The sequence below is a fragment of the Pseudophryne corroboree genome, chromosome 1, assembly GCF_028390025.1.
Source record: "Pseudophryne corroboree isolate aPseCor3 chromosome 1, aPseCor3.hap2, whole genome shotgun sequence".
NCBI lineage: Eukaryota > Metazoa > Chordata > Amphibia > Anura > Myobatrachidae > Pseudophryne > Pseudophryne corroboree.
The window spans coordinates 1,036,952,414-1,037,230,741 of NC_086444.1; the positions used below are offsets into that span (position 1 = coordinate 1,036,952,414).

The following is a 278,328-nucleotide window of genomic DNA, read 5'->3' on the forward strand; positions in this document are numbered from 1 at the left end:
GCGTGCGTTGCAGCCTGAGATCAAACATCACAACCACTGGTTGCGAAGTTCATATGCAAAAGCAAGTTTTACCGTCGCAGGGCAGCTTGTGAGGCCTAGGAAGTTGTGTCTCGCGACACAGTCCTTGGCCTCACAAGCTGCCCTGCGACGGTAAATGGGGACTGCCGGAAAATGGGGACGACCCCCCCCTCGTTTCCGGTTTTGCAGGCTGCCCCCATTCCTCCTCCTGAACGCCTGTGCCTGTCAGTCAGGCAGAGGCGTTCGCATTACTGCGATGTGACCCATTCTACACGTGCACAGATTATATAGAAGTCCTCTCTGAATTTGAACTGGTGGCTCTGTTACAAAACCAAACACTGAATTGCACCATACTCAGTTAAACATTGCCTTCACACAGTGTTGTAATGCAATGTAAACATGCCCCTTTTTGGTAAAGTAAAAAAAAAAACACAAAAAAAAAAAACCCCATGAAAAGCTCGCACACTACAGAAAGAGAACGGCTAGTGTCCCGGGACACAAATCAGCACAAATAAGTCAGGTAAGATAATCTTTTCTGCTTTTAAATGAAACATTCAATATATTAAGAGTACACAGTAGCTATTCACTAAAGTAAAAATGACATGTTTGTACAAGTAGGTCATTATTTTAGTATTTAAATGGATGATGTTTGCGGTTGACTTACATTGTTTTATGTAGTCTATGAAATATATATATATTTTTTGTTTTATTAGGATGAATTTGTATTATTCCATGGTATGCTGTTTCTTGTTCTTTACTTTGATTTGTGGAGGTAAGTAACGTTTCAGTTTTCTTCATACTGGCATGAGTCTATATTTTCTATAATAAAACTGCTAGGCAAACAATGTAGCAAAATATAGACATTAATGAGCTAAATTACACGCGCATTACTCAGTAAGGATAATGTGGGGTAGATGTACTAAAGCCTTGGAGAGTGATAACGTGGAGAGAGATAAACTACCAAACAATCAGCTCCTAACCAGAGGTGGATTTAGACCTCATGGGGCTCTAAGCAAGACACCAATTTGGGTCCACCCTCCCACAAACAATCCCTAGCGCTGACAGCCTGCTGTGGCCTGGAGGTATTCAGCCAGCCCATCGCAATCAGAACTGCTCTGTTCATGGTGGATGGGGAACTATCTTTTAACTAGCACGCCAATATGAGGATGCAATGCACTGTCCCTGGCTGCGGCGGGTGCCGGCTCCTAGCTGCATGTGAGATCTCGTAAGAGTAGCGAGATCTCGCACATACGCACTGGAGCCAGCCAGGCAGGTAGACATAGTACATAAGCACTAAGTTTTCACTCCCCCGCTTCGGCAAATGTTCTTACATCTCCTCGATGTTCCTTCCTGCTTTGCTTTGGTAATGAGGTGAAACAGGAACATACCCTATAATACATTCCCCCCATTGTATCATAATGCTTGTACAATAAGTGACATACATCTATAGCTGATTCCTATATAAAACATATTGGGCCTTATTCAGCTTCAATTGCAAAATCGCCTGATCATTGTCAGACTGCGCATGCTCTGCGCATGCGCTGCGAATGCATGCGCGAAGACTAAATTGCAATAGCAATTTAGAGAAATGCGATCACAATTTGATTGACAGGAAGTTACCGTTTGTGGGTGATAGCATAGCGTTTGTGGGGAGTGGTTGGAAAAATGCAGGTGGATCGTGGCCGTTTTCGGGGCGTGTATGTGACTTCAGTTGCAATGGAATGTGGCAGAAAACATGGTATTGGTGCAACTGCATTCTCATTATTCTGAGTAGCCCTGTGTCAACCGCAATTGTCGATGGTACTTGATTTCTGTGTATGTATCGCAATTTTGCGATTGCATACGTGTGCGTCTTTTACCTTTCTGGGCGGCTCATCACATGCGATTTTTAGCAGGATTGATAAAATCTCAATTTCTGTCTATACAGTAATTCTGTAATAGCGATCCAAGCTGAATTAGGCCCACTGTCTGTAGGTATTATATAGCAAGTAACTATACAGTAAGAGCAGTGCCGTTTCTAGGGGCGGGTGAGCCGTGCAACCGCACGGGGCGCCCGCCGCGGCACTATGTTACTCCTTCTCGCCTCTCCCGAGCGCTCCTGCTCGGGGGGCGGAGTTTCGCGGAATGACGCGTTGCGTCGTGACGTCACGACGCAAACGCGTCATTCCGCAAAGCCCCGCCCCCCGAGCAGGAGCGCTCGGGAGAGGCGAGAAGGAGAAGCAAGAAGAAGGAGGAGGCGGCCGGCGCGAGGGACGTGAGGCGGCGGGACCGAAGAGCGGGAAGACGTAAGTATTCTCTCTCTCTTCCACCCCTCTCCCCCTTCCTTCTCCTCAGCTTGAAACCTGCCTGCCGCTGCCGCACTGTGTAAAATGGGGGCACCTGCTTATGGGGATACCTGCCTGCCACACTGTGTAATATGGGGGCACCTGCCTATGGGGATACCTGCCTGCCACACTGTGTAATATGGGGGCACCTGCCTATGGGGATACCTGCCTGCCACACTGTGTAATATGGGGGCACCTGCCTATGGGGATACCTGCCTGCCACACTGTGTAGTATGGGGGCACCTGCCTATGGGGATACCTGCCTGCCACACTGTGTAATATGGGGGCACCTGCCTATGGGGATACCTGCCTGCCACACTGTGTAATATGGGGGCACCTGCCTGCGTACTGTGTAATATGGGGGCACCTGCCTGCGTACTGTGTAATATGAGGGCATCTGCCTGCGTACTGTGTAATATGGGGGCATCTGCCTGCGTACTGTGTAATATGGGGGCATCTGCCTGCCACACTGTGTAATATGGGGGCACCTGCCTGCGTACTGTGTAATATGGGGGCATCTGCCTGCGTACTGTGTAATATGGGGGCACCTGCCTGCGTACTGTGTAATATGGGGGAATCTGCCTGCGTACTGTGTAATATGGGGGCACCTGCCTGCGTACTGTGTAATATAGGGGCACCTGCCTGCCACACTGTGTAATATGGGGGCACCTGCCTGCGTACTGTGTAATATGGGGGCACCTGCCTGCCACACTGTGTAATATGGGGGCACCTGCCTGCGTACTGTGTAATATGTGGGCACCTGCCTGCGTACTGTGTAAAATGGGGATATCTGCCTGCCGTGCTGTGTAAAATGGGGATATCTGCCTGCCGTGGTGTGTAAAATGGGGATACCTGCCTGCTGTACTTTGTAAAATGGGGATATCTGCCTGCGTACTGTGTAAAATGGGGGCACCTGCCTGCGTACTGTGTAAAATGGGGATACCTGCCTGCGTACTGTGTAAAATGGGGATACCAGCCTTCCGCGCTGTGTAAAATGGGGACACCTGACTGCCGCGCTGTGTAAAATGGGGACACCTGCCTGCCGCGCTGTGTAATATGGGGACACTTGCCTGCTGTAATGTGTAAAAAGGGGACTTTTTTATTTTTATTATTTCCCCACTGTGGTGGGTGTGATGATATCAGATGAGGCCATGCCCACTTTAATGAGACCACGCCCATTTTAATCAGGCCACACACCCTTGTCGGGAGCGCGCGCGCATGCTTTTTCTTTTAATGGCTATATGGGAGGGGGGGGGGGGCACACTTTTTTTTTTTTTTAGAGCAATAGGGGGGGGGGGGGGGGCGCATTTTGAAATCTCGCACTGGGAGCCAAATTGTCTAGAAACGGCCCTGAGTAAGAGGCATACTCTATACATCTATAACTGATTCCTATATAAGGCATATTGTCTGTAGGTATATACAGTGAAGCATACACTATAAGTGATTACTATATAAAGCACAGTCTGCAGGTATTATGTAGTCTGTAACTACATACAGCATAAGACATATACTATAAATATCTATATGTCATCCATATGGGATGGTATCTGGATCCCGGTGCTTGGGATGCCGGTGGGCATAAGATCGACAGCGGCAACCTGATGTGCAGAAACCCGACGCCTGCTTGGTAAGTATTCCGACCCTCCCTCTTTTCCAAACCTAACCCTTCCTTCCTGCAGCCTAACCCTAATCCCCCCACAGTCTAACCCTATCCCTCCCCCCTTAGTGCCTAACCCTAACCCCCCCTCTAGTGCCTAAACCTGACCTCCCCTACCCGCACCCCACCCAACCCCACAGCCTAACCCTAACCCTCCCCGGTATACATACGATCAGGATGCCGGCAATCTGGATTCCGGTGTCGGTATTCTGACTGCCGGAATCCCGAACGCTGGTATGCTAACCGGATACCATCCATATAAGCCTTAAGGCATGCTTTTTGCCTGTATTATGTGGTTGATCGCTATATACAATGACAAATACAATATAGGGGGTCATTCCGAGTTGTTCGCTCGATGCCGATTTTCGCTATGCTGCGATTTGTTGCAAAATGCGCATGCGCAAGGCACGCAGGGCGCATGCGCTTAGTTATTTAACTAAAAATTTAGCAGATTTGCTGTGGATTCTGCGGCGCTTTTCAGTCGCACTGCTGATCGGTGAGTGATTGACAGGAAAGGGGCGTTTCTGGGTGGTAACTGAGCGTTTTCCGGGAGTGTGCTAAAAAACGCAGGCGTGTTAGGGAAAAACGCTGGAGTGTCTGGAGAAATGGGGGAGTGGCTGGCCGAACGCAGGGCGTGTTTGTGACGTCAAACCAGGAACTAAACGGACTGAGCTGATCGCAATCTGTGAGTAGGTCCAGAGCTACTAAGAAACTGCAAAGAATTATTTATTAGCAGTTCTGCTAATCTTTCGTTCGCAATTCTGCTAACCTAAGATACACTCCCAGAGGGCGGCGGCCTAGCAAGTGCAATGCTGCTAAAAGCAGCTAGCGAGCGAACAACTCGGAATGAGGGCCATAGATCTAAAGGTGACCCCTGTATAAAGCTGACATTCTGCAGTTAGTATATACACTACAGATGTAGCCACGGTCATTGTTGGCGCGGCTAGTGTGCCTATGACTGTGCGCGTACATCATTAAAGTCTATGGTGCGAATGCCGGCTGCGGGCAATCACAGAACGGCGTTTTTGCACTATGCTGCGATGCGTGTGCATGTGCATATGCATCGCTGCACAGATGAGCTTTGCTACATCTGTATATGGACAAAAGTATTTGGCCACACTTGTTAATTATCAAGTTCAAGTATTTCAATCTGACCCATTGTCACTGGTGTATACAATCAAGCACCTAGCCATGCAGTCTCCATTTGAAAACATTTGATACAAAATGGGTCGTTCTGAAGAGCTTAGTGACTTCTGTGATAGAATGCCACCTTTGCAATAAGATGCATCATGAAATTTCATTCTCGGTGTTGCAGGCTTTTCTCCTTCTATGGGTGTCCCGAGTATAATGCAACAAAGAGATATCAAGTCAAGTCCATGAATGCTATATAGGAATTAGGACAAAGGGAGTGAAGGTAGGAGACAGGGGCGGTCAGGAGATGCTGGGCTTCAAAAAGGGGGGAAGCTGCACGGTAAGGTAATTAGATAATTCATAACTGACAAGTGCTGTCAACAGTGCCCCCTACCCTGCAGTGCTATGCGCGGAGCACACTCCACACACATAGTTATGGCCCTGCTTTGGGATGAACTGGAACGGAGATTGCGAGCCAGGCCTTCTCGTCCAACATCAGTGCCTGACCTCATAAATGATCTTCAGACGGAATGTGCACAAATTCCCACAGAAACAGTCAAAAATCTTGTGGAAAGCCTTCCAAGAAGTGTAGAAGCTGTTATAGCTGCAAAAGGGCGGTCAACTCCATATTAAAGTATATGTCATTACAGTCCAAGTTGTTGTAACTGTCAGGTGTCTGAATACTTTTGTCCATATAGTGTAGCTGTTGATGATATACAGTGAGAGGCATAAACAATGTATCTACAGAAGATCCATATAAAAGACATACTGTGGCCGCAGATATCATGTATTTGATGAGAAAGGCATACAATTTAGACCTATACAAGAGCACCGCTAACTATATACAGTGAGAGGCATAAACTATACATCTATAGGTGGTTCTAACTTCTTACCTACAGTGCATCTGGAAAGTATTCACAGTGCTTAACTTTTCACATTTTGTTATGTTACAGCCTTATTCTAAAATGGAATAAATTAATTTTTCCCTCAAAATTCTACACACAATAGGGGTCATTCCGAGTTGTTCGCTCGTTGCCGATTTTCGCAACGGAGCGATTAAGGCAAAAATACGCATGCGCATGGTACGCAGTGCGCATGCTGTAAGTATTTTAGCACAAAACTTAGGAGATTTACTCACGTCCGAACTAAGAATTTTCATTGTTGAAGTGATCGGAGTGTGATTGACAGGAAGTGGGTGTTTCTGGGCGGAAACTGACCGTTTTATGGGAGTGTGCGGAAAAATGCAGGCGTGCCAGAATAAAACGCAGGAGTGTCTGGAGAAACGGGGGAGTGGCTGGCCGAACGCAGGGCGTGTTTGTGACGTCAAACCAGGAACGAAATGGGCTGAGCTGATCGCAGTGTAGGAGTAAGTCTCAAGCTACTCAGAAACTGCTAAGAATTTTCTATTCGCAATTCTGCTAATCTTTCATTCGCAATTCTGCTAAGCTAAGATACAATCCTAGTGGGCGGCGGCCTAGCGTGTGCAATGCTGCTAAAATCTGCTAGCGAGCGAACAACTCGGAATGACCCCCAATACCCCATAATGACAAGTGAATAAAGTTTTTTTTAAATTTTTGCATATTTATAAAAAATAAAAAATGAAGAAATCACATGTACATAAGTATTCACATCCTTTGCTCAATACATTGTCGATGCACCTTTGGCAGTAATTACAGCCTCAAGTCTCTTTGAATATGATGCCACAAGCTTGGTACATCTATCTTTGGGCAGTTTTGCCCATTCCTCTTTGCAGCACCTCTCAAGCTCCATCAGGTTGGATGGGAAGCATCGGTACACAGCCATTTTCAGATCTCTCCAGAGATGTTCAATCGGATAAGTCTGGGCTCTCACTGGGCCACTCAAGGACATTCACAGAGTTGTCCTGAAGCCACTCCTTTGATATCTTGGCTGTGTGCTTAGGGTCATTGTCTTGCTGAAAGATGAACCGTCGCCCCAGTCTGAGTTCAAGAGTGCTCTGGAGCAGGTTTTCACCCAGGATGTCTCTGTACATTGTTGCATTCATCTTTCACTCTATCGTGACTAGTCTCCCAGTTCCTGCTGATGAAAAACATCCCCACAGCATGATGGTGCCACCACCATGCTTCACTGTAGGGATGGTATTGGCCTGGTGATGAGTGGTGCCTTATTTCCTCCAAACATGACACCTGGCATTCACACCAAAGAGTTCAATCTTTGTCTCATCAGACCAGAGAATTTTGTTTCTCATGGTCCGAGAGTCCTTCAGGTGAATTTTGGCAAACTCCAGGCAGGCTTTCATGTGCTTTTTACTAAGGAGTGGCTTCTGTCTGGCCACTTTACCATACAGGCCTGATTAGTGGATTGCTGCAGAGATGTTTGTCCTTCTGGAAGGTTCTCCTCTCTCCACAGAGGAATGCTGTAGCTCTGACAGAGTGACCATCATGTTGTTGGTCACCTCCCTGACTAGGGCTCTTTTCTCCCAATTGCTCAGTTTAGATGGCCAGCCTGCTCTAGGAAGAGTCCTGGTGGTTCCGAACATCTTCCATTTACGGATGATGGAGACCACTGTGCTCATTGGGACCTTCAAAGCAGCAGATATTTTTCTGTACCCTTCCCCCAGATTTGAGCCTCAAGACAATCCTGTCTCGGAGGTCTACAGACAATTCCTTTGACTTCATGCTTGGTTTGTGCTTAGACATGCACTGTCAAGTGTGGGACCTTAGACTGACAGGTGTGTGCCTTTCCAAATCATGTCCAATCAACTGAATTTAAATTAAACTGTACGAACATCTCAAGGATGATCAGTGGAAACAGGATGCACCTAAGCTCAATTTTGAGCTTCATAGCAAAGGCTGTGAATACTTATGTACATGTGATTTCTTAGTTTTTTATTTGTGATAAATTTGCAAAAATCTCAAACAAACTTTTTCACGTTGTCATTATGGGGTATTGGGGGTCATTCTGAGTTGATCGCATGCTGCCAATTTTCGCTGCGCTGCAATCAGGTCTCTACTGCGCATTTCATATACACCGCAATGCGCACACGTGTCGTACGGGTACAGTGCGGATCGTTGCTGTGCTATGGATTTAACGAAGAATCCATACGCACAGCCGATCGCAAGAAGATTGACAGAAAGAGGGCGTTTATGGGTGTCAACTGACTGTTTTCTGGGAGTGGTAGGAAAAACGCAGGCGTGTCCGGGCGTTTGGAGGGCGGGTGTGTGCCGTCAATTCCGGCACCAAAAAGACTGAAGTGATCGCAAGGGCTGAGTAAGTTCAGACCTACTCTGAAACTGCACAAAATGTTTTTGCAGAGCTCGGCTGCACAGGAGTTCGCACACTTGCAAAGTGAAAATACACTCCCCCATGAGCGGCGACTATGCACTTGCATGGCTGCTAAAAACAGCTAGCGAGCGCCCTTTGTGTGTAGAATTTTGAGGGAAAAAATTAATTTATTCCATTTTGGAATAAGGCTGTAACATAACAAAATGTGGAAAAAGTGAAGCGCTGTGAATACTTTCAAAATGCACTGTATACATGAGGTACACCATCTGTATGTAGGTAGGTAGACTTACCTGGTACTCCACCTCCATACTGCCATTGTAAAGGGCCATTTGGTAGAAACTGTCCTGTCTCCCAGCCGGTAGCAGGAAAGTCAGCTCCGATACCTGATGCTGATTTATCCCAGCTGATACAAGGGGCAGCACTAGCAAAATCAGGCTACATAGCAAAGCCATAAGAGTGGCTGGGAAACCACTTAGATACCGAGGCAGCTTCCATAGAGCCATTGTCAGTTTGTCGGGACTTGGGAGTGTAATGGCAGCGCACCTCCTCTCAGCACCTCCCTCACTGTGTAACGTGCGTGTGACGTGAGGTTATACACAGGAAGTCACAACACATTGGAGATGAGAGCAGAGCGGCATGCACTGGGGAGGTGGAGCAGGCACCTGGCAGCTGTCATACCCCAGGGCCTGCACGTAAAAATAAGATTTTAAACCTACCGGTAAATCTTTTTCTCGTAGTCCGTAGAGGATGCTGGGGACTCCGTAAGGACCATGGGGATAGACGGGCTCCGCAGGAGACATGGGCACTTTAAGAAAGACTTTAGGATTTGGGTGTGCACTGGCTCCTCCCTCTATGTCCCTCCTCCAGACCTCAGTTAGAGAAACTGTGCCCAGAGGAGATGGACAGTACAAGGAAAGGATTTTTGTTAAACCAAGGGCAAGATTCATACCAGCCCACACCAATCACACCGTATAACTTGTGATAAACTAACCAGTTAACAGTATGAAATTCAACATAGCTTCAGTCGGAAACTGAAAGCAACCATAACATAACCCTTATGTAAGCAAAACTATATACAAGTCTTGCAGAAGTAGTCCGCACTTGGGACGGGCGCCCAGCATCCTCTACGGACTACGAGAAAAAGATTTACCGGTAGGTTTAAAATCTTATTTTCTCTTACGTCCTAGAGGATGCTGGGGACTCCGTAAGGACCATGGGGATTATTAAAGCTCCCAAACGGGCAGGAGAGTGCGGATGACTCTGCAGCACCGATTGAGCAAACAGGTGGTCCTCTTCAGCCAGGGTATCAAATTTGTAGAATTTCGCAAACGTGTTTGCCCCTGACCAAGTAGCTGCTCGGCACAGCTGTAGTGCCGAGACCCCTCGGGCAGCCGCCCAAGAAGAGCCCACTTTCCTAGTGGAATGGGCCTTGACCGATTTAGGTAACGGCAATCCAGCCGTCGTATGCGCCTGCTGAATCGTGGTACAGATCCAGCGAGCAATAGTCTGCTTTGAAGCAGGAGCACCAACCTTGTTGGCTGCATACAGGATAAACAGCGCTTCAGTTTTTCTGACTTTGGCCGTCCTGGCCACGTAAATTTTCAAAGCCCTGACTACATCCAGATACTCGGAATCCTCCAAGTCTCGTGTAGCTACCGGCACCACAATAGGTTGGTTCATATGAAAGGATGACACCACCTTAGGCAAGAATTGAGGAAGGGTCCGCAATTTCGCCCTATCCATATGGAAAACTAGATAGGGGCTTTTGTGAGACAAAGCCGCCAATTCTGACACTCGCCTAGCCGAAGCTAAGGCCAACAACATGACCACCTTCCAAGTGAGATATTTTAACTCTACTGTCTGAAGTGGTTCAAACCAGTGCGACTTAAGGAAACTCAAAACCACGTTAAGGTCCCAAGGGGCCACCGGAGGTACAAAAGGAGGCTGAATATGAAGCACTCCCTTTACAAAAGTTTGTATTTCTGGAAGCGAAGCCAATTCTTTTTGAAAGAAAATGGATAATGCCGAAATCTGAACCTTAATGGAGCCTAATTTTAGGCCCAAATTCACTCCAGTTTGTAGAAAGTGAAGGAAACGGCCCAGATGGAATTCTTCCGTAGGAGCATTCCTGGCCTCACACCAAGCAACATATTTTCGCCATATACGGTGATAATGTTTAGCTGTCACATTCTTCCTAGCCTTTATCAGAGTAGGAATGACCTCATCCGGAATGCCCTTTTCCGCTAGGATCCGGCGTTCAACCGCCATGCCGTCAAACGCAGCCGCGGTAAGTCTTGGAACAGACAGGGCCCCTGTTGCAACAGGTCCTGTCTTAGAGGAAGAGGCCACGGATCTTCTGTGAGCATCTCCTGCAATTCCGGGTACCAGGCCCTTCATGGCCAATCTGGAACAATGAGAATTGTCCGAACTCCTCCTTTTCTTATTATTCTCAACACCTTTGGGATGAGAGCAAGAGGAGGAAACACATATACTGAGTGGAACACCCACGGTGTCACTAGTGCGTCCACCGCCATCATGTCTATCTGGGGCAGGCCCCACTGGCTTGCAATCTGTGTGAAGACTTCCTGATGAAGTCCCCACTCTCCCGGATGCAGGTCGTGCCTGCTGAGGAAGTCTGCTTCCCAGTTGTCCACTCCCGGAATGAACACTGCTGATAAGGCGCTTACATGGTTTTCCGCCCAGCGCAGAATCCTTTGTGGTTTCCGCCATTGCCACTCTGCTCCTTGTGCCGCCCTGGCGGTTTACATGAGCTACTGCAGTGATGTTGTCTGACTGGATCAGAACTGGTAAGTCGCGAAGCAAAGCCCTTGATGAAGGGCGTTGAATATGGCCCTTAGCTCCAGGACGTTGATGTGAAGACAAGTCTCCTGACTTGACCAAAGACCCTGGAAGTTCCTTCCTTGTGTGACTGCACCCCAACCTCGGAGGCTCGCGTCCGTGGTCACCAGGATCCAGTCCTGAATGCCGAATCTGCGGCCCTCTAGAAGGTGAGCAACCTAACAAAATACTTTCTGTCAGAAACTCAGGAGAGCTCCTGAAAAGCACCCTGTCTCCACTGGGCACAGTAATCAACTGAGGTCTGGAGGAGAGACATAGAGGGAGGAGCCAAATCCTAAAGTCTTTCTTAAAGTGCCCATGTCTCCTGCGGAGCCCGTATATCCCCATGGTCCTTACGGAGTCCCCAGCATCCTCTAGGACGTAAGAGAAAATGCTTTAAACTGCTCTGTTGGCAGCCTGGGCTCCCTGGGACCAGCCAGGCCCTAAACAACAACTTAGGTCGCATATTGGTAAATCTGTTCAGGTTGGATCGCTATAAGGCGTCTATCATTTATTGTGATTGTTCTTACCTTAACACTATACTTAAGCTACCTTATCAACTAAAAATAACGACACGGACACCAACTGCATTAGATTTAAAAGGCCATTGTATTTATTAATTGGATGACCCTAAACGTAGGGATGACAAGGAAAACGCTACAATGGCCAGCTCCAGTTAAATAATCATACAATTTGGGGCGACTGATACGCCCCAAATGTAATGGAGGCGATAAACACGTCCAACTCTATATAAGCATAATCTGCGCTGTGGAGTGACTCACCGCCCCTTACTGGCACAGTACGGACCTCCTACTGGGAACGCCATCAAAGGTGTAAGTGCACCACAGCGACCACTTGCTACCCATAACTGCTGGCCGTAGCGCCTTCCCGCCGTCTGAAATTGAAAATTAGCAGATCGAATGAGTAATCAAATTGTAGAACATATAAACAAACCAAAAAAGGTGGGAAGGGTGGGCGGGCTTCCAAACGACAAGAGGATTATTTTCCCTCAGAACACTCCCTATAAAGGCTGCCAAAGCCCTCCCCTCCTACCATACTGATAGGCCTAACCTAAACCAATAAAAACACGCTAAATACCCTTGATCTGCCTAGCAACAAGCCTAAACTAACCAATCACAAAAATCAACGACCCTTATATGCTTTCGTGCCTAATTCTGCTCTCTCTCCTTTATCTTGCTAAAAAGCAGTTGCTGAAATCAAATAGTTGCCACCCAGAAACAGAGAAAACACGCCCATTGCAGAAATTGTGAATACATCTCAACGTGCGATGTGATCGCATAACCATACGCAAATACCGGAACATCAAAGAGTTTTTTCATCTGTGCCAGGCAAGGTTGTCCACAATTCGGCATATGCAAGAGGCTTGAAGTGGTCATCGCTGACGTCAGAAAAATGCCTTGCCACGCCCACAAACTCCATGTTTCCTCCCCTAAATGCTGTCTTACTGTCAATGAAAAGGTGATTGCACTGAAGCACAATGCGTTCACAGAAATCGCGGGTGCATACATGCAATGTCATCGCTGCGCATGCGCAGTCGTTCAATAATTGTCCGGATTGTGATTCTCAAGTTTTGCGATCCAACCTGAATAGGGTCCTTTATCTCTCTCCACTTTATCACTCTCCAAGGCTTAGTATATCTCCCCTTATATACAGTATGTATTTATTGTAAGACATGTAAAAAATATTAATTGACTGTACATCAACAAATTGTATTGCCTTATTTAATCTTTTTTTCTCAAATGAAATTGTGCGACAGCTTCTTTTTGCGCAGCACAACAGCATCTTTATGATAATGAAGACGTACAAAGACTGTGGCCAGAGGCTGCGACACACCTGAGACTTGCCCGCTCTGGCCAGCCACCCCCTTGTTACCTCCCAGTAACGTCCCCTGAAATTGCTTCTATCTACACCTGAATATGTTCTGCATCCCCTGGCGGTAACCATTGGGGCACATGCCCAGTGTGACTCAGATGCATGAGCAAATGTAAAACATCAGCCGCTTGCATCCAACATCGACACTGCGTCTGCCTCTGAATCAGCCCCTTAGTGAGAGGTGGTAATCTAATAAGTGACATTAACCCCCCTGATAAAGGAAAGATCTACAGTACTGTATGTCATTAAAATATAGGAAGTAACTACTTGCGTTCTTCATTCTATGTAAACTTACCTTTCCCCTAAGATACAAGATACAGTTGCCTTATATATATATAATGGTCAACATCGTTCTTAAACCTTTCTTTACCCTGTATGCAGTATTAACAAGAAAAAGAAAGAAGACTTCTTTGTGGGCGCACTCTTAGAATGGATAATTATGAAAAATTAATGAGAGAAATAAAACTTAACTTTTAATAAAGCCATTTAAAAGATGAATCTCCTATAGTACAAGGACATGACATATATAACACACAACAATAATTAAAAAGGCGGTTGTCGGTACGACTTGATTTTGTCCGAATATCCAATCCCTAATCATTGGGAAATCCCCGGCGGTGAGAAGCCCTATAAATATTATTGATATTGTGGGGACCAGGTATGAGCTGTATATTGGTAATGCTAAAAGTTAATAGAACCAATCGATAGTGGGGTGCCTGGAGTCACAGAGATCAGATGCGAGAAAAAGTATGAATCTGCTTTCAATGTTAGACTGGAGTTATTCCTAGATTTTCAACCTACTACACCGAGTCTTCCCTGGTAGTCACCCACCAGGTACTGACCCGGCCCTCTACTGTTTAGCTTCCAAGATCAGACGAGATTGTGCACAAGCAGTGAGGTATGATAGTAGGTATGGTGTATTTAATGCATCCGTCTCCCGAATCATTGATGAGAGTTCAGAAGGAAGTATTAGGAAAGTAGAAAAAAGGAGCATCTGCTTTTGGTGTTAGATGGTGACCAAATGAGCCATCAGTTGGAGAACTGCCATTGGAAGGTGTCCCCCAAATCACCAATGAGAGTCCTGAATGGGAAAAAAATTAGTGTACTCCAATCATGGTAGTGCCCCTGTTGCTATATCACTAAATGCAATTAGTGTCTACTCTAGATGTATCCAGATTTCACAGTGATACTAGTAAGTTTCAATTGTTGCCCCCAAAAGTATCAAGCAGTTGACATGCTCAGCAGGGCAAGATAATGTAACAGCGTGTTATCCACAGGCAAGTATATAAAACAAATATTAGAACAACGAGCCTATATGTAATATAATAGTCTTAGCTTCTGGAAATTGCTGACAGATTTAAGCTCACATGGTACAACATCAAAAACACTTTTCACCAGTTAGAGATGTGCCTGTTATCACAATATTGGTGCTTTTGGCACAACTGGGTCATGGAAATAAATCAGTCAGATGAGTAACTATACCTAATAAGTGTTGTCATGCTCCAATGGCCGACCTAGAATATATTTTAACTTTCTAAGCACTCATGCTGATCTATCATCAGACCACTCTTATAAGGACCAGGGCTAAGTAACTGTAAAGTTATGAGCATGGGTGTGCTGAATAAAACTTAATGAACCCACCCGTCCGTCAAAGCATGGGGCTGGTGATCCTCCTAAGTGTAAGGATATATATCAGCATTAAACACTAAGGGGTACATTTACTAAGCAGTGATAAGAGCGGAGAAGTGAGCCAGTGTAGAAGTGTCCATGGCAACCAATCAGCACTGAAGTAACATCTATAATTTGCATACTATAAAATGATACAGAGCTGCTGATTGGTTGATGGGGAAATTTCTCCACTGGCTCACTTCTCCGCTCTTATCACTGCTTAGTAAATGTACCCCATATATCACGTGCGTGACACTACTAGTATGCAAGTTAATTACTGCACCGTGTACACATATAGACGTTATATCCCTCTCGCCTGAAGTGCGGGTGGACCCCTGCACACTGGGGGTAATTCCAAGTTGATCGCAGCAGGACATTTTTCTCTGACGTCCTAGTGGATGCTGGGGACTCCGTCAGGACCATGGGGATATAGCGGCTCCGCAGGAGACAGGGCACAATAATAAAAGCTTTAGGATCAGGTGGTGTGCACTGGCTCCTCCCCCTATGACCCTCCTCCAAGCCTCAGTTAGATTTTTGTGCCCGACGAGAAGGGTGCAATCTAGGTGGCTCTCCTGAGCTGCTTAGAATAAAAGTTTTAGTTAGGTTTTTTATTTTCAGTGAGTCCTGCTGGCAACAGGCTCACTGCTACGAGGGACTTAGGGGAGAGAAGAAAACTCACCTGCGTGCAGGATGGATTTGCTTCTTAGGCTACTGGACACCATTAGCTCCAGAGGGAGTCGGAACACAGGTCTCACCCTGGGGTTCGTCCCGGAGCCGTGCCGCCGACCCCCCTTGCAGATGCCGAAGTTGAAGAGGTCCAGAAACAGGCGGCAGAAGACTTTCAGTCTTCATAAGGTAGCGCACAGCACTGCAGCTGTGCGCCATTGTTGTCAGCACACTTCACCAACAGTCACCAACTGTCACTGAGGGTGCAGGGCGCTGGGGGGGGCGCCCTGGGCAGCAATGTATAATACCTTTTTATGGCTAAAATACATCACATATAGCCCTTGAGGCTATATGGATGTATTTAACCCCTGCCAGATCTCACAAACTCCGGGAGAAGAGCCCGCCGAAAAGGGGGCGGGGCCTATTCTCCTCAGCACACAGCGCCATTTTCCTGCTCAGCTCTGCTGTGAGGAAGGCTCCCAGGCTCTCCCCTGCACTGCACTACAGAAACAGGGTTAAAACAGAGAGGGGGGGCACTTATTTGGCGATATGATTACATATATAAAAATGCTATAAGGGAAAACACTTGTATAAGGGGTTGTCCCTGTATAATTATAGCGTTTTTGGTGTGTGCTGGCAAACAGAAACAGGGTAAAACAAGAGAGGGGGGGCACTAATTTGGCAGATTAATAAAAACAGCAGCTATATAAGGGAAAAACACTTATATAAGGTTATCCCTGTATATATATAGCGCTCTGGTGTGTGCTGGCAAACTCTCCCTCTGTCTCCCCAAAGGGCTAGTGGGGTCCTGTCCTCTGTCAGAGCATTCCCTGTGTGTGTGCTGTGTGTCGGTACGTGTGTGTCGACATGTAGGAGGACGATGTTGGTGAGGAGGCGGAGCAAATTGCCTGTATTGGTGATGTCACTCTCTAGGGAGTCGACACTGGAATGGATGGCTTATTTAGGAATTACGTGATAATGTCAACACGCTGTAAGGTCGGTTGACGACATGAGACGGCCGGCAAACAAATTAGTACCTGTCCAGGCGTCTCAGACACCGTCAGGGGCTTGTAAAAACGCCCATTTACCTCAGTCGGTCGACACAGACACAGACACGGACACTGACTCCAGTGTCGACGGTGAAGAAACAAACGTATTTTCCTTTAGGGCCACACGTTTCATGTTAAGGGCAATGAAGGAGGTGTTACATATTTCTGATACTACAAGTACCACAAATAAGGGTATTATGTAGGGTGTGAATAAACTACTTGTAGTTTTTCCTGAATCAGATAAATTAAATGAAGTGTGTGATGATACGTGGGTTTCCTCCGATAGAAAATTATTGGCGGTATACCCTTTCCCGCCAGAAGTTAGGGCGAGTTGGGAAACACACCTTAGGGTGAATAAGGCGCTCACACGCTTATAAAAACAAGTTGCGTTACCGTCTCCAGATACGGCAGCCCTCAAGGAGCCAGCTGATAGGAAGCTGAAAAATATCCTAAAAGTATATACACATATACTGGTGTTATACTACGACCAGCAATCGCCTCAGCCTGGATGTGCAGCGCTGAGGGGGCTTGGTCGGATTTCCTGACTGAAAATATTGATACCCTTGACAGGGACAAGATTTTATTGACTATAGAGCATTTTAAGGATGCATTTCTATATATGCGAGATGCGCAGAGGGATATTTGCATTCTGGCATCAAGAGTAAATGTGATGTCCATATCTGCCAGACGACAGTGGTCAGGTGATGCAGATTCCAGACGGCACATGGAAGTATTGCCGTATAAAGGGGCGGTCCATCGGACCTGGTGGCCATGGCAACAGCTGAAAAATCCACCTTTTGTTACCCCAAGTCACATCTCAGCAGAAAAGGACACAGTCTTTTCAGTCTCAGTCCTTTCGTCCCCATAAGGGCAGGCGGGCAAAAGGGCCAGTCATATCTGCCCAGGGGTAGAGGAAAGGGAAGAAGACTGCAGCAGGCAGCCCATTCCCAGGAACAGAAGCCCTCCACAGCTTCTGCCAAGTCCGCAGCATGACGCTGGGGCCGTACAAGCGGACTCAGGTGCGGTAGGGGGTCATCTCAAGAGTTTCAGCACGCAGTGGGCTCACTCACAAGTGGACTCCTGGATCCTACACGTAGTATCCCAGGTGTACATTGGAAATTCGAGACGTCTCCCCCTCACAAGTTCCTGAAGTCTGCTTTACCAACGTCTCCCTCCGACAGGGAGGCAGTATTGGGAACAATTCACAGGCTGTATTCCCAGCAGGTGATAATCAAAGTACCCCTTCTACAACAAGGGAAGGGGTATTATTCCACACTATATTGTGGTACTGAAGCCAGACGGCTAGGTGAGATCTGAAATATTTGAACACTTACATACAAGCGTTCAAATCAAGATGGAGTCACTCAGAGCAGTGATAGCGAACCAGGAAGAAGGGGACGATATGGTGTCACTGGATATCAGGGACGCTTACCTACATGTCCAAATTTGCCCTTCTCACCAAGGGTACCTCAGGTTCGTGGTACAGAACTGTCACTATCAGTTCAGACGCTGCCGTTTGGATTGTCCACGGCACCCCGGGTCTTTACCAAGGTAATGGCCGAAATGATGATTCTTCTTAAAAGAAATATGGACGCTTTCCTGATAAGGGCAAGGTCCAGAGAACAGTTGGAGGTCGGAGTAGCACTATCTTAAGTAGTTCTACGACAGCACGAGTGGATTCTAAATATTCCAAAATCGCAGTTTTTTCCGACGACACGTCTACTGTTCCTAGGGATGATTCTGGACACAGTCCAGAAAAGGATGTTTTCTCCCGGAGAAGAAAGCCAGGGAGTTATCCGAGCTAGTCAGGAACCTCCTAAAACCAGGAAAAGTATCAGTGCATCATTGCACAAGGATCCTGTGAAAAATGGTGGTTTCTTACAAAGCGATCCCATTCGGTAGATTTCACGCAAGAACCTTTACGTGGGATCTGCTGGAAAAATGGTCTGGATCGCATCTTCAGATGCATCAGCGGATAACCCTGTCTCCAAGGACAAGGGTGTTTCTTCTGCGGTGGCTGCAGAGTGCTCATCTATGAAAGGGCCGCAGATTCGGCATTCAGGACTGGGTCCTGGTGACCACGGATGCCAGCCTGAGTGGCTGGGGAGCAGTCACACAAGGAAAAAATTTCCAGAGAGTGTGATCGAGTCTGGAGACTTCTCTCCACATAAATATACTGGAGCTAAGGGAAATTTACAATGCTCTAAGCTTAGCAAGACCTCTGCTTCAAGGTCAGCCGGTATTGATCCAGTGGGACAACATCACGGCAGTCGCCCACGTAAACAGACAGGGCGGCACAAGAAGCAGGAGGGAAATGGCAGAAACTGCAAGGATTCTTCGCTGGGCGAAAAATCATGTGATAACACTCTCAGCAGTGTTCATTCCGGGAGTGGAAAACTGGGAAGCAGACTTCCTCAGCAGGCATGACCTCCACCCGGGAGAGTGGGGACTTCATCGGGAAGTCTTCCACATGATTGTAAACCGTTGGGAAAAACCAAAGGTGGACATGATGGCGTCCCGCCTGAACAAAAAACTAGATATTGCGCCAGGTCAAGGGACCCTCAGGCAATAGCGGTGGACGCTCTGGTAACACTGTGGATGTACCAGTCAGAGTATGTGTTCCCTCCTATGCCTCTCATACAAAAAGTACTGAGAATCATAAGAGGGAGATGAGTAAGAATGATACTCGTGGTTCCGGATTGGCCAAGAAGGACTTGGTACCCGAAACTTCAAGAGATGTTCACGGAAGACCCGTGGCCTCTACCTTTAAGAAAGGACCTGCTCCAGCAGGGGCCTTGTCTGTTCCAAGACTTACCGCGGCCGCGTTTGACGGCATGGCGGTTGAACGCCGGATCCTGAAAGGGCATTCCAGATGAAGTCATCCCTACCCTGGTCGAAGACAGGAAGGATGTAACCGCAAAACATTTTCACCGCATTTGGCGAAGATATGTTGCGTGGTGTGAGGCCAAGAAGGCCCCTACAGAGGAATTCCAACTGGGTCGTTTCCTACATTTCCTGAAAACAGGACTGTCTATGGGCCTAAAATTAGGGTCCATTAAGGTTCAAATTTCGGCCCTGTCGAATTTCTTCCAGAAAGAACTGGCTTTAGTGCCTGACGTTCAGATGTTTGTAAAAGGGGTACTGCATATACAGCCTCCTTTTGTGCCCCAGTGGCACCTTGGGATCTCAATGTTGTTTTGAGTTTCCTAAAGTCACATTGGTTTGAACCACTCACCACTGTGGACTTAAAATATCTCACATGGAAGGTGACGATGCTATTAGCCCTGGCTTCAGCCAGGCGTGTGTCAGAATTGGCGGCTTTATCATTGTTATGCACACCAGTGCCTGCAGGAAAGTACTGGTGTCAGAACTGTTATGCACTCCAGTGTCTGCAGGAATGTACTGGTGTTTGAACTGTTATGCAAAACAAATGGACTCACAGACAAACTGGGGAATATGATATAACGTACACAGAAGGTAATAGGGTAACAAAATACACACAAAGTGAACAGAGAAGCCCAGAGGCTAAGGAACTGGGTATCTCCCTTGTATTAGAACTGCACAGATGGAAAAAGCAAGATGTTGTGTTTTAATACGTAGAGAACCCGAAATGCTGTTGCTAAGGGCAACAGCAAAACCCTAAAGGGTTACCAACGGGTGTGGCAGTAAACTCCTTGGTCAGAGATGGAATGATAGACACAAGGAGAGTCTCCACAATCCTATTTCTCACTTGCAGTGCACAGGTTTTAGCTTACTGCCACTAAACTGACCCCTGACACCTAGCACAGTGAGACAGGATTAGACAGGCAAGTCTTAGAATACAGCCGCAAACTTGCTAAGTTCACAGAGTAGTAACAGAACCCCAGCAAGCTAAACGACTGACTCCAGTCTTACTGCTAGGTCTGGATTGGCAGAGTGTAATACCAAATCCCCAGGCCTATTTGCAGTAAGCAACAAACAAATACAAAGCTACACAGTACTGGCTAACTTTCAGAAACTGACTAACCAACAAAGATTCAGCAGCATCTGCTTACCCTGAAAAGAGGCCTTATAAAGCAGGTGCTGTCCACGCCCCACTCAGACCTCACAGACTGTGAGCACAAAAACCAGCACCGGATCCCCTGCCGTGCACAGAGCCTATAACCACTGCACAGCAAAAGACCCGAACCGGAGTATCAGCTGCGCTCAGGTTACTCCACTAGCACTTGTCTCCCGGTTGCCATGACGACGTGGCAGCACAGGGCAGGAGACCCTAACAGTACCCCCCCTCTGACGAGGGGTCAAAGAACCCCTACCACCGGGTTTATCGGGGAACTGCGAGAAGAAAGAGCGTATCAGTCTGGGGGCATGAAGATCACAACTGCGCACCCACGACCGCTCCTCCGGGCCATACCCCTTCCAGTGCACCAAAAATGACAGCCGACCCCGAACCACCTTGGAGTCAAGAATCCTTTCAACAACAAACTCCCTCTGGCCACGTATCAGAAGAGGGGAAGGTCTTCCACTGGAAGAAGGATTACTAATCGCCCGTTTTAAAAGGGAACAATGAAATGTTTTATTGATACCCAAAGAACGGGGCAGATCTAACTGAAATGCCACCGGATTGATAACCCTGGTGATCTTATAAGGGCCGATGAACCGGGGCCCTAACTTATGAGATGGCTGTCTCAACTTCAAATTCTTGGTAGACAACCAGACGAAGTCTCCTAATTTGAAGCTGCAGGGTTTTTTCCGCTTATCAAAAACCCTTTTGGTCACTAATGACACAGACACAAGGGCTTTCTTCACTTTCCGCCAAATACCTCTAAGGACCGAAACCACAGAGGAACCACCAGGCGTGGAGTCCAGGGGGTCAAAAGAATTGGCCTTAGGATGATGCCCATACACACAAAGGAAGGGAGAGATCCCTGTAGCAGAGTGAGCCGCGTTGTTATAGGCAAACTCCGCCATGGACAGATGAGCAACCCAGTCAGTCTGACACTTGGAGACATAACACCTGAGGAACTGCTCCAAGGACTGGTTCACCCTTTCAGTCTGCCCATTAGACTGCGGATGGTAGCCTGACGACAAGCTGACAGAAATCTGGAGATCGGAACAAAATGCCCTCCAGAATTTGGCCACAAACTGGGATCCGCGGTCAGAGACCACATCAAGTGGCAACCCGTGGAGACGCACAACATGCAGCATAAATAATTCAGACAGGCGTCTGGCCGATGGCAGCCCAACCAGTGGAACGAAGTGCGCCATCTTCGAAAACCTGTCAACGACAACCCAGATGGCTGTCATCCCCGAGGATTTGGGCAAGTCCACCACAAAATCCATTGAAATGTGGGTCCATGGCTTAGATGGGATAGAGAGTGGATGTAATGGGCCAACAGGAACCCCTCTAGGAGTCTTATTTCGGGCACAGATGTCACATGCCCGAACCCACTGATCCACATCCTTAGCCACCGAGGGCCACCACACCGCCCTAGATAGCAACTCCCGAGTTCTGGCAATACCCGGGTGACCTGCCGACTTCTTGGCATGGAATTCCAGGAACACTCGCTGTCTTAACCTAGGAGGCACAAACAAAAGACCTACCGGAAGGTCTGGAGGAGCCTGCTCCTGTGCTCTAAGGACTAATGATAAGAGGTCCTGGGTAATGCCCACTTTAATACATGATGGGGAAACAATGGGCAACGGCTCCTCGGTGGTCTCCTGGATTGGAGCAAAACTCCGCGAGAGCGCATCAGCCTTGATGTTTTTTGACCCAGGGCGATATGTTATCAAAAAATTAAAGCGAGCAAAAAACAAAGCCCATCGTGCCTGCCTGGCATTGAGACGCTTCGCTGACTCTAAATATGCCAGATTCTTATGGTCAGTGAGAATTGAGACCACAAACTTAGCCCCCTCAAGCCAGTGTCTCCACTCCTCGAGTGCATCCTTAATAGCCAACAATTCCCGGTTACCCACGTCATAATTCATCTCGGCAGGCGAAAATTTACGGGAAAAGTAAGCACAGGGATGAAGGCGATTATCAGACACTCCCATCTGAGAAAGCACTGCCCCAATACCCATCTCAGAGGCATCCACCTCCACCACAAAAGGACGCTCTGGATCTGGGTGTCGCAGCACCTTGGCCGAAACAAATGCCCTTTTGAGACGGGCAAAAGCCGCTTTAGCCTCACAAGACCAGTGAGCAACATCCGCCCCTTTCTTAGTGAGTGCCACCAAGGGCGCCACTATAGACGAAAATCCAGCGATAAATCGTCTATAAAAATTTGCAAAGCCCAGGAAACGCTGAAGCGCCTTCAAACTAGTGGGCTGCACCCAATCCAGGACTGCCTGTACCTTGGAACCCTCCATTTGGAAACCTTCTGGGGAGATAATATATCCTAGAAATGCGATTTGCTGAACTTCAAATTCGCACTTCTCCAGCTTCGCCCCAAGCCGGTGGTCTCTGAGTTTCTGGAGGACTAAGCGTACATGCTTCCGATGTTCCTCCAGGGAATGGGAGAAGATTAGGATGTCATCTAAGTATACAACTAAGAATCTATCCAAATATTCCCTGAGCACATCATTCATGAAATCCTGGAAGACTGCCGGGGCATTACAGAGCCCAAAAGGCATCACCAAATATTCATAATGCCCTGAGTGGGTATTAAAGGCAGTCTTCCATTCATCCCCCTCTCTTATTTGGATTAGATTGTACGCACCGCGTAGGTCAATCTTAGAAAAAATGGTGGCAGTACGAAGCTGGTCAAACAAGACCGAAATGAGAGGCAGTGGGTATGAGTTTTTAATCGTGATACGGTTCAATTCCCTGAAGTCGATGCAGGGTCGCAACGAACCGTCCTTTTTACCCACGAAGAAGAACCCCGACCCAACTGGAGACTGTGAAGGTCTGATAAATCCCTTAGCCAAGTTCTCCTGAATGTACTCTGCCATAGCCTGAGTCTCAGGACGTGACAGGGAGTACAACCTGCTCTTGGGAAGCTTAGCATTTGGCAACAAATCAATGGCACAGTCATAGGGGCGATGGGGAGGTAGTACCTCTGCAACTTTTTTGGAGAACACGTCCGCAAAATCTGCATAACACCCTGGCAATCCTGGCAAACTTAGCTGCGAGAGCCTGACTGGAAGGCTCAAGCAACTCCTGAAACAATCAGTACCCCAACTAAGAATCTCCCCAGAGACCCAGTCAAATTGAGGATTGTGGGCCCTTAACCAGGGTAAACCCAACACCAATGGGGCAAAAGTACAGACAGTCACATAAAAGGACAATTTTTCAGAGTGTGTGGCTCCAATAAACAAAGAAATCTGGCTAGTGCAAGAGGTAATTTTACCTTGGGATAATGGTTCCCCGTTTAACCCACAAATCTCAATTTCCGATGCCAAGGGTACTAAGGGAACAGAGTGTTTCAGGGCGAATTGGCGGTCCATAAAAACCCCGTCGGCCCCACTGTCCACAAAGGCCTCAGTCTTGACAGTTTGACCGAGGATCTTCAAGGTCACCGGAATGATAAAAGTCTTCTTGGGAAATTCTGACTTCTGGCCTGACAGGATATTTCCCATCACCCTCAGGCCCTGAAGTTTTCCGGCTTTTCTGGGCATGATACTACCACATGACCTTTATTCCCACAGTACAAACACAACCCCTGCTGTCTCCTCCGCGTCTTCTCACGCGAGGAGAGGCGGGTAGCCCCAATCTGCATAGGCTCCTCAGAAAATTCCTCAGAGTCTGAGGTTCCCTTGGGAAGGAAGGAAATCTCAGTCTCCCTTTCAAGCCTACGCTCTCTCAGCCGTCTATCCACCCGGATGGATAACTGCATGAGCTGATCCAAGCTATCAGGCAAGGGATATTGTACCAGTTGGTCCTTTATCTGGTTAGAAAGACCTCTTCGGTACTGGTGTCTCAGGGCTGGGTCATTCCACTGGGTATCATGGGCCAACCTCCGAAACTCCGTACAGTAAACCTCAACTGGCCTTCGCCCTTGCTTAAGGATCGAAATCTGAGCCTCGGCTGAGGCCGTCTTGTCAGGGTCATCATACAACATGCCCAGTGCCGTAAAAAAAGCATCAACACTTTTAAGCGACGGACAGTCAGGCTGCAACCCATATGCCCAGACCTGTGGGTCTCCTTGTAGCAAGGAAATCACTATGCCCACCCGCTGAATCTCCGACCCAGAAGACTGAGGCCTAAGCCGGAAGTATAGCTTGCAGCTCTCCTTGAAACAAAAGAACTGCGAGCGATCTCCAGAAAAACGATCCGGGAGATTTACTTTCGGCTCCTTAACCCCTGCAGGTGCTGCTGCTGCGGGAGCTCCGCCAGCAGCCTGGGAGGTGTGCATTTTAATGGACAAATCATTAAATTGTCGAGTCAGGACCTGCACCTGATCGACCACCTGTTGCAACGTATTTTGAGGGGTATGCTCCATATTCCCACAAAATTTCAACAGGAGTATTAGGCTGCTGAATATGTTATGCACACCAGTGCCTGCAGGAAAGTACTGGTGTCAGAACTGTTATGCACTCCAGTGTCTGCAGGAATGTACTGGTGTTTGAACTGTTATGCAAAACAAATGGACTCACAGACAAACTGGGGAATATGACATAACGTACACAGAAGGTAATAGGGTAACAAAATACACACAAAGTGAACAGAGAAGCCCAGAGGCTAAGGAACTGGGTATCTCCCTTGTATTAGAACTGCACAGATGGAAAAAGCAAGATGTTGTGTTTTAATACGTAGAGAACCCGAAATGCTGTTGCTAAGGGCAACAGCAAAACCCTAAAGGGTTACCAACGGGTGTGGCAGTAAACTCCTTGGTCAGAGATGGAATGATAGACACAAGGAGAGTCTCCACAATCCTATTTCTCACTTGCAGTGCACAGGTTTTAGCTTACTGCCACTAAACTGACCCCTGACACCTAGCACAGTGAGACAGGATTAGACAGGCAAGTCTTAGAATACAGCCGCAAACTTGCTAAGTTCACAGAGTAGTAACAGAACCCCAGCAAGCTAAACGACTGACTCCAGTCTTACTGCTAGGTCTGGATTGGCAGAGTGTAATACCAAATCCCCAGGCCTATTTGCAGTAAGCAACAAACAAATACAAAGCTACACAGTACTGGCTAACTTTCAGAAACTGACTAACCAACAAAGATTCAGCAGCATCTGCTTACCCTGAAAAGAGGCCTTATAAAGCAGGTGCTGTCCACGCCCCACTCAGACCTCACAGACTGTGAGCACAAAAACCAGCACCGGATCCCCTGCCGTGCACAGAGCCTATAACCACTGCACAGCAAAAGACCCGAACCGGAGTATCAGCTGCGCTCAGGTTACTCCACTAGCACTTGTCTCCCGGTTGCCATGACGACGTGGCAGCACAGGGCAGGAGACCCTAACAATCATATATAAAGCCCTTAATTAATTTTTCATTCTGACAGGGCAGAATTGAGGACTCGTCCTCAATTTCTCCTTAAGGTGTTTTCTGTTTTTCACATGAACCAACCTATTGGTGTACCTGCGGGTACTAGGGACTTGGAGGACTCCAAGTTACTTGACGTTGTCAGGGCCCTGAAAAATATGTTTCCAGGAAGGCTGGAGTCAGAAAATCTGACTCGCTGTTTAGCCTGTATGCACCCAACAAGATGGGTGCTCCTGCTTCTAAGCAGACGATTGCTCGCTGGATTTGTAATACAATTCAGTTTACACATTCTGTGGCAGGCCTGCCACAGCCAAAATCGGTAAAAGCCCATTCCAAAAGGAAGGGGGCTCATCTTGGGCGACTGCCCGAGGGGTCTCGGCTTTACAACTTTGCCGAGCAGTTACTTGGTCAGGGGAAAACACGTTTGCTAAATTCTACAAATTTGATACCCTGGCTGAGGAGGACATGGAGTTCTCTCATTCGGTGCTGCAGGGTCATCCGCACTCTCCCGCCCATTTGGGAGCTTTGGTATAATCCCCATGGTCCTGACGGAGTCCCCAGCATCCACTAGGACGTCAGAGAAAATAAGATTTTACTTACCGATAAATCTATTTCTCGTAGTCCGTAGTGGATGCTGGGCGCCCATCCCAAGTGCGGATTGTCTGCAATACTTGTACATAGTTATTGTTACAAAAATCGGGTTATTCTTGTTGTGAGCCATCTTTTCAGAGGCTCCTTCGTTGTTATCATACTGTTAACTGGGTTCAGATCACAGGTTGTACGGTGTGATTGGTGTGGCTGGTATGAGTCTTACCCGGGATTCAATATCCTTCCTTATTATGCACGCTCGTCCAGGCACAGTATCCTAACTGAGGCTTGGAGGAGGGTCATAGGGGGAGGAGCCAGTGCACACCACCTGATCCTAAAGCTTATATTATTGTGCCCTGTCTCCTGCGGAGCCGCTATATCCCCATGGTCCTGACGGAGTCCCCAGCATCCACTACGGACTACGAGAAATAGATTTATCGGTAAGTAAAATCTTATTTTTAGCAGTTGGGCAAAACCATGTGCACTGCAGGGGAGGCAGATATAACATGTGCAGAGAGAGTTAGATTTGGGTGGATTATTTTGTTTCTGTGCAGGGTAAATAATGGCTGCTTTATTTTTACACTGCAATTTAGATTGCAGATTGAACACACCACACCCAAATCTAACTCTTTCTGCACATGTTATATCTGCCTCCCCTGCAGTGCACATGGTTTTGCCCAACTGCTAAAAAATTTCCTGCTGCGATCAACTTGGAATTACCCCCAATATGTGCATATAGATACAATAACTCTCTTACAGTACAGTGAGAACAAAAATGTGTGTGGAAAGCAAAGACTGATGTGGACTTAATGAGCTTATTGGGCGGGAGAAATCTCCCCGTCCCGCTGCTGCTACCAAGTGTTGAGCTTGCTTTCTCAGATCTGGAAAGTGAAGATTACCGCTATAGCAGCTGCCGCTGGATGCCCCGGGCTATAGACCGTCGGATCCGCCATCGCTCACAGACCTAGGGAGACGCGTTTCACCCGTAACGGACGGGCTTGGTCACTCCCTGTATGCAGTATCTATGATATGTATAATGTATAATGTATATATAATGGATGTACTGGATGTGTTCCCTCTGTAAGACTGTATTCCCGGAATGGAGCAAGATGTCTACTTTCAAGGAGGAGACCATGGTTCTGTCTTCGCTCCAGATGTTGAATATTGCCAGGTAGCCTGCACCTTCAGCCCACGGTGCTTGATGTTCTCTTACTTACAAGCAAGCTGGCCAAAAGAAAATGAAAGGTACAGCAATATCACATGCACAAAGGCATACTAACACACAAAACACACACACAATCGACACAAAGTAGAAATTAAAATGTTTGCACCAGCGGCTCTCACTGCTGGGCGCTCGACAGTGCAATTCAATTGTTGCTCAGTTCAGACAAAACAGTTGCCAGCATCGGCATTTCTGCTCGCAGCCCCTTGCGTTGGAGAGCAGAAATGTGTGAAAATTTACCCATTTGGGCACCCAAACAGCACTTTTCACGTTGCTCCCAACACTTTAGTCGGGTTTAGTCATTCTACGTGGCTAAACCCGACACTTATGGGCGCAATCAGTACATTAATAAAGAACAATTGAATAGCGCCCCCCAATCTCCAGTCAAATAAGATGGGAGATTGGGAGCACATAAAAAATTGAATCGTCCCCAAAGTACTTGCTAATGTGCCAAAAGTAAAAAGAATATCCAACCTTTTTTCAAAATTAACGAGACACAAAAACCTGACAATAATTGATTGCATAAGTATTCACACTTTTGCCTCCAAACTACATTTCTTCTGAAGTAAACTGTTTTATTCAGAAGTCACATAAATATTGTAGTTTGTTGGAGTTCACCTGCCTGCAGGTAAGGTATGTTACAGGATCACAGTAAAACTATACCTGTCTCTACACCTGTGCGAGCTCCCATAGGTAGTCAATGCATTTACAAGCAAAGGCTATAGAATGAAGGCAAAAGAATATTCCAAGCAGATATGGGACACAGTCATTGGGAAATACCAATAAGGAAAAGGGTATGAGAATATTTCCAAGGCATTGAATATACACCAAAGCACAATTAAGTTTATAATAGGAAATATGGAACAACTGTGAAGCTGCCTAGAACAGGCTGTCTTCCAAACCTGAATGTCTGTCGAGAAGAGGTATAGGGGGTCATTCCGAGTTGATCGCACATTGCAACTTTTTGCTGCCTGTGCTATCAAGTAGATGCTGCCTATGAGGGAGGGTTTTTTTTTGCATAGCAAGGCTGCGAACGCTTGTGCAGCCAAGCTATGCAAAAACATTTTGTGCAGTTTCTGAGTAGCTTTCAACTTACTCACCCGCTGCGATGTCTTCACCCTGTCCGGTCCCGGAATTGACATCAGATACCCGCCCTGCAAAATGCCTGGACACGTCTGCGTTGGACTCACCACTCCCAGAAAACGGTAAGTTGACGCCCCGGAACGCCTTCCTCCTGTCAATCTTCTTGCGATTGCGGTAGCGATCACTTTCTTCGTTCTTCTTGTCATTCACTAGGCAACGGCGTGCCTGCACATTGTGGCCGCCGCCCATGTGCAGAACCGACCCGTTTGCACCGCTGCGAAAAACAGCAGTGTGCGAATGGGTCAGAATGACCCCCATAGTAACGGAAACAAACTCACATCAAAGCTTAGGGCAGAATTAACAATGAGTGATATTCTTGTTATCACTTGTTATGAATGTTAAATGGTGCTCCAGGCCTCCAGCCATTCAGCTCCTGCCATTTTTCAAACACATTACAATTAAGAGCTGATTGGCTGGAGCACTATTTAACATTTGTAACTAGTTATAACAAGAATATCACTCATTGTTAAATCTGATTAAAATCAGCTATAATGCTAAACACTATGCTTGGTGGAAACCTAACACTGCTTATTCCAGTGAAACTACCATCCCTACAGTAAAGAATGGTGGTGGCAGCATCATGTTCTTGAACTGTTTGCCAAACTTGATTTTTTAGTGAACCCTAAAAATGCAAGTGTTACAGATCTCTACAATATTGGATTGGTGGAGTGTTCCGTGAATACTGATGCAATTGCTGATTTTCAGTTATATGTGCTTAATTTATTTTGGGGGTCATTCTGACCTGTTCGCTCGCTGCTTTTTATCGCAGCCGAGCGAACGGGAACCCACTGCGCATGCGCTGGCGCCATAGTGCGCCGGCGCATGCCAGACGCTTGAAGGCCGTAGCTGGGCTGCGATCTCCTCTGCCTAATTGACAGACAGAGGCGGTCGCTGGGGCGGAATGACGGCGTTTGGGCGCCATTTTGTGGGCACGGTCCAGCCAACGCAGGCATGGCCGGACCGTGCGGGGAGTAGCTTGCAGCGGCTGCGTGACGTCATACGCAGCCTATGCGGGCCAGGGAGCGATGAGTAGCTCCCAGCCAGCACGCTAAAGCTGCGCTGGTCGGGAGCTACTCTTGAAGTGCAAAGGCATCGCTGCTGTGCGATGCCTTTGCACTTCTGCGGGGGAAGGGGGGGCGGCGGCACTGACATGCGGGGCATCCCCCCGCATGTCAGTGTGAATGATCGTAGCTGTGCTAAATTTAGCACAGCTACGATCATCTCGGAATGAGGGCCTTTGTCATATGAGTGGATTCATTTTATTAGGAGAGGGGAAAGGGCACATTATCAAATACTTTGTGGTGATTGGTAGAAATGTTTAAATTAAATACATCATGGGTGGTCATTCTGAGTTGTTCGCTCGTTGCCGTTTTTCGCAACGGAGCGATTAGGTGGAAAATGCGCATGCGCATGGTGCGCAGCGTGCATGCGTTCAGTAATTTAACACAAAACTTTGGAGATTTGCACAAGCTCCAGCGACGTTTTCTCATCGCTCGAGTGATTGTAGTGTGATTGACAGGAAGTGGGTGTTTCTGGGCGGAAACTGGCCGTTTTCAGGGAGTGTGCTAAAAAACGCAGGCGTGCCAGGTAAAAACGCAGGAATGGCAGGAGAAACGGGGGAGTGGGTGGCCGAACGCAGGGCATGTTTGTGACGTCAAACCAGGAACTAAACGGACTGAGGTGATCGCAATCTGTGAGTAGGTCTGGAGCTACTCAGAAACTGCAAGGAATTATTTAGTAGCAGTTCTGCTAACCTTTAGTTTGCTATTCTGCTAAGCTAAGATACACTCCCAGAGGGCGGCGGTCTAGCGTGTGCAATGCTGCTAAAAGCAGCTAGCGAGCGATCAACTCGGAATGACCACCATTTAAATTCTGAATATATATATATATATATATATATATATATATATAGGTACACGTGGATGTGCGGCACTCCAGACGACTTGAAATAACGAGACTCAGGCTGCCTGAGTCTCGTTATTTCAAGTCGTCTGGAGTGCCGCACATCCACGTGTACCTATTGAACTCCACATTGCGGGCACCCGGCGCAGATGTACAGCTGATGGGAGAGCCTGTACTTTTCTGGTTATATATATATATATATATATTTATTTATTATTATTTTTTTTATTTTATAGAAATTGGTCTTATCAACGGGCTACAATTGCCTGACACATTATCATTTCACACAGGAAAAAATATTTCAGCCAAAACTCTGACATAAGTACCATTGTTTTCCTGTCTCATATTTCTTTGATGCTTGTTTCTGTGCATAGCCATACAGTATGTATTGAATACTTTTTTTGTCTGTACATTTTCCATGTTAACCTGTATGAAAACAAATACAGTACCATAAAAAAAATGCCATTGTAGGCAAATTTATCTATTTCTGGTGTTTGCATACAAGTGACATTGGTTCTCTCTTTAATACTACAGATTTGCATGCTTTCTAAAGGACAGTGCTACACTGACACTACCAAAAATGCCATTACCAGGAGCAGTGTCAGGACATTCCCTAAAACACTGCACAAAGAAAATATATAGTAAGAACTTGTACTAAGATTTCCTAAGAAGTAATCACTTTTTTAGTTATATTTAATTTCAGAAATGCTTTAGAAATATAAGTATATGATATTTTTTTTAGTTGAGCTTAATAAGTAATAAGGGCCAATACGATGAAAAGAGGAATAAAATAAACATACAAAAATTTCAAACAAACTTTATTGAATAATTTATTTCCCATTACTATTGTCTCCACTTTATTATTATTATTATTATTATTATTATTATTATTATGTTTCCCTGCAGTGCATGCCCTTGCTGAGCAGGTTGTACTGGCCCTGGGTGCCATTTACCAAAATATTAATGGAATACTTCTTTCTGCCATTATGCTTGATACACCTGGCTTCTGGGCCTAATTCTGAGTTGATCGCAGCAGCAAACTTGTTAGCAGTTCAGTTAGGCAAAACCATGGGGGTCATTCCGAGATGTTCGCTCGTTGCCGATTTTCGCTATGCTGCGATTTGTTGCAAATTGCGCATTCGCAAGGCACGCAGGGCGCATGCGCTTAGTTATTTAACACAAAACTTAGCAGTTTTGCTGTGGTTTCTGCGGCGCTTTTCAGTCGCACTGCTGTTCGGTAAATGATTGACAGGAAAGGGGTGTTTCTGGGCGGCAACTCAGCGTTTTCCCGGCATTTGCAAAAAACGCGTCAGGGAAAAACGCGGGAGTGTCTGGAGAAACGGGGGAGTGGCTGGCCGAACGCAGGGCGTGTTTGTGACGTCAAACCAGGAACTAAATGGACTGAGCTGATCGCAATCTGTGAGTAGGTCCAGAGCTACTCAGAAACTGCTAAGAATTATTTAGTAGCAGTTTTGCTAATTTTTCGTTCGCTAATCTGCCATGCTAAAATACATTCCCAGAGGGCGGCGGCCTAGCGTGTGCAATGCTGCTAAAAGCAGCTAGCGAGCGAATAACTCGGAATGAGGGCCCATGTGCACTGCAGGGGGGACAGATATAACATGTGCAGAGAGAGTTAGATTTGGGTGGGGTGTGTTCAAACTGAAATCTAAATTGCAGTGTAAAAATAAAGCAGCCAGTATTTACCCTGCACAGAAACGAAATAACCCACCCAAATCTAACTCTCTCTGTACATGTTATATCTGCCCCCCTGCAGTGCACATGGTTTTGCCCAATTGCTAACAAACTTGCTGCTGCGATCAACTCAGAATTACCCCCTCTGTTCACACCTCTTGTCACCTCTCCCCCTCCTCCTGAAACCTTTCCAGCCCTCCCTCCCATCACCTCTCCCACCCTCTCTCCTCCTGTCGCCTATCCTGTCCCTCCCTCGTGTCACTTATCCTGTTCTCCCCTCCTCCTGTCATCACTCCCGCGTCCCCTCCTGTCATTTCTTGTGTCCCTCCCCTGTAACCACTCCTGCCTTCCGTGTCACTTATCCTGCCCCTCCCTCCTGTCACTTCACCTTCTCTCGCCTCCTATCACCTCTCCTGCCTTCCTCCTGTCATCTCTTCTGCCCTCCCCTCCCCTCTGAAAAATTGTCCACAGCGCTATTTACATGAGATTTGTTGAGAGATGCTGCCACCGGCGGAGAGGTACATATTTAAAAAATGGGTGCAGGGTGTGCAGTGTGGATCACCCTGGATCCCGGGGGCCTGTATGTACTGCATACACTGCGCCCATTATAGATACGCCACTGAATGCAGCATCTTTTACTGTCATAAAACTTGGTTTCACATGCCTGAATTGCTGGCATTTAAATGCTATGGCAATTTGCATCCTTCACAAGCAATTGAATTTCCCCCTAAGCCTCATTACTAACTGTACAGTAAGCAAGAGCCAAGGTGTCCATTTGTCCATCTTGTGCATACAAACAGTACACTAGGTCATGCTTATTTCCTTATTTGGGAAATGTACCCTTGCCAACACTCTTTGTTGTCAGGTCCATATTAAATTGTGCCTGATGGGAAAGTAAGGCCTCACCTGACCAAACACTATGCAACAGGCCTGTAGGTGGAGGTCATTGCGTATTGTGGTTAGGTGGATAGGTGGAGAAGAGCCGCCTTAGCCATATACAAGAGAGTCAAGGATGTGATCCATAGTAACTGCCATTGCTCAGATGTACTGCAGGCTACTTTCTTCCATATAGAGATGGTAGTAAATTATTCATATGAAAGGTGGAGCCACTGTGGAGCCTGACAAAAGTTGACATTGCCAATGAGTGCATTGGGTTACAACCATGCCAAGTGTCTGCAGGATGAAGCCATTAGTAAACCCGTCAAATGTCTAGAGTTTGGGAAGGTTCTAGACCCATCTTATAGTTGCCTGGTAATCAGCATGGGCATAGGATGGTAGAAAACTCCATCAAAGGTCTTAATATAAAGTAAGAGTAGATGAGACGTACACAATACTCTGTTAAAAAGCAAGCCTTTGTTGGTCCCAAAGCATGGTAGTGGCCTTGTGCAGGCAGCTAAGGTATGTACTATAAGAGCACTAGCAGAAATCCTCTGTGAAGGAAAGACGTCTCTGCAAGTCATATATTGGACCTCCTGCACTGGCAATAAGATGCCAGTTTTGTAAAACAAGTTGCTTCTTCCAGAGATGAACATATGCAGACAATTAGGGGTAGAGCTGTCCACTTCTGTAGGTTCATTTGTTGCAAGAATTCAGTGTGGAAACTTGTTGCAAGAGATCAGGTATGGGTTGTTGGATAGACACAACTTACCCGTATAATCTCGAGTATAAGTCGACCCGAATATAAGCCGAGGCACCTAATTTTACCTCAAAAACTGGGAAAAATTACTGACTTGAGTATAAGCCTAGGGTGGGAAATGCACGGTGCCAGGGGTTTTCATGCTCAGGGTGTCATGCTCGTTGCCAGGGGTTTCATGCGGTTATGCTTGTTGCCAGGGGGTAATGCTTGTTGCTAGGGCTGTGCCCCCAGTGCCACATATACCCCCAGTGACAGATATCCCCCCACAGTGCCAGATAAAAACATGCCCCCCTGTTGCTTTGCCCCCAGTAGTTGTGCCCCCTCTTTCTTTGCCCCCAGTAGTTGTGCCCCCTCTTTCTTTGCCCCCAGTAGTTGTGCCCCCTCTTTCGTTGCCCCCAGTAGTTGTGCCCCCTCTTTCATTGCCCCCAGTAGTTGTGCCCCCTCTTTATTTGCCCCAGTAGTTGTGCCCCCTCTTTATTTGCCCCTTGTCGCTGTGCCCCCATCGCCGCTTACAAACACACAAAGTAATAAAAACAATACTTACCACTGCCCCGCTCCTGCTTCCTGACCGCTTCTTCTGCTGCTGCTGCTCCGTCCGTCCATCTGGCCGCCCGCCCGCTCCTCTCTATGGGACGTCATGACGTCTCTCCCATAGCAGCACCGCACAGACACTAGAGGTCAATAATGACCTCTAGTGTCTGTCCCTGGAGCCGGCTGCAGCGGACGCCCACACAGCCCACGGCGTCTGCTGCAGCCGTGAGCTGCTGACTCGAGTATAAGCCGAGGGGGGCTTTTACAGCACAGAAAAATGTGCTGAAAAAGTCGGCTTAAACTCGAGTATATACGGTAGGTCGACAGTCACTAGGTCGACCATGGAAGGTCGACATGTACTAGGTCGACAGGGATAATAGGTCGACATGGTCATTAGGTCGACATGTACTAGGTCGACAGGTCAATATGTCGACATGTTTTTTTTACTGTTTTTGGCGTCGTTTTCTTCGTAAAGTGAAGGGGAACCCCAATTAGTGCACCGCGTCCCCTCGCATTGCTCGCGACTTAGCTCGGCACAGGTTACCATTCCAATTGTAATCCACGTAGATCGTCAAGTATGAAAAATCCAAATCCAAACTCATGTCGACCTTTTGACCTGTCGACCTAGTGCATGTCGACCTAATGACCATGTCGACCTATTGACTAAGTCGACCTAATGCATGCCGACCTTCAGTGGTCGACCTAATGAATGTCGACCTAAGCTGTGTCGACCTAACGACCGTATCCCATGCAGTAACACCTCTTCTCCTGGCTTTAATAACAAAGAACACATGATTTTAATAGAGGAAGTGAGTAGGGATATTGGTTAATACATTTTATACTGGAGTTACAGTGAACTTTAAATGATGCACAGGTATGGATGTGTTGTGCTGCTGATTTGTGGTGAAGTAGTCGTTTTCATATTTAGCTAATGGTTTGACACACGAGACTGAGATCTCTGCTCTCACATATATGTAATACTGAGGCTGAATAATAGATATTATGCCCTTTGTGCACTGTACAGCACATGATAAATACATTCTTGAATATATGTTAAATGTAAACTATATAATGAAACCTTTTCCTCTATTGCTGTAGCCTGCAGGGATAAGATTTATCCTGGACTTGACATGATGGGAACAAACTATAACATTTCGAAAGTTAAGAATGTGGAAGAATGCAGGGAGCGCTGCACCAACGAACAACACTGCCAGTTCTTCACCTATGTTACCGAGAAATTCTACAGCGTACAGCTCCAGTAAGTATGCTACGGCAAATATGGCCTGCTGTATGTACATGGCACCTGTCACTGGCCTAACCAGATTCATATCCAGCCTATACATTTTCCTGGAAATCAGGGGCGGACTGGCCATAGGGTTTACCAGCAAGATTCCTGGTAGGCTGACGTGTCTGGGGTTTCTGTTTTGAGCATTGTCATGTGACCCCACCCCACACATGACAGGCAGCCACCGCACTCAGTACACTGCATTGTCCCCATTCATTCTGTTATTCCATCTCTGCAGTACAGCAATTCTGCCATCCAGCGATGCTGCCATGGCTACACGGTATGTTATATCTCTTGTGCTGCCCATGTCAAATGCGTACAATCAGGCCCTATGAGGAAGGACCCCGCCCCCTTCAATAGACCCCATCCCCTCATCAGAACACACCCCAATTAGGGCTGCTCCCATAAATTTCCCGGGCTGGTTTTCTATCCCAATCCGTCCCTGCTGGAAATAATCCCTAGCATATTGATAAACTGAATTCTACAAACAATGGTTCAGCACACAGTTCCGAAGCCTCCATTACTGATGGACAACTTGTAGAAGAGGATGACAAAGTGATCTTTTTCCTTGAATGTTTGAAGCGAGTGAATAGTTTTCTTTGATGTTGCGATATATATTGAATATTGTAATTAAGAAAATGACCGGTCCTCTTCCTTTCTGCTATTAATGTATGCATCGTTTGACATTATTCCTTCTAGAAACATGTGCTACTTCAAATATTCCGGCAAAGGAATGCCCACAAAGATAAGGCAGCTGGCCAATGTAATTTCCGGCTTCTCATTAAAGTCTTGCGGGAAATCTTCCCTAGGTAAGTATTACGTTTTATGTGGGCAATCTTGTATTTAAATGGCAGTAACTATGTGGGTGGCTGCATTCAGTAACAATAGTAACCAGACATATATTTGTTAATGAACAGGAAGCGTGTTGTATGGATGACAAAGAAATTTTAATACCATATTGACAACAAATGACATGGCTTGTGATACCGTGTGAAATGTGTTTTGTCCTTGGTTACTTACATATAAACCAATAAATTGCCTGTCTTTTATTTATACACTGTTTTTTGTGTTTGCTAAACCCTACACCCCTATTCTAAAACATGGAAAAATACAAATTTCAAACATACTGACGAAGTGTAATTAATATACAACTTAGTGTTATGTACATAAAAATGCACACAAATTGCTAACTAAATGAAACTGTTAACTAATAACCATTGACTTATATATGAAAACGAAATATCATCTCATGTGATAGAACTTATTGTCATGAGACACTATGGGTCTGGCATGATATACCGGCAGAGGAGATGCCAGCTGTCACTATCCCAACAGTGGCATCCCGTCTGGCGGAATACCAGCAGCGAGTCCAGATGCATGCTCGCTGCGCTCGCCATGATTCGGGCCCGGAGGCGTAAACCCACCAATCAAGTGGGAATTAGGGGTGGGTATCAGTAAGGTGGCTTTTATCCAAATGCTGGTGGTCGGGATTCCAGCGTCGGTATGCTAAATGCCGGGGTCCAAACCGCTGGCATTTTGACTGCACTAAATATATATGCTCCCCACTCACAGCAGCACATCTCTGCCCCACCGACAGCAGCCCCTCCTTGCCTCACAATATATATATATATATATATATGGGTTTCATTCCCATGATAGCCCTAACTCTTTGGAGTTTGTATATTCTCCCTGTGCCTGCATGGGTTTCCTCTGAGTACTCCGGTTTCCTCCCGCATCCAAAAATATACTGGTAGGCAAATTGGCTCCTGACAAAATTAACCCTAGTGTTTCTTGTACATCGGCAGGCTAGATGTGCCAAGCGGTTCTTATCTGCCGTCACATTCTATGTTCTAGGCAGAAGAGGGCTAAATAAGAGTGTGTGGCTGCAGAGTGAGTGTGCATGGCTTAGAAGTGTCAGAAGCATATAGTGGACATCAATTTGCACCTACATCATCACATGCAGACAGATTGAGGGGGCAGTATAAACACAGCACTTTGATTTTAGCCAGTAACTTCACTTACCAATAATGTGTTTACCCAAAGATGCCTATACGCTGCCACACGGTATGTGTTACATGGGGCCCTACCAGTGGCGTGCGGTGAGGTTAGTGGCTGGTGAGGCACTGCAGCCATAATGTCTTTCGAGTACCGCGGATGAATCCTATAGCCGCTACTGCCGCTGCCCCCGCCAATGCATCTGCTCCCCTCCTCCACCAGTGGAACCCTGCAGCTCAGTGGCGGAACTAGCGAGCGGTGGGCCCAGGTGCGACAAAATGCTTTGGGCCCCCCCCTCCCCTTCCCATCCAAGTCCACCCCCTCACCCCTGGAGAGGATGATCTGGTGAGGGGGACCTGCTCAGGGCCAGGGAAATGGATACCTAGCAACAGTGCCGTAACTAGCCATTTTAGCGCTGTGTGCGAGAAATGACATCTGATAAAGCTAAATATTTATCTTATTTAAAACCCTTTAAGAGGTCTAAGAACACTGTACGCTATTGACGTATGGAGTACCGTAAGGGTACGCACGTTGCGTAGCAATCGCTTAGCCGTAGTCGAGATGCTCAAGCGTCACGTTCGCTCACGGCCAAGAGATCACAGGCAGGCACGCTATTGGCTGCCGACTAACGTAATGGTTTGCTATAGCGTAGCGGACGCTCGGGACCACGAGGAGATCACCAGCGGCGCTGACGCTCACAATGTTAAACCTTTATATGTAAACCATGAACAATGTATTATACAGGAAAACCTTAGTGTAGTGATAGAGTGTAGATGCAACACAGTGTAACCTTATTAACTTAAAAGATGTTCAAGCGTCACCGACGCTCTGAGAATACTTAACACTATAAGAAATACACAAATACTGGGCTTAGGGTCTAACGCCTTATATGAATGTTATACTTGAAAAAGAATAATACAATACAAGTCATACACTACAATATAACATAGACTAACTAACCAGATAACTACACAGGAAATACAATACAATACAATTATGTTTAAGGGAAAATGAGAGAGAAAGAGGAAGAGAGAGAGAGAGAGAGAGAGAGAGAGATATGGAGAGAGAGAGAGAGAGAGATATGGCTCACAATAACAATAAAGACAATATGATTGCGGAGAAAACTTACGCACAAAGGGAACGATCGCATGCGCCTTTCTGAATATCCAGCTCCCGATTATCAGTGATGAGAACCATTGAAGAGAGTCAGCTGGATCAGGTCGGCTTGTCTATTTATGCCCCACACACAATACAATTCAATGGTCCCTACAATCTCATTGTTCATTGGACACAGGAATTCGTCTTCGCATTATAACAAAAGGTCATAGGTTGATTCATACAGGTGGGCTGAGACCATTTCCAACTGCTCAGGTGGGTGGGAAACTAGGTTTCCCGCCGCATGGATAAGTAAGTGCAAATAATAGTAAATGGACATAAACTTCTTATGTCCATAACTATTCGCACGAGCGATTAATCCGCTTCAAACCAACACCGGAATATTGCTAATTAAATACTCTTCCGATGGATACTAAACACCACTGTATGACCCATGTCTGACCCTTCGTATCAAACAAAGAGGGATCTCTTTGTCCATGAACATGCTATATTAACTAAACTTTCAGAATCTATCAAAGGGACCATGATCTACAAAATACATTATATGGTAAAAATATATATCGATTGAGTCGCCCGCTAGACGCATACAAACTCTACCGTAAATCCGCATATCGTGCGCCTGCGGGTGCACGCGACTGCGAGTATGCGCACGCACGGGAGAGCTCTTGCACGCGCAGCGGGAGCTCGCAAGAGGTGCAAATATGGCAGTGTGCATAGTGATATTTTTCTGACTTTGACAGTCCACCCTTTGGCAGTCAACAATAACTGCCACTTCCTAAAACATTTCAAAACGAGAAAAATATATGTCAAGTGTAAATACATTTCCATGATTGGGTAAGGGAGGAGAGAAGAAGGTGTGGAAAGGGTATGACCTAGTGAGATAGCAGTAGCATGTGTGTATGAATCCATGTTTGGGGGGTCATGTATCATCGTGCCGTACGTGTTTTAGATCAAGCTTCGAGGTATTGCGAAGTATACATTTAAATTCCTTCTTATCCCGCGGTACGGGTCTGTGGATGGGCTGTCAAACTTTACCGAGCTCTTTTCGGATTTTGGTTGCAACAAAATGGGGGAGCACATTTTAGTTGATGATACATGAATGGGGGGTAATATGTGATTGCTGATATCTGTGCCTGTATTCCCTATCGACTATGTGTGTCATTACCTGAAGGTTGTAGAGATGAAGATAAAGAACAATTATGGTAAATGCCGTGGTATTCTATGTCAGGTTAATGAACATTTGTCGGTTGAAGTCTTGTTCGGTGTCTGTTGAATGCAGTCTTCTTTGGGCTTTTGCCAAAAAGTGTGGGCAAAAGCTTTGTCAATGTCCATAGACTTACAAAGGTGTTGGGCTAGCGTAATTTTAAAATTTCTAGGGAAACTGGGGGTCTATGGCATAGTTCATCAAATATCTGTGTATAAGGTTGTCAAAACTTCTTCTTTAATCCATCAGTTGTCTGTATACAGGCTCGTCAAATTCCTCGTCCAAGTGGGTCTTTTTACCTTGGGGAAAACGGAAAAACAGGTGAAAGAAACGGACCGTATAATCGCATTTTCATCACATCATTGTTTCTACCGTTGGGTCATAAATCAAATCCATTGGAATTACAATTTCCTCACTCCTTAGACTCATTACCCTGGTACTACGTTTGCACTTCATTAAAGCCTGACCGCATCTAAATATCAAGCCAATCGATATGACGACACTCAAGATACATAGGAGAAACTTCCCTACATCCATTATGACTCCTTGAGCCCATTCTCCTAAACCAGAGAACCAATTTCGCGGGTTCAACCATGACACCCAACCAGTCAGCTCATTACCCACAGCAGCAAGGGTGAGATTGTGTCTCCTGCGAAATTCCCACTTTAATTGGAGAATATCGTCCATCTTTTGGTCTATGACCTCGACCGGATCCTCGGTACTATTCGTAATATATGTGCAGCATTTCACGCCGTACTGCGTTGCCAGTGTGACACAATATCCACCTGTCACTGCTGTGAGATAATTAAGAACCATTCTATGCTTAACCAGTTCTGTTTTATAAGCTTGAAGCTCTCTTCCAGTATACCTAAAAGTGTCATCATACATTTCTGTGATATTGTCTAATAAATTTGCAAGCGCAGATATGTATCTATAGTTCAGCACTCCTCTAGCGGTGCGAGTGAAATCTAACGCAAGTAGAACCTGAATCCCGGTGGATTCATGGATCATGTCAGAGGCCGAATGCTCCGTCCTTTCTGTCAGTTGCCTTTTAACTACGTGCTCGTAGTGGGTGTGAGTATAAGGAGCTTGGGCACCACGGTGTATATCTTTCATTTTGCTATGCGATACAGTCATTACTTCAGGCAGTACTTTTCCAATATAACACAATCCTTCAGAGTTTGGGGCAAGCCACTTATACGCCTTCCTCCCGCATATGAAATATGCATCATCGGGGAGAACATATGGGACGGAGTAGGACATAACCATATTACATATCCTACCCCTAATTCTCCCATCTGTCTAGTACACGTATCAGTTTGTACGATGTGTGCACAGTATCCTGGTGATACCTCTCCAACTCTCGTAATCCTACTTCCTAGGGTATACCTATATCGGAAAGATTTTTCTCTATTGGCTATGTGGCGTATAAGCTCTGTATCTGTAGGCATTCTATCTGCTCTATATGAAAAGGTCATGGTTTGGTTACTCCATGACACTTCCCAATTTCCCGGCTTTCGGGGATTGGTAATGTTAAAACATATTAGGGATCTATCCACATGATATTGGTGGAGCTTCAAACTAGGAGGACTGGAGATATTAAACCTCCTGTCCACCGGTCTCCCACCCTTTAGCTCAAGTACCTCTCCTACCGTTAAAGGGAATGGTACTAGTCCTGATTTGCTATGACCTTGAGGTACTTGAGAGCATACCCAACAATCTGTTTGATTTAACACACTACCCACTAAGGAGTGATAGTCACTCAATGGATGCCGGTCCATGTGGATATTAAAACTGGATTGGCATTTCTTGATGCACCCATCCTCAACTACATTGTCACAGAGCCTACAGATACAGTTTTCTTCAGCTAACAATCCTTAACAATTCCTTCTATTGTCAATGCTATCGGATCGTTTTCTGATACTCGCCTTTTCTTGTTGGTTAAGTTGTTCTTGGAAAACTACGCCTCCATCTTTGTCATCAGAACCCATTCCAGAACCTCTCTCGACCTCCATGGTACTCTCGCCGGAACAGACTGCTCTGGTCAACATCATGGTCAACAGGAAAATCCGGATCACAGTCTCTTGGGGCAAGTCCATCTTATAGGAGGAAACGGAGAAGAATGAGAAGGGGGAAAAAATAGTTGAGGGAGAGGGGATGGGAAGTGGAGAAAAACAATAAAAGGGAACAGGAAATCGACAACTGCTTCCGATCTTATGATTTTCAATGCTCAGGTGCCGCCTCAGTCCTCTTGGAACAGGCACTCCAGTGATACAACTTCCTCTACCGTCTGTTCCTTATCACGGGACCTCTCTGGATCAGCAACCTTCTTACAGTGGGACGAATGAACCCAAGTCTCTCTCTCGGCAACCTTCAATGCTGTAGTGCTAGTCAATAAGACTTGGTATGGTCCTTCCCATCTGTCAATAAGGCAACCTGAGCGTAGAAAATTCCGTATCATTACATAATCACCAGGTTCAATGTCATGACAATTACTATCTGGTAAATCAGGAATCACTAACTTCAAATTATCATTTTGATTCCTCAGCTGTTTACTCATTTTAACCAGGTACTTTACAGTCACTTCATTGTTACACTTCAAATCATCCTGAGGGTTAATCATAACATGCGGTTGTCGACCAAATAAGATCTCAAAGGGAGACAGATTAAGAGGGGACCTGGGAGTGGTTCTGATGCTGTATAGTACAATGGGTAAAGCTTCTGGCCATGTCAATCCTGTCTCTGCCATAACTTTGCTCAGTTTATTTTTAATAGTGCTGTTCACTCTTTCCACCTTCGCACTCACCTGGGGACGGTATGGAGTGTGCAGCTTGCTATCAATTCCCATCAACTTACACATTCCTTGAAAGACATCACCTGTAAAATGGGTACCCCTATCACTTTCAATTATTCTAGGGATACCATATCTACATACAAATTCCTGCACAATTTTCTTAGCAGTAAACATAGCGGTATTTGTGGCCGCAGGAAATGCTTCGACCCAATTTGAGAATACATCTATACAAACAAGTACATATTTCAAATTTCGACAAGGGGGTAATTGAATAAAGTCAATCTGTATTACCTGAAAAGGGCCGCCTGTAGGTGGGATATGAGATGGTTCTGTTGGTATTGCCTTTCCGATATTCTTTCTTAAGCAGGTAAGGCATGACATTGCTCTCTTACTCGCATGAGATGAAAATCCTGGGGCGCACCAATATGCTCTTACCAACTTGCACATTCCCTCCTTGCCCAGATGAGTCAGCCCGTGTGCTGCCTCAGCTAAACATGTAAGATATGCTCTGGGGGCCACTGGTTTACCTTGTCCATCCGTCCAGAGTCCTGAGGACTCCTGGCCATATCCCTTTGCCTTCCAGACTGCCTTTTCCTGTGTGGAACACAAATTTTGCATTTCACACAACTTCTGTGTGTTGATGGTATTAAATACCATCAGTTGTGTGGTGTCTGTCTGTCTGGGGGTACCAGCTGCTAACTTAGCAGCTTCGTCTGCTCGGCTGTTACCAAGTGATACTGGGTCCTGGCTATATGTGTGTGCTTTACACTTGATAACAGCCACTCTGTCGGGTTCCTGTATCGCTGTTAGAAGCCTTTTGATGTGAGCTGCATGCGCTACCGGTGTACCAGCTGCCGTCATGAAATTTCTGAGGCGCCATAGGGCTCCGAAATCATGGACTACCCCGAATGCGTATCTGGAGTTGGTGTAGATATTGGCTGATTTGCCCTTAGCCAATTCACATGCTCTGGTTAGGGCGACCAGTTCAGCAACCTGGGCTGAGTGAGGTGGGCCTAGCGGTTCAGCTTCTATGGTGCCTTGGTCGTCTACGACTGCTTATCCAGTACACAAGTCTCCCGAGTCTGACTGTCTGTGACAACTACCATCCGTGTAGAAGGTAAGATCTACATCTTCCAGTGGGTTGTCACTGATGTCAGGCCTTGCGGTGAAATTTTGGGTCAAATATTCCATACAATCATGTGTGTCCTCCTTTGTATTAAATCCTCCTTCCCCATCACTCTCATCCTCCACCCTTTGTGCCTGTCCAGGCACACCTGGGAGATATGTTGCAGGATTTAATGCACTGCATCTCCTTATGGTGATGTTTACGGGGGCCATTAGTGCCAATTCCCATCTTGTAAACCGCGCTGATGAGACGTGCCTGGTTTGGGTAGAATTTAGCAAGGCTGACACTGCATGTGGTGTATGAATTGTGAGGTTGGGACCTAGCACTACATCTTCGCTTTTCGTTACTAGCAATGCTATCGCAGCAACGCTTCGCAAGCATGTGGGGAGGGATCGCGCTACCGTATCTAGCTGAGCGCTGTAGTATGCTACCGGCCTGCTGGTATCACCATGCTTTTGGGTTAGGACGCCTGCCGCGCAACCAGCACTTTCTGTTCCGTACAGCTCAAAGGGTTTCCCATAGTCTGGCATACCTAATGCTGGCGCCTGCGTTAGGCACTGTTTAAGTCTCTCAAATGCCATTTCGGACTCGTCTGTATGCGAAATCCGATCAGGTTTGTTTGAGGAGACCATCTCCTGCAAAGGTAATGCCAGAATGGAAAATCCTGGGATCCAGTTACGGCAATACCCACACATTCCTAAAAACGTTCTGATCTGTTGCTGGGTTTGAGGCAGAGTCATGTCTCTAATTGCTTGAATTCTATCAGCGGTCAGGTGTCTCAGTCCTTGTGTTAGACAGTGTCTCAAGTATTTTACTTTAGTTTGGCATAATTGCAACTTGTCTTTGGAAACCTTGTGTCCTGTGTCTGAAAGATGAAACAGGAGCTGTTTCGTATCCTTCAGGGACGCTTCCAATGAATCTGAACACAGTAGTAAATCATCCACGTACTGTATCAATATTGATCCATTCTCTGGTTGGAAAGACTGTAAACAATCATGCAAAGCCTGGGAAAATATACTTGGACTGTCTATGAAACCTTGTGGTAATCGAGTCCAGGTGTATTGGACTCCTCTGTATGTAAATGCAAACAAATATTGGCTGTCAGGGTGCAGAGGTACCGAAAAGAAAGCGGAGCAGAGGTCAATAACAGTGAAAAATTTCGCAGTGGGAGGGATTTGCATAAGGATGACAGCTGGATTTGGCACTACGGGGAACTGACTCTCAACTATTTTGTTAATCCCCCTTAGATCCTGCACTAGCCGGTAACCCCTCCCCCCACTCTTTTTCACAGGGAAGATGGGACTATTGGCTGTGCTGGATGTTCTTACCAGAATGCCCTGTTGTAGCAAGCGCTCTATTACGGGATACACTCCTAACTCCACCTCTGGCTTCAGAGGGTATTGTGGGATTTTTGGAGCTATCCTACCATCTTTTACTTGTACAACTACTGGAGCTACGTTTGCCATTATTCCAGTGTCTTGTCCATCTTTAGTCCAAAGTGACTCTGGTATCTGGGATGTCATTTCTTCTACTTGGGATGGAGTCCTATTTGTCATAACGGTATGTGTCATTAATTTTGATGGGGAGTCTAACATGTCTCGCACTTCCTGAGCGTGATTCTCAGGTATGTCCAAGAATACACCTTCAGGAGTGCAATAAATGACGCACCCCATTTTACACAATAAGTCTCTTCCCAGGAGATTAGTCGGTGCCGATGCAGCCAGCAAAAAGGAATGCTTGGTGTGTAAAGGCCCTATTGTAATCTCGGCTGGTTTGCTAACAGGGTAATGCTGGACTACTCCCGTTACTCCCATGGCTGGAATTGTCTTACCAGTGGTTCTCATGCCCACTGTCGAATTTATCACTGATTTGGCCGCCCCCGTATCTACAAGAAAGTTTAATGATTTACCAGCTACATTAATTGCAATTTCGGGTTCACTTCCAAGACTTGCAATCAATTTTACTGGCTGCAGATTACAGGTATGGCCACACCCCTATTGGGTATGGTGACCTCCCTGAATCCCGCTGGCAGCAACTACTTGTGAAGGAGTTAACTGGGAACTAGCAGAGGCTTGCCAGTCTCTGTTCGGGGGGTATCTTTTTGTTTCCCCTGCATGTGGCTCATAACTCCGTCTTTGTGGACCCTGATCCCAATTTCGTGTGTCCTGTCGTGGTCTAGGGGGTTGGTATGATTTTTGTGAATTTTTCACTCTACAGTCTCGTGCCATGTGTCCCTGTCTATGACAAGAATAACAAGTTACCACATTTGACTTACCCACAGGGTTTGGTGATTTATACAAAGGCTGCCTTGTGGTCAGGGCCTGTATACTTACGGCCATTAATTTATCACCTTGTAATTCCCTGTGTCTGGTGATATTCCGATCGTGATCAATAGCTGCCTCTCTCAAAGTAGCCACCGACAGACCTCGCCAACATGGTTGCGTGGTCTGTACCCTTGTTTTTAATGCTTCTTTCAAACCATCCATTAACACAGATACTGCTACTTCTCTATGGTTTATGTTGGTTTTAATGTCCTCTATGCCTGTGTATTTAGCCATCTCTAATAATGCCCTGTGAAAATACTCTGCAGCTGTTTCTGACTCTTTTTGTTTAATGGAGAAAATCTTGTTCCATTTAACTACAGCTGGAAAATACTCCTTTAACTGTAAATGTATTCTTTTTACGTTGTCTTTGTTGTACACATCTGTAAGAGGTACATCCTGATCCAATCCACAGTCAGCTAAAAATTGAGCTGAGTCGACATTGGAGGGTAAACAAGCCCTCAGCAATACCTGCCAGTCTTTGTTATTGGGCTCTAAAGTGTTCCCTAGGTCTCTGATGTATTTCTGGCTAGCAACTAAGTCTTTCCTAGGGTCAGGGAATTCAGTCACTATGGTTCTTAATTCCATTCGGGAAAATGGGCTGTACATGGCAATGTTTCTGATAGGAGTGACTCCTGTGGTGTCAGTTTTTCCATTTGGCACTGCTATTACCCTAACAGGATTTAGTCTAGCAACATCATTCTGTGTAGATTCTACAGCCTGTGGTGAAATGGTTTCAGCATAGTGTATGGTGCCGTACTTACCCGTAGATACGACCTCACCTGTCCCTCCGCTAGGGGCCTTTGTTACTAATCTTAAGGGTTGGGCATTGCCTACTGTAGTTTCTGATATGGTGGCTGCTAGAGAGAGCGCCGATATTGTTGCCGATTCGTCCTCTTGATCACACTCCTGGGGAAAGTTCAAAACAGGGTACAACTTGCACGGGTTAATACTTGCATTGGTTAACTTATTAACATTTACACAGTTGCTAAGTGTTTGTTTGTTACACCCTAATGCGTCATTCTCCGCAACCAATTTCTCTCCTGATATGTAAGGTGGCGGCGGGGCCGTGGCTATCAGTTTCTTGATAGGGTTAGATCCCGCCGCCTGAGCCAATCCTCTCTGTATTTCACCCTCCTGTTGCCATAACTGCAAATAATCATAATGTTTGATCCGTCTCTTTGTTGATTTAATGAGACATATCCTCCTCCTTAGATTTTGTAACACTTCTGGGCTAAAGCTGCCTACTCTTGGGAACTTCTCCCCGTCATGTACCGTCATTCTCTCCCATTCATCACATAAAACTTCTGTGTGTGAACCGTATTTTTAACACATTACGTACCTTGCCGACCCGATTGGTCGGTTCACTGAATCAACCCGAACCGAGGTTGATCGCCCCCTACCTGAACAATTGGCCCCCATACCTGTAGGTGTTGCTTTCTTCAGCGAACCCATACAAAACCAAAATGTTCAAGATAGGCTGACGGTGGCGGTTTACCGAGTACCCCACTCACTCGCCCACGCCGACCAATACGACCTACACACTGTCCTAGTGCTGGCGTACTCGACCCAGGGCCCCTGCGACCTGAACCGCTATTTACTGGAACATGTGAGGGTGATCCGCAGAGCACTTACTCTTTCCAGTAACTATTGGTTGCTGGATAGTTCCCAAGTGACTGACGAACCTCCCTTAAAATAAAAAAAATTAGACAAATCACGTTAGAATGTACAAATAGCGTTTATGACCCCTTTCGTACACAAATGGCACTGGGTCAGATTACTAACTAATGCACACAATTACGTGCGGTACAATCGTTCTGCACATAAGCAACTAATCTTATGTGCGGAGCGACCAGTGGAATTGAAAATTACGGCTGCGAATTCCTTCAGCCAGAGCTTTATGGCCTATATGGGTTCCGCACCAACCCTTCCTGGTGTTGTGCTACTTGTCTCTATAGCGGACTTCTTAGTCTGCTGTAACTGGACCTCCTGGTCTTGTTATAAGACCTCCTGGTCTGCTGCTACAGTGTGACCTCCTGGTCTGCTACACTCTAATGCTCAAATTTTATGTTTAACAAGGGATGCCTCCCTAGCCACCATGTACGTCACTTACATGCATGTACCTCACGAGAACTCGACTTCTTGTGGTTCAACCTCAAAAATTGTAGAACTTATATAATTGCAAACACTCACTCACCACATGTACACTTTTGTTTCTATTTCTATTTCTGCGCAGAAATTTTCTTTCCTTTAGACCAGATGTGTTGTAAATTTGGAGAAGGATCTGTTAGTCTAAATTTCGGACACTAAAATCGATTTGCGCTATTTATCGCGTTGCCACCTTTTCGCCTGTTAAAATAACACTAGCGTGTGATTTGAGTTACGTGGGCGTACCCGGACGCTCCGTTGCGTAATATATGCTGCGTGCGTCGGCCTTTGAGTTGCGTACGCGAGTCTCAGCCCTTTGTTAGAGACATGTGTACACAAAGCAAATATCCACCGTAACACAATTTACACGTTTATCAATGTAGATGATCCTCGATCATCTACCGAACCCCACACCAATCTCTCCTTGTATCTTTAGGTAGAGCTGCGTGCGTGCTTTGCAATTTACACCTTAATGTATTACTTTTACACTTTAACTATGAAATAGCGACAAATCTCTCTTAGCACGTTTATCAATTATAAAATGGCAAACAGGAGAGTGATATATGAAAATACACGAATGAAAAAGAAATGCAAATATGCGTGTGTGCGTACGCAAGACAGAAATAAACAGTTTTAAAAGACACTAGCGTGTTGTTCTTACCTCCGGTTCCGGATTCCTTCAGCACCCTTTACTAAGTGAAGCAGACGCTTATCCAGGCAGCACTACGAGGAATATGATCTCCCGCCCTTTGCTGATGGATAATGTCTGCTGAAATTACCTAGCAGAGATATGTGAAGGACGGACGAGCCGCCAATTGATAAAGCTAAATATTTATCTTATTTAAAACCCTTTAAGAGGTCTAAGAACACTGTACGCTATTGACGTATGGAGTACCGTAAGGGTACGCACGTTGCGTAGCAATCGCTTAGCCGTAGTCGAGACGCTCAAGCGTCACGTTCGCTCACGGCCAAGAGATCACAGGCAGGCACGCTATTGGCTGCCGACTAACGTAATGGTTCGCTATAGCGTAGCGGACGCTCGGGACCACGAGGAGATCACCAGCGGCGCTGACGCTCACAATGTTAAACCTTTATATGTAAACCATGAACAATGTATTATACAGGAAAACCTTAGTGTAGTGATAGAGTGTAGATGCAACACAGTGTAACCTTATTAACTTAAAAGCTGTTCGAGCGTCACCGACGCTCTGAGAATACTTAACACTATAAGAAATACACAAATACTGGGCTTAGGGTCTAACGCCTTATATGAATGTTATACTTGAAAAAGAATAATACAATACAAGTCATACACTACAATATAACATAGACTAACTAACCAGATAACTACACAGGAAATACAATACAATACAATTATGTTTAAGGGAAAATGAGAGAGAAAGAGGAAGAGAGAGAGAGAGAGAGAGAGAGAGAGAGATATGGAGAGAGAGAGAGAGATATGGCTCACAATAACAATAAAGACAATATGATTGCGGAGAAAACTTACGCACAAAGGGAACGATCGCATGCGCCTTTCTGAATATCCAGCTCCCGATTATCAGTGATGAGAACCGTTGAAGAGAGTCAGCTGGATCAGGTCGGCTTGTCTATTTATGCCCCACACACAATACAATTCAATGGTCCCTACAATCTCATTGTTCATTGGACACAGGAATTCGTCTTCGCATTATAACAAAAGGTCATAGGTTGATTCATACAGGTGGGCTGAGACCATTTCCAACTGCTCAGGTGGGTGGGAAACTAGGTTTCCCGCCGCATGGATAAGTAAGTGCAAATAATAGTAAATGGACATAAACTTCTTATGTCCATAACTATTCGCACGAGCGATTAATCCGCTTCAAACCAACACCGGAATATTGCTAATTAAATACTCTTCCGATGGATACTAAACACCACTGTATGATCCATGTCTGACCCTTCGTATCAAACAAAGAGGGATCTCTTTGTCCATGAACATGCTATATTAACTAAACTTTCAGAATCTATCAAAGGGACCATGATCTACAAAATACATTATATGGTTAAAATATATATCGATTGAGTCGCCCGCTAGACGCATACAAACTCTACCGTAAATCCGCATATCGTGCGCCTGCGGGTGCACGCGACTGCGAGTATGCGCACGCACGGGAGAGCTCTTGCACGCGCAGCGGGAGCTCGCATGAGGTGCAAATATGGCAGTGTGCATAGTGATATTTTTCTGACTTTGACACATCGGAGCCCCCCCCTATGTAAAACAGGACAGTGCGCACCGTAGGCGCGCGCAAAAAATATAGGGGCATGACTTCGTGGGGTAGGGGTGTGGCCACAAAATACCACCAATTCATAGTACGGTGCACAGTAGTTTCCATTATTCAAATTGCGCCGCACAGTAGCACCACTACACCAGGTAGAGCCCCTTTTACACATTACGGCGGACAGATTCCCCTTTTTACACATTACGCCAGACAGCGCCCTCTTTTTACACATTACAGCAGACAGCGTCCCCCTTTTTACACATTACGGCAAACCGCATCCCCTTTTTACACATTACGGCAGACTGCGTCCCCTTTTTACACATAACGGCAGACAGCGGAGCCCTTTTTACACATTACGGCAGACAGCGTCCCCCTTTTTACACATTACGGCAGACATCGCCCCCCTTTTTACACATTACAGCAGACAGCGTCCCCCTTTTTACACATTACGGCAGACAGCGCCCCCTTTTTACACATTATGGCAGACAGCGTCCTACTTTTTACACATTACGTCAGACAGCGCCCCCCTTTTTACACATTACGGCAGACAGCGTCCTCCTTTTTACACATTACGGTAGACAGCGTCCTCCTTTTTACACATTACGTCAGACAGCGCCCCCCTTTTTACACATTATGGCAGACAACGTCCTCCTTTTTACACATTACGGCAGACAGCGTCCTCCTTTTTACACATTACGGCAGACAGCGCCCCCCTTTTTACACATAACGGCAGACAGCGTCCTCCTTTTTACACATTACGTCAGACAGCGCCCCCCTTTTTACACATTACGGCAGACAGCGTCCTCCTTTTTACACATTACGGCAGACAGCGTTCTCCTTTTTACACATTACGGCAGACAGCGTCCTCCTTTTTACACATTACGGCAGACAGCGTCCTCCTTTTTACACATTACGGCAGACAGCGTTTCCCTTCTTACACATTACGGCAGACAGCGCCCCCCCTTTTTACACATTACGTCAGACAGCATCCTCCTTTTTACACATTACGTCAGACAGCGCCCCCCTTTTTACACATTACGGCAGACAGCGTCCTCCTTTTTACACATTACGGCAGACAGCGTCCTCCTTTTTACACATTACGTCAGACAGCGCCCCCCTTTTTACACATTACGGCAGACAGCGTCCTCCTTTTTACACATTACGTCAGACAGCGTCCTCCTTTTTACACATTACGGCAGACTGCGTCCCCCTTTTTACACATAACGGCAGACAGCGTCCTCCTTTTTACATATAATGGCAGACAACATCCTCCTTTTTATACATTACGGCAGACTGCGTCCCCCTTTTTACACATAACGGCAGACAGCATCCCTTTTTACACATAACGGAGAGAGAAAGAGGGAAAGACACAGTGCCAGGGAGAGAGAGACAATGTACCACTCATTATTCACATTACACTACACCATATTCACCTTATTCACATCAGGTGGCTCAGCAGCACCCCCACACACTGATTGAATATAAAAATGTAGACTCAGCAGTGCCAGGGTATGAGGAAGGATGCCAGGAGAGAGCAGCCGCAACAAGCCCGTGTCCTGCAGTCGGAGAATGACGTCAAGGTATGGTCCTGCCATCAACCCGCCTGTACCCTCAGATGTGTGGCCGGCTGCTGGTTGAATACAGTTAAAGCGCGAGTACCGTGTCCGGGCACTACAGGTCCATCCCTACATTGTGCCTGGCTCAGCGTGCATATAATGCCGCCCGCCACTTGCCCCACGCACAGTCTTTCCCGGCTGCTAAGCCACGCCCCTCACTGCTGCCTCCGCACAACGTCCAGGGGCCGGCTCTTGCTGCTGCCGGCTCATATGTATGTGCTGTCACCCGATTGGAGCTGAGAGCTCCGATCGCGGAAAGCAGCTAGAGCCGCCGGCGCAACCCGCCTCTGTTCACTGCTGCAATTTGATCCTCTGGCAAGTTGGCAGCGGCGCCTCTCATGTTTGGGGGGGCGAGCTGCCCCCTCCCCCCCTTCCCGTTTTGACGCCTCTGGCGGCATGTAATGAGTCAGTTTGACTCATTACATGCCACGCTGTCTTTAGGCCCCTTGACAGAGGCGGGCACCAGTGCAAGGCACTGCTTGCACCGGGTTGGTTCTATATCGGAGTGGGAAAAGGGACCTTCTGACATACCTAGGGGAGGAGATACGTCACCAGGTGGAGGAGCTACAGCCGTACAGGGTACCCGAAAAGTACCCTCGCGGGCTCGATTCGCTCGCCACGCTTCGGGCTCGGTGGCTCGCTCCGCTCTGCTGGCCTAGCGCCTCCCTTTTGTGTCGTGGCTTCTCCCCCTGATGGAAAAGGTCCCTTAGCCCACTTGAATCTAGCATCAACCCTGGCAGTAGTTCCGCCACTGCTGCAGCTACTGACTTCTTCCCCTTCCTCCGCATTCATGGAGCCCCACAGCAGTGGACTCCCCCCCCTCCCCACCATCAGAGCCCCGCAGCAGAGGTATTCATCCCCCCCCCCCTCCCTCTCCTTACCGATGGAGCCCCGCAGCAGTCTTCTCCCCTCTCCCCCTAACCCCCCTCCTCTCCTTACTGCTAGAGACCCGCACCAGAGGTCTTCTCCCCTCTCCCCCCAACCCCCCCTGTCCTTACCGCCGGAGCCCCGCAGTAGAGGTCTTCTCCCCTCTACCAGTCCCCCCCCCTCCTCTCCTTACCGCTGGTGACCCGCACCAGAGGACTTCTTCCCGCAGGGTGTTCCCCGGAGCCCTGGTGCTGTCTGTGCGTGAAAGTGAGCGGTGGACGGCCCTGGGAGGGGGCAGGACCTTCGCTGCAGTTCTGCTCTCCCTGTATATAATGCGGCCGCCGCGACTTTAATCTCCTGCGGGTGAAGCCGGGGGGTTGGAGGGGAAGGAGAGAAATGGGTATTATCGGCCGCCGCTGATAAGATTGGGGGGGGGGGGGAGGAAGGAGGGGGAGGGAGTCTGATGCTCAAGTCAGCCGGCCCAGGAATTGGGGGTGGTCCGGCCCAGCCCACTGCCCAATCACATCAGTGTTAGGGACAGGGGCGTGCATTCATATGGGCTGAAAGCACGCCCCTGTCACAGAGGCACTCACACTAGTGCCGCTTACAGGGTTTTTTCTTAATGGGCTTCTACAGCCCGATGTTTAGCCCCGCCCCCCGCTTCCGGCCGAAACATATTGACAGCAGGAGGCACCGAGAGTGGTGCCTCTGAACTCATGTAAAACTTTTTTTACATTATTAAAATAATAGAAAGGATAAAGCAGATACTTATGACACAGAATCTGTGTCATAAGTATCTTCTTTGTATTTTAATCATTAAGGACAGGGGAGGCACTGCCTCCCCTGCCTCCCCTGACTGCACGTCCCTGCGCCCTACCTATTTTGTCAGTCCAGGGCCCCACAATTTCTGATGGCAACCCTGCTCAGGTCTATGAAAAAATAGTGCAGCTGTCATGTTCCCACTGTGCATGCGCAGATCACTGGTAAAATAGCGCAGATCACTGGTAAAATAGCGCAGCTCCAATTTCTAAGTGATTTGTGCAGTGCTGCTGCAGGACTACAGAGGGATAAGTATTACAGAAGATTTTGTGTGTATATATATATATATACAGATGGAGCCACACTAGTCATGGCTCCATCTGTGCCAGGCGTGCCTAGCTGCTACAGTGTCTCCGTCCGGGCGGACGGATCGCCTAGTCACGCCAGGAGTGCACGCCTGCGATGGAGCCGCCTCAGTGTATATATATATATATATATATATATATATAAAAGCACGCACGCACACACGCACACACAGAGTATATATGCAATACCCTTGTGTATAACTTCCTTTTTATATGCCAAGAATATAAGATGAATTATTGAATTCTGCAGCGGAATCTCTATTTCAATTAGGATGTGTTTTATCCTCACTTCACAAACAAGGTTATATAGACGAGAGCTTTAGGTTATTAAGTGTCACCAATCTACCTTGCTTGCCTGCATCTCGAATAGTAATGAGGGGGTTGTTCTTTAGCTGACATAATGCCTTCTCTCAAGTTCATATAACCAATGCTTTGCTCAAGTTCATATAACCAACATCACTGCTGAAATTTCTATATTTGAAACAGTATAATACTTCTAGTGCTGATCCCTGGGCTGGTATAGGATAAAATACAAATTTCTTTCATTTTGGGATTGTTTTGAGAAACTCTGAATTGTCTAACAAATAGATAAGATCATTTATACTTTGATGTTATTGCATTGTAAAACATTGATTTTTATCCCACAGTGACCTATTATGATTTTCCTGAACTTCAAAGACCTTGAATAATAAATTTTCTTCCAAAAAATGTTTACATGAATGAATAATACATAATTGGTTTGGGCCCTTATTCAGTTTTGCAGAGGAAATTGTATCCAAAACCCAGGCCGTGCATCAGTAAACACTGGTTAAAAGGGAGGAGAGAAGAGTGTAGTGTAGGGCAATGGGGAATTCTCATACTAAGGAGAAAGTATTGAGTAGTGTACTGTAACAAAATATACTGGCACTATATAAGTAAATGTTTATAAATAAATAAATATTGGCAGAGCAGACCGCTAGCCAGTAGGAAAATATTCACATTGTCCAGCACAAGTTTTAGCATCACAGAGGTTAGTCATCTCAACAAATGACTTAAATGTGCACATATGATGAAAGGAAAAAAATTTGATCGATTCATTGAACGAATTTGTAAGAAAATTGACTGTTGTGGTTTTTACCGGACACAAGCCTGAGGATCACCATTAGAAGTCCTTTATCCTTTTGTCACTAAGGGGCATATTTATCACAATCCACATCTCAGATGCAGATGGGATGTGATAAATTTGATCAAATCCACAATGCGATAATTGAATACATTGCGGGGATGTCCCTCCGAATCCACTTACTGCAATTCTCACTGTATTTTTTGTGAAAAACACATTGAGATTATGTCCGCGCATGTGCCGTCACCAGCTACCACTCGCAAACACCCCTCCTCCGATTACACTTACCTGCGGCCAGTTGCGGTGATCCGGAAGGACAGCTGGTCATCTGATCTTGTGCTCTGCTGTGACCTCCGGTGCTGTAAAGTGAGATGCCAGCTTTACCGCATCACTTTACTACACCGGGGTCACAGCAGGAGAACAGTGACCAGATGACTGGCTGCCCCCACCGGATCACTGGTCACCAGACCCTGGGTACAGGTATTATATTTTTTTCTAACTTTTTTTTTTCTTCACACAGTGATCAGTCTGTTGGGGGGGGGGAGGGGGGCATTCAACTGTTATTGCACCCCCAATCTCCCGTCTAAAGTGAGGGGCGATATTCAACTGCCTCCAATTATCGCGCTGATCGTGCCCATTACACTCAGGTTTAGGTGCGCAAAGCACCTAAACCCAACTAAAGATATTTCGGGCAGATTACATTTCCCATTACAAGTATGGGAATGTGAATTTTAGGACTTTGAGGAGAATTTTGCTAATTCTTCCCCAGTTGCCCTCTAGTACATTCTGGTACAGGTTGAGTCTCCCTTATCCAAAATGCTTGGGACCAGAGGTATTTTGGATATGGGATTTTTCCGTATTTTGGAATAATTGCATACCATAATGAGATATCATGGTGATGGGACCTAAATCTAAGCACAGAATGCATTTATGTTACATATACACCTCATACACACAGCCTGAAGGTAATTTTAGCCAATATTTTTTATAACTTTGTGCATTAAACAAAGTGTGTCTACATTCACACAATTCATTTATGTTTCATATACACCTTATACACACAGCCTGAAGGTCATTTAATACAATATTTTTAATAACTTTGTGTATTAAACAAAGTTTGTGTACATTGAGCCATCAAAAAACAAAGGTTTCACTATCTCACTCTCCCTCAAAAAAGTCCGTATTTCGGAATATTCTGTATTTTGGAATATTTGGATATGGGATACTCAACCTGTAATACTAAAATAATGTGAAAAGGTTGTGAAAACATCCTTTTTCACATTATAATAATAATAAAAATTATTTTGATAAATATTGCTGTGAGGATCTTAGTCATGACAATGGTAATGCTACTGTACTGTACTGTAGACTGTATGAACTTGGAGAAAAGCAGAGGAGTTAGCAGTACACCACTTTAAGCAAAATCACCTCATTACTATTCGGGAGGCAGACACGGAAAGTTGTGTGGTGACACTTAACAAGTAAGATTTTATTGACAAGGGTTTTAGCTTATTAAGTGATGATAAAGCCTGTCTTATATTAAATGGAGATCTCTCTCTCTAGGAAATTTAATAATTCACTTAAACAACTTATACTGTAAGCTTAGCATACGAAAGTGAAGTTATACACAAGGAGGAAGAAGGTTCTATGGAGCTTCCTGAGATCTCACATTTGTAACATAACCAAGAAATAGATAAACATCTTTGAAAACATCTAGCAAGGCACATTTAATGTCTCACATCAAGTATCCAGATATTTTTTAAAATGTTTGAAATTCACCACATACTAAAATGATGAGATGAATTAAAGCACAATACTATATTCTGTACGGGGATGCAGTCAATTTACCGACAATCAAAATCCTGAAGGTCAAAATACCGACAGCAATTGACCGACGGTCAAAATATTGATATAGTCAAAATACCAATATTTAAAATACAGACAAGGTCAAAATACCGACATTTATAATGTTGACAGGTCAAAAAGTCGACATAAGTTTTTCATGATTTTTTTCATTGAAACCGACTTGTTCATACTTTACCATCCCAGTGGACCTGGAGGGGGAATATAATAGTGTGCCGAGCGCAGTGAGGCACCGTGCTCGAAGCATGGCGAGGAGACGCGGTACACTTATATGGTGTCCACATAGTAACATAGTAACATAGTATCTGAGGTTGAAAAAAGACAATTGTCCATCGAGTTCAACCTATTTGTGGTCTCCTATGCATGATGATTTGGCTAAAGTTTCTGACTGATGCTGCTGTCAGCCGTTGCATTTTATCCCTATTTATAGTAACTATAATGCATGACTATGCACCATACCCCTGGATATCCTTATCCATTAGGAATTTATCTAACCCATACTTAAAGGTGTTGACAGATTCCGCCATTACAACTCCCTCGGGCAGGGAATTCCAAACACGTATTGTCCTTACCGTGAAAAAGCCTTTACACCGTATTGTGCGGCATCTCCTCTCCTCTAACCTGAGCGAGTGTCCACGAGTACTCTGTGTTGATCTAACCAAAAACAGGTCCCGCGCAAGCTCTGTGTATTGTCCCCTTATATATTTGTAGATGTTGATCATATCCCCTCTTAGTCTCCGCTTTTCCAATGTAAACATGCCTAGTCTTTCAAGCCTTTCCTTGTATTCCATCGTCTCCATGCCCTTAATTAGTTTGGTCGCCCTCCTCTGTACCTTTTCAAGCTCCAGGATATCCTTTTTGTAGTAAGGTGCCCAGAATTGTACACAGTATTCAAGGTGTGGCCTCACTAGTGATTTATATAACGGGAGTATAATACTCTCGTCCCTAGCATCAATACCCCGTTTTATGCATGCTAATATCTTATTAGCCTTATTAGACCTATGTCGACACACATGCCAAAAATCAAAGAAAAGCGAGTGTCGGCATTTGACATATCGACATTTTACATGTCGGTATTTTGACCATGTCGGCATTTTAAATGTCGGGATTTTGACCGTTGGTCAATTGCTGTCGGGATTTTGACCATCGGGATTTTGATTGTAGGTATTTCATATCGATCCCACTGTACGTGCTTCAAATAACCACCAGAATACTATAAGCAAGTACCATCTAAACTTATAAAACATATAAGACAATAGAAATTAGTAATGTTACTTTCAGCACTGGGTGATTCTTGATCTTCTCAGTTAATCGATCTTCCAATACACATGTAAGAAAAGAACTTAGGACCTGATTCTGAGTCACATGCAGCAGCATCTCTGTCTACGTCTTTTCCCGGTAGCATGCCTGCGACTTTATGCAAATGCATGCCCTTCCTTGGTGTACAGAGGTGTGTCTGAATTTGCAAGGACTGGGATGTCCACTTTGACCATCTTTAAATTAAAGAACAATTATGATATTTACCAGTTCTGGGCTAGGTGGTTTATTTCTTCAGGATTTCTATTAAGGATTGTTAAGTCTTCCAGATTTCCACCATGTTTCTTTAAATACCTTGGCAATCACAGCCACATGGCACATAGGGAGAACAGGCACACACATGCACACACAAACTTGCTTATTGAATATAGTCACATGTTAGTCACCTAGCTCATGGCAGGTTAAGACTACAACATGAAATTTGAAACGCTGATTTTTTTTCTGTCTCATTTCATAATGTGTGTTAATTAATATTGATTGAGCACTCTTTGAGACACTGTTATGTTGGAGATGATCTGGACTTTGGTGGCATAGTTTGCTTAGGTGTCTAGGCAGGTGATAGCTACTGTATACATTATACATGGTGATGGTTCCCTTTCGGTGGACATGGGGGACTCCAACCCCTTTAAATAAAAAAAAGTGCCTACGTTTGAGTTTTCCCCCTGGAAGAAGCTAGGAAGGGATATGCAGCTCACTGCTTGACACCAGGGCAGCTTAAGAGAGGAGTAGGGCCATGTGCAGTCACTGTGCAGAGGTCCATGTGAACTGCAGAATCTGCACCCATCACAAATATAATACTGGCTCTTGTCATTGTAAGTCTATGAAGAGGGGGTGGAGCTAAAATGAAGCAATGCTCATAGAATTGCATCTCATTGGCCTCACCCCCTCCACATGGACCTACGATTTGCAGAATTATGTTGCCTGTCGCACCTATTTCACTAGCAAGTTGGTGGAATTCAGGAAACTCCTGTACTTTCCAGAAGAACAGTTAAATACAGATGTGTCCTCTTACATCAAGCCTCAAAACGCCATGCAGCACAAGATGCCTGGTGCGAAGGAGCCGCCAGGTCCTGTGCAACTCTGCTAGCGGTGAACGTCTTTTATTACTGAAAATATGTCTTACTAGGGCGCACCAGGAGACTGTGCTGGTTAATATGATATGCAACATGTATATCTGTGTGCCAATGAGTCTGTATACGAAGCACAACAGAACTTGACGTGGAAAAAGTTGCAGCCGCTGCATTGTAGCACTTGGTATACAGTTTCAGAGACTTAGTTGCACACAATATAAAAGTGTCACATTGTCACGGTTCGGTTTGTCTGTGGACCCGAACTGGAATATTTGGCCCGCTTTGAGTCTGTGGTGAGCATTGGGAAACTGGATGGCCTTAAGTGGTCTCTGCTCGTGAAGGATGGTAGGGCTGAAGAGTAATATTAGTGATCTGCGAGAAGCTGATGGACATGTGAGTGCTGCTGGAAACCGTGGGTTCTGGAGATGCAGCTGACGGCCTGTAAGAAGTCCAAGTGATTCTTATTCACAGATGATAAATGACATGGAGTTGGAACACAGGATTCACAGTAATGGAATCAGATTGCTGGCGTACTGGAGAACTGAATACTCCAGAATGGAGACAGAAAGCAGGATACTCCAGGATGGAACTGTATCGCTGTATTGCTTAGAACTTCGCATTGGAACGGAAATAGCTGGATAGCTGAGTGCACCGGAATACTTGAAATCTGAGTACACAGGGATAGAACCGGAATAGCTTGATAGCTGAATACACCAGGTTTGAACCAATTGTACAGGATATTGGACTGGAACTGATGGTTTAGAATAGCTGACTGGAATCAATGGTATAGGATACTGAACTGGAACCGATGGCATATTGGACTGGATTAAGTAGCCTGTAGTGCAGCAAGGTGGAGTTTGGCACTTAGAGCAATACAGCGAGACTAGAGAGGTCTAAGCAGGGCTATAAAAAATATTGCACTGGCCTCTTCTGTCTCTTAAGGAAGTCCATTTATACCCCTGGTTGATCACGGATTGGCTGTGGGTGTGATGGGACTGGAGACTGGTCGACCATTGGTGCTTGGGCAGTCACCTGGCATGGACCAACATGGCAGTGCACAACAGACTGAGATGGAGGGAAAACTCATGAGGTACACACAGGGGAGACTAGAGAGGTCTAAGCAGAGCTATAGAAAATATTGCACTGGCCTCTTCTGTCTCTTAAGGAAGTCCATTTATACCCCTGGTTGATCACGGATTGGCTGTGGGTGTGATGGGACTGGAGACTGGTCGACCATTGGTGCTTGGGCAGTCACCTGGCATGGACCAACATGGCAGTGCACAACAGACTGAGATGGAGGGAAAACTCATGAGGTACACACAGGGGAGACTGAGTTGCACCTTGGGCAGCAGCAGGCTCTAAGGGACTGAGAGCAAATGCACCCACATGATTTCTGCAGTTCATGTTCAGCACTACTAATACACTCAGTACCAGATGAGATCAGGATACCTGTTATCCGGGCGGGTTCCAGGGGTCTGCGTTCAGTCTGGCGCGTCAGCGGGGGGTTTCCAGGGATCCCGTGGTGGGTCCGGCGCGTCGGCACTGGGGTCCAGTGTGTCCGCGGCGGGTCCTGACAGCAGTGATGGTGGCTGCAAAGCCACCTCACCACCGGTCTGTGATTGGCCGCAGACTCCAGTGATGTCATGACGCTGGCCACGTCACTACAGGGCCAAAATATTCTGGTTTTCTGAATATTTTCATTTTCAGGTATCCGGATAAAGGATACCCGACCTGTATTTCTCTAAAATCGATATACAGTATATATCTCCTCATGCAGTTTACAATACGTAATTTATTATTATGTAAAAAATATATGTTGTTTCATCTTCTCTGTGTATAAAGCTCACAGGAGCTTTGGTTCCTGGGTCGGAGCTTGTGTAAAGTGACTTGTCATGAGGAATTCTTGCAAGGACACAAAGACAGACATTTCAATGATTAGTCTGCCCTGGACATTGATTGGCCAAGGGCAATTGATCTGCAACTCATTTCCTTGAACAATTAGCATTTGTAACTCTATAATGTAGTGAGATTTCGGTACACCTAAGTCTTGTACCTTTTGTGGGGAAATATATATGTATATACAAACAAATATAGAAAACCACAGCACTCGCCACCCCAGAAGCGGGGTGCAGTGTCTGCACTCACCACTCATAGGGTGGGGTGCATGCAGCCCATGGCCACCTACCCAAATACATACAAATAGAGAATTCAGGACTCACCATAGCAAACTCACTTGTCCTCACAACATCAATAAATAAATGATGGGGGTTTAGTTAGTGAGGACAAGTGAGCTTGCTATGGTGAGTGCTGAATTCTCTATTTGTATATATATATATTAGTGATGTGCACCGGAAATTATTCGGGTTTTGTGTTTTGGTTTTGGGTTCGGTTCCGCGGCCGTGTTTTGGGTTCGAACGCGTTTTGGCAAAACCTCACCGAAATTTTTTTGTCGGATTCGGGTGTGTTTTGGATTCGGGTGTTTTTTTCAAAAAACCCTAAAAAATAGCTTAAATCATAGAATTTGGGGGTCATTTTGATTCCATAGTATTATTAACCTCAATAACCATAATTTCCACTCATTTTCAGTCTATTCTGAACACCTCACAATATTATTTTTAGTCCTAAAATTTGCACCGAGGTAGCTGTGTGACTAAGCTAAGCGACCCAAATGGCCGACACAAACACCTGGCCCATCTAGGAGTGGCACTGCAGTGTCACGCAGGATGGCCCTTCAAAAAACCCTCCCCAAACAGCACATGACGCAAAGAAAAAAAGAGGCGCAATGAGGTAGCTGTGTGACTAAGATAAGCGACCCAAGTGGCCGACACAAACACCTGGCCCATCTAGGAGTGGCACTGCAGTGTCACGCAGGATGGCACTTCAAAAAAATACTCCCCAAACAGCACATGTCGCAAAGAAAAAAAGAGGCGCAATGAGGTAGCTGTGTGACTAAGATAAGCGACCCAAGTGGCCGACACAAACACCTGGCCCATCTAGGAGTGGCACTGCAGTGTCAGACAGGATGGCACTTGAAAAAAATACTCCCCAAACAGCACATGACGCAAAGAAAAAAAAGAGGCGCAATGAGGTAGCTGTGTGACTAAGATAAGCGACCCAAGTGGCCGACACAAACACCGGGCCCATCTAGGAGTGGCACTGCAGTGTCAGACAGGATGGCCCTTCAAAAAATACTCCCCAAACAGCACATGACGCAAAGAAAAAAAGAGGCGCAATGAGGTAGCTGTGTGACTAAGATAAGCGACCCAAGTGGCCAACACAAACACCTGGCCCATCTAGGAGTGGCACTGCAGTGTCACGCAGGATGGCCCTTCAAAAAAATACTCCCCAAACAGCACATGACGCAAAGAAAAAGAGGCGCAATGAGGTAGCTGTGTGACTAAGATAAGCGACCCAAGTGGCCGACACAAACACCTGGCCCATCTAGGAGTGGCACTGCAGTGTCACGCAGGATGGCCCTTCAAAAAAATACTCCCCAAACAGCACATGACGCAAAGAAAAATGAAAGAAAAAAGAGGTGCAAGATGGAATTGTCCTTGGGCCCTCCCACCCACCCTTATGTTGTATAAACAGGACATGCACACTTTAACGAACCCATCATTTCAGCGACAGGGTCTGCCACACGACTGTGACTGAAATGACTGGTTGGTTTGGGCCCCCACCAAAAAAGAAGCAATCAATCTCTCCTTGCACAAACTGGCTCTACAAAGGCAAGATGTCCACCTCATCATCATCGTCCGATTCCTCACCCCTTTCACTGTGTACATCCCCCTCCTCACAGATTAATAATTCGTCCCCACTGGAATCCACCATCTCAGGTCCCCGTGTACTTTCTGGAGGCAATTGCTGCTGGTGAATGTCTCCATGGAGGAATTGATTATAATTAATTTTAATGAACATCATCTTCTCCACATTTTCTGGAAGTAACCTCGTACGCCGATTGCTGACAATGTGAGCGGCGGCACTAAACACTCTTTCGGAGTACACACTGGAGGGAGGGCAACTTAGGTAGAATAAAGCCAGTTTCTGCAAGGGCCTCCAAATTGCCTCTTTTTCCTGTCAGTATACGTACGGACTGTATGACGTGCCTACTTGGATGCGGTCACTCATATAATCCTCCACCATTCTTTCAATGGTGAGAGAATCAATTGCAGTGACAGTAGACGACATGTCAGTAATCGTTGGCAGGTCCTTCAGTCCGGACCAGATGCCAGCACTCGCTCCAGACTGCCCTGCATCACCGCCAGCGGGTGGGCTCGGAATTCGTAGCCTTTTCCTCGCACCCCCAGTTGCGGGAGAATGTGAAGGAGGAGATGTTGACGGGTCACGTTCCGCTTGACTTGACAATTTTCTCACCAGCAGGCCTTTGAACCTCTGCAGACTTGTGTCTGCCGGAAAGAGAGATACAACGTAGGTTTTAAATCTAGGATCGAGCACGGTGGCCAAAATGTAGTGCTCTGATTTCAACAGATTGACCACCCGTGAATCCTGGTTAAGCGAATGAAGGGCTCCATCCACAAGTCCCACATGCCTAGCGGAATCGCTCTGTTTTAGCTCATCCTTCAATGTCTCCAGCTTCTTCTGCAAAAGCCTGATGAGGGGAATGACATGACTCAGGCTGGCAGTGTCTGAACTGACTTCACGTGTGGCAAGTTCAAAAGGTTGCAGAACCTTGCACAACGTTGAAATCATTCTCCACTGCGCTTGAGTCAGGTGCATTCCACCTCCTTTGCCTATATCGTGGCCAGATGTATAGGCTTGAATGGCCTTTTGCTGCTCCTCCATCCTCTGAAGCATATAGAGGGTTGAATTCCACCTCGTTACCACCTCTTGCTTCAGATGATGGCAGGGCAGGTTCAGGTGTTTTTGGTGGTGCTCCAGTCTTCTGTACGCAGTGCCTGTACGCCGAAAGTGGCCCGCAATTCTTCTGGCCACCGACAGCATCTCTTGCACGCCCCTGTCGTTTTTTAAATAATTCAGCACCACCAAATTCAAGGTATGTGCAAAACATGGGACGTGCTGGAATTTGCCCAGATGTAATGCACGCACAATATTGCTGGCGTTGTCCGATGCCACAAATCCCCAGGAGAGTCCAATTGGGGTAAGCCATTCTGCGATGATCTTCCTCAGTTGCCGTAAGAGGTTTTCAGCTGTGTGCATATTCTGGAAAGCGGTGATATAAAGCGTAGCCTGCCTAGGAACGAGTTGGCGTTTGCGAGATGCTGCTACTGGTGCAGCCGCTGCTGTTCTTGCAGCGGGAGGCAATACATCTACCCAGTGGGCTGTCACAGTCATGTAGTCCTGAGTCTGCCCTGCTCCACTTGTCCACATGTCCTTGGTTAAGTGGACATTGGGTACAACTGCATTTTTTAGGACACTGGTGACTCTTTTTCTTAGGTCTGTGTACATTTTCGGTATCGCCTGCCTAGAGAAATGGAACCTAGATGGTATTTGGTACCGGGGACACAGTACCTCAATCAAGTCTCTAGTTGGCTCTGAATTAGCGATGGATACCGGAACCACGTTTCTCACCGCCCAGGCTGCCAAGGCCTCAGTTATCCGCTTTGCAGCAGGATGACTGCTGTGATATTTCATCTTCCTCGCAAAGGACTGTTGGACAGTCAGTTGCTTACTGGAAATAGTACAAGTGGTCTTCCGACTTCCCCTCTGGGATGACGATCGACTCCCAGCAGCAACAACAGCAGCGCCAGCAGCAGTAGGCGTTACACTCATGGATGCATCGGAGGAATCCCAGGCAGGAGAGGACTCGTCAGACTTGCCAGTGACATGGCCTGCAGGACTATTGGCTTTCCTGGGTAAGGAGGAAATTGACACTGAGGTTGTTGGTGGTGTGGTTTGCAGGAGCTTGGTTACAAGAGGAAGGGATTTAGTGGTCAGTGGACTGCTTCCGCTGTCACCCAAAGTTTTTGAACTTGTCACTGACTTATGATGAATGCGCTGCAGGTGACGTATAAGGGAGGATGTTCCGAGGTGGTTAACGTCCTTACCTCTACTTATTACAGCTTGACAAAGGCAACACACGGCTTGACACCTGTTGTCCGCATTTGTGTTGAAATAATTCCACACCGAAGAGCTGATTTTTTTTGTATTTTGACCAGGCATGTCAATGGCCATATTCGTCCCACGGACAACAGGTGTCTCCCCGGGTGCCTGACTTAAACAAACCACCTCACCATCAGAATCCTCCTTGTCAATTTCCTCCCCAGCGCCAGCAACACCCATATCCTCATCCTGGTGTACTTCAACAGTGACATCTTCAATTTGACTATCAGGAACTGGACTGCGGGTGCTCCTTCCAGCACTTGTAAATGGTGGAAGGTGCAAGCTCTTCCCGTCCAGTGTTGGGAAGGTCAGGCATTGCAACCGACACAATTGGACTCTCCTTGGGGATTTGTGATTTCGAAGAACGCACAGTTCTTTGCTGTGCTTTTGCCAGCTTAAGTCTTTTCTTTTTTCTAGCGAGAGGATGAGTGCTTCCATCCTCATGTGAAGCTGAACCACTAGCCATGAACATAGGCCAGGGCCTCAGCCGTTCTTTGCCACTCCGTGTCGTAAATGGCGTATTGGCAAGTTTACGCTTCTCCTCAGACGCTTTTAATTTTGATTTTTGGGTCATTTTTTTTACTGATCTTTTGTGTTTTGGATTTTACATGCTCTGTACTATGACATTGGGCATCGGCCTTGGCAGACGACGTTGATGGCATTTCATCGTCTCGGCCATGACTAGTGGCAGCAGCTTCAGCACGATGTGGAAGTGGATCTTGATCTTTCCCTATTTTTTAACCTCCACATTTTTGTTCTCCATATTTTAATGCGCACAACTAAAAGGCACCACAGGTATACAATGTAGATGGATGGATAGTATACTTTATACATGACGACGAGTGACTGAAGACACAGAGGTAGGTACAGCAGTGGCCTACCGTACTGCTATATACAGTATAATGGACCTGGTGGACACTGTCAGCAGACTGCGTTTATAGTATAAAGAAAAAAAGACACCACAGGTATACAATGTAGATGGATGGATAGTATACTTTATGTATGACGATGAGTGACTGAAGACACAGAGGTAGGTACAGCAGTGGCCTACCGTACTGCTATATACAGTATAATGGACCTGGTGGACACTGTCAGCAGACTGCATTTATAGTATAAAGAAAAAAAGACACCACAGGTATACAATGTAGATGGATGGATAGTATACTTTATGTATGACGACGAGTGACTGAAGACACAGAGGTAGGTACAGCAGTGGCCTACCGTACTGCTATATACAGTATAATGGACCTGGTGGACACTGTCAGCAGACTGCGTTTATACTTATAGTATAAAGAAAAAAAGACACCACAGGAGTGTTTTTTCAGGCAGACAAACGTATACTGGTGGTCACTGTCAGCAAAACTGTGCACTGTACTCCTGCTATAGCTGCTCCCCAGTCTCCCCCACAATTAAGCAGTGTGAGCACTCAGCACAGTCAGATATATCATGCAGCACACTGAGGCTGAGCACAGATATGGTATGGAGCGTTTTTTTCAGGCAGAGAACGGATAAAAAAAAACTAGCAAAACTCTGCACTGTACTCCTCCTAACAGCTGCTCCCCAATCCTCCCCACAATAAGCTAAGCAGTAGCAATCAGATCAACTAACTATAACTATATAAACGGAGAGGACACCAGCCACGTCCTCTCCCTATCAATCTCAATGCACGTGTGAAAATGGCGGCGACGCGCGACTGCTAATATAGAATCCGAATCTCGCGAGAATCCGACAGCGGGATGATGACGTTCGGGCGCGCTCGGGTTAGCCGAGCCATACGGGAGAATCCCAGTATGGCTCGGACCCGTGTAAAAAGGGTAAAGTTCGGGGGGGTTCGGTTTCTCGGAAACCGAACCCGCTCATCACTAATAAATATATATATATATATATGTATATATATATAGCCGTCGTCAGCACTATATAGACAATGAGCTCTCAGTTATACTTTACAGTGACTTTGCTGTGCTGTGTTAACTATGTGCAGTATGGAATGTTGGATGTACAGTAGTATATCATTACTGAGAGTGATATTTTAATACAAGGGCGTGCAAAGGGAAAGTTTCCTCTTGTTTCTCTTGGCTGCCCTCCCAGGACAGATCGTATACTGTACATATTCTAAAATAGCTACTGTAATTGTTAAAATTGTCCAGCTACAATAGGAGGTTAGTCAAGACATCGATAAGCAGTGAAATGTAACAATTTATTTTCTGCTCCATTGTATTTTCTAGGTTGCCGAAGAGATCTCTTTCAGACAATGGAATTTTCTGGGGATAGTCTGGCAAGTGTTATTGCCCCTGATGTGAACACATGTCAGAAGATTTGCACATTCTATCCAAACTGTTTATTTTTTACCTATATAACAACAGAAAGGAATGAACCATTGCTAAGGTTAGTTGCAATAACTAACCCTTACAGCCTACTCACTTATAATGTTGCACTTATAATGTTACACTTACAGATAAACCCAACAGGAACAGTAATAACAATGTTTATACAGCACGCCTCAATATCCAGGGCCATCTTAACATATAGGCACACTGGGCAGCTGACTGGGGCCCCACAATACTAGGGGCATTCGAGCAGAGGTGGGTGGTGGTCACACAATCAGTGCCACAAAACAGCATTCTCTACCTGCCTCCCAGCCTGCAGCCAGACAGGGAATGGCTGCCAGCATGCTGATCGGTGGGTGGCTGGAGCTATCCACCAATCAGAGTGCTGACATTCATTCACTGTATGGAAGCATGTGGAGAGATGGCACAGGACTGCAGGAGGGGCATGTTATGATTTATTTTATTGGTTCCCATGAATGCGTGTGTAGGGGCCTTAGTGCAATGCTGTCAAGATGGCCAATATCAAGACAAATACTAGAGATAAGAAAAACTTTCAAAACTTCTTGGTGAAATATTTGTATTGTTGCATATTTTACCAGCAGAATGGATAGGCTGAAGTTTAATGGTAAGAATTAAAGCATTGCTGAAACATGGCAGCTCTGTAAACTATTTGTTTCACTGGAAAAATCTGATCAATGAAAAATATTTGTCAGGAATCTGTATTTTGCATCACGTCACTTACCGGTGCTCTGATGTGCTGGCATCCGGAGTTCACATCCTCAGCCTGGCAGCATGTTCCATGATTGCCTGCAATGTGCAGAGACTCTCTCCAGTGTGTACCCGCTTGCCATACAGCGTGTACCCCGATGTATTCCTACCATCTCTGGAGTATGGGCTCCGCCATGACACCCGGGCCAGTATTTACTAAGAATCCGAGTTTGTCCGATTTGTGTTTTTTTTCTAAGTCCCAATCCGGGAATTCATTAAGCACAAATCTCGGCAGTGTTTGGACTATTCGTAATGGTTTGATTTGCAAAGTTCTGAAATACGAATGAATAGACCATCGGTCAAACACGGCTGTTATTTCATACAATACGGGCATTCACTATTCATTCGTATTTGGGTGTTAGTTTCTGAGTGCTCAAGTGCGGGTCTGTTTTTTTTCGATTCATTAAAAAAAGCAGCAAAAAAATAGACCTGCTTTTTCCAGTCGAGTTTGGATAACCATGCACGGATCAGTGAGATCTGTGCATGGTTATCTATGGGAAAGGGTCTGTTTAGTGTAAAAACTGAGAAAAAAATTGTGTGGGGTCCCCCCTCCTAAGCATAACCAGCCTCGGGGTCTTTGAGCCGGTCCTGGTTGAAAAAATATGGGGGGAAAAATGACAGGGGATCCCCCATATTTAATCAACCAGCACCGGGCTCTGCGCCTGGTCCTGGTTCCAAAAATATGGGGGACAAAAAGCGTAGGGGTCCCCCGTATTTTTGAAACCAGCACCGGGCTCCACTAGCCAGGTACATAATGCCACAGCCGGGGGACACTTTTATACTGGTCCCTGCGGCCCTGGCATTACATACCCAACTAGTCACCCCTGGCCGGGGTACCCTGGAGGAGTGGGAACCCCTTAAATCAAGGGTCCCCCCCTCCAGCCATCCAAGGGCCAGGGGTGAAGCCCGAGGCTGTCCCCCCCATCCAAGGGCGGCGGATGGGGGGCTGATAGCCTTGTGAAAAAATGTGAATATTGTTTTTAGTACCAGTACTACAAGTCCCAGCAAGCCTCCCCCGCAAGCTGGTACTTGGAGAACCACAAGTACCAGCATGCGGTGGAAAACCGGGCCCGCTGGTACCTGTAGTACTACTACTAAAAATACCCCCAAAAAAACAGAACACACACACCGTGAAAGTATAAGTTTATTACATACATGCACACCTCCATACATACATACTTACCTATGTTCCCACGAGGCTCGGTCCTCTTCTCCATGTAGAATCCTTGGGGTACCTGTGATAAAAATGATACTCACAGAATCCAGTGTAGAATCAGACCTTTGTATAATCCACGTACTTGGCAAAATAATAAAACGGAAACCCGATCACGCACTGAAAGGGGTCCCATGTTTACACATGGGACCCCTTTCCCCGACTGCCAGGACCCCCCCTGACTCCTGTCAAAGAGGGTCCCTTCAGCCAATCAGGGAGCGGCACTCTCCTGATTGGCTGTGTGCTTCTGTAGTGTCTGTCAGGCAGCACACGGCACAGATACAATGTAGCGCCTATGCGCTCCACTGTAGCCAATGGTGGGAACTTTGCGGTCAGCGGTGAGGTTACTTTCGGTCAACCGCTGACCGCAAAGTTCCCACTATTGGCTACAATGGAGCGCATAGGCGCTACATTGTATCTGTGCCGTGTGCTGCCTGACAGACACTACAGGAGCACACAGCCAATCAGGAGAGTGCCACGTCGTGGCGCTCCCTGATTGGCTGAAGGGACCCTCTTTGACAGGAGTCAGGGGGGGGGGTCCTGGCAGTCGGGGAAAGGGGTCCCATGTGTAAACATGGGACCCCTTTCAGTGCGTGGTCGGGTTTCCGTTTTATTATTTTGCCAAGTACGTGGATTATACAAAGGTCTGATTCTACACTGGATTCTGTGAGTATCATTTTTTTCACAGGTACCCCAAGGATTCTACATGGAGAAGAGGACCGAGCCTCATGGGAACATAGGTAAGTATGTATGTATGGAGGTGTGCATGTATGTAATAAACTTATACTTTCACGGTGTGTGTGTCCTGTTTTTTTTGGGGGTATTTTTTTAGTAGTAGTACTACAGGTACCAGCGGGCCTGGTTTTCCACCGCATGCTGGTACTTGTGGTTCTTCAAGTACCAGCTTGCGGGGGAGGCTTGCTGGGACTTGTAGTACTGCTACTAAAAACAATATTCACATTTTTTCACAAGGCTATCAGCCCCCCATCCGCCGCCCTTGGATGGCGGGGACAGCCTCGGGCTTCACCCCTGGCCCTTGGGTGGCTGGAGGGGGGGACCCCTTGATTTAAGGGGTTCCCACTCCTCCAGGGTACCCCGGCCAGGGGTGACTAGTTGGGTATGTAATGCCAGGGCTGCAGGGACCAGTATAAAAGTGTCCCCCGGCTGTGGCATTATGTACCTGGCTAGTGGAGCCCGGTGCTGGTTTAAAAAATACGGGGGACCCCTACGCTTTTTGTCCCCCGTATTTTTGGAACCAGGACCAGGCGCAGAGCTCGGTGCTGGTTGATTAAATATGGGGGAACCCCTGTCATTTTTCCCCCCATATTTTTTCAACCAGGACCGACTCAAAGAGCCCGAGGCTGGTTGTGCTTAGGAGGGGGGACCCCACACAATTTTTTTCTGAATTTTTACGACTTTAAACAACTTTTTAAGGTACACAATGATGCCCTGCACAGATCTCACAGATCCGGCCGGGATTCCTTGTGTTTTGTCAGGCAGTGTTTTACTCATCACTCCCGTAAAACACTGCCTGATATTACGAAATCACATCGACAACGGAAAAAACAATTGAGCAAAACTCGGCAGCTTAGTGAATGATCGTATCAGGATTCAAAAAGTTGCAGTAAAATGCACCCGATACCAATCGAGTTCAAACACCCTTCAAAACGGCCAAAACACGAATCTTTGTAAATATACCCCCTGCAGTCAGTTGACTTGGTGCTATCCACTCCTGAGCACTGGAGCGCTCACATGACTTGATTCTCCAATCCCTGCTGACCAGGCAGTATATAGCCAGAGTTCCTGCTCAGTATCATGGCATTGAACAATGCGTCGCATCCAGTGCACAGCGTCTCCTGGCTCCAGTCTCCTAAGACTCCCTTGTGTCAACTCTTCCATGAAACTACAGGCACCAGCCATTCAGTTTGCTGCATATCATACTCACCTGTTTGTTATTACTCTGAATCAACACTGTGCTATTCAACCTGCACTAAAGCATTCAGCTTAAAGTTCAGTTGTCTCCTGCAATAACCTAACCTGGTTCTGTTGTTGTATGCAAGCATTGCCTTTGACTGTGTAGCTCTGTTGCAAGTTCCTATCGGTTTCCAGGCCGATCATCTGTGTTACCAATTGCCTGTACAAATCCTGTTTCAAGTTACCATCGGTTTCCAGGCCAGTCATCGATATTGCCAAGTATCTTTGTCATCATCGGCTTCCAGGCCGATCATCGTTTATTTCCAGTTGTTATCGGTTTCCAGACCGACCTATAGTATGTGACTGTTTTGATTTCCAGAGACTCTATCAGTTACTCTCACTGAACTGCAGTTGTATTTGCCGTTGGTCCAGTTATTTTTTATATATCTCTTGTGTGCTTCAATAAACATTAGAGATGTGCACTTGAAATTTTTCGGGTTTTGTGTTTTGGTTTTGGGTTCGGTTCCGCGGCCGTGTTTTGGGTTCGACCGCGTTTTGGCAAAACCTCACCGAATTTTTTTTTGTCGGATTCGGGTGTGTTTTGGATTCGGGTGTTTTTTTAAAAAAACACTAAAAAACAGCTTAAATCATAGAATTTGGGGGTCATTTTGATCACAAAGTATTATTAACCTCAAAAACCATAATTTCCACTCATTTTCAGTCTATTCTGAATACCTCACACCTCACAATATTATTTTTAGTCCTAAAATTTGCACCTAGGTCGCTGGATGACTAAGCTAAGCGACCCTAGTGGCCGACACAAACACCGTGCCCATCTAGGAGTGGCACTGCAGTGTCACGCAGGATAGCCCTTCCAAAAAACACTCCCCAAACAGCACATGACGCAAAGAAAAAAAGAGGCGCAATGAGGTAGCTGTGTGAGTAAGATAAGCGACCCTAGTGGCCGACACAAACACCGGGCCCATCTAGGAGTGGCACTGCAGTGTCACGCAGGATGGCCCTTCCAAAAAACCCTCCCCAAACAGCACATGACGCAAAGAAAAAAAGAGGCGCAATGAGGTAGCTGTGTGAGTAAGATAAGCGACCCTAGTGGCCGACACAAACACCGGGCCCATCTAGGAGTGGCACTGCAGTGTCACGCAGGATGGCCCTTCCAAAAAACCCTCCCCAAATAGCACATGACGCAAAGAAAAAAAGAGGCGCAATGAGGTAGCTGTGTGAGTAAGATAAGCGACCCTAGTGGCCGACACAAACACCGGGCCCATCTAGGAGTGTCACTGCAGTGTCACGCAGGATGGCCCTTCCAAAAAACCCTCCCCAAACAGCACATGACGCAAAGAAAAAAAGAGGCGCAATGAGGTAGCTGTGTGAGTAAGATAAGCGACCCTAGTGGCCGACACAAACACCGTGCCCATCTAGGAGTGGCACTGCAGTGTCACGCAGGATGGCCCTTCCAAAAAACACTCCCCAAACAGCACATGACGCAAAGAAAAAAAAAGGCGCAATGAGGTAGCTGTGTGAGTAAGATAAGCGACCCTAGTGGCCGACACAAACACCGGGCCCATCTAGGAGTGGCACTGCAGTGTCACGCAGGATGGCCCTTCCAAAAAACCCTCCCCAAACAGCACATGACGCAAAGAAAAAAAGAGGCGCAATGAGGTAGCTGTGTGAGTAAGATAAGCGACCCTAGTGGCCGACACAAACACCGTGCCCATCTAGGAGTGGCACTGCAGTGTCACGCAGGATGGCCCTTCCAAAAAACCCTCCCCAAACAGCACATGACGCAAAGAAAAAAAGAGGCGCAATGAGGTAGCTGTGTGAGTAAGATAAGCGACCCTAGTGGCCGACACAAACACCGTGCCCATCTAGGAGTGGCACTGCAGTGTCACGCAGGATGGCCCTTCCAAAAAACCCTCCCCAAACAGCACATGACGCAAAGAAAAAAAGAGGCGCAATGAGGTAGCTGTGTGAGTAAGATAAGCGACCCTAGTGGCCGACACAAACACCGGGCCCATCTAGGAGTGGCACTGCAGTGTCATGCAGGATGGCCCTTCCAAAAAACACTCCCCAAACAGCACATGACGCAAAGAAAAAAAGAGGCGCAATGAGGTAGCTGTGTGAGTAAGATAAGCGACCCTAGTGGCCGACACAAACACCGGGCCCATCTAGGAGTGGCACTGCAGTGTCACGCAGGATGGCCCTTCCAAAAAACCCTCCCCAAACAGCACATGACGCAAAGAAAAAAAGAGGCGCAATGAGGTAGCTGTGTGAGTAAGATAAGCGACCCTAGTGGCCGACACAAACACCGGGCCCATCTAGGAGTGGCACTGCAGTGTCACGCAGGATGGCCCTTCCAAAAAACCCTCCCCAAACAGCACATGACGCAAAGAAAAAAAGAGGCGCAATGAGGTAGCTGTGTGAGTAAGATAAGCGACCCTAGTGGCCGACACAAACACCGTGCCCATCTAGGAGTGGCACTGCAGTGTCACGCAGGATGGCCCTTCCAAAAAACCCTCCCCAAACAGCACATGACGCAAAGAAAAAAAGAGGCGCAATGAGGTTGCTGTGTGAGTAAGATAAGCGACCCTAGTGGCCGACACAAACACCGGGCCCATCTAGGAGTGGCACTGCAGTGTCACGCAGGATGGCCCTTCCAAAAAACATTCCACAAACAGCACATGACGCAAAGAAAAATGAAAGAAAAAAGAGGTGCAAGATGGAATTGTCCTTGGGTCCTCCCACCCACCCTTATGTTGTATAAACAGGACATGCACACTTTAACCAACCCATCATTTCAGTGACAGGGTCTGCCACACGACTGTGACTGAAATGACGGGTTGGTTTGGACCCCCACCAAAAAAGAAGCAATTAATCTCTCCTTGCACAAACTGGCTCTACAGAGGCAAGATGTCCACCTCATCATCATCCTCCGATATATCACCGTGTACATCCCCCTCCTCACAGATTATCAATTCGTCTCCACTGGAATCCACCATCTCAGCTCCCTGTGTACTTTGTGGAGGCAATTGCTGCTGGTCAATGTCTCCACGGAGGAATTGATTATAATTAATTTTAATGAACATCATCTTCTCCACATTTTCTGGATGTAACCTCGTACGCCGATTGCTGACAAGGTGAGCGGCGGCACTAAACACTCTTTCGGAGTACACACTTGTGGGAGGGCAACTTAGGTAGAATAAAGCCAGTTTGTGCAAGGGCCTCCAAATTGCCTCTTTTTCCTGCCAGTATAAGTACGGACTGTGTGACGTGCCTACTTGGATGCGGTCACTCATATAATCCTCCACCATTCTTTCAATGGTGAGAGAATCATATGCAGTGACAGTAGACGACATGTCCGTAATCGTTGTCAGGTCCTTCAGTCCGGACCAGATGTCAGCATCAGCAGTCGCTCCAGACTGCCCTGCATCACCGCCAGCGGGTGGGCTCGGAATTCTGAGCCTTTTCCTCGCACCCCCAGTTGCGGGAGAATGTGAAGGAGGAGATGTTGACAGGTCGCGTTCCGCTTGACTTGACAATTTTGTCACCAGCAGGTCTTTGAACCCCAGCAGACTTGTGTCTGCCGGAAAGAGAGATCCAAGGTAGGCTTTAAATCTAGGATCGAGCACGGTGGCCAAAATGTAGTGCTCTGATTTCAACAGATTGACCACCCGTGAATCCTTGTTAAGCGAATTAAGGGCTCCATCCACAAGTCCCACATGCCTAGCGGAATCGCTCCGTGTTAGCTCCTCCTTCAATGTCTCCAGCTTCTTCTGCAAAAGCCTGATGAGGGGAATGACCTGACTCAGGCTGGCAGTGTCTGAACTGACTTCACGTGTGGCAAGTTCAAAGGGCATCAGAACCTTGCACAACGTTGAAATCATTCTCCACTGCGCTTGAGACAGGTGCATTCCACCTCCTATATCGTGCTCAATTGTATAGGCTTGAATGGCCTTTTGCTGCTCCTCCAACCTCTGAAGCATATAGAGGGTTGAATTCCACCTCGTTACCACTTCTTGCTTCAGATGATGGCAGGGCAGGTTCAGTAGTTTTTGGTGGTGCTCCAGTCTTCTGTACGTGGTGCCTGTACGCCGAAAGTGTCCCGCAATTCTTCTGGCCACCGACAGCATCTCTTGCACGCCCCTGACGTTTTTTAAAAAATTCTGCACCACCAAATTCAAGGTATGTGCAAAACATGGGACGTGCTGGAATTTGCCCATATTTAATGCACACACAATATTGCTGGCGTTGTCCGATGCCACAAATCCACAGGAGAGTCCAATTGGGGTAAGCCATTCCGCGATGATCTTCCTCAGTTGCCGTAAGAGGTTTTCAGCTGTGTGCGTATTCTGGAAAGCGGTGATACAAAGCGTAGCCTGCCTAGGAAAGAGTTGGCGTTTGCGAGATGCTGCTACTGGTGCCGCCGCTGCTGTTCTTGCGGCGGGAGTCCATACATCTACCCAGTGGGCTGTCACAGTCATATAGTCCTGACCCTGCCCTGCTCCACTTGTCCACATGTCCGTGGTTAAGTGGACATTGGGTACAACTGCATTTTTTAGGACACTGGTGAGTCTTTTTCTGACGTCCGTGTACATTCTCGGTATCGCCTGCCTAGAGAAGTGGAACCTAGATGGTATTTGGTAACGGGGGCACACTGCCTCAATAAATTGTCTAGTTCCCTGTGAACTAACGGCGGATACCGGACGCACGTCTAACACCAACATAGTTGTCAAGGCCTCAGTTATCCGCTTTGCAGCAGGATGACTGCTGTGATATTTCATCTTCCTCGCAAAGGACTGTTGGACAGTCAATTGCTTACTGGAAGTAGTACAAGTGGGCTTACGACTTCCCCTCTGGGATGACGATCGACTCCCAGCAGCAACAACAGCAGCGCCAGCAGCAGTAGGCATTACACTCAAGGATGCATCGGAGGAATCCCAGGCAGGAGAGGACTCGTCAGAATTGCCAGTGACATGGCCTGCAGGACTATTGGCATTCCTGGGTAAGGAGGAAATTGACACTGAGGGAGTTGGTGGGGTGGTTTGCGTGAGCTTGGTTACAAGAGGAAGGGATTTACTGGTCAGTGGACTGCTTCCGCTGTCACCCAAAGTTTTTGAACTTGTCACTGACTTATTATGAATGCGCTGCAGGTGACGTATAAGGGAGGATGTTCCGAGGTGGTTAACGTCCTTACCCCTACTTATTACAGCTTGACAAAGGCAACACACGGCTTGACAAATGTTGTCCGCATCTCTGGTGAAATACTTCCACACCGAAGAGCTGATTTTTTTTGTATTTTGACCAGGCATGTCAATGGCCCTATTCCTCCCACGGACAACAGGTGTCTCCCCGGGTGCCTGACTTAAACAAACCACCTCACCATCAGAATCCTCCTGGTCAATTTCCTCCCCAGCGCCAGCAACACCCATATCCTCCTCATCCTGGTGTACTTCAACACTGACATCTTCAATCTGACTATCAGGAACTGGACTGCGGGTGCTCCTTCCAGCACTTGCAGGGGGCGTGCAAATGGTGGAAGGCGCATGCTCTTCACGCCCAGTGTTGGGAAGGTCAGGCATCGCAACCGACACAATTGGACTCTCCTTGTGGATTTGGGATTTCGAAGAACGCACAGTTCTTTGCGGTGCTTTTGCCAGCTTGAGTCTTTTCATTTTTCTAGCGAGAGGCTGAGTGCTTCCATCCTCATGTGAAGCTGAACCACTAGCCATGAACATAGGCCAGGGCCTCAGCCGTTCCTTGCCACTCCGTGTGGTAAATGGCATATTGGCAAGTTTACGCTTCTCCTCCGACAATTTTATTTTAGGTTTTGGAGTCCTTTTTTTACTGATATTTGGTGTTTTGGATTTGACATGCTCTGTACTATGACATTGGGCATCGGCCTTGGCAGACGACGTTGCTGGCATTTCATCGTCTCGGCCATGACTAGTGGCAGCAGCTTCAGCACGAGGTGGAAGTGGATCTTGATCTTTCCCTAATTTTGGAACCTCAACATTTTTGTTCTCCATATTTTAATAGGCACAACTAAAAGGCACCTCAGGTAAACAATGGAGATGGATGGATACTAGTATACTTATGGATGGACTGCCGAGTGCTGACACAGAGGTAGCTACAGCCGTGGACTACCGTACTGTGTCTGCTGCTAATATAGACTGGATGATAATGAGATGAAATCAATATATATATATATGTATGTATATATAATATCACTAGTACTGCAGCCGGACAGGTAGATAATATATTTATTAGGTAATGATGACTGATGACGGACCTGCTGGACACTGTCAGCTCAGCAGCACCGCAGACTGCTACAGTAAGCTACTATACTATAGTAGTATGTACAAAGAAGAAAGAAAGAAAAAAAACCACGGGTAGGTGGTATACAATTATGGATGGACTGCCGAGTGCCGACACAGAGGTAGCTACAGCCGTGGACTACCGTACTGTGTCTGCTGCTAATATAGACTGGATGATAATGAGATGAAATCAATATATATATATGTATGTATATATAATATCACTAGTACTGCAGCCGGACAGGTAGATAATATATTTATTAGGTAATGATGACTGATGACGGACCTGCTGGACACTGTCAGCTCAGCAGCACCGCAGACTGCTACAGTAAGCTACTATACTATAGTAGTATGTACAAAGAAGAAAGAAAAAAAAAACCACGGGTAGGTGGTATACAATTATGGATGGACTGCCGAGTGCCGACACAGAGGTAGCTACAGCCGTGGACTAACGTACTGTGTCTGCTGCTAATATAGACTGGATGATTGATAATGAGATGAAATCAATATATATATGTATGTATATATAATATCACTAGTACTGCAGCCGGACAGGTAGATAATATATTTATTAGGTAATGATGACTGATGACGGACCTGCTGGACACTGTCAGCTCAGCAGCACCGCAGACTGCTACAGTAAGCTACTATACTATAGTAGTATGTACAAAGAAGAAAGAAAAAACAAACAAACCACGGGTAGGTGGTATACAATTATGGATGGACTGCCGAGTGCCGACACAGAGGTAGCTACAGCCGTGGACTACCGTACTGTGTCTGCTGCTAATATAGACTGGATGATAATGAGATGAAATCAATATATATATATGTATGTATATATAATATCACTAGTACTGCAGCCGGACAGGTAGATAATATATTTATTAGGTAATGATGACTGATGACGGACCTGCTGGACACTGTCAGCTCAGAAGCACCGCAGACTGCTACAGTAAGCTACTATACTATAGTAGTATGTACAAAGAAGAAAGAAAAAAAAAAACCACGGGTAGGTGGTATACAATTATGGATGGACTACCGAGTGCCAACACAGAGGTAGCTACAGCCGTGGACTAACGTACTGTGTCTGCTGCTAATATAGACTGGATGATTGATAATGAGATGAAATCAATATATATATATATGTATGTATATATAATATCACTAGTACTGCAGCCGGACAGGTAGATAATATATTTATTAGGTAATGATGACTGATGACGGACCTGCTGGACACTGTCAGCTCAGCAGCACCGCAGACTGCTACAGTAAGCTACTATACTATAGTAGTATGTACAAAGAAGAAAGAAAAAAAAAAAAAACCACGGGTAGGTGGTATACAATTATGGATGGACTGCCGAGTGCCGACACAGAGGTAGCTACAGCCGTGGACTACCGTACTGTGTCTGCTGCTAATATAGACTGGATGATAATGAGATGAAATCAATATATATATATGTATGTATATATAATATCACTAGTACTGCAGCCGGACAGGTAGATAATATATTTATGAGGTAATGATGACTGATGACGGACCTGCTGGACACTGTCAGCTCAGAAGCACCGCAGACTGCTACAGTAAGCTACTATACTATAGTAGTATGTACAAAGAAGAAAGAAAAAAAAAAACCACGGGTAGGTGGTATACAATTATGGATGGACTGCCGAGTGCCGACACAGAGGTAGCTACAGCCGTGGACTAACGTACTGTGTCTGCTGCTAATATAGACTGGATGATTGATAATGAGATGAAATCAATATATATATATATGTATGTATATATAATATCACTAGTACTGCAGCCGGACAGGTAGATAATATATTTATTAGGTAATGATGACTGATGACGGACCTGCTGGACACTGTCAGCTCAGCAGCACCGCAGACTGCTACAGTAAGCTACTATACTATAGTAGTATGTACAAAGAAGAAAGAAGAAAAAAAAACCACGGGTAGGTGGTATACAATTATGGATGGACTGCCGAGTGCCGACACAGAGGTAGCTACAGCCGTGGACTAACGTACTGTGTCTGCTGCTAATATAGACTGGATGATTGATAATGAGATGAAATCAATATATATATGTATGTATATATAATATCACTAGTACTGCAGCCGGACAGGTAGATAATATATTTATTAGGTAATGATGACTGATGACGGACCTGCTGGACACTGTCAGCTCAGCAGCACCGCAGACTGCTACATTAAGCTACTATACTCTATAGTAGTATGTACAAAGACGAAAGAAAAAAAAAAACCACGGGTAGGTGGTATACAATTATGGATGGACTGCCGAGTGCCGACACAGAGGTAGCTACAGCCGTGGACTAACGTACTGTGTCTGCTGCTAATATAGAGTCTAGACTGGATGATAAATTATTGATAATGAGATGAAATCAATATAATATCACTAGTACTGCAGCCGGACAGGTACTATATATATTTATTATGTAATGACTGATGACGGACCTGCTGGACACTGTCAGGTCAGCACAGCACCGCAGACTGCTACAGTAAGCTACTATAGTAGTATGTATAAAGAAGAATGAAAAACAAACAAACCACGGGTAGGTGGTATACAATATTATATATATATATATATATTATATACAATTATATATATATATATATATATATATATATATATTAAACTGGTGGTGATTGATTATTAAACTGGTGGTCACTTCAGGTCACGTTGCAACTTGCAACTAGTACTCCGAGGCCTAAGCAGACAATCACAAAATATATTATTATACTGGTGGTCAGTGTGGTCACAACAATGGCAGTGTGGCACTGACTCTGGCAGCAAAAGTGTGCACTGTACGTTATATGTACTCCTGAGTCCTGCTCTCAGACTCTAACTGCTCCCCACTGTCAGTGTCTCCCCCACAAGTCAGATAATACACTTACAGTCACACTATCTATTATCTAATCTATAAATATCACTTCAGCAAGTAGTATAGTAGTATACAGTATAGTAGTACTCCTCCTAATAATGCTCCCCAAAATACTGTGTCTCTCTCTTCTCTAAACGGAGAGGACGCCAGCCACGTCCTCTCCCTATGACTCTCAATGCACGTGTGAAAATGGCGGCGACGCGCGGCTCCTTATATAGAATCCGAGTCTCGCGATAGAATCCGAGCCTCGCGAGAATCCGACAGCGTGATGATGACGTTCGGGCGCGCTCGGGTTAGCCGAGCAAGGCGGGAAGATCCGAGCCTGCTCGGACCCGTGTAAAAAACCTGAAGTTCGGGCGGGTTCGGATTCAGAGGAACCGAACCCGCTCATCTCTAATAAACATCATTGCGCACATGCGCAGGAACTTACTACAGTCTCCTTGTTTCCTCCACCACACCACCACTGACCCACTAGGGCCCCTCCGGGAACAGACACAGACACAGACCGGACAATATTACTGCAATTTCCTCATGCGGGCATAAGATACAAAGACAAAACTATGGCAAATAAGTGAAATAACAGGTATCTTCATACGATGTAGGCCCAAGTTAGCATTTTCATTCGAACTTTCCTTTATGGGAGTAACTGGGCCCTTATCGGAGTTCATGTGCCTAATTCTGAATCACACACATGCTGCACTCAATGCTGATGATCACATAGCTGAGCAATTATGTGCAAATGTGCATGTGCGAAAAACCTCTAAGATGCATGCATTACACAGTGTGTACGGCCAAATGTGCTGCTGCGATCGGGACAGACATCAGAAAGGTTGCAGTGAAGGGATGGGCATTCCTGGTCTGTGACTAGTAGTCCATGCAAAAATGATCTGTTCAGTGGCTGTATAATGGGTATGTCATAGACGTGTCAGTGCAAGCAGCTGCATTCCCAGATGCACAGTCGCAAGCTTTGATGGCCAGGGTCAGATGGAGACAAACACTGGGGCAGATGTATTAACCTGGAGAAGGCATAAGGAAGTGATAAATCAGTGATAAGTGCAAGGTGATAAAGGCACCAGCCAATCAGCTCCAATATGTAAATGAACAGTTAGGATCTCATTGGCTGGTGTGTTTATCACCTTGCACATATCACTGGTTTATCACTTCCTTATGCCTTCTCCAGGTTAATACATCTGCCCCACTGTATCTGCTGGTGCTATTTGCAATATTGCCACTGTTGGGAATAATGTGTGTACAGTGCGGTGGTATAGCAGAACTATGGACACATCTGCAGAGTTATCCTGACACTGAAACAGTCCATTCGCTTAACCATGAGGGTGGATTTATTGAAGATAGCAGATTGTACAGCCATACTCCTTGAGATGCATGCAGGCTTGGACTGGCCCACAGGGGTACAGGGGAAACCACCAGTGAGCCCTACTGCCAAGGGGCCCACCTCCTGCTCTAAGGATCAGGTTCTAGACTGTGCACTTGAATTATACATTATACATATGTTACCTTAAGTTATACTGGACTATGATGTATTTTCTACAGTGCATTGCTGTTATTAATCTGGTACATTATCATGCATGCAGCAGCTGAATTTACAGTATATATTTATGAAGGGGCCCAGATGTTGCACTGTCTAATGGTTAGTCAAACGAATGAGGTGACAGGCCACACCCCCTCAGCAGACTGGCCACACTCCTTAACATGGGCCCCTACCACTGCATTCCCCCGGTGGGCCCTACATGCCCCAGTCCGACACTGGATGCATGTACACTGGTTATACACATAGCGAAACTTGTAGCACTGGAGGGTTGTAGCAGTCACAGGCCGGATACTGGAACAGCAGTAATTAATGTAAAGCAGGTAGGTCTCTTGGAGCTAAGGGGCAGATGTGCATCTCCCACTATGCCACTCTACACAGTACCAAGATGGCGCCACACATGTGCAGTACAATCCTCTGCGGCCATCTTGCTTAAGGAATGAAGCTTCCCTATAAGAACTACTATAGAGCATACACAGCAACTGATGGTGGTGTATCAGGACGCACCAAATTGGTTTTACAGCGCACACAGGGGTAAAAGTGGGAGTCTCAAACCTTGTACATTTGGCCGCACAGATGTACACAAGGGAAGCAGTTTGTATACCATTTGCATAAAGTTGCAGATGGGCAACCGCCAATAGACACTGCTGCATTCGCTTTTGCATACGACTCAGAATCAGGCCCACTATGTCAATTCCATAATGAACTTTTCATATTCAACATATATTTAAATTTGTGTACAATGCATACCATATTCCACAGGATAACTTACTGTGGCTGCTTGTGGTCTCAGTTTACCTGTACTGTTAATGTAATTATAGGTGATCTTTTATACTGTAAGTGTGAATTCATTTTGTTCCTGCAGAAATCGTTGCTATATAAAGACATCGAAGAGTGGGATACCGACTGCAGTGACATACACAGAGAATGTTATATCCGGATTTACTCTCCTACCCTGTCAAATGACTACTTCAGGTAAAAGCATTAACAATATTGCTTAAAAAAACACACTCTGGAAGTTATAAATTATACATTATTATTATTATTATTATCATCATCATCATCATTATTATTTTGCTCCCTGTAGTATGCCCACTGTCGGTAACCCCTGACGCAGAGTTTCATGGTACCGACCTGCATGTTGAAGATGTCAGCAGAGACAAGGATTGTCAGCAGCGCTGTACAAATAACATCAGATGCCAGTTCTTTACCTTCAGATCACCTCAACCACAGTGTCCTCAAAATAAGTAAAGAATTATTAGATAAACATAGACAATAGAATGTTTTTGTGCAGCACCTGCCTTATATCCATGTACTGTATTTATTTTTCTTAAGGTGTAAATGCCACTTAAAGATGTCGTCCAATGGGCTACCAACTTCTATAGATCACGCAAAAGGATGGATTTCAGGCTTCTCGTTAAGACTGTGTAAAACCAGAACAATTGGAGGTAAAGTGAATTGGAGGAATGAATGAAAGAGGACAGTTATTTATATGCAAAGAAGCTGTTGTAAATATTTCTTGTTCAAAACAATAGCATAACGATAGACAGTTATTAGAACACGGTGGCTCATCTGGAATGAGCCGGTGCTTATAAACTCTGAATCCCGGCTCACTCCTGTGCAATCAGTCTCTCACTGGATCATGCCAGGATAAATAGCCAGTGAGCTTTATTACTGATGATAGGTTCAACTTCAGTTGTGCTTTCCTTCTCCAGCATCTGCCTGCCCATATTACTCTGCCTCTGTGTTTCTTACATCTGATTGTTTTCAACTAAGATTGTTTGCTGCCTGAACCATATTTCTATTGATCTCTTCTGAAGTATGACACTGGCAGAGAACACACTCAGTGCCCAAGTCATTGCTATCTTTAGTGCAGGCTCTACATTTCCAAAGAAATTGGGGGGATTGCACACAGGCCTGGTCATCTGGTTACACACACCCTTGCTATATGCCTCAATAAATATGATCATTTACAAAAGTTACGTATTGGCAGCCATGTATTTATGTATACAATAAGCAAAGTGCCGCATTTCTTATTATATTGTGAGTTTATTTTTATGAGGGCACTGGGTGCAGTTCCAGTTATTGATGCGTCAGCCCCAATGAAATGTACAGACTTACTGAATTATATAGACAGTAGAGATGAGCGAGTTCGATCGGTTTTACTTGGATTTACTCGGTTCTAAAAAACGGCATCTTATTGGCTCACGGATGTCTCATGTTTTGGTTAGCCAATAAGTTGCCGTTTAGAGAACCGAGTAAAACTGAGTAAAACCGAACCCGCTCATCTCTACTGTCTATATAACCGAACCCGCTCATCTCTAATAGATAGCACTTTTAGCCAGTCTGCAGGGACCAGAGCCCATAGTGAATTGGCATGGCTCCAGCTACGCTGTGTAAGTCACACTGTGACAACGAGCAGTGGATCAGGGTCAGACTCACGAGATTAGATTCAGCCATCTGCAGCATGCAGAATCAGTGCTCACTGGTGGGTCCCATCTCACAGTCCATTATCAAAGGCAGGTGCACTGTTGCTTGCTACAGCGCAGGCTGGATGAGATCCAGGAGGGAGCTGTCCTGTCCTCTATTGCAGGTGTTAGTAGGGCTACTGGGACAGTGCCAAATAAGTCTGCAGCAGCAGCAGCAGCGAGTTCACCGCAGAGCTACGCTGGAGGAGCAGCAGATCCCACTGTAAACCACACAAGTGCTGCTGTACATGGAGATGCCCCATTAGAGCTTGGAGCCCGGAGGCAGGCGTCTCCATTGCCTCGGGAAGTTCCACCCCTGCGTCCTCCTGTATTCCGGCATTGGCAGGTATCACCAATAGAAATTAATATTGATAATGTAATAGTGCCACACATTTAGAGAAGTGCCCAATTCTCACTTCAAAAACAAAAAAGTGCTAAACAAAAATTACACGTGGATAAAATTAGTGAAATACTGTACACTATGTGCACACAAAAAAAAATCTTAGTGCATTACGCAACTTCAAATCGGCATACCAGCTGTGCTTTGGATAGCCATTCATGTTAAATGACACCAATGTCATCCGAATTTCCTGTACTCCTGCAACCACCACTAATAATCTCAAAGTAAGAAGGAGTTCCCAAATAGGTAGTACGTTCAGAGAAAACTTTTCATTCCTCATACAAACAACCTAATATCTCTGTACACTGAGAAAGCAAATATAAAGCCTATCTGAAACAGAGGTAATTGAGAAGTATGAGTCCACACATCCAACATGTTTCTTCCTTTATCTGCTTTGGACTTCCTCAGGGGCAACCATAACTATATATACAGTATGTACTAGCGTTTGCATGTGGCTTCGCTTGAATGGATGCCTGTTATTGCTCAAGGGAACTAATTTTACAAAGACAGTAGTGCCATCTAATATTGTGATGTATATTTTATATTATACATATTGATCACAAAAGTTCTTTGTAAACAATATTTGCAGTTAAGGGAATAACACAAAAAGATGCTTGGGGCTACCTACTATCTCATGGGCAAGCCATGTAAAGCTGCCTATGGGAGAAGCAGCTGGTCCTAAGATCTACACCTGCAGCCCTGAGTGTTTTTCTGGGTGTATCTATCTATCTATCTATCTATCTATCTATCTATCTATCTATCTATCTATCTATCTATCTATAATCTTTATATAGATATAGTTATTATGTACTTATTATGCAAGTGTTGTGTGTCAAGTGTGTTTTGTCCTTTATTGCTCCTTTCCCCAATGTCATATAGAGATCATATATACCTCAGTTTCTTTCTAGGTCACTAAGCTATACAATAGTAACAGACAAAAATTCAGAAAAAAGCTTTATTTCATCTCCATAATTCTTAATCAGTCACTACAAGTATATTTCTCAAAACAAATTGCTATGTACAGACACAATCCTTACAGTTTTATTATATGTATAGATCTACTGTATATACTCCCCCATCGTATGTATATTATTTGTTAATACTACAATTATGTATACTGTTGAATAGGGTTAGCAAAGTCCTTATGATGAAAGTGTAGTAGACACTGAGGCGAAATGAGCACTATGTATTACTAGAGGAAGCCATATAATGAGGACACTGATAAAGAATCACAATTTCTAAACAGAAACAAGGACTACAGGTCCATGCAGTGAGGGAGGGTAACCGTTCAGATGGTCGACAGTGTTAAGGTCGACACTCATTAGGTCAACCACTAATGGTCGACATTGACATGGTCGACATGGTCAAATGGTCGACACATGAAAATGGTTGACACGTGAAAGGTCGACACATGAAAAGGTCGACATGAGTTTTTCAATTTTTTTTTCTTTTTTGGAACTTTTTCATACTTTCCGATCCACGTGGACTACGATTGGGAACGGTAACCATGCGAGGGGACGTGGTGCACTAGTTGGGGTTTCCAGTCACTTTATGCAGAAAACAACGCCAAAAAAAGTAAAAAAATCTCATGTCGACATTTTCATGTGTCGACCGTTTTCATGTGTTGACCATTTGTCCATGTTGACCATGTCAATGTTGACCATTAGTGGTCGACCTAATGAGTGTCGACCTTAACACTGTCGACCATCTGAACTGTCGACCATTCATACCGGAACCGTGAGGGCGTGTGGTTGGATACATGGAAATTAATACTTCTACCTTTGCTTTTGTAGACATAAAAACAACTAACTATATAGCCTTCATGGCCTGACAAATACACTGTTCAGTCACAAACGAGGTTTCTTGTAAAATGCAACTAATATTCAAAACTCTTTCCCTTCTCCTTCAGGATGTGGACAGCCTGTTGATGTAGAAAGTAGAATTGTGGGTGGCAGCAACAGCTCATTGGGAGAATGGCCTTGGCAAGTGAGCTTGCATCTCAAATTATCTCCTAATAACAACAAGCATGTGTGTGGTGGATCTATTATTAGCAACCAATGGATAGTAACAGCAGCCCACTGTGTTGAACTGTAAGTATTAAGTTTTGCTTAAAGTTTATCAGCGTTTGATTACAAATGATTTGCCATACAGACTATAGTATGGTGGCATTGTGGTAATGGTACACAGTACTACAAGGACTATGTTGAAAATGATATGACTATACAATAGGTCACATGTCACTATGCCAATTACTACTTTGCAGCATCAAATATCGCACCCATAGTAATCAGGTTTAGCTGTGTAAAGGGTTGGGCGCCTCACTATTCCCTTGGGCATCTCGCTACCCCCGGGGTAGCGAACTGAAATTATGATACCACGCCCGTCAGCAGAAACAGAATGGGTGTGGAAGGAGGCGGAAAAATTGAATACCGCCCATTGAATTAAATGGAAAACACTCGCCCCCATGACCCAAGAGAGCCTCACCATTGCATATTGTCTGTTATCTGCACTAATTTCATCATCTCACCCTACAACCTACCCCTGTGACCACTTCCTTCCTAATTTTCCATTAGTATCTCTACCTGTGGCATATACATACATATCTCCTCTCACACTATCTGTTTGCTTGCCCCAATGCTGTGATTTCGCCCTTTGCTTTCCTCTTACACCTCTTCTTTTAGGAAACTAATGTCAATACCAAATTGCTTTCTAACAAATATTTAAAATGCCCGCTCTAATATATACTGCAGACGCCAGGCGCATCTTATTACCATATACGATAAAAGTGCGCTGTACATCTCAAAACACTACATCCCTTAAGAGAAAAGAATACACCCACACATTATCTGAGATCCAAAGCTCATTGATGTATATTTGTTATTAAAAGGATATGTATTCAATATATCACAATGTACAGTATACATATAGTTACATGGTTACAATTTATACAGTAATCAGTTAATACAAAATACATACAGTTACAGGCCAGCATACCATACCATTCCCTCAATGCATCCTCCTCTTAATATATCTCTCACAGCAAATAAATACAGGAACTGGTCTGGCAACATCTCCACCATCGTCTGGAACAAAACAGCAACTCACTCCTGTGTGTGTCTGATCAGCAATGTGTTATCTAGTTTGGGGGAGTGCACACATCTAGTCTAAGGGAGGGAACTTTCTCATTCATGATGAGTCACTGGTCTGTTCATATGCTAACCAGGTTCAGCCTTGAAGACATCAAAAGGGCTGGCATGAGTTTCCTGTCCACCACCTGTTTGGAATGTCCATTGTCCTAATAAGAGTGATTTTAGCTTTAATACATTTAATCATAACTACTTGTTGCAATGTCCTACAACTTAATAACAAGTATCAAATGAATTTACACATTAATCTGGTTGCTTTAATACCAAATATGACATGTCTATCTTGCTCCGTTCCAATAATATGCATACATGACGTTACTCCATTATATCATTTTAAATCATTATGGTGTCTGGTGCTTGATATGTTATAATTATGTGCTGTATGAAATAAGTGTCGAATCCATCTCTGTGGCATGTCCGTGTAAATGCGTGTGTTACTATATATTGCTGTGCTCGCTGCGCGTATTTGCAAGCATAGCGACTCATAATGTATGTAGTCTGTATGTTCTCTCTATGTAATATTTTTGACTTCAACACTAATCAAAACAACTAGTTTGTCACAAACAGTACTGTCCCCTTCCACCTGTTCTTGTTGTTGTTGTTGTTACAGTATCTGAAATCCATTGCTGCTTGTCTAGATTCTTAAATGTTGTTGCCCTGTCTGGAAACAGGTGCTATTCACCACCTGGAAAACCAAGCAACAAGTTACATACAGTGATGCTACTTTGCAGTTCCCTCCAGAAAGCAGCTTTGCATAGAGGTCTGCAGCTGTTGCTATTAGGCCATTTTACTTTTGCTGGTTGAGCTCAAAGCCGGCAAGTGTGGCTTCCAGGAGACAGGGTGTGTGCTCCAACGCTTTTTGTTAGACCAATGGGGTTGGATTCATCAGGGACTTTCAAATGTGTTGTGAACTGCCCCTTTTTAAGTAATATGCATACTGTAGTTCTCCTATTGGCCAGTTTGAGAGGCAGTCTCTTTCAAATTAAACACTGAGATTTTATTTACATCCATGATGTCATGGTAATTGTCATGTAATATGGGTTCTCTATAACAGTATTCTTATTTATTAAATAAAGTGCATATAACATCCATAGCTATGTTTTAACTTTTTAGGCCTCCTTTCCTTAATTATATAATTACTATTATTTATATTTTCTGTACTTATTGGGGCTTGGTTTTCAGATTTTTTTTTTGCAATATTACTACAAGGGTGTAGAATATGCAAAGTTTTTAAATATCATGAGGGATTAGATTTTTTTTATAAAGTAGTTTCTTAATATGAATTGTTGACAAATGTTTAAATTGTGCTCTTTGCTATAAAAAAATGGAAGTAGGGGGATTAGATTAAACAGGAATAATTCAAAGTGGTTCTTGAGGTTTCTTGTTTATGGTTTTATAGACTATAATTACAAATCGAGACGATTGTTTTGAATCTTTATATTTTATTTATTTTTTGTTATTATTTGAATTAACTATTGTGCTAAGTTTAGAGAGGTTGATGTTGGTATTGAATCAGTTTGGTGTCCTTTCTTCCTTTTTCTCTCTTGTGGTCCAGGTAGGCACATAGTTCTCTATGGTGGTGTTCTGAATTCTTTAATCTTTTATGAATAATTTACTGCACCTGGTGTTCTTGAAATGTTTTCCTTTTCAGTACTTGCCAGGACCAACCCTGATTAGCTTTCAAGGTCAACGGGATTGGACATTCCCGTGGTGGTTTGGCTGTAAATTTCGTATTATATGGAACCAATGAACAGTCATCATCTTTCAGTTTCCTGTCTGGATGATACTCTTTATTTCTTGAGGAAACTTGTCATCTTGAATTCTATATTCAGGGCGTTAGGTGTTTGGAGATTATAAATCCTTTAACTTTTATCACAATACATAATGTCCAGAATGTTTCCTCCCCTCCAAAGTGTGTCTACTTTTTTATAGCCATGAATTTAGTAAAATGGGATTATGTTTTTGGGTAGATCTGAAATGTTCTGTATACTAGTGTTGTCATTTCTTTTTCTATGTTTATGTGTTCCCCCACTCTTGCTTGTTCAGTTTTCTTGCTGTGTGGCCTACGATCACACCTTTTGTGCCGCAGCTTTTTTTTTTATATTCTGATTTTTTTTTTGTTAATTCTGATATGAATTGGCTGATAATTTTTGCCATTTGCTTTTTGTTTTACACATGTTGCAGTAATAGTATCTTAGTAATTTTTTCTTCTTTAACTTAGGTATTATAATGTATATACCATTTTCAGATTATCTTTTACGATTTTTCTCAAGCCTTCATCTTTCTTCAAGATTGGTCAGTGTCTTTTCACAAGTTCTTTGTACTGCCCATTATATTATATAAGGAATAGCACTTCAGTTTCTTCTGTTTTTATCCTTATATTTGAGGAGGTAACTTCTCTCTATCTTCCTTGTTTTCTCTAGTTCTTTTTCTACTAATTGCTGTATTTTCTTTCTATGAATTTCTCTATCAGCTTTGTAGATCGCTCCTTCAAGTCTATCTGTCTGTCAGGTGCAATTACTTCATATCCATTTGTAAAGTCCTCCTGGTATTTCTTTGATTCAGTTCACACGATGGTTACTGTAGGTCGGGTGGGAGATAGTTGTTGCATGCAACTTATTTTGTGTATGTTTTGGTATGAAATTGTTCTCCTTCTGCAAATATAGATCCAGGAAGTCATCTTTTCTCTGCTTTGGTTCCTGTAAACTGCAGGTCTTGCTCATTTTGGTTTATATATTCTTTAGGGTTTTTCAATTCCAGTTCTGTTCCTTTTCATAGTACCAGTATATAATCAATGTACTTTCCATGTGATAATATGTCCTATATACGGTTTGTTTTTGCAAGTGTAGTTTGCCTCCCATTTGGCCATAAACAGGTTCACATAGCTTGGGGTTCCCTTAGCTGTACAACAAACCTGTCTATGGTGGGAGCCCCATACCACTTTGACTTTTGACTTAGGGGTCTATGTACTTAGCCTTGGAAAGAGATAAAGTGGACAGAGATAAAGTACCAATCAATCGGCTCATAACTGCCATGTTACAGGCTGTATTTGAAAAATGACAGGAGCTGGTTAGTTGGTACTTTATCTCTGTCCACATTATCTATCTTGAAGACTTAGGGCCTAATGCAGACCTTATCACTGGGCAGCAATTTTTGCAGCCCTGTGATCAGATAGTCGCCGCCTACAGGGGGAGTGTATTTTTGCTGTGCAAGTGTGTGATCGCATGTGTAGCAGAGCCGCACAAACTGAGTTTGTGCAGTTTCTGCACAGCCCAGGCCTTACTCAGCCTCTGCGATGATCGGGGCCGGAGCTGACGTCAGAATACCTCCCTCAAAATTCCTGGTCCCTCCTGCATTTTTACGGACACTCCCTGAAAACGGTCAGTTGCCACCCACAAATGCTCTCTTCCTATCAATCGCCTTGTGTTCACCCATGCGAATCCGTCGCACAAACGCATCGCTGACCGGCAAACCCCATTGTTATTGTCCGATGCACGTGCGCATTGCGGTGCATACGCATGCTCAGTTCAGATCTGATCGCAGGCTGTGGGAAAAGGCAGCCTAGTAATCAGGTCTGAATCGGCCCCTTAGTACGGTATCCGGTCTCTAGGTCAACAAGACTTAGTTCGACAGTGTCTAGGTCGACCACTATTGGTCGACAGTAACTAGGTTGACAGGGTTTCTAGGTCGACAGGGTGTCTTGGCCAACATATTCTAGGTCAAGAGGTCAAAAGGTTGACATGAGTTTTTCACATTTTTTTTCTTGTTTTGAACTTTTTCATACTTTACGATCTACGTGGACTACGACTGGGAATGGTAATCTGTGCCGAGCGCAGTGGTAGCAGAGCGAGGCACCTTGCCCGAAGCAGCCATGCAAGGGGACACAATGCACTAATTGGGGTTCCCAGTCACTGTACGGCAAAAACGACCCAGAGACCCTGTCGACCTAGAATCCCTGTTGACCTACTTACTGTCGACCAATAGTGGTCGACCTAGACGCCGTCGACCTAAGTCTGGTTGACCTTCAATACCACACCCCTTAGTACATAGACCGCTTAGTATGAAGTTGATACCTTTTAGAATAAATCCAAATTGACAATGGATTCTATTCTTCACATCCTGCCTTATGTTCAGTGTATAAGGATTTCACATCATATGTTGTTTTCATGAATGGGATCAGACAGTCAGGCATCTGAATTTTTAAGTAGCTCATAAGATGCAACCTCCCTTTCTGACTCTTGTGGCAGTGTTTGAAGAGTTGATTTTGGCAAATGCTCCTGCATACACACCTATGCAAATATGGGGCCAAACAGCCAATTTTGGGTGATCGATTGGATAATTGCATAGGTGTATACCCAGTTTAAGCCTAAGCTGCTGAGAAGGGTTATTGGAGTACAGTATAACAACAGCTACATGCTCTTTTTTGTCAATGTATAGGCTCTCTTTGCTGTGATAGCATAGTCTCTTCTAGAGTCTTCTTGTTAATCTTGTTATGAAGTTGTGTACTGATCACAGTTATGCTTAATCCACAACCTGTTATTGATGTTTGGACATACATGGGTTGTGCAAGAAGTTTCCGGAGGCACAATCTTTTTATAGAGTATCAAGCAGATGGAACCCAATGAGATGCCTATCTCCTTCTGTAACTGGGTCAAGGTCACCTTGGCATTCACCTCAACTATGGCCCGCATGTCAGCAACATTGTCCTCAGTGATTGTGGGCACAGGTCAGCCAAATTGCTATTTGTCTTCTAGGGACTGTCTCCTGTGCTGAAATTCCGCAAACTACTCATCGGATGGTGCTTCATTCACAAAAGCAACTTGCAGTCAGTCAAAAATTTCCTGCTGTCGCAGCTTGCAGTCAGTCAAAGGTTTCCTGCTGTCGTAGTCGTAGAAGATCATGGCTCTCCAGTGGCTTCTGTTAGCTCCATAACGAGTTTGTAAAAGAAATGAATATGATGACTCCTTCAGTGTGCAATACTGCTTATATACGGTTCTATACCTTGACATTTCACAAGAACTTTAGTCAGAGATTACAGTTCATAACCAGTCAGATTGTGTCTTCTCTACCTATGCACTGCACATCCAGAAACTTTTTGCACACCCCTCAAAGAAACGTATTATGCACTAGGCTATGTAGTGGGAGCGGTTGTTTTGTCTTTCTTTCCTTTTACTCTTTAAGGTTATTTAATGGGGAAGATTTTCCCCTGTGGTTTATGTTATTTTTGGTATCTTTGATTTCAGCCTGGAGGCATCAATCTAAAATGTACAGTCTATGTTCAGCCTAGTTCTTTATTTTCATGTGACATTTTTGACCTATGAGGAACATTCTTCAAAGAAATTCAATGGAGATAAATTTAATCTGTGGTTTGACCTGATCCTGTACTTTTTCAATGTAATCTTCAATTGCTTTTATTTAAGACAAACGGTAATGGTCAGTGTCAAACACTAGAGAGACAATTTCAGCACTATATATACACTGGTGCAGTTAAATGACTTACTAAAATTGGAGCCAAACCACAGTACAGTAAAACACATTTTATGTTGTTAAGCGGCAATATTTCTCACCACTGTTTACACATGCATTTATTTCTCTTACATCCTAGAGTAGGCATGTCCAAAGTCCGGCCCGGCGGACAATTGCGGCCCGTGCTCCCAATTCCACCGGCCCGCAGCCTCTGTGCATCCCTCAGCTCTCAGGCACACTGCCTTTGCAGACCGCTGCACTGACACTCCCCGCCAGTTGCTGTCAGCTGCCCTACACGGTGACTGACAGCTATCTTTCCCTCCTCTGCGTGCAGACTATAGGCTGGTCTGGTGAGACAGGAGGGCTGGGGCTGCCTCTCCTGCCGTGACAAACCCAGCCCTCCAGTGTGTATGAATCTATAAAAGGAGACACCAGGGAGGATCATCACGGTGGCCATCTTTACTGCAGCTCCGCAGCAGTATGCAGTGATCAGTGGTCTCAATAAGTTCAGTGCTTCACCCCCTCATAGGTGTTCTGCGCTACAGCATTTTCACTTGTAAGTTGTTCTCCAATGTCTATCTGGCAGCACTGCTGGGGGCATATAATGTGTATCTGGCACTGGGGGCATTTGTGTATCTGGCAGCACTGCTGGGGGCATTTGTGTATCTGGTCAGCCCCCACACATTTTTACCTCACCAAATCTGTCCCTCTTTGCAAAAAGTTTGGACACCCCTGTCCTAGAGGGTACTGGGAATCCATTTAGAAAAATGGGGTATAGACGGGTCCACAAGGAGCCTTGGGCACTTTAAGAATTTGATAGTGTGCGCTGGCTTCTCCCTCTATGCCCCTCCTATCGGACTCAGTTTAGAATATGTGCCCAGAGGAGCCGGTCACGTCGCTGGAAGCTCCAGAAGAGTTTTCTGCATTTATTTTATTGTTTGTTATTTTCAGGCAGCTCTGGATGGCACCAGCATGCCTGCTTCATGGGACTTATGGGGGGGGGGGGGGCAAACCTCTTGAAGGGTTAATGGTCCCCTTCCCCGCTGACAGGTCACAAGCTCCTGAGGGAACTATTCGCACACCCCACCATGGCAAGTGCACATTCCCGCAGCACGCCACCACCCCTAACAGAGCCAGAAGATAGGAGAGTGGTGAGTACTAAGCCGGCGTCCCAGTTAGCGGGTCGCCGGCCATTATGGCGGCATGAAGGTACGGAGATGCACGGCTTCTTCAGGAGTGGCGGAGTCTCCAGACTCAGTACACAGTGCGGATGCACCACTTCTGAGGGAGCGAACTGGGTCTAAGTACACTACGGGTGTACATAGTACCCAGACTTGCATTACAGACTTAAAAGGCGACTGACTCCATTTTAAGCACTACCATTACCTCAGCCAGTATAAAAAAGAGGGAAGACTGCGTGCCATTGAAGGGGTGGGGCTTCACTATGAGCGGATTCAGCAGCTCATCAGTGCCATTTTCCTTCTGCAGTGCACACAGACGCTGACTGACAGGGACGTGCAGCTCCTCCGAAGAGACTCCAGATTACCTCAGTGGTACCAGGGGGTCATAGCAGGGGGTGAGCGCTTACTAGTGTACTAAGTCCCAAATCTGGGTACTTAGTCTGCGACCTGGCTAAGCTTGGCATTAGCAGTAAGGGCACTGTGTGCTGGCTCCAGGCTATATCTGTGTCTCTCTTGAAGGGCTCTTTGTGGGTTAATTATGCATTTAACATTTTCCTGTGTGTGTGCTGTCACTGTCACAGTATCTCAGACCAAGAGTGTGTTTCATGTAAGGCACAGTGTTCCTCTTCTCCAGGGGGTTCACTACAGTGTACGCAGTGCAGTGTACCCTCCCAGGTTAGCAGGGCAGAACCATCTTGGCTTGATTCCATTAGGGGAATGATTTCCAATATCTCTTCTAAATTGTCCAGCAATGAGAAAGAGACGCAATACTTAAGAAAATCGATGACCGAGTTTATGAAAAGAGACTCAGTACCCAAACTAGCGTCTCAGTCCCCTTCCATTTGTCCGCAAAAACGTCCTTTGGCCCATATCCTGCAGTCTGACTCTGATGATGATGGGTCAGACATGGAGGAGGGGGAGGTGGACTCAGAGGTGGAGAAGGCTACTCTATTATAGGGAATAGAAGCTCTCATAGAAGCTATCAGAGACTTTCTGCATATCCCTAATAAGGTAACAGAGGAGACGGAGGAATCTTATTTTAATATAAAAAAAGAAATCCTTGGCTGCTTTTCCTGTGTCTAAATACCCTGTTTGAAGAACCGTGGGTTAATTCTGATAGGAAATTTCAAATCCCTAAAAGGTTGATATCATCTTTTCCTTTTCCTCCTGAGGATAGGAAAAAATGGGAAAATCCACCGATAGTGGATGCATCAGTATCCAGGCTGTCATGGAAAATTGTACTGCCTGTCCTGGATGCAGCTTCCTTGAAAGATACGGCTGATTGTAGAATTGAGAATACACTCAAATCTTTGTATACAGCTGCTGGGGTGGCCCAGAGACCCACTATAGCATGTGGGTGGATTACTAAGGCCATTGCCAAATGGTCAGGTAACCTAATTGAGGGGTTAGGTACAAGCCCGGCGACAGGGGGGGTCAAAGGGGACAGCTATACCGGGCCCCATGGTTCAGAGGGGCCCCGAGGCAGAGGAGAACAAAACACGGGTGCTGGAGTGCCTGTAAATACTCTATATTCATTGGCCGCTCCGCCCGCCCACCAATTAGGAAAGAAAAAAACAACAGTGCACACCATCGATACCCCCCCCCCCCCCCCATGTGCCCAGGAAGATCACCTCCCGCCGGGTGCATCTTCACAGCAGCAGCGTCACCCACAGCCCCACCGCAGTCCCCTGGCTGAGAAGCAGAGCGTCCTGAGCCCAGGAAGATCACCTCCCGTCGGGGACACCTTCACTGCAGCGGCACCACCCGCAGCCCCACCGCTGTCCCCTGGCTGTGGTGAGTTCCTCCTGGGTCCTGGCACCCCCACTGTTTGTGTGTGTATATATTTGTATATATATATATATATACACAGTATATATATATATATATATATATATATATATATGTGTGTGTCTGTGTATGTATATACTGTGTGTATATATATATATATATATATATATATAGATATATATATAGATAGCGGTTAGGTTCGGCACTCAAAAGGGTATGTAGCGTAATACTTGCTGCGGTGCCCTCTGTGATCTATGGCAAGATCCAAATAGGTGCGGAGGTCAGCGGCACTCAGCAGACGGGATAAAGCAGTGAAAATTCTTTATTGACGTCCTACGCCGTTTCGGGGACTTACCCCCGTCTTCAGGGACAGATCATACACAAGTGATAACATACAAAGAAACATATTTATACCCTCCCAAACAAGCACTCATTAATGGGATCATACTCACCTGTCCTGGCGTCAGCGGCTGCAGCGTGTCCAACTGTGCGGCATCCAGGTCGCGGAGAGGTGACGTCAGCCTGCTGAGTCGAGCGGGGAGTCTATCGCGGGAACGCAAGTCCCGTTACCAGGCAACCCCAAGCTCAAGACGTCATTGAAGACGCTTCCCTCTGCTGGTCCTCGCCAATCACAGGGCTCTGTCTGTCAGCAGACGCACTGGGCAGGGATTACTTCACCATTGCTAATCGTTGCTGGGCAACACCTAAACAGAAAAAAACTTATTAAAATATGCAGTGTGAAACACAATCAATTAAACAAAAATGAAACAAAAATAAACAATACCCAGCTAAAATACTCGGGCTATCATCCACAGTTGACTATATTCCTGGCGGATACAAACTAATATATACATAACATAATAACAGTTATAAGACAAAAACACATGTGATAATATAAAAACGTAAAAACATACATACTTTGCAGCGCTGATGTCACCAGCCTCTATACCTGCATCCCCCATGGTGCAGGTGTGGAGGCGGTACGGTCACTGATTACAGATAACCCATTATATCTAGGCCCAGCAGTGGAGGTATTCTTGCAATTATTAACTTTGGTGTTGACCCGCAATTATTTTTCATTCAACGGGCGCGTATACCTACAATTGGCAGGTTGTGCGATGGGGTCCCCGGTGGCCCCATCGTACGCGAACGCCTTTATGTATACAGTGGAAACACAACTCTTCAGTCCTGAGATAGAGCCATCTATGTGCCTTTACAAGAGGGAAGCGTCTTCAATGACGTCTTGAGCTTGGGGTTGCCTGGTAACGGGACTGTCAGGAATCGACTCACCAAGCTGACATCTGTCCGCCGCTGCGGACTCCGTCCTGGCTCCCTGCGGTCACCTGTCGTCCACGTCCCTGCCATCGGACGCCATCATGGGCCTGTGAGCGCCCCTGTGACGGCGGCGTGTAGCGCGCCGCATTCCCGCTGGGCCGCGGCATGGGCGCCGCCATGACAGCTTCCAATACTCAGCATACGGCGGCCAATCCGGTGCTTGGCCGCACCCACTTTTCCTCACTCCACCAATGACTGTTAACCAAGGGGTATATATGTAGCTGCAGGTTCAGTCTGCAGGCATCCTGGACTTTGTGTCACTCCTGCGACTCATGTGAAAGGATCTGGTTCCTGTCTCCTCCGTGTACCTGGCTATTTACCTGAGACTTTGTACTCCTGGTTACTTCACTCTGCTCCGTGGAACTTCAAGCCCCAGCAATACCTGCATTCATCAACAGGCTTCACACCCATCATTACCTTGTGTGCTTCAGCCTAGCAGTAGAGACTGACTCCAGGTGTGTTCCATCTCTCCACCTGTGATACAGCTTGCTTGCTGTCAGTGCTTCACCACCTGCACTGTGGACACAGTCAGACTCCTGCCTCTGCTATCAGGTTTGCCATATTACATCACCTCTGCTTAGTTCCATGATTTAACCTGCACTGGTTCCCATACCAGAATATCTCCACAAGTTTCATTCATCTGTTTATCATCATTACCGGTTATCATTTCTTCAAGTCATCATCCATTCTGTTCCATAGACTTTCAGCTATTACGCTGTATAATTGACACTCATATTTATTATTATTTCTGCTGCCGTTTTGTTTATTATCTGTTCAATAAATACCATTGCGCTCATGCGCAGAAACATCATCCAGCCTCCTCGTTTTCTCCCATCTACCTCCGCTGACCCACTAGCGCCCCCTCCGGGGACACAGACAAAACCCGATGTGACAGTAAGTCCAGGATCGATGGACTCGGATGGTGGACGGAGTGTGGGGTCAGAGGCCTTGCAAAATCTGGTCTCCCGTCTGGATGGTCAAGAGGCTGCGCAGCAGCAGATGTTTCAATTCCTGCAAGGGATGTCCTCCCGGATAGATACACTACAGCAATCTCTGCCTAGTGTACACACTTCTTCAGTTCCTGTTACTCCAGCACCTGCCAGTACTGTGAGTTCTCCTATGCCGGCTGCATCAGCTCCAGTGTCACGTCTGCACCTGCCCGTGCCAAGCAAGTATGATGGCAGTCCAAAGTTATGTCGCGGGTTTCTTAACCAATGTGAAATCCAGTTTGAATTATTGTCACATAATTTCCCCACGTCTAGATCCAAGGTTGCCTACATCATCTCTCTACTCTCCGGATCTGCTTTGAGTTGGGTGTCTCCTCTGTGGGAACGTGCCGACCCTCTGATTAACAACTATGCAGAATTCGTGTCAACCTTCAGACGGATCTTTGACGAGCCTGGTCGTGCAACATCAGCTTCGGCAGACCTGATCCAACTTCGTCAAGGTACCCGAAGCATGGGACAATATGTCATCCAGTTCCAGACGTTGGCCGCAGAGATTCAGTGGAACAACCAAGCCCTGGTGGCAGCTTTCTGGCATGGACTCTCGGATCGGATCAAAGATGAACTGGCGATCCGTGATCTCCCTGAGCAGTTGTCTGATTTAATTTCCTTGTGTATCAAGTTGGACTCTCGCATCCGCGAACGCAATAATGAACGTGCCCGGAGTGAGCCCCGCAGATTAAGGATGATACCTTCCGTACAGTTCCAGTCTCCACCTTCTGACGAGCCTATGCAAATAAATAGGTCCCGCCTAACTCCTGAGGAGCGGTCAAGAAGAATGCGAGAGAGACTATGTCTATATTGTGCGGCTGCAGGTCACCAGATTAACTCCTGCACAGTGCGTTCGGGAAACGCCAGATCCTAACTTGCAAAGGAGGAGTCAAGTTGGGATCTTCTAGTCAAGCTCCTTCTAGTCAAGATCTTATCCTTCCTGTGACTTTAGAGACTTCAGTTGGGCTTCAATCTGTATCTGCTTTAGTGGACTGTGGAGCTGCAGGAAACTTCATCACCCAAGCTGCGGTAAATAAATTTTGCTTGCCTGTATGTGAACTTTCTTCCCCAGTCTATATTACCGCCGTGGATGGTAGCCGAATCCCCAAGGGGAATATCTCTCACCAGACTGCACCAGTGGTTTTGGGAGTTGGGTTCTTACACTCTGAATTAATTAAGTTCCTAGTCATTCCTCAAGCCACCCAAGAGATCGTGTTGGGCATGCCCTGGCTCCAGCTACACAATCCACAGTTTGACTGGTCAACGTTACAACTCTCTTCTTGGGGTTCACATTGCCATCAGTCCTGTCTAGCCCAAATCTGTCCTGTAAAGTCTACTGAAGTTAAAACACAGTCAAGCCTTCCTGCGGCTTATCAAGATTTCTCTGACGTCTTCAGTGAAAAAGCCGCAGATGTCCTGCCGCCCCATAGAGAATGGGATTGTCCCATCGATCTCCTTCCCGGCAAGAAGCCACCTAGGGGGCGTACCTACCCATTATCTGTTCCCGAAACGGAAGCGATGAGCAATTACATCAGGGAAAATTTACAGAAGGGATTCATCCGTCCTTCATCATCACCAGCTGGTGCAGGCTTCTTCTTTGTTAAAAAGAAGGATGGAGGACTGCGTCCATGCATTGACTACCGGGGTCTTAATGACATTACCATTAAAAATAGTTACCCATTACCACTCATCACCGAATTATTTGACAGAGTTAAAGGAGCCCGCATCTTCACCAAGTTAGATCTTCGCGGTGCCTACAACCTCATCAGAATCCGGAGTGGTGATGAATGGAAGACAGCTTTTAACACTCGAGATGGTCATTACGAGTACCTGGTAATGCCATTCGGGTTGAGTAATGCCCCAGCAGTGTTCCAGCACTTTGTGAACGAAATCTTCCATGATGTTCTGTATAAATACCTTGTAGTTTATCTGGATGATATCCTCATCTTCTCCCAAGATCTTCCCTCTCATCGTCTACAAGTCCGTGAAGTTCTCCGACGTCTTCGTGAGAACCGGCTCTACGGTAAACTATCCAAGTGTACCTTTGAAGTTTCCTCTATACCCTTCCTAGGATATATAATTTCCGGATCGGATCTTCAGATGGACCCGACAAAATTGGAAGCCATTGCCAATTGGTCCATTCCAAACTCTCTCAAGTCTATTCAGCGATTCCTGGGATTTGCCAACTACTATAGGAAATTTATTCGGGGATTCTCCACTCTCATCGCTCCTATTACCAACTTAACTCGGAAAGGGGCAAACCATTCCAACTGGCCTGAAGAGGCTTTAGCGGCCTTCCAGAAAATCAAGCTGGCCTTTATGTCTGCTCCAGTTCTGTCCCAGCCAGATGTAGACAGACCGTTCGAGTTAGAGGTGGATGCCTCTACAGTTGGAGTTGGAGCTGTTCTCTCCCAGAAGGGAACTGATGGGAAGATCCACCCCTGTGGAATTTATTCTCGTAAATTCCTCCCTGCAGAAGCTAACTATTCCATTGGAGATCAAGAACTACTGGCGATTAAGCTGGCCCTCGAGGAATGGAGGTATCTCCTGGAAGGGGCCAAACATCCGTTCAACATCTACACGGATCATAAAAATCTGCTATACTTAAAGGCAGCCCAGTGCCTTAATCCTCGCCAGTCCAGGTGGTCTATGTTTTTCTCACGTTTTAACTTTAAGCTTCATTTCCGTCCAGGTTCGCAGAATGTTAAAGCTGACGCCTTATCCCGATCTATGGAATCCGAAGAGGAAACGCCTGACTCAGTTCCACATTCCATTCTGAGTCCTGTGGTATTTGCTGCATCTCAAGTCTCCCCAGCTCCTCCTCCTGGTAAGACTTTTGTTTCCTCAGAACTCCGTCCCAAGTTGCTGTCTTGGGCCCATCAATCCAAGTTCACTGGTCATCCCGGGGTTCTGAAAACCTTCAAGTTCCTCTCTGAAACATACTGGTGGCCAAAGATGAAAGCTGACATCAAGGATTTCGTGGCATCCTGTCCTAAGTGTGTGCAGCACAAGACTCCTCGTCAGTCTCCAGCAGGTCAGTTACAACCATTGTCTGTTCCTAGTCGCCCCTGGTCGCACCTGTCCATGGACTTTATCTCCGACCTTCCTCCTTCTCAAGGATATAATACCATCTGGGTTGTAGTGGACAGATTTACCAAGATGGCCCATTTTGTTCCTCTCCAGGGTCTCCCTTCTGCCCCAAAACTTGCCCAAATCTTCCTACGGGAGATTTTCCGCTTACATGGCCTACCCTCAGAGATAATATCTGATAGAGGTGTACAGTTTGTAGCGAGGTTTTGGAGGGCTCTCTGTTCTGCAATGCAAGTCAAACTGAAGTTCTCGTCATCTTACCACCCTCAGACGAATGGGCAGACAGAAAGGGTAAACCAAGAACTAGAGACATTTTTAAGGTTATATGTTTCATCTTCCCAGGATGACTGGTTGGATCTGCTCCCATGGGCCGAGTTTGCCCACAACTTCCGCTACCACACTGCTACTGAGACGACTCCATTCTTTGCAGTGTATGGACAACATCCTCGTGTCCCAGACTTCCAAGAGCTTCCTCACATGGATGTTCCTGCCGCCACTTCTGCTCTGAGTCAGTTTTCTTCCATCTGGAGGAAGATCCACACTTCTCTAAAAAAGGCCTCCAGCCGGTATAAACACTTTGCTGATCGCAAAAGACGTGCAGTTCCTAGCTTGAAACCTGGGGACAAGGTTTGGCTGTCTACCCGGAACCTCCGTCTTAGGGTCCCGTCTATGAAATTTGCACCACGTTTCATTGGCCCCTTTCCTGTCGAAAGAGTCATCAACCCTGTGGCCTACAAGCTGAAATTACCACCTTCTCTGCGAATACCTAATGCTTTTCATGTTTCTCTCCTCAGACCTTTAGTCCTAAATCGTTTCCAGAGAGCTCTTCCAGTTGGTCCCAAAATTCGAACTCAGCGGGGCGTGGAGTTCGAGATTGGAAAGATTCTGGATTCCCGTTGCCGGTACGGACGACTTCAATATCTTGTCGATTGGTCCGGTTATGGCCCAGAGGAGAGAAGTTGGGTAAATTCGTTGGATGTCCATGCTCCAAGGTTGGTCCGTGTCTTCCACAACACTCATCCTTCCAAACCACGTGGGTGTTCGGTGCCCACCCTTAAAGGGGGGGGTACTGTCAGGAATCGACTCACCAAGCTGACATCTGTCCGCCGCTGCGGACTCCGTCCTGGCTCCCTGCGGTCACCTGTCATCCACGTCCCTGCCATCGGACGCCATCATGGGCCTGAGAGCGCCCCTGTGACGGCGGCGTGTAGCGCGCCGCATTCCCGCTGGGCCGCGGCATGGGCGCCGCCATGACAGCTTCCAATACTCAGCATACGGCGGCCAATCCGGTGCTTGGCCGCACCCACTTTTCCTCACTCCACCAATGACTGTTAACCAAGGGGTATATATGTAGCTGCAGGTTCAGTCTGCAGGCATCCTGGACTTTGTGTCACTCCTGCGACTCATGTGAAAGGATCTGGTTCCTGTCTCCTCCGTGTACCTGGCTATTTACCTGAGACTTTGTACTCCTGGTTACTTCACTCTGCTCCGTGGAACTTCAAGCCCCAGCAATACCTGCATTCATCAACAGGCTTCACACCCATCATTACCTTGTGTGCTTCAGCCTAGCAGTAGAGACTGACTCCAGGTGTGTTCCATCTCTCCACCTGTGATACAGCTTGCTTGCTGTCAGTGCTTCACCACCTGCACTGTGGACACAGTCAGACTCCTGCCTCTGCTATCAGGTTTGCCATATTACATCACCTCTGCTTAGTTCCATGATTTAACCTGCACTGGTTCCCATACCAGAATATCTCCACAAGTTTCATTCATCTGTTTATCATCATTACCGGTTATCATTTCTTCAAGTCATCATCCATTCTGTTCCATAGACTTTCAGCTATTACGCTGTATAATTGACACTCATATTTATTATTATTTCTGCTGCCGTTTTGTTTATTATCTGTTCAATAAATACCATTGCGCTCATGCGCAGAAACATCATCCAGCCTCCTCGTTTTCTCCCATCTACCTCCGCTGACCCACTAGCGCCCCCTCCGGGGACACAGACAAAACCCGATCTGACAGGGACTTGCGTTCCCGCGATAGACTCCCCGCTCGACTCAGCAGGCTGACGTCACCTCTCCGCGACCTGGATGCCGCACAGTTGGACACGCTGCAGCCGCTGACGCCAGGACAGGTGAGTATGATCCCATTAATGAGTGCTTGTTTGGGAGGGTATAAATATGTTTCTTTGTATGTTATCACTTGTGTATGATCTGTCCCTGAAGACGGGGGTAAGTCCCCGAAACGGCGTAGGACGTCAATAAAGAATTTTCACTGCTTTATCCCGTCTGCTGAGTGCCGCTGACCTCCGCACCTATATATATATATATATATATATATATATATGTGTGTGTGTGTGTGTTGAGAGGAATTGGGGGGGTGGGGCCCAAAGAAATACATGTACCGGGCCCCCAAATTTCTGTTGCCGGCCCTGGTTAAGTACTTTGCCTCAGGGGGGAGATTATTTTACTCCTGCAACATACTGTATGCAGGATTCTGTGAATTTTATGGTAGAAGCCATAAAAGAAATAGGCTTGCTTAATGCACGCACCACTGCAATGGCAGTGTCGGCATGCAGAGGCTTATGGCTACGCCAGTGGACTGCTGACGTGGACTCCAGGAAAGGCGTGGAAGGCCTACCCTTCACAGGAGAGGCCTTATTTGGAGATGAACTAGACAAATGGATCTCCAAAGCTACTGTGGTTAAGTCTACGTATCTTCCTTCTGCAGCTACCCCAGCCAGGAAGGCCTACTCAGGACCTAATCTACAGTCCTTTCGGACTGCCAAGTTTAAGGGCAAAACCAGAGGTTCTTCAACAGCCACCAGAGGTGCTAGAGGTAAACCACAAAAACCAGCAACTGCCGGTTCACAGGAGCAGATCTCAAGCTCTGCTTCTTCAAAGCCTTCAGCATGACGGTGGGCCACGATGCCTGGAGGACTGGTAGGTGGGAGCCCAACTAAAATTTTTCAGTCACATCTGGACATCATGCCAGGATCCCTGGGTCATAGATCTTATTTCCCAGGGCTACAGACTGGAGTTTCAGGATCTCCCACCACACAGATTCTTCAAATCAGGCTTACCAGGTTCACAAGAAGCAAGTGTAACTTTACAGGACGCCATTCAAAATCCGGTACAGACTCAGGTCATTGTTCCAGTTCCACCTCATCTGCAAAACAAGGGATATTATTCCAACTTGTTTGTAGTACTGAAGCCAGATGGTTCGGTAAGACCGATTTTGAACCTCAAGTCGTTGAACCCGTACTTACGAGTGTTCAAATTCAAGATGGAGTCTCTGAGAGCGGTGATCTCAGGTCTGGAGAAGGGGGAATTCCTAGTGTCTCTGGATATCAAGGATGCATTTCTTCATATTCCGATCTAGCCGCCTCATCAGGCTTATCTACGGTCTGCACTGCAGGACTGCCACTACCAGTTCCAGACCCTGCCATTTGGCCTCTCCACTGCACCAAGAGTGTTCACCAAGGTGATGGCAGAGATGATGGCCCTCATTCCGAGTTGATCGGTCGCAAGGCGAATTTAGCAGAGTTACACACGCTAAGCCGCCGCCTACTGGGAGTGTATCTTAGCATCTTAAAATTGCGACCGATGTATTCGCAATATTGCGAGCACAAACTACTTAGCAGTTTTAGAGTAGCTCCAGACTTACTCTGCCTGTGCGATCAGTTCAGTGCTTGTCGTTCCTGGTTTGACGTCACAAACACACCCAGCGTTCGCCCAACCACTCCCCCGTTTCTCCGGCCACTCCTGCGTTTTTTCCGGAAACGGTAGCGTTTTCAGCCACACGCCCATAAAACGCCGTGTTTCCGCCCAGTAACACCCATTTCCTGTCAATCACATTACGTTCGCCGGAGCGATGAGAAAGCCGTGAGTAAAAATACTTTCTTCATAGCAAAGATACTTGGCGCAGTCGCAGTGCGAATATTGCGCATGCGCACTAAGCGGAATTTCACTGCGATGCGATGAAAAATACAGAGCGAACGACTCGGAATGAGGGCCGATGTTTCTACTCCACAAACAGAGAGTGAACATAATTCCATACCTGGACGATCTTCTGATAAAGGCACCTTCCAGGGAGCGGTTGTTGGACAGCATTGGCCTCTCAACCAAACTACTCCTGGATCACGGGTGGATTCTGAACTTACCAAAATCTCACCTGGAACTGACGCAGAGGCTCTCCTTCCTGGGAATGATACTGGACACAGAGTCTCAGAGAGTGTTCCTTCCCTTGGAGAAGGCTATGGAAATCCAGTCGATGGTTCGGGCTGTCCTGAAGCCAACCCGGATCTTGGTGCACCTGTGCATTCGCCTTCTAGGGAAAATGGTGGCCTGTTCGGAGGTGTTTCAGTATGGAAGGTTTCATGCAAGGCCCTTCCAGCTGGATCTGTTGAACAAATGGTCCGGATCGCATCTTCACATGCACCAAAGGAACTGTCTGTCGCCAAAAGCCAGAATCTCCCTTCTGTGGTGGCTACAGACTTCTCACCTCATCGAGGGTCGGAGGTTGGGGAGCAGTCACCCAGGGGGTGCAGTTTCAAGGATGATGGTCAAGTCGGGAAGTCATCCTTCCAATAAACATCATGGAACTCAGGGTAACCTACAACGCCCTTCTGAAGGCCTCATCTCTACTTCAGAATCAGGCCATTCAGGTCCAGTCGGACAATGTAAGGGCGGTAACGTACATAACTGACAGGGTAGAACAAAAAGCAGAGCAGCAATGTCAAAGGTGTCAAGAATCCTTCTCTGGGTGTAAAAACACGCTGTGGCATTGTCGGCGGTCTTCATTCTGGGAGTAGACAACTGAGAAGTAGACTTCCTCAGCAGACATGACATGCACCCGGGGGAGTGGGGCCTCCGCCCGGAGGTGTACCGGTGGTTGACACGTTGGTGGGGTTATCCACAGATCGACATGATGGCCTCTCGACTGAACAAGAAGCTCAAGCGGTATTGTTCCAGGTCGAGAGACCCACAAGCAGTGGCAGTAGATGCTCTGACAACTCTGTGGGTTTACCAACTGGTGTTTTCTCCACATCCTCTGATCCCAAGAATTCTCAAAAGAATAAAAAGGAAAAAGGTTCAAGCAATCCTCATTGCTCCGGACTGGCCTCGAAGGGCCTGGTATGCAGATCTTCTCGATATGCTGTTAGAAGATCCGTAGCCTCTACCTCTTCGCGAGGATCTTCTGCAACAGGGCCTGTTCATCTATGAAGACTTACCATGGCTACGTTTAATGGCATGGAAGTTTAACGGCTGTTTCTAGCCAGGAGAGGGATTCCTGACAAGGTCATCCTGACTATGATCCAAGCCAGGAAGGGGGTAACGTCTACACAATACCACCGTATATGGAAGAAATATTTCTCTTGTATGAGAGCAGACAATATTCGCGGTGGAATTTCATCTGGGACGGTTCCTGCTTTTTCTGCAGTCGGGAGTGGATGTGGGCCTACACCTAGGTTCTATTAAAGTCCAGATATTGGCCTTGTCCATTTTCTTTAAAAAACAATTGGCTTCTCTCCCTGAGGTCCAGACATTTTTGAAAGGTGTTCTGCACATCCAGCCTCCCTTTGTGCCTCCCATGGCACCTTGGGATCTCAATTAGGTGCTGCAGTTCCTCCAATCGGACTAGTTTGAACCGTTATAGGAGGTTGACGTAAAGTACCTTACGTGGAAGACCGTCACACTGTTGGCCTTGGCCTCAGCAAGACGTGTGTCGGAGCTAGGGGCGTTGTCTCACAAGAGTCCCTATTTAATTTTCCATGCGGACAGAGCTGAACTCAGAACTCATTAGCAATTTCTACCTAAGGTGGTGTCCGCTTTTCACATCAATCAACAAATTGTGGTTTCAGCTGTGACGGGCACCTCTGCTACTTCAGAGTCTTTTGATGTTGTGAGGGCTTTGAAGGTGTATGTAAAGATAATGGCTCATCACAGAAAATCCCAATCGCTGTTCGTTTTCTATGATCCCAATAAAATTGGGTGTCCTGCTTCAAAGCAGTTTATCGCTCGCTGGATCTGGCTCACTATCCAGCATGCTTATTCCACACAAGCTTGCTGGCTCCAAAATCTGTACAGGCCCACTCTACTAGGTTGGTGGGTTCTTCTTGGGCGGCTGCCCAGGGTGTCTCGGCTTTACAGCTCTGCCGAGCAGCGACTTGGTCAGGTTCAAACATGTTTGCAAAGTTTTACAAGTTCGATACTTTGGCCTCTGAGGACCTTCAGTTTGGTCAATCAGTTCTGCAGGAACATCAGCACTCTCCCACACGGTTTGGGAGCTTTGGTACTTCCCCATGGTACTAAATGGATTCCCAGTATCCTCTAGGACATAAGAGAAAATAGGATTTTAATTACCTACCAGTAAATCCTTTTCTCGTAGCCCATAGAGGATTCTGGGCACGTGCACGGTGCTTCATTTTTTCCTGCACTGTTACTTGGTTAAGCATTCTGGTTTGTTCAGCTGTTGCTGTTCATGTTTCAAGTTTGGTTAGCATGGCTTTCCTATTGTTCTGTATGCTGGTTTGTAATCTCACCACTTTCCTTATCTATCCTTCTCTCAAAGTATGTCCGTCTCCTCGGGCACAGTTTCCTAGACGGAGTCTGGTAGGAGGGGCATAGAGGGAGGAACCAGCGCACACTATCAAATTCTTAAAGTGCCCAAGGCTCCTAGTGGACCCGTCTATACCCCATGGTACTAAATGGATTCCCAGTATCCTCTACGGACTACGAGAAAAGGATTTACCGGTAGGTAATTAAAATCCTTTTTTTTTTTTTCCGGTTTCTGATCAGTAAAGCTGTCCGGCTTCTGCTGTATGTTACAAGTCATTTTAAGGGCATAGTTGCTGACTTTCTGGCTGCCAGGTCGGCACAGCAGTTGGTGAAAAGGGAGGCATGGCTTGAAATGGGGGGGGGGGGGGTACATTGCACAAAAGGCTGTGGGTGTGGACATTGCAGTGAGATCGCATCATTGTAGCCACGTCCTCCACTATACAATCCAGAGATTGCCAGCATTATACATTGGGAGTGTAGCTACAATGACGCAATTCAATGCAAATCACATCATCAGCCATCCGGTCCGCCCACTTTATTCGGTAAGTGCAAGGAGACTTGAGCACAACCCAAATTTCGGGAGTCCCCCAGCCCTTCCGTGAGAATAGGCAAGTATGTGGAAGGGTCACATGCAAGTATGCCAGAATTCATCACATTTTGTGCATCTAAGGTGTCATCCTGCATTGTTATGTTCTGTTTGAGAAGACACCTCATGCCGTTTTATTGTATAGTATCACTTTTTTAATAAGATCAAATACCAAGTCGCCTTGATTCTAGGTGAAGGATGTCCTGCCATCTGTTTTAACAATGATCCTTTTTAATGTAACAAACATTTTCCAAAGTTGATAATTAAATATCCATAGTGAAACTATAATTTTGTTTTATGAAGATAAGAATGTAGCAGTATCGTTCTTTATGGAGAAGTTGTTGCAAAAAGTCATACAACTCTGCCTTACTGACGTTTTGGTAAACCTTGAATATATAAGAGGGACCGTCCTGAAAAACATCAGACATCATATGGAGGTCACCTCCACGTGGAATCTGCCCTTGCCTTCCATCCTGTGTTATCTGGAATAGAAGCCAGTGTACATTTACTAATGTAAAAGCTACTCCAATAATTATTATACAGAGTAACCTTCTTACAGAATTGGTGATTCATTTCCTGCCCTTCACTGACCATCTTTTATGGATTAATATAGCAAGTTCTCTATTTTATATATAAAAGTCATTTCGTAGAAATCAATGTTGGGACTGCAGATTGGGCAAAAAATAAGAGATCATGGGGGTCATTCCGAGTTGTTTGCTCGGTATTTTTTTCTCGCAACGGAGCGATTAGTCGCTAATGCGCATGCGCAATGCCCGCAGTGCGACTGCGCCAAGTAAATTTGCTATGCAGTTAGGTATTTTACTCACAGCATTACGAGGTTTTTTCTTCGTTCTGGTGATCGTAATGTGATTGACAGGAAGTGGGTGTTTCTGGGCGGAAACTGGCCGTTTAATGGGTGTGTGCGAAAAAACGCTACCGTTTCTGGGAAAAACGCGGGAGTGGCTGGAGAAACGGAGGAGTGTCTGGGAGAACGCTGGGTGTGTTTGTGACGTCAAACCAGGAACGACAAGCACTGAACTGATCGCAGATGCCGAGTAAGTGTGGAGCTACTCAGAAACTGCTAAGAAGTGTCTATTCGCAAATTTGCTAGTCTTTCGTTCGCAATTTTGATAAGCTAAGATTCACTCCCAGTAGGCGGCGGCTTAGCGTGTGCAAAGCTGCTAAAAGCAGCTTGCGAGCGAACAACTCGGAATGAGGGCCCATACTTGGGTTAAGAAATTGGCTTAACTAGCAATAAGATGCATTTACACACTGAGTTTTACCGTAACGTTTATTACTGTCAGCAGTTTCAGTATTTGTGTCACATGCCTAGAAATATGGTCAGATTTATACAGTGTACAGATTGTGCACATTTGGCTTCACAGATGGGGGCTTATGCTGAGTTTGATGGAATTTGGGTTACATGCACAAAATACACCCTAAAAAGGATTTTGTTTTGGTGTCAGAGCTGACAATACAAGCACAAAGTGTTCAGATTAGCAAAGGTAGCATATGCACCTGCTGTAATCCTGGAATGGTCAGTTATACACGTGCATGGTTTACACCAGAAGGAGTGGCTCCACAGTGATAGGAGAAAATGCTAAATATACAATCCACAATTCATACAAAATATAATATATGACTGGACAGCGTATTAATAGCTAAAAAAAGCTCCCATTTTACCAGTTAGAACAGGGCACAATGAAAAAATGTAAGTATTTCTTAAGTTCAAATCAATATACACATCTATTACCTTCCCCTTTAAAAGATGAAATGGGAATATGCTTATTGCTTTGGACAATTGCTATTATCACTGTAATACTGCAAATAAATCACAGCAGCTTTACTATTAGCATAAGTGGGAGGGATTTACACACACATTTAGCCTATCAGAATTGGCTGACAATTGTCATAGTCATTGTCGTCATCATCATCATCAGTTTGTATTTTGTTACAGCGGTTGAGCAAGTGATCTGGCTCCAAATGCACCATTATATGTTTTTATTGTGGTCAGCATCAGCGGTGCAAGTAGGCAGGTACGCGCGGGTAATGGCGTACCCTTAAGAATTTAGCCGTGGGTACGCCGTACCCACAGCCGCCGGGCTGCCGCTCCCTCCCTCCCTCCGCTGCTGCTCACCGCGCTACTGCTGTGAGGGGAGGAGAGCGCAACGTGCGCCTCTCCTGCCCCTCAATGTCTACCTTCAATTTGGCGCTGGCCCATGAGCCAATCAGAGCTTGCGGACCGGCAGCCAAGGCTCCTGATTGGCTGCCGGACCACGAGCTTTGATTGGCTCATAGATTGGCGCCTAATTGAAGGTAGACATCCGCACCGCCGCTGGACAGCAGCAGCGCGGTAAGTAGCAGGGAAAGGGGGGGGGGCACTGTGAGGACATGTGTACCTGGCACTGGGGACATATCTGGCACTGCGGGGACATGTGTACCTGGCACTGGGGGCATTTCTGTATCTGGCACTGGGGGCATCCCTGTATCTGGCACTGGAGGCATATCTGGCACTGGGGGGACATGTGTATCTGGGAATGGGGGCATTTCTGTATCTGGCACTAGGGGCATATCTGACACTGGGGGCATATCTGGCACTGTGGGGGCATTTGTGTATCTGGCACTGGGGAGCAATGTATATCTGACACAGTGGGGGCATTTGTGTATCTGGCACTGTGAGGCAATGTATATCTGGCACTTTGGGGGCATTTGTGTATCTGGCACTGTGGGGCAATGTGTATCTGGCACTGTGAGGCAATGTATATCTGGCACTTTGGGGGCATTTGTGTATCTGGCACTGTGAGGCAATGTACAGTATATCTGGCAAATAGATTTAACCAAGGTTGAGATCAGGTGCAGGGTGGGCTGTTGTTCTAATTTAGCTGCTGCTATAGAAACAGGGTTAGTCAAACCTGCATATGACTGAAAACAACACACAATAATACAAAGTAGCAGCGCTTGACATAAAAACCAATACAAATCTATTATGAATGGAGATTATGACACAGAAATGGATGGATTGAAAGCAACGTGATCCACTCCGCATTGAGGACACTGCAATCTAGTGAGGACTCAGGACCCCGATATCATCGCCCTTCTAAGCGATCTCATTCAGGGGACTTCCACCTCCAGCGGCAGTTTTGTGGCAACGTTACATCTGGACTGTGCCATCAGCCCTCTATCATTTTAATCCCTACACCTATCTGCAGTCCATGTTAAATAAGGAACGGACACCATCATTTAATCAGCCCCTATTGGTGATTCTTAATGTTTTAATTTGCAGTCTAATGTATTTTACTTGTTTTTATTAAATTAAATGTCCTTTTTTTGACCTTTCAATCCATCCATTTCTAGATGTCATAATCTCCATTCATACTAGATTTTTATTGTTTTTTATGTCAAGCGCTGCTACTTTGTATTATAATGTATATCTGGCACTCTGGGGGCATTTGTGTATCTGGCACTGTGGGGCAATGTGTATCTGGCACTGTGGAGCAATGTATATGTGGCACTGTGGGGCAATGTATATCTGGCACTGTGGGGCAATGTATAACTGTGGGGCAACGTGTATGTGGCACTGTGGGGCAATGTATATCTGACACTGTGGGGCAATGTATATCTGCCACTGTGGGGCAATGTATATTGGCACTGTGGGGCAATGTGTATCTGGCACTATTGGGGTCATATGTGTATCTACCCCTCCATATGTGTATCACGCCCCCATTTTCATTGGCCACGCCCCATGTGGCATTTGGACACACCCATTTTTTGGACGCGCACGCCTTCAGCGCGCGCACACAGTACCTATAGGACATTTTTTATACTTGCACCACTGGTCAGCATAAGAGTCTATATGGGGAAACATGACCCCTTAATATACTTTGACCACACATACATGCCCCCTGCAATGGCCAACCCATCCCCATTAGTGCACAGGACTAGAATTGGAAAAATGTTTTTGAACATGCACAGTTGAAAATAAAAATGTGCATATTGCGTTTACTTCCAAATCAGCATGAGCCCCATGGTGTGATCAGTCACCCTGGGCTGAGGAGAGAGCACTAATTGCATTATGATAACAAATCACCACTATGTAGTAAAACTATGGAGCAGTAGTGGTTAGAGACAAATAAATGCAGCGTGTGCATGCCAGTTCGGACACCTGCCTTCTTACTTCTTGCATGTTCATGATCTGGACCCGAGATTACACAACTCAGTCACATTTCCACCTGCAGCTGAGGGGTGTAACTGGGTGATAAGCGGGCAGTGGCATTCACGCATACAGTAAACATAGTGAGGGTGTGTAGCTGAAATTGTGGGCTATACAGAGTTATGCATTGGCATAGATCCATCTGTTTTCAGATAAATCTCTTGCACTGACAGTGAGGCCAACTTTGAAACTACTGTAAGTGTGGATAGGGGTGGTGTGCATCCCCCACCTGCTGCTCGCAGTCCCCTGCAACAACCCCCCCACCACCCCACCCCTTGGCTGTCCACTTACAGAGCACAAGTGGGCAATCCGAGAAGACCCAATAACGTGATTTGTGCTGAATTGCGTCATCGTAACCCTGCCCCCACTATACAATGCCTGTTTTCTTGCCACTGTATAGTGGGAAGAACAATTGAATCACTCCCATAGTGTCTTATTAGTAAAAAACACATATGTAAAATTTTAACTCTAAAAAAAAAAAATTGCAAATCTGAGAATCTATAGAAATATTGGAATCACTCTGGTGATTAGGTTGTACAATAATATAAAATGTACTGTAATATTTAAATAAAATTGTACACTGAGTGTTAACTGTATTTTTGACATACTGTAGATGGCGCCTACCTAAAATATGGAATATTTATGGTGGCATTGCAAAGCTGTCAGACATAACTCCAGCTACGCCAGCTTTGGAAGTTGAGCAAATTATAATTCATCCTGAATATAGTGGAGTAGAAAATGGAAGTGATATTGCGCTACTAAAACTAAAATCACCGATAACGTACAATGGTAAGTGCTTTTATAGCTGGAACTTCCTAAGATATTCTCATGTGGCCTCATACTCCTATCCTTTTAGCGACATATAACTATGTCTGTGGTGCACCAAACAGGGCTATTTGGACCTTTACCTTATTGTGCAATCATTTTCCCATACCTCACGAGTGTCTGATTTATTGCCTGTACTTCTAACAATTACATGGCTGCAATAGCTCCTGCTTCACCGACACAGCAGATACATTTTTTTCATTTTTTATTTTAGATTATCAACAAGCCATCTGCCTTCCACCACGTCAAGACTCATTTGTAACTCCTAAGATGTGCTGGATCACAGGATGGGGATATACAGAAGAATCTGGTATGTAGGACTCATTGTCTCTGACCTTTCTGTATACAAAACTTTACCAGTAAACTGCTATTGACTTTTTGTGAGGTAGAACATTCCCACTACATGTTTGAATGATCTTACTTCCTTAACAACAATTAAAATAGGCACTTGTTTATTAACAATTTAGGTAGCTTCTTTCTAGGTGTAGTAAAATAAACTTAAAGCCTTATGAAAGCCTTAAGCTGACCACAACTAGTTGGCGGGTTGAAATGAAAATCTTAATGTATGCAAATGACAATTAGAAATTTGTTCCCAAACACCAGAAAATGGACAAAACGCTTGAGTTATTTAAATCAGTTTGATTAATGTCAGTTTTTGCCTATTGTCCGCTGTCTGGGAGCATTTGTTCCCATACATTACCAGATTTTAATTTCAACCAACCAAATAGTTGGATGATTGGATGAATGTTGTTCTAGTGTATGGCCAGATTTATTAGCGAAATCTGTGTCTATAGAACATTTTCCCCTAGATTCTACAATAAGAAATAATGTTAACGTATTTGTCCAGTGCCTGAATATGTATAGCAACTAGAACGGAAATTTTTAAAAACTGTGTTGATTGCTCCAGAAATGTGTTGTACTGTACCACAAATACAGTAACTTATTTTCTTTCTTTTGATGGAAATTTACACCACATTTGTATGCAATCCCTTACTTTTCTCATTATTTGGACCATTCTGTAATATTAAGGTGTTTGTAATAAATATGAAGATAAGATTTTGTGCAAGTAAAGACATCCCTTTGGTAATTTGCATTAAATTAGTGTTTATCTGAGGCAAAATACTGCTTGCTAATATCAAAGTGACAGGCAGACAGATCTCCACACATGTGGATAGCTATAATCAGATGATAACCTACTGGATTAATGCCGAATGGTGCTAAATGTTAGTTTTTATTTTGTCAATGAGAATCCAGTAGAAACCTAGAAAGCCTGTTTTGTTGAGAAAAATATACACTGTTCAAAAAAATAAAGGGAACACTTAAACAATACAATGTAACTCCAAGTCAATCACACCTCTGTGAAATCCAACTGTCCACTTAGGAAGCAACACTGATTGACAATCAATTTCCCATGCTGTTGTGCAAATGGAATAGACAACAGGTGGAAATTATAGGTAATAAGCAAGACACCCCCAATAAAGGAGTTGTTCTGCAGGTGGTGACCACAGACCACTTCTCAGCTCTTATGCTTTCTGGCTGATGTTTTGGTCACTTTTGAAAGCTGGCGGTGCTTTCACTCTAGTGGTAGCATGAGACGGAGTCTACAACCCACACATGTGGCTCAGGTAGTGCAGCTCATCCAGGATGGCACATCAATGCGAGCTGTGGCAAGAAGGTTTGCTGAGTCTGTCAGCATAGTGTCCAGAGCATGGAAGCTCTACCAGGAGACAGGCCAGTACATCAGGAGACGTGGAGGAGGCCGTAGGAGGGCAACAACCCAGCAGCAGGACCGCTACCTCCGCCTTTGTGCAAGGAGGAACAGGAGGAACACTGCCAGAGCCCTGCAAAATGACCTCCAGCAAGCCACAAATGTTCATGTGTCCACTCAAACGATCAGAAACAGAATCCATGAGGGTGGAATGAAGGCCCGACGTCCACAGGTGGGGGTTGTGCTTACAGCCCAACACCGTGCAGGACGTTTGGCATTTGCCAGAGAACACCAAGATTGGCAAATTCACCACTGGCGCCCTGTGCTCTTCACAGATGAAAGCAGGTTCTCACTGAGCACACGTGACAGAAGTGACAGAGTCTGGAGACATCAAGGAGAACGTTCTGCTGCCTGCAACATCCTCCAGCATGACCGGTTTGTCAGTGGGTCAGCAATGGTGTGGGGTGGCATTTCTTTGGGGGGCCGCATAGCCCTCCATGTGCTCGCCAGAGGTAGCCTGACTGCCATTAGGTACTGAGATGAGATCCTCAGACCCCTTGTGAGACCATATGCTGGTGCGGTTTGCCCTGGGTTCCTCCTAATGCAAGACAATGCTAGACCTCATGTGGCTGGAGTGTGTCAGCAGTTCCTGCAAGACAAAGGTATTGATGCTATTGACTGGCCCACCCGTTCCCCAGACCTGAATCCAACTGAGCACATCTGGGACATCATGTCTCGCTCCATCCACCAATGCCACGTTGCACCACAGACTGTCCAGGAGTTGGCGGATGCTTTAGTCCAGGTCTGGGAGGAGATCCCTCAGGAGACCATCCGCCACCTCATCAGAAGCATGCCCAGGTGTTGTATGGAGGTCATACAGGCACGTGGAAGCCACAGACACTACTGAGCCTCATTTTGACTTGTTTTAAGGACATTACATCAAAGTTGGATCAGCCTGTAGTGTGTTTTTTCACTTTAATTTTGAGTGTGACTCCAAATCCAGACCTCCATGGGTTAATAAATTTGATTTCCATTGATAATTTTTGTGTGATTTTGTTGTCAGCACATTCAACTATGTAAAGAACAAAGTACTTAATAAGAATATTTCATTCATTCAGATCTAGGATGTGTTATTTTAGTGTTCCCTTTATTTTTTTGAGCAGTGTATATATAATTTGTGTGGACTAAGGGCAGGATGCATCAGTTTTTGCCCCGAATCTCCCACATATATGCAGTGTCGGACTGGGGTATGAAGGGCCCACCGGGGTAATGCAGTGGGAGGGGCCCGTGTTTAAGGTTGTGGCCAGTCTCCAGAGGGGTGTGGCCTGCCATTACATTGGTTTGCCTAACTTTTAGAGAGTGCATGGGCTGGGCCCCATGATAAATGTATATAATAAATACAGTGCTACAATGCACTGTAGAAAATACACCATAATCCAGTGCAGTATAATGTTACATACGTATAATGTAGAATTCACATGCACAGTCTAGAACCTGGTTGAACCCCCAGGCAGTGGGGCCCACCAAGGCTTCCTCCCTATAACCCGATGGGCCAGTCCAACCCTGCATATATGCCTGCTTACCGGCATTTTCGTTCTCCAGTATGCAGCATTACTTACCTGCTGGGACAGCTCTCTTATAGACTTCCGGGTTTGCCCAAATGTGAAAGTGCAGCCATCAGCCTGGGTATGTACCAGCAGCAAGAAACAGAGTGGGATCCTTTAGGTCCCTTTTTGAAGAATTTTGCCCGTGGGCACATCATAACCCTGTAGAATCCCTTTGACAGTTTTAATAAATATGGGGATCCAAATGTGCTGCAGTTTGATACATCCCTTAGAATGGTAAATACAATAGTAAATATGCAATTAGTAAACAGGGTTCAGTATATTAGGTCGACAGTGATCATGTTGTAATTTAGAATATGTTCGTCTCAGGGTAGACTTTTAGATAAGAGACCTTGTAAATCTCCTAAAAACTGCATTTTGCAGATACCTGTAGGTCAAGTTCTAGGGGTCTTTCCGAAGAATGGTAGTCTCTGAGAAAAGCTGGGCAGTCAATTAATTCCGCTGTGTGGTCTGGTTGTGTCAGTGGTGGGCTATACTATTTAGGGAAGAATAATAGAATATAACTGCATCAGAGGTACAGTAGATGCTAAGTACGTCAAACAATAATCTGTAAACTTTATTCCAACTAACTAGCAAGCAGCACTGCGGATGTACTCCAGAAAGCAGAGATACCACCAAAGTCAAGTAAAGAATGTCAGGAAAGCTACAAAAAGGAAAAGCTAGGCGATAAAGTTCTGTGTGCAGGATACAGACAAGGCCAGATTGACTCATGTAAGGTAAATGAATGACCTGCATCTAAAATACCCGGGGGACACTGTTAATGCTTAAGGTGGTCATTCCGAGTTGATCACTCGCTAGCAGTTTTTAGCAGCCGTGCAAACGCTATGCCGCTGCTCACTGGGAGTGTATTTTAGCTTAGCAGAAGTGCGAACGAAAGGATCGCAGAGCGGCTACAAAATAATTTTGTGCAGTTTCAGAGTAGCTTCAAACCTACTCAGAGCTTGCGATCACTTCAGACCATTCAGTTTCTGATTTGATGTCACAAACATGCCCTGCGTTCGCCCAGCCACGCCTGCGTTTTTCCAGGCACGCCTGCGTTTTTCCGAACACTTCCTGAAAATGGTCAGTTGACACCCAGAAACGTCCCCTTCCTGTCAATCACTCTGCGGTAGCCAGTGCGACTGGAAAGCATCGCTAGACCCTGTGTGAAACTACATTGTACATTGTAATAGTACGCTGCGCGTGCGCATTGCACCGCGTACACATGCGCAGAAGTGCCGTTTTTTTGCCTCATCGCTGCACAGCGAACGAATACAGCTAGCGAACAACTTGGAATGACCACCTAAGTTATAAGTATTGAAGGGTGAGACAATTTAGACCCCATTTACATCTTAAAGAAAATAATCATTTACATATTATTATTATTATTATTAATAATAAGAATAACAACAATGGAAATGTAAGACAATAGTTATCTCTAGAGATGTGCAGCGGGCATTTTTCGTGTTTTGTGTTTTGGTTTTGGATTGGAATCCACGGTTGTGTTTTGGATTCGGACGCGTTTTGGCAAAACCACCCTTTCGGGTTTTGGATTCGGATGCGTTTTGGATTCGGGTGATTTTTTAAAAAAACCTCAAAAACAGCAAAAATCATAGAATTTGGGGGTAATTTTGATCCTATAGTATTATTAAGCTCAATAACCATAATTTCCACTCATTTCCAGTCTATTCTGAACATCTCACACCTCACAATATTATTTTTAGTCCTAAAATTTGCACCAAGGTCGCTGGATAACTAAGCTAAGCAACTCAAGTGGGCGGCACAAACACCTGGCCCATCTAGGAGTGGCACTGCAGTGTCAGACAGGATGGCACTTAAAAAAATAGTCCCCAAACAGCACATGATGCAAAGATAAATAAAAAAAGAGGTGCAAGGTGGAATTGTCCTTGGGCCCTCCCACCCACCCTTATGTTGTATAAACAGGACATGCACACTTTAACAAACCCATAATTTTAGCGACAGGGTCTGCCACACGACTGTGGCTGAAATGACTGGTTGATTTGGGCCCCCACCAAAAAAGAAGCAATCAATCTCTCCTTGCACAAACTGGCTCTACAGAGGCAAGATGTCCACCTCCTCCTCATCGTCCGATTCATCACCCCTTTCACTGTGTACATCCTCCTCCTCACAGAGTATTAATTCGTCCTCACTGGAATCCACCATCACAGGTCCCTGTGTACTTTTTGGAGGCAATTGCTGGTAAATGTCTCCACAGAGGAATTTGTAATTCATTTTGATGAACATCATCTTCTCCACATTTTCTGGAAGTAACCTCCTACGCCGATTGCTGACAAGGTGACTGGCTGAACTAAACACTCTTTCGGAGTACACAATGGAGGGTGGGCAACTTAGGTAAAATAAAGCCAGTTTGTGCAAGGGCCTCCAAATTGCCTCTTTTTCTTGCCAGTATACGTACGGACTGTCTGACATGCCTACTTGGATGCTGTCACTCATATAATCCTCCACCATTCTTTCATTGGTGACAGAATCATATGCAGTGACAGTAGACGACATGTCAGTAATCGTTGGCAGGTCCATCAGTCCGGACCAGATGTCAGCACTTGCTCCTGACTGCCCTGCATCACCGCCAGGGGGTGGTTTTGGAAATGTTATCCTTTTCCTGGCAGCTCCAGTGGCGGTAGAAAATGAAGGAGGAGCTGTTGGCGGATCACGTTCCGCTTGACTTGACAATTGTCTCACCAGCAGGTCTTTGAACATCTGCAGATTTGTGTCTGCCGGAAAGAGAGATACAACGTAGGCTTTAAACCTAGGATCGAGCACGGTGGCCAAAATGTAGTGATCTGATTTCAACAGATTGACCACCCGTGAATCCTGGTTAAGCGAATGAAGGGATCCTCCACAAGTCCCACATGCCTAGCGGAATCGCTCCGTTTTAGCTCCTCCTTCAATCTCTCCAGCTGCTTCTGCAACAGCCTGATGAGGGGAATGACCTGACTTAGGCTGGCAGTGTCTGAACTGACTTCACGTGTGGCAAGTTCAAAGGGTTGGAGAACCTTGCACAACATGGAAATCATTCTCCACTGCGCTTGAGTCAGGTGCATTCCTCCTCCTTTGCCTATATCGTAGGCAGATGTATAGGCTTGAATGGCCTTTTGCTGCTCCTCCATCCTCTGAAGCATATAGAGGGTTGAATTCCACCTCGTTACCACCTCTTGCTTCAGCTGATGGCAGGGCATGTTCAGGAGTGTTTGCTGGCGCTCCAGTCTTCGGCACGCGATGGCTGAATGACGAAAGTGGCCCGCAATTCTTCGCGACACTGACAGCATCTCCTGCACGCCTGTCATTTTTCTAAAAATTCTGCACCACCAAATTAATTGTATGTGCAAAACATGGGACATGCTGGAATTTGCCCACATGTAATACACGCACAATATTGGTGGCATTGTCCGATATCACAAATCCCCAGGAGAGTCCAATTGGGGTAAGCCATTCTGCAATGATGTTCCTCAGTTTCCGTAAGAGGTTGTCAGCTGTGTGCCTCTTATGGAAAGCGGTGATACAAAGCGTAGCCTGCCTAGGAACGAGTTGGCATTTGCGAGATGCTGCTACTGGTGCCGCTGCTGCTGTTGTTGCTGCGGGAGGCAATACATCTACCCAGTGGGATGTCACAGTCATATAGTCCTTAGCCTGCCCTGCTCCACTTGTCCACATGTCCGTGGTTAAGTGGACAGTGGGTACATCTGCATTTTTTAGGACACTGAGAACACTTTTTCTGACGTCTGTGTATATTCTCGGTATCGCCTGCCTAGAGAAGTGGAACCTAGATGGGATTTGGTACCGGGGACACACTACCTCAAGCAATTTTCTAAGTCCCTGTGAACTAACGGTGGATACCGGACGCACGTCTAACACCAACATAGTTGTCAATGCCTGAGTTATCCGCTTTGCAACAGGATGACTGCTGTGATATTTCATCTTCCTCGCAAAGGACTGTTGGACAGTCAATTGCTTAATGGAAGTAGTACAAGTGGTCTTCCGACTTCCCCTCTGGGCTGACAATCGACTCCCAGCAGCAACAACAGCAGCGCCAGCAGCAGCAGTAGGCGTTTCACTCAAGGATCCATCGGAGGAATCCCAGTTAGGAGAGGACTCGTCAGTCTTGCTAGTGACATGGCCTGCAGGACTATTGGCATTCCTGTCTAAGGAGGAAATTGACATTGAGGGAGTTGGTGGTGTGGTTTGCAGGAGCTTGGGTACAAGAGGAAGAAGGGATTTAGTTGTCAGTGGACTGCTTCCGCTGTTACCCAAAGTTTTTGAACTTGTCAATGACTTCTGATGAATGCGCTCCAGGTGACGTATAAGGGAGGATGTTCCTAGGTGGTTAACGTCCTTACCCCTACTTATTACAGCTTGACAAAGGCAACACACGGATTGACACCTGTTGTCTGCATTTCTGTTGAAATAATTCCACACCGAAGAGGTGATTTTTTTTGTATTTTGACCAGGCATGTCAATGGCCTTATTCATCCCACGGACAACAACTGTCTTCCCGGGTGCCTGATTTAAACAAACCACATCACCATCAGAATCCTCATCGTCAACTTCCTCCTCAGCGCCAGCAACACCCATATCCTCATCCTGGTGTACTTCAACAGTGACATCTTCAATTTGAATATTAGGAACTGGACTGTGGGTGCTACTTCCAGCACTTGCAGGAGGCGTGAAAATGGTGGAAGGAGCCACCTCTTCCTGTCCAGTGTTGGGAAGGTCAGGCATCGCAACCGACACAATTGGACTTTCCTTGGGGATTTGTGATTTAGAATAACGCACAGTTCTTTACTGTGCTTTTGCCAGCTTAAGTCTTTTCATTTTTCTAGCGGGAGGATGAGTGCTTCCATCGTCATGTGAAGCTGAACCACTAGTCATGAGGAACATAGGAGAGGGCCTTAGCTGTTCCTTGCCACTCCGTGTCGTAAATGGCATATTGGCAAGTTTACGCTTCTCCTAAAACGATTTTAATTTCGATTTTTGGGTAATTTTACTGAACTTTTGCTTTTTGGATTTTACATGCTCTCTACTATGACATTGGGCATCGGCCTTGGCAGACGACGTTGATGGCATTTCATCGTCTCTGCCATGACTAGTGGCAGCAGCTTCAGCACTATGTGGAAGTGGATCTTGATCTTTCCCTGTTTTACCCTCCACATTTTTGTTTTTAATTTGTGGAATTATATGCCAGTAATATATCTGGAATTAGATGGCAGTAATGTCTGGAATTAGATACCACTAGATAGATACCAGATTCCACTGTGACTGGAATGATGATGACCTATGCACAGTGACAGGACACTACCACAGCACCCTACAGCAGCAAGATGCAGCACAAGACACTGAGCACTGACCAGTGATACTGAGCACTGATGATGCTACTGAGCACTGATACTGAGCAGCACGATGCCGCACAAGACACTGTACTAGTATTAGTAATGTAGTATTACTGAGCACCACAAGACAATGAGCAGTGACACTGAGCACTGATAATACTACTGAGAACTGACACTGAGCAGCACAATGCAGCACAAGACACTGTACTAGTATTAGTAATGTAGTATTACTGAGCACCACAAGACAATGAGCAGTGATACTGAGCACTGATGATACTTTTGAGCACCGATACTGAGCACTGATGATACTACTGAACACTGATACTGAGCAGCACAATGCAGCACAAGACACTGTACTAGTATTAGTAATGTAGTATTACTGAGCACCACAAGACGATGAGCAGTGATACTGAGCACTGATGATACTACTGAGCAGTGATACTGAGCACTGATGATACTACTGAGAACTGACACTGAGCAGCACGATTAGCACAAGACACTGTGCTAGTATTATTAATGTAGTATTATTGAGCAGCACAAGACAATGAGCAGTGATACTGAGCACTGATGATACTACTGAGAACTGACACTGAGCAGCACGATGCAGCACAAGACACTGTACTAGTATTAGTAATGTAGTATTACTGAGCACCACGATGCAGCACAAGACAATGAGCAGTGATACTAAGCACTGATGATACTACTGAGCACTGATGATACTACTGAGAACTGACGCTGAGCAGCACGATGCAGCACAAGACACTGTACTAGTATTAGTAATGTAGTATTACTGAGCACCACAAGGCAATGAGCAGTGATACTGAGCACTGATGATACTACTGAGGACTGACACTGAGCAGCACAATTAGGACAAGACACTGTACTAGTATTAGTAATGTAGTATTACTGAGCACTACAAGACAATGAGCAGTGATACTGAGCACTGATGATACTACTGAGCACTGATACTTAGCACTGATGATGCTACTGAGAACTGACACTGAGCAGCACGATTAGCACAAGACACTGTACTAGTATTAGTAATGTAGTATTACTGAGCAGCACAAGACAATGAGCAGTAATACTCAGCACTGATACTACTGAGAACTGACACTGAGCAGCACGATGCAGCACAAGACACTGTACTAGTATTAGTAATGTAGTATTACTGAGCACCACGATGCAGCACAAGACAATGAGCAGTGATACTGAGCACTGATGATACTACTGAGAACTGACACTGAGCAGCACAAGACACTGTACTAGTATTAGTGAGCAGAACAAAAGCACTCTGGAATTGTCACCCCCCAGATACCACTGTGACTGGAATGATGATGACCGATGCACAGTCACAGGACACTACTACCACAGCACCCTACAGCAGCAAGATGCAGCACAAGAGAGACACTGTACTAGTATTACTGAGCAGCAATAAACACTGATACTGAGAACTGACACTGAGAGAACGTAGCTACGTCTTCTCTGTACCCTCTACAATGCCTGAGTGAAAATGGCGGCGACGCGCGGCTCTTTATATGGAATCCGAATCTCGGGATGATTACGTTTTGCCTCGTTCGGGTTTTCCGAGTCAGGCGGGAACAACCGAGCCGAGCTCGGACCCGTGTTTGACACATGGAGTTCAGGAGGGTTAGTTTTTCTGCGAACCAAACCCGCTCATCTCTAGTTATCTCTAATCCTTATCTCGTCTAAAAGCAGTACTACTTAATAAGTACTGAGTCAGAGCTACTATCAAGGAGTACAGAAATGACTTACAGTATAGGACAGTTGTGAGTGGTCCCAATGTTACTATGCTCCCTGCACACTGCTTGCCTGCCACCTGCATTGCTGGCTAGGGAAAGTAGTGCTAGGAGCTGCAATTACCAACTAGTAGTACTAGTTGGTCCTCTCTGCTGCCTTTGACACAATGGATCATCCTCTCCTCCTCCGCACACTCCAAAACGCTGGCCTCTTTAGCACTGTCCTTGACTGGTTTTCTTCTTACCTTACTAACCACTCCTTCTCTGTGTCTGCCTCCGGCACCACCTCACACCCTTCCATCCTTCCTGTTGGTGTCCCTCAGGGTTCTGTCCTTGGCCCCCTTCTGTTCTCCCTGTACACCTCTTCCCTGGGTGCGCTCATTAACTCCTTTTGGCCTTCAATACCACCTCTACGCTGATGACACACAACTCTACCTCTCCTCTCCTGATCTGTCCCCCTCTATCCTCTCTCAGGTTTCCAGCTGCTTCTCCGCAATCTCCTCCTGGATGTCTGAGCGCTCTCTGAAGCTCAACATGGACAAAACTGAACTCATCATCTTTCCCCCATCCAGAGTAACACCCCCTGACCAATATCTCTATCATTGTTGACAACACCACCATCTCCCCCGTTCCCTAACTCCGCTGCTTGGGCGTCACTCTTGACTCCTCCCTCTCCTTTGCACCCCACATCCAAGCTCTGGCACAATCCTGTCGGTTCCAGCTATGCAACATTGCTCGTATCAGGCCATTTCTCTCCCATAGTTCAACTAAACTTATCATCCACTCACTGGTCATCTCACGACTCGACTACTGCAACGTTCTACTCACTGGCCTCACTTGCTCCCATCTTGCTCCCCTCCAATCTGTCCTGAACTCCGCAGCTAGGCTTATCTTCCTCTCCCGCTGTTCCACATCTGCCACCCCCCTTCGACAAAATCTACACTGGCTCCCATTCCCCTACAGAATCCTCTTCAAACTCCTCACCCTCACATACAAGGCCATCTCTAATTCCAGTGCTCCCTACATCTCCAACCTCCTCTCCCTTCATACTCCCTCCCGCTCCCTACGCTCAACCAATGACCGTCGCCTCTCCACTGCCCTGGTCACTACTTCCCATGCTCAAGTTCAAGACTATGCACGTGCTGCACCCCTTCAGTGGAACGCACTCCCCCGCACCAATAGACTCTCCCTGACCTTGCAAAGCTTCAAACGGGCACTAAAAACCCACCTGTTCATCAAAGCATACCCTCCCGATGCATAACCTAGTCCTGAGGCCGCTCCTCCATCCCCCTGCCTCATGCCTTGAACATCTCTACTTTGCTTGCATACTGCCATCAGGCTACCTCCCGCTCGCTTGCACCTCATGTCATCAGTCTGTCGACCCTTCCGACTAGATTAGCTCTTCAGAGCGGGGCCCTCTTTCCTCTTGTTATCTAAGCCATCTTCTCGACACATTTCACTCACAGCTCTCCCCTACTCAGCGACCAAATTTACCGCTTTTCTCCTGCTGGTAAAGACTGATCTCCATCTATGGCCACCAGCCCCTAGTAGTACGATGATCACTCCCTCACTACTTACATCTTAGCTGTATTATGTCTTGAGAATGTGTGGTGCTCATTGTTTCCTGTACTTTATTTTTGTTATTTATTTACTGTAATGCTAAGTTTGTCTCTCAGTACTTTCAGTCCTTTGTACGGCGCTGCGAAACTCGTGTGGTGCCTTAGAAATAAAATGTAATAATAATAATAATAGTAATACTTGTTATATTTGAATCTAATTACAGGGGGATTCCGGAGGTCCACTGTCCTGTGAGGTTGACAAGACATGGTACTTAATTGGTATTACAAGTTGGGGAGAAGGTTGTGCCCAGCCAGACAAGCCCGGGGTCTACACAAAAGTCACAGAATTTACAGACTGGATTGTACAACATACTAAAATGTAAGATGCACTTTCCTCTCAAATAACTATCACTGTCTATTGTTTTTTGCCAGTAAAGTGTTTGTCAAAGTATTTACATCACTGTCAGCACGTTATTAGAATAACAATTTCCTGTTTGTTTGTTTTTTAACACCAGGTCAACCTGCTTTATATACTGTATATAGACAAAATGAATTGATCCCTCTACTTGAGATATTTTCTGTACCAGTCTTTACCTTGCCCACATATGCTTGCTTTGTTTATTATCTCTATCTTGCTCCACTGTGTTGTTTTGCTTGCATGTACATCTTCTTCTCGAATGTACATCTACTTCTCTAATGCTATCACTTCTTGTCATATTGCGCTAGTGTCTTCATCCTCTTCCTTATTTTCCATTGTATGCTTTAAGTACATATAATTTTCCTGGGTGGGCTTCAGGTTGCCCGCGGCCGGGCTCCCGGCGACCACCATACCGGCGCCGGAATCCCGACTGCCGGCATACCAACATCTTTTCTCCCTCTTGGGGGTCCATGACCCCGCTGGAGGGAGAATAGGCGCCACCATGCCCGCAAGGGGCTCATTTGCGCTCGCCCAGCTGTTGGCATGCCGGCGGTCGGGATTCCGACACTGGTATGCTGGTCGCCGGGACCCCAACATCCGGCAAACCATACTACACCCAATTTTCCCCCATCTCCCATTGTTGATATTATTCTTTCCTCTCCCTTACCTTCCTACATCTTCCCTTTCTGTCTTTCACAGAGCTCACGTTAAAGTATTAAATATTGTAAAATGACTGTTGTTGAAACGGGATGCAGTTAATGTACCGGCTGTCTGGATTCCGGCAGTCAGGAGACCAACACCAGAATCCCGAATGCTGGTGAAATGCCGCCGGTCGGAATCCTGACCAAAGACTCTATTTCCCTCTTGGGTGGTTGTCCACTCCACCACCCGAGGGGGAATATAATAGTGTGTCAAGTGTAACTTGCCACCGGGAATGAAGCGTGGCGAGCGCAGCGAACCCACGAGTATTACATACTGGAACCTTTAAAACATGTGCTGCCATATGTATAGGAATTTTAATATATACCCCCAAAAAGGAAGCTAATGTAATTATACTTATCTCTCTGCCATCTCCAGAGTCCCATATCGGGCGGTGTTGAGCAGCAGAGATCACTGGGAATATTGCACATTAGTGATTTTCCCATGGATTTGCACATGCACAGTAGAAAAATAATAATCAAAGTTTACTTAACTGTTCGGATTTTTATAGGTTTTTTTTATTTATAGCTGTCACCATTGTTTATACTGTACAATGAATGGGAATATAAAACCCACATTTATTGTATTTATCCATAAATTTAATTGTTATTACTAGACACTAGAGATGAGCGCCTGAAATTTTTCGGGTTTTGTGTTTTGGTTTTGGGTTCGGTTCCGCGGCCGTGTTTTGGGTTCGAACGCGTTTTGGCAAAACCTCACCGAATTATTTTTGTCGGATTCGGGTGTGTTTTGGATTCGGGTGTTTTTTTCCAAAAACACTAAAAAACAGCTTAAATCATAGAATTTGGGGGTCATTTTGATCCCAAAGTATTATTAACCTCAAAAACCATAATTTACACTCATTTTCAGTCTATTCTGAATACCTCACACCTCACAATATTATTTTTAGTCCTAAAATTTGCACCGAGGTCGCTGTGTGAGTAAGATAAGCGACCCTAGTGGCCGACACAAACACCGGGCCCATCTAGGAGTGGCACTGCAGTGTCACGCAGGATGTCCCTTCCAAAAAACCCTCCCCAAACAGCACATGACGCAAAGAAAAAAAGAGGCGCAATGAGGTAGCTGTGTGAGTAAGATTAGCGACCCTAGTGGCCGACACAAACACCGGGCCCATCTAGGAGTGGCACTGCAGTGTCACGCAGGATGGCCCTTCCAAAAAACCCTCCCCAAACAGCACATGACGCAAAGAAAAAAAGAGGCGCAATGAGGTAGCTGTGTGAGTAAGATTAGCGACCCTAGTGGCCGACACAAACACCGGGCCCATCTAGGAGTGGCACTGCAGTGTCACGCAGGATGGCCCTTCCAAAAAACCCTCCCCAAACAGCACATGACGCAAAGAAAAAAAGAGGCGCAATGAGGTAGCTGACTGTGTGAGTAAGATTAGCGACCCTAGTGGCCGACACAAACACCGGGCCCATCTAGGAGTGGCACTGCAGTGTCACGCAGGATGTCCCTTCCAAAAAACCCTCCCCAAACAGCACATGACGCAAAGAAAAAAAGAGGCGCAATGAGGTAGCTGTGTGAGTAAGATTAGCGACCCTAGTGGCCGACACAAACACCGGGCCCATCTAGGAGTGGCACTGCAGTGTCACGCAGGATGTCCCTTCCAAAAAACCCTCCCCAATCAGCACATGATGCAAAGAAAAAGAAAAGAAAAAAGAGGTGCAAGATGGAATTATCCTTGGGCCCTCCCACCCACCCTTATGTTGTATAAACAAAACAGGACATGCACACTTTAACCAACCCATCATTTCAGTGACAGGGTCTGCCACACGACTGTGACTGATATGACGGGTTGGTTTGGACCCCCCCCAAAAAAGAAGCAATTAATCTCTCCTTGCACAAACTGGCTCTACAGAGGCAAGATGTCCACCTCATCTTCACCCTCCGATATATCACCGTGTACATCCCCCTCCTCACAGATTATCAATTCGTCCCCACTGGAATCCACCATCTCAGCTCCCTGTGTACTTTGTGGAGGCAATTGCTGCTGGTCAATGTCTCCGCGGAGGAATTGATTATAATTCATTTTAATGAACATCATCTTCTCCACATTTTCTGGATGTAACCTCGTACGCCGATTGCTGACAAGGTGAGCGGCGGCACTAAACACTCTTTCGGAGTACACACTTGTGGGAGGGCAACTTAGGTAGAATAAAGCCAGTTTGTGCAAGGGCCTCCAAATTGCCTCTTTTTCCTGCCAGTATAAGTACGGACTGTGTGACGTGCCTACTTGGATGCGGTCACTCATATAATCCTCCACCATTCTATCAATGTTGAGAGAATCATATGCAGTGACAGTAGACGACATGTCCGTAATCGTTGGCAGGTCCTTCAGTCCGGACCAGATGTCAGCATCAGCAGTCGCTCCAGACTGCCCTGCATCACCGCCAGCGGGTGGGCTCAGAATTCTGAGCCTTTTCCTCGCACCCCCAGTTGCGGGAGAATGTGAAGGAGGAGATGTTGACAGGTCGCGTTCCGCTTGACTTGACAATTTTGTCACCAGCAGGTCTTTCAACCCCAGCAGACCTGTGTCTGCCGGAAAGAGAGATCCAAGGTAGGCTTTAAATCTAGGATCGAGCACGGTGGCCAAAATGTAGTGCTCTGATTTCAACAGATTGACCACCCGTGAATCCTTGTTAAGCGAATTAAGGGCTGCATCCACAAGTCCCACATGCCTAGCGGAATCGCTCCGTGTTAGCTCCTTCTTCAATGCCTCCAGCTTCTTCTGCAAAAGCCTGATGAGGGGAATGACCTGACTCAGGCTGGCAGTGTCTGAACTGACTTCACGTGTGGCAAGTTCAAAGGGCATCAGAACCTTGCACAACGTTGAAATCATTCTCCACTGCACTTGAGACAGGTGCATTCCATCTCCTATATCGTGCTCAATTGTATAGGCTTGAATGGCCTTTTGCTGCTCCTCCAACCTCTGAAGCATATAGAGGGTTGAATTCCACCTCGTTACCACTTCTTGCTTCAGATGATGGCAGGGCAGGTTCAGTAGTTTTTGGTGGTGCTCCAGTCTTCTGTACGTGGTGCCTGTACGCCGAAAGTGTCCCGCAATTTTTCTGGCCACCGACAGCATCTCTTGCACGCCCCTGTCGTTTTTTAAAAAATTCTGCACCACCAAATTCAAGGTATGTGCAAAACATGGGACGTGCTGGAATTTGCCCATATTTAATGCACACACAATATTGCTGGCGTTGTCCGATGCCACAAATCCACAGGAGAGTCCAATTGGGGTAAGCCATTCCGCGATGATCTTCCTCAGTTGCCGTAAGAGGTTTTCAGCTGTGTGCGTATTCTGGAAAGCGGTGATACAAAGCGTAGCCTGCCTAGGAAAGAGTTGGCGTTTGCGAGATGCTGCTACTGGTGCCGCCGCTGCTGTTCTTGCGGCGGGAGTCCATACATCTACCCAGTGGGCTGTCACAGTCATATAGTCCTGACCCTGCCCTGCTCCACTTGTCCACATGTCCGTGGTTAAGTGGACATTGGGTACAACTGCATTTTTTAGGAGACTGGTGAGTCTTTTTCTGACGTCCGTGTACATTCTCGGTATCGCCTGCCTAGAGAAGTGGAACCTAGATGGTATTTGGTAACGGGGGCACACTGCCTCAATAAATTGTCTAGTTCCCTGTGAACTAACGGCGGATACCGGACGCACGTCTAACACCAACATAGTTGTCAAGGACTCAGTTATCCGCTTTGCAGTAGGATGACTGCTGTGATATTTCATCTTCCTCGCAAAGGACTGTTGAACAGTCAATTGCTTACTGGAAGTAGTACAAGTGGGCTTACGACTTCCCCTCTGGGATGACCATCGACTCCCAGCGGCAACAACAGCAGCGCCAGCAGCAGTAGGCGTTACACGCAAGGATGCATCGGAGGAATCCCAGGCAGGAGAGGACTCGTCAGACTTGCCAGTGACATGGCCTGCAGGACTATTGGCATTCCTGGGGAAGGAGGAAATTGACACTGAGGGAGTTGGTGGGGTGGTTTGCGTGAGCTTGGTTACAAGAGGAAGGGATTTACTGGTCAGTGGACTGCTTCCGCTGTCACCCAAAGTTTTTGAACTTGTCACTGACTTATTATGAATGCGCTGCAGGTGACGTATAAGGGAGGATGTTCCGAGGTGGTTAACGTCCTTACCCCTACTTATTACAGCTTGACAAAGGGAACACACGGCTTGACACCTGTTGTCCGCATTTCTGGTGAAATACCTCCACACCGAAGAGCTGATTTTTTTGGTATTTTCACCTGGCATGTCAACGGCCATATTCCTCCCACGGACAACAGGTGTCTCCCCGGGTGCCTGACTTAAACAAACCACCTCACCATCAGAATCCTCCTGGTCAATTTCCTCCCCAGCGCCAGCAACACCCATATCCTCCTCATCCTGGTGTACTTCAACACTGACATCTTCAATCTGACTATCAGGAACTGGACTGCGGGTGCTCCTTCCAGCACTTGCAGGGGGCATGCAAATAGTGGAAGGCGCATGCTCTTCACGTCCAGTGTTGGGAAGGTCAGGCATCGCAAACGACACAATTGGACTCTCCTTGTGGATTTGGGATTTCAAAGAACGCACAGTTCTTTGCGGTGCTTTTGCCAGCTTGAGTCTTTTCAGTTTTCTAGCGAGAGGCTGAGTGCTTCCATCCTCATGTGAAGCTGAACCACTAGCCATGAACATAGGCCAGGGCCTCAGCCGTTCCTTGCCACTCCGTGTGGTAAATGGCATATTGGCAAGTTTACGCTTCTCCTCCGACAATTTTATTTTAGGTTTTGGAGTCCTTTTTTTTCTGATATTTGGTGTTTTGGATTTGACATGCTCTGTACTATGACATTGGGCATCGGCCTTGGCAGACGACGTTGCTGGCATTTCATCGTCTCGGCCATGACTAGTGGCAGCAGCTTCAGCACGAGGTGGAAGTGGATCTTGATCTTTCCCTAATTTTGGAACCTCAACTTTTTTGTTCTCCATATTTTATAGGCAGAACTAAAAGGCACCTCAGGTAAACAATGGAGATGGATGGATTGGATACTAGTATACAATTATGGACGGACTGCCACGGTTAGGTGGTATAAAAAAACCACGGTTAGGTGGTATATATTATAATAATAATACAATTATGGATGGACGGACTGCCTGCCGACTGCCGACACAGAGGTAGCCACAGCCGTGAACTACCGCACTGTACACTGGTTGATAAAGAGATAGTAGTATACTCGTAACAACTAGTATGACACTATGACGACGGTATAAAGAATGAAAAAAAAACCACGGTTAGGTGGTATATATTATAATAATAATACAATTATGGATGGACGGACTGCCTGCCGACTGCCGACACAGAGGTAGCCACAGCCGTGAACTACCGCACTGTACACTGGTTGATAAAGAGATAGTAGTATACTCGTAACAACTAGTATGACACTATGACGACGGTATAAAGAATGAAAAAAAAACCACGGTTAGGTGGTATATATTATAATAATAATACAATTATGGATGGACGGACTGCCTGCCGACTGCCGACACAGAGGTAGCCACAGCCGTGAACTACCGCACTGTACACTGGTTGATAAAGAGATAGTAGTATACTCGTAACAACTAGTATGACACTATGACGACGGTATAAAGAATGAAAAAAAAACCACGGTTAGGTGGTATATATTATAATAATAATACAATTATGGATGGACGGACTGCCTGCCGACTGCCGACACAGAGGTAGCCACAGCCGTGAACTACCGCACTGTACACTGGTTGATAAAGAGATAGTAGTATACTCGTAACAACTAGTATGACACTATGACGACGGTATAAAGAATGAAAAAAAAACCACGGTTAGGTGGTATATATTATAATAATAATACAATTATGGATGGACGGACTGCCTGCCGACTGCCGACACAGAGGTAGCCACAGCCGTGAACTACCGCACTGTACACTGGTTGATAAAGAGATAGTAGTATACTCGTAACAACTAGTATGACACTATGACGACGGTATAAAGAATGAAAAAAAAACCACGGTTAGGTGGTATATATTATAATAATAATACAATTATGGATGGACGGACTGCCTGCCGACTGCCGACACAGAGGTAGCCACAGCCGTGAACTACCGCACTGTACACTGGTTGATAAAGAGATAGTAGTATACTCGTAACAACTAGTATGACACTATGACGACGGTATAAAGAATGCAAAAAAAACCACAGTTAGGTGGTATATATTATAATAATAATACAATTATGGATGGACGGACTGCCTGCCGACTGCCGACACAGAGGTAGCCACAGCCGTGAACTACCGCACTGTACACTGGTTGATAAAGAGATAGTAGTATACTCGTAACAACTAGTATGACACTATGACGGTATAAAGAATGAAAAAAAAACCACGGTTAGGTGGTATATATTATAATAATAATACAATTATGGATGGACGGACTGCCTGCCGACTGCCGACACAGAGGTAGCCACAGCCGTGAACTACCGCACTGTACACTGGTTGATAAAGAGATAGTAGTATACTCGTAACAATTAGGATGACACTATGACGGTATAAAGAATGAAAAAAAAACCACGGTTAGGTGGTAGGTATATAATAATAAATAATACAATTCTGGTCGGACGGACTGCCTGCCGTGTGCCGACACAGAGGTAGCCACAGCCGTGAACTACTGCACTGTACACTGGTTGATAAAGAGATAGTAGTATACTCGTAACAATTAGGATGACACTATGACGGTATAAAGAATGAAAAAAAAACCACGGTTAGGTGGTAGGTATATAATAATAAATAATACAATTCTGGTCGGACGGACTGCCTGCCGTGTGCCGACACAGAGGTAGCCACAGCCGTGAACTACCGCACTGTACACTGGTTGATAAAGAGATAGTAGTATACTCGTAACAATTAGGATGACACTATGACGGTATAAAGAATGAAAAAAAAACCACGGTTAGGTGGTAGGTATATAATAATAAATAATACAATTCTGGTCGGACGGACTGCCTGCCGTGTGCCGACACAGAGGTAGCCACAGCCGTGAACTACCGCACTGTACACTGGTTGATAAAGAGATAGTAGTATACTCGTAACAATTAGGATGACACTATGACGGTATAAAGAATGAAAAAAAAACCACGGTTAGGTGGTAGGTATATAATAATAAATAATACAATTCTGGTCGGACGGACTGCCTGCCGTGTGCCGACACAGAGGTAGCCACAGCCGTGAACTACCGCACTGTACACTGGTTGATAAAGAGATAGTAGTATACTCGTAACAATTAGGATGACACTATGACGGTATAAAGAATGAAAAAAAAACCACGGTTAGGTGGTAGGTATATAATAATAAATAATACAATTCTGGTCGGACGGACTGCCTGCCGTGTGCCGACACAGAGGTAGCCACAGCCGTGAACTACCGCACTGTACTGTGTCTGCTGCTAATATAGACTGGTTGATATTTAAAGAGATATTAGTAGTATACAACAATACTATACTGGTGGTCAGGCACTGGTCACCACTCCTGCAGCAAAAGTGTGCACTGTTAATTAATATAATTGTACTCCTGGCTCCTGCTAACAACCTGCAGTGCTCCCCAGTCTCCCCCACAATTAATTATAAGCTTTTAATTTATACATTGATGACTGTGCAGCACACTGGGCTGAGCTGAGTGCACACAGACTGAGTCACACTGTGTGACTGACTGTGCTGTGTATCGTTTTTTTTTTCAGGCAGAGAACGGATATAGCAGAGAGAAGTGAACGGATATATTATATTAAATAAAAGTTAACTAGCAACTGCACTGGTCACTGACTGTGGTAAACTAACTCTGTCTGCGACTCTGCACAATCTCTCTCTATCTAATCTATCTATCTCTATTCTAATGGAGAGGACGCCAGACACGTCCTCTCCCTATCAATCTCAATGCACGAGTGAAAATGGCGGCGACGCGCGGCTCCTTATATAGAATCCGAGTCTCGCGATAGAATCCGAGCCTCGCGAGAATCCGACAGCGTCATGATGACGTTCGGGCGCGCTCGGGTTAACCGAGCAAGGCGGGAAGATCCGAGTCGCTCGGACCCGTGGAAAAAAAAGTGAAGTTCGTGCGTGTTCGGATTCAAAGAAACCGAACTCGCTCATCTCTACTAGACACAAAGTGTTATTGTTTTGTAAAATGTGAACTCCTTATACATCTGGTTGTGTGCGTTCTCACTTTCACACAACTGTCTCTTTCATGCCCTGGTGCTTCATTGACTGCAATAACCAATGTTACTATATATGTATTTTCTTGAATTGAGACTCTTGCACTGCCTAATGTCTGTTACTGAATTTTCTCTTGCAGAGTGATTTGAAAAAACAATCAGGCCTATGTATGGTCCTTTGCCTTTATTCCTGACTTATGACACACACTGGGAATTGTGTCTGGATCCTTATTATGCTGTGTACTACTAATGCTACTCTACTAGAAAAGGACAACGATATACTGTATGCTAGCATCCATTTGGCAGATTGTAATTATTTAGCAATGAAATGTTTCATAGACCAATTACCTGACTGCTATTGTATGAATTGTGTATTACTTTTAAATATTATTTAAAGGAATTACTGTACCCTCTATTTATCACATGGCTACTGTTATATATCTAAAAGTCTTAAATATTCTGTTTATATTTGGGAACTAATGTACACTATGCTGCACATTATGAGATGACAAATATCACATCAAAGTCCAAAGTTCACTTTAGTACATTCCCTTTCAATAAAGATTGAGAGACTATGACGTCTGAGGTTATTACCAATGCACATTTTTATTTTTATTACTTTGCTTGGAGCGTGTGTGGAGATGTATTTCTCAGCCAAAGTGCAACATGAAGGAGCAAAATAGATTCCATTAAATGTATTGACTGATCCATGAAGACTAACAACTCCAATGCGTTTTATTAATCCCATTATATCATTTCAATAATCTCTCTCCACAAAAGGAAGTCTCATTTCCGCTCTGCTCTATAAATCTAGAAGCATTGGTGCGTTTACTCCCTTGTTTGCTAGAAATGTCCTCTTCCCTCCAAACTTTTTCCTCCCTGCATGTGCAAACTTCTGTATTTCTGCAAACGCTGCCCACTTGCTCTGTAAAACTCTTTGGCTCAGTGGAATGATGCACTTGAACAAATCAAGGTGCAAGGTGGGTCCAAAGCTGATTTGACACCACAAGGTGTTGTATGTGGGTAGTTGAAAGATCCAGCTAAGATTTTGTATCGCAGCCCTATGTATTCTATGTATGACACTTCACTAGCTCCTGCACTTAGCAGATTGTCTTCTAGAGCTGTAATGCTAAGGTGGCCTTTGCACTTGTTTTAGTGATGAGGCACAGGGATGCAGAGAGAAATGGCAGGCTTAGATGATGGGGACGACATGGCCAAATCATGGGGCCTGGGCAAAAAAATTAATACAAGCCTGTGCAATTAGTATCTGCCCTCGCTTCTTGGCGTACCTGGCAAGTGATCTCTGTGGAACTAGCGCATAGTGGTTAAAGCTCAGATGACTGCCCACCTCCATGATGCCTCCCTGATACTGACAGAGTACTAACTACAATATTGAAATGTCAAAGACTCAGTAAGGCAGATGTGGCCTGCCATGTCACAATAATATATCATATAAATATATGTTTGGAATTTTACCGCCTGAACTAGTAATTTTAACTCTGGACGATAACTGCTTTTACTAATGGTGCGTACAAACTGGCCGATGACCGCTGACAGCCCGTACACAAGCTGCAGCAGCCGGGGGTGATTGATGGCTGAACTGGGCGGGCGTGTGTAAATGTTCGCCCTGTTCATGACATCAGTTCCGACGGATCGGGCAGTGTGTATGCTCAACACACTGGCCGGTCCGTCCATAGATATATCTGCAGATCAATTGATCTGCAGATATATCTATTAGTGTGCACCCAGCATAAAACATTTTTTAGCCCAAAAATATTTTAGATTTTTTTTTTTTTAGAGAGAACTTAAAACTTCTATTATTATTGTTTGCATTTATTGTATTATTTACTCCCCTTCCTTATATATAGTATACTATATTAACATGGTGTGAATGTAAATAAGTAACGGAACCAGCCTCAGCTTTGAAAACATCTATTAGATGATAAAGGTCAACGGGTGACAAGGCAGATGTCCAATCTGCATATCTGGCAATTATACGACTTATCTGATCTAATATAACATTCTTTCATGCAAACCAGTTGCGTGCCCAGACACTGGTTTGACTTCTATATGTCTTTACGAAGAAAATGAGTTACTTCTTGTTATGTAATTCAAGGTGTAAACTAATTTGCTTATCTCTGCAAAAAACACATACGGCAAATACTGACAATTGCTATTGCTTCACTGGGGTGTGAGCGTCACTTGCATTTGACTCTCAGGTCAGATATTGATGTGTAGCCACTTCTGATATTAGAGGAGTCAATAAGAGAATTAAAACGTTCACTTGTATGATGAGTCCCGGCTGCATTTACATGACGCCATCCTCTTAATCTGCACAGTCACTCAGAGCATGGTGACATATCTGACAACCTCATCATCTTGGATGCACACTCTATGTGTGTATGTATGCTTGCTGCTGGCACTTATGTTTCAGAAAGGCCCATACACTGCTCACTGTGCATAATTGCACTCAGTTGTATAGGTGTCATTTATTATCTAGGTATTTTTGCTGCAGTAAGCTCAAGTTCTTCATATTAACTATAACGTGCAGATTCTATAACAATTTTACAATTTTTGTACTGTACGTAATACAATGTAGAAATGTCTCTAATTTGCAATAGGCACGCTTTATGTAATGTGCAGTGATACATGTATTGTTGCAGGGCCTTTAAAGAAGTACAAAATACCTAGCAAAGTGATCAGTGTAATAGCCTCAGTAGAGTCCAGAGATTTTCAGGAGAGCTGAATACTGGCTTATATAATAGAGGCTAAACTGCCACAAAATAGTCAGAAAATTGCCAATTTACAAACACAAGTTGCAAAATTTTCTAAATGATAGATATACAAATGTTGAATATAATACCCGTCTTGTGCAAAAAGCATCACAAACCTGGCTGTAAAAAAATGCCCCCAAAATATGTCATATCCCTGGATGTGACAGGTAAGACAAAGCTCCTGATTGTTTGTCTAGCTATTAAATTGCCTAAGATGAATTAACTGTATTGCTGTTGCTCATGATTGGCCAATATGGATTTGTAAAAATTCCCAATGTGCTACATCTGATCAAGCCAGCTACAGGTAAGATATTATGGGCCTACAGTAATTCAGCATGGATCGCTGAAGTGCTAAAATTGGTATTTGGCGATTTTAGCACTTCGGCACATGCGCGCATGCCACTGCGCGCATGCGCAAGGACTTAAAGTGCAATCACAGTCTAAGTCCTGGTGGGGGGCGTTGATGGGGCTTTGATGACGTTTTTTGTGGGCGTTGATGCACCGCTCGGGGGCTGCAGTTGGGGGGGCAGAGTTAGGGGTAGGCTATGGGAAGAGAGGTTTAGGGATAAGTTGCGGGGAGGGGGGGGGGGTAGAAAGAGAATGGGGGGCGGGTTATTGAATTAATTGAGTGAAGTGCACCTGTCGGGATTTTAGGCAGTCAGGATGCCAGTGTTGGTATTCTGACCACCGGCATCTTTATAGCCGGTATCCTGTACCAAATCCGTATTGCACATCGCTTACAGAGAATATTTCAGTCTGTCAAATCAGTTCCTGCCGGCAGTGGAGCTTACAGTCTATATTCCTCATCATATGGACACACATACACACTAGAGTTAATTATTTGATCAAATAACCTACCAATATGTTTCTGGACTGCTGGAGGAAACACGGAAAGATTTCTTGCAAAATGCGGACAACATACAAAGCCTCACACAGAAATCTATCTATCTATCTATCTATCTATCTATCTATCTATCTATCTATCTATCTATCTATATATCTATATATATATATATATATATATATATATAAATAAAAAACACAGATCCGGCACTCCACCATTAGCAACGGTCAATACTAGCCAGGGTGTTCTCCTATGGGCAACGTTCCGGGGTGCTCTCCCCCATCAACAGGATGATGATGGGGGAGAGCACCCCGAAACGTTGACTGTTAGGGCACCTCTTTTCACTTTGATAGCAGAGTCCAGGAGTGCCACCTCATTGCGTGCGTGTGTGTGTGTGTGTGTGTGTGTATTAGAGATGTGCACCGGAAATTTTTCGGGTTTTGGTTTTGGGTTCGGTTCCGTGGCCGTGTTTTGGGTTCGAACGCGTTTTGGCAAAACCTCACCAAATTTTTTTTGTCGGATTCGGGTGTGTTTTGGATTCGGGTGTTTTTTTCAAAAAACCCTAAAAAACAGCTTAAATCATAGAATTTGGGGGTCATTTTGATCACAAAGTATTATTAACCTCAATAACCATAATTTCCACTCATTTTCAGTCTATTCTGAACACCTCACACCTCACAATATTATTTTTAGTCTTAAAATTTGCACCGAGGTCGCTGGATGACTAAGCTCAGCGACCCAAGTGGCCGACACAAACACCTGGCCCATCTAGGAGTGGCACTGCAGTGTCACGCAGGATGGCCCTTCCAAAAAACACTCCCCAAACAGCACATGACGCAAAGAAAAAAAGAGGCGCAATGAGGTAGCTGTGTGACTAAGCTCAGCGACCCTAGTGGCCGACACAAACACCGGGCCCATCTAGGAGTGGCACTGCAGTGTCACGCAGGATGGCCCTTCCAAAAAACACTCCCCAAACAGCACATGACGCAAAGAAAAAAAGAGGCGCAATGAGGTAGCTGTGTGAGTAAGCTAAGCGACCCTAGTGGCCGACACAAACACCTGGCCCATCTAGGAGTGGCACTGCAGTGTCAGGCCGGATGGCCCTTCCAAAAAATACTCCCCAAACAGCACATGACGCAAAGAAGAAAAAAAAGAGGCGCAATGAGGTAGCTGTGTGACTAAGATAAGTGACCCTAGTGGCCGACACAAACACCTGGCCCATCTAGGAGTGGCACTGCAGTGTCATGCAGGATGGCCCTTCCAAAAAATACTCCCCAAACAGCACATGACGCAAAGAAGAAAAAAAAGAGGCGCAATGAGGTAGCTGTGTGACTAAGATAAGCGACCCTAGTGGCCGACACAAACACCGGGCCCATCTAGGAGTGGCACTGCAGTGTCACGCAGGATGGCCCTTCCAAAAAACACTCCCCAAACAGCACATGACGCAAAGAAAAAAAGAGGCGCAATGAGGTAGCTGTGTGAGTAAGCTAAGCGACCCTAGTGGCCGACACAAACACCTGGCCCATCTAGGAGTGGCACTGCAGTGTCAGGCCGGATGGCCCTTCCAAAAAATACTCCCCAAACAGCACATGACGCAAAGAAGAAAAAAATGAGGCGCAATGAGGTAGCTGTGTGACTAAGATAAGTGACCCTAGTGGCCGACACAAACACCTGGCCCATCTAGGAGTGGCACTGCAGTGTCACGCAGGATGGCCCTTCCAAAAAACACTCCCCAAACAGCACATGACGCAAAGAAAAAGGAAAGAAAAAAGAGGTGCAAGATGGAATTGTCCTTGGGCTCTCCCACCCACCCTTATGTTGTATAAACAGGACATGCACACTTTAACCAACCCATCATTTCAGTGACAGGGTCTGCCACACGACTGTGACTGAAATGACGGGTTTGTTTGGACCCCCACCAAAAAAGAAGCAATCTCTCCTTGCACAAACTGGCTCTACAGAGGCAAGATGTCCACCTCATCATCATCCTCCGATTCATCACCGTGTACATCCCCCTCCTCACAGATTATCAATTCGTCCCCACTGGAATCCACCATCACAGCTCCCTGTGTACTTTGTGGAGGCAATTGCTGCTGGTGAATGTCTCCATGGAGGAATTGATTATAATTCATTTTAATGAACATCATCTTCTCCACATTTTCTGGAAGTAACCTCGTACGCCGATTGCTGACAAGGTGAGCGGCGGCACTAAACACTCTTTCGGAGTACACACTTGTGGGAGGGCAACTTAGGTAGAATAAAGCCAGTTTGTGCAAGGGCCTCCAAATTGCCTCTTTTTCCTGCCAGTATACGTACGGACTGTCTGACGTGCCTACTTGGATGCGGTCGCTCATATAATCCTCCACCATTCTTTCAATGGTGAGAGAATCATATGCAGTGACAGTAGACGAAATGTCCGTAATCGTTGTCAGGTCCTTCAGTCCGGACCAGATGTCAGCATCAGCAGTCGCTCCAGACTGCCCTGCATCACCGCCAGCGGGTGGGCTCGGAATTCTGAGCCTTTTCCTCGCACCCCCAGTTGCGGGAGAATGTGAAGGAGGAGATTTTGACAGGTCGCGTTCCGCTTGACTTGACAATTTTCTCACCAGCAGTTCTTTGAACCCCTGCAGACTTGTGTCTGCCGGAAAGAGAGATACAACGTAGGTTTTAAATCTAGGATCGAGCACGGTGGCCAAAATGTAGTGCTCTGATTTCAACAGATTGACCACCCGTGAATCCTTGTTAAGCGAATTAAGGGCTCCATCCACAAGTCCCACATGCCTAGCGGAATCGCTCAGTGTTAGCTCCTCCTTTAATGTCTCCAGCTTCTTCTGCAAAAGCCTGATGAGGGGAATGACCTGACTCAGGCTGGCAGTGTCTGAACTGACTTCACGTGTGGCAAGTTCAAAAGGTTGCAGAACCTTGCACAACGTTGAAATCATTCTCAACTGCGCTTGAGACAGGTGCATTCCACCTCCTATATCGTGGTCAGTTGTATAGGCTTGAATGGCCTTTTGCTGCTCCTCCAACCTCTGAAGCATATAGAGGGTTGAATTCCACCTCGTTACCACTTCTTGCTTCAGATGATGGCAGGGCAGGTTCAGGCGTTTTTGGTGTTGCTCCAGTCTTCTGTACGTGGTGCCTGTACGCCGAAAGTGTCCCGCAATTCTTCTGGCCACCGACAGCATCTCTTGCACGCCCCTCTCGTTTTTTAAATAATTCTGCACCACCAAATTCAAGGTATGTGCAAAACATGGGACGTGCTGGAATTTGCCCATATTTAATGCACACACAATATTGCTGGCGTTGTCCGATGCCACAAATCCACAGGAGAGTCCAATTGGGGTAAGCCATTCTGCGATGATCTTCCTCAGTTGCCGTAAGAGGTTTTTAGCTGTGTGCGTATTCTGGAAAGCGGTGATACAAAGCGTAGCCTGCCTAGGAAAGAGTTGGCGTTTGCGAGATGCTGCTACTGGTGCCGCCGCTGCTGTTCTTGCGGCGGGAGTCAATACATCTACCCAGTGGGCTGTCACAGTCATATAGTCCTCAGTCTGCCCTGCTCCACTTGTCCACATGTCCGTGGTTAAGTGGACATTGGGTACAACTGCATTTTTTAGGACACTGGTGAGTCTTTTTCTGAGGTCTGTGTACATTTTCGGTATCGCCTGCCTAGAGAAATGGAACCTAGATGGTATTTGGTACCGGGGACACAGTACCTCAATCAAGTCTATAGTTGGCTCTGCAGTAATGATGGATACCGGAACCACGTTTCTCACCGCCCAGGATGCCAAGGCCTCAGTTATCCGCTTTGCAGCAGGATGACTGCTGTGATATTTCATCTTCCTCGCAAAGGACTGTTGGACAGTCAATTGCTTGGTGGAAGTTGTAAAAGTGGTCTTACAACTTCCCCTCTGGGATGACCATCGACTCCCAGCAGCAACAACAGCAGCGCCAGCAGCAGTAGGCGTTACACTCAAGGATGCATCGGAGGAATCCCAGGCAGGAGAGGACTCGTCAGAATTGCCAGTGACATGGCCTGCAGGACTATTGGCATTCCTGGGGAAGGAGGAAATTGACACTGAGGGAGTTGGTGGGGTGGTTTGCGTGAGCTTGGTTACAAGAGGAAGGGATTTACTGGTCAGTGGACTACTTCCGCTGTCGCCCAAAGTTTTTGAACTTGTCACTGACTTATGATGAATGCGCTGCAGGTGACGTATAAGGGAGGATGTTCCGAGGTGGTTAACGTCCTTACCCCTACTTATTACAGCTTGACAAAGGCAACACACGGCTTGACACCTGTTGTCCGCATTTCTGTTGAAATACTTCCACACCGAAGAGCTGATTTTTTTGGTATTTTCACCAGGCATGTCAATGGCCATATTCCTCCCACGGACAACAGGTGTCTCCCCGGGTGCCTGACTTAAACAAACCACCTCACCATCAGAATCCTCCTTGTCAATTTCCTCCCCAGCGCCAGCAACACCCATATCCTCCTCATCCTGGTGTACTTCAACACTGACATCTTCAAACTGACTATCAGGAACTGGACTGTGGGTGCTCCTTCCAGCACTTGCAGGGGGCGAGCAAATGGTGGAAGGCGCATGCTCTTCACGTCCAGTGTTGGGAAGGTCAGGCATCGCAACCAACACAATTGGACTCTCCATGTGGATTTGTGATTTCGAAGAGCGCACAGCTCTTTGCTGTGCTTTTGCCAGCTTAAGTCTTTTCATTTTTCTAGCGAGAGGCTGAGTGCTTCCATCCTCATGTGAAGCTGAACCACTAGCCATGAACATAGGCCAGGGCCTCAGCCGTTCCTTGCCACTCCGTGTGGTAAATGGCATATTGGCAAGTTTACGCTTCTCCTCCGACGATTTTATTTTAGATTTTTGAGTCCTTTTTTTACTGATATTTTGTGTTTTGGATTTTACATGCTCTGTACTATGACATTGGGCATCGGCCTTGGCAGACGACGTTGATGGAATTTCATCGTCTCGACCATGACTAGTGGCAGCAGCTTCAGCACGAGGTGTAAGTGGATCTTGATCTTTCCCTATTTTTGGAACCTCAACATTTTTGTTCTCCATATTTTAATAGGCACAACTAAAAGGCACCTCAGGTAAACAATGGAGATGGATAGATACTAGTATACTTATGGATGACGAGTGACTAACGACACAGAGGTAGCTACAGCCGTGGACTACCGTACTGAGTCTGCTAGTATAGAAATGATAATGATATAAAAAATATATATATATATCACTACTGCAGGTATATATAATATAATGACAGACCTGCTGGACACTGTCAGCAGACTCCTAAACTACTAGTATGAAGAAGATAGAAAAAAAACCCCCACCACAGGTAGGTATACAATTATGGATGAGCACTGACGACACAGAGGTAGCCACAGCCGTGGACTACCGTACTGCGTCTGCTAGTATAGAGATGATAATGATATAAAAAATATATATATCACTACTGCAGGTATATATAATATAATGACGGACCTGCTGGACACTGTCAGCAGACTCCTAAACTACTAGTATGAAGAAGATAGAAAAAAAACCCCCACCACAGGTAGGTATACAATTATGGACGAGCACTGACGACACAGAGGTAGCCACAGCCGTGGACTACCGTACTGCGTCTGCTAGTATAGAGATGATAATGATATAAAAAATATATATATATCACTACTGCAGGTATATATAATATAATGACGGACCTGCTGGACACTGTCAGCAGACTCCTAAACTACTAGTATGAAGAAGATAGAAAAAAAAACCCCACCACAGGTAGGTATACAATTATGGACGAGCACTGACGACACAGAGGTAGCCACAGCCGTGGACTACCGTACTGCGTCTGCTAGTATAGAGATGATAATGATATAAAAAATATATATATATCACTACTGCAGGTATATATAATATAATGACGGACCTGCTGGACACTGTCAGCAGACTCCTAAACTACTAGTATGAAGAAGATAGAAAAAAAAAACCCCACCACAGGTAGGTATACAATTATGGACGAGCACTGACGACACAGAGGTGGCTACAGCCGTGGACTACCGTACTGCGTCTGCTAGTATAGAGATGATAATGATATAAAAAAATATATATATCACTACTGCAGGTATATATAATATAATGACGGACCTGCTGGACACTGTCAGCAGACTCCTAAACTACTAGTATGAAGAAGATAGAAAAAAAACCCCCACCACAGGTAGGTATACAATTATGGACGAGCACTGACGACACAGAGGTAGCCACAGCCGTGGACTACCGTACTGCGTCTGCTAGTATAGAGATGATAATGATATAAAAAATATATATATCACTACTGCAGGTATATATAATATAATGACGGACCTGCTGGACACTGTCAGCAGACTCCTTTACTACTAGTATGAAGAAGATAGAAAAAAAAACCCCACCACAGGTAGGTATACAGTTATGGACGAGCACTGACGACACAGAGGTAGCCACAGCCGTGGACTACCGTACTGCGTCTGCTAGTATAGAGATGATAATGATATAAAAAATATATATATATCACTACTGCAGGTATATATAATATAATGACGGACCTGCTGGACACTGTCAGCAGACTCCTAAACTACTAGTATGAAGAAGATAGAAAAAAAAAACCACCACAGGTAGGTATACAATTATGGACGAGCACTGACGACACAGAGGTAGCTACAGCCGTGGACTACCGTACTGCGTCTGCTAGTATAGAGATGATAATGATATAAAAAATATATATATATATCACTACTGCAGGTATATATAATATAATGACGGACCTGCTGGACACTGTCAGCAGACTCCTAAACTACTAGTATGAAGAAGATAGAAAAAAAACCCCCACCACAGGTAGGTATACAATTATGGACGAGCACTGACGACACAGAGGTAGCCACAGCCGTGGACTACCGTACTGCGTCTGCTAGTATAGAGATGATAATGATATAAAAAATATATATATATCACTACTGCAGGTATATATAATATAATGACGGACCTGCTGGACACTGTCAGCAGACTCCTAAACTATTAGTGTGAAGATGATAGAAAAAATAAAACCACCACAGGTAGGTATACAATTATGGACGAGCACTGACGACACAGAGGTAGCCACAGCCGTGGACTACCGTACTGCATCTGCTAGTATAGAGATGATAATGATATAAAAAATATATATATATCACTACTGCAGGTATATATAATATAATGACGGACCTGCTGGACACTGTCAGCAGACTCCTAAACTACTAGTATGAAGAAGATAGAAAAAAAAAACCACCACAGGTAGGTATACAATTATGGACGAGCACTGACGACACAGAGGTAGCTACAGCCGTGGACTACCGTACTGCGTCTGCTAGTATAGAGATGATAATGATATAAAAAATATATATATATCACTACTGCAGGTATATATAATATAATGACGGACCTGCTGGACACTGTCAGCAGACTCCTAAACTACTAGTATGAAGAAGATAGAAAAAAAAACCCCACCACAGGTAGGTATACAATTATGGACGAGCACTGACGACACAGAGGTAGCCACAGCCGTGGACTACCGTACTGCGTCTGCTAGTATAGAGATGATAATGATATAAAAAATATATATATATCACTACTGCAGGTATATATAATATAATGACGGACCTGCTGGACACTGTCAGCAGACTCCTAAACTATTAGTGTGAAGAAGATAGAAAAAAAAACCCCACCACAGGTAGGTATACAATTATGGACGAGCACTGACGACACAGAGGTAGCCACAGCCGTGGACTACCGTACTGCATCTGCTAGTATAGAGATGATAATGATATAAAAAATATATATATATCACTACTGCAGGTATATATAATATAATGACGGACCTGCTGGACACTGTCAGCAGACTCCTAAACTACTAGTATGAAGAAGATAGAAAAAAAAAACCCACCACAGGTAGGTATACAATTATGGACGAGCCCTGACGACACAGAGGTAGCCACAGCCGTGGACTACCGTACTGCGTCTGCTAATATAGAGATGATAAAGAGGATAGAGATGAACAAAAAAAATATAACACTACTGCAGGTAAATATTTATATAATATAATGAATGACGGACCTGCTGGACACTGTCAGCAGAATGCGTTTATAGAATAAAAAAAAAAAACACCACAGGAGTGTTTAACTTTTTCAGGCAGACAATATACTGATGGTCACTGGTCAGTCACACTGGCAGCAAAAGTGTGCACTGTACTCCTGCTATAACTGCACCCCAGTCTCCCCCACAATTCAGTTGTGTGAGCAGTGAGCACTCAGCACAGTCAGATATACATAGATGATATTATCAATCATGCAGCACACTGAGGCTGAGCACAGATATGGTATGTGACTGTGTATCGTTTTTTTCAGGCAGAGAACGGATTATATTAAATAATAAAGTGGTCAATCACTAGTAACTAACTATCAGCAAAACTCTGCACTCTGAGTACTCCTAATGCTCCCCAAAATTACTAAGTAATCAACTCAAGTGTCTCTATCTATTCTAACGGAGAGGACGCCAGCCACGTCCTCTCCCTATCAATCTCAATGCACGTGTGAAAATGGCGGCGACGCGCGGCTCCTTATATAGAATCCGAGTCTCGCGATAGAATACGAGCCTCGCGAGAATCCGACAGCGGGATGATGACGTTCGGGCGCGCTCGGGTTAGCCGAGCAAGGCGGGAAGATCCGAGTCTGCCTCGGACCCGTGTAAAAAGGCTGAAGTTCGGGGGGGTTCGGATTCCGAGGAACCGAACCCGCTCATCTCTAGTGTGTATATATATATATATATATATATATACACTGCTCAAAAAAATAAAGGGAACACTTGTAACTCCAAGTCAATCACACTTCTGTGAATTCAAACTGTCCACTTAGGAAGCAACACTGATTGACAATCAATTTCACATGCTGTTGTGCAAATGGAATAGACAACAGGTGGAAATTATAGGCAATTAGCAAGACACCCCCAATAAAGGAGTTGTTCTGCAGGTGGTGACCGCAGGCCACTTCTCAGCTCCTATGCTTTCTGGCTGATGTTTTGGTCACTTTTGAAAGCTGGTGGTGCTTTCACTCTAGTGGGAGCATGAGACGGAGTCTACAACCCACACAAGTGGCTCAGGTAGTGCAGCTCATCCAGGATGGCACATCAATGTGAGCTGTGGCAAGAAGGTTTGCTGTATCTGTCAGCGTAGTGTCCAGAGCATGGAGGCGCTACCAGGAGACAGGCCAGTACATCAGGAGACGTGGAGGAGGCCGTAGAAGGGCAACAACCCAACAGCAGGACCGCTACCTCCGCCTTTGTGCAAGGGGGAACAGGAGGAGCACTGCCAGAGCCCTGCAAAATGACCTCCAGCAAGCCACAAATGTGCATGTGTCTACTCAAACGATTAGAAACAGACTCCATGAGGGCCCGACGTCCACAGGTGGGGGTTGTGCTTACAGCCCAACACTGTGCAGGACGTTTGGCATTTGCCAGAGAACACCAAGATTGGCAAATTCGCCACTGGCGCCCTGTGCTATTCACAGATGAAAGCAGGTTCTCACTGAGCACATGTGACAGACGTGACAGAGTCTGGAGACGCCAAGGAGAACGTTCTGCTGCCTGCAACATCCTCCAGCATGACCGGTTTGTCAGTGGGTCAGTAATGGTGTGGGGTGGCATTTCTTTGGGGGGGCCGCACAGACCTCCATGTGCTCGCCAGAGGTAGCCTGACTGCCATTAGGTACTGAGATGAGATCCTCAGACCCCTTGTGAGACCATATGCTGCTGCGGTTGGCCCTGGGTTCCTCCTAATGCAAGACTATGCTAGACCTCATGTGGCTGGAGTGTGTCAGTAGTTCCTGCAAGACGAAGGCATTGATGCTATGGACTGGCCCGCCTGTTCCCCAGACCTGAATCCAACTGAGCACATCTGGGACATCATGTCTCGCTCCATCCACCAACGTCACGTTGCACCACAGACTGTCCAGGAGTTGGCGGATGCTTTAGTCCAGATCTGGGAGGAGATCCCTCAGGAGACCATCCGCCACCTCATCAGGAGCATGCCCAGGCGTTGTATGGAGGTCATACAGGCACGTGGAGGCCACACACACTACTGAGCCTCACTTTGACTTGTTTTAAGGACATTACATCAAAGTTGGATCAGCCTGTAGTGTGTTTTTCCACTTTAATTTTGAGTGTGACTCCAAATCCAGACCTCCATGGGTTAATAAATTTGATTTCCATTGATAATTTTTGTGTGATTTTGTTGTCAGCACATTCAACTATGTAAAGAACAAAGTACTTAATAAGAATATTTCATTCATTCAGATCTAGGATGTGTTATTTTAGTGTACCCTTTATTTTTTTGAGCAGTGTATATATATGTACAGTATATATAAATTTTAAATAACATTTGCTACTTTTGTTTGTTGAATACAATAGCTAATATTTTAAAAAATGCTCAGAAATAGTCACATTTTAAGGATTGAATTAGGTTGAGAACATTTATTAAAAACATTTCCACAAATTTTATTTTTTTAAATGTAATTTTTTTTAATAAACATAGGTTTAAACATCGATGGCAGGTATATTGGTTCACCAATGGTTGGAACATCACGACCATTGCAACTTTAATTTTTTTTGGCTGCTGTCAGGTGAACACAGGGAAGATGAGAGCTGCTTTTTCACATTTCCCAAGTGGCTATTAATCTCGGCAAGGGGGGAGGGAGGAAGAGGGGTGGTGGCACACCAGGCTGCCAATCAGCAGTGATGGAGGGAACCAGGAAGCGGAGGAGCCGGGAGGTCCCTCTGGGAGTGGGAGCTGCTGGAAGACTATCTTGTAGCAGCCGCACGGTGAGACTAATTCAGTAAGGATTGCATTTGCAATTCAAATGCAGCAGGAGGTGCATAGCATTTTCGATCTGTACACTGCGATATTCATCTGCAACAGCCTGAGCGTAACAACAATGAATTGCTTACATTTTGCAATTATAGACTCAATCCACAGAGTATGGAGCAGGCAAACTGTTACAATGTGCTAGTGAGCAGCAGCTGTTTCCATTCAGCTGAAAGGATATGGGACGGGCGGGATGTAATGGATTCATCCCCGACATGTGGGATGCCGGCCGAACTCGGACAATCATATACAAAGCATGGTTTTGCCTTGTAAGTTATTGTCCCTTCTAAAAAAAAACATCCTTGTTCGGCCGGCATATAGATATACTCCCATGTCTTTCTCCCATCTGTGCCTCACCCCCGCCTACTGTACTTTGTATACGTATGTGTATATAATATTATGTGCAGATCTCCGCTACCCTTGTGTTTATATTTCTGTCCCTTTCTTATGTCTCCATTAGTGTATGCAGGCACCAGTGCCGTAACTAGACATTTTAGCGCTGTGTGCAAGAAACAGCATCGGCACCCCCCCCCATAAAGAAAACAGGACCAGTGCGCACCATGGGTGTGCCGAAAAAATATAGGGGCATGGCATCATGCCAAAGGGGCGTGGCCAAAATAATACTAATTCATATTATGCAATACAGAAGTCTCCATTATTCAAATTACGCCGCACAGTAGCGCCACTTACACACATTACACCAGGTAGAGCCCATGTTACACATTACACCAGGTAGAGCCCCATTTTACACATTACGCCAGGTAGAGCCCCATTTCACACACTATGCCAGACAGAGTCCCCTTTTACACAGTACAGCAGGCAGAGTCTCCTTTTTTTACACATTACGGCAGCACAGTCCCCCTTTTTACACATTACGGCAGGCAGAGTCCTACTTTTTACACATTAAGGTAGGCAGTCCCCATTTTTACACATTACAACACGCAGAGTCCCCCTTTTATACACATTATGGCAGGCAGAGTCCCCCTTTTTCACACATTAGGTAGGCAGAGTCCCTCTTTTTACACATTACAGCAGGAGTCCCCCTTTTTTACATATCAGTAAGGCAGAGTCCCTCTTTCTTACACATTACAGCAGGAGAGTCCCCTTTTTTACACATTACAGCAGGACGGTCCCCCTTTTTTACACATTAGGCAGGCAAAGTCCCCCTTTTTACACATTAGGCAGGAGAGTCCTCCTTTTTTACACATGACAGCAGGAGAGTCCCCCTTTTTTACACATTACAGCAGTGCACCAGTGATGCGCTGTGGGCAATACACTGCTGGCACACACCTAGTTACGGCTATGGCAACTAGGCCTCTGGGGGTGGCTCCATTGCTGCCCCACTGCCTATGTTTCTAGCCAGCTGGCACCTGGAACAGCAACCTGCAGCCAGGATCACTGCAGCATATACAGTGACGTGTGGTGGGGTGAGGCAGGTGAGACAGAGCCTTTCCTGTCATACTAACATGTAAACCAGAGGTTTGACTGTATAAATTACATGAAAAATACAAAGAATATATAAAAAATATCTTCTTTGCATTATTCTAATAATTTTTATAGCCAAAACTCTGGAGTAAAAGGTCTATGACAAGTGAGGCAGTGCCTACCCAGCCTATCTTTTCTGCACATCTCTAATCAAAACCCAGCAAATTTGTAGCAGCATATACTGCTGCACCGGTGTATAATGCCCATATGAACCCTTTGGCGCATATATTGTGTGTAAATCTGTCTCTGATACTAGTCAGTGCTTCCTGAGCCATTTATCTCACCGCACGTCCCCGGTAAATACAGCTACTCAGCAGTTCCGGCAGTGATGCTGGCGCATGATGTCATGCGCTCAGGAGTTGGGGCTGGCACAGGGCGCACTGCCGCCCTGTTCTGTCACTGTGTTTATGTTTGTGTCCTTTTCTCATCTCATCTGTACCCCAGGCTCACACTGGAAGGCTTTTTCAGTTACCCAGAAGTACACAACAAAAAATTAACAAATATTTAAAATCCTTTATTCATTTATTCATAGTCTGTTACTAATACCCTGAGATGATCATTTTACCAGTATTACTGGGATTTTCCATGTAAGCTTTTGGAAACCCCCTCTGGAAATCCTGCATTTGCCCCTGGCATGACCAGATAAACACATTAATAGGCAGATATTGTTAATTATTAAAACATAATCTAATTTTTCCAACCATAACCTAGAAATGTCATTCATTCTTGTAATGAACAATAGAGCATATTATACATTCAGTATATGTGTAAAAAAACAGGCTTAACAAACAATATGTGCCCAAACTGGGAAAGTCCAATAAATCAGTATAACAAAGAAAAGCTACAGGGAATCCAGGCCCTCATTCCGAGTTGTTCGCTCGCAAGCTGCTTTTAGCAGCTTTACACACGCTAAGCCGCCGCCTACTGGGAGTGAATCTTAGCATAGTAAAATTGCGAACGAAAGAATTCTCAAAATTGCGATTACACACCTCTTAGCAGTTTCTGAGTAGCTTCAACCTTACTCTGCATCTGCGATCAGTTCAGTGCTTGTCGTTCCTGGTTTGACGTCATAAACACACCCAGCGTTCGCTCATACACTCCTCCGTTTCTCCAGCCACTCCGGCGTTTTCCCCAGAAACGGTAGCGTTTTTTCCCTCACGCCCATAAAACGGCCTGTTTCCGCCCAGAAACACCCACTTCCTGTCAATCACACTCCGATCGCCTCAACGAAGAAAAAGCCGTGAGTAAAATACCTAACTGCATAGCAAATTTACTTGGCGCAGTCGCAGTGCGAACATTGCGCATGCGCACTAAGCGGAAAATCGCTGCGATGCGAAGAAATTTACAGAGCGAACAACTCGGAATGACCCCCCTAGAGCGTTCCGTCATACAGTACAAGAGTAGTGGTTGCAAGGGGCTTGCCAGAAAGTGATGGATGTGTGGAACTAACTACTAAGGTGTTGATGACAATTAGTGTAAGACAGTTGGAGCTACAGTACCTTGTTGGAACACAAAGCAAAACATATAGGGAGCACAGAGGGCAGGCAGTCAAGCCTTGGAGAGAGATAAAGTTGAGTAGTTGCCCAAAGCAACCAATCAACTTCTGTCAAAGACTGTGCTAGATAAATAACAGAATTTTATTGGCTGCTATAGGCCATTTTCTGCTTTATCTTTCTATAAGGTTTGATACAACTCCCCCAGAATATGAAATACAGATTACACATTTTTTAAAGGATCTGAAGGAATGATTGGATCTGTAATAAAGTACACAAGCTAAACATAAATAAAATGGTGCCAGGTATGTTAATAGAGCAGGAACATTCTCTGTCAGAAAACAAATCGAATCAAATAAAATAATGCATCACACCAGTTAAATAAAGTGAATTAAAGAGCTTACTATAACAATTATTCGCATTTGATATTTTTCAGGTAATGTAAACAGCATGATTAATTTACAGATGTAACCATGTGTATCTTTGCTGCGATGCAGCATTCTTAGGGTTGCCACCTCATCCCTTTAATTCTGGACACATATTATTTACACAGGTTCTGTGGCTGGCTGACTTCAAGACTCCATTTCACCAGGTTTTAATCAGTCACAGAACCTGTGTAATTAATATGTGTCCAGAATGAAAGGGATGAGGTGGCAACCCTAAGTATGCCGCATCACAGCAAAGATGACGGGTGTCATCCTCGGAAGGGGTGACATCAAAGTGACTGATTTTCTGCAGTGACAGGAGCAGGGTGCTGCAGTGTGATGTTCTCCTGCCACATTCGGCTCCTGTCACACATGAAGAGCCAGCACAAACATAGCCCAGTCTTTGGTGGCAACCAGCACCTCCAGGGATGCTGGAAACACCCCCGGAGTAATGGAGATCCCCGTGAGGCCATGCCCCCTTTTTCTGGACGGCTGTGGGTGGAGTAGTGCTGAGTGCACACCGGGGTCACCACACCCGATGACACCTCTGGCATGTCCCTCATCCATGCAACAGTGTATGCAGGGCCGGTTCTAAGGCTTCCAGCACCCCGGGCTGGCAAAAGGGGCGTGGCTTCATACAGGTGGCGTTGTCAGTTACGCCCCCCTGTACAGTAGTGAAATGATGTGCGGTGCGCGATGACGTCATCGCGCACCGCACAGCAAAGGTCCTCTCCACAAAGGGAAACTAGACACTACGCGTCTAGTTCCCTTCACAGCGGGGGGCAGCGGGACAGAGCGGGCAGCGGGGGGCACAGCAGCAGCGGATCTTGCCATGGTGCGCCGCCCTCCGGATGGCGCCGGAGCCCTCCGGAATGCGGAGCCCCGGGCAAAAGCCCTGCTTACCCGTGGCAAGATCTGCTACTGAGTGTATGTGACAAATGTATCTACCATATCTACCATACTGATCTGTCCTCAGCCTTGATTCGTATGTCACTATGCCTCCCAAGAAAGAATCTAAAGCCATTCCTTTAACTCATTTAATTTGTTTTCAACCACGGGGCTCTTCAAATCTTAAGCAGTCACCTGATAAATCTTCTCCAACTGCCCAGGCCTGTCCTTAGTCGACCTCCACAGCTTAATCCTACTCTGCAGCACACCATCGGGGTACACCCTCCCCTCCTTCCTTCCGGATGCATCACAAATAGCTTTGATGGATGATTTCCCCCTTACTGCTCGGACAATGCAACAGCTGCTTAAACTTCTAGGCAGATATTATGTCCGACATACTGTACATTCAACGTTGAAAGATATAAAATGAAATATTAATGATTTGGGGATAGGATGGACCATCTTGAACACAAATTACAAGAACTAGTGGCTCCCCACAATAACCTTCTCAATACCCATGAATCAACAGTAACAGAGTTGATGACTTTAAATGATACATTTTGAGGATTGCTTTCAAGATAACAAATCAAGCTAAGGAGAATTCCGGACTCGGTATCACCCCCTGAGCTTCAAGAGTTTGCTACAGTATGTCCCTCTTCTGCTGAATCTGATCTTCTTATTGACAAAATACACCACCTTCCTAAATCTTGCAATTCACCGGCCTCTCCTCCAAGAGACACCTTACTACAGATACATTTCTTAAGGTGCCACAGCTGCATGGGTAAGGATGCCCCTAGTCCCTCTCCCCCAAATCCACTATGTTGCCACATTTAGGCCCTGTGGCCAAAGGTTCTGCCTGATATACTGGGCTTATTTGATTTTTTTTTCTTTTTTCTTTTTTAATTTCTGCTATTTTTGACGTATTTTTCTAGAATATTTCTTTAGTGCCTAAATTGTACAAGGTGAATTGCTTGCTTCTCCTTTTGCATCTGATAAATGGTTACATTTTTCTCTTTAAATACTAAAGAGCTTAATTCCCCTAATAAAAGGTGTCTTGCTTTACGGTCGTTTCAAACACGTAAGGCAGCTGTAGTAGCTTTACCAGTAAAGCATTTCTCCATTACCAACACCCCTACATTTAAAGACCATAAATTTCCTGTTTTGCTATACAGCTAATGGACCTTTTAAAAGAAATGGGGTTGCTATTTTATTCCACGTTTTCCCTACCTTTACGCTTAATAATAGAATTGCTGATAAAAATAGTAGATTCCTAACTCTGGCAGGTGCCCTAAATGACGTACAAGTGACAATTTATGCTCTGGATTCTGGCAAGATCTCTTTCTTATGAAAAGTCTGTTCAGAGAACTATAAAGTAAAAAAGGGCCGCCTTATTATTATAGATGACCGGGTTCGGTTCTCAGAGAACCGAACTCTACCAAACATCACGTCCCGAGCCCTTATCCGAGTCTGGCTCAGGACTTCCCGCCAGGCTCGGAAACCAGAACGAGGCAAAACGTCATCATCCCGCTGTCGGATTCTCACAGGTTTTGGATTCCATATAAGGTGCCGCGCGTAGCCACCATTTTCACTCCAGTCTTGGAGAGTGTAGCGAGAGAGAACGTGTCTCTCTCCTCAGTGTCTGTCTGTGTGGGAAAGTGGTGTGGCGACCTGCTATGTCTTATGTGTGTCATTCCAGTGCTGTCTTGTGCTGCATCAGTCCAGTGGTGGTGTCTTGTGCTGCATCAGTCCAGTCACAGTGGTGGTGTCCTCTGCCATATGTCCAGTGCTGCTGTACAAGTCCAGTCCAGTGGTGCTGTGTTGTGCTGCATCAGTCCAGTGGTGGTGTCCCTGTGCTCCTGTATAAGTCCAGTGGTACTGCCGTATAATTCCAGTGATACTGCCGTATATGTCCAGTAATACTGCAGTATAAGTCCAGTGATACTGCCATATAAATCCAGTCCAGTGGTACTGCCATATATGTCCAGTGATACTGCCGTATATATCCAGTGGTACTGCTGTATAAGTCCAGTGATACTGCCGTATAAACCCAGTGATCCTGCTGTATAAGTCCAGTAATACTGCCGTATATGTCCAGTGGTACTGCCTTATAAGTCCAGTGATACTGCTGTATAAATCCAGTCCAGTGGTACTACCGTATAAGTCCAGTGATACTGCCGTATAAGTCCAGTGATACTGCCGTATATGTCCAGTGGTACTGCCGTATAAATCCAGTCCAGTGGTACTGTCATATAAATCCAGTCTAGTGGTACTGCCGTATGAATCCAGTTCAGTGGTACTGCATTATAAATCCAGTCCAGTGGTACTGCCGTATAAGTCCAGTGATACTTCCGTATAAGTCCAGTGATACTGCCGTATACTGTATGTCCAGTGGTACTGCCGTATAAGTCCAGTGATACTGCCGTATATGTCCAGTGGTACTTCCATATAAATCCAGTGGTACTGCCATATAAATCCAGTCCAATGGTACTGCCGTATAAATCCAGTGATACTGCCATATAAACCCAGTCCAGTGGTACTGATGTATAAATCCAGTGATACTGCCGTATAAATCCAGTACAGTGGTACTGCCGTGTAAATCCAGTGATACTGACGTATAAGTCCAGTGATACTGCTGTATATGTGCAGTGGTACTGCCATATAAGTCCAGTGATACTGCCATATACAATGGGGCAAAAAAGTATTTGGACAGCCACCGATTGTGCAAGTTGACCCACTTAAAAAGATGAGAGAGGTCTATAATTTCCATCATAGGTACACTTCGACTGTAAGAGACAGAACCTGAAAAAAAAACCTGAAAAAAAAAAAAAGGAAATCACATTGTATGATTTTTAAACAATTTACTTGTATATTCTTGCGGAAAATAAATATTTGGACACCTACCAAGCAGCAAGATTTCTAGCTCTCACAGACCTGTTACTTCTTCTTTAGGAAGCTCTTCTATCCTCCACTTGTTACCTGTATTAATAGCACCTGTTTGAACTGGTTATCTGTATAAAAGACACCTGTCCACACCCTCAAACAATCAGACTGCTACCTCTCCAACATGGCCAAGACCAGAGAGCTGTCTAAGGACACCAGGGACAAAATTGTAGAGCTACAAAAGGCTAGGATGAGCTACTCGACAATAGGCAAGCAGCTTGGTGAGAAGAGATCAACTGTTGGCGCAATTATTAAAAAATGGAAGAAATACAAGATCACTGACAATCTCCCTCGACCTGGGGCTCCATGCAAGATCTCACCTCATGGGGTATCAATGATCATGAGAACGGTGGGGAATCAGCCCAGAACTACACGGGGGGGACCTAGTCAATGACCTCAAGAGAGCTGGGACCACATTCACAAAGGTTACCATTAGTAACACACTACGTCGTCATGGATTGAAATCCTGCAGCACCCGAAAGATCCCCCTGCTTAAGCCAGCACATGTCAAGGCCCATCTAAAGTTTGCCAGTGACCATCTGGATGATCCAGAGGAGGATTGGGAGAATGTAATGTGGTCAGATGAGAGCAATATCAAACTTTTTGGTATAAACTCCACTCGCCGTGTATGGAGGGAGAAGAATGATGAATGGCATCCCAAGAACACCATACCCACTGTGAAGCATGGGGGTGCAAACATCATGCTTTGGGGCTGCTTTTCTGCAAAGGGGGCAGGATGACTGATCCGTATTAAGGAGAGAATGAATAGGGCCATGTATCGTGAGATTTTGGGCAAAAACCTCCTTCCCTTAGTAAGAGCATTGAAGATGGAACGTGGCTGGGTCTTCCAGAATGACAATGACCCCAAACACACCGCCCGGGCAACTAAGGAGTGGCTCCGAAAGAAGCATTTTGTTAGGTGCCGCGGTCCGCGGCGCCGCTTGGTCTGCTTCCGAGCTACGCTCACGGCCGCCGCACCTCCTCTTTACCTAAGGGGAGACTATATGCCCTGTCTGGGCCGGAAACTACGGCAATGAATGATTATGTACAGGAGAGCCTAAAAAAAGGCTTCTTTAGGCCCTCGAAATCTCCATTGAGTGCAGGGTTCTTTTTTGTTGAGAAAAAAGATGGGTCGCTCAGACCATGTATTGATTTTCGGGCTTTGAATAAAATCTCTGTTATAAACACCTACCCCTTGCCACTGATTTCAGTACTATTTGATCAGCTCCGGACTGCCGTTATCTTTTCCAAGATTGATCTTAGAGGGGCTTACAATCTCATCCGAATTAAATCTGGGGATGAGTGGAAGACGGCTTTCAGCACACAGTCGGGACATTATGAATACCTGGTGATGCCGTTTGGGCTGTCAAATGCTCCTGCTGTATTTCAAGATCTCATTAACGATGTCCTTCGCGACTTTCTAGGAAAGTTCGTGGTCGTTTATTTAGACGACATTTTGATTTACTCCGAGTCTTTAGAACAACATATTACCCATGTGCGACTGGTCCTTCAGAAGTTACGGGAAAATCATTTATACGCCAAACTGGAGAAATGTGATTTCCACATCACAGAAGTGTCCTTCCTGGGGTATATTATTTCTCCTAAGGGGTTTTTCATGGAACCAAAAAAACTCCAGGCCATCCTAAATTGGGCACAACCCACGAACTTAAAAGCAATTTAGCGCTTTTTAGGGTTTGCAAATTACTATAGGCGTTTTATTCATACCTTCTCTGATTTGGTTGCTCCTATAGTAGCATTGACTAAAAAAGGAGCGGACCCTTCCAACTGGTCGCCTGAAGCCAAGTCTGCCTTTCTGGCCTTAAAGCAGGCCTTTGTCTCAGCTCCAGTGCTCAGACACCCTAACCCGGAGCTCCCCTTTATTGTCGAGGTAGATGCCTCAAAGGTTGGAGTGGGGGCTATCCTTTCTCAGGAAGACCCGGAGTCTCAGGAATTACACCCATGTGCCTTCATGTCCAGGAAATTCTCCTCCGCAGAATCCAACTATGATGTTGGTAATCGAGAATTGTTGGCAGTTAAATGGGCTTTCGAGGAGTGGAGGCATTGGCTGGAAGGAGCTAGGCATACCATTACGGTGTTTACTGACCACAAGAACCTGCAGTATATTGAGTCAGCTAAACGGCTTAATGCTCGACAGGCACGTTGGGCGTTGTTTTTTACTCATTTCAGGTTTATTATCACCTTCAGGCCCGGTTCCAAGAATACAAAAGCCGATGCCCTGTCACGTTGTTTTCTTCCGGTTCACTACAACCACCTGGCTACTACCCCCATAGTTCCATCGTCTGTCATCCGGGCTGGCCTCACACAGGATTTATTTACACAGCTAGTCCAGCTTCAGCAGCAGGCTCCCAAAGTCACTCCTGCAGATCGTCTCTTCGTCCCTGAATTTCTGAGAGGCACTGTTCTAGCTGAGTTTCATGATAATAAGGTTTCTGGTCATCCGGGTATCACTAAGACATTGGAGTTAATCTCTCGCTCAGTGTGGTGGCCTAATCTTTCTTAAGATGTAAGGGAATTTGTCCGTTCCTGTCAGGTTTGTGCTCAGTACAAGGTATCTCGATCGTTGCCGGTTGGGCAACTCATACCTTTAGCCATTCCTCTCAGGCCATGGTCACATATATCCATGGATTTCGTGGTGGACCTTCCTCTTTCAGCTGGATTTTGAGTCATTTGGGTGGTAGTAGACCGTTTTAGTAAGATGGCCCACTTCATTGCTCTCCCCCGATTACCCTCTGCTCAAGGGTTGGCAGTTTTATTTCTCCGCCATGTGTTCAGACTCCATGGTTTACCCAGGGATATTGTCTCTGATCGGGGACCGCAATTCATCGCCCGTTTCTGGAAACCTTTTTGTGCCTCATTAAATATGAAACTCTCTTTAACATCTGGGTACCATCCACAGTCTAACGGACAAACTGAACGTGTTAATCAGTCGTTAAAACAGTATTTACGGCTATATTCGGCCAAACTTCAGAATGATTGGTCTGAATTTCTTCCTTTGGCCGAGTTTGCCTATAATAACTCTTGTCATTCTTCCACCAAGGAGTCCCCATTCTTTTCGGTCTTGGGCTTTCATCCTAGAGCCAATTCTTTTTACCCTCATTTTCCAGTCTCCTCGTTGACCTTAACTTCCCGTCTCAGAATGATTTGGAAAAAAGTGCACCTTGCCCTTAAGAAGGCTGCCTTCCGAGAAAAATTTTTTTTTTATAGGTTCCGACGCCCATGCACTTTTAAGGTGGGAGATAAGGTGTGGTTGTCAACCCGCAACATCAAGCTCCGACAACCTTCGGCTAGATTGGGACCCAAATTTATTGGACCGTTCCTTATCATTAAGAAGGTCAACCCAGTTGCTTTTCGGCTACGCTTGCCTAAATCACTCAAAATTGGCAATACTTTTCACTGTTCCCTTCTGAAGCAGTATTTTTCTTCCAGGAGATTCCCTCGGAAGACTTCCCAGGGTAGACCTCCGGTGGATGTTCAGGGGCAACAAGAGTTCTTGGTGGAGAAGGTTTTAGATTCCAAAGTTTCTCGGGGCCGGCTTTATTTTTTGGTTCACTGGAAAGGCTATGGCCCGGAAGAAAGGTCTTGGGTCCTGGATAAGGATCTACATGCCCCTAAACTTAAGATATTATTCTTTCAGGAATTTCCTCAGACACCCGGCTTTAGGGGTTCTTTAACCCCTCCTCAAGGGGGGGTACTGTTAGGTGCCAAGGTCCGCGGCGCCACTCGGTCTACTTCCGAGCGACGCTCATGGCCGCCGCACCTCCCTTCCTGCCCGCCCGGCGCCTAGCAACGCCAGGACGCCGTGCGCGCTTAGCCGCCGGGTCCCTGGCAACGCCAGGACGCCGTGCGCGCTGAGCTGCCGGGTCCCTGGCAACGCTGGGACGCCGTGCGCGCGTAGCCGCCGAACCCTTAGCAACGGGGACGCCACAGACGAACCGCGTTCCCCGTTGCTTCCTATCAATCAATACACCTGTTAGCTCTGGTCATGCAGCAGGGCAGCTGCATGACATTACTAATTAAGCTTCGCTGCAGCTATTGGAGGGCTCCCTATTATATTCTCCCTCACTACTTGGCACAGACGCCGGTGATAGCTTCCTGTATGCTGTTCCTGCCTTGTAACGTCTGTTCCTGGTCAGCTGTATCTGGTCGATCCTGCTCCCTGTGCTCCTGAGTCCTGGAGTTCTGAAGCCGGTCCTGGGAATCCTTCCTGTTCAAGTGAACCTGTTGCAGTCATCTGGGGGTTCTCGTTTGTTGGGGTTCTCTCCCGGTTTCGTGAGTAGCGGCTTCTGCCGCATGTTGCGGCCTAGGCCGCTTAGTCCTTTTGGTACTTTTTGTATTGGTAGTTTTTGCGGAGGTTTCCGCTTTTCACTGTCCTCCCCGGAACTCGGCGGTGCCGTGTGGGGGAGTGGACAGTGATATCTTTTGTTGTTCTTTTCCTTTGGCGGCGTGCCGCACATATATTTAGTTTTAGGGTAGTTAGTAGCCCCTAGCTTCTGTTTGCTTTAGTTAGAGGTCCCCTTGTTATTATCCTGTCTCGGTTCACGCTTTGTCTCACTCTAAGACCTGGGGGCATCGGAGTTGGGCAGACCTAATCCACCCTTCAAACGCGGCTGCCGTGGGCCCAAGAAACCATAGTTACTCAGGCGTGAACTGACCACACGGGTAAAACAACGGAGGTAGGGTGCTAGGGGCTATTCCCATTCCCTCCCTATTTCAGCATCACGTCCTGGTGCTCTGGACTCACTTCACAACATCTTTCTAGTTCTGAGCATCAGGAACGTAACACATTTCAAGGTCCTGGAGTGGCCTAGCCAGTCTCCAGACCTCAACCCAATAGAAAATCTGTGGAGGGAGTTGAAAGTCCGTGTTGCCCGGCGACAGCCACAAAACTTGACAGATCTAGAGAAGATCTGCATGGAAGAGTGGGCCAAAATACCTGCTACAGTGTGTGCAAACCTGGTCAAATATTACAGGAAACATTTTACCTCTGTAATTGCCAACCGAGGTTATATTACAAAGTATTGAGTTAAACTTTTTGATTGTCCAAATATTTATTTTCCGCAAGAATATACAAATAAATTGTTTAAAAATCATACAATGTGATTTTTTGAAGTGTACCTATGATGGAAATTGGTTCCGGTATGAATGGTCGACCATGCTATGGTCGACAGTCATTAGGTTGACCACTATTGGTCGACATTGGCATGGTCGACATGGACAAATGGTCGACACATGGAAATGGTCGACATCTTAAAGGTCAACACATGAAAAGGTCGACATTATTTTTTAAACTTTTTTGGGTGTCATTTTCTGCGTAAAGTGACTGGGAACCCCAATTAGTGCACCGTGTCCCCTCGCATGGCTTGCTTCGCTCACCATGCTTCGGGCAAGGTGCCTCGCTCCACTACCGCTGCGCTCGGCACAGATTACCATTCCCAATCGTAGTCCACGTGGATCGTAAAGTATAGAAAAGTTCCCCAAAAGAAAAAATGGGAAAAACTCATGTCGACCATTTCATGTGTTGACCTTTCATGTGTTGACCATGTGTCCATATTGACCATGTCAGTGTCGACCAATAGTGGTCGACCTAATGACTGTCGACCATAACATGGTCGACCACCCAAACGGATACCATGGAAATTACAGACCTCTATCATCTTTTTAAGTGGGTCAACTTGCACAATCGGTGGCTGTCCAAATACTTTTTTGCCCCACTGTAAATCCAGTTCAGTGGTACTGCCGTATAAATCCAGTGGTACTGCCGTTAAATCCAGTCTAGTGGTACTGCCATATAAATCCAGTTCAGTGATATTGCCATATAAATCCAGTCCAGTGATACTGCCGTATAAGTCCAGTGATATTGCCGTATTTGTGCAGTGGTACTGCTGTTTAAATCCAGTCGTTCTGCCATATAAATCCAGTCCAGTGGTACTGCCATATAAATCCAGTTATAATGCTGTATAAATCCAGTGATACTGCTGTATAAATCCAGTACAGTGGTACTGCCGTATAAATCCAGTGATACTGCTGTATAAGTCCAGTGGTACTGCCGTATTAGTCCAGTGATACTGCCATATAAATCCAGTCCAGTGGTACTGCCATTTAAGTCCAGTGATACTGCTGTATAATTACAGTGATACTGCCTTATATGTCCAGTGGTACTGCCGTATAAGTCCAGTGATACTGGCGTATAAATCCCGCCCAATGGTACTGCTATATAAATCCAGTCCAGTGGTACTGCCGTATAAATCCAGTCCAGTGATACTGCTGTATAAGTCCAGTGGTACTGCCGTAAAAGTCCAGTGATACTGCCGTATATGTCCAGTGGTACTGCCATATAAGTCCAGTGATACTGCCGTATAAATCCAGTCCAGTGGTACTGCCATATAAAGCCAGTGATACTGCCATATAAGTCCAGTGGTACTGCCGTATAAGTACAGTCCAGTGGTTCTGCCATATAAGTTCAGTGGTGCTGTCCTGTACTGTATATTATTTACTCCAAATAAAGGGGTTATTAATATTTAATCCAAATAATTTTTACAGGGTTTGCCCTGTGTGGTGTAGAGGTACGCTTTTCTGTGCTGCATTTTTTTTATATAACTCCAGAAAAATAATGGAGAACAAAAATTTGGAGGATAAAATAGGGAAAGATCAAGAACCACTTCCTCCTACTGCTGCTGCTGCCGCTGCTGTTGTTGGTGCTGGGAGTCGATTGTCATCCCAGAGGGAAAGCTGGAAGACCACTTGTACTACTTCAACTAAGCAATTGACTGTCCAACAGTCCTTTGCGAGGAAGATGAAATATTACGGCAGTCATCCTGTTGCAAAGCGGATAACTGAGACCTTGACAGCTATGTTGGTGTTAGATGTGCGTCTGGTATCCGCCATTACTGCAGTGGGACTGCAATGCCACTCCAAGATGGGCCAGGTGTTTGTGCCGTACACTTGTGTCACTTAGCTTAGTCATACAGCTACCTCATTGCACCTCTTTTACTTCTTTGCATGATGTGCTATTTGCGGACTAGTTTATTTTAAGTGCCATCCTGTCTGCCACTGCAGTGCCACTCCTAGATGGGCCAGGTGTTTGTGCCGCACACTTGTGTCGCTTAGCTTATTCATACAGCTACCTTGGTGCAAATTTTAGACCTAAAACAATATTGTGAGGTGTGAGGTGTTCAGAATAGACAGGAAATGAGTGGAAATGAATGTTATTGAGGTTAATAATACCGTAGGATCAAAATGACAGCCAAATTCTGTGCTTTTAGCTATTTTTATGTTTTTTTTAAAAAATCATCCAGATCCAAAAGCAAAACCCGAAAGGGTGGTTTTGGCAAAACCAATCCAGATCCAAAATACCAGCGGGGATCCAGATCCAAAACCAAAGCACAAAACACGAAAAGTGCCCACCACACATCTCTACTTATTGGGGGTAATTCTGAGTTGATCGCAGCAGGAACTTTTGCCCTCATTCCGAGTTGATCACTCGTTAGCTGCTTTTAGCAGCATTGCACACGCTAGGCCGCCGCCCTCTGGGAGTGTATCTTAGCTTAGCAGAATAGCGAACGAAAGAGTAGCAGAATTGCGAATAAATAATTCTTAGCAGTTTCTGAGTAGCTCGAGACTTACTCCTTACACTGCGATCAGCTCAGCCCGTTTCGTTCCTGGTTTGATGTCACAAACACGCCCTGCGTTCGGCCAGCCACTCCCCCGTTTCTCCAGACACTCCCGCGTTTTATCCTGGCACGCCTGCGTTTGTCCACACACTCCCAGAAAACGGTCAGTTTCCGCCCAGAATCTCCCACTTCCTGTCAATCACACTCCGATCACTTCAACGATGAAAATTCTTCGTTCGGACGTGAGTAAATCTACTAAGTTTTGTGCTAAAATGCTTAGCGCATGCGCGCTGCGCACCATGCGCATGCGCATTTTTGCCTTAATCGCTCCTTTGCGAAAATCGGCAACAAGCGAACAACTCGGAATGACCCTCATTGTTAGCAGTTGGGCAAAACCATGTGCACTGCAGGGGAGGCAGATATAACATGTGCAGAGAGAGTTAGATTTGGGTGGGTTATTTTGTTTCTGTGTAGGGTAAATACTGGCTGCTTTATTTTTACACTGCAATTTAGATTGCAGATTGAACACACCACACCCAAATCTAACTCTCTCTGCACGTTATATATGCCTCCCCTGCAGTGCACATGGTTTTGCCCAACTGCTAACAAAGTTCCTACTGCGATCAACTCAGAATTACCCCCATTATGTGTGGGGATTTTTACATAGCTCCTGATCCTCATATAGATGGATCAGGTAGCACCAAGGGAGGTCTCACCTCTGGACAGCTCGGCTCGGCAGCTACTTCTAAGGAATTGCTTTCAGAATTTGATATATGTGATGTCTAGTGAATTGAACACCCAGAAGAGAGAAACTATACCTTTTTTTTTACTCTGTTCACAACACTTCCTCAAGAATAGACCTTATCTCAATTGACAAATATGGGGGAATGTAATAGGGTGTGAGAGTCATAAAATTAGAGATTTTGGGAGAATTCTCCTGATTTTTTTAAAATGGCAATCATTTACATGAGAAAATCAACCTAATTTTGCCGTGTAAATGATTGCCACTTTAAAAAAACAAGAGAACTCTCCCAAAATCTCTCACTTTCTGATTGTCACAACCTACTACATTTCCCCCTTGGTTTCTTTAGCACACTGATTCTATAAAATATTGCCCATTACTTGGTCAGACCATGCACCACTATTGTGGGTCTGGAATTCCTCACATTTTAACCCTTAACCCTGGAGACTTTTTGATCATCTCCTTCAGTCACTTGAAGTGGTGTTTCAGCAGGAAGTGGTTAATATACTGCCTGTCGGGATCCCAAAGTTCAGGGTACCAATGCCAGAGTCCTGACAGCGGGGGGGGGGGGAAATGCCGGTTGTCCACGCCACCACCCAAGTGGGAATATAACTTGTGGCAGGAAAGCTTACCACCGGGTCTGAAACGTGGTGAGCATAGCAAGCCTGTGATTATGGCTGACAGGATGCCGCTGTTGGTATAGTGACAGCCGGTCTCCCGTATGTATTTCCTCTCAGTTTCCTTTTCTCAATACATTACCACTAACTCCGCTAAGGATACTAGTATATTTACTTTTCGGTGCGTACTAAGAGCTGTGTGTGAGGGGTACTGCTATTCAACAAGGGGCTCGAAGGAGAAAGCAATATAATACATTGCAGGGGGAGCTGGAGACTCAACTTTTCTCCCTCGAATCCCTGAAAGTCACCCTTCACGAACACTAAAATAAAAGTGACTAAGCTTTGTTCCCACCTCCAGAAGATCTAAGGTCTCATAATAGAATTCATTATTTTCTTAACAATCAGAATAAAAAAGTTGGTAACCCTGCCCATATCTCAAATTTAATTGCTGAATATTACTCTCAATTATATAACTTATCTACTGATTCCACAACAGCACAACCAACACGGGAAGATATTACTTCTGTCCTTTCAGACTTAGAACTGCCCTTTCTAGTGATGATTTAGTCATACTAATGACCCATGGACAGTCACTGAAGTTGAAGTAGCCATCAAAACTCTTTCTAAGGCCCAGATGGCTTTATCAGCTCCTTCTATACTTCTTTTAGTACTAGTCTAGTGCCTATTTTGGTACTTATTTAATGAGGTCACAACCTTTGGAACTATTAAAAGCCCAAATTGTTGAGGCATGGCCTGACTGTCTAAGGGAGCAGACATGCATCTCTTGGGCTCGCCTCTTACCCTAACTCCTCATCCAGGCCATAAAACCCACTCCCCAGGCTGTCAGCACCACACTCCCTACACCTCCCCACCTCACTGTCCCTCCCCGCTACCGATGGGTAAGGTCCGCGGAATCGGGGAGCTATCCTGGAGCTCCCGCGGATTGCGGCCTACCCGCCCCTCCAAAGCCGCGGCCTCGGTTTCCACCAGCTGCTGGGGATGGACCTCCGGGGACGCTCTCCCGGGATGCCCACAGACCTCCGTTTACGGATCCCGTGCACCGCGGCTGCCCCCTTTGACTAGTGTGAGTGCTCCCGCTGACGGTCTTACCGGACTACGGCTGCCCTTCCCTGGTCTGCCTGACGTGATTCCCCGCTGGTGGCAGCCATCTTAGCCCCTCTGTGACCTGACCCTGCAGCATCGTGGGAGCTGTCACTGGACTGCAGCTCTGTGCTCCCGGCTGAGTGTGTGGGAGTCTACAGATGACGCTGCTGGTGATCCCTGCTGCGAAGAGCACGAATGGCAGCCACAGTGATCTGAGGTGAGGAGAGACCATACAGCAGCTCCCGTTTTTTACTCTAGGCCCCCCTCCTCACTGCCCACATAACCCACAATGCTGTCTCCCTGGGGTGCAGTAACACTTTCCTACAGGAATTACAAGTACTATTTACTTCTGGTAGTTTGTATAGCCATATCTCTTATCTCATCTATACACCTTAAGCATGTGTTGCACCAACCTATATTTACCCATACTGGATCGTTTTCATGGTGCCTCTACCTCTCCCAGGCTTTATCTCCAACCCTGTCCCCCCACTATCTCACACTGACCGTGGATATGTCATAAGTGCAGTCCTGCAGCTACCACTTATTAACTACTCCACCTATTAAGCTTTGGAGTCTCATTTCATTTCCTACACAGTCTTGCCTGGAGACGCAACATGAGACAATTCACCCTGTGATCTGGGATACTCCTTCTACACTACTACCGACTGGCCCTCATGTTCTACTGATTACACCTCATCCCTGCCATCCAGTGGTCTTTTCTCAGGCAATCTTGCTTATACATTTACGCAAACTACTCCAGTATTTTGTATGACGCATTCCAGTTTGGCCAGATTATCAAGGTGCAATCATGTCTAAATCCACTGCTGTTACCAGTAAGCGAGCGGGGACGGACATTTCCCAACACTTCACCAAAGCCGACAAAACTGACAAACCACCTTCACTCTCGGGGCCCCCCTTCACCTAGTCTCGCCTTATCACATAAGGAGGACCCATCCTCGTCACCCGCCCTATCAACCAAAGAATCATTGGAGTCCAAGCTGATCAATGTGATTACCTCAATCAGGTCGGATATATCATATTTGTCCTCTAGAACCTCCAAATTAGAATCCCGACAAGACACTCTTCAAAAAAAGCAAAATGAGACTATTAGAGATATCGACCATCTTATCCAACACATATCGGAACTACGCGCCAAAAACGAGGATTTGGAGAATCGTGAAAGGAGAAATAATCTCTGCATATGTAATTTCCCAAAGTCTATTCCTCCAGCGGCTATTGAGGCGTACCTGCATAAGCTATTCTCCACCGTCCTGCCGAACCTGGGACCTTGAGAGCTACCCTTAGAAAGAGCCCACAGGGCCCTCCGACCCAGATCACGAGATGGTGAGCCCCTAGAGATGTCATTATGCACTTTCTCAACTTTAAAGACAAGGAACTGGTTCTTAATCCGACCCGGGGCAAGCCATACATACTATTTGAAAATGCCAAACTGCAGTTTTTGCAGGATTTGGCTCCCTCTACGATAATCAAAAGAATAGAACTCAGGGATTTGACCTCTGCACTTCATATGCGCGGGATCTGATGCTGCTGGGGATTCCCCATCAAGTTACTGATTGATCTTAATGGAAAAACAATAGTTATTAGGGACCTGAGAGAGGGTAGGGACTTCCTATCGCATTTGGAGGACTTTGGCTCCCCATTAGCGACAACATCCAATCCCCAGAAAACCTAACCGCTCTCAATTCTACTGTTGTGTGCACCTCCTTTTGGTAGTCATATACTAGATGTCACATAGATCGGTTTAAAATGTTCTGGTTCGTTTTACTGATAAATATTTCACACCTACCGTATATTAACTGTATTCTTCACTCATCAGTATGTTTTTCATGTTTTAAACATTATAGTCTCCTGCCAATGTCCGCTTTTTGAGAATCACTTAGACTTGTTGCTGCACTTAGTTCATCTATATTTTTTTAATATATACGTGATATGGTCCTTCTCACCCCGCCCTGATTCTTGACGTCTTGTTGTAGGTGTCTTGGTCATATCGAATGTTTTTTGCACTTGCCACTTAATGTTGCACTGGAGCTGTTATTGGAATCCTCTTTTCCCTGTTATGCTCTAGCATGTGACCCAGGACACCTCAATGAGGCTTATGGTAACTTCCCTGTTAAAATTTTTGTGGTTTCTTGTAAAAGTTGCCAATTACAGGTTTCTCTAACTGGATCTGCATATGTTTAGTCAGTGTTAAAGTTTATACTTTATCGCTCTCATATTTAATCTATGTCTCTTCTATCCCGTAACCTTTACCCCTTGGCCATTACTAATTAATTCTTTGATTAAATCACCACTGGAGGGACACGATCCCCCATTCAACCTATCTACACCACAAGTTCGTATTATTGCACTTTTGAATTTGAATCCACTTTTCCACCACCTTACTTCCTAGGAGGGAGTACGGTTACTACCCGGTACTTCCCCACTTTGGATCAGTTGGTCCTAATTTCTGTGCCTGTTCCTCTTCGCTGGTCATGAGGAACCTCTGCACAGACTCCTCCCCTTTCTAGCACTTTCTCTCAGTAAACTGTATTTTTCTTTTCTTTCCTCTCTCTCTCTCCCCTCTGACGAGTCAAAGCCCCTTACTTATTCCCCACCCCTTTTTTTTCCTTAATCAATACTCACGTTGCCCCTAGTTTTGGCGTCTCTGAATGTCAAGGGTCTCAACACCCTTCAGAAACGTTCATCCTTATTTTGTTCTCTTCAAACTCTTAAAGTGGGAATAGTGTTAATTCAGGAGACTCATTTTAAAGCCCAGTCACATCCAACCCTAACTACCAAACGATACCCAACAATATTTTATTTTTCCCGCCAATCAAAACATAATGGGGTGGCCATTTTGTTAAAATTCTAAAACCCCATTTACCCTACATTCTACCCACACGGATCTGGATGGACGTTATCTCATTTTAATAGGCAAAATTGGACATTTGGAATGCACAATCGCTACTATTTACGCCCCCAACTCTGGACAAATGACCTTCTTCAACTCCTTTTTTTCCAAACTGTCTAAAGTCAGAAAAGGCTATTTAATATTAGGGGGAGATTTTAATACCGCCCCGGATACCCATCTAGACAAATCTTCCCGTCCGTTTCACTTACAGTGCGATTCCTCATCCTGTTCTTCAAACAAACATGTCTGGGAATGCGGTCTCTTCAACATTTGGCATGCCCTCAACCCCACAGCTAGGGACTACACCTTTTTCTCACTCCCACACCAGTTGTACTCCCGAATTTATCTTTTTTTCTGCGGTACCCTGGCCTCCAAGCATATATCAGGTTCATCCATTGTAACCAACCCATGGTCGGATCATTCCATCATTACCGCCACTTTCGGTTTTCTTGATACTCTGGCAACCCGACCCAACTGGCAATTAAACAAAACATTATTGTAGATACCCCAGTTCCAAGAAAAAATTAAATTAGCTATCGCAGACTATTTCTCTTTAAACATCACTGACTCCTCTTGTACCCCATTAATCTGGGAAGCGCATAAAGCTGTTATAAGAGGTCACATCATTAGCTGCGCCTCACATAGAAAAAAAGAACATAAACAAAAATTGGAAGAGGTCCATAATCTGGAAACCCAACATAAACAGCATCCCTCGTGCTCTCTCTACACACAACTTACAACCGCTAGAGCGGCCTTAAACACTTTATTAGCCAATAAAACTGAGTATTCTGTCCGTTGGTTAAAACAAAGATTCTATGGAAAAAGTAATAAAGCTGACATGCTATTAGCCAACAGACTGAAAGCTCGGAAAGCGCAAACTGCTATACCGGCTATTAAAGATGACAACGGCTCACTCCAATATAACCCTGCCACTATTAATTCTCTTTTTAAGACTTATTACGAGCGGCTTTACAATCTCTCAGATAAGCCACTTGCCTCAAACCAGAATCACCTACAGACATCTGATTACCTATCGTCATGTGACCTACCCCGCCTAGACCCAGGGACTTCTTCAGACCTAGACAGATATATCACCGCAGAAGAAATAGATCTTACCATCAAATTTCAGAAACCATCTAAGGCACCAGGCCCGGTCGGCTTCCCAATGTCATATTACAAAACGTTTCAACACTCACTACTCCCTCACCTCACAACAGTATTTAATCTAATATTAGAAGGTTCTCTTGTTTACTCTCAAACTACTAAAGCCATTATTACTGTGATTCCAAAACCTAACAAAGATCCCCACCTAATTACTAACTACCGGCCTATATCGCTTCTGAACGCCGATCTAAAATTGGCTAATAGACTTAATCCTATTCTACCCTCTCTAGTACACCCTGATAAGGTGTGCTTTGTCCCGTCCAGACAAGCGCTTGACAACACCAGATGCATTGTCGATATCATTCATTACATTAACCTCAATAAAATTCCATCTCCGGCGCTTGCTCTGGACGCAGAGAAGGCCTTCGGCAGGGTCTCTTGGCAGTTCATGCTGCAAACCCTGCAGCACTTTGGCTTTCAAGGTAAATTTCTTCAAGCCATACAGGCCCTATATCATAACCCCTCAGCATCGGTATACTCTAACGGCTTACTGTCAGACTCCTTCACAATTTCCAATGGAACCAGACAAGGGTGCCCATTGTCTCCTTTCATTTTCGCACTTGTAATTGAACCTCTCGAGAGTCACATCCAGGCCAGCCCAGATATTTACGGGGTCACTTTTAGATACACTCAATATACTATCTCCTTATTCGCTGACGAGATACTCCTCACATTGACAAACCCTCCTAATCTCTTCCGGGATTTATCCATATATGGAAATCTCTCGGGTTATAAAATTAATCAGACAAATTCCGAGGCTCTCTCCCTACACATCCCCAGACATACAAAGACCCAACTGCAAACAAACTTTGAATTCTCATGGCGTAGACCACAGGTTCTCAAACTCGGTCCTCAGGACCCCACACAGTGCATGTTTTGCAGGTCTCCTCTCAGAATCACAAGTGAAATAATTAACTCCACCTGTGGACCTTTCAAAATGTGTCAGTGAGTAATTAATACACCTGTGCACTTACTGGGTTACCTGCAAAATATGCACTGTGTGGGGTCCTGAGGACCGAGTTTGAGAACCACTGGCATAGACATTCGCTTAAATACTTAGGAGTCTTCATCACTAAATCCTACAGCTCTCTTTACTGAGCTAACTATCCTCTGATCATTAACTCAATTCTCAAGGATATCCAACAAGGGGAATCATACTTTCTCCCGTGGGTTGGACGCATCAATGCAATAAAAATGAATGCACTCCCCAAACTCTTATATTTATTTCAGACACTCCCAATTCAGATCCCTCCGCAAACTCTTAGTACCCTTCAAAAACTCACTATGTAAATGTATATGGAACCACAAAAAACCTTGATTCCGATGAGATATCCTAGCCAAACACTCTCAAAATGGGGCCTGGGCCTTCCTATCCTCCAGCGTTATTTTACTGCGACTAAGCTGAGTCAATTAGTCGCTTGGCACGCCCAGAAGCATACTAAAAGATGGGTTGACTTAGAGAGTGACTTGGTAGGTGTCCCATCAGTCTCATATCTACCTTGGGTTTCTCGCAAACATTACCCTCAATTTAACTACTCTTCACCCACGGTAGAGCTAACACTTAGAAACTGGGAGACCCTGAATAAAAAGCAGAAATTATCTACTTGCCCCTCCCCCCTAACTCCTATCTGGAATAACTCTGCATTTCCCCCAGGCCTATCTTCAGCAATGGCCCGCCCTTGGATCTCTGCAGGTGTCACTAGAATTCACCACTTTACAGGAACCCACACCATCAAATCGTTTTCTGATTTGCAAGATACATATGATTTACCCAATTCCTTACACTATCAATATCTACAAATACGTCATTATATTTCCTCTCTACATTTATCATTCCCATTACAAGACCCCTCCTCTATCGAAAGGATTTGTATGTATCACTGTTTTATCACTTCCTTATGGCGTCGCCAGGCTTATTTGATCTGCCCCAATGTTTTTCTTTTCGTTACCAAGCAAGTGACTTTCTTACCAGTTTTAAATGAACTTGTAGATAATTTTAGCATAGTTTCTTATTATAAGCTTAATACCTCAAAATCTGAAGCTATATCAATTATCACTCCCTCTATACTGAGCCTCCTCAAACACAATTTTAAGTATACTTGGAGGACAGTTTATCTAGGTGTTCTGATCCCTACTTCAATTAAACATGTATTTGAGGTGAGTTTTACCCCTCTCCTTAAACAGTTTTCACTCCTTATTGATCTACTGTATGAGGCCTACATGAGATCACGTGCTTCTTCCCAAATAAATGTATTTGTTTAAGGCCATTTCCTATATATTTCCTATTTGGTATGTAGTACAATTAAAAAACTCATGCTCATATGTTTGATAAAAAAAAAAATTGCCACGTTTGGTGACTCATAAGAATGTTCTAACTAAAGATATGGAGAGCTTCAGCTTCCAGACCTCCCATTTTACCAAACTGCATGTATATTGGCACAACTTAAAAATTGGTTCTTGCCACTTGGACAAAAACCTTGGGTTGATCTTGAAACTGCCATCTTAGTGGAATTTCCAGACGCTGATTTGCTTTGGCTTCCTAGCAAGATTTGCCCACTTCCTAATAAATGTCTCTCAACTATCATAGATGGTCTTAAACTATGGGACATTTGTGCTTCTATACAAGTAGATTCGGGAAGTCCTTCTAGAAATGTATACATCCAGGCGCTAGGCCATTTTATACCATATCTGCATCTTGATATATGGATATCAAAAGGCTTAAGCACACTCCAGAACCTCCTTCAAGGAGATGTCTTGTAACCCTTCCCCCAGCTGCAATCGAAATATGACCTCCCAGTTACTTCCCAGTACCAGTATTATCAAATCGCTCATTGGTTGAAGGACATGTCTGAACTGCCTAAGGCCCTCTCTTTTCCGTCTTCTTAATTTTTTAGAAAACTGACCCCTGGATTCCTCCCGGGGTGATATTTCCTTCTGGTTCCAGCATACCCAGATCTTACCCATGGATAAATCTGTGACTCAACAGCATTGGGAATACGATTTACAATGTACTATTAGATTTCTACAGTGGGAAAATATCTACAGTATATATATATATATATATATATATATATTAATTCAGCACACATACCTAGATGTACCAACCATGTTGAGATATATTTTAACTTACCACAACGGCTTTATCTTACACAAATTAAACTCACAAAATATGGCTATAATGAAATACTGAGGGAAAAGGTAGCAGGTGCACTATCTCACACTAGCTCAACCTGTAGTAACCAGAGGCACTTAGCATATTCCTGGCCAGGGCTATGAGCTTACCCACCGCATCAAGGTAGCCTCTCATTGGGTAAGTCCCTAACACTAACTATAGGGGTTCAGGTCCGGGGGGGCAGGACACCCCAGAGCCACCCAGCCAGACAACCCCAGGGCATCGCAGGAGTGATAAAAATATAGGGTTAAAGAGGTAGGAGCAGCTGCTGCTGCATGTGTGAATAATGTGAGGAGTAAAAGAAAATTATGTGAAGGTGTTACATATATATAAAACAAACTATAAGTGACATGGAGTGATGAAATAGTGTTAAATTGCGATGCCCCAGGGACACCCAGCCACGGCAGGCACAGGGAGCCCCGCACCCCAGAGAATTCCCCCCATTATGGACTGCCATATTAAACAGAATGTAGGAGTCTTACCTCAGTGTGCTCATTCCAAATGTAAAGGCTAGAGTGTTGGACTATTTAAAATCAGAGGGGTGGGTGGGGCAGGGTGCTAAATTAGGGTGAAGGTGTCTCCTACCTTCAAAAATGTATGAATACATCAGTTACAGAGGGAAAAGGGCCCTAATTTGCACACCTTAATTAGGTAGTGAGGTGCTACTCTGCTTGAGACTTAGTAATGTATACAGAGGGAAAAGGTAGCAGGTGCACTATCTCACACTAGCTCAACCTGTAGTAACCAGAGGCACTTAGCATATTCCTGGGCAGGGCTATGAGCTTACCCACCGCATCAAGGTAGCCTCTCATTGAGTAAGTCCCTAACACTAACTATAGGGGTTCAGGTCCGGGGGGGCAGGACACCCCAGAGCCACCCAGCCAGACAACCCCAGGGCATCGCAGGAGTGATAAAAATATAGGGTTAAAGAGGTAGGAGCAGCTGCTGCTGCATGTGTGAATAATGTGAGGAGTAAAAGAAAATTATGTGAAGGTGTTACATATATATATAAAACAAACTATAAGTGACATGGAGTGATGAAATAGTGTTAAATTGCGATGCCCCAGGGACACCCAGCCACGGCAGGCACATGGAGCCCCGCACCCCAGAGACTTCCCCCCATTATGGACTGCCATATTAAACAGAATGTAGGAGTCTTACCTCAGTGTGCTCATTCCAAATGTAAAGGCTAGAGTGTTGGACTATTTAAAATCAGAGGGGTGGGTGGGGCAGGGTGCTAAATTAGGGTGAAGGTGTCTCCTACCTTCAAAAATGTATGAATACATCAGTTACAGAGGGAAAAGGGCCCTAATTTGCACACCTTAATTAGGTAGTGAGGTGCTACTCTGCTTGAGACTTAGTAATGTATACAGAGGGAAAAGGTAGCAGGTGCACTATCTCACACTAGCTCAACCTGTAGTAACCAGAGGCACTTAGCATATTCCCGGCCAGGGCTATGAGCTTACCCACCGCATCAAGGTAGCCTCTCATTGGGTAAGTCCCTAACACTAACTATAGGGGTTCAGGTCCGGGTGGCAGGACACCCCAGAGCCACCCAGCCAGACAACCCCAGGGCATTGCAGGAGTGATAAAAATATAGGGTTAAAGAGGTAGGAGCAGCTGCTGCTGCATGTGTGAATAATGTGAGGAGTAAAAGAAAATTATGTGAAGGTGTTACATATATATAAAACAAACTATAAGTGACATGGAGTGATGAAATAGTGTTAAATTGCGATACCCCAGGGACACCCAGCCACGGCAGGCACAGGGAGCCCGCACCCCAGAGAATTCCCCCCATTATGGACTGCCATATTAAACAGAATGTAGGAGTCTTACCTCAGTGTGCTCATTCCAAATGTAAAGGCTAGAGTGTTGGACTATTTAAAATCAGAGGGGTGGGTGGGGCAGGGTGCTAAATTAGGGTGAAGGTGTCTCCTACCTTCAAAAATGTATGAATACATCAGTTACAGAGGGAAAAGGGCCCTAATTTGCACACCTTAATTAGGTAGTGAGGTGCTACTCTGCTTGAGACTTAGTAATATATACAGAGGGAAAAGGTAGCAGGTGCACTGTCTCACACTATAATGAAATACTGTCGGTGTCAGTGTGTGGCAGAAGGTACACTCCTACATGACTTCTAGAAATTTCCTCCATCAATTCTGGCAATTATACACTACTGAAGGTAATGAATCTGGAGCTGTTATATCTGATTTAATTAAACATTTTGCAATTTCACCATTGAACTTACTGATGTAGAAGTAATGAATGGTATCACTGACCTGGTTTGGAAGTGTTGTGGACTCGGGTTTCTTCTGGTGACCGGGAAGAGGAACCGCTACTGGGTCGCAGTAGAGATGGCCGGATGTAGGTCTTCCTCATACAGGATTAGGACGGTAGGCAGGAGGCACGGGTGAATGCTTGAAGGTCTCCTGAAAGACAAGACTTGTAAAGGTGCTGATGAATTGGTGGAGAGTACCAAAAGCTTACTGTGAGCGATGTTGAGGTGCTGAAGGCACTGAGGTGCTGGAGGCACCGAAATGCTAGAGTTACTGAGGTGTTTGAAGGCGCTGAGGCGCTTAGAGACGTTGAGATGCTTGGAGGCACAAAGGTGCTGGAGGCACAGAGGTGCTAGAGGCACAGAGGTGCTGGAGGCACAGAGGTGCCGAGTGCTGAGGCACGGAGGTGCTGAGTACTGTGGCACGGAGGTGCTGAGGCACGGAGGTGCTGAGGCACGGAGGTGCTGAGGGCTGAGGCACGGAGGTGCTGAGTGCTGAGGCACGGAGATGCTGAGGCACGGAGGTGCTGAGGCACGGAGACACTGGAGGCACGGAGGTGCTGAGTGCTGGGGCACGGAGGTGCTGAGGCACGGAGACGCTGGGAAGCACGGAGATGCTGAGGCACCAAGGTGCTGGGAAGCACGGAGATGCTGAGGCACAGAGGTGCTGTCAAGCACGGAGATGCTGAGGCACGGAGGAGCTGGGAAGCACGGAGATGCTGAGGCACGGAGGTGCTGGGAAGCACGGAGATGCTGAGGCACGGAGGTGCTGGGAAGCACGGAGATGCTGAGGCACGGAGGTGCTGGGAAGCATGGAGATGCTGAGGCACGGAGGTGCTGGGAAGCACGGAGAAACGGGAGCTCTGGAGATTACCACCACAGTCGCAGCAACGATGATACTCAGGCGCCGGAGCATTGCCTGGCGTCTGAATTTGAACTTCCCGCCAGGGCCTGATTGGTGGAGGTACCGATGACGTCACCCGCACCTCCCGTGGACGTCGAGCGCACACGCTGGGCGGACGGAGCGCTGGACGCCGGGAACCGACAGTGAGGACGGCCGCACGGAGACCCAGCGCGCCTGGAGGGGTAAGTATGGAGACCGCGGTGGCGCTGTGACAGTACCCCCTCCTCTAGGAGTGGCCCCTGGACACTTTCCTGGTTTCGTAGGGTGTCTAGAATGGAAAATCCGGATTAGTCGAGGAGCCGAGACCTCAGAAGCCTTTATCCAGCTTCTCTCCTCAGGACCATATCCTTTCCATTCCACCAGATATTGCAGATTCTTGTGAAGGTAACGAGAGTCTAGAATAGTTTTGATCTCGAAGTCTGTTCCTGTTTCAGTCTGCACAGAGGTGGGGCTAGAGGTCTTTGAATGAAAACGATTAAGGACGAGAGGACAAAGAAGAGAAACATGGAAGGCATTTGGTATATGTAGGTGAGAAGGTAAACCCAGCTTACAGACCACAGGATTTAGGACTTGTAGCACAGGGTAAGGACCGATGAATCTTGGAGCAAACTTCATGGTGGGCACCTTCAACCGGAGATTACGTGTGGACAGCCATACCCTGTCACCAACCTTGTATTGAGGAGCGGCTCGCCGTTTCTTATCTGCAAAGAACTTGTACCGGACTGAAACCTTCTTAAGATTAGCATGAATCTTACTCCAAATTTGTCCGAAGTGTTGTACAGTGGACGTTACAGCTGGAACCTCTTCTATCGGAAGGCTTGGTAATTCCAGAACACGTGGATGGAACCCGTAGTTGACGAAGAATGGAGATTCACCAGTGGAAGAATGAAACGAATGGTTATGGGCAAACTCCGCCCAAGGTAACAACTCCACCCAGTTGTCCTGTGAAGGGGAGAGATAAAGACGAAGGAAAGTCTCTAGATCTTGATTGACTCGTTCCGTTTGTCCATTCGTTTGGGGATGATAAGCGGAGGAAAACTTAAGTTTAATCTGTAAATTTGAGCAGAGGGCTTTCCATAACCTTGCGGTGAACTGTACCCCACGATCAGAGACTATTTCCTGTGGCAACCCATGCAACCGAAAATGTTCTTGGATGAATAATAGAGCTTGTTTCGGAGCTGTCGGTAGACCAGTCAATGGAACGAAGTGTGCCATCTTCGAAAAACGGTCGACGATCACCCAGACGGTGTTGCAACCCTTGGAACAGGGCAAGTCAGTGATGAAGTCCATGGAAATGTGAGTCCAGGGTCTCACAGGAATAGGCAAAGGACGAAGCAACCCAGCAGGAGGCAGGCGAGGAGATTTATGTTGTGTACACTGTGGACAAGAATTAACATAATCCTGTACATCCTTCCTCATTGTGTTCCACCAGTAAGACCTTTGCAGAAACTTGTACATCTTCTGGGCACCGGAATGACCGGAAAACTTGGAGTTATGGGCCCACTGTAATATTCTTGGCCGGAATCTAGCAGGTACGGTCATTCTTCCAGGAGGAGGAGCTGGAGTAGTTAAAGCAGCGGAGACAGAAACTGGATTTAGAATTAAACTCCACTCAAAAGATTCATCCTCGTCTGTGGAAATTTGTGAACGGGACAGCGCATCTGCTTTAGTATTGAGAGTCCCGGCGCGGTACTTGATAACAAAAGAAAATCGAGTAAAGAAAAGTGCCCATCTCGCTTGGCGAGGATTCAAGCATTGTGCGGATTTGATGTACAACAAATTTTTGTTATCCGTGTAAATGGTAAACACATGTTTAGCCCCTTCTAAGATGTATCTCCACTCTTCCAAGGCGGATTTAATTGCCAAAAGTTCCTGGTCTCCAATAGTGTAATTTCGTTCGGCCGGAGAGAATTTACGAGAATGGAAGCCACACGGATGTAATTTCTTATCAGAGGAGTACTGAGAGAGAACGGCCCCAACCCCGACTGAAGATGCGTCAACCTCTAGGAAGAAAGGTTAATCGAAATTTGGTTGTTGGAGAACAGGAGCAGACATGAAAGCTAACTTCAAGTGGCAAAAGGCCTCAATGGCTTCAGGAGGCCACAAACTCGGATTAGAGCCCTTTCTCATCAAGGCAGTATTGGGCGCAACAATGGTGGAGAAACCTCTAACGAATTTCCTGTAGTAATTCGCAAAGCCCAGGAATCTTTGTATTGCTTTTAAAGAGAGAGGCTGAGTCCAGTCACGAATGGCAGAGAGCTTTTCCGGATCCATGCGAAGCTCCGTCCCCGAGATGATATAACCGAGGAACGGAATTGATGTTACTTCAAAGGTACATTTGGAAAGCTTAGCATAGAGATGATTCTCTCGTAAACGGTGGAGCACTTCTTTGACTTGAGTCCTGTGTTCAACAAGATTTTTGGAAAAAATCAGTATGTCGTCCAAATATACCACAACACTCTGATATAACATGTCTCGGAAGATTTCGTTGACGAATCCCTGGAAAACAGCAGGAGCATTACTAAGACCGAACGGCATCACCAGGTATTCGTAATGCCCATCCCGGGTATTGAAGGCAGTCTTCCATTCATCCCCTTCTCGGATGCGTATAAGATTATAAGCTCCCCTCAAGTCGAGTTTGGAGAAAACGCGGGCGCCACGAACCCTATCAAATAACTCTGTGATTAGTGGCAAGGGGTATTTATTCTTGATAGTGATATCGTTTAAGCCGCGGTAGTCGATACATGGACTCAACCCCCCGTCCTTCTTCTTCACGAAAAAGAAGCCCGCTCCAGCAGGGGAGGAAGAGGGGCGAATAAATCCCTTGAGCAGATTGGACTTAATATATTCCGACATAGCTTGAGTCTCGGGAAGAGACAGGGGATATGTGCGACCACGAGGTGGAGTCTTCCCTGGGACAAGGTCAATAGGGCAGTCCCAAGGCCTATGAGGTGGTAACAGATCAGCTGCTTGTTCCGAAAACACATCCTTGTACCCTTGATACGCCTCCGGAATATCCTCTTCATCCGTCTTAGAAGAGACACGGAGCGGACAAACGGGAGTGAGACAGTTAGCGTGACAAAAGGAACACCAAGACAGAATTTGAGAAGACTTCCAGTCAATGTGGGGATTATGAATTTTCAGCCAAGGCATTCCAAGGACCAGATCGTGATACATTTCTGGAATCACCAAGAGTTCCAGACTTTCTTGATGTAGAGCCCAGACCTGCAGCTTAACTGGCTCTGTGCGCCACATTATGAGACCCTTGGAAATTCTAGTACCGTTGATAGCCATCAACGAAATAGGCCGCTCGATAGGCTGTAACTTTAAATCCATGCTTTGGACACAGGAGGAAGAAACGAAGTTCCCCGCAGCTCCGGAATCCAACAGGGCATCACAAGACTTGGAGGCTGAATCGGTGACTAAAGTTACAGGAAGCAAACAGTCCAAAATTGGAGAAGATTTTGTCGTAACCCCCAGCTTGACTCCTCCGGAACAAGCTAGGCCTGCCCGTTTCCCGGAAGGAATTTACAAAACTTGAGGAAATTATCTGCGGCTCCACAGTAAAGGCAAAGTTTACCCTCACGACGACGCTGTCGTTCTTCCGGAGACAGTCGGGATCGGTTAATTTGCATGGGCTCGTCCGAGCTAGGCATAGCTACCGGTCTAGGAGTAGGATTCCGAAACCTGGAACGATCTGAACGGCTACGTTCTCTTCCACGCACCTGCATCCGAAGATCCACCTTGACGCAAAGGGAAATCAACTCTTCTAATGGAACCGGCAGATCCCTTGTGACAAACTCATCTTTCAGCCGGTCGGAGAGACCGTTCCAGAAGGCAGCTCTCAGAGCGTCATTATTCCAGCGCAATTCAGAGGCAATGGTCTGGAAATGAACCACGTACTGACCCACGGAACGGGAGCCCTGACGAACACGGAGCAAGTCAGAAGAAGCAGTGGTCATCCTGCCGGGCTCGTCGAAGATTATTCGAAAGGACGTGATGAAGTTGGTGTAGTTGGAAACCACGAGATCAGATCGTTCCCACAACGGAGACACCCAATCCAACGCTGACCCTTCAAGCAGGGAAATGATATACGCTACCTTAGAGCGATCCGTAGGGAAGTTATGAGAGAGCAGCTCGAAGTGCACCTCGCACTGATTTAAAAAACCACGGCAATTCTTTGGGTTCCCATTATAGTGGGAAGGAGTAGGAAGCTGAATACGTGACCTGGTACCGGCCGGAGGTTGGACATTACTGGAAACAGCAACTGGAGCAGTTACGGGAGCTGGAGCCGGAATTGCGGAGGCTAAGGATGCTTGGATTTGATCCAATCGGCCGGACAATTCCTGGAGATATTGCATCACCTGACCCTGTGTCGCCTCTTGAGACTGAACTTGGGAAGCCAAACTTTGGATGGCGCTTGACTCTGTGTTCCGATTCCCCAGGTCCATGTGGCCTGAGTATACTATCACTGACCTGGTTTGGAAGTGTTGTGGACTCTGGGTTTCTTCCGGTGACTGGGAAGAGGAACCGCTACTGGGTCGCAGTAGAGATGGCCGGATGTAGGTCTTACTCATACAGGATTAGGACGGTAGGCAGGAGGCACGGGTGAATGCTTGAAGGTCTCCTGAAAGACAAGACTTGTAAAGGTGCTGATGAATTGGTGGAGAGTACCAAAAGCTTACTGTGAGCAATGTTGAGGTGCTGGAGGCACTGAGGTGCTGGAGGCACCAAAATGCTAGAGTTACTGAGGTGTTTGAAGACGCTGAGGTGCTTAGAGACGTTGAGATGCTTGGAGGCACAGTGGTGCTGGAGGCACAGAGGTGCTAGAGGCACAGAGGTGTTGGAGGCACAGAGGTGCCGAGTGCTGAGGCACGGAGGTGCTGAGTACTGAGGCACGGAGGTGCTGAGTACTGAGGCACGGAGGTGCTGAGTGCTGAGGCACGGAGGTGCTGAGGCACGGAGATGCTGAGGCACGGATATGCTGAGGCACGGAGGTGCTGAGTGCTGAGGCACGGAGGTGCTGGGGCACAGAGACACTGGAGGCATGGAGGTGCTGAGTGCTGGGACACGGAGGTGCTGAGGCACGGAGATGCTGAGGCATGGAGATGCTGGGAAGCACGGAGATGCTGAGGCACCGAGGTGCTGGGAAGCACGGAGATGCTGAGGCACGGAGGGGCTGGGAAGCACGGAGATGCTGAGGCACGGAGGAGCTGGGAAGCACGGAGATGCTGAGGCACGGAAGTGCTGGGAAGCACGGAGATGCTGAGGCACGGAGGTGCTGGGAAGCACGGAGATGCTGAGGCACGGAGGTGCTGGGAAGCACGGAGATGCTGAGGCACGGAGGTGCTGGGAAGCACGAGAAACGGGAGCTCTGGAGATCACCACCACAGTCGCAGCAACGATGATACTCAGGTGCCGGAGCATTGCCCGGCGTCTGAATTTGAACTTGCCTCGAGGGCCTGATTGGTGGAGGTACCGATGACGTCACCCGCACCTCCTGTGGACATCGAGCGCACACGCTGGCCGGACGGAGCGCTGGACGCCGGGAACCGCCAGTGAGGACGGCCGCACGGAGACCCAGCGCGCCCGGAGGGGTAAGTATGGAGACCGCGGCGGCGCTGTGACAAATGGCTTGCATTGGGCCTTTTTGCTACATGTTTATGTGTACAGTATACAGTACCTATATGCATTCTGCTCTACAGTACCTTGTATAAGTATTTGTGGTTGTGCTCTACATACTGTATTTCTGGTTTGATTTAATTTGAACTTGATAATGTGTTTTCCGTTCCCTATTTATTTTCCTGTACCCACTTTCCCCTTTTCATGAAAAATGTCCTTAATGAAAATGAATGCAGCTATAAAAAAAAAAGAAGGACATAATGTACATTGGGATCTCATTTATCCCACCATAAGATCCCACACCAGCAGGGCTACTCCATTAAAGGTAACAGACTACTGCTACCTGACATTGGTGTAAGCCCACACATGCAATATCCAAAAAGCTATGCTTCTCCGATCTTGTTAAATGCCCTCCCCAAAGAAAACTATGGGTATGGCTTCAGCTGCTGACAAGCCCTTTAGATGCAGAAATATGATCACACTATGCACCTCAATATTTGACCATGTCTCCGCCAGTCCTGCCATCCTACAACTGATGTTGGGACAGTATGACTGGTATGAACCCTAACCTTCCCCACCCCACAGCCTAACCCACCCCCAGAGTGTGCCTAAACCTAACCACTCTCCCGCAGCCTACACTTAACCCAGAAGTTAATACTTACCTTCGGGATCCTGGCTGTCGGGGTTCCGTCATCAGAATCCCTATCCTTACAGGATACCATTGTCAGTGTTCTGATAGCTGTAGGGATTTGGTGTCAGTATTACGGCTGCCGGGATACCGACAGCCGGTATACTGAACATATATTTGCTAGCACACATTATGGCACATTGTAGGGCTGCCAGTACACATTATGCAGCACAGTACCCCAATTCACATTATGACATATAGGGTGGAATTCAATTGTTTGAAAAGTCGATTGGGTGTCTATTTTTTCCTGTCTATTATATATGAAAAAACAGACTCCCAACTGACTTTTCAAACAATTGAATACCCCCCATAGTGTCCCTAGTTCATATTATGTGACATGACAATGCCCCTTGTTCATATTATGCTACACTATAGTGCCTCAACTTCATATTGTGCCACATTACAGTGCCCCAGTTCCTATTATTTAACATTATAATGCCCCGAGTTCATTTTATAACACATTACAATGAGCAAGTACCTAGATATATTGCAGATCCCACGACATAAGTTTGTAAGGGCCCCTATGTACCACCCACGGTGAAAAATATATATAATACATGTAACTGTGATAGAGAAGGTGGACCCTTCTCAGCTCTGGGCCCAATAGCATCTGTGCACCCTTCACCTATGGTAGCTATGCCCTTGGCAGTTATAGTATCACTAGTTACCAGCTATTCAAAATGACGGAACAGCATAACAGTAATGTCAGCAATGCACGCCCATACAGAGCAACACTTGAATTTCTCCATTGTGCACCATCTAGTGGCCATCGGTGCGCAAAACACTTGAATTTCTCCCACAGAGGTGAGAAGCAGCGTTAGCCTTTACATAGGATTATTTTTCTACTGCACTGTGCATGATGCTGGCAATCTTGTTCAAGCATTGCCTCATCTTAATTTATGGAGATTGTCTTTAGTTATTGACATAGTACTGCATTGTTTAGATAACATTATTCTATCAGTGTTTTTATTTGACCATTATCTGACACTTACCATCTTGTGATTACTTTACTTTGCACCTTTTCCACCACGGTGCGGTAGGTTTCCTCCCACACCTACTGCTGGCGGTGCCATCTTTCCAGTGATATTCTTGGGTAGATGTTGCTTGTGCAAAATATAGCAAATATTAATAAAGTATTTTCTATAACCTGCACTCAGGGTCAGACTGGTCAGGTGTACAGGGAAATCTCTGGTGGGCCCCACTGCCTAAGGGGCCCACCCCCTCTTTTATATGTCAATAACCTAAACCCAAGTAGAATCACGGATGTACTTGGGTGCTTGGTTTCTTTCTATGGAAACTACACCAAGATTACTTCTCCTTCCAATCAAACTGGATGGTCCTCCTGACACAGGCCAGTCTCCTCCTTTATAAGTGTGCTCTGTTCTTTGCATGGTGACTGGCTACACCCAGAGCAGGCCGTAGGCATAGGCAAACTAGGCAATTGCCTAGGGCATTTGATATGCCTAGGGGCATCAGCAGCTTCTGCTGATTAACATGATATGCGGCATGCCTATATTCTATGTGTAGCATTTTATATGCAGATACAGCCACAGTCTCACACAGTATATTGGCATGCTGCATATCATTTAATCAGCAGAAGCTGATTGTGCATACTAGCCACATAGCAATGCAAATAAGATGCATTTTCATTAAAAAAAAGGTGCCCGACGTTAGCATTGAGGAAAGATTTATGAGGACATATCTGTATCCAAGCAGAGGCAGAGGTCACAGTGTTAGTAGCAGTGTGAGTGCTGTGTGCATGTGAGTGGGTTGGTTGTGCAGTAGTGTTCAGAATATATGTAAGGAGCATTATGTGTGTCATGAAAAAATGCATTAATAATGTGCAACAGATGAGTAAGGGGCACTATGTGTGTCATTATGTGTATAAGGGCATTAATAATGTGCGGCATATGCGTAACAGGGTACTACTGTATGTGTGTCATTATGTGTAAAGGGGCACTAATAATGTGCAGCAAATGTGTAGGTGGCACTATGTGTGTCATTATGTGTATAAGGGCAATAATAATGTGCGGCATATGTGTAAGGGACACTATGTTTATAAGGACATTAATAAGGTGTCTCATATGTGTAAGGGGCATTACTGTGTGGAATTATGTGTATAAATGCATTACTAATGTGTGGCATTATGTGTATAAGGTGCTCTACTATGTGGCGTTGCGTATAGAAAGGGCACTACTGTGTAGTCTGATGTGAATAAAGAGCAATAGGATGTGGTGTAATGTGTATAAGGAGCAATTCAGTTTGATGTAATGTGAATAAGGGGCTCTACTGTGAGGAGTAATGTTTATAACGTAAAGTGATACTACTGTGGGATGTAATATGAATTATGGACACTATCGCATAATCAAATGTAAATAAAGTTGCAGTACTGTGTGGAGTAATTGGAATTGGGGTTACTATTGTGTGGCCATGCCCCTTGACAGCAAAAACACACCCTTTTTGGGCTGTGCGCCAAATGTGCGAGCTGTTCCTATTTAAAGTATAGGGGGTACAAAAACCAAAATAAGGACTGCTATGGGTGAGGGGTGATGGTGCTGGGAAAGAGGTGCAAGGTCAGAGGTGGAACCAGCGGTGGTGCTAGGGGGCACCAGCCAAAATCTTGCCTAGGGCATCATATTGGTTAGGGCCAGCTCTGGCTACACCCCTTAAGCTTGGGCCCCTGCAACTGCATTCCTGGATGTGCCCTTTATGCCCAAGTCCTACACTGCCTGTGCTAGTGGCATCTTTCCGAGGATAACACCCACAAGATGGTGCACCTTGTATAATACTGTATATAGAGGGGACCCCCTTGATCCATGGCCCAGGTTCACCACACACCCTGCCCTCTTAATAGATATGCCACTTATGTCTGGCCACTGGGTAATCAGATATTTACCCTAATGTGCCAGTTAGCTTATCTCCAAATGTCACATTTGATTATAAAATTTACACTAAAATACAGATAGTTATTTTTATTGTCCAAGTTACACTAGACAACTAAAGGCTAAGGTGTTGCTGCAGAGTTGAATACAAGTCAGTGGTACACTACCTACTGCTGCATTGTGTACGTGGATAAAAAACGTGGCTATTTCTATGTACACATCTATTCCATCGCACTGTACCAATCCATGCACGTGGTTTCTTATCTGTCATCCTTATCATTGAGCACTTGCACAACCCCCGTCCCTGCTGCAAAAGATCCGTCTTAATACAGATGTATCTATGGGTATGCTCAACTCTGTGCAGCCCTCAGTTATGTCAATACAACCTCGCTAATCTTTGACAATGAACGAATGCCCCTTTGCCACCCAGTTACACCCCTTGAGTAGAGATGTGTCTGAGGTGTGTATTTCTCTAAATCACCCGCAGATTTGTAGACTCGAATATGGAGTATGCATAGTGTGGAAATGCACAAGACTTGTCTGCAGAGCTGACTTGCGTTCAGTAATGCATCGACATCTAATTGCTTATTGGTAGCTGTGGTCATTGCTTATTTTGCATCTAAGAGCAATGGCCCTCATTCCGAGTTGTTCGCTCGCTACCTGCTTTTAGCAGCATTGCAAACGCTAGGCCGCCGCCCTCTGGGAGTGTATCTTAGCTTAGCAGAATAGCGAACGAAAGAGTAGCAGAACTGCTACTAAATAATTCCTTGCAGTTTCTGAGTAGCTCCAGACCTACTCCTAGATTGCGATCAGCTCGGTCCGTTTAGTTCCTGGTATGACATCACAAACACGCCCTGCGTTCGGCCAACCACTCCCCCGTTTCTCCAGACACTCCCGCGTTTTTACCTGACACGCCTGCGTTTTTTAGCACAATCCCGGAAAACGCTCAGTTACCACCCAGAAACGCCCCTTTCCTGTCAATCACTCACTCAGTGCGACTGAAAAGCGCTGCACAAACAACAGCAAAACTGCTAAGTTTATAGTTAATTAACTAAGCGCATGCGCATTTAGCAACAAATCGCAGCATAGCGAAAATCGGCAACGAGCGAACAACTCGGAAATGACCACCAATGTTAATACTGCCATTGAACCATATTGAGTAATGCAGCAGCTGTACATCATATAAAGCTTATTGTGTAATATTTAATGTGACCAACAGATGGCTGTATTGCATAACTTGCATCCCCACCTGTGAAACATTAACAATGATTTTGAAGCACTCATCCATACAAAATTATATTATGCATTACATGTGCAATTTCCCAAGACCGGTTGTCATTTCATTCAATCCCTGCATCTTTTTATGTATCAAAATCTAACATTTTCTGTAATCTGTTCTCTACTTCTTTCTTTATTCAATCCTGAGAGGTTTACAATATTTTTTTTTATTTGAAAATCATTATTATTGCAAAAAATAATAAAAATGTGATTGTACTTTCATAGCCAATATTAAAGTTTTGCAGTTGTGATTTGTCATGTAATTAACTCTTGTAGTTGGAAAACTAAGGCAAAACTCTAGTAAATTAATTGAAAAACATATCAAAGGATGTTAAAGGAGATTTTCTCACCCTGGTGATTTCTGAGGATTCATTATTTAATACAAATGTATTAATATGGTGCCACAGCGCATGAGAGCTGTCGAAGGATCCTTGTTTGGTATGGAACACTTGACCATGTGATGTCCAGTGACCATGCATGTACACTTAGCAAGCTGAGTCCAAACCCGGAAGTAAAGTGATAGTCTCGGCAGGAATGGATTCTTAGCCATGTACCTACAAGGAAATACCGTATGTATACAGGCACAATAAATAATTTCTTATTGCTGCAATAATAAATTATACTTAAATATGTACAAGATAATAAAAACTAAAAAGGCCCTTTAGATTTTTATGATAGTTGTTTTTATTTTTATTTTTTGCAATACATGTATTTTAGCATTTTTCTCATTTAGTTTTCTTTGTGTACAGTATATTGTATATTGTATGAGATATCATGACCGTACTTCCTATATTGCATAAAGATTAATTTTTGGTTTGTTATCATAATATGAGGGTGGTTCAATTATACCCCTTTTCCACTTACGATCACGGGTCGCAGCCGGGAGCCTGACACGGGAGCTGCCCCCTGCTGCGACCCGTGCTCGTCCCCTTTCCCATCAGCAGTCACAACCCGGCATATGCCGGGTTGGTGACGCTTCTAGTGACGCGGCAGGGGCGGCGCAGGGAGATCACATGATCTCCCAGCGCCGCCCTTCCATACAGTGTAAACGGGAGCCGTGTCGCATCGACACGGCTCCCGTTTACACTAGAACCCTACCCGGATCATTCCCGTGTCCTACCCAGGTAAATAGCCGGGTAGGATTCACGGGTCACTTGATCCGGGTTGACCCTTTTCCACTTGCCAAAAACACGGGTAAATGCGCGCCCCCGTGCATTTACCCGTGTTTTTTGAGCTAGTGGAAAAGGGGTATAAGTAAAATACTGTAACAAGACCTCTCACGTATGTACTGTTCTTTATTTCATTCTAATTTCTAACCAGAGCAGGTAGACCAGTGAGGCCTCATATCAGTCATACTGTCCCAACAGTTGTAAGAGGGCTGGCGGAAACATGGTCAAACATTGAGGTGTGTAGTGTGATCAGATTTCTGCATCTTAATAATAACAACACATCAGCAGCTGAAATTCATTGCCAATTTGTTGAGATGTACATTGATAATTTCTTTCCATAGAAACAATTATGTGTTTGGTGCACTGTTTTGAATAATGGCAGGACAGACATTCAAGATGAGCCGTGATCCAGCTGACCAAGCATGTGTGGGCCAGCTTTAGGTCCACTATCACCCTGTGTGATTGTTTGCATAGCGCCACCCCCCCCAAAAGGAAAAAAACAAAAATATTAGCCTCCCACAGGTACAATAGGGGGGGAGGGGGCACTGAGCTGGATGGGAAGGGGCAGTGAGATGAGGGTGGAAGGGAACGTGACACGTGAGTTGGCATAGTACTATCTCTTTAAATAAGACCTGGTGATAGCAGCAGCTGCCCTCCTTAGAGCACAGTTAGCTGGGTCTGTTGTGTTCCCTCTTCCAAGAGGCGGGTGACTGGGCTTCCTTCATGTTCATGTCTCTGCTCTACACCTGTGGGCGCTTCTAGGATCGGCTGGAGGGGGCGTGAGCCAAGTTGTTTTGTCTGACCAATCAGGTTAGATATTGTCAGGGTTGTGCTACCCACTTCGTCTTTTGTGCTAGGCGGTGCACAGCAGCCACTTTAACATATCTACCTCTCTGTAGTGTTAGGGTCAGCTGGGCCACAGTGCCCCTTTAGCTTTGGTGCTGCTTTTGACCAGATTGGATGAAAGTGCCTCGAGCCGGCCCTGCAAGCAGGTCCACCACAGATGACAATTTATGCTGCATTAAAGGTCTGATTAAGGAGAACAGACGCATTTGAATTAGTGAAGGAAGAAAAGTATATACAGCGCTAATTGACACAGTGAGATCTAAGCAAATGTGTATTTAATAATGTTTTAAAAAAGCTTATACAAATAAAAATGTATCAGTCTAAAAAGAACATACATATAATCTATCTCTCACTATTGAATCTTTGGTGGACTTTGAGACCTGATTAGTACTAGCACCAACTAGCAAGCAAGGCACCAATTGGCATGAATATAACCAGCACAAATACAGTCATGAGTACGGACCAAATGTGTAATAATTTATCCAATTGGATGTGATTACCAAGTCTGTGTTCCGTTTAAAGAGGCTCCCATAGATGCAAATTCGTATATAGCAACGGCAGCAATTGTTGGAGTCCTGGTTCACAGTTCCATGGATGCTCCGTGTTCCAATGAGTGGGTTCTCCTATATGAGTGGTAGGCGATGGCAATGCCAATATAGAGGCCTGGTTCACGGAGGCGAATGAGGTGCTTTTCGCACTTTTCTCAATACCAATGATTTTAATTTAACTTTCACTCATTCATACCACCCCACATGCATTTCCTTCCTGGATGTGACCCTCGATATTGTAGACGGCCGCATCCAGACTTCCAACCATATCAAAGAAGTAGGTAGTAATACTTACCTACATTATAAAAGTGCTCATTACATCCCATGGAAGACTAACTTTCCAAAAGGCCAGCTTATGCGTATAAGGAGAAATTGTTCATCAGACTCCTTAAAACTAAACCCAAGCCTAAACAAAAATCCCAACAACATGAACTGTCCTTTATTTCTATGTTTAACAATTGTTCCAATGAAATCAAACAAATAATTACCAATAATTACAATATTCTCAGATACGATACTATTTTGAAGGATCTTTTACCACCCAAACCACGTTTTATCTTTAAGAAAAATCGATCCCTGGGCTCTTATTTAGCTCCCAGCTGTATAAAGAAACCCTTTTCCAATGTACAATCGTTGTCTAAAAATAATAGTTATTGGTTCCCAAAACAAACTGGATTTTTTAAATGCGGTAAAAATAAATGCATCACCTGCAAACATGTATTAAATAAAACTACAAAATTGCCCAAAATAATCACTGATAGAGATATCAGCATTACCAGCTTTATCACATGTGATACAAGCTAGGTAGTCTATGTCCTAATCTGCGGATGCAATGCATTATATGTGGGCCGGACCACAAGATCATTAAAAACTCATTTCACTGAACATAGGAGAAATATTCTTAATAAGCTAACCAATCATAGCATCCCAAGACATTTTACTAAATATCATCAGGGGAATCCGGAAACTTTAAGAATTATTGGTCTCGAACATATCCCCCTCACTAAAAGAGGAGGAGACAGATTTGGAAGACTCTGTAAACAAGAGATATACTGGACTTTTCAATTAAACTCCTTACATCCTGAAGGTCTAAATGAAGCTTTGGAACTTAATACCATATTATAAAATGCCTTTTCACTTATTCATATTTGAGAAATACTGTGGTTCTTGTTAGATTGAAATAGGGAGCATTCAATATATGTCATTATCTCATCTTCTCTTCCTTTTTTTTTTTTTTTGAGTCATTAAGGACTGACACTAGAAATTCTAATATCTAGACTAGAAGGGAGAACACTCTATATTGTTATTAATTTTTGTGCTCTATGATAAGTGTACATGAGGTACATTAAGGGCAATAAAATTAAAAGACCAAAGTTTGAATTGGATATGGAAATATAAAAATAATAATTACAATACAATTCCATAACACTAATTAAATACCAAAACATAAAATTCATGCACTTATTAATATGTTATTTATACACTTATTTGAGTTATTTTTGCAATCTAATAATAATATTAAATACAGATACTGTATTAATGTCGACCTTACATGGGTCACGTGGCCGAACGACTATTCGGCCATCTGACCTATACTGAATTTAATTTAGTATTAGTTATATATCTATGTTTATTAATTATTTAAATCAATTTGAGTAGCACTATTTATATTAATATTATAAATGTAGATTCGGTCCAGCGACCGAGATCCCACTTAGTCACAAAATTTAGTCAAATTTCTTAAATAGTCATTATTCTTTTCCTTTTTGTCATGTTATTATTTTATTTGAATAATATAAGTTTTAATATAAGATAAGTATCGGCAACTGGCTGTCAACTTATAAAACTCATATATATACATATATATATTTTTTATTGTTGCCATTATATTTATTTCACTACCGCACAACTTTTACCAAGTGGTCAGAACCCTAGTCAGTCCGGAGAGGACTTGGACTGTGTTTTCGTGAATATAGTGCCGAAGCTCTATCCATAAGATCACTGGTTGCTTAGCAACCCATTGAGTTTGTTAGTTTCCATTATTTACGATTGGTGTCCACCAACATGTGACTATAGTCACGTGATCGGCAACTGTCCGATCACGTGACTCTGACGTGACTACCAACGAGTGATTATAGTTACGTCATGTAGTCTGACGTGTCCACTAACTCGAGACTACAGTCACGTGACCGGCAATTGTCCGATCACGTGACCGGAACGTCATGCGTGTCAGCCTGAGATATTTCATAAGCCACCATTACATCACTTTCATCCTGAAAATCACGTGATACACTCACGTGACTGATAGGATTCCCTCTATTGGTTGTTATCTCGACTAGGGATCACATGATCGGAACTAATATAAATAATTAAATAAAATTATTGTTTTTTTCTCGTCTCCAGCTTCGTTTTCTACATCCACCTAATCAGTTAGCTCTCTAATATAAATAACAAGAGCCAGATTTATACTAGAACAGTTTTAATAAATTTGTTTAGTATAGTAATTAAACACCAGCTGTCTCCATTTATGAGATCACTTCCCCTATAAAAAGGGCATTAGTCTCAACACCACACTACCTTTGACAAAGCTGCCTGGAGCAGCGAAACGCGTTAGGTTGAGACCTTGTGTGGACTTTTGTTGACCAGCACCACCATTGCACCACCATCTACAGTCAGGACCCTGCACCTCATTCGCCTCCGTGAACCAGGACTCCATATTGGCATTGCCATCGCCTACCACTCATATAGGAGAACCCACTCATTGGAACACGGAGCATCCATGGAACTGTGAACCAGGACTCCAACAATTGCTGCCGTTGCTATACGAATTTGCATCTATGGGAGCCTCTTTAAACGGAACACAGACTTGGTAATCACATCAATTGGATGAATTATTACACATTTGGTCCGTACTCATGACTGTATTTGTGCTGGTTATATTCATGCCAATTGGTGCCTTGCTTGCTAGTTGGTGCTAGTACTAATCAGGTCTCAAAGTCCACCAAAGATTCAATAGTGAGAGATAGATTATATGTATGTTCTTTTTAGACTGATAGATTTTTATTTGTATAAGCTTTTTTAAAACATTATTAAATACACATTTGCTTAGATCTCACTGTGTCAATTAGCGCTGTATATACTTTTCTTCCTTCATCTTGTTCTTGAAAGGGCTTGACTACCCCTTATTCATTCAGCTGCTAGGATAAGCCACCCATCACAGCGCCTGTATATATACTTGTTATATATATTTGCATTTGAATTAGTGATACTGCTGCCAAACTGAACATCTCAGTGGGTACTGTGCACAACATCGTACGTGAGCAACTGGGGTACAGCCACTTGACACTAATTTCTTCTTGAAAAAGACATTAGTTGAAACGCGTTGGTGTGAGGGCCAGGACTACTTGTGAACTTAACTTGGGCTGCATGATTTCAGGTGAGAAGGGTCCAGACATACATTTTTTCATCCATCTCTGCCCATTCATCTTCTCCTGGTATGACCGAGTGTCCATAGCACTTTTTCAGTTGTTTTTATTTTTTACATTTTATATTTTATATTTTTTATTATGGAACAATAAAAGATTTTGTGATACATTTCCACTGTACTCCTGATACTCGATTTTTTTTCACATATACACTCCCTATTGATTGGAGAAACGGAGGTACAGATTGAAATAAAGAAGATCCGGGACTCTCTGAAAGATACCTTTATGTACAGAGCTCCAAGCATTCCAGTGTGAGTGGGGTACGCCTGTTATATGTAATTTTTTATTCTATTTCCACTACGTCTGGTGACCTCGGTTGGGGGATACGAGATTGAGAATATTGTATCCTAGTCGGGCTAAAGATACCTTTATATGTGTTCACTTTCCTGTATGGATGTGAGTATGGTACGCACATTACTGTTCTAAAGAGAATAAGGGGAGTAAGAACATACAGATTTACAGCAGCAATACATACATACTACACCATTGGTCATCCTCCTGTTTCCCCCCTTTCTGTTTTCATTTCTGAGGAAAAGAGTCTACCATCTTTCATGTAAAGAAGGAAAGTTAGACCTTCGTTCAAGGATGACAGCAATTAAAGATACCTTTATGTGAAGATTACATCACGTTGTCACGTGAGTATGGTATGCACTCTACCACCTCTCATCACGTTGTAATAAGAAGATCGCTTGAGAAAAGGAGAGAACATATTGGAACTGTTTCTAAGATTTTGGACTAATAGACTTTTTATGTTGTACATAGATTTTTTTTACTTTACACCCATTCGTTATATATTTTTTAGAGATTTGATGAGCGCAGAAGGGATATCTACATTTTTTCTTGTCTACTAATTTCTTCTATGCTAGGAGAGATGCCTTGGTGTATCGTAGGAACAAATGCTTACACAAGTATCGGGACTATGTGTAAAAATATGCTGTACCAAGGCCATACTATTGAATATACATATAGTTTCCAAGAACCTTTGCAATCTGGTGGACCATTATGCAATAGATAGTATCTATCCTTGTGCATCAATGCCTATTTCAACTTTAGTCCAGGCATACTGGTAGTGGTACAGTCTTCTCAAATTATTATTGTCCTGATACCCGCAGTACTGGTGTAGTATGGGACCAATCCTTTTCCTGTTCTGGATTTAAAAGGCCACCACCTACTCTCTGGTGAGAGAAATCCAAGTCTTTGTAGACTATGTTTCCCATGTGGGCTCTCATAAACCAAGTACTGGTACCTGTGTTCCATGTGCTAGTTCCACACCTAATGGTAATATAGCTAATCCACACCTCCGCCTCATGACTGTAACCCTCCAGGGGAAAGACAGCCAACATCACTGGGAGGAATGAGTTCAGTCTGGCCATACCACCAGGCACTACAAAAAGAATACATCTTATCAAACAGAGATGCACATATGTAAGATAAATAAATGTTATAAGCTATAACAAACAAATCTAGGAATTCATTGTTACTTTTGCGGAACCAGATTTGCAGTGTAAGGCTGGAATAGGAGCAATGCATTTCTGCAGATAGATATTCACCTGTCAACCTCTTGGGCTTTTTGTTTTTAATGTGATGTTGAATATATGATATTGGTAAAGTACAGGGCCTAATTAATTATTCCTTACTTTGCTTTAATCAAATAAGATGCTCTTTCCCACAAATGGAGGAGTAAGAATATGTGTTGCAGACTACACCTCCCTGCTCTGATCCCTTATGTACTGTATGATCTAACAATGTTGTGCAGGTGATGTCACATAATGAGGAAGCTATGACAACTTCACGACCTGTTGAGCTACACTGGCCCAAAAAATACATGAGGCCACCTTGGACTGATGGAGTATAAAACAGACATACTGTAAGAACTGATGGTGCATAAAACATGAAGGAATTAGTTGCTGCAGGTACTCGTGGCCCACATATGGGGCTAAATGTACTAGTCTAGGTTCTGCCCATATTTTTAAGTGCCAATCATTTACATAATAAAACAGCTTGCAAACGATTACATTTAGCCCATGGCCTTATGACTGCCTATAGGCCATTACTGAAATAGAAAGCTCAACCAGTCACTTTACATCTTTGTAGCTATAACTTGAAAATAATAATTGGTGTCAAGTATTGTTTGGAATGATTTGGGAAAAAATATTAGTATAGGCATAGATAATAGATTCTTAAAGATAGATAATGGAGCATCAGGTGTGTGTGTGTGTGACGGGATGGAGAACGGGGACCATGACCTCCTCAGCACATAATCCTTAGAGGAACACGCCCTCCACTCGGCCACTCGGCCATTTTGGACCATGCTGTAAACCAATGCCTGGCACTTCATGTCTTTGGAGACATTGAGCATGTCCATACAGTTAAGTTACGGATGCATACCCACATTCTGAGGGAAAACAAATATGGACTGAATGTCTACCCTAGCCAAACCACATCTAATAAATCCATATCTGATGAACTGTTACTGCAGGACAGTGTTGTGCACATAGTGGCTTAGCAATAACACACACATTTGTACAAATCTTACAGATAAAATAAGCTGGAATAGCCAAATCATGTATTATGTTTAAGAGTAATAACATTCATTTCAGACTTTTAGCGTGTGCAGCACTAAAACAATTCTGAGAAAGAGTCAGGGGAATGTTTCCTGAATATCACAGATTCTGTAAACCAGGCAAATGTAATGATTTACTTCCTTCAATATAAATCCCCTGAATCAGATCGCCTTCAGATGACCTGTGCATAATTCAGACGCTCAGTCCTCTATTTTTTATAAAAAGGTCACATTTTCTGTTGCCTGGTTTAACTATCCAAGTTGGCTGAAAATAACTCACTGTGGAAATTGTAGTAGTTTAAATTGTAAGTGTTGTTATGTTTTTAGCCTCTGCACATTGCATTTGCAGTTAGATGGGGCTCATTCGTATTTATCTGCATGATTAGTTTGGATAGTTAAAGTTACTGTTCACTACCTGAATACCTTCAATTCTTCAACTTCTAGCCTGTTGGGTGGTCCAAGAAGTACATTTTAAGTGCTTAGAAATATAATTATATTGAAAGCAGAAGACAGGGGGACTATGAAGGGATAAGCAATGGGGGGAAGCTTTGGGCAGTCCAGTGCCATAGAGAGCTGGGCTGGGCCCGGGGTCCTTATCAGGGGTTTTGCCCAATCATACCTTCTTAGAAATAAAATGGAAAAGTATTTGTAGCACCACAAAGTGGCGCTGTGCGACAAATGGGGGGAGCTGTAAGCCACTCAGCCAGGGGCAAGTCATTGGTGTGTGCACAATGGTCACACATGCAGTGACTGTGGGGGAAGCAGCAGACTCAGGTCCCACCAATAAGCCTGGGCCTGTGTAATTAGTACCCACTCCCACTCCCCTTTCTGCTGTCCTGGGTAGTCCCTGTGAAGCTTCCATTTCCGTTCCCTTACAACAGATTCCAATTTTTAGAATTTGTAAGACCTACTGTATTGTACTTTACATCTTATGTTAATTTAGAAGAGGCTTCCCCCTGCTTACCCGAAATAACTGGCCCTGGGAGATATTTTTTGGCACTTTTTTTTTCTGGAGATGGCTTTTCTTTTGTGATTTGTTTTTTCTTGTTTGTCTATTTTGTTATAGATTTTTAAAAATAAAATTGAACTCAACTGAATTATTTTGTGGATCAAAGAGGTGGACACCTATTATTTGCAGTCAGCACAAGATGGTCTGACTTGCAAGGCTGTAGCTACCATAGGTGCAGTCAGTGTAGCTGCTATGGGGACCGGAGCTGAGAGGGGCCCACCTTCCCTGTCACAGGTACATGCGTACAGTTACAGTATATACATTTTTCAAAATTGGGTGATACATAGGGGCCCTTACAAACTTTTGCCTTGAGCACATGCCTTGTTGCACCCTGAATCTGCCTATACATGCATACGTTGTTGCCGCGTTATAACCACTACGCCCCCGATAAAGATGGAACATGGGCAAGTGAGACAAACTCTCTACAGTACATCTCTTGGTCGCATGGGCACTGTGTGAACTGGTTCTTTTTGCGTCGGATGTGTCCATGCAATCTTTGAGAATTTTCATAGTACGAAAACTATGCACTTTTGTTGAGATATGTTTTTAGTTTTCAAATAAATAATTAGACGTTATTAAGACAGATGAGTTAACTAAAAAACGGGATAGAATTTTTAAATAAATGAATAAAATTAATAATCAATCGGCAATAATCAGGTAGGCACTATTAGTATATATATATATATATATATATATATACAGTATATATATATATATATATATATATATATATATATTTGTGATAGTGTAAGTAGTGCTACTACCTAATTAGCAAGACTATTATAAACAATTTCTGTGTTAAAAACAACAGCAGATAATAAACAAACAATAAACAAAAAACACTTCAGGCCCATATAGACGGGCCGATGCGGGAGAGATGTGTGCTGAGCAAACCGCTCAGCACACATCTCTCCCGCCGCTCAGCACGGCGCGATCTGTGCTGAGCGTGCGGGGGGAGACAGAGGGAGGGCGCTCACTTCACCCAGCGGGTGAAGTTAGCGACCCGCTAGATTGGCAGGCCTAACTATTGACTATTGCTGTTAGGGCTACACACGGAGCGATCTTGCTGAAAATCTAAGCAATCTAGTCAGATTGCTTAGATTATCGCTCCGTGTGCACCCCCCTTTCCACTCAAAGGGTGCTGCTAGAAATTCCTCAAAAAATACTCTATTTTCAAAAAGTCCACAGTTCAGTATTTAGAAATGGTAGGACCCAGCGCCTTCCGTGTGAATAATATCAGTCAATATAACAATTTTATGTGTACCAGAAAGATGATAAATTCAAATGTGTAGTGTTGTCTTTGATTCCTGTTGATCCTTGCTCCATGTCGCAATGGAGTTGGGTGCGTGGAATACAAAGAAAAAAGGACAAAATTAGTTTTGGGAGAGTATGATTTTGGTTTTAAGGTGAAAAGCTGTCCCTCAAAGATGAGATGAAGAAGTAAAAAATCCAGCTACATGAAAAGAATTTACGTTCTGATGGTATTATTATATCATTATCTACAGTATAGGATGTGGGCACATCTATTTTAATATATTCCTTTCACTATTGGTGCTATCTAACTTTATGTGCACAAGAAATCACTGATTATATCAGATAGTCATAGCACGGATTAAGCACCTTAATGCAATATTGCACTATTTTTGTCCTTTTTTACTTTGTATTCCATGCACCAAACTCCTTTGTGACATGGAGAAAGGATCAACAGTACTCAAAGAAAACACTACACGTTTGAATATATAATTTTTCTTGTACACATAAAATTATTCAAACGGAAGGCGCTGGGTCCTACCATTTCTAATATATATATATAATGATCTATGAGAGGATCCTGAATCAGTAAGTTGCTCTTGATTCCTTGGGATCTTAATTCAGCTATGCTTGTGGTAATCCTTGGCATGAAGTAAATGTGTGCTGGGTGTTTTGTACATCTATGACATAATACTCGTTGCTATAACCAGAGCCATGTTTGGCAGCTGTCACCACAGAGGCTGCCATAGGAGGAGCAGGGATGGCAGCAGCAATGACAGTTAAATCCACTGGGTCCAGGTGAGGAACTGACATGGATTCCGCAGATGCCCTAAACCACCCTGTTCTTGGTGTGATGACTCCTCAGCACTAACATGTAATTTCCCATTGATTTCTCACATGTGTAGCTGTGTAATATCAGTGAGAAGATAATGATGTGGCTACAGGTCAGAGAGCTGATGAGACGCACAGCCATCACCAACTGCTGCCTGCACACCACATTTGAATGCATACAACATTTTCCATGGTCACCATGATCAAGTGCTCACTGTATGGGCCGGATATAAAGCCCCAGTGCACGGCAATATCACTGGCATTTCTTCAGTTGATGCAATTTCTGATGCAAGAGAAAGGCCTCGGAAGATAGAGCTAGTTTCAAACTTCTACACTAGTGCACACTTCCAGCAATTCTCCACTGACCGGATTTATAGTGCACAATCACATATGTGCTGTTCTATTTGTTTGAGTGTGTGTTTTGTTTCATTTGTGCACCTAGTTATTACTTTATATTGCACTTTATCATCAGCTGCAATGAGCCAAAGGGAATTAGTGCAGCTAATTGGAAATAATGGTAAGTAAAATGTTTGTTCAGTAATCCAATTAGCTGTGAAGGGTCAATGTGCCGTTTCTGCTGCGTTTCAATGCCAGCATCGGCATCCGGTCCTGCACAGCCCCGATTCACACAAAATTGTTCAGACCTTTATGGCACTCTCAAAGGCTTAGTACATCTCCCCCAGTCAATTATTGATCTAGTAAGAAAGGTGAATAATAGGTAATATGTATGTATGGGCATTTTAACAGAGGAGGGGGCCCATGTGCAAACTGCGGGTGGGCCCCCTCCTCTGCGCAGCACAGTAAACTCCATTGTGCCAGAGTCTCCTGCGCATTTGCAGGTCTCCGGAAACATAATGCACACCATGTTCCGGATATTAATTTTACTACTGCGCATGTGCGGCGGCCATATTGGCTATGATTTTTGCCGCAGTTGCAGTGCCCGATGCGGGACTCCAGAAAGGTTACTATTAAAATATGGGTGTAGTGTGTACTGTGTGGGCCCAGGAGCCCGTATCTGCACCGCACACATTGCACCCATTATAGAAGCACCAATGTTAATATGTTAGTTGAGTTCATACTAGCAAATCTACATTCAGCAGAGATGAGGAGAGACTAGTGTCTGTTACAATGGCCGACAAGAGGCAGAGCCACAGGTGATTGCACTGAATACCCCTCCTAGATGTAGCTGGGCTTTGGAGATAACCTGTGTTCTCCTTCCTATGTTATAAGATATAACGTGATAAACTTTCACAATCTAAACATAGTGCTTCTTGCTTTGATTCTATCTGCATTTTTTCTTTGTTATATATCACTTTTTTTTTTTAAATAAAACTAATAAATCACAAATATCATACTAAAAGGGGCTCTGTGTTACCATTCTAGGTAGCAGTCTGTCTACAGATAACTCACTATAACAAAATATTTCTTGTTTGCTTTGGGGATGACCATTTGGGGCCCCCGTCTATACATTTCTACTTTTGCAGCTCTTGTTTGAGTTACAAGTTTCTTAAGGTAATCTATATAATTCTGTAATGCTTATTGTATATCAACAATATTTGATCTCTACATGTTACCTATGGATATTTATGAGGGAATACAATTATCTGCGTCCAGTGACTGCGGGTAATTATCATGTCTGAGCAATTCAATTAATACCGATAAACTGGTGCAAGCCATGGTTTTCTGGGATTTATTTCTCTTGCCTGAGGCAGGAGAAACATAATCCCCAATAAACAGACCCTGTTTTTTTTCAGTAGAAAACTGATCTGTTTCTCCAGAAAACACACAGGTTTCACTGAACTTGTGTGTTTTTTTTAGTAGAATTTTTTTTTGGGAGGGGGCAGTCAAATTTGATATATAACAAAGAAAAAAATGCAGATAGAATCGGATTGCCCAGAAAAAAAATACAGGAGAAACAGCAGGAAATTATGTTTCTTCTCCTTTAATTGAATTTCCAGCTACTGTAAATATTCAATATATGAACTATCTTTTCAGATGGACCCAGCCAGAACATCACTGGTTGAGATCAGGACGTCTCAGGCCACCATCATCAGAAAATGGGCCATCATCAGAAAGAACAGCAGAAATTTAACAATTTTCTGGAAGAAGAGCGGGAAATGGACAATCATCAGCAACTGCAAGAAATGGACCATCATCAGGAACTGCAAGAAATGGACCATCATCAGGAAAAACAGCAGGAAATGGGCCATCAGGAAAAATAGCAGCAAGTGGACCATCATCAGGAATAGCAGACAATGAAGCAAATGCCAGCTCATATAAATTAATTGCACAGATTGTAGAAAACATTGCACTGGACATCACCCTGACTTGGAGAGAAAGAATCTGGAGAGTCCTGTACCATCTGTCTCTTACAGTTTGGAGTTGGAGAGGAAGTAGCAGTGTCATAATTCCACCATGTCTTCCACGTACCATGCTTGACTCAATAGCTTCAGATTAATACCATCTGCCTCCTGTGCTGCACACAATGCATCGATTTAACAGTTTCTACCAGCATAATTTCTAAGTGGAACCGAAGGACCCAAATAAAAATCAAAACAGCTACTGCTCTACATGCCAAGGCAGCATGAAGACAAGATGATTGGTGACAATTAGGGAAGAGACAGCTGGATCTCTGGAGGGACATGAAGTGAACAGTCAAGTAATTGAGAAAAACCTCTAACCCCTTTCTCTCTCTCTCTCCCTCTCTCTCTCTATATATATATACACACACACACACACACACACACACACACACACGAGTATATATATATATATATATATATATATATATATGGCAACAAACGAGGCGGCACTCAGAGACTGAAACTTCAAAAGTGTAATGGTGCAAACATGGGCATCAACGTTTCGGGGACCACTACCCCTTCTTCAGGATAACACACAGTGCATAAAATACGTGTTTAAATAGACAAAAGAATCACTTACCACCTAAACGAAATAACACTCACACTGGCGTTCCTGACTGCCCACGCCGCTTAGACTTCTGCCCGGCTCCCCCGGGCGCATCAGCGGTTCCGGAAGTGACGTTGTGGGAGCCAGCCGCGTGACCATGGCAACGCTGCTGATGTAAATAAAAGAACACTTTTAATACAGCATAACTAAGTGTAAAGGTATATGCACACTATTCCGTGTTTTAAATGTGTTTTTTATGCACTAGCACTTTAGGATTATTTATTGTTGTACCATTGACCTGTATAGGTCATCTTAATGCATGTTTGTTTTACCTCATGAGAAGTGTTCTTTTGTCTATTTAAACACGTATTTTATGCACTGTGTGTTATCTGAGTGCCGCCTCATTTGTTGCCATATTCGAGTTGAGACTTTCTCTGCTGGGGAGGGCACCTGAGCATTACCGATCCCGCAGTGGATTGATTAGAGTGCCGGAGTGGTTGTGAGTGTGTGTGTATATATATATATATATATATATATATACACATATATATATAACGCAATTACCCAGCTGTGCATAGGTAAAGAGACAGCAGCACCTCTAGAAAAGCCCTCTGCTAGTAAGAGTTCATAAATAGAACACAGAACACAATTCTGAGGGCGCTAATAATTAGTTGGAAAGGGAATATTGCGTAACATAAAAACAATGTAATATATACAGATAGTATTTATTTACAATTCCACACAGGAAACACATATACATAAATATATAATTACATAGGGAATAATTCCAGTTGAATAGGGCAGATTATTTTTGCCAAGCAGATGTTCAAATGATGATATAGTTATCGAGACGACACAGAACCCAATGCGTTTCATCCCATAGGACCTCTTCAGGGGTAAGTATCTAAATAATAAATAAAGTAACTAAGTACAAATGATATTGATTAAAACAGATAATAGAAACCATTCATTATTGACAGTGATCAAAAGACATGGATACATACCAATACTTATGGAAAACATGATGTATTATTATTATTATTATCCTTTATTTATATGGCGACACAAGGGTTCCGCAGCGCCCAATTACAGAGTACATAAACAAATAATCAAGCAGGAAAACAGCAACTTACAGTTGACGACAATATAGGACAAGTACAGGGTAAATAAACATAGCTACATCAGCAGATGACACTGGAATAAGTATCAGGTGGCAGAAGACTGCTGAATTTGGTGCAGTTGAATATTATTAAAGTAGGAAAAGGATAAGCACATGAGGGAAGAGGGCCCTGCTCTTGAGAGCTTACATTCTAAAGAGGAGGGGTAGACAGACAGGGGTGAGACAGATGGGGTACATAGAGAGCATGGAACAGAGGTTTATGATGAGATTTGGCTGGGTTTGGTGAAGAAGTGGGTCTTGAGAGCCCGTTTGAAGTTTTGTAGAGAGGTGGAGAGTCTGAGGGAGAGAGGTAGGGAATTCCAGAGAAGTGGTGCAGCACGTGAAAAATCTTGGAGGTAGGAGTGGGAGGAAGTAATCCGTAGGCAGGAGAGTCGGCGTGCATTAGCAGAGCGAAGAGGACAGGTGGGAGTGTAAAGGGAGATAAGGTCAGAGATGTAGATGGGAGAGGAGTGGGTGAGGGCTTTGTAAGCAAGTGTGAGAAGCTTGAAATTGATTCTGAAAGGGAAGGGGAGCCAGTGAAGGTCTAGTAAGAGAGTAGAGGTGGACATAGTGCGTTTGGTGAGGAAAATGAGCCGGGCAGCAGCACTGAGGATAGATTGAAGTAGAGAGAGGTATTTGTCAGGAATGCCAGTCAGGAGGAGATTACAGTAGTCCAGTCTGGAGATGACCAGTGAGTGGATAAGAGTCTTAGTAGCATCCTGGGTCAGAAAGGGTCTGATCCTTGAAATATTTTTTAGAAGAAAACGGCAGGTTTGTGAGAGGTGCTGAATGTGTGGTTTGAAGGAGATGGAGGAGTCAAGGATTACTCCAAGACAGCGCACTTGGGGGCTAGAGGAGATAGTAGTGCCATCAATAGATAATGAGATTGTAGGAGGTAAGGTTATGTGGGAGAGAGGGAAGATGATCAGCTCGGTCTTAGACATGTTAAGTTTAAGAAAGTGCTGGGACATCCAGGAAGAGGTAGCAGAGAGACAGTTGGAGATACGAGTGAGGAGAGCAGGGGAGAGGTCTGGAGAGGAAAGATAGATTTGAGTGTCATCAGCATAGAGATGATATTGGAAACCAAAAGAACTAATGAGCTTACCTAGTGAGGACGTATAGAGAGAGAAGAGAAGAGGACCAAGGACAGAACCTTGAGGTACCCCTACAGTTAGTGGAAGTGAGGGGGAGGTGGAGTCATGAGAGGAGACAGAGAATGAACGATCAGAAAGGTAGGAAGACAGCCAAGAAAGGGCAGTGACACGCAGGCCAATGGAGTGAAGGATTTGCAGTAGGAGAGGATGGTCCACAGTGTCAAAAGCAGCAGAGAGATCCAGTAGAATAAGTAGAGAGTAGTGTCCCTTAGATTTAGCAGTATGGAGGTCATTGCATACTTTTGTAAGGGCAGTTTCAGTGGAGTGGAGAGGACGGAAGCCAGACTGGAATGGGTCAAGCAGTGAGTGTGTACAGAGAAATGTCACTAGAAGTGCCGGTTTGAAACAATCTGAAAGCTGACACATGATTTATATATTATAAGAGTCTGTTTGACAAAAAATCCAAAAAGTGGGAGAGCAGGTGTGACAAGATATACATACCATATAGATTTTCCCATATGGACAATTAATAAAAACATCAATTAACATTGAATAGATGCTTCTTTCATAAAATGATCCTTAGAAGGGACTGCGATATACGATAACCAACGAATGTGTTGGGCCTACAAAAAGGAGGCTGGGGGACTATTAGAAGTATCATACCAATATGTTATGGAAATAATTGTGGAAACCATTATGGATGGTTATACATACTGTACCAAGAAAATGCGTAAATGTAAGGAACACTACTGAACTTATACTAGTTCCACTAGATGGTACAATGGCATTCACCGAACCAGCAAAAAGGTGATCTGTAGGGATTTATATGCACCAATTAAAAAATTGACAAATTAACACAAAATATCCAAATCTTAAAAAATGTATATACATTGTTCATTAGGTTATAATGTTCATTATGGTTTAAGGACTAAATTCAACATATGCTATATTAAAAAATAGAGAGTAAATATTACATCCAGTATTATAACGATGGGGCTTAGAAGATAAAGGAAGATACCCCACAGTGTATATTTATGTAAAGTGACCATAAGGCACCAAAATAGGGATCTTAATCTTTATAACATATAGTAATCCCGGGTCTGATATTAACTATATCTACTTAATGGCTAGTAAAAATGCAAAAAAATGGAATTCAATCTCACCCAGAATGGTTACAAGGGAAGAGGCTTTCCAACCATTCAAACTTCACATCTAAACAATAATATATAATCCAGGGGCAGTAAAAAATATATACAGATCTCATATCATATATGGGAGCAATAAACAACTATAGATGTATAATACCCAGAGGAGGGGGGGGGGGAGCCGCAGGAGACGGGGACAGCCGCGGGCAGACAGGGGAGATCAGCGCTACAGCACAGCGCTGCAGCAGAATGTCACACAGCCGCGCCACTCATGGCAGCGTCCACCCGGCTCCAGCAAGTGAGGTCACGCTTGCTGGAGCCAGGTGGACACTGCCGCGAGGTCGGGCGGCTGTGTGACATTCTCCCGCAGCGCCACTGTAGCGTTGATCTCTTCCGTCTGCCCGCCGGCTGTCCCCGCTGATGCCCCCTCTCCTCCTCTGGGTCCCTCATCTCAATTCGACCTTTTAAAAGTTGAATTGAGATGAGATTGAATAGGGGTTGTCGTATCCATTCCGACAAATGCATGTCGGAATGGATCCGACCCTAATTGAATATACTCCTATATCTATACCCTCATTAAGACCGCATGGGGTCAGGGAATTTCATGTATAAATCCAAAAGCTCTTTTTTCTAGCCAGGGCTAAATCCCTACTGCCTCCCCTAGGGGGTTCTTTAATGAGTTCCAAGATGGTGAATCTGAATGTAGGTGTACTTCTGATTTATGTTTTTCCAAAAAATGTCTTGGTAGGCTATGAGTCCCTACCTTATTTTTAATATTATGTATATACTCCTGGATATGGATCTTAATCTGTCTTTTGGTCTTTCCGGCATAAACAAGGCCTTATTAAAGAATAAGTCATATCTTAAAGATTCAACAGCCATCCCTCAAAAACTCAAGGACTTCGTCTGGTGTATGGAAATTATATGGATTACCATCGATGTACAAGCATTATATTCTTCAATTTCTCATCTCAGAGGGTTAGAGGCTATTAGGATTTCTCTAGATACCTGTCCTGAGTCCAATCAAACTGAAACACTGTTTGTTCTCAACTGTATCCAATTCATACTCAAACATAATTTCGTTGAATACAATAACAATGGGGGTCATTCCGACCGATCGCTCGCTGCAGTTTGTCGCTGCGCAGCAATCGAGTCGGAACTGCGCATGTGCCGGTGCCGCAGTGCGCTGGTGCATGGCAGTTTTTTTTGCCTAGTGATCGCCTCTGAGACAGAGGTGGTTGCTGGGCAGGAGGGGGCTGAACGGCGGCGTTTAACCGCCATTTAGGTAGAGCGGTCCAGCCAATGCAGGCATGGCCGGACCGTTGGGGGGGGGGGGCGTGGCTGCTGCGTGATGTCTCACGCAGCTGCTGCGGCCAGTGGCAGCGACAATTACTCCTCAAATACAAAAGCATCGCCGCTGTACAATGCTTTTGCATTTGTGCGGGGGGAAGCCGGCACTGACATGCGGGGCGGACTAGCCCTGTGCTGGGCATCCCCCCGCATGTCAGGGAAGATGATCGTAGCTGTGCTAAATTTAGCACAGCTACGATCAACTCGGAATGACCCCCAAAGTTCTTCCTACAGACCCAAGGTACGGCTATGGGGACTAAATTTGTCCCTGCATACACCAACCTGCTTATAAATATTTCGGGAGAAGATTATATCTACAGCTCTAAGTTTGAGAAGAATATTCTCATTACCAAAGATACACTGATAATATCATTATCATTTGGCAGGGAGAAAATTATTTGAGATCTGTATATATTTTTTACTGCCTCTGGATTATATATTATTGTTTAAATGTGAAGTTTGAACGGTTGGAAAGCCTCTTCCCTTGTAACCATTATGGGTGAGATTGAATTCCCTTTTTTTGCATTTTTACTAGCCATTAAGTAGATATAGTTAATATTAGACCTGGGATTACTATATGTTATACAGATTAAGATCCCTATTTTGGTGCATAATGGTCACTTTACATAAATATGCACTGTGGTGTATCTTCCTTTATCTTCTAAGCCCCATCTATTTTTTAATATTGCATATGTTGAATTTAGTCCTTAAACCATAGTGAACATTATAACCTAATGAACAATGTATATATTTTTTAAGATTTGGATATTTTGTATTCATTTGTAAGTTTTTTAATTGGTGCATATAAATCCCTAGAGGTCACCTTTTTGCTGGTTCAGTGAATGCCATTGTACCATCTAGTTGAACTAGTATAAGTTCAGCAGTGTTCCTTACATTTACGCATTTTCTTGGTACAGTATGTATAACCATCCATAATGGTTTCCACTATTATTTCCATAACATATTGGTATGATACTTCTAATAGTCCCCCATACTCCTTTCTTGTAGGCCCAACATATTCGTTGGTTATCATATATAGCAGTTCCTTCTAAGGATCCTTTTATGAAAGAAGCATCTATTCAATGTTAATTGATGTTTTTATTAATTGTCCATATGGGAAAATCTATATGGTATGTATATCTTGTCACACCTGCTCTCCCACTTTTTGGATTTTTTTGTCAAACAGACTCTTATAATATATAAATCATGTGTCAGCTTTCAGATTGTTTCAAACCGGCACTTCTAGTGACATTTCTCTGTACATCATGTTTTCCATAAATATTAGTATGTATCCATGTCTTTTGATCATTGTCAATAATGAATGGTTTCTATTATCTGTTTTAGTCAATATCATTTGTACTTAGTTACTTTATTTATTATTTAGATACTTACCCCCTGAAGACGTCCTATGGGATGAAACGCGTTGGGTTCTGTGTCGTCTCGATAACTATATCATCATTTGAACATCTGCTTGGCAAAAATAATCTGCCCTATTCAACTGGAATTATTCCCTATGTAATTATATATTTATGTATATGTGTTTCCTGTGTGGAATTGTAAATAAATACTATCTGTATATATTACATTGTTTTTATGTTTCCCAAAATTCCCTTTCCAACTAATTATTAGCGCCCTAAGACTTGTGTGCTATATATATATATATATATATATATATATATATATATATATATATATTTATTTATTTTGTGTGTGTGTATATTTATATATATATATATATATATATATGATATCCAATTTTATTTTCTAGACAATAAAAAAAAATCATTCATAGAAAATTAATGGATGAAACAACTGACATCACTCAACAGTCTACCAAATGAAGACTATCTGAAGACCACCTAGCAAAAGAAGATACAGTACAATTAACAGTCCAAAGTGGAGAATATTATATTTACATTTGTAATGTTTTTTCTGTTTCCTTATTTAAAAATTTTAAAACAGTTGAATCGATGGAAGGACGTGATATGAACAGTCAAATGATTGAGAAACACTGTTTCTTATCCATCCATTTTTTTTTTTACTTAATACAGATGTGTCCTACCACAATGTTGCTGCAGGAGTCAGCACTTCCTGGTGCTGCCGTGAGTGCGGCCTCCCACCGTGTCCAGCTCCCCAAAGAATACTATGGTAGTAAGAGCATGCATGTGCACCCTACCGCCTCCAGCCATTGATTGAAAAATCTATGGGTAGTGGGAGCATACAACAACCACCCCCACTGGAGACCCTCTGCCTGCTCCCACTGTGCTGTAAGGGACGCTGACTGCTACCTCTGACAGCTCCCCTGAGATAACCTGCTTGGGTGTCAGGATCGTGTGTATCCATGCTCCCGCTACCGTTCGTTGTGCTGCGACTTTAAGCCTTCGATGTAAACACATAGCAACGTTGTAAAGGAACACATCTGTATGAGATCCAGTTTCAAACACACTTTTCTTTATTAACAATAAAAATAGAAAGTTATTTAAACATTTTTATTTTTTAAAATAAACCTTTGTAAATTAGCAATTATATAACATGCAATATTATATTCTCTCCCTTGTTTTAGGTGATACATGTATCAGAACTTTCAAAAATAACATCTGCACTGATACGAGCATAAAATATTCCTAACATTTAATGTGAGGTAAGATCTGATGCCAGCACCATATGCCACAATCATACTGCCAGTTTCTATTTGGAAAACTCTTTATTAAAGCATCACATACAGTACATCAAATATATAATTTAGAGTTTGAACAATAAGAATAGGAAAACAATGCCATGTCCACAATTGCTTGTAGTAGCGTAATATATATATATATATATATATATATATATATATATATATATATTCCCAGAACAGTCCACACTCTGGCCTTATCCACATATGCTGGGGTGACTTCCAGAAACTGATAAATCCTCCAGATCCATCACTGCCAATATACATTCAGTAAATAGGAGCACTCACCAGTCTTCATAATGTTTCTTATTTTTATTATTAGCAGCAAGACATCAATCAAGGGGTGTAATCGACATTTCGGTTCCAAATGGAACCTTTGTCAAGATCTTGACAAAGGTTCCATTTGGAACCGAAACGTCGATTACACCCCTTGATTGATGTCTTGCTGCTAATAATAAAAATAAGAAACATTATGAAGACTGGTGAGTGCTCCTATTTACTGAATGTATATATATATATATAAAACTGCGAAAGCCCTCACTCACTGACTGATTGACTGATCACTAATTCTCTTACTTCCCGAAATGTTAGGAAGCTGATATTTAACATAGGTATTCTTCATGTGGGAAATAGGAAAATTACGTAATTAGAATTTTAATAAACCTCTCCTAAGGGGATGTAAAGGGGGTTGACATAATGACATCATTACCGATGTGCGGCTTGCGTTGCGTGAACGATAACGCCCAAATGGATATTCAGATTAAAATTTGGATTGCACCTCCAGTGTGTAGAATTTAATAAACTACAAAAATGGTCTTGTCACTTTATACTGTATCTGCTACGGCTGCTCCTCGGGTAACGCCAAGAAATATGGATTAATATTTACTTACATTAAGACATCTCAAATTTATATCTCTACAGATTTACCAATTTTTTTGCACTCATTTATATTTACAGCCGTGAAAATCAGAAACTTCCGTGCAAAGAACGGATAGAACAGCTAGTTGTAAACAATAGCTCCCAACTGTCCAGATTTTCGTGGACAGTCCCATTTTTTGGTGGGGGGTCAGTGTGGGAGGCTGTTAGCAGAGCAGCAGTGAATAGATGCTGTGCGCATGCTCACAGTGTCTATTCATGGGAGACAGGGGGGACTGGGGGCATGCATCAGCTCATAGAGCACAGGGCATACCCCACCAGTGACGAAAATGGTAGGTGCTGCTGGCAAGAGTAATTCCCATGAAGCCATGCCCCTTTTGTTTAGGCTACACACCTAATTCAGGTGCTGGCATGCCTCCGAAGCACAGAGGTCCCGATTCGATTGCTCCACAAGTTGGGAGGTATGCATAAGTGTTCCCTGTTTACATGTTACAATCACGCATTGAGTAGTCAGTTGACATCAATGCATGGTTCAAATACTCATCTAAATATCCCATCTAAAAGGGATATGAGGAGCCAAGAGTCTAAAGGAGTCACAGTGTCTCAGAAAGTAAGGTTAGTAACTCCCAGTGCACTGAATAATCACTCCACAGTGTGCATATTCAGCGTGTGTGACCGGAAAGAGGGCATGGGCTCATGGGAAGGGTGCATGGTCTTGCGACCAACCCCCTGTGGGTGGCATGTTTTCGGAGACCCGCACATGCATACCAGAGATTAATCTTTGGGAACACGGCGGGCCCCATGATTTTAGAGACCTGTTTAATGCGCATGTGCAGAGTCTATGGCACGCAGAGAGGAGGTAAGATGAGTCTGCACACGGATCCCACCCTCTCTTAAGCCACTCCTGCAATGCAGTTTATACTTGCAGCAATGAAAGTTTAGCAGGCATGAAATATTGATAAATGTCCAGAATTCAGAGAAGAGTCCAGGGCTGTAAGTAGGCTGTGTATAAAGGCAAGGAATTTCTAGACATGATTTGAAGCAGGATTATGTGAACAAGACAAGAATCTGTGGCTGTGAACAAGGTTAAATCAGACAAGATTGTGAGCAGGATCCAAAGTCTCTTGGTTAAAATTCCAGACTAGAGTTCATTAGACAATATCAGAATGTACTCACAGTACAACAGGATATATCAGAATAAATCAGGATACAATAGAATTTCACCAGCACAAGAGAATGAAGCCAGGCTTTAAATGGCTTAACTGCCCCACCCACATGATTCACATAATCAGTTGATCAATGAGCTCCAAGTAACCATGGTAATGGGATACACTGCACACAGGGGATGCACATCTTGTAGATTATTGAGATTCCTGATAATAATCCCTGGGTTGCAGTGTCATGAATAATGCAGCACCCTGCCCATGGATTCTAACAATTGTGAAGTGGTCCTTTATTTTCCCCTCCTCTGTTGTGATGTTTAGTGATTGATTTGATTATGCACATGTAGCAAGGTGGCCGAACGTGGCTGAAAGGTGCTTCCAGGAAGGAAGCTGGCCCAAAGAAGGAGTGAAGACCACTCACCAGATCCCAGTCACTGGAGAAGATGGCTCCAATGAGTATTCAGTATTTAACAAACATTCAATTGTAACCACAGCTTGCTGCTGGGCAGCCAATCAGGATCTGCTGAGGCAAGCCACTATTTAGCTCCCCCACCTCACAGGAGCCTATATTAATCAGTTGTAGCATTCTGGCCACCTGTTTGAAGAAGTTCAAGGAGAAAAGCATTAAAGACAGCCCTGGGGTCAGCAAAGGGATGCCCAGATGAAGATTGCAGCTTCATTACAACATATAAATCCAGGGGTGTATCTACCTATTGGCCAGGATGGCACTCGCCAGGGGCGCCAGGCAAGGAGGGGGCGCCGCCTGGCTGTGCCACCCGCAGCCAAAGGATAGAAAAGCAGTACTGTCAGACTGTACCTGGTGAGAGTCTATTACTGCTGGAGCGGCGCTGGTGTCCGGCAGCACCGCACTTGTAATCAGACTCTCACTACAGCTCCCAGCAGCCCTTGTTGCTGGGAGCTCCCGGCAGCAAGGGCTGCTGGGAACTGTAGTTTATTGTGAGTCTGATTACAAGTGCGGTGCTGCCGGACACTAGTCTGATCACTAGTGCAGTGTGGTGCTGACGGACACCGGCGCCGCGCCGGCAGTAACACACTCTCACCAGGTACACAGCAATTGTTATATAGCACAGTGCTATAGATCTATTTGTTGTTGAAGATAATAAAAAAGTGGCAGTGTTTGGGGGAAGGGACTGTATTACCTGGAAAACGACACAATTTTCATGCATGTTAGATGTAAGTAAGTAGTAAGCGAAAACTTTAACTTGTTGAGTGTAATAAAGAAAATACATATCTTAACCAATTTCAAGGCCATGTTCAAGGAAATGTATATCAGTAAATTGTATAATTGATCATTTTATCTTGGAAGTGATGGCACCCTAATGTTTTTTCTAACAGGAAGTCCTTCTACCATCCAACTAATGGTGTTTGGTTAATGGCTGCAGTGGCAAACGCAGGATTTGCATGGGGGGGTTTCCAGAACTGGGCGGAGCCAATCACGGGGGTGGGGACTGAGGTGACCCAGTATATGCTGGGTCCGTAAAACTAGTGTGTGTGTGTGTGTGTATATATATATATATACTGTGGAAAATTGGTGGTGGTAAATGGCGCTGGACCCTTCTTAGGATGACTAATCCTTTTGTTTATGGTCAATTTTCTTATATCTAAAAAAGTACACTCCCCCACTATTATATTTCGTGGGGTGGCAGCCCTTTTCTCCAGTGGTTAGCTGTTCAAGCCCACCAGTGGTAGATCTGGAAAACAAAAGGTGAGAATAGGCGCCTCCTAGTGTAGTATTATATGTGTAATGTGACCATCACCATTGATATCACCCTATAGAGTGGAACTGTACCGTGTGTGGTGGAATTCCAACCACCTTCAGAATAGCATTGAGTCACACTTATTAAACGGCGTCATCAGTGGTCTCAGTGATCTCCTGTCAATCTTCCTTTAACTTGTTACTCATTTGGTCAGAGAAAAGAGTAAAAGAGGACCAATAGTGTAATACCTTTTACACAAACAATATACATTTATTTGGAACTAGTCCGACAGTAAAAACATTGCCCGTACCATATAATAAATTAAAAACAGCTTATCTGTGCTTTAAGTCGTCCATACGAGTTTGAACACTCTGAGTGTTCAAACTCGTATGGACGACTTAAAGCACAGATAAGCTGTTTTTAATTTATTATATGGTACGGGCAATGTTTTTACTGTCGGACTAGTTCCAAATAAATGTATATTGTTTGTGTAAAAGGTATTACACTATTGGTCCTCTTTTACTCTTTTCTCTGACCAAATGAGTAACAAGTTAAAGGAAGATTGACAGGAGATCACTGAGACCACTGATGACGCCGTTTAATAAGTGTGACTCAATGCTATTCTGAAGGTGGTTGGAATTCCACCACACACGGTACAGTTCCACTCTATAGGGTGATATCAATGGTGATGGTCACATTACACATATAATACTACACTAGGAGGCGCCTATTCTCACCTTTTGTTTTCCATATATATATATACATACATATATCTACAAATATATATATATATATATATACATATACACACACACACATAGCATATTAAACATGCATACATATATATATATATATATATGTACACACACATACAGTACACATATATATACACATGTGTATATATATATATATATATATATATATCATATGTGTGTGTGTGTGTGTGTGTGTGTTTATATGTATGTATATATGTATGCACATGGATATATATGTACTATAATTAAAATAAAGTAAACTTTTATTGCACTTACAAGTGCCACCAGGAAGACAGCAGGCTGCAGAGGACACTACAGCCATTAATAATACTCATGCAGCTAAAAAAAAAAAAAAAATTTTTTTTTTTTTAAGTGGAGGGGGGTTTCTGGGTACTCGGAAACCCCCCCTGGGTGCGCCACTGGGCTGGGTCCATTTGAGGCTCATCTCACAGCAGCTCATTAGCATTTCATTCAGGATGCAGTCAAGATTCCAGCGTTTGGCATCCCGGCGGTCGGAAAGCTGACGTCAGCATCCCGAAACTGCTCGGAATGCTGATGCTGGCATCCCAACATAGATAGCGATGCAGAATGCCAAAATCCGGATCGAGTTGGTGCCAACGTCTCCCCACTGGCAAGCCACGTGGGAGGGTTAGGGTTAGGCTGCGAGGGCGGGAGGACTATGGTTAGGCTGCAGGGAGGGAGATTAGGAAGGGTGGGTTAGGGTTAGGCACCACTGAAGAGGCTTTTGGGGGGGTGGGGGGGTGGCGGGTTAAGGTCAGGCTGTGGGAAAGGTGGGTTAGGGGGGAAGGATGGTGTAACGTGAATAAGAGACACTACTGTGCGGTGTAATGTGAATGAGGGACACTACTGTGTGGCATAATTTGAATTGGAAGCTATTGTGTCCCCGCCCTTCCCCCACAAGACCATGCCCCATTTCCAATACTCACACCTTATTCCAAATGTTTGTAGGGGGGGGGCGCCAGCCCCTTACTTTGCCAGGGGCGCTCTGACCCCTAGATACACCCCTGTATAAATCTAATATGTGGTATGACAATTGATATGCTAATTTACCCTACATTTGCAGCTAATTAGCTGATAAATTAGTGGCAAATGGACAAAGAGATGACAGGATACATATCCTGTGATGCACCTATAAGAACTATGAGGACACATTCCATATCCACTGAGGACTTAGGGGTCTATTTACTAAGCCTTGGATGGAGATAAAAGTGCATGGAGATAAAGTACCAGCCAATCGGCTCCTAACTGTCATTTTTCAAACCCAATCTGTGACATGGCAGTTAGTAGCTGATTGGCTGGTACTTTATCTCTGTCCACTTTATCTCCATCCAATGCTTAGTAAATAGACCCCATAGTGCCAGCCAAGCAGCTCCTAACAGTCATGTTATAGGCTGTGTTTGAAAAATGACAGTTAGGAGCTGATTGACTGGTACTTTATCTCCATGCACTTTTCTCCATCCAAGGCTTTGTAAATAGACCCCTTAGTGACTTAGGGACTCAGGTGCCCTCTGACATGGCCCTTAAATACAAACATTAAGCCACAAAGTGCTTATCATGTTGGCAGGGTACAGTCAAGAGACATCCCTTGTTTGTGAGAAATGCCTAGACTGAGATAATGAAGATGGTGGAGGCGAGAATGTTGAACTGACTTCCTGAGTATGTAGTGCTGGGTAATGAGCCTGGACTGGATGTAGAGTGGGAAGGAAGATGCACATTTGGTGGGGAGTGGCAGAAAGTGGCTTGAATAGCCTCCATGGACTCTGTTACAAAAGTGGGAAGACATTAACCATTTGCCTGGTGTGGTTGCATCAGATGCAACCGTGCCAGGCTGGGCTTTCGCTGGCATGGTCTCATCTGGGACCTGATTTAGATCCCATTGGAATAGCGGGGCATGCCGCAAAGAACCGTACATGTGCAGTACGGATCTGTGATGTAGCACGCAGATTGGCAGCAGACTGTCAGTGATTGACACAGGGTCGTAAATAGGTATGTGCGGAGTGTGCCACCACACATAACGCTGCAGGGTAGGGGGTGCTGTTGGTGGCACTTGTCAATTATCTGTTTTAATTACTTTCACTTGTAGCGTCCTCCTTTTTAAAGCCTAGCATCTCCTGATCGCCCATCTCCTTCCCCCACCCCTTCTGTTGCTAATACCAGGGCCGGATTAAGCCCTTGGGGGGCCCGGGGCACCAAAGACAGCAGGGCCCCCCAGTGGACCACCAGCCCCCACAGTTACCCCCCCCCCCCGCTGCTCACCTCCCGCGGTCACAGGCAACGGGAGCCGCGCTGCAGCAGGGGAAGAATAGAAGACACCAGGCTGCTGGGGTATGAGGGATCCACGCTGCCGGGGGAGGAGTGCGGCTGTGCATGCGGCTTCTTCCCCCCTCCTCTCGGGCAGCACGGTCGGGGACTTAGTCAAGCAATCTCCAGCCTCTGCCGCCAGCAGCATCTCTCCTGGCAGCAGCGAAGGGGGAGGAAGCCGCATGCACAGCGTGGATCCCTCCTGCTCCGGCAAACTGTAGATCGGTGCAGAGCTTCGGCCGGGGGGCCCCTTAAAACAGGGGGGCCCGGGGTACTGACCCCTGGGGCACCCACCTTAATCCGGCTCTGGCTAATACCTATACAACATTCATGAACTTAACTTGAGAGCTCTTTGTTATTCATCACACTGTTTCTTATTACAAGATGCTAAAATACCCGGGACTCAAACCCACTGCCTGTGGCATTGCAGAAAGACACTGTAGTCATTGAGCTATCTGCCATTACATAGAAAGCTAGAGAATTATATGCTAGAGCATTCTAACTATTTGAAGCTTACCTTGTACTTTATGAAAAAAATGATCAGCGTTGCAGCTGAGCAGATCTGCGTGGTGTGTGGCTGCAATAGATTGGCTGTGTGGCTGCACACTACATAGATCTGCTCAGTTGCAATGCTGTTAATTTTTTTTTACCAAGTGCAAGTAGCTTCATATAGTTAGAAATCTCCTCGTTTTTATGCAGATCAAATAGCTCAATGAGCAGGGTGTTTGTAATGCAACAGGTTATGAGTTTGAATCCTGAGTATGTCATGCCCCTTCTCCATGAGAGCATGTGCCTTATGTCCCTATTGTAAAAATGAGGGGCATCAATTCTCTTTCTAGCACAGGGCAGAATAAAGTCTAGTTACGGCTCTGGATTGACAGTATGCTGCTGTATGGGTGTGGGGCGGGGGCAGCGACAGCTTCTGTTTCTCAAAACAGTTGTGTGTCTCAGCTGTTGTGGGGAGGGACAAGGCCAGGATCTCCATCATATGATGGATATTTCCTGGCCTTTTGGTAAGAAATGTGGCGGCAGGCTTACATGACTCCATGCGTCATGTAACTGGCTGATGGTGTCGCAAATGATCCTAGGATGCAACTCAGATCACTAATGCATGCAGGAGGTGTAACACCTCTTGCTGCATTACCATATTAGAGCTAGCCACTCCAACCACATCTGAGTCATGCCCCAATTTGCAACCAATCACTGCAGGGAAATGTAAAAGAAGCTGACCTCATCTTCCCTGTGCACCCCCGGAGGCAACAGAGAGGAGCAACAGCTTATAAAGTATAAAACCGCATTGTACCGACCATTGGTAGACAGATATATCGGTTACCGATGTTTGGGAGAGACCAACATGTTAAAATATAAAATAGTTTTTGGAAAGTGAAGTGGTTAAGCTCAGTGCCTACATGTGGGTAGTGGAGGGAAGAACGTGACCCAGTAGGCAGGATTCTTAATCATAGTTATTGGGAAAAGAATCAGTATGATATCATGGCTGTTGGGATCCCGGCGGTCAGCTGTTCGATGACAGAATACCGCTACGCTCGCCGCTCTTTGTGCCTGGTGGCAACCTTTGGCCGCCCCACTAATCTATTACCCCTCAGGGAGTGGCGTGGACCACCACTCAAGTGGGGGATCCGGGTGGCGGTCGGAATAATTTTACCAGGTGTCGGGACTTTGGCGTCGGGAACCTGACCGCCGGAATTCCGACAGCCGATAACGTGATTGCCATCCCTGGGAAAGGATGGTGGTGATATATAGGAGTGTTTGTATATAGAGTGCGCTAAACTGTTATATGCAATTTTATACACTACTGTATATAACAAAATGATGCATCTTCCACCAACTATTTGGATAGGAGATTTATTTGACCCATGTTAAGGTACAAGGGACGGCCAAGGGTCATGGGCATAAAGAAGAGAGGGCCCATGTGCAGTCTCACTCTCTGTCTGGGCCCCCTCCTCTATAGCCGGCAGGGTATTAGTGAGTGCTAGAAGACTCTAATGCTGTGGTAGAGTTACATGTACATGCGCAAATCTCCAGAGAAATGGCATGGTGGCCATTTTCCCGGAAGATTTGCCTACTGCACATGTAAAAAGAGCCAGGAAAATGGCTGCTGTGCCATCTTCCTGGTGATTTTGCAGCGTTGCTGATGCCGATGTGGGACTCTGGAGAGGTAATAATTGAAGATATAGGTGCAGCGTGCGGACCCCGGGACCTGTGTGCACCGCTTACACTTGCACCCAGTATATATATATATATATATATACCACTGCCAAGGGTGACACATTAGGTCTGACATACAGGCACATAAAGATCCCCATACATACACTACTGCGACTTCTCCAAGGGAGACATTGCATACGTCTCCCCTGAACTGCCCTTCCTGGGCAGCAGGATCACATACGATACAACATGTGCAGTCTTTTTGCTTACAATGTATCGTATGCGATCCCAGCCAAGGCTGCCTCATCCGATAAATCTATAGTGCAGCCCATGCGATCTACAGGCTCCGATCCGATGAGCACGGGACCGTGCATCGGATCGAATTCACATGCAATTTGCCACTTTCATGCGATTTCTCGGCCCGATGCGTCGGAATGGGATGAAACGGGCCCAAATCACACTAGTGTGTGGGCACCTTAAGGTCTGACATTCAGAGGTAATATTTAAGGTACTGTAAACATTACACCCCAAGTTCCCCTAAAAAAATCTAATGAATAGGTACTTTCTGCACCTAATGAATTCATATGTCTTCTGGCATTAACCCTTCTTCAGTTTTCTATATGAATTTCAAAGCTATCATTGTGTTTTTTATCTGTACGAGTTCTAAAGTGTTTCCAGGTAAACAAAAAAAGTCCTGCTTATCTCTATTCAATTATTTTTTTTTTGTCTCCTCACAATAAATTCCATCTCTGTTCTCTCCACTGTAGCTCTGAGACTTTTATCATCTTCTGTCAAACGTCAGGAATTTTAATATCCAGGATCAACTGGCCTTTTTTCTTCTGCTTGTTAATTAGCAACATTCGGTTCAAAGAACATATTGATAATATTGTAATTACCCTGTGTAATGAAATTTATCTTTAATGTATTGAAGGTTGGTACCTTTTGATTTCAATTGTCCGCTTCTTCGCACCTTTAAATTATTTTCCAGATTAGATTTACCATTAGTTTCTGTTTACCATTAACATTAATTTCCCCAACATGAGGAAACAGTTACTGTTTCACAAAATATCTGTATATATTCCTGGATTACTATTCCTGCTCTATCGAAAGGGAAGCAGAAAAACTGGTATATTTCTGTACTGTCTGCTAGATCGCACCTGGGGTTGAGCCACTATTAGCCAATCAGAACGATTTTCAGAGGCTCTGACCAATCAGAGGGAAGCCGCCAGGGTCAGACTGGCCCACAGGGGTACCAGGGAAACCACTGGTGGGCCCCACTGCCTGAGGGATTATTCCTACCTATAGGGATTAGGTTCCAGACTGTGCACTTGTATTATACATGGTAGATATGTTGCATTACACTGCACTAAACTATTGTGTATTTCAAGCCTCTGTGGAGGCTGACCACGCCCCCTTTTTAGGCTGGCCACACCCCTAAGTATGAGTCCCTATAACTGCATTCCCCCGGTGGGCCCTTAATGCCCCAGTCCGACACTGGAAGCCGTTCTGTTTGGTTAGTTACTGACAAGTGGTCTAGATTGTCATGCGTGACAGTTTCTTATTTTCTTTCCTACTGTAATAAAAGCTGGAACACATAAAAAGACCTCATCCCAGGGCCGTGTTTTTGTATGAGCTCAATGGGCAGTTGTCCAAGGGCCCCAGTAGTATAAGGGCACTAGGCTGATAGCTGAGGGTCCCCTTTTCCCAGGAGTACCAGTTTTTTCAAAACTGGCCCAGGAGAACAGGAGATATCCCACTTCAAAGCAATGGCCCCCATGTTAATTGCTCTTCCCAGCCAGATATCTCAGGTTCTGTCTTAGAGTTTTTCTGAGGGTAAACTCCAAAAGCTGGGACTCTGCCCTACAGCTTGTCTCTAATATGCCCAGAACCAGAGATATAAGCCTTTCATCAGCTGGTCCCTGCTCCAGCTCCACACGCCTGGCATGTAGTCATGTACCGGGGCCCCTACATTCAACCCAATGTCCCTTTCTACAGTTTAGTGTTCTCCCTCCCATCTTCCACCATCTGTGCAGTAAAGGAGTAATTAGCAGAAATTACTGCTCCAGGTCCAACATGCTGAGTGGAAGATAGAACACTCCCTACCGCCCACGGGACATGAAAGCTGTCACTAATAGCACCCCCCACCCCTACTGCTCAAGGATGGGTAGGGGCCCAGTGTATTGCTTTACCCAGTGGCCTACACAGCCCTGCCCCATCCCTGGATGTAGGTGTGTAATGAATTGCAATAAGAGTGTGTGTGACGGAGTGTACAGTTTAATAAATATTTAATCATGGTGTGTGCACTCCGGATACTCTACAGCTCCAAGCGAGCACTGCATACCAGCTCATGGTGGTGCATGTAGTTGTACAAGTGCCAGCATGGATTCATGGCTGTAAAATGCTGCCACTTGTACTTTTACATGTACCAGCAAACCCAAGCAGTTTATGGCAGCCATGACTTGCTGGAACCAGTAGTGACACAGCAAGCAATTTGTGTATGTTAGCTATTTATTACTGAAACACCCATCGTTGCTGGGAGGAGCCCTAGTGTTTTTATTTCAGGTCCACTAAAGAGTTTAGCCTCATGCTGATCAGACTAGGCATGTGATATTATGACAGGGGGACCAACTATCGTGGGATTTATTGCTATAGTGTCGCCAGCCCAGTGTGTAGCCTGGGTTTTGTGTGGGTTCCCTGTTTGTCTGCCCACATTCACCATTACCAGTGCAGGCTAGGAGAGCTGCTATTTAGCTCCCATTTTGGAGGGTGGAAGGAAATGGATAGGTATGTAATATATAAATATCTCTATAGCCTTCATTTTCTACATTAAATAGCCAGTCACTATCGCCAGAATGATATTGATGACTTGCCTCTGAAAAGCATGATGATACATTTACTACATATGATACGCTTTAATCGCTAAGACTTTTTTCACATTATATGCCGAGTTGCATATGTATTTAAAATCCAGGTAATGGTGTCATTTAAAAAAATCTCTGGGCAATAATCATAAATTTATGAATCTGCTGTTTAGTAAGTAGGCCCCCAATAGCCAGAAATTTCTATGGAAATACTGTACAATGAAAATAAAAATAAAAATTTGTTACCAAACAGCAATTTATAAAAACTAATGTATTGTTTAACTTTACATTGCAATTAACTGCTTTCCTTATTTAGAAAGGTCATTTTTAAACAACATTTTGTTGAAATCATTATTTGTAACTGATATGCTGAAAATATATATCTTTGCCCGATGATGTCAATCATCCTGGTAGAAATGTGCTTACTGTAGGCTTATTGATACCAATAATTGCACAGTACACAGAATTATATTACATAATTACAAAAATACAGAAAAAAAATAAAAATAAAGAATTATTACAAATACATTTAAATGAAATAAAATTCCTCTATATATAGGGCCTAATTCCAATTTGCAGGAAAGCGTGTAGGAGATGAGATCCGGGTGCTGCGTCTCAATGCATTATTGTTTCTTTTATACTCAATTTACACTTTCTATAGTAGTATGAGAGATGTGTGTACTGTATGCTACAAATTATTTGTGAGTCTGCAAATGTACTGTAGCCTGTAACTCTAACTGTCATTCTTTCTCACAATCGCTTTGACAGACATTTATTTATAGAGCTAGGGTTGGAATAATGATGCAGTGCACCATTATGTCTGTACTGTGCTCTGTAACCATAAAAGTCTTCACAGGACCCCATAACAGGCATTGTACTGAGGAAGCTGTAGGAAGCTGCGGTTACATGACTGACATTGCTATTCTCCAGCTTCTGTATGAAGACATCACATCGGCTGAATGCTGGATGTTCCATTAAATATTGATGCACTTAGTAAATGTCTGAACACTGTACATTCATTTGTAACTGAGTATGCACCAAATACCCATCAGCGCAAGGAGAGCTTTGCTCTAATAGAAAATTATGGGCGCTAAAACAGTAATAGAGACACAGATGGGAGTAAATAGGGTGTATGTTGCTCCCAAACTGTTTGCAAGGCAAAAATGTGTATATTCGCAAATAAGAAGCATTGTATGCCTCCAGTGCGAACCAGGGCCGTCTTAACAGCAGTGTAGGCCCCTGGGCACAGCAATGCACTGGGCCCCCAACCCATCCTCCAGTGGTAGGGATGGGGGGTGCTATCAGTGGCAACTTTGATGTCCAGAGGGTGGTAGGGTCTGTTCTAGCTTCCACTCATGCTGCTGCGTTTAGGGCACTGCGATCGGTATTGCGGCCCCAGATCTGCACATGTTCAGTGAGGATCCTGTGCATGCATAGATCTAAAAACAATATCAGAGATCTGAATTAATAATATCAAATTAATGTACACCTCTGTATCAGGCACTGTATCGACAGTATACTATTTTGTTTTGTGGATGAATATTTTGGACATGGAAAGAATATGTCTGTGTTACCATTGCAGTGGTGAATATGTATGCTTTTCAAAGCACAGAGCGACTATCTTATATAATCTATATCAAGCACATTATGACTGCTTTATGAAACCAAGAGGTCAAGTGCTTATTTATTTTTCAGTAGGGTAAATGCAACACTAATTATTGAAGAGGATAACTTTGTGCACTAATTACTGGTCTTTACTGCAATTGACCTCTTTTTTTCATAACTGTCACAAAACTGTGTCTATACACACAATAAATCAGACTGATTACATTGAGTTTTCTCTTACTGTATTATAGAAGGTTCAGATCAATGTTTTTTTCATGTGCACGGAATGTACACAATACATTTTATAAGCACATTTACAATCCAGATCTAATTTGGAAATTACGTTATATAATCTGAGCTCCATTAAAATTCCTAAAATAATATCTATTTACTAAGAAACAGTGCCATAATTTCATGCCTCAGGGATGTCATGTTTCATGTTTCTTGGTTGTATAGTAATCTCACATTTAAGTAGCTTCCATTTTTGCAGTTCCTTTTCATAGTATCATTGTTTTTTATTTGCCCAAGTCAATGAGATTCAACTGAAAGAGATTTATTGACGATTCATGCATGACTGCAACAGAGATTGCTAGAGGGCAGAGGCGGATTGGCCATAGGGTTTACAGGGAAGATTCCCGGTGGGCCTGTTTGAGGACATGTGGTGCTTTTTATAGACATAATGAATAAGATGCAAAATTATTTACATATATGAAAATGACTTTGCCACTTAGCCTGTGATCGCAGATGATCTAGTGTATGCTCTGACTGCCTGCTTGGCTGACATATAAGATTGAGTGAATAGTGATTGGGATACGGTTGGTGTAATAAGCAAGAAAATATATCTTTCTACAGAATGATATAGTTTCCTAAATTCTGAAGGTGTATCATATAATGTGCTCATAATATATATATTTTTTTTTAACTTCCCCCTTGATGCTGGACATGCCCACTATCTGGAAAGTCTTGGGGGGAGGGTGCTGCTGCCATGGCCCATGGCTAGACCTTACACCTCTGGTGCTGCCCATGTGGGGCCACTAGTACAAATTTTTCCAGGGCCGCTTTTTGTTCCCAATCTGCCCCTGCTAAAGGGTCATAGTGACGGAGGGTGCAGCAGTTGCTGTGTGTTCTCACTGCACTCCCTACAGGCTGGCTGAGTTACGACCAGTAGTTGCTGCAGGCATCCCCAGAAGGAAGCACCGGCGAGGGAGACATGCTGGAGCCTTGTTGAGGTGGAGGCGGCGGGAACATAGGGCTGCGCTCCCAGCCATAGTATTGGCTAAAGTCCGCTCCTTACCGAACAAAATGGATGTATCCTTTTTGCTCCTGGTGGGGAAAGGTAGAGGGCTTCTGGAGTCAGCCGTTTTATGTTTTACGGAGACTTGGTTGGGTGAACATGTTCCAGATAACCTGTTGCATTTGATTTGAGGATTTGAGCTATATAGAGGAGACCGGGATATGGAGCTTTCAGGAAAATTAAGAGGAGGGGGGATTTGCTTTTACATTAATGGAGGCTGGTGTAGAGATGTGACAGTACTTCATAAATCATGCAGTCCACAGTTGAAGTCTTTTAAAAAAAAATTAATTGTAGACCCTTTTATTACCCATGGGAGTTTGCCTCATTTATTTTGGTAAGGGTATATATTCCCCCCAAGGCTTGTGTTTCGGAAGCTTTACAGAATCTGACTGCTTCTACTTTTGATATGGAGAAAAATCATCTAGATTCTCTGCTCATTGTAATGGGTGATTTTAGTAAGGTCAATATTAGGGTGTCATTCCGATCTGATCGCTGCTGTGCAGTTTCACACAGCGGGCGATCAGGTACTAACTTCGCATGTGTATGCACCGCAATGCGCACGCGCGTCTGCCATCAACAACGGGCATCACTGGTCAGCAATGGGATGGTGTGAAAATTCCAATTGCATGGGCGTTTGCAAGGTGATTGACCGTTTACTTGGAGAGTCCGGAAAAATGCAGGCGTGCCCAGGGCTGGACCGACCATTACGCCGACTACGCGGCTAAGTAAGGTGCCACAGTAAGGAGGGCGCCGGGCAACCATTGAGACAAACAGCGCTGGCAGCATTAGGACAGCCGGGTAGAGCAGTTGGCGGCCAGGTGCATCGGTAGCAACTAAATCTCCCAAAGCAAGCTGGCAACCTTTCAAATGTACACCTGCCGCAAGCCAATCGGAGCTTGTGGACAGGCAGCCAATCAGGAGCGCTGGCTCCTGATTGATTGCCGGACCGCAAACTCCGATTGGTTTGCGAGCCGGCACCACATTTGAAAGGCCACCTGCTTGCTCTGTGATTTGCTACCGATACACCTGGCCGCCCACTGCTCTGCCCAGCTGTCCTAATGCTGCCTGTACCCCGTTATCTGGCGCTGGACTGCGGCTGTTGCTGCCCCACATTATTGCTGCTGGGTCCATTCCTGGTATGTAAAATGAAAGCCATTGGTTCTCCTTTCTGAGGGCTGTACGATCACAGTTCCAGCCAACCAGTAGCATTATGTGACAGCCTATTGTTGTGCTTTTTATGGTTACACTGCTGGCATGGGGCTCTGCCTATACCTGTAACTAGAAAGCCCCCACCACTCACTCACCCATTTCAAAATTAATTTCCATTATGTATCCCGTGTCTAGTGCCATAACAGCATTGCTTTTGTTACAAGGTGTTATATGTTGTGGGTATACTCCGGTGTAACTCACACCATGCTGTAGTGCGGAGCAGTGTGACTCTGTGTGGCAGAGGCGTAGCTAGGGTTTTCGAAGCCCAGGGCAAGATGGAAAATGGCGCCCCCCCAAAAAAACAAAAAAAACAAAAACAAAAACACCAAAAGAAGCATGGGCATGCGCAGCGGAAAAATGGGCGTGGTCACACTCCAGAAGGGGTGTGGCCATGCACCAGAAGGGGTGTGGCCACTGAAAATGGCCCACAGTGCCAGTTACATTGCCCCACAGTGCCAGATACAATGCCCCACAGTGCCGGATACATGCCCCACAGTGCCGGATACATTGCCTCACAGTGCCAGATACATTGCCCCACAGTGCCAGATACATGCCCCACAGTGCCAGTTACAATACCCCAGTGCTGGCAGTGGCGGTGAGGGGAGGGAGAGATGCTGCGCTCTCCTCCCCTCACATTTCGGCGTGACGGGGGCGAGTGGGGCATGATGCCCTGGCCGCCGGCGGCGCCCCCCTCTCCTGGGCCTGCCAAGGCGCCCAGGGCAGGTGTCCCACTCGCCCTACCCTAGTTACGCCTCTGCTGTGTGGGCATTATTACCAGTGGTTAGTGCTGCCTGCATCCATTGTGAGAGAGCATCCAGTCCGTAGTGTCTTGTCTATGTGACTACAGCAAACATACATTATATGAAATGTAATAAGCACTAATGTTTTATGAGCAGACCAATGCCAGTGATCCACACAGTGCAGTAAGAGCCATGAATTATATCCATTACAGGATCTGATTTGAATTCTTATTATAGGCCTGAATGCCCGGCTGCGTAACGGTCTACTGCTGCCACTTGGCTGTGACTCTCTGCTCCTATTGGGGATTGATTCTGCCAATGTATGCCCTACCCATTTTGTAACTCCACCCACAATATCCACAGTGAAGGGCATCAAAATCTATATTCGCTTACCAAATTTTTTTTTGGCTTGGGCCAGCCCTGGGCGTGCCCAAGCATTTTCAAGGAGTGTGTCTGACGTCAGCTCCGGTCCCGAACAGCCTGATGTGATTGCACTGTAGGAGTAAGTCCTGGGCTGCGCACAAACTGCACACACTGGATTTTAGCAGCTCAGCGTACACATAGGATCGCACACTTGCACGGCGAATATACACTGCCCCTGGAGGCGGCGACTTTCTGAACGCAGGACAGCCCAGTGATCAGATCTGAATCACTCCCTTAGTCGGGAAATCCCAGGGTATAGGCAGCATGTAAAATGTCCAACAAGGGATGCTAGTGTATTGGATCACTGTGATACCATCTTAAAGGATGCCTATCATGCAGTCCCTCAAGCAGCTTTGGGCTACTCAGACCACAGTTTGGTCCAACTACTGCCTGCCTATAAGCAGAGATTAAGATCTGCTAAGCCTGTGGTCAAGACTGTTAAGAGATGGACTAATGAGGCGAAAGTGGAACTTCAGGCATGTTTTGATTGTACCAAATGGAGTGTTTTTGAGGCTGCAGCTGTTGATTTAAATGATTTTGCAGATGTTGTCTCATCATATATTAGTTTCTGCGAGGATATGTGTGTGACAAAAACAACTTCTGTATTTTTAATAATGACAAACCTTGGTTTATGGCAAAGCTCAAGCAGCTGTGCTGTGCCAAGGAGGAGGCTTATAGGAGTGGGGACAGAATCCTGTACAATCAGCCTAGGAACATGCTGTCTAGGGAAATTAGGGTAGCTAAAAGATGCTTTGCTGATGAACTGAAAGAAACATTTTTTAGATAATGACCTGGTGTCAGTATGGAAAGGTCTACAGGTAGTTACTATTTATAGGAAGTCACCGACTCTTCCTGTTGTGAGTCAGGATTTAGCTGATGAGTTAAATGCTTTTTATTGCAGATTTGAGAAGTTTGAGATTTCATCGCTTATGGCTTCAGACAACTTGGTTCCTGTGGCACCTCATGCGATTTTCCCACCCAATGTTGCAGGAATTTCTCCTGCAAAAAGGGTGGATGAGGAGGTTGTGGCCAAATTATTTAGAGGGCTGAGTACCAGGGAGGCTCCTGGTCCGGATAGGGTGTTGCCATCATACCTGAAGACTTGTGCTGAACAATTGGCTCCCGTTTTCGTGAAGATCTTTAATAGATCTTTAGAATCATGGGGTTCATTCCGAGTTGTTCGCTCGTTGCCGATTTTCGCAACGGAGCGATTAAGGAAAAAATGCGCATGCGCATGGTACGCTAAGTATTTTAGCACAAAACGTAGTAGATTTACTCATGTCCGAATGAAGAATTTTCATTGTTGAAGTGATCGGAGTGTGATTGACAGGAAGTGGGTGTTTCTGGGCGGAAACTGACCGTTTTCTGGGAGTATGCGGAAAAACGCAGGCGTGCCAGGATAAAATGCAGGAGTGGCTGGAGAAACGGGGGAGTGGCTGGCCGAACGCAGGGCGTGTTTGTGACGTCAAACCAGGAACAAAACGGGCTGAGCTGATCGCAATGTAAGAGTAAGTCTTGAGCTACTCAGAAACTGCTAAGAAATTTCTATTCACAATTCTGCTAATCTTTCGTTCGCAATTCTGCTATGCTAAGATACACTCCCAGAGGGCGGCGGCCTAGCGTGTGCAATGCTGCTAAAATCTGCTAGCGAGCGAACAACTCGGAATGAGGGCCCATGTACAGTTCCCTCTTGTCTGAGGCGCTCAACGATTGATTATACCATTGCCAAAAAAAATCCACTATTACAGGCTTAAATGATTACAGACCAGTTGCATTGACTTCTGTAATCATGAAAATGTTTGAGCTACTGTTGTTGACGCATTTGAAGGACATTTTTTGGATCCCATGCAATTTTCTTATCGTGCAAACAGATCGGTGGAGGATGCAGTTAATATGGGGCTGCATTATAGCCTTCAACATCTTGATAAGCCAGGTACCCATGCTAAGGTCCTTTTTGTCAACTTCAGATTGGCATTCAACACAATCGTTCCATGTTTGCTGTTCCCTAAATTGGTTACTTTAACGAGTTCCGTTGGCAATTTGCCATTGGATTGGATTTTTTGGTAGACAGGAGCCAGCAGGTAAGATTAGGGAAGTTTAGATCGGAGGTTCGAACTACTAGTATAGGGGCCCCTCAGGGATGTGTTCTTTCCCCCTTGCTTTTTTGACTCTACATGAATGATTGCACCTCGATTAATCAATTTGTTAAGATCTTGAAATTTGCGGACGATACTACAGTCATCAGTCTCATCAGATATGGTGAGGAGTCTGCATATAGAAGCGTAGTTGAGCGATTGGCTTGGTGGTGCAGCCAGAACAACTTAGAACTGAACCCATCGAAAACGGTGGAAATGATAGTGGATTTATGGAGGCATACCCCGGTGGTGCCTTCGATCACTATTAAGGATTGCGTGGTATCTGTGGTGGATTTTTGGAAAACCACCCTCCATTAAATAAACCTCAACCCCCCAGGTACAGTCCGCCACCCAGCTCAGTGTCATTGAAGCCAGATGCACTCTGTGAATGTGTGACACTCTGCTGCAGAATCCTATGCAGGACTTCTATGGGGTCGCCACTTCCCTTGTTGGGACTTCCTTCACTGCTTTGTGGCATTGCCAGGGCTAAGAAACCCCCCTCATGATTATGTCAGAAGCTGCACAAACACCACGGGCACTAGGACCGGGGAAGTGGAGCAGTAGTGTCTGGAGAGCAGGCGACAAAGGAACTGTGGGATTGGATGATCCCCCTGCACTGAGGAGGAGATTGCAGAGCGGGAAAAATATGGAGACGGGGGTTACCGCCGAGTGTGCCTGAGGAGACAGAGCACGGTCTGGGAGGTCGGTCGGGGCACGTTGCTCAAGACCCAGCCATGTGCCACAAGGGGCGTAGTCAATGGTCATGTTGACATGCCCCCATTTCTTGTCACTCTGAGAAATTGAATTTACATTCCATATGCACCTTACCTTTATGGTGGTTTCTCACAATGGGGAACCTCTGAAGAAATGTATCCTCCCTGGTTAGGCAGCATCTTTAGTCGGTATTCACTATTCATGTAGGAAATCACATGGTCCGGAAGATGCCTGCTTGTGTAGGAAATGGAATATAATAAAAGTCATCGTCATACAACTTCGTTCAACCAGATCCATGCCACCTGTGTCCCCTTCTACCCCCTGCGTCTCTTAGCTACACCATTATCTTCTCCCTGTGTCTTTTAGCCACACCATCATCTTCTCCCCACCACACACCATCATCTCCCTCCTGCATAAATCAGCCACACCGTCTTCTCCCCCCTGCTACTCTCAGCCACCGTCATCTCCCTCCAGTGTCTCTCAGCCACACCGTCATCTTCCCCCTGCATCTCTCAGCCTGTACCCTTTAATTCTGTGTCTCTCAGCCTGTGTTCCCCCCTCCTTCATTCTGTGTTTCTCAGCCTGCGTTCCCCCCTCCTTCATTCTGTGTCTCTCAGCCTGTGTTCCCCCCCTTCTTCATTCTGTGTCTCTCAGCCTGTGTTCTCCCCTCCTTCATTCTGTGTCTCTCAGCCTGCGTTACCCCCTTCCTTCATTCTGTGTCTCTCAGCCTGCGTTCCCCTCCTCCTTCATTCTGTGTCTCTCAGCTTGCGTTCCCCTCCTTCATTCTGTGTCTCTCAGCCTGCGTTCCCCCACTCCTTCGTTCTGTGTCTCTCAGCCTGCGTTCCCCCCTCCTTCATTCTGTGTCTCTCAGCCTGCGTCCCCCCTCCTTCATTCTGTGTCTCTCAGCCTGCATTCCCCCCTCCTTCATTCTGTGTCTCTCAGCTTGCGTTCCCCTCCTCCTTCATTATGTGTCTCTCAGCCTGCGTTCCCCCCTCCTTCATTCTGTGTCTCTCAGCCTGTGGCCCTCCCTCGTTCATTCTGTGTCTCTCAGCCTGCGTGTCCCACCTTTTTCATTCTGTCTCTCTTAGCCTGCATCCCCCTTTCCTTCATTCCGTGTCTCTCAGCCTGCGTTCCCCTCCTCCTTCATTCTTTGTCTCTCAGCTTGCGTTCCCCTCTCCTTTGTTCTGGGTCTCTCAGCCCTTGTCCCCCTCCTCCTTCATTCTGTGTCTCTCAGCTTGCGTTCCCCCCTCCTTCATACAGTGTCTCTCAGCCTGCATCCCCCCCTCCTTCATTCTGTGTCTCTCAGCCTGCGTTCCCCCTCCTTCATTCTGTCTCTCAGCCTGCATCCCCCATCCTTCATTCTGTGTCTCTCAGCCTGCGCCCCCCCCCCCTTCATTCTGTGTCTCTCAGCTTGTGGTGTCCCTTTCTTCATTCTGTGTCTCTCAGCCTGGTCCACCCTCCTTCATTCTGTGTCTCTCAGCCTGCACCCCCCTCCTTCATTCTGTGTCTCTCAGCCTGTGGCCCTCCCTCATTCATTCTGTGTCTCTTAGCCTGCGGCCCTCCCTCGTTCATTCTGTGTCTCTCAGCCTGCGTCCCCCACCTCTTTCATTCTGTGTCTTTTAGCCTGCATCCACCTTTCCTTCGTTATGTGTCTCTCAGCCTGCATTCCCCCCTCCTTCATTTTGTGTCTCTCAGCCTGCGTTCCCCTCCTCCTTCATTCTTTGTCTCTCAGCTTGCGTTCCCCCCTCCTTCATTCTGTGTCTCTCAGCCTGCATTTCCCCCTCCTTCATTTTGTGTCTCTCAGCCTGCGTTCCCCTCCTCCTTCATTCTTTGTATCTCAACTTGCGTTCCCCTCTCCTTTGTTCTGTGTCTCTCAGCCTGAGTCCCCCTCCTCCTTCATTATGTGTCTCTCAGCCTGCGTTCCCCTCCTTCTTTATTCTGTGTCTCTCTCACTCACCCTCCATTCCAGGCACCGGCAGACGGAGAAGTAAGCCAGGGCTGCCAGGCAGGCGTGCATCAGGAGGAAGGAGCAGGCTCTTCTGTCCCACTGAGACGCTGTGCTCCCAGCAGCGCTGAAACATGAGGAGCCACTGCCACCGAGCAAGTCCTGGGAGCTTGGCGGTGGTGGTGTTTGTTATTATGCAGTCTATAGTGTGAGCGGGGTATACGGCGTACCAGCGGCCGGGTGTAGTATGGTATGCCGGCGGCCGGGCTCCCGGCGACCAGCATACCGGCGCCGGAATCCCAACCGCCGGCATACCGACAGCATGGCGAGCACAAATGAGCCCCTTGCGGGCTCACTGCAGGCACGGTGCACGCTATCTATTCTCCCTCCAGGGGGGTCGTGGATCCCCAAGAGGCAGAAAAAATTGTCGGTATGCCGGCTGTCGGGATTCCGGCGCCGGTATACTGTGCGCTGGGATCCTGACAGCCGGCAAACTGAATACCACCTTCGGCGCCCAGATTCTTAATGGTACGCCGTACCCGAGTGTACCGCCACACTTGCAGGGCTGATTAGGACCCATAGTTAAATTACAGCTGTAAAGCCACAGTTGTGTAGGTCAGACAATTTATTGAAAGTAGCTATGGCCAGAATGTCAGACATCAGGTTTTACCCATGGCAGGGCTATTTCTAGACCAAGTGAAGCCCAGGGTGTAAATTTGCTTTGACACCATCCCCCCTTTCAACATATACCCCTAAATATGCCAACATTAAGTTACATCTATGGTAGTTACGCCCCTGGGTCTACCTCTAATAAACGATTCTGAGATGCGGTCACAATTGAATTGGGCTGGGCGGCAATTAGCATGCTGGACGGCCTTGCTCTGTACTGGGTGGCCCCCAGCATGCGATTGTAAGCAGTTGCCATTAACTATTTTAGCAAAACTGCAACTGAAGCTGAATTAGGCCCTTAAACCAGTGCAGATCCAGTAACATTTAATAGTATGTAGGCTATTGCTGCTCAACACATTTCCTGGTGTTTTCTAGAGATGAGCGCCTGAAATTTTTCGGGTTTTGTGTTTTGGTTTTGGGTTCGGTTCCGCGGACGTGTTTTGGGTTCGACCGCGTTTTGGCAAAACCTCACCGAATTTTTTTTGTCGGATTCGGGTGTGTTTTGGATTCGGGTATTTTTTTCAAAAAACACTAAAAAACAGCTTAAATCATAGAATTTGGGGGTCATTTTGATCCCAAAGTATTATTAACCTCAAAAACCATAATTTACACTCATTTTCAGTCTATTCTGAATACCTCACACCTCACAATATTATTTTTAGTCCTAAAATTTGCACCGAGGTCGCTGTGTGAGTAAGATAAGCGACCCTAGTGGCCGACACAAACACCGGGCCCATCTAGGAGTGGCACTGCAGTGTCACGCAGGATGTCCCTTCCAAAAAACCCTCCCCAAACAGCACATGACGCAAAGAAAAAAAGAGGCGCAATGAGGTAGCTGTGTGAGTAAGATTAGCGACCCTAGTGGCCGACCCAAACACCGGGCCCATCTAGGAGTGGCACTGCAGTGTCACGCAGGATGTCCCTTCCAAAAAACCCTCCCCAAACAGCACATGACGCAAAGAAAAAAAGAGGCGCAATGAGGTAGCTGTGTGAGTAAGATTAGCGACCCTAGTGGCCGACCCAAACACCGGGCCCATCTAGGAGTGGCACTGCAGTGTCACGCAGGATGTCCCTTCCAAAAAACCCTCCCCAAACAGCACATGACGCAAAGAAAAAAAGAGGCGCAATGAGGTAGCTGTGTGAGTAAGATTAGCGACCCTAGTGGCCGACTCAAACACCGGGCCCATCTAGGAGTGGCACTGCAGTGTCACGCAGGATGTCCCTTCCAAAAAACCCTCCCCAAACAGCACATGACGCAAAGAAAAAAAGAGGCGCAATGAGGTAGCTGTGTGAGTAAGATTAGCGACCCTAGTGGCCGACCCAAACACCGGGCCCATCTAGGAGTGGCACTGCAGTGTCACGCAGGATGTCCCTTCCAAAAAACCCTCCCCAAACAGCACATGACGCAAAGAAAAAGAAAAGAAAAAAGAGGTGCAAGATGGAATTGTCCTTGGGCCCTCCCACCCACCCTTATGTTGTATAAACAGGACATGCACACTTTAACCAACCCATCATTTCAGTGACAGGGTCTGCCACACGACTGTGACTGAAATGACGGGTTGGTTTGGACCCCCACCAAAAAAGAAGCAATTAATCTCTCCTTGCACAAACTGGCTCTACAGAGGCAAGATGTCCACCTCATCATCATCCTCCGATATATCACCGTGTACATCCCCCTCCTCACAGATTATCAATTCGTCCCCACTGGAATCCACCATCTCAGCTCCCTGTGTACTTTGTGGAGGCAATTGCTGCTGGTCAATGTCTCCGCGGAGGAATTGATTATAATTCATTTTAATGAACATCATCTTCTCCACATTTTCTGGATGTAACCTCGTACGCCGATTGCTGACAAGGTGAGCGGCGGCACTAAACACTCTTTCGGAGTACACACTTGTGGGAGGGCAACTTAGGTAGAATAAAGCCAGTTTGTGCAAGGGCCTCCAAATTGCCTCTTTTTCCTGCCAGTATAAGTACGGACTGTGTGACGTGCCTACTTGGATGCGGTCACTCATATAATCCTCCACCATTCTTTCAATGGTGAGAGAATCATATGCAGTGACAGTAGACGACATGTCCGTAATCGTTGTCAGGTCCTTCAGTCCGGACCAGATGTCAGCATCAGCAGTCGCTCCAGACTGCCCTGCATCACCGCCAGCGGGTGGGCTCGGAATTCTGAGCCTTTTCCTCGCACCCCCAGTTGCGGGAGAATGTGAAGGAGGAGATGTTGTTGACAGGTCGCGTTCCGCTTGACTTGACAATTTTCTCACCAGCAGGTCTTTCAACCCCAGCAGACTTGTGTCTGCCGGAAAGAGAGATCCAAGGTAGGCTTTAAATCTAGGATCGAGCACGGTGGCCAAAATGTAGTGCTCTGATTTCAACAGATTGACCACCCGTGAATCCTTGTTAAGCGAATTAAGGGCTCCATCCACAAGTCCCACATGCCTAGCGGAATCGCTCCGTGTTAGCTCCTCCTTCAATGTCTCCAGCTTCTTCTGCAAAAGCCTGATGAGGGGAATGACCTGACTCAGGCTGGCAGTGTCTGAACTGACTTCACGTGTGGCAAGTTCAAAGGGCATCAGAACCTTGCACAACGTTGAAATCATTCTCCACTGCACTTGAGACAGGTGCATTCCACCTCCTATATCGTGCTCAATTGTATAGGCTTGAATGGCCTTTTGCTGCTCCTCCAACCTCTGAAGCATATAGAGGGTTGAATTCCACCTCGTTACCACTTCTTGCTTCAGATGATGGCAGGGCAGGTTCAGTAGTTTTTGGTGGTGCTCCAGTCTTCTGTACGTGGTGCCTGTACGCCGAAAGTGTCCCGCAATTCTTCTGGCCACCGACAGCATCTCTTGCACGCCCCTGTCGTTTTTTAAATAATTCTGCACCACCAAATTCAAGGTATGTGCAAAACATGGGACGTGCTGGAATTTGCCCATATTTAATGCACACACAATATTGCTGGCGTTGTCCGATGCCACAAATCCACAGGAGAGTCCAATTGGGGTAAGCCATTCCGCGATGATCTTCCTCAGTTGCCGTAAGAGGTTTTCAGCTGTGTGCGTATTCTGGAAACCGGTGATACAAAGCGTAGCCTGCCTAGGAAAGAGTTGGCGTTTGCGAGATGCTGCTACTGGTGCCGCCGCTGCTGTTCTTGCGGCGGGAGTCCATACATCTACCCAGTGGGCTGTCACAGTCATGTAGTCCTGACCCTGCCCTGCTCCACTTGTCCACATGTCCGTGGTTAAGTGGACATTGGGTACAGCTGCATTTTTTAGGACACTGGTGACTCTTTTTCTGAGGTCTGTGTAAATTTTCGGTATCGCCTGCCTAGAGAAATGGAACCTAGATGGTATTTGGTACCGGGGACACAGTACCTCCAACAAGTCTCTAGTTGGCTCTGCAGTAATGATGGATACCGGAACCACGGTTCTCACCACCCAGGATGCCAAGGCCTCAGTTATCCGCTTTGCAGTAGGATGACTGCTGTGATATTTCATCTTCCTCGCAAAGGACTGTTGGACAGTCAATTGCTTGGTGGAAGTAGTAAAAGTGGTCTTACGACTTCCCCTCTGGGATGACCATCGACTCCCAGCAGCAACAACAGCAGCGCCAGCAGCAGTAGGCGTTACACGCAAGGATGCATCGGAGGAATCCCAGGCAGGAGAGGAATCGTCAGAATTGCCAGTGACATGGCCTGCAGGACTATTGGCATTCCTGGGGAAGGAGGAAATTGACACTGAGGGAGTTGGTGGGGTGGTTTGCGTGAGCTTGGTTACAAGAGGAAGGGATTTACTGGTCAGTGGACTGCTTCCGCTGTCACCCAAAGTTTTTGAACTTGTCACTGACTTATTATGAATGCGCTGCAGGTGACGTATAAGGGAGGATGTTCCGAGGTGGTTAACGTCCTTACCCCTACTTATTACAGCTTGACAAAGGGAACACACGGCTTGACACCTGTTGTCCGCATTTCTGTTGAAATACCTCCACACCGAAGAGCTGATTTTTTTGGTATTTTCACCTGGCATGTCAACGGCCATATTCCTCCCACGGACAACAGGTGTCTCCCCGGGTGCCTGACTTAAACAAACCACCTCACCATCAGAATCCTCCTGGTCAATTTCCTCCCCAGCGCCAGCAACACCCATATCCTCCTCATCCTGGTGTACTTCAACACTGACATCTTCAATCTGACTATCAGGAACTGGACTGCGGGTGCTCCTTCCAGCACTTGCAGGGGGCGTGCAAATGGTGGAAGGCGCATGCTCTTCACGTCCAGTGTTGGGAAGGTCAGGCATCGCAACCGACACAATTGGACTCTCCTTGTGGATTTGTGATTTCGAAGAATGCACAGTTCTTTGCTGTGCTGCTTTTGCCAGCTTGAGTCTTTTCATTTTTCTAGCGAGAGGCTGAGTGCTTCCATCCTCATGTGAAGCTGAACCACTAGCCATGAACATAGGCCAGGGCCTTAGCCGTTCCTTGCCACTCCGTGTGGTAAATGGCATATTGGCAAGTTTACGCTTCTCCTCCGACAATTTTATTTTAGGTTTTGGAGTCCTTTTTTTTCTGATATTTGGTGTTTTGGATTTGACATGCTCTGTACTATGACATTGGGCATCGGCCTTGGCAGACGACGTTGCTGGCATTTCATCGTCTCGGCCATGACTAGTGGCAGCAGCTTCAGCACGAGGTGGAAGTGGATCTTGATCTTTCCCTAATTTTGGAACCTCAACATTTTTGTTCTCCATATTTTAATAGGCACAACTAAAAGGCACCTCAGGTAAACAATGGAGATGGATACTAGTATACAATTATGGACTGCCTGCCGACACAGAGGTAGCCACAGCCGTGAACTACCGTACTGTACTGTGTCTGCAGCTAATATAGACTGGTTGATAAAGAGAAGATGTCTATGTAACTATGTATGTATAAAGAAGAATGAAAAAAATCCACGGTTAGGTAGTATACAATTATGGACGGACTGCCTGCCGAGTGCAGACACAGAGGTAGCCACAGCCGTGAACTACCGTACTGTACTGTGTCTGCAGCTAATATAGACTGGTTGATAAAGAGAAGATGTCTATGTAACTATGTATGTATAAAGAAGAATGAAAAAAATCCACGGTTAGGTGGTATACAATTATGGACGGACTGCCTGCCGAGTGCAGACACAGAGGTAGCCACAGCCGTGAACTACCGTACTGTACTGTGTCTGCAGCTAATATAGACTGGTTGATAAAGAGAAGATGTCTATGTAACTATGTATGTATAAAGAAGAATGAAAAAAAACCACGGTTAGGTGGTATACAATTATGGACGGACTGCCTGCCGAGTGCAGACACAGAGGTAGCCACAGCCGTGAACTACCGTACTGTACTGTGTCTGCAGCTAATATAGACTGGTTGATAAAGAGAAGATGTCTATGTAACTATGTATGTATAAAGAAGAATGAAAAAAATCCACGGTTAGGTGGTATTACAATTATGGACGGACTGCCTGCCGAGTGCAGAGACACAGAGGTAGCCACAGCCGTGAACTACCGTACTGTGTCTGCTGCGACTGGATGATAAATGATATAAAAAATATATATATATCACTACTGCAGCCGGACAGGTATATATTATATATTATATAATGACGGACCTGCTGGACACTGTCTGTCAGCAGAATGAGTTTTATTTTTATAGAATAAAAAAAAAAACACACAAGTGAAGTCACACGACGAGTGTTTAACTTTTTCAGGCAATCACAATATAAGTATACTACTAACTATACTGGTGGTCAGTGTGGTCAGGTCACTGGTCAGTCACACTGGCAGTGGCACTCCTGCAGCAAAAGTGTGCACTGTTTAATTTTAATATAATATGTACTCCTGGCTCCTGCTATAACCTATAACTGGCACTGCAGTAGTGCTCCCCAGTCTCCCCCACAATTATAAGCTGTGTGAGCTGAGCAGTCAGACAGATATATAATATATATAGATGATGCAGCACACTGGCCTGAGCCTGAGCAGTGCACTGCACAGTGCACACAGATATGGTATGTGACTGACTGAGTCACTGTGTGTATCGCTTTTTTCAGGCAGAGAACGGGTATATTAAATAAACTGCACTGTGTGTCTGGTGGTCACTCACTATATAATATATTATGTACTCCTGGCTCCTGCTATAACCTATAACTGGCACTGCAGTAGTGCTCCCCAGTCTCCCCCACAATTATAAGCTGTGTGAGCTGAGCAGTCAGACAGATATATATAATATTATATATAGATAATAGATGATGCAGCACACTGGCCTGAGCCTGAGCAGTGCACACAGATATGGTATGTGACTGACTGAGTCACTGTGTGTATCGCTTTTTTCAGGCAGAGAACGGATATATTAAATAAACTGCACTGTGTGTCTGGTGGTCACTCACTATATAATATATTATGTACTCCTGGCTCCTGCTATAACCTATAACTGGCACTGCAGTAGTGCTCCCCAGTCTCCCCCACAATTATAAGCTGTGTGAGCTGAGCAGTCAGACAGATATATATAATATTATATATAGATAATAGATGATGCAGCACACTGGCCTGAGCCTGAGCAGTGCACACAGATATGGTATGTGACTGAGTCACTGTGTGCTGTGTATCGCTTTTTTCAGGCAGAGAACGGATTATAAAGTAAACTGCACTGTCCTCACTAGTAAACTCTCTCCACTCAGTCTCTACACTTCTACAGTAACAGTACTCCTCCTAGTCAGCTCCAGTAAATCTCTCTCAGTCTCTTATAATCTAAATGGAGAGGACGCCAGCCACGTCCTCTCCCTATCAATCTCAATGCACATGTGAAAATGGCGGCGACGCGCGGCTCCTTATATAGAATCCGAGTCTCGCGAGAATCCGACAGCGTCATGATGACGTTCGGGCGCGCTCGGGTTAACCGAGCAAGGCGGGAAGATCCGAGTCTGCTCGGACCCGTGAAAAAAACCATGAAGTTCTGGCGGGTTCGGATTCAGAGAAACCGAACCCGCTCATCTCTAGTGTTTTCTTTCATTTTGACTGTATACCTGAAAAACATTATTTACAGTATTAGATCAGCTTTCGCTTTATCATCTGCAATCATCTATCCTACAGTACTTTAGATTTTAGAGTCCAATTATTCTGGGTTGTATTTTTCTTGCTTTTATGTACTTGAAAAATGTTTTAGGATTAGGCCAGCTGTCTTTTGCTTGACACATAGATGTTTTTCCTGGCCTAATATCCAATTCGATTAACTGAGATGAACATAGGGTGAATGTGAAATCACAACTTGCAGTCAAAATGCTTTTAACACAACAGAGTAATTACTACTTTCTTCTGTTCATGGTCCTTTGTCTGTTGTCCTAAAGAGCATGGGTCTATGCACTGTGTTTGTCCAGTCATTATACAATATGTTATTTTCCATCCACTCTCTGTTAAATATATCAGAACTTGGACAGGCAAATAGCGCATACAGTCATCTCAGATTTGAAAAATGCTGAAAGTGTATAATATTGCTTTGTTTGTAACTTTCAAAAGCATGTCACATATATATTGTGGCTTTATGAAGGTAAATTGCATTACTGACAAAGGTATCCAGAGTTTACCTGGAGGGATCCTTCCACAGAGGCAACATAAGGCAGGTGTGAGAACACCTAATTGCTGGAGTGGAGAGTCAGTTTGGAAGACTCTGCAGTCAGGACAGGCTGTGGTCTGTGTATGCTGCCTGTTGAGACAGAGCCCAGGGGGACTGGAGCAGTCAGACAGTCGGAGTCCAGTGTGTCTGGAGGAGTGGAAGCTGGGTTGTTTCTACAGGAGATAGTGAAAACCCTAAAACTCTAAAGACTGTGAAACTGCATTTACTGTGGCAGCCAACCAAGCTAGACAGTGATGCCTTGAATGTGAGTAGGCTGGAGCCTGTGTTATCCTGCAAGAAGCAGAACTGAGACTGTGCATGTGAGAAACCAGGCAAGGCTAACAGAACCTGTGAGGGACAGGACTGGAAGGACTTTTGAGACGTTATTTGCAAACTAGCTGTCCAGGGTTAGTCAGGGGTGAAGAAGGGAGTCAGTGCTAGGAGTTTGTTATTTTCTGTTCATTTGTGTTCTTAAATTTATGTTGAAATTCCAGTTATTTACCTGAAAAGCTGTGTTTGATCCTGATAGAACATCTAGACACTGCACAAGTTCACCCCTCTACCAAACTAATTACCCCAAGTCATTACAACAAAAAAGATAAAACATACACGCACACATGCTACAAAGGTGCAGCTGTAAATGGTCTGCTTGACATTCATGGGCAAACATACTGAAGTAAGGGTACGGGATGTAAGGAGGGTGGTTCTGCCATCCCAGCCAATGAATGCCGCTCTGAAGTGCCTGGTGCTCACTGCGATTGGACAATTTGTGAAATTATATTCTCAGCGTGCAATGGCTCAGCAGCTCCATCTGTAAACACAGCAGTCATCTCCACCATTGGGATTTACACTTGCCCTATGATGGGTGCACAACTGGTCAGTAACTGGCAACATAAACACAACACATGCAAGTGAGGGTTCTCTTCCATGCATTTGCCCAGCTGCCACCCATAAAAGCACATTTCCCATACAGAAAGATATAGCCAACATCCATCCAACTCAGAATAGCCCAAACATACACAAAGATGCATTTGCATGCAAACTGCTAAATTTATCCACATTCTGAGCTGTATGCAACTCTGAATCAGGCCACTATATGTACAGTATATATTTATAAAGGAAGACAGGGAATGGCAACTGCAATAACACACGGGATTGGGAACTTATCCCGGAACCCGTCAGTGGTTTCTTTTTCAGCCGATAAAGACAATCTATAGCCCAATAATGACCATTGGTCAAAAAATCAGGCTGTTTTTATCGGCCAAAAAATGAATGCGGCTAATTGGATACTGTCCTTTATGCTAATGCCGCTACAAAGTCATTTCCTGGTGTATATGCATGTGTCCGAACGTACAAGGATTGAGGCACCCACTTTCAACGTCTACAGATGCTGCAGTCATGCAGTGTGCATGATTGCACTCTATCGGTCACACAACTGAAACTCGTACAGTCCTTTGCTAGGTGCAGATCATCCATCTGAGTATGGCCTCCAATGTGAGCGATTCAGCATCTCTGTATGCAACCACTTTCAGCAGCATGTTCATGTCACTCCAATGACATGCCCATATACTTACATCTGCATCTCATTAGCCAACCCTCTGTTACCAGCCAGAAACGCCCTTTTTATTTCTAATATACTTTTTAATTAATGTGTATGAGCACCATCGGGATGTACGCGCGGTGTAGTTCAGACACATGCGCAGACAAAAAAATCTCTCTACTGCATCCAACATCTTCTATCTGCTATAGGGGTGGGGTTAGGGTTAAGCTATGGGGGAGGTTATGGTTATGCTGCGGAAGGGTGGGGGTTGGTAGGGTCAGGGTAAGGCTGTGGGGGTGGTAGAGGTTTGACGCTCTGGGGGGACATGACTGTAGGGTTAGGGGTAGGATTACAGGTATGGTAATAAATATTTACCGCAATCTGTCAGAATTCTGGCTGTCGTAATCCCGCTGTCACTGTTCTAAATGTCGGGATCCTGAATGCCGGTGTTTCTTACCCAACACCTAAAAATTGTTAGGATATGGTGCTGTCTCCTTCTGTATCAGTCTATGGGTGCATCCCCTAGTGTTAGACCTCTAGTGCCAGGAGCTACTCGGAGGTGGAGTTATATGATGTAGGTTACTGTTCCTCCATCTCAGAGAGTGAGGAGAGTGTCACACACATGACATAGCGGACACACTAAATGAGTTTTTTTCAACAGTATTTACTAGAGAGGACCCAATTCAGGGACTAACACACAATCTCAATAATGAGAATATCCCACTGATAGGTACTTATTTAAGCGAGGAGGTAGTCTGTGACCGATTAAAACATTTAAAGATTAATAAGTCACCGGGTCCCGATGGAATTCACCCAAGGGTTCTAATGGAGCTTCACTCTGAACTTGCAAAACTGCTATTTTTGATCTTTAAGGATTCAGCAATATCAGGTATGGTTCCAAAGACTGGCGTATAGCGGAAGTAGTGCCTATATTCAAAAAGGGAGGCATAGCTGAACCAGGTAATTATAGACCAGTAAGTCTTACATCTATAGTGGGGAAAGTATTGGAAGGTATTCTAAGAGATAGTATTCAGAAGTTCCTTGAAGTCAATAAGGTCATTAAAAGGAATCAACATGGATTTGTGAAGAACAGATCCTGTCACACCAACTTACTTGGCTTTTATGAAACAGTGAGTGCAAACCTAGATCAGGGTAAAGAGGTGGATGTAATCTTTTTAGACTTTGCCAAAGCTTTCGACACTGTACCGCACATGAGACTTATCTACAAGCTACAAGAAATAGGGCTAGGAAGCACAATATGCACTTGGATCAAAAATTGGTTAGATAATAGGGAGCAGAGCGTTGTGGTTAATGGATCTTTTTCAAATTGGACTGAAGTGCTAAGTGGTGTGCCACAAGGCTCAGTATTAGGACCGCTATTGTTCAATATTTTCATTAACACCCTAATAGAAGGTCTAGAAAGCATGGTGTCAATTTTTGCAGATGATACCAAATTGTGTAAGGCTATAAATACAGAGGAGGATGCTGAGTCGCTTCAGAATGACTTAGTTAAATTAGAAGCATGGGCAGCGAAATGGAGAATGCGCTTCAATACAGACAAGTGTAAGGTAATGCACTGTGGTAACAAGAACAAAGACAACACCTACATACTAAATGGGGTAAAATTAGGTAATTCTGTACTGGAAAAGGACTTAGGTGTCCCCATAGATAGCAAACTAAGCAGTAGTACCCAAAGTAGGATTGCAGCAAAGAAGGCTAATAAGATATTAGCATGCATAAAATGGGGAAGTGATGCTAGGGACGAGAGTGTTATACTCCCATTATATAAATCACTAGTGAGGCCACACCTTGAATACTGTGTACAATTCTGGGCACCATACTACAAAAAGGATATCCTGGAGCTAGAAAAGGTTCAGAGGCGGGCAACCAAACTAATTAAGGGCATGGAGACGCTGGAATACGAGGAAAGGCTTGCAAGACTAGGCATGTTTACACTGGAAAAGAGGAGACTAAGAGGGGACATGATCAACGTCTACAAATATATAAGGGGACAATACACAATTCTTGCACAGGACATGTTTTTGGTTAGATCAACACAAAGAACTCGTGGACACTCGCTCAGGTTAGAGGAGAGGAGATTCCTCACAATACGGCGTAAAGGTTTTTTCACGGTAAGGACGATACGTGTTAGGAATTCCCTGCCTGAGGGAGTTGTAATGGCGGACTCAGTCAACACCTTTAAGAATGGGTTAGATAAATTCCTAATTGATAAGGATATCCAGGGTTATGGTGCATAGTCACGCACTAAAGTTATTATAAAAAGAGGGATAAAATGTAACGGCAGACATCAGCATCAGTCAAAATTTTAGACCAAATAATCCTGCAGACCACAAATAGGTTGAACTCGATGGACAATTGTCTTTTTTCAACCTTAGATACTATGTTACATAGACTGAGAGACAGAGTTGCTACAGAGACTCACAGTGTTCCAGTGCATGCATCATCTTCTCTACAGTGGGAGTCAGACTGCACAGCTGTGCAGTCCTCCATGCTTCACCACCACAGACATCTCCTCATAAGTACCACTACCTAATGCTGTTACCTTGTGCGGTATATGTGCTCCTGATTACCGATATCAGTGTTACATCTGAGTCACCTGTGTTCACTAAATACACCTGCATTACTGTTTAAGTCACATAGTGTGTGGACTGTCATCACTGCACCAGATAGCCCAGTACACGCTTTCAACAGGTTATGGGCCCAGTCCCATGCCCATACCTGCGTGTACTTGTAGATTAACCCCCTGAGTGCTTCTGAATAATCACAGTGACACAGTTTAAAGTGACATTTTATACAAGTGCAGAAAGGATGTATAGCACAGGACACAGCATGAGCTTTGCTAGGCTGAAAGGTTCAGAGATCTATGCTACATGGAAGTTTGCCATGGAGATGCAGCTTAAGCGGGAAAAGTTGTGGAAGGTTACTATAGACCCGGGAGCAAGTCCAAACCCAGATGATATAGACAGAGCCATCGGGATGATAGGTTTAGCTGTGGAGCAGCATGTCTATTCAATAGTCAGTGGGAAAGTGTCAGCTAAGGACATGTGGACTGCCCTGCAAATTGCATATAAAGATAAAGTTCTAATGAGAAGGATAAGTTTAAGATACTTGCTATATGGAACAAATCTGAGTGCCTGCAAGGACATGCACAATTACATTGATAAGGTATTGTTGATAGCTCAGCAGCTGGCATCTGTGGGGGCACAGGTGGATGAGGAAGAGGTCACAATGGCTATGTTACAGAGTCTGATGCCAGAATTTGATTTTTTGGTTGTGTTAGAGTCAAACGACACTAAACTGACAACAGAGATTGTAAGAGCAAAGTTGCTGCAGTTCCAAGAACATATTACTGTCGAGACCATAGCTGAGGGTTCTGGCACAAAGTCCAGAAAGCACAAATGCAAGTGTTTTGTATGTCACAAGACATAAAGCTTCAGACTGCAAGATGAGAAATTCCAGTGGTGCACGAAAGCAGCGTGACAAGCCAAATGAGTCCGCATTAAATGTAGCAGACAGTCACAGGAAGGATTGCTGGTACTTGGACTCAGGGGCCACTAGACATTTCAGTTGCAATAAGCATTGGTTCAATTCTTTAACACCATGTGTTCCCACTACAGTTACAGGTATTGGAAATAAGGCCCATACTGCATTACAAGCTGGGACAATCACAGTATATTTAAGAATTGGAGGTGAGATAGTTGTTACAGATATCCGAGATGTGTTGTACGTGCCTGATTAAGGAAGTAATCTGATTGCTATCAGCATCCTAGAGAAAAAAGGCTGCAAAGTCCAATTTCAGAAGGTCAAGTGTATGGTGCATAATAAAAGAGGAACTGTTATTGCTTCAGCAACCCTGTGCAACCAATTATATGTGCTGGACACTGAAGAGTGTACTGCAATGATGGCTACTGAGGAGAAACAGTCAATGGAGCTGTGGCACAAAAGCTTGGGTCATCAGGGATATGACAACGTCCAGAAACTGCTAGATGGAATTGTAACAGGGATCACCGTGAGCAACGCTGAAAGACCCATGTGTGAGAGTTGCATAAAAGGCAAGCAAAGTCGCAACCCATTTCCAAAGTCAGTTAGTAGAGCAGAGACACCATTAGCTCTAGTGCACACAGATGTGTGTGGTCCAATGGAGGAAGAATCAATAAGTGGCTACAGGTATTTCATGACTCTCATTGATGATGCCACAAGAATGACACACGTGTGGAGTACAAAACCTGGTGGAGAATCATACAGGGCTGAAACTAAAGAGCCTGAGATCAGACAACGGTGAAGAGTATAATAACAAAGTCTTAGCTACATTTCTTAGGAAATATGGCATAAAGCATCATCTAACAATTGCCTACACACCGGAACAGAATGGCGTGAGTGAGCGGGCAAACCGCTCAATTATTGAGAGAGCACGGACTATGTTAAGTGATGCTGGCCTGGAAAAGAAATTTTGGGCAGAAGCAGCATATACTGCAGTATACCGAAAGAATCGTGAGCCTACAGTGGCCATCAAAGGTAAAACTCCATTGGAGACATGGTCCAAGAAAAAGCCAAGTATCAGTCATCTTCGTGTTTTCAGGATCAAAGCTTTTGCACATATACCAAAGGAGAAAAGGAGAAAGCTAGATCCAAAATCCATAGAATTTATAATGCTCGGATACAGCGACGAAAGCAAAGGATACAGACATTGGGATGTTACAAGTAAACGTCTTCTTAAATCCAGAGATGTGGTATTCTACGAGACAGTACCACTAACTGGAGCAGTGGAGCAGCAAGAAAATGCATAATTGGATAAACAGGCAGCAGAAAGTGTGTCTGAATCTGAGAGTGTCAAAGCAGACAAGACAGAAAACAGAAGCTCCACGAGGAGCAACAAAGGTATTCCAGCCAAGAAATACAGTGAGGAGTATGCAAACATAGCTTACTGTGAACCTCAAAACAGACAGGAAGCAAAGTCAAGCAGTGATTGGACAGAGTGGAAGTCAGCAATTGATACAGAACTGTCAGTATATCAACCATCCATGGACTGGATGGTTGATATACAAAGCGACCGTAAAATGATTAAGAACAAGTGGGTTTTCTGCAAGAAGTTGAACGCAGATGGGACAGTAGCGCGTTACAAAGCCCGCCTTGTTGCCAAGGGATATACTCAGAAGTATGGAATCGATTACAGAGAGATCTATTCACCAGTCACAAGGTATATCACCTTAAGGTTAGTGATTGCTGTTGCTATACTACATGAATTACTGTTATATCAACTGGACTTTGATCCGCATTCCTAAATTGAGAATTGATTGAGAAGATTTATATGGAGCCACCTGAACATTATGATATGGACATATTCCAAACTGGGAAAGTTTGTCTCTTAAAGAAGTTGCTATACGGCCTCAAGCAAAGGGGTCATTGCTGGTATGTAAAGTTGGGTGCAGCGTTACTAGAAATGAACTTTGATAGGTCAGAGACTGATCACTGCCTATACCACAAAACTATCAAAGAAAAGTTGTTCATCATAGCTGTCTGTGTGGATTATTTACTTTTGGCAGGTCAAGAAGATCACATCACTGATGTTAAGCACCAGCTTAAACAAAGATTCAAGTTGAAAGATCTAGGCCCTGCAAATGATCTATTAGGTATGAAATTTGTACAAAACCTGCAAGAGGGAACTGTCACAATTGACCAACAAACATACATTGATGCAATAATTTCCAAGTACGGAATGACAGATGCAAAACCAGTAAGTACTCCCATTGAGTACTAACTCCCATTAGCCAGGTCGCAAATAATCCTGGGAGACAACACTGAATTGCAGTAAAGAGAATACTAAGCTACCTCAAAGGTACAAGTTCACTAAAGCTGAAATTTACAAGATCCTCAGATACCAGCTTAAAAGTATTCTGTGACGCCGACAGGGGATCAGATGAGGATGATAGACGTTCTTATACTGGATACCTGTTTGCACTGGCAGGTGCAGCCGTAAGCTGGGCAAGTAGGAAACAACCCATAGTTACTCTTTCTACAACAGAGGCAGAATACATGGCACTCACAGAAACTTCAAAAGAAGCGCTTTGGATAAGAGAGACTTTATGTGAATTAGGTCTTCCTTACCAGAGTGAGATTATCAACATAAAGTGTGATAACAAGGGAGCAATTGATCTTTCTTGTAGCACAAAGCATCATGGATGGTCTAAGCACATTGCTATAAGACATCATTTCATTTGTGAGTTGGTGGAAAACAAGTCTGTCAATGTGGAACATGTTGCAAGTGAAGAAAATATTGCTGACATGTTGACAAAAGGACTGTCATCACACTTGTTACTTGCATTCCTAAAGGAATGTGGACTAGAATATGGTTAATGTTGATTTATTCTTACTGTTTTTGCTTCACATTATGTTTTTGGTTACAGGAGTGACTTTATTGATTTGTTTGATAAAGTGTCATGTTCTTTAAACTTGTGACTGGAAACAGTCTTGAGGGAGGGGGAGTGTTAGGATATGGTGCACTCTGTACCTGTTTCCTTCTGTGTATTAGTCTATGGGTGCATCCCCTAGTGTTAGACCTCTAGTGCCAGGAGTCACTCGGAGGCAGAGTCATATGATGTAGGATCCTGTTCCTCCATCTCAGAGAGAGTGAGGAGAGTGTCACACACAGAGACTGAGAGACAGAGTCCTGGTGTAAAAGTGTGCAGAGCTGAGACTGGGAGCAGATCTCAGCTACAGAGACTCACAGTGTTTCCAGTGCATGACTCATCTTCTGTACAGTGGGAGTCAGACTGCATGGCTGTGTAGTCCTCCATGCTTCACCACCACAGACATCTCCTGATAAGTACTGCTACCTAATGCTGTTACCTTGTGTGATATATGGGCTCCTAATTACCGCTATCAGTGTTACATCTGAGTCACCTGTGTTCACTAAATAAACCTGCATTACTGTTTAAGTCACATAGTGTGTGGACTGACATCACTGCACCAGATAGCCCAGTACACTCTGCCAACAAAAATGTCCCTGGGCAACTATAAAGAAGACAATCCTTGGATGACAATAAAGAAGAATGTTGCTAGCCAAAAAATATCCTCCATACATGTACAGCAGATATCTGGTTAGAGGTCCACAGTGTCCTAAATGAGCTTACTAGTCTAGTAATTATGGACATAAGTACTGTATTAAATTAATATCCCATGCAGATGTTATGTGTGTACTGTAATTTGTGATAAATCAAGCTTATCTGTTGATGATCAATTATTTCTTATAATTCTGTACATTAAAATGTCGGTTATTCTGTCTTTCTCATTTGCAATGCATCTCATAAATCATCACATGTAAGGAAAATTCAGTAGAGTAATGATGTATTGTTATTCACCAGTGGTGTACTTAGAAAAAAAATCAAACAATTTGAATTCTCATATTAAAAAACACAGGGATGCGTTAGGCATCCCAGCGGTCGGGATGCAGGTGGTCATGTAATCGACACCCCTCTGGAGACAGGCACTGGCACACCAACATACTGATGGTGAGTATCAGAGTGGGGGTTAGTGCTCAGGGGGTGGGAGGGTTAGCCACTGGGGTGGGGTAGCCATAACTGACACCCCTGGAGGAATAGCTGCAGCCGATACCCCTGGAGGGTTACACTAGCCCACACCCCTGGAGGGTTAGAGATCGGATAGGGGAGGGGAGAGGGGTAAAATACTTGCCCCATCTGGTGTCACGATTCTCACTATTGGATGCCATGGTCAGTCATGTTACTGCCGGCATCCCAACCACTGGCATTTCATCCAACCACAAACACCACCTTTGGTATCATAATTTTTCCACTATACCAGGTAACCACACTTCCAGTATAAATGTCTGTGTACTATCAGAATACAGACTCGGATCCCAGAACGAGGCAAAACATCATCATCCTGCTGTCGGATTCTCACAGGTTTTGGATTCCATATAAGGAACGCGTGTCGCAGCCATTTTCACTCCAGACTTGGAGAGTGAGGGAGACAGACCTCTGTCTCTCTGTGGGTGGTGGCGTCAAGTGGCTTCAGTGTTTGCTCTTTAGTGGTGCTGTCCTCTGTGCTGTTAGGGGTGCTGTTCTATGCTGATAGGGTTGCTGTACAGGGTTGCTGTCCTGGGGTGTCCTGTGCTGTTTGGGGTGCTGTCCTGTGGTGTCCTGTGCTGTTAGCTTTGCTGTACAGGGGTATTGCTGTCCTGTGCTGTACAGGAGTGCTGTCCTGTGCTGTTTGGGGTGCTATCCTGGGGTGTCCTGTGCTGTTAGGTTTGCTGTACAGGGGTATTGCTGTCCTGTGCTGTACAGGAGTGCTGTCCTGTGCTGTTTGGGGTGCTATCCTGGGGTGTCCTGTGCTGTTAGGTTTGCTGTACAGGGGTGTTGCTGTCCCATTCTGTACAGGGGCACTGTGATGTGTGCTGTAAAAATACAGGGGTGCTGTGTCCCTGTTCTGTATGCTGTAAAAATACTGGGGTGTTTTTAAAATACTGGGGTGCTGTGAAAATACAGGGGTGCTGTGTTCCTGTCCTGTATGCTGTAAAAATACAGGGGTGTTGTTAACATACAGGGGTGCTGTGTCCCTGTCCTATATTTTGTAAAAATACAGAGGTGTTGTAAAAATAAAGGAACACTGGCCCTGCCATGTATGCTGTAAAAATACAGGGGTGTTGTTAAAATATGGGGGTGCTGTGTCCCTGTCCTGTATGCTGTAAAAATACAGTGTTGTAAAAATAAAGGAACACTGGCCCTGTCCTGTATGCTGTAAAAAAAACAGGGGTGCTGTGAAAATGCAGGGGTGCTTTGTCTCTGTCCTGTATAAATACAGGGGTGTTGAAAAATAAAGGAACACTGGCCCTGTCCTGCATGCTGTTAAAATACATGGGTGTTGTTAAAATACAGGGGTGCTGTGCAAATACAGGTGTGCTGTGTCCCTGTCCTGTATGCTGTAAAAATACAGGGGTGTTGTTACAATATAGGGGTTCTGTCGGGAGTTTAAAAATAAAGGAACACTGGTCCTGTCCTGTATGCTGTAAAAATACAGGGGTGCTGTGTCCCTGTCTTGTATGCTATAAAAATACAGTTTAAAAAAAAATAAAATAAAGGAACACTTGCCCTGTCCTGTATGCTGTAAAAATACAGGGTTGCTGTAAATATAAAGGAGCACTGTTCTGTTTGCTGCAAAAATAAAGAGGCACTGCTCTGTGTGCTGTAATAATAAAGGGGCACTGTCCTGTGAAATGGAGAACAAAAATTTGAAGGAATAAATAGTGAAAGATCAGAAACCACTTCCAGTTCCTAGTACTAGTGCTGAAGCTGCTGCTGCCATCAGTCATAACATTAATGATGCAATTCCATCAACGTCATCTGCTAAGGCTGATGCCCAATGTCACAGAGGCCATGTAAAATCCAAGAAGCAAAAATTAAAAACCAAAATGAAAAGAAATTAAAGAAATTATCTGATGGAAAATGTAAAATTGACAATATGCCATTCGCGACACAAAGTGGCAAGGAAAGGCTAAGGACTTAGCCTATGTTCAGGACTAGTGGTTCAGCTTCTCATAAAGATGGATGCCCTCCTCCCTCTCGAACAATGAAAAAAATAAAGCTTGTTAAAGCACAGGAAAAAACTATTTTATGCATTGTTCAGAGATATCACAAATCCCCAAGGAGAGTCCAAGTGTGTCTGCAGTTGCGATGTCTAGGCCTGACCTTCCCAAGACTGTATAGGAAGAGTAGGCTCCTACCACTATTTGCATATCAGTCCAGGGGTGCTGACCCACTGCCGTTTAAGTACAGAGGTGCTGCTGCCTGTCTGCTGTGTTGTGTAAATCTCCAGGGGTGCTGCCTATGCTGTATAAGTCCAGGGGTGCTGCCTATCTGCTGTATAAGTCCAGAGGTTCTGCCTATCTGCTGTATAAGTCCAGAGGCGCTGCCGTATAATTCCAGGGGTACCCTGTCTGAACCTGCTCATCTCTAGTAGATATAGCTTCTAGTGTGCACTGTGTACCCAGCATTAGAGAGAGGTTCTTCTCAATTATTTCATGAATGGCTCCAATTAGTCAACCTTAATTTTGATGTATTAATGTTCCACATTTTGGGATTATTTACAAGATGCACATTTGTTGTACAGGGTTCTTTTCCTTTATTATGTAAATGTTTTCTCCTTAATAATTGTACAATATAAGGGCTGCGTAGGGTTATCGCAAGATCCTGCGGTGTTAGAAGAACAGAGTTTCAGTGATCTTGCATTGCATCAGCTTTCCATTGCACTGCAGCACTAGATGGGCCAGGAGCCCATGTGAGGCACAAAGAGCTAATGAATAAGGGCCCAGTATGTAGTTTCATGGTGGCTTACAGCCAGGAAGATGTCTGGCTTGCCAGGCTGGGGCATGCTGGTGGCACAGAGGTTAGCATTGCTTCCTCCAACAGTCCTACTTGTAATAGAAAATGAGTTTGGACTAGAGTGGTAAGCTTCACTAGGGCAGGGGCTCAATAATAAAAAAAAACACTTCACAGTCCTGATTAGTACTGTACTGAACACACCCAAACTCAATTTTCCCGATCCGGGGCTGCTATGGGGGCTCAAGAGGGATGCTAAAACATCTAAGGTGCTACTTTATTTAAAAATAAAATTTTAATAAAATAAACCAGACACACATGTATGCTCATATGCGTGTAACTGGGACACACAGGTATGATCACATGTGTGTAACCGGGAGCTGCAAAAAATGAAAATAAGGCATCAGCCACAAAATATGTAATAAAAATGCAATAAAAAAATGGAAAAAAAGAAACCCACAAGATTTTCACAAAATAAATCTCCAGACTCTGTGGAGGGGAAAATATCCAATCTTGATCTTGTGGTATACATCAGTTTATTTGCACTCAAGCATTAAATCCAAGATTATCGTAATCCCTAATAATGGAGAAGTGGGTACAAATTCGGAGGCTTTGGCCCCTAGTTTTTTCAGTTTTCTGTTCCACACCAAGATAGGAAAGGAGGTGAAAGCCTGTGTGTTGTTCCTGATTGTGTGTGACTCTAATTTTTAATCACCTTCTTGACACTGTCTTCTTCTTGCCTCTTCTCATAATGTGAATCAAATATGGAGGTGGTATGTTTGTAGCTAGCTATGATTCGGAGAACTTAGCGAGCTTTTTCCATGGGGACTACCTGTCGCTGAATTGATAGGTTTATTAAACTGTGCATGTCCTGTTTAAACATAAAAGTGGGTGGAGGGGGGGGGGGGGGGGCAAGGACAATTCCATCTTGCACTAGAGATGAGCGGGTTGCACCTCTTTTTTTTCTTCTTTGCATTATGTGCTCTTTGGGGCATAGTTTTTATAAGTGCCATCCTGTCTGCCACTGCAGTGCTACCCCTAGCTAGGCCAGGTGTTTGTGCCGCCCACTTGTGTCACTTAGCTTAGTCATCCAGCTACCTTGTTGCAACATTTTGGCCTAAAATCAATATTGTGAGGTGTGAGGTATTCAGAATAGATTAGAAATGAGTGGAAATGAATGTTATTGAGGTTAATAATACTGCAAGTTCAAATAAAAAACCCAAATTCTGTGATTTTAGCTGTTTTCATGAGTTTAAAAAAAAAAAATCCAGATCCAAAACCAAAACACACACACACACACACACACACACACACACACACACACACACACACACACACACACACACACACACACACACACGCGTGATGTGTACCGGACATTTTTCGGGTTTTGTGTTTTGGTTTTGGATTCGGTTCCACGGCAGTGTTTTGGATTCGGACGCGTTTTGGCAAAACCTCCCTGCAATTTTTTTGTCGGATTCGGGTGTGTTTTGGATTCGGGTGTTTTTTTACAAAAACCCCTCAAAAACAGCTTAAATCATAGAATTTGGGGTCATTTTGATCCCATAGTATTATTAACCTCAATAACCATAATTTCCACTCATTTTCAGTCTATTCTGAACACCTCACACCTCACAATATTATTTTTATTACTAAAATTTGCACCAAGGTCGCTGGATGACTAAGCTAAGCGACCCAAGTGGCCGACACAAACACCTGGCCCATCTAGGAGTGGCACTGCAGTGTCAGATAGGATGGCACTTCAAAAAATAGTCCCCAAACAGCACATGATGCAAAGAAAAAAAGAGGTGCACCAAGGTCGGTGGATGGCTAAGCTAAGCGACACAAGTGGCCGACACAAACACCTGGCCCATCTAGGAGTGGCACTGCAGTATCAGGCAGGATGGCACTTCAAAAAAATAGTCCCCAAACAGCACATGATGCAAAGAAAAATGAAAGAAAAAAGAGGTGAAAGATGAAATTGTCCTTGGGCCCTCCCACCCACCCTTATGTTGTATAAACAGGACATGCACACTTTAACAAACCCATCATTTTCAGCGACAAGGTCTGCCACACAACTGTGACTGAAATGACTGGTTGGTTTGGGCCCCCACCAAAAAAGAAGCAATCAATCTCTCCTTGCACAAACTGGCTCTACAGAGGCAAGATGTCCACCTACTCCTCATCGTCCGATTCCTCACCCCTTTCACTGTGTACATCCCCCTCCTCACAGATTATTAATTCGTCCCCACTGGAATCCACCATCTCAGGTCCCTGTGTACTTTCTGTAGGCAATTGCTGGTGAATGTCTCCACGGAGGAATTGATTATAATTCATTTTGAAGAACATCATCTTCTCCACATTTTCTGGAAGTAACCTCGTACGCCGATTGGTGACAAGGTGAGCGGCTGCACTAAACACTCTTTCGGAGTACACACTGGAGGGTGGGCAACTTAGGTAAAATAAAGCCAGTTTCTGCAAGGGCCTCCAAATTGCCTCTTTTTCCTGCCAGTATACGTACGGACTGTCTGACGTGCCTACTTGGATGCGGTCACTCATATAATCCTCCACCATTCTTTCAATGGTGAGAGAATCATATGCAGTGACAGTACACGACATGTTAGTAATCGTTGGCAGGTCCTTCAGTCCGGACCAGATGTCAGCACTCACTCCAGACTGCCCTGCATCACCGCCAGCGGGTGGGCTCGGAATTCTTAGCCTTTTCCTCGCTCCCCCAGTTGCGGGAGAATGTGAAGGAGGAGCTGTTGACGGGTCACGTTTCGCTTGACTTGACAATTTTCTCACCAGCAGGTCTTTGAACCTCTGCAGACTTGTGTCTGCCGGAAAGAGAGATCCAACGTAGGTTTTAAATCTAGGATCGAGCACGGTGGCCAAAATGTAGTGCTCTGATTTCAACAGATTGACCACCCGTGAATCCTGGTTAAGCGAATTAAGGGCTCCATCCACAAGTCCCACATGCCTAGCGGAATCGCTCTGTTTTAGCTCCTCCTTCAATGTCTCCAGCTTCTTCTGCAAAAGCCTGATGAGGGGAATGACCTGACTCAGGCTGGCAGTGTCTGAACTGACTTCACGTGTGGCAAGTTCAAAGGGTTGCAGAACCTTGCACAATGATGAAATCATTCTCCACTGCGCTTGAGTCAGGTGCATTCCCCCTCCTTTACCTATATCATGGGCAGATGTATAGGCTTGAATGGCCTTTTGCTGCTCCTCCATCCTCTGAAGCATATAGAGGGTTGAATTCCACCTCGTTACCACCTCTTCCTTCAGATGAGGGCAGGGCAGGTTCAGGATTGTTTGGTGGTGCTCCAGTCTTCTGTACGCAGTGGCTGAATGACGAAAGTGGCCCGCAATTCTTCGGGCCACCGACAGCATCTCTTGCACGCCCCTGTCGGTTTTTAAATAATTCTGCACCACCAAATTCAATGTATGTGCAAAACATGGGACATGCTGGAATTTGCCCAGATGTAATGCACGCACAATATTGCTGGCATTGTCCGATGTCACAAATCCCCAGGAGAGTCCAATTGGGGTAAGCCATTCTGCGATGATCTTCCTCAGTTTTCGTAAGAGGTTGTCAGCTGTGTGCCTTTTATGGAAAGCGGTGATACAAAGCATAGCCTGCCTAGGAACGAGTTGGCGTTTACGAGATGCTGCTACTGGCGCCGCCGCTGCTGTTCTTGCTTCGGGAGGCAATACATCTATCCAGTGGGCTGTCACAGTCATATAGTCCTGAGTCTGCCCTGCTCCACTTGTCCACATGTCCGTGGTTAAGTGGACATTGGGTACAACTGCATTTTTTAGGACACTGGTGACTCTTTTTCTGAGGTCTGTGTACATTTTCGGTATTGCCTGCCTAGAGAAATGGAACCTAGATGGTATTTGGTACCGGGGACACAGTACCTCAATCAAGTCTCTAGTTGCCTTTGAATTAACGGTGGATACCGGAACCACGTTTCTCACCGCCCAGGCTGCCAAGGCCTGAGTTATCTGCTTTGCAGCAGGATGACTGCTGTGATATTTCATCTTCCTCGCAAAGGACAGTCAATTGCTTACTGGAAGTAGTACAAGTGGTCTTCCGACTTCCCCTCTGGGATGACGATCGATTCCCAGCAGCAACAACAGCAGCGCCAGCAGCAGTAGGCGTTACACTCAAGGATGCATCGGAGGAATCCCAGGCAGGAGAGGACTCGTCAGACTTGCCAGTGACATGGCCTGCAGGACTATTGGCTTTCCTGGGTAAGGAGGAAATTGACACTGAGGGAGTTGGTGGTGTGGTTTGCAGGAGCTTGGTTACAACAAGAGGAAGGGATTTAGTGGTCAGTGGACTGCTTCCGCTGTCATCCAAAGTTTTTGAACTTGTCACTGACTTATGATGAATGCGCTGCAGGTGACGTATAAGGGAGGATGCTCAGAGGTGGTTAACGTCCTTACCCCTACTTATTACAGCTTGACAAAGGCAACACACGGCTTGACACCTGTTGTCCGCATTTGTGTTGAAATAATTCCACACCGAAGAGCTGATTTTTTTTGTATTTTGACCAGGCATGTCAATGGCCATATTCGTCCCACGGACAACAGGTGTCTCCCCGGGTGCCTGACTTAAACAAACCACCTCACCATCAAAATCCTCCTTGTCAATTTCCTCCCCAGCGCCAGCAACACCCATATCCTCATCCTGGTGTACTTCAACAGTGACATCTTCAGTTTCACTATCAGGAACTGGACTGCGGGTGCTCCTTCCAGCACTTGCAGAGGGCGTACAAATGGTGGAAGGTGCAAGCTCTTCCCGTCCAGTGTTGGGAAGGTCAGGCATCGCAACCGACACAATTGGACTCTCCTTGGGGATTTGTGATTTAGAAGAACGCACAGTTCTTTGCTGTGCTTTTGCCAGCTTAAGTCTTTTCTTTTTTCTAGCGAGAGGATGAGTGCTTCCATCCTCATGTGAATCTGAACCACTAGCCACGAACATAGGCCAGGGCCTCAGCCGTTCCTTGCCACTCCGTGTCGTAAATGGCATATTGGCAAGTTTACGCTTCTCATCAGACGCTTTCAATTTTGATTTTTGGGTCATTTTACTGAACTTTTGTTTTTTGGATTTTACATGCTCTCTACTATGACATTGGGCATCGGCCTTGGCAGACGACGTTGATGGCATTTCATCGTCTCGGCCATGACTAGTGGCAGCAGCTTCAGCACGAGGTGGAAGTGGATCTTGATCTTTCCCTATTTTAACCTCCACATTTTTGTTCTCCATTTTTTAATGTGTGGAATTATATGCCAGTATCAATAGCAATGGCCTACTACTATATATACTGCGCACAACTAAAATGCACCACAGGTATAGAATGTAGAAGGATAGTATACTTAATGACGACACAGAGGTAGGTACAGCAGTGGCCTTCCGTACCATACTGCTATATATACTGGTGATCACTGTGTCAGCAAACTGCAAAACTAAAATGCACCACAGGTATAGAATGTAGATGGATAGTATACTTAATGACGACACAGAGGTAGGTACAGCAGTGGCCTTCCGTACCGTACTGCTATATATAGTATACTGGTGGTCACTGTGTCAGCAAACTGCAAAACTAAAATGCACCACAGGTATAGAATGTAGATGGATAGTATACTTAATGATGACACAGAGGTAGGTACAGCAGTGGCCTTCCGTACCGTACTGCTATATATAGTATACTGGTGGTCACTGTGTCAGCAAACTGCAAAACTAAAATGCACCACAGGTATAGAATGTAGATGGATAGTATACTTGACGACACAGAGGTAGGTACAGCAGTGGCCTTCCGTACCGTACTGCTATATATACTGGTGGTCACTGTGTCAGCAAACTGCAAAACTAAAATGCACCACAGGTATAGAATGTAGATGGATAGTATACTTAATGACGACACAGAGGTAGGTACAGCAGTGGCCTTCCGTACCGTACTGCTATATATAGTATAGTGGTGGTCACTGTGTCAGCAAACTGCAAAACTAAAATGCACCACAGGTATAGAATGTAGATGGATAGTATACTTAATGACGACACAGAGGTAGGTACAGCAGTGGCCTTCCGTACTGTACTGCTATATATACACTGGTGGTCACTGTGTCAGCAAACTGCACAACTGAAATGCACCACAGGTATAGAATCTAGATGGATAGTATACTTGACGACACAGAGGTAGGTACAGCAGTGGCCTACTGTACCGTAATGCTATATATTATATACTGGTGGTCACTGGTCAGCAAAACTCTACACTGTACTCCTCCTATATAATATTATACTGGTGGTCCCCAGTCCCCACAATAAAGCAGCACACTGAGCACAGATATGGAGTGTTTTTCAGGCAGACAACGTATACTGGTGGTCACTGTCAGCAAAACTCTGCACTGTACTCCTGCTATATAATACAGCTGCTCCCCAGCCCCACAATTAAGCAGTATGAGCACAGATATATGCAGCACACTGAGCACAGATAAGGAACTTTTTTTCAGGCAGAGAACCGATAAAACTGGTGGTCACTGATCAGCAAAACTCTGCACTGTACTCCTCCTATATTATACAGCTGCTCCCCAGTCCTCCCCACAATTAAGCAATAAAGCACAATCAAGTTCAACAATAACAGAGAGGACGCCAGCCACGTCCTCTCCCTAACATTTCCAATGCAAATTGGCGGCGACGCGCGGCAGCTTATATAGAATCCGAATCTCGCGAGAATCCGACAGCGGGATGATGACGTTCGGGCGCGCTCGGGTTAACCGAGCCATACGGGAGAATCCGAGTATGGCTCGGACCTGTGTAAAAAGGGTGAAGTTCGGGGGGGTTCGGTTTCCGAGAAACCGAACCCGCTCATCACTAATTTTAATGCCCACTCCTCCTCCCCAAATTCAGCACCACATCACGTAATAACCCCCAAAAGCAACCAGAAATAATTAGAAGCAGGGGTTAGCTGATTTGACCCGGCATTTGCTAGTTATCCCGACCGCCGGAATCCCAATTTAGGACTGCCGGGATGACACACTAGCAGGACGCGGGGAATGTTAGGTTTATGCTGCAGGAGGAAGGTTAGGGTTAGGCTGTGGGTGGGAAAGGTTAGATAGGTCTGCAGGGGGGGGGGGGGGGTTTAGGGTTAGGCACAACTGGGAGGGTTAGGTGCGAATAGGATTGCTTAGGGTTAGGCACCACCGGGGACGGTTAGTGTTAGCCTACGGTATGAACACAATATGCAAAGTAGAAAGGAAAAGTTTAGACTGATAGACGGTATACAGTGCCGAGGTGGTGAAGATGTAAATAATAATGAGATGTATGTTTAATTATGTTAAATGTATAATTATCTGAAATGGGTTAGATGGGATAAACTATTGATAACAAGCTGTGAGTCTTTTCACGTAACATATAATTGGGAACTGGTCAATGGAAATCTATAAATGTAAATGGTGAAACAAATTAAATACTGAAAGTGAATGAGGTCAAAGAGAATAATGAAAATGAAATATTGGCATATGTTAAATATAACTAATTTCGATACAGCAGTTATCCCATAATGTACATAATGGATAGCTGTATAATAAGTATAATGATGGAAAAAATAAAAAAAGAGCTAATGAGATACAGTAATTGGTAGAAAAGGAGAGAAACAAAAGCAAAAAAGGATCTAATGACATATATTAAATTATATTCATGTGTTTTAACCTCAATATTATGATATTTGCGAATAAGAAATTTGGATAATAATAAGAAAAATAAATTCTGAAAACTAGAAATTAAGTACAGTATCTATCTATCTATCTATCTATCTATCTATCTATCTATCTATCTATCTATCTATCTATCTATCTATCTATCTATCTATCACCCCATACACACTGGGCGACTTCAGCCATGTACACGACTAACGTTTTATCGCTGAATGCTATATTGTCCAGCGGCATATCGCATACACCCTGAACGATATTACTGAATGATATTGTTCAGTGACGCCATCCTCCGTACTCCCCAAACATGCAGCTCAACAATATAGTTACAATTGAGCAGCATGTTTGTGTAAAAGTCACTTAATTTTAAAACAATACAAAATAGTTTGCTGCGGACGCAAGCTGCGTCTATTTGCGTAATGCACCCCTGGTGCTGTTATACACACGCTAATACCTTAATAAAGTGAATATGGTATCATACAGTATACTGTTAATTGTGGTCCAACGCACAATCAGATTTAATTTAGCAAGTACAAGTATTAAACACAATTACAGATATAAAACACAAATGCAGGTATAACATACAATGAGAGAGTTACAATTATAGCCAATATACATACGCAAGTTTCCCTGGTTCCAGGCAGCCAGTCATCAGATAGAAGACTTCTGAGAAGAGTGTGTGTGTGTGTGTGTGTGTGTGTGTGTGTGTGTGTGTGTGTGTGTGAGAGAGAGAGAGAGAGAGAGAGAGAGAGAGAAAAAGAGAGAGAGAGAGAGAGAGAGAGAGAGAGAGCTGTCTGGTTCTGGGTCACTATTTTATACAGTTTGTCCAAAGGCATACAATACATTAAGCAAACTCTTCTCTCATTGGTCAAGGGGCCAGATCTCTCAAGAACTCGACGGCTCATAGTTCAGTCCACTTGAGGATGAGGGCCTTTGTTCTTTGTTGCAAGGATATGTGTTTGACCTCAGGGTCCCACTGTGAAACTGGATTAAATTGACCAGTATTCACAGCTTGCTCTGCACATTATTCCATACATATCTTATATTACTCATATCTATCAGTCGCAATGTGCAACTGTTTATCCGTAATGACCAGATCACTGATGGTAAAACACTGATTAATATGAGACTAAACATGATGCAACAATCTGGTCTTAACCCTGGAATAAGTATATACAGTAGCTAGTTTACTGTGTATTTTAAACCTTGTTTTGGACTTGTAATGACTATGTGTGAACTATGTGTGGTATATAGATATATGATTGTGTGTGTCTTTATAGCATTTCACAGTGATTGCACATTTTACCGTATATACACTCACCATGCTGCAACATGCATGCCGTGCGATTCTATGCACAGTGCATGGTAAGATGCATGGTACATCTCCATACCGAAATTTGCGTAATTACGCCACCACTGAGAAACGCCACTCTGTGTGTTGTTTGTATGTGTTATTTTTCCAACTTCGACAGTCCACCCTTTTATAGTAAACAAAACTATCACCTAAACAGATCTACCTTCTATAGCATTTTTATGACACATTTAATTGTACATTAATAGACCAGGTTTAGACTGGCACTTTTTGGTGAAGCATGCACAGATCAGTGAGATCCGTGCATGCTTCTGTATGGAACAGTAAAGAAAGTGTTAAAAATGTTTAAACAAAACTGACGTGCAAAAGCATAACCAGCCTCGGGCTCTTTGAGCCGGTCCTGATAACAAAAGTACGGGGGGGAAAAATTGACTGGGGTTCCCCATATTTAAGCAACCAGCAATGGGGCTCTTAGACCAGTCCTGGTTCCAAAAATACGGGGGACAAATGAAGTAGGGGTCCCCGGTATTTTTAAAACCAGCACCGGGCTCCACTAGCCAGGGAGGTGATGCCGCAGCCGGGGGACACTTTTATACGAGCCTGCTGGTACTTGTAGTTCCACAACAACATAAAATGCCCCCCAAAAAACACAAGACACACACTGTGAAAGTAGAACTTTAATACACATATGTACATGCACACTTACACACTCATACATACTTGCTTACATCCCATGCCGCCATTCTCATCCCCTTCTCAACTAGACCCCAAAAGGGTACCTGTAAAAAAAAATATATATATACTTACAAACAATCCAGTGAAGCTCTGTCTTCTTCTTTCAATGTAGCATCCACAGGGTTAAAAGTAAAGTAAACCGACCCCCCCCATCTTCAGTCGGCCAATGACGGCTACCCTGGTCACTGCATTTTGCACAAATCCAAGATTTTGGCCGTGCTGCCCTCTTCACTGAACCGAGCTCCCTCGCTCTATTAGACTCTCAAAGTGCTTGCAAAGCTTCAAACGGACACTGAAAACCCACCTGTTCATCAAAACCTACCCTTACCTAGTCTCGAGGCTGCTCTGCCAACCCCCTGTCTCATGCCTTGGCCATCTCTGCTTTGCTTAGTTCCTGCTATCAGGCCACATTCTGCACTGCAGTGGCAGACAGGATGGCAGTTTTAAAAACTAGGCCCCAAACAGCACATGATGCAAGGAAAAAAAGAGGTGCACCAAGGTTGATGGATGACTAAGCTAAGTGACACAAGTATGCAGCACAAACACCTGGCCTATCTAGGAGTGTCACTGCAGTGGCAGGCAGAATGGCACTTTTAAAAACTAGGCCCCAAACAGCACATGATGAAAAGAGAAAAAAAGAGGTGCACTGAGGTAGCTGGATGACTAAGCTAAGTGACACAAGTGTGAGGCACAAACTCCTGGTCCACCTAGGAGTGGCACTGCAGTGTCATACAGGATGGCACTTTTAAAACTAGTCCCCAAAGAGCACATAATGCAAAGAAGAAAAAGAGGTGCACTGAGGTCGCTGGGTGACTAAGCTAAGCGACACAAGCGTGCGGCACAAACACCTGGCCCATCTAGGAGTGGCACTGCAGTGGCAGACAGGATGGTAGTTTTATAAACTAGGCCCCAAACAGCACATCATGCAAAGAAGAAAAAGAGGTGCAATGAGTGGCACACAGTGGCTGAATGTCGAAAGTGGCCCGCAAATTTTCGGGTCACCGACAGCATCTCCTGGATGGCCCTGTCATTTTTCAAAAAGTTCTGCATCACCAAATTAATTGTATGTGCAAAACATGGGACGTGCAGGAATTTGCCCAGATGTAATGCACGCACAGTATTGGTGTACTTATACGGCATCACCACTGGACTTATACGGCAGCACCACTGGACTGGACTTATACAGCAGTACCCCTGGACTTAAACGGTAGTACCCCTAGACTTATATGGCAGCACCACTGGACTGGACTTATATGGTAGCACCACTGGACTTATACAGCAGTACCCCTGGACTTATACGGCAGCAGCACTAGACTTATGCGGCAGTACCACTGGACTGGACTTATACGGACGTACCCCTGGACTTATACGGCATTACCCCTGGACTTATCCGCCAGCACCACTGGACTTATACAGAAGCACCCCTGGACTTATACGTCAGCACCACTGGACTTATACAGCATCACCACTGGACTGGACTTATACGGCAGTACACCTGGACTTATACGACAGTACCACTGGACTTATATGGCAGTACTACTGGACTGGACTTATACGGAAGTTCCCCATGACTTATACGGCAGTACCCCTGGACTTATATGGCAGCACCACTGGACTGGACTTATATGGCAGCATCACTGGACTTATAGAGCATCACCACTGGACTGGACTTATACGGCAGTACCCCTGGACTTATATGGCAGTACCCCTAGACTTATACAGCAGTACCACTGGACTGGACTTATACGGCAGTACCACTTATATGGCAGTACCACTGTACTTATATGTCAGTACCACTTGATAAAGCTAAATTATTTATCTTACTTAAAACCCTTTAAGAGGTCTAAGAACACTGTACGCTATTGACGTATGGAGTACCGTAAGGGTACGCACGTTGCGTAACAATCGCTTAGCCGTAGTCGAGATGCTCAAGCGTTACGTTCGCTCACGGCCAAGAGATCACAGGCAGGCACGCTATTGGCTGCCGACTAACGTAATGATTTGCTATAGCGATGCGAACGCTCGAGACCACGAGGAGATCACCAGCGGCGCAGACACTCAATGTTAAACCTTTGTAACTATACCATAAAACAGTGTATTATGCAGTAAACCTTGGTGCAGAGATTGAGTGTAGATGCAACACCGTGTAACCTTATTAACTTAAAAGCTGTTCGAGCGTCACCGACGCTCTGAGAATACTTAACACTATAAGAAATACACAAATACCGTGCTTAGGGTCTAACGCCTAATATGAATGTTATACTTGAAAAAGAATAATACAATTACAAGTCATACACTACAATATAACATAGACTAACTAACCAGATAACTACACAGTAAATACAATACAATACAATTACGTTTTAAGGGAAAATGAAAGAAAAAGGAGAAGAGAGAGAGAGAGAGATATGGCCCATAATAACAAGAAAGACAATATGATTGCGGAGAAAACTTACGCACAAAGGGGAACGATCGCATGCGCCTCTGGACATCCAGCTCCCGATTATCAGCAATGAGAACCGTTGAAGAGTGTGAGCTGGATGTGATCGGCTTGTCTATTTATGCCCCACACACAATACAATTCAATGGTCCCTACATTCTTATTGTTCATTGGACACAGGAATTCCTCCTCGCATTATAACAAAAGGTCATAGGTTGATTCATACAGGTGGGCTGTGTCTACTTCCAACTGCTCAGGTGGGTGGGAAACTAGGTTTCCCGCCGCATGGATAAGTAAGTGCAAATAATAGTAAATGGACATAAACTTCTTATGTCCATAACTATTCGCACGAGCGATTAATCTGCTTCAAACCAACACCGGAATATTGCTAATTAAATACTCTTCCGATGGATACTAAACACCACTGTATTACTCCTGTCTGACCCTTCGTATCAAACAAAGAGGGATTTCTCCGTCCATGAACATTCTACATTAACCAAACTTTCAGATTCTATCAAAGGGACCATAATCTACAAAATACATTATATGGTGAAAATATGTAACGAAAGAGTCGCCCGCTAGACGCATACAATCTCTACCGTAAATGCGCATACCGTGCGCCTGCGGGTGCACGCGACTGCGAGTATGCGCACGCACGGGAGAGTGTACGCATGCGCAGTGAGGACATGTATGAGGTGCAAATATGGCAGTGTGCATCGTGATATTTTTCTGACTTTGACAGTCCACCCTTTGGCAGTCAACAATAACTGCCACTTCCTAAAACATTTCAAAAAGAGAAAAATATATGTCAAGTGTAAATAAATTTCTATGGTTGGGTAGGGGAGGAGAGGAGAAGTTAGGAAAAGGGTATGACCTAGTGAGATAGCAGAAGCATGTGTGTGTGAATCCGTGTTTGGGGGTCATGTATCATCGTGCCGTATGTGTTTTAAATCAAGCTTCGAGGTATTGCGAAGTATACATTTGAATTCCTTCTTATCCCGTGGTACGGGTCTGTGGATGGGCTGTCAAACTTTACCGAGCTCTTTTCGGCTGTGGTTGCAACAAAATGGGGGAGCACATTTTAGTTGATGATACATGAATGGGGGAATATGTGATTGCTGATATCTGTGCCTGTATTCCCTATCGACTATGTGTGTAATTACCTGAAGGTTGTAGAGATGAAGATAAGACATAATTACGGTAAATGCAGTGGTATTCTATGTCAGGTTAATGAACATTTGTCGATTGAAGTCTTGTTCGGTGTCTGTTGAATGCAGTCTTCTTTGTGCTTTTGCCAAAAGGCGTGGGCAAAAAGCTTTGTCAATGTCCATAGACTTACAAAAGTGTTGGGCTAGCGTAATTTAAAAAATTCTAGGGAAACTGGGGGTCTATGGCATAGTTCATCAAATCTCTGTGTATAAGGTTGTCAAAACTTCTTCTTTAATCCATCAGTTGTCTGTATACAGGATCATCAAATTCCTCGTCAAACGTGGGTCTTTTTGCCTAGGAGAAACCGGAAAAACAGGTGAAAGAAACGGACCGTATAATCGCATTTTCATCACATCATTGTTTCTACAGTTGGGTCATAAATCAAATCCATTGGAATTACAATTTCCTCACTCCTTAGACTCATTACCCTGGTACTACGTTTGCACTTCATTAAAGCCTGACCGCATCTAAATATCAAGCCAATCGATATGACAACACCTAAGATACATAGGAGAAACTTCCCTACATCCATTATGACTCCTTGAGCCCATTCTCCTAAACCAGAGAACCAATTTCGCGGGTTCAACCATGACACCCAACTAGTCAGCTCATTACTCACAGCAGCAAGGGTGAGATTGTGTCTCCTGCGAAATTCCCACTTCAATTGGAGAATATCGTCCATCTTTTGGTCTATGACCTCGACCGGGTCCTCTGTGCTATTCGTAACATATGTGCAACATTTCACGCCGTATTGTGTTGCCAGTGTGACACAATATCCACCTGTTACTGCTGTGAGATAATTGAGAACCATTCTATGCTGAACTAGTTCTGTTTTATAAGCTTGAAGTTCTCTTCCAGTATACCTAAACGTGTCATCATACATTTCTGTGATATTATCTAACAAATTTGCAAGGGCAGAGATGTATCTATAGTTCAGCACTCCTCTAGCGGTGCGAGTGATATCTAACGCGATTAGGAATTGAATCCCGGTGGATTCACTGATGAGGTCAGAGGCCGGATGCTCTGTTCTTTCTATCAGGTGCCGCTTAACGATGTGCTCGTAATGGGTGTGAGTATAAGGAGCTTGGGCACCACGGTGAATATCTTTCATTTTGGCATGTGATACAGTCATTACTTCAGGCAGTACTTTTCCAATATAACACAATCCTTCAGAGTTTGGGGCAAGCCACTTATACGCCTTCCTCCCGCATATGAAATATGCATCATCGGGGAGAACATATGGGACGGAGTAGGACATAACCATATTACACATCTTCCATGTGAAATCTCCTAACCCTAATTCTCCCATCTGTCTAGTACACGTATCAGTTTGTACGATATGTGCACAGTATCCTGGTGATACCTCTCCAACTCTCGTAATCCTACTTCCTAGGGTATACCTATATCGGAAAGATTTTCCTCTACTGGCTATGTGGCGTATAAACTCTGTATCTGTCGGCATTCTATCTGCTCTATATGAAAAGGTCATGGTTTGGTTACTCCATGACACTTCCCAATTTCCCGGCTTTCGGGGATTGGAAATGTTAAAACATATTAGGGATCTATCCACATGATATTGGTGGAGCTTCAAACTAGGAGGACTGGAGATATTAAACCTCCTGTCCACCGGCCTCCCACCACTTAGCTCAAGTACCTCACCTATCGTTAAAGGAAATGGTACTAGTCCTGATTTGCTATGACCTTGAGGTACTTGAGAGCATACCCAACAATCTGTCTGATTTAACACACTACCCACTAAGGAGTGATAGTCACTCAAGGGATGCCGGTCCATGTGGATATTAAAACTGGATTGGCATTTCTTGATGCACCCATCCTCAACCACATTGTCACAGAGCCTACAGATACAGTTTTCTTCAGCTAACAATCCTTCACAATTCCTTCTATGGTCAATGCTATCGGATCGTTTTCTGATACTCGCCTTTGCTTGTTGATTATGTTGTTCTTGGGAAACTACGCCTCCATCTCTGTCATCAGAACCCATTCCAGAACCTCTCTCGACCTCCATGGTACTCTCGCCGGAACAGACTGCTCTGGTCAACATCATGGTCAACAGGAAAATCCGGATCACAGTCTCTTGAGGCAAGTCCATCTTAGGAGGAAACGAAGAAGAATGAGAAGGGGGGAAAAATGATTTGAGGGAGAGGGGATGGGATGTGGAGAAAAACAATAAAAGGGAACAGGGAATCGACAACTGCTTTTGATCTTGTGATTTTCAATGCTCAGGTGCCGCCTCAGTCCTCCTGGAACAGACACTCCAGTGATACAACTTCCTCTACCGTCTGTTCCTTATCACGGGACCTCTCTGGATCAACAACCTTCTTACAGTGGGACGAATGAACCCAAGTCTCTCTCTCGGCAACCTTCAATGCTGTAGTGCTAGTCAATAAGACTTGGTATGGTCCTTCCCATCTGTCAATAAGGCAACCTGAGCGTAGAAAATTCCGTATCATTACATAATCCCCAGGTTCAATGTCATGACAATTACTATCTGGTAAATCAGGAATCACCAACTTCAAATTATCATTTTGATTCCTTAACTGTTTACTCATGTTAATCAAGTATTTTACAGTCACTTCATTGTTACACTTCAAATCATCCTGAGGGTTAATCATAACATGCGGTTGTCGACCAAACAAGATTTCAAAGGGAGACAGATTAAGAGGGGACCTGGGAGTGGTTCTGATGCTGTACAGTACAATGGGTAAAGCTTCTGGCCATGTCAATCCTGTCTCTGCCATAACTTTGCTCAGTTTATTTTTAATAGTGCTGTTCACTCTTTCCACCTTCGCACTCGCCTGTGGACGGTATGGAGTGTGCAGCTTGCTATCAATTCCCATCAACTTACACATTCCTTGAAAGACATCACCTGTAAAATGGGTACCCCTATCACTTTCGATTATTCTAGGGATACCATATCTACATACAAATTCCTGCACAATTTTCTTAGCAGTAAACATAGCGGTGTTTGTGGCCGCAGGAAATGCTTCGACCCAATTTGAGAATACATCTATACAAACAAGTACATATTTCAAATTTCGACAAGGGGGTAATTGAATGAAGTCAATCTGTATTACCTGGAAAGGGCCGCCTGCAGGTGGGATATGAGATGGTTCTGTTGGTATTGCCTTTCCGATATTCTTTCTCAGACAGGTAAGGCATGACATTGCTCTCTTACCTGCATGAGATGAAAATCCTGGGGCGCACCAATATGCTCTTACCAACTTGCACATTCCCTCCTTGCCCAGGTGAGTCAGCCCGTGAGCTGCCTCAGCTAAACATGGGAGATATGCTCTGGGGGCCACCGGTTTACCTTGTCCATCCGTCCAGAGTCCTGAGGACTCCGGGCCATATCCCTTTGCCTTCCAGACTGCCTTTTCCTGTGTGGAACACAAATTTTGCATCTCACACAACTTCTGTGTGTTGATGGTATTAAATACCATCAGTTGTGTGGTGTCTGTCTGTCTGGGGGTACCAGCTGCTAACTTAGCTGCTTCGTCTGCTCGGCTGTTACCAAGTGATACTGGGTCCTGGCTATAGGTGTGTGCTTTACACTTGATAACAGCCACTCTGTCGGGTTCCTGTATCGCTGTTAGAAGCCTTTTTATGTGAGCTGCATGCGCTACCGGTGTACCAGCTGCCGTCATGAAATTTCTGAGGCGCCATAGGGCTCCGAAATCATGGACTACCCCGAATGCGTATCTAGAGTCGGTGTAGATATTGGCTGATTTGCCCTTAGCCAATTCACATGCTCTGGTTAGGGCGACCACTTCAGCAACCTGGGCTGAGTGAGATGGGCCTAGCGGTTCTGCTTCTATGGTGCCTTGGTCATCTACGACTGCGTATCCAGTACACAAGTCTCCCGAGTCTGACTGTCTGTGACAACTACCGTCCGTGTAGAAAGTTAGATCTACATCTTCCAGTGGGTTGTCACTGATGTCAGGCCTTGCAGTAAAATTTTGGGTCAAATATTCCATACAATCATGTGTGTCCTCCTTTGTATTAAATTCTCCTTCCCCACCACTCTCATCCTCCACCCTTTGTGCCTGTCCAGGCACACCTGGGAGATATGTTGCAGGATTTAATGCACTGCATCTCCTTATGGTGATGTTTACGGGGGCCATTAGTGCCAATTCCCATCTTGTAAACCGTGCTGATGAGACGTGCCTGGTTTGGGCAGAATTTAGCAAGGCTGACACTGCATGTGGTGTATGAATTGTGAGGTTGTGACCTAGCACTACGTCTTCGCTTTTCGTTACTAGCAATGCTATCGCAGCAACGCTTCGCAAGCATGTGGGGAGGGATCGCGCTACCGTATCTAGCTGAGCACTGTAGTATGCTACTGGCCTGCTGGTATCACCATGCTTTTGGGTTAGGACGCCTGCCGCGCAACCAGCACTTTCTGTTCCGTACAGCTCAAAGGGTTTCCCATAGTCTGGCATACCTAATGCTGGTGCCTGCGTTAGGCACTGTTTAAGTCTCTCAAATGCCATCTTGGACTCATCTGTGTGCGAAATCCGATCAGGCTTGTTTGAGGAAACCATCTCCTGCAAAGGTAATGCCAGAATGGAAAATCCTGGGATCCAGTTACGGCAATACCCACACATTCCTAAAAACGTTCTGATCTGTTGCTGAGTTTGTGGCAGAGTCATGTCTCTAATTGCTTGAATTCTATCAGCGGTCAGGTGTCTCAGTCCTTGTGTTAGACAGTGTCCCAAATATTTTACTTTAGTTTGGCATAATTGTAACTTGTCTTTGGAAACCTTGTGTCCTGTGTCTGAAAGATGAAACAGGAGCTGTTTCGTATCCTTCAGGGAGGCTTCCAATGAATCAGAACACAGTAGTAGATCATCCACGTACTGTATTAATACTGATCCACTCTCTGGTTGGAAAGACTGTAAACAATCATGCAAAGCCTGGGAAAATATACTTGGACTGTCTATGAAACCTTGTGGTAATCGAGTCCATGTGTATTGGACTCCTCTGTATGTAAATGCAAACAAATATTGGCTGTCAGGGTGCAGAGGTACCGAAAAGAAAGCGGAGCAGAGGTCAATAACAGTGAAAAATTTCGCAGTGGGAGGGATTTGCATAAGGATGACAGCTGGATTTGGCACTACGGGGAACTGACTCTCAACTATTTTGTTAATCCCCCTTAGATCCTGCACTAGCCTGTAACCCCTCCCCCCACTCTTTTTAACAGGGAAGATGGGGCTGTTGGCAGTGCTGGACGTTCTTACCAGAATGCCCTGTTGTAGCAAGCGCTCTATTACTGGGTAAACTCCTAACTCCACCTCTGGCTTCAGAGGGTACTGTGGGATTTTTGGAGCTATCCTACCATCTTTTACTTGCACAACTACCGGAGCTACGTTTGCCATCAATCCAGTGTCTTGTCCGTCTTTAGTCCACAGTGACTCTGGTATCTGGGATGTCATTTCTTCTACTTGGGATGGAGTCCTATTTGTCATAATGGTATGTGACATTAATTTTGATGGGGAGTCTAACATGTCTCGCACTTCCTGAGCGTGATTCTCAGGTATGTCCAAGAATACACCTTCAGGAGTACAAAAAATGACGCACCCCATTTTACACAATAAGTCTCTTCCCAGGAGATTAGTCGGTGCCGATGCAGCCAGCAAAAAGGAATGCTTGGTATGTAAAGGCCCTACTGTAATCTCGGCTGGTTTGCTAACAGGGTAATGCTGGACTACTCCCGTTACTCCCATGGCTGGAATTGTCTTACCAGTGGTTCTCATGCCCACTGTTGAATTTATCACTGATTTGGCCGCCCCTGTATCTACAAGGAAGTTTAATGATTTACCAGCTACATTAATTGCAATTTCAGGTTCACTCCCAAGACTTGCAATCAATTTTACTGGCTGCAGATTACAGGTATGGCCACACCACTATTGGGTATGGTGACCTCCCTGAATCCCGCTGGCAGCAACTACTTGTGAAGGGGTTAAATGGGAACTACCAGAGGCTTGCCAGTCTCTGTTCGGGGGATATCTTTTTGTTTCCCCTGCATGTGGCTCATAACTCCGTTTCTGCGGACCCTGCTCCCAATGTCGTGTGTCGTGTCGTTGTCTAGGGGGTTGATATGAGTTTTGTGAATATTTCACTCTACAATCTCGTGCCATGTGTCCCTGTCTATGACAAGAAAAACAAGTTACCACATTTGACTTACCCACAGGGTTTGGTGATTTATACAAAGGCTGCCTTGTGGTCAGGGCCTGTATACTTACGGCCATTAATTTATCACCTTGCGTTTCCCTGTGTCTGGTGATATTCCGGTCGTGATCAATAGCAGCCTCTCTCAAAGTAGCCACCGACAGACCCCGCCAACATGGTTGCGTGGTCTGTACCCTGGTCTTTAATGTCTCTTTTAAACCATCCATTAGTACAGATACTGCTACTTCTCGATGGTTTATGTTGGTTTTAATGTCCTCTATACCTGTGTATTTTGCCATTTCTAATAATGCCCTGTGAAAATATTCTGCAGCAGTTTCTGACTCTTTTTGTTTAATGGAGAATATCTTGTTCCATTTAACTACCGCTGGGAAATACTCCTTTAACTATAAGCTTATTCTTTTTACATTATCTTTGTTGTACACATCTGTAAGAGGTACATCCTGATCCAATCCACAGTCAGCTAAAAATTGAGCTGCGTCGACATTGGAGGGTAAACATGCCCTCAGCAATATCTGCCAGTCTTTGTTATTGTGCTCTAAAGTGTTCCCTAGGTCTCTGATGTATTTCTGGCTAGCAACTAAGTCCTTCCTAGGGTCAGGGAATTCAGACACTATGGTTCTTAATTCCATTCGGGAAAATGGGCTGTACATGGCAATGTTCCTAACAGGAGTGATTCCTGTGGTGTCAGTTTTCCCATTTGGCACTGCTATTACCCTAACAGGATTAAGTCTACTAACATCATTCTGTGTAGATTCTACAGCCTGTGGTGAAATGGTTTCAGCATAGTGTATGGTGCCGTACTTACCCGTTGATACGACCTCACCTATCCCTCCGCTAGGGGCTTTTGTTACTAATCTCGTGGGTGGAGCCGTGCCTACTGTTGTCTCTGCTATGGTGGCTGCTAGAGAGAGTGCTGATATTGTTGCCGATTCGTCCTCTTGATCACACTCCTGGGGAAAGTTCAAAACAGGGTACAACTTGCACGGGTTAATACTTGCATTAGTTAACTTATTAACATTTACACAGTTGCTAAGTGTTTGTTTGTTACACCCTAATGCGTCATTCTCCGCAACCAATTTCTCTCCTGATATGTATGGTGGCGGCGGGGCCGTGGCTATCAATTTCTTGATAGGATTAGATCCCGCCGCCAGAGCCAATCCTCTCTGTATTTCACCCTCCTGTTGCCATAACTGCAAATAATCATAATGTTGGATTCGTCTCTTTGTTGATTTAATGAGACATATCCTCCTCCTTAAATTTTGCAACACTTCTGGGCTAAAGCTACCTACTCTTGGGAATTTCTCCCCGTCATGTCATTCTCTCCCATTCATCACATAAAACCTCTGTATGTAAACCATATTTTTCACACATTACATACCTTGAACCAGTGAACCGACCCGACTGGTCGGTTCACTGAATCAACCCGAACCGAGGTTGATCGCCCCCTTCCTGAACAATTAGCCCCCATAACTTGCAGGCGTTGCTTTCACCACCTCTGACCTTCAATCAGGGTCTTCAGCGAACCCTTACAAAAACCAAAATGTTCACGATAGGCTGACGGTGGTGGTTTACCGAGTACCCCACTCACTCGCCCACGCCGACCAATACGACCTACACACTGCCTTAGCGCTGGCGTACTCGACCCAGGGCCCCTATGAACCTCTATTTACTGGAACATGCGAGGGATATCCGCAGAACACTTACTCTTTCCAGTAACTATTGGTTGTTGGACAATTCCTGAGTGACCAGCGAACTTCCCTTCAGAAAATAAAAAATTACACAAATCACGTCAGAATGTACAAATAGTTTTATGACCGGTTTCGTACACAAATGGTATTGGTCAGACTAACTAATGCACACAATTACGTGCGGTACAATCGTTTAGCACATAAGCAACTAATCTTATGTACTGAGCGACCAGTGGAATCGAAAATTTCGGCTGCGAATTCCTTCAGCCAGAGCTTTATTGGCCTATATGGGTTTTGCACCAACCCCCTGGGTTGTGCCCTTTTCTCTTATTTATAGCAGACTTCTTTGTCTGCTGTACCTGGACCTCCTGGTCTGTGCTTCAGTATGACCTCCTGGTCTACTATACTCTACTGCTCAAATTTTATATTTAACAAGGGATGCCTCCCTCGCCACCATGTACGACACTTACATGCATGTACCTCTGCGAGAACTCGACTTCTTGTGGTTCAACCTGGAAAATTGTATAAACTTATACAAAGCACTCACTCACCACATGTACACTTTTGTTTCTATTTCTATTTCTATTTCTGCGCAGAAATTTTCTTTAGACCAGATGTGTTGTGAATTTGGAGAAGGATCTGTTAATCTAAATTTCGGACACTAAAATAGACTTGCGCTACTTACCACGTTGCCACCTTTTCGCCTGTTAAACTAACACTAGCGTGTGATTTGAGTTACGTGGGCGTACCCGGACGCTCCGTTGCGTAATATACGCTGCGTGCGTCGGCCTTTGAGTTGCGTACGCGAGTCTCACCCTTTGTTAGAGACTCGTGTACGCAAAGCAAATATCCACCTTAACACAATGTACACGTTTATCAATGTAGATGATCCTCGATCATCTACTGAACCCCACACCAATCTCTCCTTGTACCTTTAGGCAGAGCTGCGTGTGTGCTTTACACTTTATCCCTTAATATATTACTTTTACACTAACTATGAAATAGCGACAAATCTCTCTTAGCACGTTTTATCAATTATAAAATGGCAAACAGGAGAGTGATATGAAAATACACGAATGAAAAAAAAGAAATGCAGATATGTGCGTGCGTACGCAAGACAGAAAATAAACAGTTTTAAAAGACACTAGCGTTTTGTTCTTCCCTCCGGTTCCGGATTCCTTCAGCACCCTTTACTAAGCGAAGCAGATGCTTATCCAAACAGCACTACGAGGAATATGACCTCCCGCCCTTTGCTGCTGGATAATGTCTGCTGAAATTACCTAGCAGAGATATGTGAAGGACGGACGAGCTGCCAATTGATAAAGCTAAATTATTTATCTTACTTAAAACCCTTTAAGAGGTCTAAGAACACTGTACGCTATTGACGTATGAAGTACCGTAAGGGTACGCACGTTGCGTAACAATCGCTTAGCCGTAGTCGAGATGCTCAAGCGTTACGTTCGCTCACGGCCAAGAGATCACAGGCAGGCACGCTATTGGCTGCCGACTAACGTAATGATTTGCTATAGCGATGCGAACGCTCGAGACCACGAGGAGATCACCAGCGGCGCAGACACTCACAATGTTAAACCTTTGTAACTATACCATAAAACAGTGTATTATGCTGTAAACCTTGGTGCAGAGATTGAGTGTAGATGCAACACCGTGTAACCTTATTAACTTAAAAGCTGTTCGAGCGTCACCGACGCTCTGAGAATACTTAACACTATAAGAAATACACAAATACCGTGCTTAGGGTCTAACGCCTAATATGAATGTTATACTTGAAAAAGAATAATACAATTACAAGTCATACACTACAATATAACATAGACTAACTAACCAGATAACTACACAGTAAATACAATACAATACAATACAATTATGTTTTAAGGGAAAATGAAAGAAAAAGGAGAAGAGAGAGAGAGAGAGATATGGCCCATAATAACAAGAAAGACAATATGATTGCGGAGAAAACTTACGCACAAAGGGGAACGATCGCATGCGCCTCTGGACATCCAGCTCCCGATTATCAGCAATGAGAACCGTTGAAGAGTGTGAGCTGGATGTGATCGGCTTGTCTATTTATGCCCCACACACAATACAATTCAATGGTCCCTACATTTTTATTGTTTATTGGACACAGGAATTCCTCCTCGCATTATAACAAAAGGTCATAGGTTGATTCATACAGGTGGGCTGTGTCTACTTCCAACTGCTCAGGTGGGTGGGAAACTAGGTTTCCCGCCGCATGGATAAGTAAGTGCAAATAATAGTAAATGGACATAAACTTCTTATGTCCATAACTATTCGCACGAGCGATTAATCTGCTTCAAACCAACACCGGAATATTGCTAATTAAATACTCTTCTGATGGATACTAAACACCACTGTATTACTCCTGTCTGACCCTTCGTATCAAACAAAGAGGGATTTCTCCGTCCATGAACATTCTACATTAACCAAACTTTCAGATTCTATCAAAGGGACCATAATCTACAAAATACATTATATGGTGAAAATATGTAACGAAAGAGTCGCCCGCTAGACGCATACAATCTCTACCGTAAATGCGCATACCGTGCGCCTGCGGGTGCACGCGACTGCGAGTATGCGCACGCACGGGAGAGTGTACGCATGCGCAGTGAGGACATGTATGAGGTGCAAATATGGCAGTGTGCATCGTGATATTTTTCTGACTTTGACACACTGGACTGGACTTATACAGCAGTTCCACTGGACTGGACTTATACGGCAGTACCACTGGACTTATTTGGCAGTACCACTGGACTTATATGGCAGTACCACTGGACTGGACTTATACAGCAGTACCACTGGACTTATACAGCAGTACCACTGGACTTATATGGCAGTACCACTGGACTGGACTTATACGGCAGTACCACTGGACTTTTACGGCAGTACCACTGGACTTATATGTCAGTACCACTGGACTGGACTTATACAGCAGTTCCACTGGACTGGACTTTTACGGCAGTACCACTGGACTTATATGGCAGAACCATTGGACTTATATGGCAGTACCACTGAACTGGACTTATACGGCAGTACCACTGGACTTATACGGCAGTACGACTGGACTTATATGGCAGTATCCCTGGACTTATACGGCAGTATCCCTGGACTTATACGGCAGTACCCCTGGACTTATACGGCAGTACCCCTGGACTTATACAGCAGTACCCCTGGACTTATACGGCAGTACCCCTGGACTTATACGGCAGTACCCCTGGACTTATACGGCAGTACTACTGTACTTATTCAACAGTACCACTAGACTTATACGGCAGTTTCACTGGACTGGACTTATACGGAAGTACCACTGGACTTATACAGCTGTACCACTGGACTTATATGACAGTATCAGTGGACTTATATGGCAGTATTATTGGACTTATATGGCAGTACCACTGGACTGGACATATACGGCAGTACCACTGGACTTATACAGCAGTACCACTGGACTAATATGGGAGTACCACTGGACTGGACTTATACAGCAGTACCACTGGACTTATACGGCAGTACCACTGGACTTATGCGGCAGTACCACTGGACTTATGCGGCAGTACCACTGGACTGGACCTATACGGCAGTACCCCTGGACTTATACGGCAGCAGCACTAGACTTATAGCAGCATAGGACACCATCACTGGACTTATGGCAGCACAGGACACCACAAATGCACTGGACTTAGACAGTAGCAGCACTG

The 278,328-nt window shown here is 45.0% G+C and overlaps 1 protein-coding gene and 1 pseudogene across 1 annotated transcript; one reads left to right on the top strand and one right to left on the bottom strand.

Annotated features, from left to right (window-relative positions):
• The first annotated feature begins 435 nt into the window (after window positions 1-435).
• Window positions 436-136,750, top strand: LOC134923949 (plasma kallikrein-like). The gene is made up of 16 exons (XM_063920799.1): window positions 436-538; window positions 732-790; window positions 27,595-27,754; window positions 31,311-31,417; window positions 35,734-35,893; window positions 36,620-36,729; window positions 68,148-68,307; window positions 83,791-83,900; window positions 84,013-84,172; window positions 84,261-84,373; window positions 87,703-87,883; window positions 114,770-114,945; window positions 115,196-115,291; window positions 118,888-119,030; window positions 127,200-127,354; window positions 136,478-136,750. The coding sequence occupies exons 2-16, from the start codon at window positions 733-735 to the stop codon at window positions 136,485-136,487; spliced, it is 1,899 nt and encodes a 632-aa protein (XP_063776869.1). The 5' UTR covers window positions 436-538; window position 732; the 3' UTR covers window positions 136,488-136,750.
• Window positions 13,920-14,037, bottom strand: LOC134948372 (5S ribosomal RNA; annotated as a pseudogene).
• Window positions 136,751-278,328: the final 141,578 nt, after the last annotated feature.

Excerpts from the sequence above, each read along its gene's own strand:
- LOC134923949 (XM_063920799.1), top strand. The coding sequence starts at position 733 with ATGAATTTGTATTATTCCATGGTATGCTGTTTCTTGTTCTTTACTTTG. Across the intron at positions 84,374-87,702 it reads TAAAACCAGAACAATTGGAG|GATGTGGACAGCCTGTTGAT; the intron begins GTAAAGTGAATT and ends CTTCTCCTTCAG. Across the intron at positions 119,031-127,199 it reads GCCAGATTGACTCATGTAAG|GGGGATTCCGGAGGTCCACT; the intron begins GTAAATGAATGA and ends ATCTAATTACAG.